This window comes from Strix aluco, chromosome 3 (assembly GCF_031877795.1).
Source record: "Strix aluco isolate bStrAlu1 chromosome 3, bStrAlu1.hap1, whole genome shotgun sequence".
Taxonomy (NCBI): Eukaryota; Metazoa; Chordata; class Aves; order Strigiformes; family Strigidae; genus Strix; species Strix aluco.
The window spans coordinates 81,910,849-82,158,307 of record NC_133933.1 but is presented as its reverse complement, the minus strand read 5'-3'; the positions used below and the strand labels follow the sequence as shown (position 1 = coordinate 82,158,307).

General features: G+C 44.2%; 2 protein-coding genes across 8 annotated transcripts; one reads left to right on the top strand and one right to left on the bottom strand.

Moving 5' to 3' along the window:
• The first annotated feature begins 4,406 nt into the window (after positions 1 to 4,406).
• Positions 4,407 to 123,985, top strand: SOBP (sine oculis binding protein homolog). 5 transcript variants are annotated; one of them, XM_074819406.1, is made up of 7 exons: positions 4,407 to 4,544; positions 13,832 to 13,970; positions 15,804 to 15,989; positions 28,127 to 28,278; positions 69,697 to 69,792; positions 105,112 to 107,066; positions 122,049 to 123,985. In XM_074819406.1, the coding sequence occupies exons 1-6, from the start codon at positions 4,449 to 4,451 to the stop codon at positions 107,062 to 107,064; spliced, it is 2,622 nt and encodes an 873-aa protein (XP_074675507.1). In that variant the 5' UTR covers positions 4,407 to 4,448; the 3' UTR covers positions 107,065 to 107,066; positions 122,049 to 123,985. The 5 variants fall into 5 exon arrangements, with proteins under 5 accessions (XP_074675507.1, XP_074675509.1, XP_074675508.1 ...); XM_074819408.1 differs by lacking the exon at positions 15,804 to 15,989; XM_074819407.1 differs by lacking the exon at positions 69,697 to 69,792.
• A 37,483-nt stretch (positions 123,986 to 161,468) lies between these two features.
• SCML4 (Scm polycomb group protein like 4) lies at positions 161,469 to 234,907 on the bottom strand. Of its 3 annotated transcripts, none has more exons than XM_074820754.1 (9): positions 234,746 to 234,907; positions 233,909 to 234,076; positions 208,452 to 208,663; positions 200,483 to 200,612; positions 197,740 to 197,940; positions 194,632 to 194,826; positions 175,633 to 175,899; positions 166,843 to 166,988; positions 161,469 to 161,680 (listed from the first exon to the last, which is right to left on the bottom strand). In XM_074820754.1, the coding sequence occupies exons 3-9, from the start codon at positions 208,650 to 208,652 to the stop codon at positions 161,555 to 161,557; spliced, it is 1,266 nt and encodes a 421-aa protein (XP_074676855.1). In that variant the 5' UTR covers positions 208,653 to 208,663; positions 233,909 to 234,076; positions 234,746 to 234,907; the 3' UTR covers positions 161,469 to 161,554. The 3 variants fall into 3 exon arrangements, with proteins under 3 accessions (XP_074676855.1, XP_074676854.1, XP_074676856.1); XM_074820753.1 differs by lacking the exon at positions 234,746 to 234,907 and adding an exon at positions 234,366 to 234,504; XM_074820755.1 differs by lacking the exons at positions 233,909 to 234,076; positions 234,746 to 234,907 and adding an exon at positions 214,863 to 214,911.
• Between the last annotated feature and the right edge of the window lie 12,552 nt (positions 234,908 to 247,459).

The window sequence follows — 247,459 nt, the reverse complement described above, 5'->3', positions numbered from 1 at the left end:
GGCCTGCTTGTTTATCTTGTCCTCTCCGGTAGGCCATAATGAGAAGAAATAGCTCAATAATAATATTAAACAGAGCTACACATTAATAAAGACCAAATTGAAAAACTTAGTTATAGCAAAGCGTTGCTTTCGTTTTATCTAAAAAGCAACTCTAGTAAGCGGATTGGTGCCCTTTTAAAACATGTAAATACTAATAAATAGGAATATGAATAATAGAATATAAGTTAAACCTGGGCAGATTTATTTTAGGTAACTCATTTGCACCTGTTGTTTTAGGAACAATATTTGTTTTTCAGAGGTCCAAATTACTGTGCTTGCAAGAATCCAAGTGCAAATTCAGAGCTGGAAACACAAAGCTGTGATAGAACAAAAATACAGAGCTTGGCAAAGCACTTTGTGCGTAAAACACACGCTTGGGCAATGGAAGGAAAACTCCGGTTCTTGCCGTGACTCAGATACAGCAGGGACCTGAACCTCAGCCTTGCAGGTGACTTAGTGGCCACCGAAAGACAGATCATGTGGCTTTTTTCTTCCCAACTTTGCAAGTAACCAATGAGTGAAGCAAAAAACCCCACACCCCAAAATGCTTCAACAGGCGAGACAGTGAGAAACTTACCCAATCTCACTGTGGTTAGAGCGCACACTCATCATGGGAAGCCTCATATGAAGTTCCTACTCCCTTTAAGATGAGTTACAATCAGGAGTATGAAGCTTTTTTCCTCTCATTTTCTTATTTTTCCTTTGAATGAGAATAGAAATGTATTTTGAAAACCCTGCATTTTTTGTTTTTAAAGAAAATGGGATTCTTGCTTTCCAAAGCACACTATGTACCAGACAGATTTAAAATCACCTTGGAAATTTCACAAGGAATTTGGCCTCATTAAACTCAGGAGCAAAATCTTCACTAATTCCCACAGGATCAGGATTTCATCTTTGGCTGATAACTGCTTACCGATACCACGTAGCCCACTATCTCTGTCTGGTAGAATAAATGCGAGCAGCCCTATTGATCCAATCAGCCACCTTTATTTACCTGTTTAAGATGTTGCAGAATCCATATTGAGCACTGCTGAACCAGGTTTCTTTACCAAAAATAGAGGTTTTCACACAAGAAATATGTTCCATCACAGTTTAGTAAATGTATTTAATGTTAGGGTCTCTGTAATGTAAATACCAGATTTATTTTCTCATAACTTTTTGGAGACGTTCAGATCAATGCCATTGTATGACTGACAAATTTATGGCTTCCATAGATTCTGATATTCTGCCTCTCCTTACAAGTTCACAAGCTACCATTAGAAACTGAAAGTGTTCCTTTTTGTCAGTCTTTCCCTCCCCAGTAACAAGTGGAATAATTAGACGGTTTCCAAAACTTATTTCAGTATCTACAATGTGTGTCAGATAACGTCTGAGCACTCTAAATGCATGAACTTCTGTGTTGACAGTTGATGGTCCTCCATATGCTATCACTAGAAGAACAACTTCCCAAGAATATGTAGTATAATAATATGCAATATGTAAAGGTAATAACAGCTCTAGAAAAATAGGAATCGTGACAGTTGCAGAAATAATCTGCTGTCAGATGAAGACATAGTATTATTAGGACACAGAGAGGTAAAACTTTTGCATCCATCCAAAGCCTATATTAGCCACTGAGAAAAACAGGATATACTCTGAGAGCATGGCTTTCATCTGGTGGTTGATGAGGTACCGGGGGACTTTAGGCTGTTTTTAAGGAGCTTACCAGAAGCAGCTGAGAAAAGTGAGCCTACTGACAGGAGGCATAAGTTCACATCTCCATTTAAGAGTATTCGGAGTGTGCAACTGGAAAAGAAACCTAACTGAAAGCCACTGTTGTTGGTGATCAAGTGAGGATCAGCGTTCAGAATTGGTAGTGAGAGGGGTGGGAAGTCCTTAAATTTACAGCCAAACCTTCAGCCGTTAGTCAGGAAAACTGGAATGACAGATTTGATCCTGAAGACATTCTGTTTGGTTTTCTCACTGTAACCTCCTGAAGACAATTCACATCATTTGGGCTTGCAGATGCACTCTCCAAAGTCCCTTCTAATATTAAAGGAAATTCTGTTTATGTTGGGAGTTCGGGACTAATCTTTTCATCAGATTATCAACTCAGTCTGTTAAATTTATGCAGTGAAACAGTGCTTTATTACAGTGTAGATGGTAAGTGTTGAGAAGTAGTCTTCAGATGTTTCACTGAACAAGTGCCATTTCAGGCAATACTCTGTTTAGCAGAAGTTCTAAGGTTTTCATTAAAACTCTGCTATCAGCTCTACAGAGAAACTAGTGGTATGTCTCTAATACAAGAATTAATTTTGCCTTTTTCGTTAGAATGACTTCATGTATCAGCAAGGAAGTGGCCATTCAAAGCAGAATGGTTGTCTGAGGTTGGCTTGCTTTTTCCAGCTAAAGATTTCAAAGAGCTCCAAGGCTACATGGGATTGTGTAGCCTTCTCCTTGCGTTGCCTGTTTTATCCCTACTGTGAGAGAGAATACATTGAGATTCTGGGAATATCTTCTGTACCTGATGAGAGCTCAACTGTACCGAATAGTTTGTAATACAATATGGTGAACAAAACATAAGAGATGAGCTTGCTGGCAGTGGTGGGGCACAGAAGGAAAGAAACCTCTTTATTAAGCACTATCCCTTGGAGGTTACCTGTGGAGTCACAAGTTAGTTTCCCCAAGTTTCAGAACTCACCGTGTTTTAAAACATCACAGGCAAGAAAAAAAATAAATCTCCGTTTTTTCTCATGCTTGCTGCTGGCGAATCTGAGGCCAGACCTTGTGCTCCTGCTGCCGGGGTGCACAGGTCGAACGGAGCCCATGGCACGACCCTCTCTGCGGCTGACTCCTGCAGCTCCTCGCTGCCGGCAGAGCCATCTCGAGGGGCTCGGTGAGGTCCTGCCGCTCCGCGAAACGAACAATCAGATCTGTTTTTTTCCAACATCTGCCTGATTCTTTCAGGCAGTGAGGGGAGTGGCAGCACCTTCGCTTCACAACGGCCATGACCTTACTGCTGCGGATGGGCGCTAGGATTTTACAGGCTGAGGTCTGGTTGTTATCTCACCTTTTGATGCTCACTGCTCTAACAGCTAAGACTTCGCAAAATCCCAGTTTCTTCCTATTTTCAATGCCACAGGGGAAAATGTGCTCCGTGTCTCTAATCACTCTGCCATCTGAGGCAGGCGAGCAAGGCTCATTTTAGTCACAAAACGAGCAAAGGAGTTCTGCTCAACTTTTCATACTGAAAAATGTCAGTGATTTAAGCTTCAGAAACAGAGAATGTAAATTAGACATTGTTGCACGCAAAACGAACTTATCTTTGACAGGCTAAACAGAGATTTTTATGGGGAGCCTACTCATACCCACACGGAACGCAGTTTATCTTTCAACTGCGGGGTTTTTTTAATGAAAAAAAAAATTGTAATTTTCAGGTGTATCGCCGTCATAATGAGAAACCCCGTGCAATTACAATTTTGACTAATGGAACAATGGACACCCCCGTACCGTACTCTATTGTATCGGGTAATTAGGGACTGCCAGGGAGCGGGAAAGCACAACCCAGGAATAATCAATGTATCCCCCACTGCGTGTACTGTAATCCAGCACCTCCTCGCTGAAGCGCGTCCCACCAAACCATTCATCCGCACCTCCCAGGCGCGGATAAAGGGAAAAACGGGGAGTAACCAAGCGGCGGAGAGCCCCGGCTGGCTCGATGGCTGCGGCGGGGACGGGCCGGGCGCCGGGGGAGCGCGGGGGACCGGGCCGGCCACGCCGGGGGGCACGGCGGCGGCACCCGGGCGCTGGGGCCAGGCCGGGCGGACCCCCCGCGTGTGCGTGGGGGTACACAGCCCCCCCCCCCCCTTCCCCCATCCCGGCTGGGGGCGGGGGCGCACCGCCCCCTCCGCTCCGCTCCGCCCCGCCCGGTGCTCGGCGCGGCGCCCCCCCCCCCCCCCCCCCCGCCCCGGCTCCCATGGCGGGCAGCGGCGGCCGATTCGGTGCCGGCAAGCCCCGCCCGCCGGCGGGCCGAGGCCGGCCTCCCCCTTCCCTCGGCCGCCCCCTCGGCGGCAGCCCGCCAGCAGCGCCACAGCAGGCGCGGGGCCGGCTCGCTCCGCGCTGCCTCTCGCCCGCCCGCCCCGCCGCCCCGCCGCCCCGCGCCGCTCCCATGCAGGCCGGCGGCGAGGCAGAAGATGGCTGACTCGCCGGGGCACCCGCGCCCCTGCCCGCCCGCGCCCCCCGCCCGCCCGCCGCCGCCGCCGCCACCGCCGCCACCGCCGCCGCCGCGCTCCCCCCGGGCCCTCCGCGGCGCCGCCTGCCACCACTGAGAGCCGCCGCCGCCGCCGCCGCCGCCCCCCCCCCCGCGCCCCTCCCGGCCCCCCCAGAGCACCAGCAGCCATTTCATCTCCACCACCAAGTAGGCGCAAAAAATGGCAGAAATGGAGAAAGAAGGGAGACCTCCCGAAAATAAAAGGAGCAGGAAGCCGGCTCACCCGGTGAAGCGGGAGATCAACGAGGAGATGAAGGTAGGTGCCTGTGATGGGGAAGGGAGCGGGGGTCCCCCCCGCCCCCCCGCCTCCGTGCATGGAAATGAAATAAGAAAGGATCTCTTGTCATTTTTTTTTTTTTGTAGGATGCACTGAATGTGTCTCAACTCCGCCTCCTGGGCTGAAAACAGAGACGAATTCACAGGCTGCAAATCCTGTTCATTGACCAGCTTTGATTTATTTATTTTTTAAAAATAACTCTCCCTCGTTGGGCTTTTAAGCTCCTCGGGTGCCAGTGATGAGCCTTTATTTTTTTTTTTTTTCTTTTTTTTCTTCTTCTTTCCATAGCCATCCCCTCAGGTAGCTGGGAAGCCCTAAAGTTAGGAAAGAAAGGGACCTCTTTTAAACACTGTATTTCTCTCCTTTTTCAGTAGCCAGCTGCAACTGTGTAATTAAATTGTCAAAGTGAAATGTTACGGTCTGAGCCGCGCATCGTTCTCGCACTTAAGCGCGGAGACCCCTTTTCTCTCCTTCTCCCTCTCGCCGCCTCCTCTGCTTGACGTGCTCGGCTTCGCAGTTCACCGCAGCGGCAGAGGTCTTGCTGAGGGGTGGCTGTCCGAGGGCAGCTTTTGATGGAAGTCTGTTTACCGTGCGGAGGGCTGAGCTGCCTGATAGGAACCGGTGCCAGTCCAGCTGTGCTCTGGAGGTAGCCTTGAGGCGGCTGCTCCAGATGTTAGGCTGGCTGCGATTGCACAAAAACGTTGTTTCGGGACTTCTTTTATCATTAGGTCGCCGTTCCAGGCTTCACCGGTCCTACTTTTTGCGCCTGTTTTCCACGTCTAATCCATGTCTGTTTGTTTTACGTCTCCAATTCCCCGAAGTTGGGAGCAACGTATTTGCGAGACTTCAGCTGAACTTGTTGTTGTTGTTTAATGCGCAGATAAAGTAACTAAAACGGCATAGTCTGGTTATGGATAAAGCTGCTGACATTTAATTTGACTGTGATTTATTAAAAGGCTGATTGTAAGTGGAGGACTGCCTGTAAAATGTCACACATTCACATAGTATCTGTACTATATAGGCGAGTATAGAAATATGTGTGATGCCTGGTGAAAATATCCTTGCTTTTCGGAGCATTGATCACCCGTTGTAAAATTAAACGGGATTGTACAATCCCCTCCCCTCTCCCCTCTTTTGCACACCACTAATTTCGGTTAGGTGCCCTTTCCAGCCTAAGGCAGGCGTTCTTGCTCCTGCTGCCTGTGTAATGAGTGTGTACACAGTTCTGCATGCACATGAACTGGAAATGTGGACAGGAGTAGTATTAGGGGAACAAACAAAATAACAGTGTCGGTGCATCTCTTTGGAAACAAACCGTACTAGTTTCAAGTTCCGAGGAGCGGTATTATTCTTTGCGAGATATATGACACATCCTATTTTCGGAGAGGGCTCTGTGCAGGCACTGAGGAGTGAGAGTCATTGCTCATTGTAATCCCACATAGTTTTGAGGACTGCAGAGGTCTGTAGTATAGGGCATTAGCCCCTTAGAGCATCGCCTAATGCGATCTATATGGATTGCAGCTTTTAAGTTTCATAGGTTCTAGAATTACAAATTAGCTAATTTTAATCAAAACATGTGAAATGTTATCCTGGCTGGATATAAAGGCTGACTGTGCTGGATCCTCTGGGTTTGTTTTGTTTACTTTGGCTGCAGGCACACTCAGCGGTTTGGGAGATAGTTGTTCTTCTACAGTATAACAGATGTTTGTCTGAAAGGGTGAGGAAGAAACAAAAACAACATTGTGTGAAGGAGAAAAATTACACAATTTTAAACTAATGCTTTGGTATTCAGCACTGGTGTTAACCTTCGTGTAGAGAGTTTCTCTTTTTTAATCATGGGTAGCTGCTTAAGGTTAGAAACCTCAAGATTCCAGCTGACTTAAAAATTAAAGGCAGGTAGAAACAGCATTTTGAACCAATGTGATTTCTGGTGGACAGTTAGATAGCTGATGGCAGAACCTTTCACAAAACACAGGCCACCTTTCAATGTAAACTATGCTATATCTGCTATGCATTTTTAGTGGGACAGTTGGCTGCTATCATCCAAGAATGGGAAAGAGAGGGGGGAAAAAAATAAGTGGTTTGAATTTTTGAGTGGTTGAGGAAGTTAAAATCCTGTGGTGATCATTTACTCTTTTTCTTTACTGATATATTAAGATGTCTGGTTGTTCTTCATAAACCCGAGGAATACAATAATGTAACAAATTGGTTACACTGTGCAAAATGTTTGCAGTGAAATGACAGAGGGAGCACAATGTGCCCTTGTGTAGGTTCATATCTGTAATGTTCAAACAGGCTGACTGTTTCCCTTCATCTGAACTGCTTTCATCTGGACCAGTGTAAAATAAGCTCTGGTAAGTAATCACGGCAGAGCAGAAAGAAAGGAATGTATACAGCAATAGACAGCCTAAGCTGTAAAAACTGTAACCCGAGTATCAGCAGCAGATCAGATATCAAGGCTTTAAGGTAGGGGAAATGAAAGAGATGAAGGGGAGGAAAAGACAAGAGAGGGAATGGAAAAGTCAGCTTGGAAAGTGAAGGAGAAGTAGGAGGGCCCCCTCAGGGAAATTTGGCTCAGGGATTAGAGAATTTTATCATGGTGTACAGTGACCTACTCAGGTTTCAGCCCACATTGGATCAAATTGCCTCCCTTTGCTAGCAGAAAGAAGAAGGACTGGTGTATATGTGATTTTTTTTTTTTTTTTTTTTTCCCTTTCGGATAATAAAAAGGCCATTGGTACAAGTGTCTATTTTAAGTACAGCAAATGTAAGGCACTATGAATGAGCAATAAAATTACCTCATCACAGAGACTTACTTCAAGATTTGCTGTTTGATACAGTCAGATATTTACTCGAGAAGGATCACGACACCTAACTGCTTGGTTTGGTGTCTTCCAACAGTAGTGTCACAGCTTGGTTTTAACATGACTGGATGGATATTCAGGTTGCTTGCTGTTTCCTTATGCCAGATATTAAGTTGCATTTTTGTTATCACTAACCTAATGTACATGATGGTTATAACAAATTTTAATTTGATACAGTGTTGTGTGCAAAAAGTACATGACTCTGCAGAGTTTTCTGATATTACATTTCAATGAAAAATATATTCTGGAGGAACTGTTTTGTTTCGCTGTGACCTTCACAGCCTCTCTTTCTTTTTTCTAGTTATTTTTTTTCTTTGTCCCCCTTCCTCCTGCAGGTGATACTTTTCATTTTTTCTTCCAAAGGTAGCATTGTTAGCTTCATGCTTTGGAAGAAGAGCAGATAGTTATTCTGAAATTCAGTTCAGTGCCATTTCTCACTTGCTGGTGAATAACAGAACACCTAACAGATCCAAAGCTATTGTAATCAGGGAACCCAGTACTATTTTGACACCAAAATACTTTTTACAGCTTAACTGATGAAAGCACTAGTCAAGGTGTGGTGATGGCTTCCCCATCCATCCCTCCTCAGTTTACGTCCATTTGCCATCCCGCTGCCAGGCAGCAGTGCCTCTCAGGAGGAACAGCCGGGTGCTCCGCAATGTTGTGAAATGAAGTTAGATCCAGTACTGGGTTGCACTGGAAGTTCTCCTGAACAAACAGGACAATGTATCTGCGTGTCTCTGTCAGTTGAAAGGCGAGCAATTAATTTGCGCTGTAATTTCACAGGGCCGCTCCATGTGCCCAAGGAGTTTACTGTCTATAAATATTCTCAATAACTAATTTGTATCTAAAATTGGCCTTCGTTCCTGATGCCTAGAGCTTAAGACAGCCCCATCTGTTATAGTTTAATAGTAAACTCATCAGAAGATCTTTCAGTTTAGTGTTTCAATATTCCCTGTTTGGCATTTAAAAGTACTACTGTCAGAAGGAGGAAAGCGGTGAAGCAGGCATAGCAGCGCTGTGCCTGGAGTGAGCCAGATCGCTCGGAGCACTCCGAAGATTCCAAGGAAACTCCTCCCTTCTCTCCTGAAAAGCGAAAAAATGTCTTTGGGAAAGTGGAAAAGCAGACAGACTTTATCAGTTGTACTACTTCAGGAGATTGAGGTGGAGGAGTTTTTTTGCGGAGTCTGTGTGGAAGGAGCTTTGTGGGATGGCTGCAAAAGGGAGTTGCATTGTCTGCACAGGGAGCCTCACCTGCCTGTGCACTGCAGAAATAGTGCTTCCCCAAACAAAGTGGGTGTTATAGAACCAAACGTGTATGTGGGAGGACAAAGGAAATTACAGCATGAAAAAATTTTGCTTTCTGATAGCATAAAGGTCTAACCATAAAATTCATCATGGCGACAACATAAATAAGCAAAGAAAGTGAGGACTGGTAAAATAAAAAAAAAATTCAAGTTTGTATTGTGACTATAGAAACATTTTTCTTTTCTTGGTGCAGTGAAAGCGAAAAGTGAATTTGTGGGGCTTCGCACTGAGTGGGTTATGCAGGCAAGGAAATGGAGTGGAGCCACTGTGCTTCCTCCTAGATCTGAAATAAACATTCAGCAGCAAAACCTAGAAGAAAATGAGTCTGACAGACTCATTCTCCCCTGCGTTTCCTGCCTCCGTGTTTGCCAGGCCTCGTTCGGTGAAGCCAGGCCTTGCCCCCTGTGAATAAGGTTCATAGAGAAGGAAAGGCAAGAGGTCTAAGATGGAAAGAGAAGCATGGCTTAGCTTCAGAATGTATTAATTAGCGAAGATTTGGGAAAATGATGCATTGCAATGTAAAAAATCAAGCTGCAGGTGTACTGTTACAATGAAATTAATCCTAAAGCGGGAATAAATGTGACTATATTTTTACTGTCTAGCATATAAGTCAGTCTCACAAAGGAGAGAAACCACAGTCTGGCGAGTCAACACACTCTTCTTCATCCTTCCCATGAATAGGAAGCAAATTCAAGTCAAAATACCAATGAGCATAATAGTTAATTAGTTATCCTGTCTCTTCCAGAAGGGAGGATGTTTCTGTATAGCACAAGAATAGAGGAATCATACAGTTAAAACATGCAAATTACACATTGCCCCACAGTGGTGATAAGTGGTTTGGGACTTAGCAGGGGGCAAAAAAAGAATTGCTGCCTATTAGGAAGGGAGGGCTTTGGCAGTGCTGTGTGACTGGGGCCACTGGAGCATTTTGGGGCCAGTTTCTTTGGCAGGGGTGAGCTGGTTGTGCTGCAGCCGTAGTGAATGCCCTGGCAGTTAGGCAGCTGCGATGGTGTGCTGTCAGCTGGAGGAGCGCAGGAGATTTGGCTCCGGTGGGACGTTAACCGACTGCCTGGGCGCGCTGGCAGCTGTAGAGGTTATCCGTGTTTCCACCGCAGCCTCGGGAGCCTGGCTGCTTGGTGCGTGCACAAGAGGCCGAGCGTGGCGTGGTGGTGTGAGCACAGAAGGATGCAGGGCAGGATTTCTGTGCTTGTCTTCTCAGCTCTGATGCTGGCCCATGCTGTGAGCAGCACCAGGGCTCAGTCTCCTGGTTTTCCCACAGGGCACCGAGCGTTGCCTCCCTGACAGGACAAAGTTAGTGTCCATGCTGTAATTTTACAGTGAAATTCATGGACCTCTGCAGGGCTCTCTTTGGATTCAGTGAGATTTGCTCTGTGCTCAAGGGTCCCAGTTTAGCAGCGTGATTGCTGACTTGGGATTTTATGGTTGATGGGCAAGGTTTTCCCTGGTGCGCTGGTCTTTCACATCATCCCAGCCCTCTGACAGGGCTGTGGGGTTGGGGTGGCAGCCTCCATCCTGCAGACCCTCCAGATCCTTTTGGGGAATGAGTCTGAAAGCAGGCATGGACTAGCTCTCTGCTGTCCTGTTCCTGCAAAGGATTGGAATTGCAGCTCCTTGCACATTGTCCATCTGGTCATCCACACTCATCTTCACATCTTCTACCTGGGCTTTGGCAGGTCCATCATCTCTCAGTTCGGCTGGTTCCTGTCTAGCCCGCTTCATTGCTGCTTTTTCTGCTCTCCTGCTCCAACCTTAGGTCCCACATTCTTGCTTTTCTCAAGCACCATTGTTACAATCATCAACCTTCCTTTCACTAAGCCTTTGAAGCTTGTACATCTTTCAGTGAGGTTCTGCTCTGCATGTACAGGTTGTGTATTAATTGACTTGCTTCCTTTCCTTCATCAAGAACTGCACTTTTTTGCCTCTTTCCCCCCCTCCCCCACATTCACACAGAGAAAAATTCACATCTCATCTCATCATCTCATCATTTGTGTTTTGTCTATTGCCACCACACTGGTCTTTACAAATCCCATCTTGTCACCGTATCTTGGATCCACATAGATTTGGCGTACCATTGAAATGGAAGTAGGGAGAATACATGGAAACAATGAAAGAATAGTGGTCAGCTTCAGGGCAGCAGCTTCAGCAATGACATGACCTGTGTGACCATCATCTCGGCTGACAGGATGTTAGACATCGCTGCAAATGGGTATTGTAGTCAGGAGACTGAGGGAAGGTGATATTGTAGTTCCGTGGGATGCCCATCTATGTGAGAGAGTTAGTGTGGAAGAAAGCATTTCTCAGCTTTGACTACCAGCTTGCTAAAGATGGGATCATGCGCTTGGTTTGCAGTGTATAAAGTGCTGTGTAATGAAGCCCTGGCTGTTAGCCACTGAGAGAATAGTATTAAGAGTGATCAGCATCAATGTAATAGGTGTGATAAATTAAGAAGGAGAATGGCTTAATGTTTTTTGTACCCAAGCATCCTCGTTGAGAAGTCATGGTGTTAAAAAGGTGCTTGCTTTTGTTACTGCTAATATGCAACCTCATTGCAATCTCATTGAAGTTAGTAGGAAAGACCCCAGTGATTTTTATTTTTTTTTTAAAGTCAAGTGTTAGTGATGGGTAATTTCAAAATCACATGTATTTTTTGTCATTATGAGTGTTCATTTTTGTGCATCACTCATCATGGATAGTAAAAATGAGACTTGAAAGGTAGTTAAACTTTGTGCCATTGCAAACCCAACCATTGCTTTGACTGTGTTCTGAAGAGACATATACATGTATGGATTTTCAGGAAAAATAAACATATGTACAGCCTTGCTTACATATTCCTTGACAAGTAATTAGAAGTTAGTCATTGCCTGTGTTGATCAACAGTGCAAATAAAACACAAAGCATCCACAGGAGGCAAATTCAGAGCTACTCAATTAATTTGGTTGCATGGGGTTTAAGTCAGGAAGACTTTGTCAATTGGTCTCTACCTTGCTAGATTAGTCTCTTGGGCTGCGTCTCCATAGTTGAAATTTAGCAAAGCAAGGGAAGCAGGCAGAGCTTGCATTTGGGCCTCCATGGACCCCTTCAGATCATTCTGGGTGAGCTGCAGTGGTGAGGTTTCACTCCCCATCTCCAGGTTATTCCGTTATTGGATTCCCATGGGTTAGAGACAGGGTTAGTGCATTGAGACTTTCAGCACTGAGAGAGAAGTTTTCTAAAAAGCTAAAAAACAAACAAAAACTTTAGAAAAATTTCCCATTTTTGCTAGTATTTAAAATGCAACACTGCATCATTCAAATGAGAGTTTAAATACATATTGTAGAAATGAGCGTAGGTGTTAGCCACATTACACAACATTGTACTCATTGTTGCAAACTCTAGTAGTGACATAGTTCAGACATAATGGGCTGTCATAATGCTGACACTAGAGGTAGAGGTGGAACGATGCAATGTTTTCCGGCAATTCGGGGCTGCAGAGGACAGCCACAGAATCAGCAGGAGGTCAAGTGAAAATGAAAGGGGGGAAAAAACAAAAGGAAATTGATGCTCCAGGGGTCTGCTGTGGGTTTTTGTTTTGGTTTTTCTTTTCCTGAAATGTGTGTTTGTAGCACAATTGCACAGATGATACTCCTGGAAGAGTACAAATTACTCGTGCTTATTGCTTATAGCTGCTTTACAGCGCTCCTTGAGTGACAGGAACACCTATGCAATCTGGTGTGATCAATGAGTGCGCGGCTCTGACGTTCTGGGGCAGAGTACCTGCTGTAGCTTTGAATTCGGAAGCAATTATCATTTGATTAATTTTATTTATTTATTTAAATGACTGAAGAATTGCTGTGTTCTATCATTAGACTTGCTCCCACTCAAAAATTAAGCTAGAGCAGTTACTAGACAAAATCTAGCAACCTGCAAATTTGACACGTACCATTTGTTTTGAATTGGTGTCGTATTCTCCTTATTCCTTTGCCAGTAGCCAGAGTCCCAGGAGATGGTGCTTATCAGGAGCATTATTTTAGATGTCAAGATCTTACAGGAAAGTGAAGTTTGGAATTTGTTCTGAAAGAGTGGTAATAAAAAAATGCGGAGACCAAATAGAAAGGCTTTGTGTGTGGCTTTTTTGTTTCATTTTATAGTTGTCATATTACTTTAATCTGATCTTTGACATCACAATAATTCATTAGCTGGTTTCCTTTGGTAGTTTCCTAAATCCGTAAGCTGTACAGCTCCATGGCACTATTTGGTTTCAGAAAGCTTTGTCGCCTGGCGCAGATTTCTTAACTTACTCCACTAAATCTCCTGGCCCAGTAATGAGCATTTTCTACAGAAATATTTTTGCCACATGACCTGGAGGACGTGTTTTTAATAGAATTTGAGAGTTATGACAGTCATGTTCCATATTTTGCATTTCCATACAAACATAAAATGTAACCACACGGCTGCTTGGAAATTGGTTTGAAAATAAATATGGCAAAACTGAGAAAGGTTTTCTTAAACAAATATAAGAGATGTTTATATGAGACGTTATGGTAAAATGCTTTCATGGTGAAGAGTTTTTAAGTGGTTTGACTATGCAAGGGCTTATAACTCTGAGGAAGAACGTCTGTGCTGTGATTTTATTTGATTTGGTTCATGGGCACCTCAAGGAACTGTAATTGTGTCAGTGACCTGCTCCAGCTGAAAAGACTGTAGCACAGTAAGATTGATTAACTGCTGGTTTTCTGTTATTCTCTTGCTGCAGTCTTAAATATTTTATGGCAACGCAGACAAGTTTGTGTGACGAATGTATGTTAAAATATTTCTGACGTTGAGTGCCAGAGCAGAAGTCATAAATAACTCTCCTTTTCATTTTCTTTAAATTACAGATGTATGAGTCTCTGTCATAATTACATGTGCCAGTCGGAGATTTAAATGCATTACACTTTATGCACTTGACTTATGAAACGAACATTAGTCGTTGAGGAGGTGGGCCAAACCTGACACTTCCTCATGTAGCACAGATACGGTTCGATTTATGCAGTCCTCCCTTCCTTCCAAATGGTTATTGATTACATAAATAAGTAGGTAATTTTTCTCTTTCAGAACTTTGCAGAAAACACTATGAATGAGCTCCTTGGCTGGTATGGTTATGATAAGGTTGAATTGAAAGATGGAGAAGATATTGAATTCAGGAACTACTCAGCAGATGGGGAAAGCCGCCAGCACATTTCTGTTCTCAAAGGTAATGAGACTTCATGTTTCTGTGTTCATGCAAAGAAGGATTAATATCTCAACCTGTCTGAATTGGCGTGGATTGGGAAGCGTGTTCTGCTGCTTGCTTTGTGGTTGGTTTACGTAAAAATATTGGAGAGTGCCTTCTAGTATGAGGAAGCCAATAGGATACAAGGGAAATCATTTAACAAAATTGCTGTTAGTAGGCACTTACTAATATATCGTCACAAATAATACCTTTTGTGAGTCAGTTGAAAGTCATGTACCTGTGGTACCAATAAACTGCTCACAACTGGGAAAAAGAGGGAGCACTTTCTTAGCAGTGTGGCTTTCGGGAACCCTTTTGCTTTCAAAACGAAGGCATTTTAAAATGCTGAAAGATTCTGAGCTGCAGTATTCACGTGTGTAGGAACAAGTGTGAATGTTCACAAAGGGCTCCTCATCCATGTTTGTACTATACTGTCTTCTGCAAGTGCTGTAGAAGTTCTCCAGGGACAGGATTTGTTTGGGACAGTGCTGGATCTTTGTGATTCAAAATGCGAAGGATGGGATCCAGTCTGTTTGTTCAGCCATTCAGTTGTTGCCTATTGACTCCTGAGTCGCAGGGGATGGGTAGGGACTTGTCATCAGAGTGAAGAGGAGAGTAGGAAATTGCTTATCTTGACTTATCCAGCAAGAGTTCCTCAAAGGTGAGGTAAAGAGAGGAAATTACATCAGCTTTTATGCTCTTGGACTGCCATTTCTCACTGCGTTTGTGGCCAGCAGCATTTGGGTTTTCTTTCTGATGGCCAGCAGCAGCACTGTATTCAGTGAGTGTTACAATGAGTACGATACCAGAGAGACCAGTTCTGAAGGACTGATGGCTAGAAAAAAGGTGGAAAAAGGAGAGGTAAGGTGAAACAACCTAATTGTGTTAAAACGGAATGTTTTCAGCTTCTTAGTTCTACAGTGACATTGGGGATCAATATTTATTTTTCATTGAAAATGCAATGTCATTAAGCCACCTTTGAAGAAACTTGTTTCTGTGTAGAAATGTGATTCATTTATCTATATTTTAATAAATAGATCTTTTATTAAATGATTAGTGACTCCAGTCTATGCCTGATGAAATTTGTGACATACTTTTTTCATGGATACATGATAGAAATCATATGTTTTATGTACCAAACAAAGATGTTGAATACATGTGACAGGTAGAAATTTTTGGTGTATGCAGTCTATGGGAAGGAAAAAAGTGTGTTTCTTTTTCTGAGAAATGGGAGGAGAGGAAATAATAAGAATCAAGTCCTGCCCCATAGCTAACTGAGGTGCATTAGAGAAATTCCTACAAATAAGAATCCTGAGGTGATTTAGGATTAAAGAATGAGAATAATAACTGTCATTGCACACTTTGCTGTAATTTCAATATTTTGTTCTTTTCTTTAAATCCTTTCCATTACTACTACTCATATTATTGACAGACAATTAGGAATTCTTTTATTTTTCAGATTATGCTTGCATTGGTGAAGTCACAGTACACTGAGTGTGATCACCTTGCAAACAGTAGAAGTAAAGGACAGGAATAGGGTGTCATTGATTAAACTGGGCATACTAAGGATATGCATGACAAAATAATCCCACCTTTTGGGGGGAAAAAAAAGTGTGAGTTTGATTTTAAAAAACGAAGCATTTCTGAAGAATACTGGAAGGTATTCACTTTTTTAAAAGGGAAAATATCTTGGGGTTTTTGTGCACTCGTCTTGTATTAGGGTAAGTAATTTAATGAACGGATTGGTGAAAATATGTAGGGCCATTTAAGAAATACATTTGTCATACTGTACGATGTGTTCTTTGTGTTTTACAGAAAATTCTTTGCCAAAACCAAAATTACCTGAGGACAGTGTTATTTCACCATACAATATAAACCCAAGCTACCCAGGGCTTGCCACAGGAAATGGACTTTCAGACTCACCAGCAGGGTCAAAGGATCACGGGAATGTACCTATTATTGTCCCATTAATTCCACCACCTTTCATAAAGCCACCAGCAGGTAAATCCTAACGAACATTTAAAAATGGTTACTGTCATTGACACGGCCCGAGATTGCTAGATCATGATGCCTTAGTAAGAGGGCTGATTTCAAAATGTTTAAAAACTAGTTGCAGGGAATTTTAAAACGGAATGGGAGAGTGTCTTTGTTAGTATTATTGAAAAACTTCTGCAAATGCAACGACAACAGACTTGTGCTGCTTGTGATGCTCTGCATGCTGGATTATTCTCTCAGCACTTCAACAACATCTTCTTTTAGAAAAAAAAAGATTTTGTTCTGATGAATAAAGCCTTTAAATAAATTAATGGAAGATGATTAAATTAAAAAGAGGCTCCACGAAGGAAACAGTGAAAGAGACAAAGCCATCAAATCAATATCATATCTTTATATCAGGTTAACAAGCTCATCCTGGGAAAACTGTCTCTTGATTCTCATTGAAATCCCTGACCGTTGTCTCTTGAGGGTTTAATATGATCTTGACTCTACCCAGGAGACTGCACTGAGATGTTTTGCATTTTCATTAGATTTTTATCAGGAGTGATTTTATAACATGCCATTCCTCACAGTTTGCATGAAAAATGATTTATTCCACACTGCATGCTGCTTACCATAATCTGTGAAAGTAACTCTTACGGCTACACCAGGGTGATTAATTGCTGTGTTATTGTTTACTGCTGTACACGGTGTGGTAATTGGTGAATTTAGATAGGAGCAGGCTCAGTCCTGCTTCCATGGACGTCCCTGGGTGTTGTTTTGGGTGGTCTTGGGCGATTGAGGCACCAAGGAGTACAGGGTGACCTGCAATACCTACCCAAGAATGGTAGGTCTCTGCACACAGGGAGACAGCTTGGCTAAAGAGTCCCCACGAGGTGTGAGGATGCTTCTGCAGAGGCAGAACAGCTTGTAGAATCAGGTCCCAGGTGTTAGATGGTCACCTCTGCCCTTTGTTGCATTGACTAAAGGTTACTGTGAAATACTGATCGGTCCAAGAAAGTGTTTGCCTGTTGACAGTCATGTGATAGACTACAGTTGCCCCTCCCAAATTATCTTTATGCCATTGAGTTTTATCTCTAAAGAAGTATACTAATATGCTATGAATAATTTTCAAATGTTACTCAATATGCATTCCCTGCCAAAGACTTTTCATCTATTTTATACGATATTTGCTAATTACCAAAGCTATTTGGGCCCATTCCTGCAGCCTTTACACAGCTAAAGATCTCGGGCCATATGGGCTGGATCCTCAGCTGTTGTTGAGTTGGCCCTAAAGCTTTAATCAAGGGCTTGTGCCATCCCAAGCTATTTTCTCCTCCAATCTGAGTCATGAATGAATCCAGAATGCTGAATTTGTGGTACGCGAACACAAGGCTATAACATGCATTGTGCAAACTGCCACAGTTGCTGGATTTTTATGACATCAAACAAGCAGGAGGAGATGGAACTATGAAGTAGAAAAACAAATTACTGCAACAGTAGTTAAGTGGACACAGGGGAACCTTGGCCAAGTCAACTGCCTTCTGTTCTTTGCCCGTCCACCTACCACGTGTGATCCTGTGTTCAAATGTACTGCTGACAGTAATGTGCAGAGAAGGCTTTTCATCAGTATGTTCCAACTTCAGGTTTTTAATTCATTAATTCATAATGAATAGCATTGTTTTACTTGCATAGGGGATATGAATGCATAATCTCTGCCTCCTCTGGCTTTATCCCATGATCAGTAATGAGTGCTAGATTACCATGACTTCTGAGCAGATGAGCATATTTATCTCACCTTTGTTTTAGAGAGCAAAGTTTTGGAGGACTGGAGGGGGAGGAGAACCACAACCTTTGTGGGATTTGCAATAAGCATCAGTAGTAATTGTTTTGTTTTATCTTAGGGCGTAGGTGCCCTAGTCATGATCACCCCAAAGAGCCTGGCAAGAAACAACTGGTGAATACAAGTAGAAAAGGGAGTACAAAGGAGCCAGCAGAGCCAGTGTGCAAGGCAGTGGTCTTGGCACTGCACTTTGACACCATTTTGTGGGCACTACATCAAAGCAGAAAACTTCATAGTGATACAAAGCCAGACAAGAGTAACTCTGGGGATGTTTTCTCAGAGCCCCTCACAAGCACAGAGGATGTCTTTGGAAACTGCACAAAGGTGCTTCTTTTTGTTGAGCAGGCAAATGAAGAAGACTCACATCATTAATTGCTAAAGCCGAAAGTCAACATTTTCAACAAGGGAAGAGACAGGCTATGACTGACCTGCCACAAGAACAGAAGCATCTTACATTTGTTTGAGTTAATAAATGAAGAAAGGGGACAGGAGGGAGAGGCAGAAAGAGTCCAAGGGAAAGCTTCAGGGTTAAAATGCTGGGCAGAGAAAGGGATCTTTGCAGCACGTTTTGAGTGGATGTGCATAGGGCAAGGTTACATACAGGCCAGAGAGAAGACCAAGTAGTGATGCGCTGTAATGACCGAGATGCTGAGAATCGGGATGAGCCCATACTTTGTGGATGGATGGGGAAAGCTTTTAGATATTGTACAGGAGAGAAATCTACAAGATTTAAATATAGCTCAAAAGGGAGTGCCCACAGGTGAAAGTGATACCTAAATCATGAAACTGAAGGACAGGAAAGATGATGGTGTGGTCCACCATTATTGAGCAAATAATATGGAGTGAGCACTCAGGGAGAAATTATTAAGACTTTAATTCTTGCCGTATCGATCTGGAACTGAAGGGTCAGCACCAGTAAAGAAGTGTCAGAGAGACAGGCTGGGGTATTCATTTTGACAGGAGAGCAATGGTCTGGAGAGGATAAGCAGATCCAAGAAACAGTCACAATTAATTATTAGTTGAATAATTTTTGCAGATAAGATTCTATACAGGTAAGAGGGAGAAGAGAAAGACCAGAGCGTGAGGGATGCTCACAGAAGCCTGAAGGGAGAAATAGGAAGGATACTCTGCAACATGCACTGATGTAGCAATTGCAGAGGTAGAAAAAGCACTGGTGGAAGACAGAGTCAGGAAGCCAAGGGAAAGAGGATTTCCAGGGAGGCAGATATGATTCATGGTATCAGAAGCAGCTACTAGCTCAGGAAGGAGGAAGAAGGAGTACTGATTCTGAATTATGTCTAGGAAGCAGTCATTGAAGATTTTGGCAGATTAGGTCTTCCTTGAGCATGCTGGAAAACTTTGAACATCATCCTATCTACATTTGTATTTTGTATGAACAGGCTAAAACCTTGAAGAGTTATCAAAATTACCTTTTTTCCCCTCTTGCTCATTTTACACTAAAGTGGGGGTTTTTTTCTTTTGAAAACCAAATAATTCTGAGCAGTCTGACTAAAATTTTATCTCCAAGCTGTTCAGCTTTCTGTTTTAGTCAAATGAAATATTAGGTAAGAATTTGCTTATACAATCCTGGAAAACATTAGACTGCTACCTGACCAAATATAAACAGCTCCAGTAAAGGCACTCTCTCCTTGCTGTACCCCAGAATTACACCCAAAAAAGGCTGAGTTAAATGCATGGGCCCTATGTGATGCACTGACTGTCTACAGACTCAGGTTATGACATGTCAGTGGAGATACTAAATCCAGTCATGGGAAGCCTCCACAAGAAGGATGCCAGTTAGTCAGATCTGGAGACTAGTTGCAAGAGCACTCCGCTGATCTGCACCTCCAGGCAGATAGACCACGCTCAGGCAGTGCCCAAATCAAATGGGACTTTATCAGTCAACATCAGCTGTCCGACCTGCATCTGGAAGCAAATAAGAAGTCAGTGCAGCCTCCAGAGGGTTGGTGTAATAGTCTCTTTGTGGCTGATAACCGTCCTCCTTGCCCAGCAAGTTGGTAGCTATGTTTAGTGCCGGCAGCAGATTCTGAGTGATCTTCAGGGGTAGTCTCGAGTACAACCCATTGCAAGAAACTGATGCTAAGATTAGTTCTGCTTGGTGTTAGAAGATTCTTATTTTCTACACAGCAATGTAAAGAAAGTGTTTTTTTCAACTAAAAAATTACATAGAAATAGCAAGGAACAGAAGTGCAATAGCCAGGAATGATCTAGAAATAAAAATCCCACCACAGTTGTGCAGGGTATATGGCCATAGTATGCAGCAAGCAAACAGTCTAACTTATTCTGCAGCCCTTAGTGATAGAGTAAATCTGAGAGGGCACTTGGGGTGACTCTGCCCTTTTGCTCAGACAAGTTTGGACAGCTATTGTTACATGGGATGAAGGAAGGCTAACATCAAGACTAGTCAAAGAAGAATGCAAAAAATTCTTTCAGGGCAGGTGAGAACATGCTGTCTCCTTTCCCTGGCACCTGCTGGAGGCTGTGGTGTCTCAGTTTCCCCATTTTTTAAAGAGTGATCTTTGGTTTACTTTCTCTTGTGATCCCTGTGGCAGTGCCTCAGTAGGGGAGGTACAACTGCTGCTTGGTCTAGCTTTGAGCATGGGTGCCGGCAAAACCCTTCCCTTTCCTGCCTCCTTCTGCCTACAAGTGGTGCACAGAGCATATCTGCTGTTCTAAGTGTCCCAGACAAGAACTGACTCCCTGCCATGCTGCCCTGCAAGGGGAGGTTGCTGTCAAGAGATGTGGTGGAAGAGGAGGCAGAGAGGATGATACCATGCAGTCGACTGAGCTTTCCAGGGGGGAAAGAAGCACAAGGGAATAATAATGCTCCCTCGTGGATTTTCACAAGATAAGGAGTAGATTTGGGAAAGGAAAAGGGATTTAAATTCTCCATCCCACAGATCAGTGCCTCTATGTAACATTTGGTTCAGTGATTTCCAAATGATAATGATTGGGGTTCTTCCAAAAGTTGTCAGAAACTTGCAAAAGTAAAGGAGGAGTGGGCTGGAGGAACTGTATCTGGTGAGACAAAATGCCTTACAGGAGGAGCAGAAGCATTTCCAGTGCTGACTACCTTGTCAAATAGGCCTGTGACCTAAGTTGACAAGGAAATGTCATATTCAAATACTAAAGTGAGTAATTAGGTATGGTATAGAAAGGAACAAGTGGTTTTCTGTGTTACAGCTTAACATAACTTTAGAATTAAAGTTTACAGGATTTTTTTGTAAATATAAGTGCATATGAGCAACTTGGTGTGACACGTGGGATTAAGCAGAGTCCCTGCCCTACAAACACTCTGGAACTGCCTGCTGTAACCTCTCTCAATATTTAAATTGTATTGGAGGAATCTGGAAGCATAAAATATGATTTAAATGATAGTTAGCAAGGCAGTAAAAATTAATTCCAAGATCATCTGTCTAAATTCGCTGAAGAATTGGTTCTATGACTGCGTTACCAAGAAGTCTGATTCCAGGCAGGACCCAGTGGCAGTTTTCCTTAAATAAAGACCATATTATCTGATCTAATTAAGTCTATATATTGAGATTTTCATTTTACTATGCTCTGGATGCAGCTTCCGTATTTCCCAAATCTTATTTCAGTTGCTGAACAATGTTACAATTTCTCTAACCGTAGGTTTAGCTCTCTAATAAAGACCACCGCAACAAATCCTATAGTCACTACTCTTCAAAATCTTTCTCTTGTTTTCAGTTTGAAACATCATCTAATTTTCACTGATCATAGGGGTTATTAGTGCCTGGGTTTTAAAATGCCAATGGTTGCCAGGATGCCTGCCCCATCTAGTCCACTGTTGATGTCTTTTGCTCTCTGTGGAGGGCAAAGTGTTTCCTTTGTGCTAAGAAGAAAATCACAAAGTCCACGTATGTGCTTTAATAGCATATATTCAAAATACACAGGGAGTTCCCCCCTTATTAGCTGAAATAGGTGCTTTTTTGTTTATGTGTTTAAAACCTGCCTAAATGCCAGCTTTTATTTGTGTTGTGCATTCAGTCCTTACTGAACTATGCATGAGAATGTGCCTTAACTCATGCATAGAAAACGTAGGCAAGCCATGGTTCCCCAAAACAATTTTTTAAAAGGAACTGGGACGCTTTGCTTTATTGGCAGAATAGTGAACTTCAAGAGACTGGTCCTTAAAAGGAAATGCATTGTAGAGACCCTGAGGTATTTCCATAGTGATGGCTGCAGCAAGCTTTCTATTGTCAGCCCCATTTTTTAATCATCCTCTTGCAATTACTTTTTCCAAGGTACTTTTTGTACCTTAAGTTTGTCACACACCCCATCTATTTAGAGGATCAGCACTTAAGTGCTACCACAAGGGAATCTGCAGCAATGTCTCAGGAGTTTTGTTCATTTTTCAGTTTGAGATTAATCAGATAAAGCATCTCGTATGTAAGAAAAATGACTGCGATGGTGCTTCTGTCTTGCTTGGGATCATCAACCTCAGAAACTGCTTTGAGATGAAAAATCTGAATACATGCTACTTGGTTTTCTTCAATGGCAAGCTGGGGTTTCAGGAGCGGCAGGCGGGTAACTCAGAATTAACCATTCTGAAATCCTGGCAGGTCCCAGTGGAATGCTGCAGATGCTAGAGTCAAGTTAAGATCTTTGACCTTTGATCTAGAGTCAAGTTTAAGGTCTTTGAAAAGGAAGTTTTGCAGCTTTTCATTAGAAACTGGTAGTGAAAGCAGCTGAAACATTTAAAGATGTATGACAGTGGATTGAGCGCAGTTCCCAGCATGGGGTAAAAGGACTTATTCTAGCTTGCCCCAAAAAACCCTGGGCTCCAAACTGCCTGTGTGAGGGGGTGAGACGCAGCAACAAGAAAAAGAGAGGAAAATGGAAGAAAGCAGTAGAGGGGAGATGTGGCTTCTGATAGCTGTGGTGGAAGGAAACTCATGCCGGGAAGAGATGGGTGGTGGGGAGACACTGAGGAAGGATGGGATGCCAAAATGTTTTCTGTATCAGATCACAGATACAACCACAGCCAAGGTACAGGTTTCACACAGGCTCACTCAGTCTAGGGGACATACCCTTTGAGATCTCAGTCCCAAACCCTGTGCCCTCCTGGTCTTCCTTCTGCACTGCACAACAGGACTTCTTCAGTACTGCACCTTCAGGAGTGGTATTTTCTTCTTGCCAGAAGAGTTGGGTATCTCCTGCTGAATTTCTTGCAAGGAAATGTGGAAAGTAAGGTTTTGGAGTACCTGCCCATGGATCATCATAATCTGCAGGATTAGAGCTGTAGCTGCATTTAGGTTTACCCAAATTCTTGAAACTGGAGTTAAAATTGAAAATATGTATCAGTTAGTTCAAACTGTATTAGTAGTATGTTGCAGCCTAAAAGTTATAAAGTGATCAGGATTTAACTCCAGGATTGTAGGGATTTTAGGATCATCTTGCTAAACACTGTAGGCCATGCTGGTTTTCTTAGATAAAGGAACACAGCTCTGTGTGATGGATTTACTCTATTATACTCGTTGCCTTCCTTCTCTCCCCTCCACCTCTCCAAATTGTGGCTCCATATAAGATTGATTAGTGTAAACTGCTGCTCATTGGGTTTAAGAGGAACAATTTTCTGCAGCTCCTTCACACTGGTTTGAAAAGAAAAAAAACCCCAAACATTCTGCTTAATTAAGACCTAAAGAGGTGGTGCAAACTTTTGATGATTAATTGAAGCATGCTTTAGACTGATGCATATTTAGTTATTATAATGTGATAATTTTATCTTGTTATACAAACTACTCCCTTTGGGAACATGATTTAACACTGCAAACATTCCATGTTTATTGCATTGTTCATTATGAAAAATACACAGGCTAAAAACCACAAGGAAATGTATCTGAACAGTATCTGTGCAGTGGGTGCAGGGAGTACTTCTTCCACCTGTAATGACACAACCCAGGGGCAGAAAAACACAGTGTTAGAACTCCCACAATAGCTCTCCCTATGAAGAGTTGAGAACTCAGAAAAGCAGAGGCTGGAAATTCAGATCTTGTACTCTATGTAGAAGGAATATGTATTTCTGTTACCTGGTGTAATTATAGAAGACAGCGGTACGGATGTTCTGCTGAAAACTCTCCCGTTACTGTTCAGTTGTCTCTGTGCCAACTTCTCTTTGTCTCACCTGTATGAGTACCCACGCTACCTGTCATAAGTGTGACAGATCCGAGAACATGCTAAGCGCATTGCAAGAGCAGGTCATAAAGTTACAAGCCCAGATGGAGAAAAAAATACAGTTGTTAAAAAATACTTTCTTTCACTTCAAAATGATCTGTACCAGCATTTGCAAATGTTATTTTTGTACTTTACAAACATGTGTCAGCCTAGCTGTGTGAGTCTTGACAGTGATGGTGAATGATCTTCATCAGAAGAGCTGCTCCAGTGAGAGCTCACATGATGGACGTAGTCATGCTGTCAGGATGAGCTCATGTTACTCAAGCGGATATGCTAAGATGGACTACCAGCGAAAGTTTGTGAGCAAAGGAGAACATTGCCGATGTAGTATACCAATGTAATTATTGTGGAGAAGCTTTTTTAGTGCAGACCTAATCAGAAAAAGTTTAGAATAAAGATTCAAGACAGATAAGCAGTCTCAAAATGTTGGATTTGAAATTCCCTGCTTCCCTGTGTTCTCGCTGCAGCAGATTCTTATTGCTGAGTGCTATAGGGATGGGATTTGATTCATTTTCCTGAAAGAAGGGCAAGAGTCTGGTAAAGTGATTTTTAAAAAATCTGGCCTTACAAAACAAAGGTCTGTGAAAAAGTGAGAGGAATTTTATCTTGAATGGAAGATACAAATTTCTGGTTTCAGATTATTCTAGTTTGTGTTTAGCAAAAGACAGCAATTAAATCACGAGACTTTGACTTCTCTTATTTCACACAGTCTTAATGTTTTGAGTTTAAGTTATTACTTCACACTGCTGTGGATTGTAATGGTAGAAATACATGGACTATTACTTTTCCATTAATGTTGCAGTCCTCTTTTTCGGTCACTAAGCTTAATACACTGTAACAAAACATCCTTATTAGTCATTTTCACAATGTCTGCTCAGACCTCTACTGCAACCAGTGTCAAGAAGGAAAGCACATGATCAGGTTTGGACATTTATCATTGTCCCCAGCTGTCATCCACACCCATAGACCACAGGGCATGGTTCTGTACCTATCCCAGGTCCCACCAATGGGTCCTTCAATCCTTTCTGATTTGATTTTAGAGCAAGTCTTCCTCCCACTGGGCTGCACAGGGCTCTTGTTGATGGTCCGTAGGGAATTAGTCATGTGATACTGGATGTTTTCTTTTTTCACTTGATGAACTGCATTACAAGAATTTAATGCATCAAAAATTGGCTCGGGCAAACCTACACCTGAGGGAGCAAAGATGACTTAAAAAGTAGCATGTTAGTGTACTGTTCCAGGAAGCACATGCCCCGAACCCCCTTCTGAAGTACTGTTGTCTCCTGGCTGCTTTACATGGCCTTGCTCAGCTAATCCTTTTGTAGCAGTGTTCCTGAGTCTATTAAATGAAAGAGGCATATAGTTTTATTATTACTGTTACTATTAAAAGGATTATATTGCATGTGACCACTCTTTGATGACTACGATGAGAAGGGAGTAGAAGAGAAAAATAATTTAAGTTCTTTGTATTTGGACAGACTCTTTCCCTCCCTTTCTCCCCTCCTTCTTTCAAAATGATGAACATTTTCATTAATAGTGATGATGCCTCCTGGATATCAGCTGTCTCTTCCTGGAAGTGCAGACAGTGGCTGGAAGTAGTAGTTTGTAGACCATTTTCTGCTGTTTGATTGACTGTCAGATCCATGGACCACAAGTGAATCAATGCTGCTTCAAAGGATTCTCTGTGAGGTGGTGGTGAAGTTCTGCTGGTTGAGGCATGGGAAGACAACACCTTAACAGAGTAGGTGCCTCTCCCTCTCCTCTCTTCTTGCCAGGATCTATCTAAGAGGAAGTCTTTGGCAGAAGGAGGCGGATTGAGCCTTACTGTCCTGCATAACCTCCTGCAGAGAAGTGTGTAATGCGGCTTTTCCATGTAAACAGCTGTTGCAGCTGTTGGAGTGCTGTGTAATTGAAAATGGACAATTATGTGTTCTTTCTGATCATCCATGGGAGACAGCTCATGTGTGTCAGTGAACAGGAGTTGAATGATAGCTGAGGTGTTTCCCCTGTGAAGTCACACATGAAAGCCCCTGTGCTTCTCCTTAAAAACTGTGCCCCAGACGAGCCAACCTGCTTCAAAAAAAGCTACTCCAGCACCTGCTTTGCCAGTGAACTCTCTTTCAGCTCTGTAATTTTCTTTTTTCATTTATGACAGTTGCTCTCATCAGAAATGAAGGATATTAGAAAGGTATCACTGGTAGATCTTCTATTTTCCAGAGATAAAATACTTATTGGTAGGAAAACATATGTTGCTGTTACCTGAAACAAGAGGTTGCTGTCTTGTTTCCTTTGGTTCACAGGATCTTCTGTTGTCCTGATACATTCAAAGGGGCAAGTTCAGTCTGTGAGGAATTGGTTTATTATGGTGCAAAAGCAGCTGAGTCAGGGCTTTGTAAAAGCTTAGTACTTCAAATGGCTCAGGACAAAAATGGGGGGCAGAGCTCTTGGGCTGTGCTAGAGTAGTTAGCATCCTGGCCAGGACTGGTCCGGAGAGAAAGCTGTGACGACACTGTGCAACACCACGGTAATAGTACCCTGTGCTCCTGTGTGCCTGGCTGAGATTACAACCAGCTCAGGGGCAGGCTTCTTGACCCTATAGATGGCTAGTGATAATTTTAGCCAAATTTTTTTGATTTCCCTTGATATTCAGTATATGAAAGCTTTTATAATATTGGCAAATCCCACTCTAAAGGGTAAGTGATAAAATACATTAAACACAAATCTGTGTTATAACTTAGCCTTAAATATAGGTTTAAGGGTAGACAGTCTGATTAAAACTAAAAGGTCGTTATTTTACATTGTACAATTTTATTTGTAGCTATAAATCATAATACAATTTGTGGAAGGAAAAAAGTTATTAAACTGGCAATATTTATTCCGTTAAGGTGAATAAAATGCAGCACGTAGTTCTGAGTTATGATAGCCGGGGAAAGGAGCCAAATCACTCTGCTAAAAATTAGTTTGCCAATAATTTTACAGAACGATGACAGCGTAGCTTCAAAAACAAATCCTTTATAGGGAAATGGGATGGCTGCATGACAGACTCTCTGAGCTATGAATTCTCCACAGCTCATGGACCAGGAGCTGCTTTAACAATTAGTCTTCGGGGATTTTTTTTTTCCAGAAGTTAGACAATGGCTGCTGTCTGTAACTGAAAGGTCATGCTGTATCATAGACTGGATATAAGAACTGAAGAATTCTGAGTTTTAAGTCAGAAAGATTCCTGCTAACTTACTGTCTTGATCTGTTTAGGAGGCTTAACTATTCACTGCCCCTGTCTGTGAAGCAGTGGTGGGAATGACGACCACACAAGGGTATCGCTAGCACTTTAGTAATAAGCCCTGGGGTTTTTTTTACATGGCAGAAGACATACATGCCACATTCGTACCACATGTTACAGAAGAGCTCAAAAGTGGCTCGGGAACTCTGCCTGAATTAAAATTTGACTGTTGAGAGCATAATGACTGGAAAGTAACCTGGCAGACTTTACCACAGTGCTGCATCTTCCTTCTTGCTTGAGTCTGTGTTTCTGCGACTGTTATATTCACACAAAAGCTCCCCATTTTGTGTGCTAGTCATTATTTTGAAACAATGCAGAAAAAGGGGTATTTCACGTTCCTTCTTATGTAGAAGAGGGCTCTTGTTAGAGACCTGCATTGGTGCAGTATCTCCCGGGTGTGTTTTATCACCAACTAGCTGAGCAGAACATCTCAGGGGCTCACTATAACAGGCTGTAAGTAAGAAGAGCAAAGCAGCAGTACTCATTAAGCTTCTAGTCTTGGTTACTCGTTTAATAAAGAGTTTTAAACATGCTGAAGAGCTCTCGAGATTTCCAGAGCTTTCTAGCAATGCACCATTTTTTAGACTAATAATCTTTTCCAGCCATCTTAGAAGCTTTGCCAATCTGCTGAGCCTGGCTGGCACAGGTCACCAGCTGCCTGAGGACGAAGCTGGTGATCATAGGCATGCACAGTTCTGCTCTCAGACAGTGAGGAAGTTAGAAATAAGATGAGCCGGTGCTGGTTGTATCTAAGAGTAAGTGTGCAGATGTCTGAGGAAGGTGTTTGCATCTCATGTAAACATTGTTCTTATATTTTTGTTGTAGAAGATGATGTGTCAAATGTACAAATAATGTGTGCCTGGTGCCAGAAAGTTGGAATCAAGCGCTATTCCCTGAGTATGGGAAGTGAAGTGAAATGCTTCTGCAGCGAGAAGTGCTTTGCAGCTTGCCGAAGAGCATATTTCAAGAGAAACAAGGTAAGAGAAATAAGGAAAGATGTAACCCACATAGACATAGCTTTAATCAGGCCCAGCCTGGGTCTCATTTAGCATCTAATAGAAGCTCTCTTCTTTTGTTTTCTCTGTTTCACCTAGTCCCTCCACTTTCCATCTGTATTGTCTGTTGGACTGTCAGCCCTTTACTAACCTTGTTTCTTTCAGTTTCCTTCAGCTCAATGCTTGGGTTTTGAGAGAGTCAGAGAATTTAAATACTAACAAGCATTAACATAAGTTAATTTGGTCTTAGAGTCTCAGGATTCTTGCTACATATACACTGTTAAGAGGAGGTATCATGGAAATAGAGTAGAGGAGGGTTACATATGACAGTGTCACTAAGTCCCATGGCATTGAGATCATGGCCAGTGGATAGATGCTTTTAGGGCCAAAGTCTGGGTCCCATCATGATAGCAGACATCTTCCCAATACTGCTAATGAGCTCTAGTTTCATTCTTTTAAAGTATATCATTACTAATAAATTATCATTGCTGCAAAATTCAGATACTATACAGTTTTTGGGTTGGGGTAAGCAACGCTAGAACATCTAGAGTAGCGTGAAAACCCCTCCTACTCAATCTAAATTTAACTCTGGCTAAAATTAGAATGCAATCCTAATATTGAATGTCTACAAAAATTGCTGTAATCACTGAAGTACAGTGCCTGAAAATGCCCTCTAGGTTACTTCAGCAGCTGTTTTTCTGCAGCAGAATGTGCGATAAGTCATTTAAAGCAAAATAATGAAGGAACACTCCAGTATTTTTAGTTGTTTAAAAAGTAGCTGTGTCCTTTTGGTGCTTAATAGTGTGAGTCTTTGGGTAGCCTTCATTGTCTTAGAAATGTTTATTATTCATAAAACCCTATACATTTTGGTTGTCTAAATGATGCCATTTTCCCTCATGCTACAGAACATTCAAAGCCTGTCAAGTTCAAACTGAATTCAGGTCTCTAAATCTGGTCTTTTACATCTGTGGCAATAACAAATAAGTACATATGGATCCTAGATTCAAGATGCAATGTTATATCAAATTACCCTCTTTTATAAATTTGGGTCACATCGTCCTGCCAAAAAAAAAAAAAGAAGGAAAAAAAGGAAAAAACCGCCTGAAGAATTAGGTTGCAAAAATCAGTAGAGTGGAATTTTAGTGGCAGTCTTGGAGAATCAAGCTCATAATGTCTACTGGAGCAGACAGACAAGTTAAAGTCACGTGAATCTTCTGTAAGGAGTGGTGTTTACATCCTTTTGTCTAGAAAAAGTGTAGAGGAGGGAAATACGTGCTCCTTAGATGCTCCTCATTTGTAAATAAGTTCCCATGGATGTAGGTGTATGTGTGCACATGCACATTTATGCACATGCAGTTCAATGTGCCTTACAATTGTAAGACACTCTGGGGTGACAGGATCCAGATCACTGTCCGCTGATGCTCCTGTGACTTTCAGTCACAAATTTACATGGGTAAGATAGCTCACAGTAATGGAGGCATTGTCAGTGATCCTACTTGGATTATCCTGTGTGTCCAGCAGTGATGAGTACCAGATGATTCAGGAAACCTCGGGGACACAGGTGAAAGAACAATCAGTTCATGGTGGATTCTCTTTCATCTCCAGCTTAGATCTTGAAATAGGAGGTTTAAATACCTTACTAAATGAAAATAAATACATGTTACCATAATGCATAGGTGTGCTTCAACCTTCTACTAAGCCATGAGTAGTAGGATTCAGAAATAGTTTATGGCCGTGAATTCTATCACTCAGGCAATATATGAAAAGGTTCCCTTTTACCTGACTTACAATTTATTACCCGTGTGCTTTGTTGGAGGCCTCCTTGTCCTTGTATTATGAGAAAGGATGAATTAGAGCATCTCATTCTCCTTGGTTTCCTTTCCTACACCTCTGTTAACTTCTTCTGGAAGCTAAAAGATGCTGAATATTTCCATCCCGAAAGCTCTCTGTATTCATTATTTTGTATATATCTAAATAACAATAGATGTTCCTAATCTTTTCCTATACTATCATATCCCAGTGAAGTGTTCAATTCTTTACTAAAGAGGTTGCAAATTAACAAAATGTAGTATGGGAGGACTTGGCAAAACATGGTGAGATAACATATAATTGATAACATGTTGGTTGCTGCATTGGCTCCGCTTCAAAGCTAAACCAGTGAGTCAAATTTTCTTCCTCTTTGCACCTGTGGAATCTGGAATAGCACAGGATCTGACCCAGCAGGGGAAATCTGAATCTGCCCCATGCATGTGTATTTATGGCATTAGAAGATCAGGGGACAGAATATTTAGGAAATGCTGCTGTTAAATTACGACAGGTATGGTAGAATTCAGCAGACCCTCATGCTTCTTGTTTTGAACTTCACCTGTTAGTAACAGAACAGTCTTGAGGAACAAGATCAAAGGAACAGGGCTGCAATACTTTCACATTTAACTGCTGACCTTTAATCTGTTATTTCTAGTCCAACAGTGTACCTGTCTTCTCCATGAGTCTAATCCTTATTTATGTATTTGAGAAGTTATGCCACTCTACACTTTCTCATTTTTCAAACAGCAGAGTAAAATAGTCACATTTCACCTGCCTTATGTATGTTTTAAACAGCGGATCTCCGCCACAATATAGTGTTGTATTACATTAAATATGTACAGCTGCTGCATTTCTGGGAGCTGATAGGACTTTGTGGTCACTTCATTTAAGGCTTGAATTTCCTAATGGATCGTGTTAAGCAGTCTTCCCTCCCTCCCCTAGATAAGAAGTGCTGTAATAAGCACTTCCTTAAAATGATAGGACTGTTTAAACAGTAAAGAATAAGCCATCATTAATGTCTCAAAACGGCACTAAGTAATGCTGCAAATTATCCATCCCTGAACGCCAATTGCTGTCTTCAGAATTAGGACTTTTGTCGTCATCCTAATAACAAAATCTTCTCGCACAGACAGGGCAAATGCACGCTAAAGCGATGCATGCCCACAGATTCCCAACTGGGAGAAGGCTTGGCGTGAGACCACCTTGAAGTGGCCCCGGAGAGCAACAGAAGTGCTCCAAAAAGCCCCATGTTAGCCGGGCACCAACTGCTTCCAACCTCTAACTCCTTCCTGGCTCTCTCCCCCAGTAGGTTTAGCAAGAGTAGCAACACACTGGAATAAGCTAGTACCTTGCTGGCCTCGGGAGTGTTTGAACCCAAGCAGTTTAGTCAGAGGTGCACATCAGTCCTTCCTGCCTTTTGTCCCAGCGGAGTTGTGTCCATTTGTGCTCCAGAAGCTGTGCCCCTGCCCCATCTGCATCCATAGCCAGGGTTGTCAGGGAGCTTCATGGCTGGAACCGGGAGTTTATAAGGAAAAAGGCTTGTGCAACTGTAAGTTGCTCTTCTTGTAAAGAAATGCAGATTTTGTCCCAAGTATCCTACAGTCGTGGCCATTTAAAATTATCTATGTTAGCAACCATGCCTTGCAGGAATAGAAATATATGTTTTGAAATTATAAGGGGTCTCCTCACAGAGTGTAGTTTTATCTAAATTACCAGAAATGAATGAAGAAAAAATTGGGGGTTTTACCCCATTAGGCAAAAAGAGAAGTATTTAGACTAGATCCGATATAGAAAAAACCTAAGAATACCACCACCACCCCCAGACAAAAATAACCCAAATCTGCATTCCTGCTCCTGTTTGGTCTAGTATGCATAGTCACATATACATAACAAACTACTGTGTAGCGATAACCTGTTGTGCGTAACAATACCAATTAAAAGGAAGTGTTGCAGGAAAACAGAGCATTTCGTACTAATGTTTGTAACTAAAGATTTAAGATTTGGAGCTGTTCTGATGCTCCCTTCCTTAGAGATGTAATTTTATAGGCCAACTAATATAAAGTTAAGTACCATGGAGGGACATAAGGGCAAAAAGCACTAGACCACCAAGTTTCAGAATATTAAATTTAAAGGGAGCGATTGGATTCATAATTGAATCCAGTGAGTTTGAAGTCTGAAAAGATTAATTCTGAAATTAAGTTTATTGACTCAATGGGTCAGAAAACAAATTTATTATGACCAAATAGCCAAACCTAGAACGAGGACTCAAATCACAGAGGTTATAGACTGTGTTCACAGATACATTAAAGGATAATTTACTTGATTTGACTAAGACATTGGAGATGAAGTGACTACAAGGTTGTCAGCTGGTATTTTATACTTGACCTTGTTCCTGCTTCACACTGCTTCCCAATCAGGAAAAAAGATGATAGATGTTTTTGTTTACAGTGCAGTCAAATTTCATTTATACTAATAAACAAAAAGGCATAAATCAAAAGTAAAAGTAAACTGCTGTTTAGCAGCATGAAGATCTAAATGATGATGGCTCTTTTCTGCCCATACAGGATACTGATGGGCAGCACTGTGTGTGAGTCGGTAGTGCAGACAGGCAGTGGGCTTTATGCTCTTCTGTCTCATCTGCATAACAAGAATGAGTGTGAACAATCAAATGGGACTGTAAGAAGTCATATGCATTTATTTAGTCCTGAGTTCTGTTGCATTAGACAATTCCTTACATTTTCAAATTATCTTTAAAGATGATAAAGTGCACACAACATCATAAAGCCTTAGTACTCCTGCCTGAGTAGTTTTTTTGTTAATTAATGTATATCACTATGTGATTAATATGGACATGTATATACAAACACATACTAAAAACTGGGAGTAAACAGAAGCTATCATTCCCCAAAATAATTACCGAAGGCTGTCAGAGAAAGTTCTCTTGATTTCAAGCTTAATTGTGCAGCCTAACAGTGCATGAGAAACATTTAACAATCTCCCTGTTAAGTCAATGAGTAATGGCAAAAAAATAGGTTACATTCTTCTCTTTCTTATGCACGTGCAAAATTTAATTTGTAAAAATGATCATCATTCATGGAAATTAGGAAAATTGCTTAGAGCAACTGGATGCAAATGATGCCCCTGACAAAAAAATTAAAAAAAAAAAGAAAAGCTTAGCTGTTACACCTTCCTTTAGACTCCCTTTCCATAGTAAGTTTTGAAACACATGGGGCTCTGAATAGAAAACATATTTCTCCTAGAGGTTTAACTTGCATCAATTAGGTGTTCAGAAAGGCCAGTGTAGAGCAGGTGTCCTACCTGGTTTGCATGAAATCGTCCATATTTGGTTCTGTGGAGCTGTAGAGAAGTGGGATTTAATAAATGGTTCACAAAGTTGCTTCTTCTGCTGTGGGTTTGCGTAGAATGTATGCATGTGTATTTATGTGTGCTTCTGTGTGTACGTGCACATCTGCATATGTGCGTGTGCGTATTTGCCACAGTAGCAAATTAATAAGGCTTCTTCCAAATGTTTGAAGGTAGAAGGGGAAAAGATGACAAACATCTCCATAGCTGTGATTGCTATGTTGAGATATAAATGAGTGCTGATGAGTGAATGCAGATGAGACGCTGAGTCTGCAGAGGAAATAGTTCAAGCATGGGGCACAATTGCAAACTTCTTTGAGGAACTATGTGGAGAAGGAGGGGGAAGGAAAATATCCTGCCTCGGAGGATGTTTTTTAAGTTTGTGGAGGGTAGAAAGCTGCAGACAGTGACCAGGAATCTGAAGCAGACACTGAAATATCAAGCAAGTCCTGAGCTGTGAAAGAGATAGGTGGTGGCACCAGTCAGAAAGGAGAAGAGTTGGCATCATTGTCTAGCTGTCATCAGCTGGCCTTTTTACTTACTGGATACTAAACCCAGAAATCTCATAAAACTCCCTAAACCAGAGCTAGGATTTTTCATGATTAGAAGAGGCAAATGAAATACCAAATTGACCTACTGAGACCATCAGTCAGAATATCTCACTGCTCACCCACAGCAAAGCAAAATGTATTAACATCGCTAACAATGAAATGCATCAGCACCTGACTGATGCCACCAATGACTTAATGAAGGGATCTGGCAAACCCTGCCTGCTTGTCAGTTTGCAAACTCAATGGACATTTTACTGTCCATCTGCTGCCATTTAATACTATAAATTTGAATCAAATTCCCATTGTCTGAATTACTAACAGGTATCCAATCCAATTAAAAGGCGTGTTCACTTTTAATTTTAACCACCATGTCACATTACATCAGTCGTGTTGCATTCTGGCTACTTTGGTTATATCAAGATGAATATGCTAATTACAGCTTGAGAATCTGCTGCCTCTTGGACAGCAGGCATTTGATTCAAACGAAGCGACCAGTTTACGCGAGGTGTCCTCGCGTCAGTTCTGGAGAGCTTCAGCGATTGCATCTCTCCTTCTTGCCAGAAGTAGGTTTTGTTTACATACGGATGTTACAACAAAACACCACTAATTGCATTAGGACTTGACTAGAAATGCTTTTAAGGTTTTTGCGCGTTAGGTCTATGCAGTTTAGAGCGATGATTTGGATTTAAATAGATGACACCTTGATACTGGAGATGTGAAAGAAGTTGCTGCCTACCAGAGTGACTGAGCGAGAAGGATGGCCAGTAGCTATTTTTCTGGAGGTTGCTAAGGTGCTTTACTGAAGTCTTAAATCACTTAGGATGAATTTTTGAAAGGCAGAGGGAGACACTAGGGGAAAACCAGACATTTGCTCTGTTAAAAAGTTTGGCAAAAGACTTCATGATCTGTATCCAGGACATTTTTACATCACCGAGGGATTTTTGAATAAAGAGTTTAGATGCATAACAGTGATGCATTCAGAAAATGAGCAGATATAATACACATGGGTGCTTACTCTACTTCTGTACACCTTTGGCTCCAACCTATGTGAGCTAGGTAATCACTCAAAAAACCATTGCTCTCCCCTACGTTCCATGTCTCGGTTCAGGTTACGTTAGATTTGTTCATGTTGCCTTGGCCTTGTATGAAATTAAGGCACCTTCCAGCTTTGTTTCCATGTGATCAACATGGAATGAGCATCGAGAACAGTCTTTATTCTGTCGAAAATTTAGGGTAGATCTCCAAAGTGAATCTAATTTGCACAGATTATATTTGGTGCCACTTTTCCCTTTCCTAACGAACACATCAATCATTAATACCAATACGAGCTGGGCAAATAATGAAATGCATATTAAATAATATGTTTGTTCAAAAATATCATGACATTTGAATAAATTATTGCCTTAATGCATCTGTTCACTTATCAGTCAGCTCATTAACTTAGGGAAATATTGAAAAAAGAACTTGAGTATTTTTTCACTCTATATATTTTTATTTAAAAACCAAAATTAAGCAAATATGGTTTTCAAAAATATGTTTGGATGAGGAGCAATGTTGTGAACGACACCCTCTGTATGCACTCCTGAAAGGACGTATGGAAAATTACAATTAACTGCATAGTTTAACAGGGTGACAGGGGACACCACCGTGGGCAGCAGTAGAAAACCTGAGGGGCCCAGCTGGAGGTGGAAGGTCATTTCTAGTCCTAAAGTTTCTCGGGAGCACACGTTGCTGTCACACTTCGCTAGTGGTGAATTAATTTGTGCAGGTGAGGCAACAGTTCAGTGGAACTGTGGTATTTCTTGTCAGCTGACAGTCTGTATTTAATTACCGTCTTACTCTAAGTGGTGACTTCCCTCTCCATCACACATAGAAATCTTGGGACAAATTCAAGGATGAAACTGAGTCAGACCAAGGAAGTAAATCACATCATGTATCTTTTGGCCCTGTCTAGGTAGGAAAGTTTCATCCCTTTTACGTTTGTTTGCAAACATTTTCTGGGAACATTTATGGGAAGACTGAAGAAACGCTTACACACATTAACCTTGAATCAGGCCTCGTGAGTCTAAGTGAGGCTAGTAGAGGCCAAATGGATATAACTTATAAGCTGCTGGATGAACAGGGAAGTCTACTATCGGGAGTTGTTAAAGTCAGCTTCTTGCCATATATCAAGTCGTGCTTGATGCACGAGTGTTAAACTTGCTGGAAGAATGAAGTGGATTTTGTAGGGCAAAAGTCCGAAAACGTCAAATATCTTTCTTGTAGAATACCATTCCTGCAATAATAAAAGATTCTTTGCTGGCCAGCTAAGTTCAGTGATGGGCTGTGCTTTGTCAAAAACGCAAGCATTTACAGCTCACACATTTGAATTTAAATTGGGCTGAAAGTAAACATATGTTGCAAGTTGTCAGCCTGGATGCAATTTTGTATCTAAAGTAAATGTACTCATCTGTTTAATAATTTTTAGAAACAGTCATAAAGTATCTGATGGTTTTGGGGGTGGAAGGGTTGTGTATGTGTGTGTGGCTTCAGATGGTTTTGGTTTATTTAACGTCCTGCCTAAGAATCAGGAGGCCAGACTCTGCCTCCATTGAACAGAGGGGCTGGTGGAGATGCTTAGGCAGGAGCCAGCTCTTTTGGCTGACGTACACGGGTTGGGCATGGGGAGGTGGGGCTCCATTGTAGTCCATTTACTTTAAAAACAGAGCAGAGCATCTCTCTTTTCTGGGCTTTGCGAGGGGAAGGATCTTCAGTGTGGTATGATAGCTTGGCACAGCTTTACCGGAGAGCGTGTGAGGCCATCAAGGACTGAGCTACCCCTGTTAGCACTGGCCAAATTCTGTAATTTTCCCCATATTTCATAGATGGATAACAGTGATGCAGTGTCCTGTATGCCTGTGACCCTTCCCTACGCTGAAATTCAGACTGTCAAATCAAAGGGGAGATCCATTAAGTTAGAAATCAAACAACAACCCACTCTCAGTTTTATTATTTTTAATTTAGCTCCCAGGCTTTTGCAATCACAGTGCAAAGTGCTACTAAATCAGGTAGCTCCTAGAACTACCTCTATCTCTAGCTCCTAGAAATAAATATAAGTCTTCAAAGCTTAATCTAGAGATTTGGAAAGAAAACTGACATTGAGGTATTTATGAGGAGACAGGTTTGAATAATTTCATGGTGTAGTAGTAAATAATGGTCAACTCAGGTTGCCCAGAGAAGTGCCAGATGCCCCCTCCCTGGAATTGTTTAAAGCCAGGTTGGTCAGGTCTTTGAGCAACCTGACCTCGTGGAAGGTGTCCCTGCCCATGGCAAGGGGATTGGAACTAGATGATCTTTAAGGTCCCTTCCAACCCAAACCATTCTATGAACTTTGGTTGTTGTCAAATGGTTCAATCTCATGCCTCCATTTGCAGGAGGAATTTATCAATATCAGTGCCTTGATAAGGCCGCTTCCCACTCAGTTTCATGTAATGCCCAACCATTAAAAAATAGGTAGCTGTACTCCTGACTTCAGTGTTGGAAGACGGTTACTTCATCCTGAAGAAAGGAAGGACTGGGAGCTCTAGAAGAGAAGGCTCTAAAATACCAAGAAAAAGGGTTAACCAAGAGAAAGTTTAAAAAAAGGGAAAAAAAGAAGCATTGAATCACTCTGGAGGCTATTTAAGAACACCATATTAGATGCACAGATGGTACGTATACCTCTGAGCAAGGAAAAAGTAGAAAGGGGAGAGTAAATCTGGCATAGATAAGTGAAGAAGTGCATAAGCTTAAAGGGACACTGTCATCTTAAAAATCACACTTTTATTGGAAAATTTGTTACCTACTACTGTTACAAACAACACCTATGATTACTGTAACTGAAAGTTGAGACAAAAAAACTCCCTCTGCTTTTTGGTGTGCTTCCTTTGGGCCTGATCCAAATTCCATCGGCGTCAGTGGATGACGTCCTGTTGCTTGTAATGAGCTCCGGATCAGGCCCTGTGCATATTTGCCTGTACATTGTGTACGGGCAGTTTCATTATTTTGCATGTGGTCTGTTTTCTTATTGTTTCTGTGGTTTTTTACACAGCAAGAGAGGAAAAAACATTTTTTTCCAAATTGGAAGCGTGTTGTTAAACTATGGAAATGCCATCGAGGTCCCAGGCGCACTTGTACCAGAAATAGCAAATGTTTTGCTTTTTTAAGACAAAACTCATCCTTCAAAAAATTTGAAAACACGATCAAGTCATTTACAACCATAAGTCCCTGAGATAAAGTGCAGGAATAAAAGGACAAGGAAATGATCTGAAAGACATAGGTGCAAGGCACTGTAGAAGGTGGAGGAAAAGTGTCTCTGTAGAAAACAAAAAGCCACCTGCAAGTCTCCCGCGCCCATAGGCCACCCAGCCATGACTCCAGCCCCTTCTGAAAAAGCAGAACAGCAGAAAAATTAAATTAAATTTTCTGCCTCCATCTTCACCGCAGAGGATGATGAGGAAATTCCTGTTCCAAGGACACTTTTCACAGGAAATCAGAGTGTGGCCTTATAACAGAGATTGAAGTCTCTTAGGAGGAAGTTATGGAGCAACTTCAGCAACTCGAGAGCAGTAAATCACCAGGAGCAGATGGTACTCAGCCGAGTGTTCCTAAGGAAATAAAAGTGTGAAGCAGCAGAGATATTGACAAGGATCTGCAATATATCATTAAAACCAGCAACTGTTCCTGAAAATTTGGAAGTCATTTGTATGGTGTTTAAAAAAAAAAAACAACATATATATATATATATATAAAAGAAGGTTGCTTTCTTCTTGAGCATAGGAAATGAAGCTGAGAGTTCCTGAGTAATTTTTATTTGATTTGCTTAACAGCAGAATAAAGTAACTTTCAGTTAGGCATGACCTGGCAGGTTGTAACATTATAAAGAACAGCTGGGATATAATTTTTATACATAACACTTTCAGACAAAGATATTTAGGTGAACCTAGTTTATTTGGACTCAGGATCATGTTTTCTGGATAAGGTTGTTTATTTTCTGATGTGTTATTTGATGTCTATGGGTAGTTTGATGCCCTCCACGGAAACAATGAACATATTTTGGCACAGCAGCATACCTCGGTCGACATTTTCATATGAAGTTGGACATTTAAATAAGAAGCTGATTGCATTCCAAAGGACCTGAGTTTACTGCCAACACAAAAATTACTTTATAATGCTGAGGAATGTTTTTATATGTGCTACAGAAGTTTTTAATTCAATTTGCTACAGAAAAATTAATTGTTTTTTAGAAAAAAGTTGAATTTTTTCACAATGCACAAACCCAGTCAACCAAATCCCCATTTTCTGCAGTTATACCATATGGGCAAGGAGTAACAGAGGAGTACAGAGGTTTTGCCAAGCAAACACAGCTAGTATGTACACACACGCACAGAATTCAGCCGAGGGAGGCAAATTAGAACTTCTAATGGATTTGGAATTAGGTAAAGCACTTGAAATAGCATCTCATGAAATCTTACGCTCAGATTAATTCAAATTACTTCGGATATGAACACCGTCAAGTGGCCTGAAAACAGGCTCAAGGAATAAAGTAAAGGGTGGTGATAAAGAACAGCATATCAGGTTGTGGATAGAGAAGTGCCAGAAGGATTTCTGTGAAGTTGGTCTTGTTTCATATTTCATTAATGATCTCCAGGAGAGAATAGAGAGCATGTTCACAAACTCTGCAGATGATACTAAACTAGGAGGAGTTGCAGATACCAGACAGGACAGAAAATAATTTTCTGGAGGAATTAGAAATAATGAAAAAAACCCAACTAAATTACTTGTATTTTGATGAAAGCATGTTAATATGTCTAGGGGGAAAAAAAAAAACAACCTGAAAAAAACACCTTACTGGAATGACAGAAGCTTGGACAAGAAGCTGAAGCTGAGAATAGATAAGGGCAATAAGTTGGACTGTGCAGATGTAATGGTAGTTAAATGGCCATAGATAAGGTCTGGAGCATAGGGGTGTTGAGGAGGATATTTGGGTGGTTGCTGAAACATGGATAGAGCAAGGAGCGGCAAGATTTGGAGGGGGTTTGGATGGGTGGGGTTAAGGAATGAGCAAAGTCAAAGAGGATTTAGGGAATATGAGGGTGTTAAACCTGTGGAGAAGGAGGAGAAGGCTGGAGAGAAGTGCATCTTTTGCAGTTTTGATGTATAATACTTTGATGTGTTAGCACTTGGAACTGTGGCCTGAAACGAGCTGCTTTGCTTTGGACGATCTAAGCTGGGAAGAGCAAACAGTAGTGAATACTGAAGCTGGCACTGACAGAGAGAACACATACACTGTCTTCTATGTATTTTCCGTCTCTGACTTCTGCAGAAATGAAAGGATAGCATACTCAGAATCAGCAGGCAGTATTACTTCCCAAAATTACACTGCCCATTTTTAGACTGAATTATCACAAATAATAGTTAAAGGCCTGAGCCACAAGCCACTGAAATAAACAGGAGTGCTCTGTCTGGAGTAGCAGTTGAACTGGGCCTGAAAATAAATAGTATAGTTGCATAGGTTTGATAAAATTGATGATTATTAGCAAAATGTATAGCTCAGCGAAGTAAAAGAACAACGGAAACCAAACCTCATTCATCAGAGATATTACCTGCCAGTGTAAGCCCCAGATGCATCCTATAACTGCGTAGATTATAGGATATTTTTCACTCCTTCCTTCAGGTATTGGCTATTGTCAGCTGCAATTTGCCAGATGAGATGAACAAATGGGCTGATCACTATGGCGAGACCCATCTTCCTAATCAGAGCAGTTGCACTGATGGCATAGCAAGCGTGAAGGGCTCCGTGACATAATCCAAATATAAATTGACGTGTCCCATTTGGTTGGCCAAATACATAACTGGTGTAAGCAGGCGTAGCTTTATTAAAATCAATGGGGCTACTTACATCAGCTGTAATTTTGGTCCAGTGTAGGAATTGTAATAGCTTCATTTAGTTCTTACCACGTCTGGAGAAGCAAGAGGTTTGCTATAGTGTCACTGGAAAGTTTTTTCATTATTATCGTTAAAATGAAAATGTTTTGTCTCACTTTCAGTCATCCTCAAATCTCTCATAAAAATTTTCAACATTCATAATGCACTTAGCAGTGTGGCCACACTGCTCTTTTGAAGTATTTTGAAAATGTCAGTATTTTCTAGTATTTATTGTTGAAGAAGTGTAGAAGACTTTTTATAAAAGGATTAAATCAATGTGTGAGGTTGTGTTCAATCTCACATAGTAACGGCTATTTTTAAAGAAGTGTTGTGTAGAACTCTAATTCATTATATTTGGACATTTCAATATAAAATGTAATGTGTAGCACCTTCACTATGCCTAACTTTTCCAAAGAACACAACTAGAGTTATTAGAGCATGTTGCATAGTTTGTAAGATGTTTCCTAAAATTGGTTTCCTAAAGAGAGATAATTGCAAATGTGGTTATTTTGAGTTTTTTGTTTCTTCAGCCTTGAACTTAGGTTTGAATAACTCAATATAAATTGCAGATCAGAATATACGATAAGGTACTGATCACCAGTTTCAAAACAAATAAGGTATTTTGGTCTTGTGGATATCAGGGGCAATAACTCCACTGCCATCAGTAGGATGAGAGCTGAATCCCAAGCTACAATCCAATGGTGGCATTTCAACAGGAAGAAAGAGGAAGAATTAGATCTTTGTCCGTGTACTTCGTGATCTACAGCTATCAGTTTTTGCTGATAAAGCTTATAAGGTATTTTAAATTTAACCTAATTTATATTAAATAAAATAAAGCCCAGGTTTGCCACACATAGGCTGGATAGCTCTTTATTCTCCAGTAGCCCAGGGCAGAGAGGTAATACACATTTTTCCTTCTTCACCATTCTGCCTTATCCTTTCCCTTGCTTTATTAAGTGGAACCTTTCTAGCCTTTGCAATAGAGCTACCAAACTCTTAACCTCTCTTTGGCTGTGTCTTCCTACATTACCTAACCTGTTTCTGCATTTTCACTGGCGTGGTTAGGATAATATATGGCATTTACTGTTCCATGTTGTGTTCTGTATTTGCGGCATGTTTTGTGTTATCTTATGGATGTTTTCTTAGGTTGTTTTTTTTCTGGTGAAAGGTACCAAGGAGATTCTCAGTTGTTTTTTCTCTGTGCTCTTAGTAGGGTTTAACTTACTACCCCATTAAACAGTAATTTCTTATGTGCAGTTGTGATTACTGGAATGTAGATTGCTATTATTAATCATCTTTCCATTCGTACTGTTACATTAATCATGTGAGGAGATGCGGTTGTAAGTTTGGATCCAGCAGGATGACAACTTCCTGTTCGTGGTGATCTGAAATTCAACCCATGAAGCAAAGAATGACTTTTACAAGTCATTTTCATGTTTGCCAATTTTGAAGGCAGCTCTGTGCCATTTTGCAGTATGCCATGCTAATTGTGACCCGTGTGGATTTAGGGATTTCATGAATAATACAAGAGATGCAGGAGCAGTTGGAAAAAAACACTTTTGCACGTTGTTTGTGTCAGGGCTCAGTAATGGATTTACCCTCGAACGCCGCCACCGCTAAGAAGACATTCTGGTTTCCAGGGCCTCACACTGTGCATGCAGGAGTCATTTCAGTTTTGCACGCACGGTTCTCTGGCTGCTCTCCCTTTGTTTCCAAATAGCGCGTGCTCTGCCGCGTACATGTGCCTTCACATATTCCTACAGGAAATCTACTTTCACGCCCAAGAGGAAGAAAGTCTAGCACGTTTTCTGCAAATAAGCGTGTTCCTTCAGGAAGCGTGCTTGCAGAGGAGCAAAGAGGACAGTACAGCTGTAAACATTCTGCTCGGAGATAATCAGTGCCCCAGCAGGAGCACCTTCCCCGCACAGCTGTACAATTCCCTTTGCTCTCTAGAAGGCACTGCACCCTACGTGCAGTTTCCAAGCTACATTTAACACAATTGCCCATCAGCACTTAGGAAGCAGTTACCACAGAAACCCAGCAGAGACCAATTAGTCACATGATTAAATTAATTAAAATAACCCAGGGTATCTGCCATCTTGCTTCTTTCTGCTACGCATAGCGCATGACCCAGGCAGAGCTGTAATTGGGTAGCATTATTGTGCCTTTTAATCCTAGAATCATCTTCGTACTGTACTGGAGGTGGTCTTTGATTTTTCCTTTCCCACCAGTCTGCATAAATCCCTTCCCAGAGATCCACGTTATTCCCTTGCCGCAGAGATGCATTATTCCTTTCCTGGAGATCTGTGTTATTGCACAAAAAACATTCTCCAGCCCCCTCAAATAAGCCAAGTAGTATCAAATTTACAAAACATCAGATTTAACAACAGTGAGATTTGTTATGTTTGGGATAAGAGGATTTGGAAACATTTTCAATTGCACAGCTAAGACTTTTGGAGGTCTTTAATGACAGCTCTAACAATACTTGCCAGAGAGAGCTCTGTAATATGTATTAGCACTTGACCTGAGAATTGTAAAGCACTAAGAAAAGACTGTATGTTGTGTCTTCATTTCCCAAGTAATACTGTTACTGCAGTGGGGCGCGTTTAAGTGGAACAAGCTGTCTGCCTTGTAAGACTGCTTCCTGGGAAAGGCAGGCAGTTCGGTTTCCTCATTCATTTTTAAAACCTAGAAATGCACTGTCATATTCTAACTTAGTAAATCAGTCCTTTGTCCTTGGTCCTTTGGCTGCCCTGATAATGGCATCCCCTGAATATCCACGTCAACTACGGTTTTCTTCTATTATATCAATGTCATACTTCTGCATGCACACAAATCATCTCTACCTGAAATGGCATAAAACATGGAACATTGCAATTTCCATCTCATCAAAGATTTGCTGGTGACTGCTCTGAAGTTACCTTGATCCATGGCACCAAAGGAAAAAAAAAAATTAATACTATTTCTGGCCCCAGAGTACAGAGCAGCTTGCCTCTCCAAAGCAGGTTCCATACAAACAGACTCGACAAAATAGCATGCATAAATTACACGGCTCTGATGCATTTATTCGTGCCTAACAGAGCAAGTGGCAACAACACTACGTTGACAATGGATGGGTATAAGGTGGAAGAAATGAAGTCTGTGGGTTAATGTATAAATAATCAACTGTTACGGAATTTGCAAATATTATGGAAGAAAGCTAGCAGGTTTCATGCGTGTTGTATTGCTAAAGTGCTGTGCACAAACACATTTGCTAGGCTTAACTGGCTCTGACTGGCCTATCAGGAAGGATGTACATGTTTGGCAGTGCAGAGGCACAGATGCTCCAATGTGAGATAGGGTCTAGTCATGAAATGAGGTCTCAGTCCACCAGAGTAATGTCAGTGACAAAAGTGAGCCTCCACCAAGTCGTAGCACATTTCCCGAGGTGAAACAAGCCTTGTGCCAGGTATAATGCGAGTCTGTGATTTTGTAGAAATTATCCCCAACCAACCAGCATCACCTGCACCCACGACACACACACACACACACACACACACACACACACACACACACACAAATTACCAGGCGTAAATGGAACCAGTGCTCTGAGTATTTCTATTTTACTTGTGTTTTACTTGTAAATTGTCATGGACTGCTGCAGTGTGTGTAATACTCGCTGAAAAAATGCCTCTCGTGTAATGTTTGATCTTGCTATTTTTGCAATAAGTGATGATAAGAATACTGAGAAAGAAATTCTCCATTGGGATCACCCGGTTTTACAATGTAGTAGTCCCATAGAAATTGGTTGAATTATGTTTCTATAAAACTGAAGTGGAAACTAGTGGAAAATCTGGTCTGAAGATTGCAGATGCAGCAGCCACGTGCTGTTGTTTCCAGAATTAAGAAATGTCCCATAAATATACTCGTGAAAAGGATCACGAGAAGGATGTTTTCTGTTTCATATTTAAAGTACTTCATCAACAAACCTGCTTACTAAGTTCTCAAAGCTTTTCTTCCTTTATAACACAGAAGAAAAACCATTTTTTTTTTCAGACTAGAGCAATGAAAAGTTTTGACTGCTGTTGCCTGTCATGCTACCTAAAATAAATGTGGCTGAAAGCAAAGGACAGGGTCTTCCACAACAGCCAAGGTGATGGCAGAGGCTGAGGTGGCTGTTTTGAAGTTTCCAATATAAATAGGAAGGGAGTGGGTTTGCTTTGATGTAGAGGGGCTCTGTGTTCTTGATACACATTTCTTGATATGAGTTTCTGGCTTTTCTCAAGGAATAGACAGGCCCCCTCAGCTGAGTATTATGGAGGAGCAAAAGGTGATGGAAATACAGGTCCCTCTCTCAGTCATCCTTGAAGTGGGATTTGTAAATGAGAGAGCAGGGATGGAAGTAGGTCAGTACATACCCCTGTCCCATATCTGCATTTGAGCGCAATGTGCTGACCTCTTCGTGAAGCAGGAGATGGAGCAGTCCTGTAGGCACTGTTCTCCTTGCTGGGTAGTTTTGGGGTTCATAGGGGTGCTTCTGAAGTACAGTCACTGAGCTGCGGCTGGGATGGTCACTCCAGCAGCACAGAGATTAGAGGTAGGAATTACAGAGAAAGAGAAGAACATGATGTTTCAGTTGTGGAGACCTTGGGCAGTGGGAGGTTTGCAAAGGACTTCAGCAGGATTCCAGGCTTCCTTTATAAAAAGGTGAATAAATTATATTTGCCCTCCTTGGAATAAGAAAAAGCGAGGATATAAAAGGAAACTTGATGAAGTGCAAGCAATATTGAAATAACTATTGTAAATGAATGTTATAAATGCACAGTGTATTGCATGCCAGGATAAATGAAAGCAAATCAAGATAGAAAAAGAATTTTTGTGGAATATTTTCTTCTCACCATAATAGGTGAAGCAAAGAGTAAAGAGCTATATCATAACGATTTGATTTTTCTAGGTGTTGTGAACGCCTCACCTCTCAGGAACTGTGATGGGGCTTACAGCTAGACATCCATGTCTGGGAAAGTCAGGTCATCTTTGGTCTGTTCATAGGCAGGATGAAGTCAATAGGAAGCCTGAGCTGAGTGGCAGTAAAGTGTTTAGCATTTGGCTTACATGTTTTTAAACAGGAGTGATGGATAAAACATGTACTTCTGAATCATTTATGTATGATTTTTTTTGTGTGGTAGAGAACACGTAAGATAGTCTTCAGGCCTAAGTAAACAGTCTGATGCATCGCATGAGAAGGAGTGCCAGTGAAAGAGAAATGCAGTGCCGTCTCAGAGTCAGGGAGAAGGTAATATAGGTGAGAGGAAGATAATTCAGGGGGGGAGTCCTTTTTGCAAGAAGTCACTGTTGCTAGTTCAGAAAGAGCTGGTGAACCTACAGCAGTCCGTTGTCCGGGATTCATCCATCCCTAATCTCTCCACTCATTTGTATTCCTAAAATGGCTCTGACATAGAAGTAGTTAGGGCAGAAATAACCTCCTGGAGGTCATCCAGGCATTTCCCTACATTGCAAGAGAGTTTGTTTAATTTAATCCTAGTCTATCCTCATGGCATTACTAGACAAAAGCATATAATAAATAGTCTGAGAGACTGTAAGGAGGTACTCTATCTTTTGATATATTTCAATAGCTTTCCTCGACTCCTTGAAGTCAAGAAAGTTTAGCAGAATAAGTAAAAGTTCACAACTAACTTTCCCAGCTTGTATATAGTATTAACTGTGTAGGCTGTGGGGTTGAATTCTGGTCATTCAGTTTGTCTTGAGTGATTTTAGTAGATTAACTATTTATTTTGGAACAGCTATATTCACAAGTGGGCCATTGCTTTAGGCATGGACCTGTTAGTATGAAGGATTTTGCTGGTATTCTTGATTAGGAACAGTGTACAATTTTGGATAAACGTCAGGTGAGAATTATCTAACTCAAAGCGGGAAACATGTTTCCTAGTCAGCTGGGATAAAGGAAGATCCAGTTGATTCCAGTTTAGACAGATACAGCTTGTTCTGAGGCCATTTGGATAGGACCCAGTTTCCAAAGCCATATCCTCTATGGCTTGTGTTATCATTCAGGCTTCATGTAAACTGGATGGGAGTCATTTTGCTGTTGCCTATTTCTCCAAAATTCCTTTGTCTGAAGGCTCAACACTTTTTACTTTTCTCAGCAGCACTTCCATTAGTCTTGATTTCCTTTGTACATCCTCCTCTTCCTCCTGCCACCAGCTTCTGCTTATTCCCTTGACTCTTCCCATATGTCATACCTGCTCTCTGTATCTGCCCTCATGGATCCTGGCACTTCCTATATGCCACTGATGCTTGCTGTGAACTCCACAAGAAATCGGAAGAAAACTGTTTCTAAATTCCTTATTACTAAGACTTTTTCTTCCAGAAGCACTACGTTGTCTTTTAACATATATTTATACATATTCCTTGTGCTAGGAAGTGATAGTAACCATGTCCCTGTTATTCCCCTGGCATTGCCAGTAGATTTGTGATATGATGGCAAAATAACATGGCTCTGCCTCGGGAGCTGACTACCACTGCAAGCGACAAGGGGCAAATGCCAAATAGGTAATGCTTTTATTTACGTGCTTTCAACAGATTCTTAGTAGTTTTTCCCTACATGTCTGCAGAAATAACTGGTCCCCATGAGAAGCAAAGAGTGACTCTGGGGAAAATCTTAGTTTATAGATGTGGTCTGTGGATTTCCATGCCCCTTTGGCTCTCCAGCTGTCCCTTCTGCTTCCCTCTGAGCACATGCTCTGTTCCTTTCCTTTTCACAACTCTCTGAGGTCTAAATTTGAAGGTAAAACTCAGTTGTTTTCAGAAGGGCAGGATTTTAGCCCAGCCACTCTCATTGAGCGGATGTCCATCTCGTGTTGTGGTGGGTGGGTGTGCATGACTCTGCTGGGATGAGGCAGCAGTGTGGCAGGCTCGGTCAAGGGAGAGCGTGCCAGAGGTGAGGCTGAGGACGGTAAACCAAGATATGTCAATGTTGTTATCTCTGCCTTTCTGAGCTGCTTAGAGCACCGCATGTTCCTCTGTCAATTCCACTCAGATTAAAAACCACAGTGAATGTTTCTTTTTGTGCTTCTGAACGGGAAATCAAAGATAACTTAGATACCTAATATGTATCTGAAAAGATAAGTGGGTTTTTTTATCCCCTCCTTTGAGTAGTATTGCAGAAAGAAGCAGTTGTTATGAACTATCTATAAGATGGTTCCATTCTCCAGAGAGTTTATTACCCTTCATCTTTCATTACCCTAGGATATTTACAGGTAGCATATTCATTACCTTGAACATTCCCGCATGCTTGTACGAGCACACAGTGTACAGATGCTAGGAGACAGGCTCCTTAGCGCCCAAAGACAGGGTATTCTCATTTAACGTTTTCATTTCACTGCACCAAACTGTGGAGCTGCAACATAAGCAACTTCAGACTTATTTGCTCAGCGTGTGAGACTCAGCGATGCAGAGAGTTTTGACTGGTCACGTTACGTGTCATGTTAAAGAGCCTTTTGTCTCCATTCAGGCTTTCTGAAACAAGACAAATTATGATATTTTCCTGTTAATTTCTGTTAATTTCTTTCCTTAATGAGTTTCATTAAAATCAAAGCTTCCGGAAGACTGAGCCATGACAGCTGTCTAAAGACTGTTTCACTTGCTATGGGCTGTTTGGGCTGAATAATTATTTCAGCTTTGTGAGGATTATTTCTTTAAATAAGAACAATGATGCTCTGTTTGGGAAGAGAAACAAATGCTTGGAGTGGTGCAGCATAATTTTGTAGCGCTGACTTGTAGTACTGAATGGCTTTCAGGAATACCTGGGAAAAACACATTTCTCTCAGTCTGACACGTTTTTTAATTATTTCACTTAAGGATACAAAGGCAGCTATTTCAGCTGGCAAGAGTAAGAGGGCTTGGCTTTTAATGAAGCAAATCAATTCTTCGAAAGAGAGAGGGGCTTATTCTTTACTGTTGCACCGCTGTGAATGTGACCCAAGAATGAAAAAGCAAGTCTTTCTGGTTTGCCATTCATAAAATATTCCTGTAAGCTGCAGGCCTGATACTTTGATAAGATAATGGCAAATATTTCAGGTCTTTTATATTACGAACACTGTAGAATCTTAAAGATTCATTGTGTATTTCACAGCTATTTTAATTAAAAAGACAGGGCTTTTACAACATAGTTCAGTCTGTTTGCTGAGCTGACCGTTTTCTTTTTGACACGGAAATTCTTAAATCAAGGGGTGGGAAGATGGGAATTCTACAGTAGTCCACTGCTTCCAAGTCTGAACTGGACACTCACCACCTGTTTTCATGAGCTGTTGCACCGAATTCCTTGTCAGAGTTGCAGAAAACCCGTCTGGTTTGACGGAGCTCATGTTCCTATTGTGAGTTTCAGATTTCAAGACCCCAGTGGTAGATCTTTGTTTGGGGAAAGTGAGCATTTTCTGAGATTTAGAGACACCCTCTCAACTTCCTAAATCCTTTCTCCCTGCCCCCTGTTTCTAATCCTGTGTCCTTCCTGGTGCTGATTTTATCACAGTACTCTTATTCCTTGGAGGATAGAGGCCAGTGACCTCCACTTAAAATGAGATTGTAGTTAAGAAAGTGATTATTTAGAAATGGCACTTTCTTGTTTAACAAAGAGACTCTGCATGCTCTGTATGCTTCCTGTGTTGACCCAGGCATATCTTGTCCCTGTCAGTGTGGCTGGAGAATGCCTAAATGACTTCCCACCTCAGTTAGCATCATCAGGGTAATGGTTACGAAAACCTGACACACAGATTTTTTAGTACAAGGAGTGACAGAACACCAAAAGAGCACAGCTTAATTTTTGAATCACAGGTTGATTTTATAAGATGGACAGAAAAGCACAACCCTATCCACCCTCAGAAAGCCACTGCTATAATGAAAAACAAAGCCGAGTGTATCTGATGTAGTAACTGTCAAAAGGAAAGTCAAGCTTGTGTCGGTACTGCAGGACTGGTCTCAGGCGGCAGACACTGCGTGATGGATACTCGGGACACGGCATGGGTCAAGCGTTTAAGGTAATTGTTTGTGAACTGGCCAGCTGACAGCGGAAAATCTGCAGTGAATTTGCAGCTTGGCCACATTTTCACAGGGAGCAGCCTCTCCCACCACCAAATGGTTACGTATCAGGAAAAGATGGGCTTCTGCCATTTTATTTTCCTTTCTGATCAATGCTGTAGCATTCGGAGAGATGCATGCTCCCAGAAGGAGAGGAAAGGCACCCAGAAAGGCACAGTGCAAGCCAGGTGGGTGCTCCTGCATCACATGAGCCCTTTCCTCTGTGGAGCACCCATGAAAGGAACAGGAGGGCGTCCTGCTGCCCCACGGGGAGCACCATACCTCTGCAGCCCTGATGCAGCTGGGCATTTGCGGCCAGTCCTGTCATTGTCGCGGCTCTGGAATAAGGGAAAATGTTTCCTTTGCTCCTGTCCCCAAGGCTGGGATTTCCAAAAGCATGGGACATAATTAAGTAACCGATTTCCCTGAAGAAAAGCAAACAATGGGCTTTGTTTTCTTAACCTACACCAGGTCTTTTGAGAATCCAAGCCCAAGTGACCTTGCGAGAGGAAATTGCATAGTCTCTTGGCTCTGGCACTGTCGTATAGATAGAGAACCCACATCGTAATCTCCTTCTGTCATGTCTTAATTACTGTTGTGACATACTTTTAATGGGAAATTTCTACATGAAATTGGTCCCTCTTAAAACTTTCCTCTGATGAAAAATGAGAATGAAAGATGTAGTTTTGGACTGGTTTGAGGAAGGCTGCTTATTCATTCCTAGAAAGGCCAGAAGAGCTGTTGCGATTTTCTCCTTACACTCATGTTTACATGATCTTCCTCTTACTTCTGGTTTTTTTTTAAAAAAACCCAAAAAAACCAGGAGGGCCACTTTTCAGTCTGTCATTTTATAGGCATCTAGTGTCAAAAAAGCAGGTGTATGTAAGCCTGTTTATAAAAATACACCCACAATTGCCTTTTTTCTAGTTCAGATATTTTAAGAACCCTAGATTTAGTTGTTGCTTAATCTCAAATATTAGCACCATAAAATCAGTGGCATTTAAATGCTTTTCGTAAGAGAGGAGCTGTCTTTCCTGTCAGTTGTCAGCTTGTTTTGCTCCAGAAGTTCAGGACTTGCCTCTCCGCCTGCGAAGACTTGATCTCCAACCATGAAAGCTATTTCAGATTTGCTAAGAGCCCCACAGCTTCTGTGCCCTGGGAGCCTGTGGAATGAAAACCTTTGCGTGTGTGGTGGGCTCGGCTCTGCCACTTTCTGGTTCGCAGCTAAAAGTAGCCGGCGTAAAAATTTGCTGCCTTTCTTGTTGAGTGGCAGCTTTTAGAAATCAGCCCATCTTCTGCACATCAGATGTAATGAGTATAAAGGAGCCTCGTGCTTGGTTATCATAGAATCATGGACTCATAGAATGGTTTGCATTGGAAGGAAGATAATCAAGTTCCAATGCCCCTGCCATGGGCAGGGACACCTTCCACTAGACCAGGTTGCTCAAAGCCCCATCCAACCTGGCCTTGAACACTTCCAGGGATGGGACATCCACCACTTCTCTGGGCAACCTGTTCTAGTGCCTCACCACCCTCACATTAAGGAATTTCTTCCTTATATCTAATCTAAATATGCCCTCTTTCACTTTAAAGCCATTATGCCTTGTCCTATCACTACATGCCCTTGTAAAAAGTCCCTCCAGGTGTCTCCGGAGCCTCCTCTTCTCCGGACTGAACAACCCAAACTCTCTCAGCCTGTCTTCATAGGAGAGGTGCTTCAGCACCCTGATCATCTTCATGGCCCTCCTCTGGACCTGTTCCAACTGGTCCATGTCCTTATGTTGGGGGCTCCAGAGCTGAACACAGAACTCCAGGTGGGGTCTCAGGAGAGCAGAGTAGAAGGGGACCATCACCTTCCTCGACCTGCTGGCCACACTTGTCTTGATGCAACCCAGGATATGGTTGGCTTTCTGGGCTGCAGGTGTACACTGCTGGGTCATGTTGAGCTTCTCATCAACCGACATCCCCAAGTCCTTCTCCACAGGGCTGCTGTCAATCCACTCATTGCCCAGCTTGTGTTTGTGCTTGACCTTGCATTTGGCCTTGTTGAACTTTGTGAGGTTCTCATGGCCCCACCTCTCAAGCCTGTCAAAGTCCCTCTGCATGACATCCCTTCCCTCCAGCATGTTGACTGCACCACACAGCTTGGCGTTGTTAGCATACTTGCTGAGGGTGCACTCAATCCCACTGCCCATGTCTCCCAACAAAAATGTTAAACAGCGCCAGTCCCAGTACCGACCCTTGAGGAACACCACTCATTATTGCTCTCTACTTGGACATTGAGCCATTGACTCTTTGAGTGTGACCATCCAGCCAATTCCTTATCCACCCAGTGGTCCATCTGTCAAATCCATGTCTCTCCAATTTAGAGACAATGGTGTCATGCAGGACAGTGTCAAATGCTTTGCATATCAAGAGAGGATATCCTCAGAGGGATGTTTAGAGTTTAGTCTCCTTCCAGAAGTGTTGGTTATTTTTTCACGTTAATCACTACCAGCAAGCACCCAGCCTGGCAGACAAACTCCAGAAGTCTGTGCGTTCAGCCTCGGTGTGTGAACCTGGAACTCAGTTATTTTTAGCATATATTGTGCATGGATGTCTAGCTGCTTCACAATGATGTGAAAGCTCTTAATTGAATGTAAGCCATGAAAGATTTATTCTCCCGATCAGCTTTCTCTCAGGAAGTGATTTGAGACTCATCAGATTCCAGCTGTTGCTTAAATCCATGCAGCCATCAAGCCTGTCAATTTTATTGTGAGTATTTCAGGTTGGTTCCCTGCCGAGGCCTAGACGTGGGCCTCCTGTTCTTCTGTTTTTCATTTAAGTCAATCTGTAGAATAACACAGGTCTTCCCTAGTGTGTGGGGAGACAAGCAAGGATGTGGAAAAAATGGAAGTTGGTCTGATCTAGCTGATCCAACAAGGGTGGTTTGAAAACCCCTTTTCAGCTTTGTTCTTAAGATCTTCTGCTTCCCACAGTGATCTTTCTACAGCAGCCAGCACTTGATGCCCAAGAAGGATGAAAAGTGATTCAAAAAGAGAATAAAAAACACATAGACTTTTGTGAGCTCTCGTAGCATTTGACCAGCCTCAGCTACATGTGGCAGCTCCACCCTCTTGTGAAGCAACTCAGTTGTAGTTTTAGGATGTTGACTTTCAAGTTTCCAATTGCTTCTCAGGAGTGGTGGAACTAAACCTAGAGTTTCATGCTCATCCACGTAGATGTGCACATGGCGAGGCCACTGTATCTTTTCCTCTGAACTGTCTAAACAGAAATGGCATATCTTGGCACAGCTGGTAGGTTTTACTTCTGTTCTGTCACTATATCTCAGAGCTGCATAAATGTTCCCTATTCTACCTGTTATCACAGCATGTGACTGACAGTAGCAAGAGAGTGTGGATTTAGGGGTCTCCTGAAAACCAGTGGAACTATTGAAGGCGATTTTGAAAGACCTGGGTAATACAGCTAGTAAAACTGTAGTATCAAAGTTTGTTCAAAATGTGTCCAAGGCTAGTATTTTTTTTTTAATCCCAGTTTTAGTAAAGAAAATGTTAAAGGTCCTGCTGGGGGTCTAGAGAAAATAATTTCCTAACATTTATAATTGCCCTTTCCCGTCCCACTCATGTGTTATAGGGAAAGTGTCTGTGTAGTTGGTATTACTTTAGCAGGCTCCCATTCCAGTAGTGGTGTTTTCTAGGATGCTCATTTGTAATTGTCTGAATTCCTCTGAGCAGCTCTGCATTCCTTAGATCAGGAGAGAAAGATTTAAACTCCTGCTGAAAGGCATCATGAGAGTGATGACATTTCTGGTTACTTCGTGTATCTCTAGGAGTATAATCTAAGTTGGTTTCCTGGATAACTATGTAATTGAACTCAGAAATGCAGGAAAAATAGAAGAAAGAAAAATTAGGAATCAGAGTGAAATTTATTTCTGATGTACTCCTCATTATATTTGCATGTTTCCATGTGGATATTTATGTATTTCAAGTCCAGTTGTCTCATTTTGGCCCAAGTCAGGATATTCAAAGTAGTTGAGTTTCAAGAGCACTGTGCTTTCTCACAACAGGAAAATTTTCCACCCCTGGAAAATTTTTTGTGGTGTGAACAGACACCTGGAAGGCCAGAGAAGCTGTGAGCAGCTGGCTTTTAAAAGCCCTTCAATGACAAACCCTTCCTAGAGCATGTGTAAGAAGAAAAGCTAGACCACATCCAGTACCATCAGGAGATATGCATATGTGTTTTGCCCTTCCATCTCTCAGCCAATGTGTAGTGTAACCAGGTGTCCATGCTGTGCATGTTAAATTCAAACCCTGTCTCTGAAGTCTCTCACTGGTTTCAGAAACAAGTTATTTACCTTTTTCTGGAGGTAGAAATGATAGCCCCAACTAATATCCATAGGTTACTTTCAAGGTTTGAAAACAGATCCAGAGTTCCCATATCCAAAGTCAGTTCCTAGAGCTTGAATGCAGAGAGGGACAAATGTCCCAGAACTCCAGCTGAAGTCAGCCTGCACCCCACAGGCCAAATTCCTGGCTCTTTACATCAAGCCCACCTCTGTACTGTTTCCTTGAAGCTACTCTAGTGTGGGAGCACTTGTACCGTTGTTAATAGCTGATGAATATGTCCTTCCAGAATGCATTACACTCCTTCTGGATTCGTGCATAGTTTTGGCCCGCACACCAGCCAGCTTGGTGACTTGTTCTGCAAAGAAGTATTTTCTTTCATCTGTTTTTACACATTTATTGAACCTCTAGCTTTTTGTATTGTAAGAAACAACGGATAGTTAATGGATCATTAGTAGCCACTTTTTTTGGTAACAAAAATATGGGGGGGTTTTGGGTAACATAAAAATATAGCAGCCTACATAGACTACTATCATATTCATTCTCATCTTTTTTTTTTCTTTAAAGTGGATAAATCCTCATCATTCGATATCTTACGTAAGAGATGTTCCAAACCCTGATTACCCTTCACTGATACTATTTCCTTTAGTGCAGACCATGGCCTGGTTTTAAGGAGGAGCCTACCATGTATTTAATATTTGAAAAAGAAGGTTTATCCAGTGTGGAGATGCAATTAAATTTGGTTGTTGAAAATGAACGAATATCAGCAACAATTAATGCTTGAGGCAAGAATTTGTTACTTTCCCCTTTCCTTGCTTCTCTTTTATTTTCATATCTTTGACAGGACATGTGACAAACTGTCTGGCTGAGCCTTAAATTGCTGTTTCTTGTCTGTCTCCCCCCTGAAAGTGTGAAAGCCATGTCCCCCTTCCCCTTTGCTGTGGAGTAGGCAGGGAGTCACCTGCAAAGCTGGGGAGAAGGTGGTGGACGTGGGGCGATAGCAGAGCTGTGCAACTATCCTCCCACGAGACGAGGCAGACAAGCTAAACTTAGCCAGGGGTTGTATTTCATCCTCTGCGGTGACATGCTGCACAAGGCAGTCGTCCTTCCAAGAGAGCCCCAGGGGTGCAGGGCTGCGGTGGGAGTGGGCTGAGGGCCAGTGCCCTGCCACAGGACTCTTCCGATGCCTTCTGGGCAGCCCCAGGGAGCAGCTGAGTTTGGAGGTGCTGTCATGACTGTGTCAGAGGAGGGAAGCCCCATCTCAGCTGAGGGATGTGGTGGAGGCTTCCTCATGGGATGCCTTTCTCCCTCAGCACCTGTTGGCAGAACGGTTAAGCTCCCCCTTCCCCTTGGGATCATGTGGGCTCTTGCCTGAGAGAAGTGAGTTTGGGTGAGGAGCTGAAAAGAGTGCAGTTACTCTGGCTGAGGCCTGTGGGATGCCAGGGTGCTCTCCCACCCTGAGGTTATGCTCTCTACAACCTGTAGCTGCCAAGAAAGCTGCTGGAGCCAGAGGCCCACCTTGGGACCCGGTAACATCTCAGGCAGTAATACCTCAGGGGCCAGATGGGAGGGTTTTTTTTCCAGACCTTAGCCAAGGCTTCCTCTGGTTGGGGAGCCCTCACAGCATACAGGGGAAGCACACAGGTCAGCCCTGACAGCTCCAGCGCTCAGCTGCGTGAAGAGTTCATTCCTATGGGATCAAGAGGAAACACGATGTCTCCAGTCATGGCTTTCTTTTTAGGACAGTTTCTCTGTGTCCTAAAAATGCCATCCCACCTTGTGTGTTCCTTCCCTCTTTTGCTTACTCACCACACTTCCTCTGCCTACACATACATGCACATACAGAGTCCGTCAGTAGGTAGGAAAAGACATGTACTACAACCTCACCTAGCTCAGCACTGCACAAAATAAATCCAGGAACAGTGGACATACAGGCCAAACTCACTTATCAAACTCAATCACACTTATCAAACCTCTCACACACCCACTCCCACTGCCCTTGTGGCAGGTCCTGTGCCCCTGGAAGGACTGGCGGCCCATTTCTCCTCAGATTGTGTTCAAGAGGGTGATACTGGCTGCTGCTGGAGACAAGCCTGGGCTAGAGAACCTTAGATCTGACCCAGTGTGGCCGTTCGTACTCAGATTAAAATAAAGAGTCCCTGTTTCAGGGTTGTGGTGGAAAAAAAATCTACCAGACATCTGGCCCAGCCAGCACAGGAGAGTTTCCTACCATATGTTTCCACTACCTTTGGCCCAAAGAGCTGGGGGAGTAGGAGACACAGGACCGAACACAGCTTGAAGGCTACTGTGCTGAGCGAGGAAGAGAGCCATGACCGCTTTTTGGCTCTTGCTCACCTCCTCCTTGAATCCCTTCCTAGTGCAGGCTGCCTGCAAGCGCAGTGGGGCACTGGGGGGATGATTTGCATGTTTGCTTGCCGGTTGCTAGCTGGAAGCCATGCACCGGGGTTGGGAATTATTGTCCTAGAACAAACCAGTGATGCTATTTGTGACCCATGGCAGCGAAAACCCGAAACATGAAGTTAGGGCTGACACTCCCTTTTTAACTTGAGCCACTGTGCTTTTCATCATGATGCCAGGAGTTGTCAGCTTTAACTCTGGCTTTTTTTGGCTTGTGTCACAACCTAATAAGTTATAGGCCAGCTTCTCCTGTCGATGTTTTTGCTGCACAGAAGGCTTCACATTTTGTAAGCTTTTACAGCACAGCTGTGCTCAGAGATAAAACAGAATGTGTATACAGTACAGTATGCATTCAACTGATGCACTAGATTCTTCCCACCATATGTATGGAGTGGTGTGCATTTCACTCTGATACCTCACTGCCAAAACTGCCAGAAGCAAATAAACAAATGGCGGAAGAGAGACACCATATGACGCAGTGCCAGGCACATGACCTAGACTTTCAGAAAGAGACCCTGGCTGCTTTTAAAGGATTATAGTGGTCCAATTTTTTAAACCTCGCCTTCCACCGTGTGAAATGTTCTGCCAGTGTACGCTGTGAAGTGTGCCACTTGTTAAAAAACACTGCTAAGCGGCTGATGTTGCAGCTCCTCGTGCTCAATACTAATTTCCCCTTTCTTCGGTGCCAGTGATTCCCCATCAGGTTTCTAAACTGAGAAAGAGGAACAATGGAGATGCATGAAGTAGTCTAATTCTGGAAGGAATGCTACTGTAAAAAGACAGAACACATGTAATTAGGATAATGAGATTAATAATATTAGGAACAATTTAACAATTAATATATAAACAATGCAAGTGAGACAAATGGTTGTTCCATCTCATTCCCCACAAAAAAAGTCACTAAGTTACATTTCACAGCATCGACAATGAAGATGCCTGTAATAAACTGACATGAACGTTAATTACATGGTTAGATGTAATTAATTTAAATTGTAATTCTATTCCTGGAACTCACACTCTGAGTATGAAAAGAGGATTCCTTATCTTCTTTTCTCTTTGACCAGCCTGTTGCTAAAGAAAATACAATAATGGCCACCGCCACAGTGCTCCTCCTGCTAGTTGTACTGGGAAACACAGGCAGATTTTCCTGTCTATTGGCCTCAGTCTTATGTCAGGCTGAAGGTCTGTCACTAGCCCAGTGGTTTTCTTACTATCTCTGGCCTTTGCCTAAGCTTAGCTTTACTAGTGATTGCATGAAGGGCAAGCAGGCTCTTTCTTCACTTTAGAGAAGCTTTAGGCACAGGCTGAAAAAGTGGACCAAGTACAGCAGAGGTCAAGACTGTTACTGCACTTTGCAAAGCTGGTACCCAATGCAAAATGGTCTGGATGCAAGCGAGAACTGGGTCTTGGATTTTGATGGAATCAGATATGAAATAGAAAATTATGTTGTTTTTCAGATAGCAGCAATATTCAGTAGAGTAAGAATGTGCTTAAAGTGTTTATTTAGAGCTGGTTCTTTGCTTGATGCTTTTTTACTTCTGTGTAGTGGTAGTAATAAGAGCATCAGTTTCCTCCAAGCCTTGCTGCCTCCTACTGTAATATACACTGTGACCAAGATAGAGACCCCTACATCTCGGTCAAACAATGGGGAATTTGTGGAGCTGTGCACAGTGGCTGGAAGGCCAAAGGCCACATTTCTACATGTTTCTCCAGACTCTGCTTAGACAGAGATGTCACTTCGATTCTGCCCTAAAATGAGATAGATAAGTCTCTGCAGTGGCGACAGAAGAGGCAAGCACTCGATTTACAGCCTGGGAGTGGAGGAACACCAGTACTTCGTTCTCTGAATATTGGAAAGCCCACCTGGCTGCTTCAAGCCCAGCCCTTGAATGGAGAAACCAGGAGCACTCACTGTGCAGGGGGTGCAATTTTGACAGCTGCCAGCTCTGTACCTGTGGTACCCGCTTTGCAGAGGAATGTCCTGGCTCCATCCCTTTTATTCCCTGTGTGGAAACAGTAGCTCCATCTTTGAGGAAAATGGGACAGACCTATGGCAGCAGACCTATTGCGTAGGCCACCAGCTGGACTTCAGTGGGCCCAGCAACACAATGGGTATACATTTGAGGTGACACCAAATAGGCCATTGGACAGTGAGGAAACATTAAAGGCCAGAGCTGTAAACAAGGTTATTGGCTAAGTATTTCCTAAAGGTGTTGGGCAAGTAGGATTTATATAGGGGACCAGCACAAGAGAGGCTGGAATAAACCCATGGAAGCTTTAAATATTGGGTAGTGACACACTGAAATGGTAGGGATGGCATGGCCATACTCATGCATACATATGAGGAGACAGTAGTGCTAGCTGGGAGCGTGCAGGAGTCTGGTGCAGCCTCAAGGGATGCTTTTCAAGACAGGAGCTGTGGGTCAGAAGTAGGAAAGAGCAAATTAAGATTACAAGAGAGGTGGCAAAACACTCAAGCCTCTGCCATGTGGTAAGGGGCCAGGCAGGTCAGGTTAGGGGCAGGAGTCGCAAACAATCCATTTGAGTCAATGCAGAAGACAAAATGGTGGTGAATGTGTTTCTGCACACTCCTTTTTCTAGTGGAAGCATCCCCATTTTTAAGCCTGTCTTTAAGAGTTAGAGTACTATTACTTTTTTGTTTGTTTGTTTCTGTAGTGACAATGCACAGAGACGAAAACAAAGGTGTAGTCTGAGAAACCCTGGGGCCTGAAGTAAACTGCTGGGAATAGTTAGAAGTGGATTCCATCAGGCTCAGAAACCTGGCCAAGGATCCACCCGCAACTGCTTCCCATGGAAGATGGTAGTGAAGGACACTGGGAAGACAGAGGTGTTTTTCAGTACATTTCATCTTATTGTGACAGAAAGGAAAAAACTCAGAAGGGGTCTTTTCAAATCCCATAGCAAGTTGGGAAGATAAATTAGTTAGTTGCCTCCCATTGCCTGAAAAGATCTGTGTGCTCTGAACTTTCTTACGAGTTTGACCAGACAGTTTCCTGGTTTTAGACATGATATATATTACTGGAACCCCTCCAGGTAACAGAGGGTTGCAGTGGGCAGTGGAAAACACAGGCACACAACTGTGATTTAGAAATAACTTTCTGTCAGTGTTGGGAGCAAGCTCAGAGGTGTTTGAGTTGTGTCCTGTTAGTCAGTGAGAGCGTGGCATCCCCCATGGTCATGACTTCTTTAAAGAAGAGTGGAAATCCTGGAAAAGGAGAGCTATCTCATTTGGATTATATCAGCCTATTACTCTGCAAAATGTCTTTGAAAGTAAAACTTTGAATAAAAGCCTCAAAAAAAGGTGGTGGGAGAGGAGGGAGAAGTACTGTACCTGGTATTAGACCCAAAGGCAATGGCGATATTGTGACCTCAGTCCCTGACCTCCAGCTGGGCTGTCGGGAATTATAACGAATGCTCCTCACCAGCAGCCAGATTTTGCTTTTGTCCTGCTTATAACTGCTGCTATCCCACCTTTTATTGCTGCCATTTATCATCAGTAGAAAGACTGGGAGATGATATTAAGGTAGCGGAAGATGTCATTTGTATCAAAGCTTCCCGTCCTTTCTTTTCACCCTCTTCTCACCCATTCTTCTGCATATGCTCCATTCCTATTGGGTTTTGGCCCCTCTCCAGACCAGTCATCCCTTTACCCAGCTCATAAATGATCGCTTTAATAATATTACGACCCCTCCATTTTCACATGTGAATGGCCCAAGCGGCATGTCACTCGTAACCAAAGCAGGGAGAGATTTCTATTTTCACCCTTGAAAAGGCCACAGAAAATACAGAGAATAGTATCCTGCCTGTCTTGTAGTGACCCCATACAAGCATTTATTGCTGCGGAGTAGCTTGCAGACACAACCCATTTGAGGAGAAGCTTTACCAACCAGACCTGGCCATTGTTTTTCCTTCTCCTCATTTATTCAAAGTGCAGAACTGTTTATATACCACGAAGACGGGAATTAAAGAAAGAGTATGTGTAGAATTTACCAGCTGTTTAAGTCTTATTGTTACCTTCTGTATCGATCAAATCCATTGCCTCTTAATTGGATATTGACTGTTGTGAGGCAAATAAGGCAAGCTGTCAGAGAGGGGAGGGATGGGGCACGAGGTTTATCTTAATGGTATGTTGATCATGACTAGTCTATAAAAGCCAGTGGGAGAGGAGTTCATTAAACAAGTCTGCAATTGCTTTAAAAAAATATGCTCTGAGTCAAGATGATTAATCATATATGTGACACTGCAATCAGAAAAACCGCATTGTTGCTCTGGTATTTACAACTCCGAAGCTTGAAATAAGCAAATGCATTGAAACAAATTCATTAGGGACAATGATTTGTTTGGTCTGTGAGCCTTAGCTAACCATAACCAACATTTGGGGATTTTTTTTCCTTTTTTTTTTCCCCCCCCTTGGTGTTGTGTTTTGTTTTTCTGCCTCCCTGATTCTCTGGCAGGCTGATTGGAAATGTGTACTTGCCCTGCACAGGAGTCTCTCATCTGTGCTGGGGAACCCTTGTAGAAATGGCAGCAATGAGAAGGGATACTTGAGCTACCTGACGGTGAACCACACAGAATACTTCGGAAAACGCTTTTATCTCATAAATTATAGCAAGCAAGGAATGCGAAGAGAGAGGGAAAGCTTATCAGCTACGCTGGTGTGAGCTACCCATTACAAAAATGGAATCTGCTGGGAAGTCCGTAGTATATTTTCATTTTTTTCCTAGCCATATTTTAGGCTATGTATTGAGTATGTTGCAATAACTGTCAAGCATGGTCCATTAGTGTCTCTGGATCAGGCCTGTCGTGAATCAGAAGGAAGATTAGTAGGATAGGCTCACTTTTATGAAGGCCCCATGCAGCTGTGACTTGTCGAGGAAACATTCAAAGGGGCAATAAACAAAGTTTATTTCAAATTATCTCAATGTTATGTGTTTGTTATCATATTTATTCTTTGACAATTCAGAACTGGTTGTTAAAAATTTATGATATGGGTAAAGGTTTGTGCAGTTTGAAAAATTAGCTTTTGAGGCAGCCACCTGAACACTTCTCATATATCACCATGCTGTGAACTGTCAGGGAAAGGGTAGCGCAGTCCTGCGGAAGCTGGTAAAGCTGCAGAAACTGCTTGGTTATTAGCCAATAGAGAAAGAAAAAAGGTGCATAAGTCTGGAATGCAATGGGAAAATTAGGTTTAATGGGGAGTTTTCATTTGAGGGCGTAAGGCAGTTCCCTGCTCGATCAACTGGATTGAGGCTGGACCACCTTCGCTTGCTTGTGGGCCTGAGTCATTTAATGTCTCCATCCTGCTGCTCCTCTTCCTATAAAAATTAGAAGAGTGGTCCAAGGCAGTAGACACCACTATTTTTGCTTCAGTTGCTCTTTCTGGATGTATTGTGAAACTGAAGGCAATCATCAATTTTTCCTAAGTATTTTATGACTGTGGTAGAAGGAGCTATAAATGTACCGCATTGCAAGCTGTATAAAAAGAAATTCCTGATTTTGCCTGGAAGGATGAGAAGTCCAGCAGGAAATCAGGCTTCTTCTATAAAGTATATGAAACAAAACTAGGGGAAGGGGAGGAAAAGGTGTATAGAATCCAGAACGCTGAATTATTCTTTTTTTTTTTTTTGTGTAAGTTTTGTGACTTTTAAATGCAATAGTATGAAAGTTACGACTTTAGCAGGCACTAGGGTAATGCTGTTATTAGTATTTCCTTTTGATTCACTTATAATATTTCTTACATTATAATAGAGTTTGCAGCTTGCATTTTTAAATATCAACTGTGAATAATTTTATACCATGAAATTCTGAGTGAAAAATTTAGTACTTAAAGCTGGACCATTCGGAGCCATAGCCTGTGAAAGACCAGGATTATTCAAAAAAAGAAAAGATCCATAAATAACCGTTTATCAGATTTTCAGGCATATTTGTTTGGATTTTTTAGTGTGCTTCACAGAATCACAGAATCATCTAGGTTGGAAAAGACCTTGAAGATCATCTAGTCCAACCATTAACCTAACACTGACCGTTCTCAACTGCACCATATCCCTAAGCGCTAAGCGCTTCAGTTATGCAAGAAAATGAACGTGACATTCCTCAGTTGCTTTGATGAGGATAATTTCAGAAACACTGCCCTATCATTCCACAGATTGGCACCTTCTCTTTCTTTGCCGTAACGCATTTTTTTTCTGGAGCAGCTTTTCTCAGCAAAACTACCTGTTTCCCAGGAGTTTTTACACCTGTTCAGAAAGGGACAGTGAGGGGGTGAGGGTTGGGTTTGGTTAGAATAGCAGGTTCGATCTGGTGACTATTTATTTTTGAAGTCAGGTAATATTTCTTCTGTCAGCACAATGGAGAAGATTGCAGAATATTCTGAATGATGCATTTTCTCCAGTTTTAATCACACTGGCCAGATCTCTGGTTCCTGAAGGCATTTCCACAACAAACCTTCTCCTAAACATGTGTACTGAAAATGCTTTTCTAATCCAGTCTGCCATTAGTGGTGTTGTGTTCAGATTATGTATTTGCTTCTGACAGTTGTAGAAATGAAATAGCAACTAAAATGTGAACACAGGTTAGAGTTTGGGTCTAGATTCATCATTGTCTATAATGGACATACGACAGTAAAGCATAAGCAGTTTTTATCAAGAGATACACTAACTACAGGGTCCCTTGTCTTGCTGAGAATGCCTGCAGGGAATTGAACCTCAGGCTCTACTTAGCAGTATCTTTGCAGGGACATCTTTGTTCCTTCTCAGTGACCATATAACTTCACTCTGTGAAAGGGACTCCACAGCTGTGGAGTCAGTACTGTAATATATAGGACCCAGGAGCAGCTGAGTGCCAGGGAGAGATTTCAAGAAAAGCTGTGGATAGATCCCAGGCAACAGAATGGCACAAACCTGTCTCTAGCAGTAAGCTCTCTGCTCAGGACCTGGGAAAAGCCACACACACAGTCCCAAGTTTTTGCTTGTCGCACCGATATTGTTCCAGTAGTTTCTATCCACTGCTGACTTCTTCCAGTGTAGGCAAGATCTCAATTCCTAACTTGAATAATGGGTGCGGATGTGCATGTGTGTGTTTGTACGTGTGTTCGTCTGTGCATTGGGGTGGTGTGTGGGGGAGAGGAGAGGAGGCAGCAAAAGAAGTCAGCAAACGCATTTCTGGTTTTCCTCTGCATACTTAATAAAGAAGTTTTAAGAGGGCATATTCCCAGTTTCTTTTTAACTTTGTAGATCACCTCCAGTAGACAGATTGTCTCGTAGACCACTTCCCCTCCCCTTGGCGATCAAATAACATTCCTGTGGTGACTATAGCAGTTGCTTACATGGAAAAATAACATTAGGAAAGTATTTAATGTATTTTTAGCTGTCTTTAAATGCATTTTAGCAGCTGGAAACAAGGGGAGTTAGTAGCACGTGACCTGCAAGCTCTCCGTAGACCACCACCAAGTGTGCAGAGAGCCACTGCTGGCAGAGAGACCCCAGGCTGGGAAACATTGGGTAGGGTGGTCACCTCTAACCTGGGGTGGTCACAGGAGGTCAGGCAAAAGGGATAACCTCAATTTTAGTGGGATGTAAATACTAGTGGTACAATAAACAACCAATGTGATTTTAGGTCCTTTATTTTCACTGATCTGACTTTTGGGAGATTTTATGAAACATTGTTTTGACATGTTTCAAAATACCTGGGACTTTTTCAGAAAGCTTGAGAAGATTTTAAATGCTTGGAGTGACAAAATATTACAACTGTAGAGATTAGTGAATAGAGTGCAGCTGAGAGAGGCAACAAGCTAATAAATACCGCTCATTCCATCACTCTGCAAATGAGGAAAATCCTGAAATCCTTGTGAAGGAGCAAACCTCTTGTCAAACATTAGTGGGAGCTTTCCCTAAGGGAAGACCTTCCCCAAGCCAAGGGCTCACTCGCTGTATAACTGCATGGTTGCTGAACCAGGGATGTCCTCTCCGGACTGTTGTCTCTGGCCCTGCTCTGCTCCCAGCGTGGAGCTACAACCTGGCACCCTGACGTCGGGCTCCCCCACCGCCCCAGCCCACAGCAAGTACGTTCATATTTCTGGGAAGAATATACTCAACAGATGGAAGTTTAGTACTATTTTTACTGTTGCTGGTACAGTGAATGTAGAGAGCATGATAATTGATTATATGGGACAACAGAAATGCACAGGAACTAGAATTTCAAGGATTAGGGTCTCCCTGAGGATTTCCTTCGAGTTTCAGTGAAGGGAGAGGTAACCTTTGTGGTGGAAACGGAAACACAGCTTTCAGTTCCCATCTGCGGCCAGCCTCCAGAGACAATAGTATTAAGGGTGATGTGAACTTCCTCTGTTCATCGCCACGGGACAGGAGCCTCGATGCAGTTATCTGCACTTCTATAGCAACGCTGTTCAACTTCTAGCAGCTTTTTTTTTTGTCCTGCGAGAGATGTTCAGCTAAAGCCTGTGTTTAACATGTCTGGGGGTAACGGTCCCATGTTTCATCTGTTTTAAAGGACATTTGTGGAAATTAGGTGGCAATTTAATCCTGAGTAAGCAGGCTAATATTCTGTCACTCTGTATTACTCAAGTGGCCGTCACTCCTAGAAAATAGATGTTAGGTGTTTTCAGTTAAGTGGCATTAAACTTTTGTGGACCAAGCAGTAGGATTTCATTGCAAATACTTTGTCCCATTTTAGTGGAAGCTTTGCATTAACAAGTTCCATCTTAATAAATTATTCTGTTCAGCCTGCCTTGTAACTTATACTATCATAAGATCCTGCCCTTAATATTAAAATGTAAACACAGATTTCCTCTCCCAAGGCATAAAAAGACTTACATTGAAGCTAAGAAATCCCCTGGATCAAGATAATTTTTCTCTCAGAATAAGGTGAAACAAATATCCATGCACTTTGGAGAGGAGGAGATTCTGCTGTAGATTTTTCTTCCTTCGTCTTGTTAAAAAAGGGAATCTTGACTTAATATATAGTCTGTTTCCAAACTATTGGCATCTTTCACAAATATAGGCTGGCTGGCTTATGATCAGATAGCACAGTTTGTGTAGCCAAAGATAGTTGTCATCATGCACTTATTAATGAGTACACATATCTCTGAACATCAAATGCTGTGCTATTTTCAGAGAGGTCCTTTCAGATCCTGTTTTCTGTTCCTTTTTCTAAATTTTTTTTTCCTTACCCTCCTGACATTTTCCTTAAAAGCTCAATGGCAGAAAGCAGAGGGGAAAGGGACTTGGGAAGGGAGATGTTCTCATCTGTCCAGCTTTCCCACATCAGGAGCTACTCTGTGCATGTCATTCCTGACAGATGTTTGCCTAATCTGCTCTTAAAAGACTCCAGTGATGGGGCTTTGACAGTCTCCTTAGGCAATCTGCTCCAGCACTTTGCTGTAGCTATCATTAAGAAGGGTTTCCTGATATCTAACCTGCAATTAAAGGCCACGATTTCCCACGCAACCCATCATCAGACTGACCTTACAGCCAAGCCAAGACAGCCCCACCAAGTCGACTGCATTTTCCTCACTAGATCTTCTTTGCCAACACTGCTCCTTGGGTACCATGCTCTCTTCTGCCAGGAGGAGCCAGGGTGGTGTGAGTGCCACTGGTTTTGTCGAGTGTCCAGCCCGGTGTCCCATGGGCTGGCAATGGGCAGGTTTCCCTCTCAGATCCCATGCAGCTGACGGGAAGGCGGCTGCCTGCCAGTACAGGCTATTGAATTAGGAGATTCAGTAAATCCCAGGAGAGGCACTGCCACAGTGAAGTTGCAGCAGTTTTGCACTGATAAAACTGGCAGAGCTCACCATGGTCCCAGGCCTCAGAACAGGAGCTGAAGCCTTTTTTGTCCTGGAACAAAATGTGCTGTGAGAGCAGTTGTACCATATATTGCGTATATGCAATCAATCGCATCTAGCATTTTGGACATACATTTTTTGATGAGAGCATTTCTATAACGATTTTGGCAGTTTCAAAGCATTTTAAAAAATCAGAGATCATGGGTTTGGCTTGGGTTTTTTTCAGTTGCTTCCTTTTAAACAAGAGCAGGCAAAATACATCCCATGGCAGCCAGGCCTGATGGAGAAGCTGTAGATGCCAGCCTGCTGTCTTTGAGGTCGAGATGCTGGGAAGTTGAGACAGTTGCTTACTGGTGTGCAGCAGCGATGGAGAGTGAGTCAGTGTAGATACAGGCACAGCACAATATTACCATGGCGAGATAAACGCTGAGCCACTTCTTTAATACGCTTAGAACAGTGCTGAACATTGTACGAGTGTTTCCTTCTGCAAATTATTTACAACTGGAAGATGGTAGTAATGAATTAATGTAAAGCAACTGGAGAATTAGCTGTGACTGCTGAGAATAGGTATGTTTTACAATGGAAACCAGCTGGCTAAACTAGGTATACTTTTGCTGACCTAGTAAATTATAGAAGTATGTAACTAGACTGGTTTTGAGACAAGGAAATTTTGGTGACATCCTAAGTTAAATAAAATAAGGTTTGCATCAGTAGGAGGGGGGGCACGTTGCCATCAACAGGAGTGAATAACCTTTGTCTAACTGGCAGTTTTGGTAAGCAGGTCAAGGTCGGTGGTGTTTGTCTCTATTTTTTGACACACACACTACAAACACCCTGATATCCATTTCATTTTACAAGGTGTGTGCGTGCACCAAGATAATGCTCCAGAGGGTCACTGGCAGGTTACAATGTGCCAGCCGTCACGTGCACAATGTCTAGAATAGTGCCAAGATACAATTTCAGAGGTCTGGGGGCACTGATAGCATTCAGAGCCCTATGTAACACCTGTGCCCCGTGCAACATCTCGCTAGCTCTGTGTCACTGAGCATCCCGTTGGCACCTGTGATCCTGAGCTGACAGGTCCGTTTCTATTTGTGCAAGGCATTTTTAAGGCATTCATCCCCCAGTTGTCTTCTAGATGACCTGGAAGAGCTTCAGCGAGCTGTGCATATTCCTTCATGGAGGAGACGAAAAAACAAAGTTTGTTTTCAAAATGAGAATTGGGGGGTTTTTTTATACAAAACTCTGTCAAATTTGAACTTTGTATTCTACATAGCATGGAAGGTACGTTTATTGTGTGAGAGAGGTTTCAGTTTCAAACTAATAATTAAGAAGAATACATTTAAACCTTTGTCAACATATAAGTGATTTCAGGTGCTCAGGAATGATCTGCCTCTTCCTTGTGGTTTGAAGGAAAAATTTTAAACATTTTCCACCCTGCAGCTATTGAGGGCAGTGAAAGAAAATACTTATAAGCTGCTAGGAAACATACAGAATAAACTTGTTTCCCACTTCGCGCTTCTTGTAATAATCATCAATTTAGGTGTTACTTGAAACATACTTTTGGACAAACTTAGCACTTTTAAAAAGGATTGGGCAGAGTTTGTTCACGCCCCACAGCTGACAAGCGAAGGCCCAAGTTAAAGCCCACTGGAGTCAAGGGACTTTTGATGAGGTTCAACCCCTTCATGTTTTCCTAAAAATCCCTGCTGCTGTTAACCCACGGCTCCCCTTTCCCACCCCGTCTCCCCGGGGAGAGGCAGAAGCCTATTTGAAGGCAAACAAGCCGTAGAGCCTACAAGGTGTAAATATCTTTCATAAATGCCAACACTGAAAAAGCCTGGGCGCCGGGAGTGTGACACACGACGACAGGCAGTTCACGCCATGCGAGGGGGGAACAATATGCCAGCGCTGCCGCAGCCGTCGAGATGTGCGTGCATTGCACCGGGCATCCCTGGACCCCCCCGCCCTGGAGAAGGGTACACGGGGCAGCTGGAGGGACGGGGAGGGGGACTACCTGCTCCTCACCCCATTGCCTCCGCCTGCTCCCCTCGCCCCCTCCTTCGGTCGCCCCCCTCTGCCCTCCTCCTCTCCCCGGCTTCTTTGGGCAGGGGCTGATTTAAATAGGTTGGCAGGGAGCCAGGAGCTCATCATTTTAATGCAGTGTAAAATGGAATGTGCATAATTATATGCAAGCCATATGTGAGGGAGACAGCTCAGCTGTGAATTTCGGGAGGCTGCGAGAGGGAGAGAACGAACAGTCAGGGATCAGATGAGATGGAGCGGAACGGAGTGCAAGTGTCACTCAAATGAACAGTGTAATGAGTGTATTGCTGACACTCCTCCTTTCACCTGCTTCTCCCTTTTGCTTTAACTTGAAAGCAGAAAACGCTGTAGATGAGAAGGGAAAAATACTATATGCAAGCAGGATTGCTAATGGGCTCTGGTAATGTCTCCATTTAAACTTCAGCTTTCTTAATTAACAGCATAGTTCCAAATAACCGGTAACTTTTAATGCATCTTTGTCATTAAATATTTTGACCGCATTTGACTGAAGGATCATTGTTCTCACTAGATGATTGCTCCTTTCAAAGCTTCACTTAAACATGGAGGGGGAATCCATTTATCTATAGTAGTATTACATGTAAATTATGAATATGAAATCTTATTTATTTTTTTGGCCTTGCTGTTAAACTGAAAATACAAATCTAGGGATTGCTTAAGCATGTCAAAAAGTTTAAAAGAGTACATATATAATGTAATCCTGAAAAATGAAATGGAGTTAATTGAAACCCTGAGTTACTCACAGTTTCCAGCTCAAATATTTCATTTTGGGTTTGTCTTTTGTTGTTCTAATTATTACACCACAATGAATTTGCATGTTCAACCTAAGCTATGTAAGAAAACAGCATCCCAAGTTCTCATATCTAAAAGGTGTACTGCGTATTTAAAGAAACTTTTTAATAATGTTGTATTTTGGGATTCCCGTCTGTTTTAATAATCTGAGCTGTTATGCTTTTAGCTATTTTTTTTCCTTCCATTATTTGTAAGTCCCTAAATAGGCCATTATATTTCCCTTCAGGCTAGAGATGAAGATGGACATGCTGAAAATTTTCCCCAGCAGCACTATGCTAAGGAAACTCCAAGACTTGCCTTCAAGAATAACTGCGAACTACTTGTAAGAATAACATACTTACAACAAGTCTAGATTGTTACTTTAGCACAGTGAAAACCGTTTTTTTTTTTTTTTGAAAGGCTTTTTGTTCATTATGACATACATTATGAAATATGATAGGCTTTTTTTTTTTTTCCTGTTTAGCGTTCTAATGCTAGTTCTGCTATCCGTGAACAATTTAAGATCTCAAATTGCTTGAAAAATCTCTTATATTTGATGTCAGCACGTGAATGGCCTTGTCGTACTACCTTGTTTCGCATGGTAAATCAGGGAGAGCCATGCAGGGAGCAGCTGGTGATGCACGAAAAGCCCCCCCAGCCCCGAAGCACCCCAGAACTCACTGTCCCATCCACCTTTTAGCTCTGCCTTGTTTTCAGGTGGCAGCGGTGCGTTTTGTTCTGCTGACACACAGTACTCCCTTTAGAGCTTGCCTATTTGTCCACCTTCCTAGCTGCATGCGGGTGAGAGCATCTCTCCTCTCCTCTCCTCTCCTCTCCTCTCCTCTCCTCTCCTCTCCTCTCCTCTCCTCTCCTCTCCTCTCCTCTCCTCTCCTCTCCTCTCCTCTCCTCTCCTCTCCTCTCCTCTCCTCTCCTCTCCTCTCCTCTCCTCTCCTCTCCTCTCCTCTCCTCTCCTCTCCTCTCCTCTCCTCTCCTCTCGGAAAGAGTGAAAGCCAGGAAAGCACATACAGGGAGCCTGAAGTGTTTACAAGCCGTAAGAGAGATGATATCAGCTGTGAAAGGATCTCTGTTCCAAGGCAGGGTTAATTCGCTGTTCATTTTAGCATTTGCAGCTAGGCAAGATTAAAAGCAAGCAGGAATGCCTATTATATTTCTATTAAATGAATCTGTTGGGACCTAATGTTCTTGATTAGCTTGCGAAAATGAGTGCTCCACGATGAGTTTTTCTGTTTGCCTAAAGTAAACAGAGAATGAATTGTAATACATTTAAGAGATTCACACATGGCTTTCAAAAAAGGAGTTTTGGGCAAATGGTAAATCTCTCCCTCTCATTTGCCTTTCTTCTCGGCCGTACTTAAGTAAAATATATCATTTGGCTAAATGGAAATATTTGTGGAGAGCCAGAACACAGGGTTATATTTTGAAACAACAACACTTTTTTTCTCATTATAACTACAGAAGAGGTGGGTGGTGGTGGAGGAGCAAGCTGTGTTTCCTCTGCGTTAAAACCCGTGTCTGCCTCCCCCATAGAGGATGCAGAGCCAAACGCTAATCTTGGTGTCCCAGGTGCAACATACAGTGAAGTCGAGCTGATAGGCCGACGTAACCCAGTGCCGAAGCCAGCCCCCAGATTCAGGCAGTTGATCAGAAGAGCCCAGATGTGGTGGCCAGTCCCTGCTCCCGGCACTGGCCAGAGTGCAATGCATCTTGGCCACACCTGCACTAGTAGGCCCGCAGGCTCTCCTACCTGCCAGGCATCCCCTGTGCTGAGCCATTCCGTGGTGAGGTAATGACAATGCATTTTAGAGCCACAGGTGTCACTCAGAAGGGTCATCTTGCTCCCAGTATAATTCTCCCCAGGCAAAAGCAACGTGACCCATGAGACTTGATCTTGCTTCGTCTTAAACCCCTTGCAAAGTTCCTGTTGGTTTCAGGGGCAGCAGAGTTAGGTCCTAAGGGGAGGAACACAAACACAAAAAGTGATTCCCCAGTTCAGTCACGATTCTTGTGCCAAATAAGTGAAACTGTTTCTTCAAGGCCATGCTTAATTACTGTGCCGCTGGTCAAATTAGGCCTGATAAACCATTGCAGCACACCAAGATGGTCCTGAAGTCAGCAGGGCTTCTTGGTGTTGGAGGAGTTTAGGACTAGAGTTGGGAGACAGCACAATATAAGTCATGTATTATTTCAATTGAAAATCTGCTTTATTTTTAGTGCAAGCAATCAATGAACCAATTAACCCCCTTTGTACTATTAAAATCAAGCATTATTTTAATGCCCAGTTAATTATTACTTTACTAATATGCATTTAAGTTTTTGCTTTATTATATCACTCCTGTACCTGGCAACAGCTCAAGTCATCCAAGTTAGTCTTTCATGTGCTTTTTTGGACAAGTTTCAGTTCTTGTTTAAGGAAGTAATAAAAGCAATTTGTCATAGTTTTATTTTTCCTATGCTATTGGAAACAAAATTGGCAGGGATGTAATCTGTACTCAATTTGTATGTGAAAAAAAAAGTAGACATATAATGAATATGTACCTCTTCTATCTTTAAAGATATATTTTAGGAACTTTCAGTGAAAATACGATGTTGAGCCTAGGCTTTGGGGGCGGGGGACTAGTGTTATCTGTCAAAGATGATGTGTGTTTCACAGAGAGGTAGTGGTTTTCCTATATTTTTACTTTTTAGGAAAAAATGCTATATTAAAATGTGCTCAAGAATAAAGTGAGTTTCACAGGAACTGGCCATTAAGACAGCATCTTTCTCCTAAAGGCTAGTCAGTATTCCTAAGTTCATGCTAGGAATTGTCTCCTTGGGAGGAGAGAGGGCAAATAAAATATGAAAGAAAAGAGCAGGGACAGCTGCTTCCTCTAAAAAAAATCTTCCCAATAGTAAAAACTTACCCAGAGTCTAACAGTGCAAGTCAGATGCTGGCTGAAAAGCTGAGAGTTTTTAAATGAAAGAGAAACTGAAACTTGTTTATGCTTTTGAGAACTGGGAAATCCTTGGAGTTTTGTCAGTGCAGTTGAGCATAAGTACTGTAATAGCCTGTCAGGTGAAATCGGAGGCTTCAGCTCAAAAGTGCTTTCTTTGCTTTAGGGTTCAGCTGCCATTTTCCAGCAAGGTTTGTTCTGGCAAGCACGGGCTCTTCTGTTTGGGACATGCTTGTGCTGGGAGGGTGCTGCCAGGCAGGATCCAGGGGCTGGGGTGCTGCTGCTGGGTCTGCGTGCCAGGGCTCTCCTGCAAGAGCCGTGCTACACCGGCTGAATCTTAACATCCCAGTCACAGGCACACGCAGCAAACTTTGACTCCTCAGTACTTGGAGAGATTTGAAAGCATAGTAACATAGAGTATTACAAATTGTATGCTTTCTTCATTGCTTACTCCTCAGAAGAGGAGATAATTTGGGTAGTGAGGTACAACTCAGCTATTTGGGGTATTTCTGAGAGAGAGCGCTTGATAGGAAATAGGAGGATGAAAGAGTATAATTTAGGCAAAAGAAACCCCTGAAGTGTTTACGGTAGTTCTGCGCATTAAGAAAAGCAGTGACAATTCAAGTTTTTGGTTGGTATAGAAAGCCATTGTGCAGTTATGGGATTAAGTTAGGGTATTCGTTTGCCACACTAAATCCAGATACGTTGTGTCATGACATTTGTTGTAGAGTGCAGAAAAAAAAAGTGGTTCAGATGCTCTAGTCAATGAGGACATCAGATTTTCCTTGTGAACCTTTCAGTGTTTTTGAGAATCATGTTTGCTTAAGTTTAGCTACCCATGATACTGGGAAGTACATAAATTTATTTTTAAACAACCAGGCCAGCATGCTGTCTTGGCCAGCCATCCACTCTTCACCCATAGGCGCTGCCTCAGGATTTTAATTTCTTATTCCACAAGTGGCTGGAAGCTTTTCTTTCAGGCACATCTCTTTGTTTCCAGAGGGAAAAGGCAGAATTTAGTCCTCTGGAAGCTGATTGTCAAGGAACAGTACAGTCCAGCTATTAGTGGACGTGGAGAGAGAGACAGGATTAACTGTGAAGAAAGGGTAGGCTGGAGTGAAAAGGACAGTGAAAAGCTCACAGCCCCAACTCTAGCTGACTGAAATTCCTGAGCCATTGCCTAGAGAAAGGAAAAATCCATCTGGCACCTACCCAGGTTAGTCAGGGTAGGAAGAGCCATGCTTGGATGCCTTTTAACAAAAGTGGGAAAGAAAAACCAACAGTTTGTCCTTCCCGCCACCCCCCTCCCCCACCACAGTTACCCAGAATATTGAGTCAAGGTTTCACATTGGCATGCTGCTGTATGAGGAAAGGAGGGTATGATGGGTTAAGGAAATTAAACACCAGGTTGCTTTCCAGATCATTTGTTTATGGAGATGATCTGAGTACCACCCACCGCTATGGGATTACATGTAAAGCAAACAAATAACCAAACAAAACATAAACACCGTGAAAAAAAAGATCATTTCCAGTCCCACACTCAGCTGTAAGCCATGGTTTTCTTGCAGTAAAATCATGATCTTTTTCTCTTTGAAATCAAAAAGTCTGCTCCTAGTAGTTCTTCTCTGGGAGGAAAATTTGTGAGTCCAGTATGTGATAAATTATAAGGTAGCCCTGATGCTTGGAAGCTGTTACGTAAAAGACACAAAATAAAACATGCATGTTACTGAATTTAATGCAAACTTACTTATAGCCAGTTATCTTTAATCGCTAACAAAAGAGGCAGGGAAAGCTCTGAAAACACTTCTACAACTGAAACATGAAAAGCAAAATGTTCTCCTACAAGCAAAAGGCCTTTGGGGAGGCTATGGCAAGGCTGAGAGGAGCCAGAGCTACAGCTGATGCTTCAGTTGAAGTCATGTCACTTTGCTCTGCTGTTCCAGTACTAGAGGCAGGGCCAGGAAGCATGGCACATGTGGGGCATCCAGACAGGGTGGCAAGGATGCAGGCAGGTTAACCTCAGCATTATGGTACTGGCATGTGGGAAAGATTTCATACCTACAAGACTGATTTTAAAATGCACTGAGGATATTTGTGATCAGATGAGTTAAACGTAAATATTCATATTGGTATCCTTTGGAGGCCATGAGAGTTTTGGTTTCAGAAAGTGAGGTTTGAATTCTTTTTTTGAAAGTACCTGACCTGTTTCCTGTGCCCCAGTCAAGCAAAACCGCTCCCTGTTAGTGCTTCAGAATTAAGAGAAAATGCCTCTCAGTCCATTTATAATCACAGTGCCTTCAAGGGGGGACTGAATTAGCTTTGTTCATCCCCTGTCTTGCCTCTCCACCCTTTTTGTCTCCCATGCTGCCTCCTTATTCTTAGCAGAGAGGATAGAGAAAACAAAGATTCTTTCCCTTGTAGCTCTCTCTGGCTCTTCCTTCACCCTGTTTGGTGAAAACTGGCAGAGGGAGAGGAAGAGCACTTCCTTCCTTCATCCTGGCCCAGGCTTTGGGATGCACAGAGCTTTTGTCCAGAAAGCTGGAGCGGGACTGCCACCCAGCAGCTCTGAGGGATACAGGGCCACATCTAGCCTTTAAGGTACCAACCTTGCAGACAGGAGGTGATTTTCCCACCCTGGAGAGGCAGGAGGAGAGGGGAGGATGAGACCTGTGACACCCTGTGGAGCTCCAGGTCGTAGAGCTACTGGTACCAAACCTGCTGAGTGTAAACCCCCATGACGATGCCTACAACTGTTTCAGCATCACTCAACATTTGCTGCGTCTTATGACTGGTGCTATTTTTTGGTGGTTTACCAATGGATTTCATCAGTTTCTTGCTCAGTTTGCCACCACAGTCTGAGAGCAACTGGTACTGCTCCATCAGCTGCACCGTGGCGTAGGCAGTGATTCAAGCAAATGGCCATGCAAAACCCATAACAGCCGATGGAGAGCCTGCTGTTGGTTTCAGGGGCTTTGGATCAGGCACAGAGAGCTGTCAGAATGGCAGTTATGGCGCTGGAACAAAAATATTGAGAAAAGCAATTGTAGCAGTGAATTGATACTGATGTTCTTAAAACCTCAGTAATCTTGGCCACATGAAATTCAACCTTCCTTGTGACTGAAATAACAGTGAGGCTTAGGTCATATTGTAGACTAATCGCCTGTAACATTTCATTTTCAAAAACTAAATTGTTCATGAGTTATAGCAGAATATTTTAAAAAGAACCTCCCCAAAACCCCACCAAAAAACTTACATTCTGTTTCTTTTCAAGCAAGGGCAACAAACCAGGCAAAATTATTGTAAAGGTTTTTTTGGTCCTTAATTGCTGCCAGGCTGAACAAAAGGCTATGTGGTGTTCATCTTACGCATACTCTTAAAGACTGTTGAAGTCCATGGGTGCTGGGTGAACACGCTGAAAAAAGGCAGCGCTCAGCCCACAGGCAGATTTGTGGCCCCAGGGGCAGAGGGGAGCCCCAACACCCGGCTTGGGTTGACCCTCCCTGCCCAGTCCCTGCCTGCGCAGGTAGGCGCCCACGGGGTGCTGGCTGCCTCAGCAGCTGCACCCTGATAGGTATCTCGCCGGGATAATGCAGGACCAAATACAGAGCTGCAGTCTGCCAGCCGCCCCGCGATATGCTGTCCCTGGGAAGTGATAGGCTCTGTGCCTGTCTACACAGATCTATTTACTGTTTTAGAACAAACACGGCCACTGTCTTGCCCGGCACACAGACTGTGTCCTTCTTGCCCTGCTTTTTAATTATATGGTTTTCTATCCCGTAGAAGTGAAGGTCATTGCTCATGTCACAGCAGCATGGGCTGGACCTGGGAGGTTTGGGACCTGTTCCTGAGGCCGCAACAGACCTTCTTGGGGGTCTTGAGAGATTTCCTTGATCTTTCAGGCCTTCTGTTCCCCTTCCCCTGTCCTGCATGACCATTGTGCTAAAGAAATATTTTTCTTGATTCTCACCATGTTTAGGATTCCACAACCTCTGATCCAAAGCCCAGTGAAATCAATAGGATCCCTCGCGTTAACTTTAAGTGGGCTCTGAATGACGACACCCTGTATTCTGTAGACAAGAAAAGACAAATGACTGCTTTGAGATGTCTTCCCCCTCTCTGACCAAAAGCTGCTGTAGGCCAGCTAACAGCTACTTTGAAGTGTACAAAACATGATCTTTATTAATAATATTTAAACTGAAGGTTGCAATCAGAAACCAGCTATAGGAACTTATAGAAAATACAGCCCTGTCATAGCAAGTCTGAGATAGCAGCTCTACTGGAAATAAGACCCAAACCTCACTCCTTTTATACTGGAGGTTAGCAAGTGACCATGACCTACAGCATTAAGGAGGTCGAGGGATTCCCCACTCTTGCAGAGGTGTGTGGGGGGGTGCCATTAACCCTCGAGAACAGCAAGGAGGATAAGTCTCTGCCAGTTCCCACCAACACATAAAATACAAGGTATAAAATCCCAGGAGCATGGGGAGCAGGGAGAAGGAAGGGACAGAAAGGACAGGGGGATAAAAGGAATGAAGCTCCCCCATGGCCAGGGGTGCGGCTTCCTGCACAAGCAGGCTCTACATAATCCCTGCCTTTTTGGTCCAGTGGACCAAATTAAGGAAGACAATTCAGGGAGCTAAAGAGGTGGAATAAAAGGTGTGACAGTGAGAGGGGCAGGCAGCACGGGAAGACGAGCAGTGGGAACGGGGCAGATTTGGGAAAGACCATGGATATGGACAGTTGGGTGTTTGGCTTCCCAGAGCCAAGAGCGATTCATATCCTCTTTCCTGCAGCACTCGCCTTGGGTACGCTAGAAATAGCAAGCAACTTCGCCTCAGTGTCTCTAGTTTTGCATTTTCCTTCATACCAGTACAGGAGCATTATTTTAGGATGTGACACATGACACTTTGTGAGCACAAGCCTGCCTTTCCTCAGAAGGAGGCATGTTTTCTAATTTTTAACATCACCATTATTGTTTTGAAAGAGAAGTAAAATGCATTTGATAAAAAGGAAAATAATTAAAATCCCATTACAGCTCCAATTCTGTCATCTTCCTTCCCAGAACAAATATTAAATTTTTTATTAATAAATGTGCAATTACTGGTGACCTCTGAATAATTTCTCCAACCTTAATTTCTCCTCACTGCTATACTGTGTTGTATTACTCTATTTTTACTCTTTGCTTTCCTCATTTGATGTGTTTACTGAAGATACAATTTTCATATTAAACACGTTCTTGTTGAAAAATTGTTTTTTCAAAAATGATTTTTAAAAACTACCAATCTCTTTATCGACCATGAATCTAAACAAGTAAAAAGTTAAGAAACTGTTAGCTGAAAATGCATTTTTTTTATCAGGCTACTTCTTAATAATGATTTCAATAAATCTTAAAGTAAAAAAGCCTGAAAAAAATTGTCAGCCACCCCCCCCCCCCCCCTACCTCTATAAAACTGAAAAAAAAGGCAGGTTTGTATCCCTTGGAAAGAAAACCAGTTGTGAATCGTGGCTTTGCTTTATGAAACTGGCATTCATAACCAATTTAAATAAAATTCAGACAGTTTTTATAGAACGTTAAAGAATAAAGATATGCCTTGTTCCAAAGGAAGTGAACTGCGGTGAAATAAAATTCATCAGATTTCCTTCCACATAAATTGGAAATAAAATTTCCAAAGTCATCACCCAGAGCTATAAATATTTTCTTCTCGCGGTCTGTGCAGAAGATGCAGATGACTTGTTAGGGCCCATGGGGCACCCTGGCAGCTTCCTGGGAGGAACCGTCCCTCACACTGCATCTCGCAAGGGCCATACCTGCAGCGCAGGGTCAGGCCATAAAACTGGCCTTAGTCCCCTGGTGCTCAGGTCCTTTTATTCTGACCTTGGCTGTCACTCATGCAGGGTGTTAACGAGAACAAGTTTTGTCAGGTCTGAAAAGATGCCTACATTGACCAGTGTGACTTTCTGTAACAGTGCAGTTGGCTTATGCCTCATCTTCCTGCATGCATTGTCCTCCCCATTAAAAAGGAAAAGAGTTTGAAGGCTTTGACCCCCCTAAAAGCCAACATACAGTGATAAGAGAGTGGGATTTTGAAAATCAGGAACCCATACTCTTTTTATTTCTCAGAATTAAGATCCAGCCTGTGGGAAAGAGGGTTGAGAAGAGCCTGGCCACCGTTCAGCTGGACTGCAGGGAGGCTGGGGGTGCTATGGGATATTGAGTGTGTGGCCCCCTCTCTTTGGGAATCCCTAGGACTGTGCAGGGCTTCCAGGAATGACATCCCAAGACGGCAGAATACTGTCACACAGATATCTGAAAGCACAGCGAAGAAGATCTGTCTGCAAGGAGCACATATCTCACTGCTCTCTGCTGTCTGTAGCAGACACCTTTTTTACGTCTCAGCAGTGACATGTATTATATTGCTTTTGGGATGGGAAAAAAACCCCAAAATATAAATCCTACATTTTATTATAGAATTTAATACCAATAATTACTTAAAATCTAATGAATTTCAGTTCTCACTTAATTGCTTTTGAGTAGTTCACTTAACTTATTAAAAAGAAGCAAGGACATATTCATTTAATGAGCAGCAGCAGCCTTGGCCTAGCATCTGCCTACATTCTCTTTTCAATTAATCAATTATAGTCCAATGGTGTGTAATTACACATTAAGAAAGTTATTGGATATCGCAGCATGGCTGTCCCAGGGGGCTCATGAATACACTAATATAACACACCTGTAATGACCTGTTCTCAGATCTGCAAATTGCTCCCATTTCTCTCTCTCTCTCTTATTGCTAAATGAAGATGAGAGCAATTACCATTAACTTTTTGAGTCACATCTAGTCAATGAGAGAGAAAAAAGATCCCTACCAGCATTCATAATAAATCTGCCTGTTGGTAGTGAGTATTTTAACTGCACCAGGCGTCAAGCTGGAAGGCAGTAAATGCACATCGGGATTGCACAGGGTTGTGGGGATCCCGGGGCCAGTCTGGCCTGAGCACACGCCTCACCTGTAGACGAGAAAAATAGGCAAGCAGCAAAACCTCATCAGATCACATCCAGATGTAATTTGCCTGGCTTGGTTCAAGTCAGATCAAACTCTGGAACTGATCCCTATGCAGTGGCTCTAAGTCTTTGCATAGCAACTAAGCCATGTTGCTGTTGTGTTGAGGTTTTTTTTGAACGCTAGAAAGAACAAAATTTACTATGTAATGGCAGAAAGGCTTTGGTTGTGCGGGAGGATACAGTCACCAATGCTCTCTTATTAATGCATAACAAATGAAACCAAGCAGAGACTCTTAATCTGCATAATGAAGTCTGACAGATTCTAAATTGGTGATTTAGTCAACTAAAGGGTCCAAAAATGCTCTGTGGAAGTGAGCTTTTGATGGCTCCATAAGTCAAACGGGGGATGATATCTGTCAACATTTTTATAAATGTTGTCTTGCACAGTGTGATTTCGATGTGCTGTTGCCTCTCTCTGTGAAGAAGTGTCTGTTTCACTACATGAAGTTTTCTTGTTCATGCTTTCATTTGCAGACTGGGGTCTTTCAGGTGGGTGTACGTGCAGATCAATGTGTAGCAATATCTTGAGCACAGCTGTTCTTTACAAACAGGGTCCATTTTGCTCATAGTAATCTGAATTATTGCCATGCTGTATGCCTTGCACCAAACTAGCATTAACAACTTCAGTGAAACCTTCATCATGCTGGAGGTTACTTCTCATTTGAAGGACTATGCATGTCTCCTTGTGCTTGATATCCCTCAGGATAACACTCCTGTGGGATTCAGGTGGTCTCAGTTGCACTCACAGTAAGGCAATGCATGTTTCTGTCTGAGATTGAGCTGGGTCAGCATTTCATTCTGGTTTTCACCTTTGTCATGTTTCTTCCCAGTTTCACAGCACCCTTTGGTTTAGGACACAATTTGGTTCATATGCCTTGCTGTAAAATCTCAGCATTTGACATCTGGGCTGGACTCTCTCTAGGTCCCATTGATAGTTAACAGAGGAAGGCAAGCACATCTAAAGTGTGATTTACTCAAAATCTAAATTAGGTGATGATTTAGGATTGGCTAAACCACCTTTAGATGCGCCTATTTCTGTTCATTAACTAGATAAATACCTTCTGTATGACAGCTATGTTTTCGATAGCTACAGTCATCATTTGAACTGCATATTTCTGCATGTGTCTAACTTCAAGCTTGCACCTAGAGCCATTCAGTTCAAGCAGAGGGACTGCTTGTATGTTTGAAGTTAGGTATCTGCTAACTTTGTGTTAAAATGTCTGGTCTCCAGCTTTGACATGGGGATGCTGTTGTTTAATTGCCTTCGCATGCAATTTGAGATTGAGATTAAAATGTTAGAAGCGCAAAGCCATATCTATTATTTAATGTTGTGTTATACTCCAAATAGCTAACAACAGCATCCTTGGTATTTGCAGAGAAGTTCATTTATTATGAATTATTATCTGACACAATAGGAGAAAACAAGTTCTGAGGTTTACTTTTAGGTATTTAAAAACAATTTGACTGCCCAGGCACTGCATAGTAACTGATGCAAGCAGAACAGTGAGTGTGGATCCCACAAAGTGATTGAAGTGTGCATGTGTACAATGTTCTCAAATTCTGCTCAGTGCACAGCTTTGTTTATGCTGGGGACCAAAATTAAATTCTGTCCTTTTTTTTTTTTTTTTTTGATCAGTGCCTGAATGATCAATTAAAAATGTTTTAAACAGAGAAAGGAACACAGTTATAGTCTAGAGCCTTAATATGCAATACACTGTTCAGTTGTACAGGCTAGTTAAATATTGGTCCTAAAATACCTGTCAGTTGGCTGTGTAGTTTTTGTGTGTCTGATGGGGAGGAGGGTGGTATTTCATTCGGCTGCAAAAATTCGTTTCTAGCTGCAAAAATTCATTTCTAGCTGTATTCTCTGCAAGATGCTGTAACTCTTCGCATGTCACTTTCCTAATTGAGCAATAAACTCTGTATTGTACTAATACTTTTTATTATGAGAAATAAACACGCTTCTTCTAGACAGGCAGAGGAATAATTGACCACCTGTGGCCAGTCCTAAATGAACATTACTGCACATGCCACTGAAATTAATGTCTCCTTAGTCAAGATGGGAGACAGTCATTTTCTGAGAGATTTTTTTGTGGTTAGGAAGCTAACACACCCAATACATTTCCACTTTCTAACAATGTGGATTCCCGACTGCCAAGGGAAGAAGTGCTTGGTGCTCACTTGGTTACTGACCCTCTCTCTGTCTTTGGGATTCAAACAGCAGCTTCATTTGTTAAACACATTAAGCGAAGGGCCAGATTCTGGCTTGACCCAGGGATACCTTTATATCACTCTGGCAATAGAAAGAAGTCTCAAAAGGTGGTGTGCCTGTAATGTATTCCTGTGGCTCCTTTCTGCTGCCAGAGTGGTGCAAAGGAGTCTCAAAGTGGATGAGAATCTGTCCCAAACGTAGGTTTATGTAATGCTGGATGATAGCACTAGGACATTGTGCTGGTGTATCGTGTTACAGCTGGCCCAGTACCAAGTCATAAGGGCTGAAGGATGCTGGAAACTGAAATATTAAAGAGCTAAGAGATTGACTCAGTAGAGAGAAATGGTAAATGCTTCTCTTATCACTTATTTTTCACTTTGTATTAATAAATCTCTGGGACCATATCTCATGTAAATTGCCAGATCCTTCAGGATCCAGTCTCTTCTTTAAACTGGCAGCACGGCGTGCCACGAGGGAAGCAGGCAGGTGAGGCTCCTGGGTGTGCACACACCTGCAGCGTGTGGTGCCCCTGCCAGAGCACATGCCCGGGGTGGAGCACGCACACCCTCACAGGCACAGGGGCTGCACAGGGCCTAGAAAATGTGTTCAGTCTTATCTTATGCATATCCTGTTTCTTCCTTTCCAAGAGATTGCAGGGGGTTGTGTTGAGCAAGTGCTTTTCTCTCCAGTGGGTCTGCTCGGTGTATTGCCACAGGGCTGTGTTCTGTCATCCTTATTCACCACACCACGTTCATTTAATGACGGGTCATAGCTGATGTACTTGCACAGTCTGGCAGTCCAGCTTTAGGTCCCTTTTCCCTCCAACACAAAGTAGGGCTGAAAGTCTCCCAAGTAGTGAGACCTGGCTGAGGCCTGCACGAGTACAAGCTGTCCAAAATTCAAACGAGATTAGCTCGAGATCACTGTGGTTGGTGAAAGGAAATAACCACAGGGCCTGGCTGCTAAGATACTCCCCGCATAAATGGACATATTTGTCTGCATTGGCTATCAAAATCCATCCTTGGAGACCTTGCTGAAATCTCCGCTGCCCTAAGTCACCCCACAGCTGCAGTGACAGAAATGGTGGCTTTTCTCTCCAATGCCACCCTGGTGAGATGTGTCCCTTTGGTGTCCCTGAGCTGCTGTCCCTCCATGGCCACCTCTGCCAGGAGATGGGGGCTAGGCAGACCGCAGCACCCTGCTTACGTGAGCTGCAATATCTTGCTTGCATATTTGGAAAGCAGGCCATGCTTGCCTCCATCGAATTTACTATAATCCCACTGGTGTTTGTCTCCAGCTCAGCTGAGTCAGTGTGAGTGCTGGGATGAGCCATCATGTAGACAAGTTTGGCCCAGTTTCCCCCCCTGTGCTGTTAGAAACACCTGCTGAAAGCAAATCTGATTAACAGAGTGGAGAAAATAGCTCTGCTATAAAACATTGAGGATTGCCACTAGTGCAGGTACATTGTGCGCAGAAGGTGAAATGCCTTTTTGAATGTTTGTGGACTGATGGACACTGCAGTTGATGGTCTCTGCTGGCTGTCTGTGGGCTTCCAGGTGCTGAGCTAGCAAAATCCTGTGTGGCCTGAGGAATCTGCCTCTTATTGTCAGAACCCCATTTTGACTGGCAGAGTGGCAGCACATTGATACGATTCACAGCAGGAGTGTCGTGGAGGTACCACATCCCTGGTGTGCAAAACTGTGGTCCTGCACCAAAATCCATCTGGATGAATGCAGGTACTCATGCCAGAGGTATGAGCTATTGTGGGCATGGGGATCTTCCAGTGCTCTCAGGGTTAGAAAACTGCAAAGAGGGTGACTTCAAAATGGCCTGGACCTTGTTGATCCTCCAGGAACTTCACACTTCTGTCTTAGAAGAGAGATTTGGAGAATGCATGGGTTGTGGCACTCAGAGGGAAACAGAAGTGTTTAGGTTTCAAGTTGTGTGTTTTCTCACTGCAGCTTGTTTCCTGGGTGGGATTTGCTCCTTTTCATAGCTGTAAATACAGCACCCGGGTGAGCTCTGGGAGGAGCCTGACTTAAGGCAGGTCACCCGAATTTGAGTCAGATGCTTCATCTGAATATATATACAGTGAAAACCTGGAAATGGAGAAGATCTATTAGTTCCTTCAGCTGTTGCTTCGATTCTAAAGCATATCTATAATGTGCTGTAAGCTGAGGGGGGGTGGGAAGAGAAAATTGCTCACTTTTCTTTAAATGGAGAAGCAGTGAGTATACGCTCTGGTCTGAGAGAAACCACCCCGTAGTCTTGACAGTGTGTGCTCCCTTTTAGACAACCTCACTCTTCAGTGAAGGTGGTGGGGGCATTTTGAAGCTGTGCCTAGCACCCCTGCATGTAAGCATGAATAGAGTAAGAGAGCAAGTGAGAGAAGAAAAAGGGCACAGACTTTTGATGAGGATAGGAAAGTGATTTCAGGTGTTTGTGACACCACGCAAACCTTGCGTGGTTAGTATCTTCCTGAGCATGATATACCCTGAAGGGTGGAGGAAATGGTAACAGGTAGAGATGGGGTGGAGGGAGGGAAAACTACCTGCAGATGTGGCATATGAAAAAATCCAGAGACAATGCAACTATTTTTAGCAAAAGTGCAAACAGTGATAGATGCCACAGGGCTGCTGTCACTAAAATTTGGCTATAAGCAACATATTCATATTTAAACAAGTCAGCTTTGCACATTGAAATGAGCAAACACTGTCTCTGTGCTTGTTTGTTTGTTGTGCAGAAGCCATCAGCTTTCGCTTCTTATCCCTTCACCGTGGTGGTGATGCGGAGTCATGATGATGGATCGACTGTCTATCTAGCTTATCTGCAAGGCCACAAAACATTTATATCTTATACAGTATGATAGGTTGTTCTCATGCAACAGCGGAAAATAGGAATTTGGGGCTGCCCTTGCAAAAATACTCTCTCCTGCACAACATTGCCATTCCGGTAAGCTCACTTGGCACAGTTTGTACAGCTAAGCACATCCACTGTGAAACCTAACACTGGGATGCACATGAATAAAATCACACAAAATCAGGAGAGGAGCGAGCATCAAAGAAGCTTTTGAACGCAGGGGGCAAATCAGCAAGGATGGAGTTCCTGCAGCTTCTCTGCTGCTTAGAGGAGGCCTGTGTCACTTCTCGTAAAAGGCCTCTGTCTTACACCAGCATTGTACTTGGCCAATTATCTTATTTAGGTATCTCATATATATTTAGGTCTTGAAAAGGTCAACAGCAGAGCATGGCTGGGCACGTTTTTTGAAGCTGTAGGACTGGAAGCTTTGCTTCTAGCATCATTAGAAAATAATTGCTGTGAATGTCCAGGGATTTGAATCTACATGTTGAAGTTCTGAAAAGGAGGGCAGGAAGGTTTAAAACATTATTGAAACAGCTGGTGCTAATGTTACACTCGCTGCAGATGCCAAGCAGGGAGCAAGCAAAGAGCACTGGGGGAGCTCAGCTGCTGCACCTCACCTGCCTCGGTCCCTTTGCACTGGGAGCCCATCTCCTCAGGCTGCTCCTCTTGTGACTGTCCCCAGCACAGATATGTTCCTCTGTCCGAGATTCACACAAGCTGGTGAGTGTTTACTCAAAGCTGCAGTGAGACAGGAATTGTCCCTGTGTAACTCCAGCTGAGCTGTTTTCACCTAATTATATCTGCTATTCTTTCATTTTAAATTATTTTTGTCCTTTATTTTTGGGTTTCTGCTCCTTGCAATGTTTTCTTTAGGTCCCTCTTCCCCTTCTGAATATCTCTCTTCCTCCATTAATATCTTTCCTTTCTTCTTCTTCCCCAGGTCCATGAGAAATCACACCACTTATTTTTTTATGCCCCTACTTGTTTTCAAAGTTCCTGTAGTCTTCGGCTCCTTGGTGCTGTTAGCTGTGAAAAGTCCCCTTCCCTAAATGCTGTAAGGCTCAGATGTTGCTAAATGTGATTTTTACCATCTAAAAACCTATCAGTTACCTGGCACTGCTCACAGCCTGATTTTTCAGTATGACCAAACTGGGTAGCTTGCAATTTTGAATGCAAGCCCTGAGTTTCTTGCAAAGAAGATTGCCTCAGTGCCTGGTATTAGGCCAGTCTGTAATAGGTATCTGTTCACTCCTCAGCTCTGTTACAGATATTCCCCATGACCCTGGCCAAGTCACTTTATTTCTCTTTGTCTCTGCTTCCCATTCATAAAGTGGGCATAATTGCACTTCTGAAGCTCATGTGGAATTGCAAGGATGAATTCCTCCTGCTTGCTTTGCCTTTACCTCATCCCTTCTGTCTGCACAACTGTCAGCTGGGATAAAATGCCACCGAATCAGAGTAGCCATGGTCAGTGCAAAGCTTATGCTCCAAGCAGCTGGCCCAGCCACTCGCCATATCCTAATAACGTTGATAGCAGAGAGTCAGCTTTATTACCATTTGCATAGCAGTCTTGTGTGCTTTGAAGAGCTTCCTATGCTATCTGTGAATAGCGAGCAGAGAAGTTTCCAAGGCAGGGTGCTCAGGAGTACACAGGGGTTATTGCAGGATGAAGAGATAAAATGGCTTCCTTTGAGGGCTTGCTCCACAGGATAGTTAGCAGAAAATGTGGGGCCTTGGAAGTGCCAGAAGGAAAGGGAGGGAGGCAAGGCAATTGCTCCATTTGTAAAACCCATCTCCAGGTTTCATTCCCGTTGTCCATCTTCTTTCCTTTACCCTCCCCACTTCAGTTCTGTGACAATAACGAAATAAAGGAATGCAAGGTAAAGGCATCCTTAAGGCTGTCATTGTTGCCAAGAAATACTAATAGTGCTTCGCTTTCTCTTTCACATACCTGCTTCTGAACGCTAATGTCATTTAATTATTGTGATGTTGCGAATGAAGGTGCCCACACACAAATTCAATATGGATGTAATTATTAGAGGTGAAAGCAAGTGGTGTATTTTTGATTTGTCATCTGATTTATTATCGTTTACCTCATGTGCCTCAGACAGCACCACCTGAGTCAGGAGCAGAGAACCAGCCTTTTGTATGTAAAAGCTTGCTCTTAAATCTGCACTTCACAAGAAAGCAGCAACTGACATAAAACACTGGTTTTTAAAATACAACTGGTGGTGTAGTTTTGAAGCATTCTCTCTATTTCAGGTAAGGAGCACAAGGGAGGTATGACTTCTGGTAGGCGGCAACACATCTCCAAAAGAAAGCACTGCATACAATACCATTCACATACATAACATATGTCAAAAGGCCTTTGAAAATCCAAATTATGCAGGGAAGAAAACCCAGCCTGCAACCAGTTTAAATGTGTTGGCCAAGTCAGCTAAGAAGATCTGCAGGCTTGGGCTTCAGTAGCAAAGGGCACATTGTCTGCCTACCAGATAATTACTGGGGTTTTCAATTTTTAGGTATCTCCTAGCATTGCATTTTTCAATTCTAGTCAGTCAGCCTTGCAGTTCGAGGTGAGGAGCACAATGCCAGTGGAGCATCCTGCCTTGTTGTGCAGCCTGGGCACATTTATAATGTTCTGCCGCTCTCCCAACCTGTAAAGAGTCCTTCTTTGAATACTGTGCACTGCTCACCATGCAAGCAGCTCATTATCCGAGGCATTTCAAGACTAATTTATAGGACATTTGGTTAATTTGCATAAGCCATCCAGTACACAGAACATGTCTCCACAATAAAGTAATATGCCAAAATCAGGATTTATGTGAAAACACAAATGCCGGGGGGGGGGGGGGGGGGAGGGGGGAGGCACACAACGTTTTTAAGAAGCTGTCATTAGCACCGATCTCTAAACGAATACCTCTGATAAAAAGTCACAGAATCCTGCCTCTCCACCTACTGTATGTGAAGCTCCCATATAATTTTCTGCTTTGAATCTTGCTCGTCTTTTTTATTAAGTAAGATGGGTTTTGATTGTTAAAACAGCCTTGAAATATGAATACTTGGCGCTGTTGGCTTTGTCTAAAAAGGAAACAAAATCCCCCAAACTGAATCCAAATCAAGGGCTGCACGTTCAGCTATCACTGCGAGGAGCCTCGCGCGACCGCTGCTCTGATTATTACCTTGACACCAGAAACAGGAGGGCCTGTAATCCTTGAAACAGCTGACATCTGAAGCACTGATTCTTCCTGTGCTTTGAGTTAGTCAGTCCTTGATCTCCATGCCTGGCATGCAAGCCTGGCTTTCACTGAAACCTGACCTCGTGGTCCCTTCTTCTGCAGCCCTGTTTGTCTTCTGCTGTTCAGAAATATGCAGCTTCTGTCCTCAGGACTCTGAATTAGAGCTGCACGGGTCAAAGGAGCAAACAGGAGAGTTGTCATTATTGGATCCAATGCTTGCCCTTGGTTTAGGTGTCCTTGTTGGGGTTTTTTTAATAACAATTACAAAATAAGAACATTGCAAGATGTTTTTTAAGTGAACCTTTCCCCTGCAAGGTGACACTGGCTTTCCGTGATCTCTAACATACGACTGGTTCATAGGTACAGATGTTTTTCTCCCTTCCTTGCAAAGCCAGCCTGGGATTTGAAAGTCAAGTTGGTTTCTTTCTTCTTTCCCTAATATGTCTTCTGCCATTATGAGGCCTCTGAAGAGCACATTAAGTCCATATTTACCCCTGTGCAATCTAATTAACTTCCGGAATAACTGTGCAGGTGTAACTGAGATCTCAGTTTGAAGGCAGCTTTGCTCCACTTACTATAATTGAAGGAACTGTTTGGCCAGCAGCATTTCTATTAGTAGTAATGCTGTTTGAAAAGGAAATAAATTAGTTGGACTTTTGGACTGAATTTGTAGGAATTCCAGCTAGAATTGCATAAGTGAATGCATATATATCTGCTTACTTGTAAATAGAAGCTAACTTGAGCTGGAAATCACATATACAGTAAACATGTAATACTGATGCCGTTGCTACAAATTCATTTCCCAGGGCAGAGCTACGGTTTCAAGAGCCTGTTTCAGTGCGTTATTGTTTTGAAGGTTTGAACCGTGTTGGTTGTTCGCTTCGGTGCATCACATGTAGTTCCAGTTAAGTGAAACCTGCTGGGTATTTAATGGCTGGTTCAGCTGAAACCAGAAGCAAATAGAGGGGAATAATGTTTTGCACGAAGAGAATTACTCTAGATAAAGATATTTTTTTTGTGTTCTAGATTCAGTTACTCTCTCATATGTTACTCTAGGCTTTGAGATTAGTATTTTCAATGGCAGGAATTTGTGGGATTTCTTACTCAGACTGTACTACAGGTTACATGGAACTGACAGCATTAGCTTGAACATAATGAATATGTTCAACAGGAACAATGCATGCAGTTTTTTGGTTTACTCTTCCAACTTGAATAACTTTTTGCTATTCTAAGATGTTAGAAGCACATTTTTTTCCTCTGGGGATTTACAGTTTCTCTTAGTGTTTTGATCACTTGTGAATAATTTGATAGAAAACCCCTTACACATGTGCCTGTGATGTACAGCATCTAGCTTGGATTTGGTTTTTGACTGATCCCTAATAGCTGAAGTTACTGTATACAACAAAAAACACTTGTAATGCTGTCAGACAGGAAAAATCTCTCTTCTGCAACTTGACTCAAATTTGTTATGTGTATAGCTCCATGAAGTTCAATAGATGTAAATACAGATTAATTATTTAAAAAGTAATAGGAAGGAATGAGCTTCCAAACATGTAGTGTTTAATTATTTAAAACCTGTAATGGAATTTCAACCCTCGCACATACCTCAGATCTCTCGTTGTGCTTGGACAAGTGCCTGAGGTTAACTGGCATGTCCCCACCTCCCAGTCATCTCCCCTCCTGTATCACAGGGTGATAAATGTGCCTGCTAGATGTGAAGAACAGTCAATATTCTCAGTCATGTCTACTAGTAAATATGCTATACTTAACTCTGTCTTCCTTTCCCCCATTACTATATTGCATCCTGCAATAAGCCATTTGTCACGTCCCACTCAGACAAGGGAGATGAGTGACTTAGATTCATAAATCCCCAACAGAGTGGACAACAGTGAGACACGTCTCAAAGTCCAGACATTTATTAACTTCCCACAATGTACTAATTGGATACACAATAATTGGCTAAGTATATAACGAGTTATGGCAAGTGATATAGTATGGCTTGTGTTACTTAACGGTAGTGAGGAAAAAGGGGAAAAAGAAAAGGAGGGAGATAGAGAGAGAGAATAGAGAAATAGAGATCACCAGTCCGGGTTTCCGCATTGGTCCCGTCCGAGTTCATCCGGGATGCATCCGTCTTCTTCATTTCTTTATGTCTTCTTTTTTCTTTCTTTCTTTCACTTCTCGCCTCCCTTCAATTTATACACACTTTTCTTGACTCCATCCCCTAGGTTGACCCACATACCTACGTATCCATGTATGGGGAGGGGTAAGGTGCTTCATGGGATGATGTAATTAGCATGATCTTGTTAATCTTTATTAGCATATTCTGGGGTGTCAACTTTAATATGCATTTCATGGATAATGAAGCAAAGGTCAATCACTGGACAGGTGGCCCTTGAAACTTTACAAGATGCACCAGAGCAGAACTGTCCTGCCTTCACTGGGCTCCCTCCTCCAGCTGCATCGTGCGCTATCCAGGCAGCCTTATCAGCTCCAAACTCCACACTATCCACCCTGTGACTATAGTTTCACTACTTGCAAGTGTTTGAGACATTCCTCAGCTTGGAGGACCTCTGCTCCCCCTCATCCCTTATCTCTCTCTGGCTGTTTTTTTTCTTGCAGGCCTGTTTCTCTCAGGCCCTGTTTCGGGGAGTTACAAGTCATCTCACACCATTCCATATAACATTTCATATAACAAGATGTGTGCAAGTGTGTGCACATCTGTACCTAGCCACAGAGGACCAAATCCTAAAGTCAGGGCTTGGGCAAAGCCCCTCATGATTCCTGATCTCACAGAGTAGAAAGAGCCCTGTAGTAATGTTGCACGTTGGTCGTTCGATGGTGGTGGTTCAAGGCACCTGCTGTATATGATTGATTGTACTGGATGTTGTACACACATGTAGGACAACCTAATTCCCATTTCAAAAACCTCATCCTCCCCATTTTAAAAGGAGGATCAAAGATACAGACTGAAAATAAAGAACATACCAGCCTCCCAGCTTTAGACACCTGCCTGATCTTACCCTCCCTTTGCTCCCTCAGCAATGGATGGGACCAGTTCAGAGCCTTAGTTAGGTTCCTGCCATGATCTAGCCTCCTGAGATGCCTACCTCTGTCCCCAGACCTCAGCTGGGCAATTAAAGTAAATACCTAAAACTGGGCCATCTGGATTATTTCACTGCCTACCCTTCCCCTTGTCCATAGGTACTCAGGAATTTTGTGTTTGCAGGGAATGACTAATGCCAATCTGGCAAGTCCCATGTCAGCACCTTAGCTACATAACCTTCCTTCTTTTACTGCTGTAAGTCACTGGATGAGGAGCACTTGGCCTGGGGTGGGTGTTAAATCTGAAGAAAAGCAAACACTTCGGTTGCATTGAACAAATACACAGTTAGGAGTCTTTGTATGTGATGGCTACTGGTCTTCATTTGCTGGTTCGATAAGGAATATTTCCAGCAGTGCTCTACCCTGTGAAATTGTTGTCAGAAGTAGTTTTGTGGAAAGACCTAGGGAAGGAGAAGGGCAGAAGAAAGCAAGACAGAGTTAGTTCTCTTTGAGGAGGAGTCTAAAGAGCATAGCATTCTTGAGAGCCTTGCTTGTGATTCACTTGCAGGTTGAGGGTTTAAATACGTTGATTTCTTTTGTCCTGGTATGCAGCTTTCACGTAGCTGCTTTGTCACGCATGTCATGCAATGAGAAAATCATCTGCATGATCTTCTAAGTATGAAAGGGTTTGCCATGATGCATTAACATAATAAAATCCATGCAGTCACAGCGTGCATCACGCGTACAGGCAAGGAATGAGTGCCATCTACAGTAACACAATGCATTACTAAAGGGTCCTCTGTAATTGTGTTCTTTACCAAATAGTGCATCTGATGCCTTCTGCTGTAATGTACCCTCCTTGGTGAGAAATTAATACTTTGTGCCAAATTCAACTCTCAGTTACATGGTTCAAATTGAAAAAAGACAACACTGGCTTCAGTGAAGTTATCCCAGATTCATCCCAGGGTTACTAAAAATAGATTTGATTTATGTAAATAGCTGGGTGTCAGGTATGCTCCAGTGCTAAACACTTTCTAAACAGAGGAATAAGTAAGACCTTTTCATTTGAATAAGAAAGACCTAGTGGGACTTTTTTTTTTTTCCACATCCATACCCTCCTTAGAAAGAGGTAGGTGTAAATCACCAAGGAAGAAGGTGCATTTTGAGAACCAGCAAATGTTTCAGGCCTGACAAAAACATTGTAGCGGGCAGCGGGCTATGTGAAGGGCTGGCCCTCCCTCCCTCAGGCACCGGTGACAAGTAAAGCTGGTTACTGCCCACCACCCTCGCAGCTGGCAGGTCCTGTCAGAGGAAGCCCAGCTTCACAGCAGGAATGTTCTTAGTAAAACAAGAGGGGCATTAGCAGAATAAGACAAGGAAGTTTGCACACACATTAGTTCACCATATGTTTGACTCTAGGCTGCAGTTTCAGACCTTTATAACTCCTCATTTATTATTTTTAAGGCTAGAATCCTGGAAAACAGTGGTTTGAGATGGGTAGGGACCATAATAGTCATGGTAAATCCTACCTACCAGAGACAGTAATTTTTTTTTCTTTTATATTTTTTTCCCTTTTTATTTCTTCTCTTCTGTTTTTCCCTTTCTTCTTTTTCCTCTCCTCTACTCTTCTCTCCATTTGGAGGATGTGCAGGCTGTCTTCTTTTCCCTGGCCCTTATTTCAGTCTTACCTGGTCCATGTGCAAGTGCCCAAGAGGGAGCCTACCAGTTGCTCAGAATAAGCTTCTCTCCACTGGTGATTCTGTGCTAATAGAAGGGGGAAGGGGAGCTGGGTCTGTACCAATGGGTTCTGGGTTTCAGCCAGGATCAGTGCCTTGCAGCAAGAGAAAGTAGAGGGATGCAGAATGCTTCCTCTGTGCGCTGCAGAGCAATTTCCCTCACTTGGCTTCATCTTCTCCAGTCCCAAACTCCAGAGGAAATGGGAAAATGAATTCCACTCTCCATGCCCAATCTGCAAGAGATGTGACATGTCTCAGTCCTGGGCTGAAACCGATGTGACACATTGTTCCTTGATCCAGGCAGATTTTGGGTCTAGCCCAGAGTTGTTCTAATCAAATGTGGTTTCCAGAGAGAGAGAGAGCTGCTCTTTAAACTGAACGTATTCTGGGATGCGGGGTGGTGTGTACCCTTACCAGCAGTGAAACAAGCAATTCTCAAAGTGTGAATCACACACAGTCAAATCTGGAACAGTTTTGACTCCCTTCAAAGCTCTATAGACTGAAAACCCAGCAGTGCTCCTCTTGGCAAGTTTGGATTTTTGTCATCCATTTTTACTAACGGTCAAGTCAATCTTTCCCTAACATTATTTTTCCAAGTAAGCAGCTGATGCAGTCCCTCAAGGATTTTATATGTTTGGGAAAGGTGGGGAAGTGTGTGCAAGGGGTCTACCTCAGGTAGACAGTGAGACCCAGCCAGTTCTGCTGCAGCCCATGCTATGGCGCATATAGCATAATGGGTCCCAACCTGTAAATATTATTACATGATAAAGATTAACATGTAATAATAAAGGCTGAAGATCCCTGACCTATATAGATAGGTGGATAAAACCCATATATATATAATTCCAAAGCACCCAGAGACATCTATTCTGTAAGCCTCTTGCTTGCACAAGCATAAATCAGACGAAACAACACAAAAATCTGTGAGAGTTACACCACTGTAAAATGGCATAGGTGAGAGGAAGAATTGGACTTAGAACCCTTCATTACAGGTAAATAAAGATTTCTCAAGGTTTCAGATTGCATTCCTACTTGCTATTCTACAGACTGATATTTCAAATCTGGATGACAGTAATATTCTCTAGACCCAGTAATACTACATTTAAGTCTGAGTGATTTAATGGCTGTTCAGTGGTGATTTTGGTCCAGGTGAAGTGGTATTGGCCTCCAGCAATGCCTTAGGCTAAAAGCATCATGTGTTAGCAAAAAACATTAACCTGCCCCTCAAACCTCCTCATTATTACATTTATAGTCCTGTCAACCAACCTATGAGCCACTGGAAACATAATGGAGGGGGTTTTATTGTTATTTTTATATTCTCTTGAATATGAAAAAGAAAATATATTGGAGAAAAAATACATATAAGATATTACTAGATATAAATTCTAGACAGATGAGCCACATGGGTTATTTTCCATCTCACAATGTTACTTTGCTATATGACCAGAATAAAGTTTTGTTCAGAAAAAAAGGGTGAACATGTTTATTCAGGTACTGAATAAAAAAGTGAATTAATTAGAGAATATAAATCTTCATCTCACTTCTGACGTTATCTGCAGATGGTAGCATGAGTTTCTCAAGGGTGAAGACCTCTCATTTTGGGAGATTTTGGTCACTCAGTGAGATACTATTTGAGGCTAGTAAAGTGCCCTTTCCCCTTCTGCCTCTGAAGTTTTCCTGTACTTAACAGCATCCGTAATTCTCAAAAGAATTTGATAGAAACATTTACAGTATTAATTGCTCTCAATTTTCCTTTCTTTTCCTGATTGCTGGGGCTGGATGCAGGGAGTGCTGCAAGCTTCATGTCTACAGGTTCTCTCTCTCAGTTGACAGCTGCTCTGCAGAAGAAACCTTCTGCAGCTGATGCTTGGTCCTGTTCTGCTGTCTCTGCAGCTCCTGCATAGGAGTGAGGAGCTCCTGGCATGGCAGTGGTGCTGGCCCTCTCATCTGTCCCCTGAAGAGGGGCAGGCACTGGTTCTCAGCCCAGGTCCCTGCAGCTTGGGCACCCCAGGGAGGAAGAAGCTGCTCTGCTACTTGTGAAGCATATGGAAATATAAACTGCAGGAGATTCTCCAAAGGCATAGAAGTAAACATCCTCATGAGGAAAGAAATGCATTTCCACTCTCTGAGGGAGACGAAGGAGGGGGATTTCCTAGTGCAACCTTCTGCTGCCCCAAAGAGATGGCAGGCACTGGACCCTGTGAGGAAGTACTTCTAAGCCCCAGAAATGTTTTTCCAGCTGCTAGCTTTGTTTTCTTTCTTTTACCTTCCTGAATATTCAAAGCTGATAGTTCTTGTCCTGTTCTCAAGGTGTTTACAATGCTACCAATACTTTGCATGGCTTTACTGGCAGCAGTTTGAGGAGGTACATTTGTGTCATCTTTAGGAAGAAGAGAAGCTCTCACTGTGACACTAACAGCTTAAGGATTATAAAGCAAAGCCTCCTTGTCCTGGTTTTGGCTGGGATAGGTTAATTTTTCTTCTTAGTAGCTCAAATAGTGCTGTGTTTTGGATTCAGTATGGGATTTGGTATGAGAAGAATGTTGATAATACACTGATGTTTTCAGTTGTTGCTAAGAGGTCAAGGACTTTCCAACTTCCCATGTCCTGTCCCTTTGCAGGTGTACAAGAAGCTGTGAGGGGGCACAGCTAGAGCACCAAACCCAAATTAGCCAGTGGAATATTCCATATCATGTATCATCATGCTCAGTTTATAAAGGAGGGGAGGCCAGGAAGGAGCGGGGGTTCTCTCTCGCTTCTGGGATTGCGGTTTTGGGATCTTGGTTCTTCAGAATTGCCTGCTAGGAGCGGACTGGGTATCAGTTGTCGGGTGGTGAACAATTGCATTGTGCATTACCTGTTTGTACTTCCTATTATTGTTATTGTTTTATTTTATTTAAATTATTAAACTGTTTTTATCTCAACCTATGAGTTTCCCTTACCCCTCCAATTACTTCCCCCATCCCTTGGGCAGGGGAGGGTGAGCGAGTAGGTGCATGGTGTTTGGCTGCTGACTGGGTTTAAACCACAACACTCCTGTTGTGGAAAGGCACGTTGTGTAGTTTACCGAGACTCCCAGCTTCACCTACTCGATGTAGTTCTTGCTTCTGGCTGCTCAGTTTTCCCCCCGATTGTTTCAGGACCAGGGGACGTTTGAGAATGCACATCATGGGAAGACTTGGCCTGGAAATGAAGTGTCAGAGCTCAAGGTGACCAGCACCCACATAACCTGAAACTGCTTGCCTGACCAGCAAATATGTCTGTGCCACTGGTCTGCCAAGCTGGCTTCTCCCACTGCCACCCGCAAGCTAAGGGCCATGGTGCAGACACTCAGTGGACTCCACGCATCCTTGAATTAGGCTTACCAAGAAGGAGCCCACAGGCACACTTGCATGGTCTCCTGTCAGACCAGGTTAAGTCTGGAAGAGGAACTGCCCCTTGACCTTTTTTTGTGGGCACAACACCATGCAAATGCTGGGCTACTGCTTGCAGATCTATGGCAGCCATCTGATGAGCTTGAGGCTTGATGGGAGCTTGAGAGTTGCACTTGAGACTCAATGGCTTGAGCCAGGGTTTGCTCTGCCCCACAGCCTCTTACATGACGTAGTTATGCTCAAAGGCCCATTGAGTTACAATGGGATGAGGCTTCTCAGAGCCTGCATTACTCTTGAAAAGGGCATTGAGGCTTAGATGTTCTTTAGGCATTTCTGAAATGTGAGCCTTGGTGAGACAGGTTGTCTGTCCTGCTGAAGGCATGTAAACCCCCTGCCTCTCTTTCCTGCTCTTGCCCTCCTTTCATCTTCTGCATCATCTTAATTTTATTTAGGACTTATGTCACTGCTGGAGTGGTGGTCTTAGCCAATACTGAAACAGCAGTGTGAATGTGCCCTGTAATCAGCTCTTGTATGGTACAAGTGTAAAAACCCCACATTAAGGATTTTAAGGTTTAAATGCTGTTATTGTCCCATTCTGTGTTATTTCAGCCAGGAAGGTTTCTGGGGAGAAGAACTTCCCTCTTGGCAAGCCACACCTCACACTACATTCATTTTCCCTGAAGTTTTGCTCACCATATTGTGGGCTTCACCAGTGGTTTCAGATCCAAAGTTCCTCCTGTGGTTTCAAAGCCTCAGACTGAAGTTGAAAACACGCAGCTCAGCTGTTTATATACAAAATCAAATATGTAGCCACGCTGATGAAACAAGACCCAACCTGGATTTCTATAGGGCATTAGCATAACTTACATTCATTGCTTTTGGCTGGAAACATTAAAAAGCCCCCCAACACAAAGGAATGCAAGGACTTTGAAAAGACTATGTTTTAAATGCCACAGATGACAACTGCAATGATTCAAAAAATGAAATCAATTTATCATTAGCCATTAATTACCAAATAGCTCTATTTGCTCCTTATGCTTCATGTAGCTTAGACTTTTGCATAATTAGGATGAAAAATGGAGATAGAGTGGGTCTTGCATTTAAATGACATAAAGTCAGTATTTGCTCCTCAGAAAACTATGGTAAAGATTTTTGTGAGGACAAGAAGTTTAGGAGAGTTACATCAGGGAAAAGAAAAGCAAGCAAGCAGGCAAGCTTTGGTCTCTTTTAAACAGAGAGAAACTTGTCCAGGACAGTTTTAAGTTGTAGGCAACTGCAGTGTTCTGTTTTGTCAACTGTTTTTGCACAAAGCTCTAAACATTGTAAAAATCTGTTTTCCTTCACACCTAGCATCGCTACAAGCTATATTGTAACCACATTCACAGTGTGTTAGAGCCTGCCTCGGGGTTCCCTCGCAGCAGGTTTCAGCTGGAATGATTTTTTAAATTTTTTTATAATAATCACTCCATTCAAATGGAACAATCATTATAAAAAATTATCACGAGCCATCTTGGACAGAAAAATCCTGCCACAATAAACATGCTGAATGTCTTGCAATAAGCACATCGAAAATGGTGATCAAGGCTGGATAACTGCATAGAGCCACACTTTGGATTATGCCTATTAATTGTTTGACATTTGGTAGTGAAAGAGCATCAATTCCCAGTCATGACAGCTGAGGCGGGGACTTTTGTCTTGAAAGTAGAAGCTGTGAACTGCCCTCCCCCTCTGAGGACGGTCTACGTCCCTGCCCCATGGGCTAGCATGCAGCAGCTGTGGTGCTGGACACGCAGACCCCTGTGTACCCTGCTCAGACACTGGCCGTGCCCCGGGCTACCCAGTCCATCTTGGGAAGAAGCCTGAGCAGGTCCAGGGTGGGCATTTTGGAAGAAGATTGGGTAGGGAAAGCCGGGACACCTTGGTGAGTGACAGCGGGTTGTACAGCTTCTGGCGAGGCTGCACCCGCTCCATCGCTTGGCGCAGGTTGCTGGCAGCTGAATACTTTTTGTGGCATCTCACTTAGCTGGGAAAAAAGCACAACAGCATTAGGATAAGCAAAAAAGCCTTTAAATTATGAATTTCAATTCCATTATGCTGATTATCGCTAACCTCTCAAAGGAGCTTGTCATTTGCTGTTGGATCTGGGTGGAACATATTCCCCTCCTCTTCCTCACACTGACCCCATGCATCTGAGCAGAGCATGGCCGTGTCCTTCTGCAGATCTTCACCTGCTCACTTTCCCAATCAGCACAGCAGGGTGCCTGCCTTGCACTTCTTAATATTCATCCTTTTTCTGAGTCAGGAAATGCTAAAAGGGAACTCCAGTGCCTTGGAACAATCTTTATGTCAAACGAATCACCATGTGTTTGTGTGCTGAATGGCACCTTCCCAGCCCAGCGGGGGCTTTGCTTCCCCAGGGCCAGCTCCACAGGGAGACCCTCAGGAGGTGAGCAGGGCAGGGGGTGATGAGTTGGTACAGACCTCCGAGTTGATGTTTGCAGGATGGGTCAGTCCAACCCAGAGCCCCACTGGGGCCACGGCTTCTCTGTGCTCACAAGTGTTGAATACATGAACACTTGAGGTACAGCTCTTCCCCTAAAGTTTCTCAGTGCTTGGTCATGCAACAGGCTGCAGAGATGGGGCTGTGTGCAGCACTGTGGGCGGGATCTATGAGGGGATGTGTTGAGAAATTATCATTACATTTTTGGTGACCTACTCCAAAGAGGAGACTTGGTGGTGGATAAATGGAGGAAAGAAGGGAGGGAGCAGGCGAGGACAGCTGGGAGAGGTTTCACACTTCTTTGCCCTTTAAAGATAGCATATAGTCTTTCAGGACAACAGATCTAGGTTTCTTTTCTTCTGATAGACTGAATTTTCCCCTGATGTCCTGCTGGGAGTGCTTCACAGCTGTGCGAGGTGGCCCAGGTGGCAAGGTGCCTTGGTGCCATGCTGCGGCAGGTGCTGGGTGATCTGCAAAGGATCTGAGTGAGATGTGTGTAAGAGCACTAGTTGTGACTCATTTGGCTGTTTACTAGAAACCTCTGTATGTGCATTTCAAGCCAGTTCCTAATTTCTAGATTGCTGCTGTGTCCAATGTTTGGAGGGCTTCAAAAAACTTGTGCCCTTGCTGAAAAACATATGGCTGGTGTGTCAGGTTCTTGCTTGGCTGCAAGGCAGGAGTGTGTGCAGGGGGAGGGGGGTTGTCTGCTCGCCTTGCAGCTTTTGGAATGGGGTGGGAGCCTCTGCCTCCATGCCTCACACATCCTGGGTGGGTGGCAGCGTCGGAAGCTGCAGGGAAGGGCCTGAGACACAGTGTGGGCTAAAAGGAAAGGCAGCCAGGGCCAGAGTGGGCTATAGGAAATATTCAGTGGCGTCTGTGAAGCCAGAACATACGCCTGAGCATGTATGAAGAGACAGCAGTTGGATACCACAGTGGGAAAAGGGAGTAGAAACTACCTAGCAAAGTTGAATACATGGATTTTATGCCAGGAAGTGAGGTTTTGATAATCTTCAGTCCTGTGTTTCAACATTCTTGATAAGACCCTGGTCCTCAGGAAACGATGCAGCCCTCCTCTGTGCAAGGTGTTTCATGACAGCGTTTTCCTGAGCAAGGCTTCGTTAGTCTCCCTGTGGTGCTGGAGAAGCTAAAAAGGGTCTTTGCCCTAGTGACCCTTTTCTGTCCTCTCACTAAGCTTTACCAGGGACCTGATATTAGTCCAAAGTGCTGTGTATAAGGCATCGCAGAGGTGGTGTTTGAACATTACTTGTTCCTGGTTCCTCTTGGGCTGATGTAAATACCTCCGCAGACAGATTTTAGCAAATGTATTTCTTAATGAAGTAGTGTCTGATACTCGTTCAGAGGTTACTGTTGGACTACACTAATGGATGAACTTTGTGCCTGCATTTGACAGCTGATTAAAGTATTAATTACCCTGTGCCTAAAACCTGAGCATGGCCCTTTTAAGCACAGCAGGATGCCTGTGTTGTGCCTATGGGGCAACCTCATAGCCACGTCTGGACACTGCTTTGGACATTTCTATCAAAATAAAGATATGGATGCCAACAGGAATGGCTTTTTCCCCCTCTTTGTATTAGAGAAATTCAAGTGTTACAGGATCCCTTGGTCCTGGCTTCCTTGGTGTTCCTGTATCGGGTGCGAGTAGTGTTTCTGCTGATGCAGTGTCTTCTGAGTCGACTCCTGGTGTAGATTGCTGCATGTTTCACAGGAAAGCGGATGAATGATATCAAGTCATTGAGCTTATAAGTAGCACACTGGCAACACGCCACTAAAATATAAATACATTAAATGTACTGAAGGAAATGTTCATTCTGTTGTTTAGCGTTGGACATGCCCCAGTTAGGTAAATTTAATCTTCTTGAGGGTTGTTGCGTTACAGCTGAATGAGATAGGCAGTTATCTTATTACTGATCTTTTCTGTCATTCAGGGTTTGTGTTCTGGCATTCATGGCGTGAAGTGTGCTTGCCCAGGAGCAGTACTATGAGTATTTTTCAAGGGAGCTGAAGGTGCGTAGGGGATCTATTAGCACCTTACGAAGTCTGACCCTTTATCTTGGGAATGTTCACACTCCTTGTCAGGCACACCACTACCAGTCAATCCCACCTCCTTTTGGGTAGAAACGTACAAAATGGTTGCTTCGTCTGTGTTTGCTAGGAAATGTCTGAAACTCAGCCTTGCACATTTATTTTCTTTCCGTGTATTCCTTTTATTAACTTGTGCTATGGGCTTTTCTGCCACAGTTCCTTCCAAGATCCCCGGACTTGCCTCTGCTCCTGTTGAGATCAGGGGCAAGGCTCCCACCAACTCCAGGGTGAGCGGAGGCTGGCATTAAGTGTCAGACCCAAAGCCGATTGATTGCATTAAAGAGGAGTCTCTCCATTGTTTTCCATGGGTGCTGGGTCAGGCCCTCCAAACATGATCCCATAGCATTAACTCTTGTGACTAATCCTGCTGAAACCCAGAGAGCTACTCCCATGCGTAAGTGCTACCAAAGCCAATGCGCAGCATTAACAAGCACTCTGCAACAGTTTAGCTTTTCTCTCAGCTGTATGGTGAAGAGAAAGGATGAGGCAGGAAAAGGGAAGCAGAAGGAATAAATGAACAAAGAGATTTTGAGCCGATTGTGAAGAACAACGATGTTCTGTATGGAATGCAAGTACTTTAAAAAAATAAGACATTGGCTGTGTGTTTTACAGATAAGAAAATGTTATTTTATTGAACAGAAAGATATATATGTTTCACCTATCACATCTGAACTAATCTGTGTAGGCTTTTAGAAGAAGTCTGTAATTACTCTGAGCACGTCATTAGTTAGATGTAAAATGAATGATATTGCTCCGTTTTATTACCTCTAGTGATATAGCCATTTGTATCATAAATTCATTGACCTCATCTTAAATGATCAATCCTGTAAGACAGACTTGATTCATTAATTCTTAAGTGACATTTTTTCTCCTCCAGTAATTTCCTCCTTATTGTAAGGACTGTTGTTCTGCCTTTTAATATGGTATTGTAAGGTGTCATATTACCTGCATATGACATGCACATTTTATACTTGTGTCTTAAACAAGCAGCATAGACTGCTTATGTAAGTAGAAAGAAAGAAAGAAAGAAAGAATGAATGAAAGAGAAAGAAAATAATGAAATACATGGATGTAGTAGATAGGTATTTCTCACTGATGTTAACTTCAACACTTTGAGATGTTGCATAAAATCAATGAGATAATTATTAGATATTGGGTCCATCCAGGATGTTCAGAGGAACAGAATTGCTGCCTTTAATTTCTGTGGCTTTAATTAATTTTATCTAGTGATAAAATATACAGAGCAGTCTGTGATCAATATGTGAGTGAGGCAGGCAGACTTCAGAGTTTCTTGTACCTCAGTGAATTATTGAAAACAGGAGAAATCAGTAGAGAATTTCTAAGAAGGATTTCTAAATATTTTACTGAGGAAGAGAAAATATTTGTTTAGCTAGGAGTGACATAGGAGCCCACTTGAGATAAACAAATCAATACAGCAATAAACTACTAAAGTATTTCAGTGAATTTTTCAACTGATAACTAATAAAATTAAATTATTAGAAAAGATGCCACAAGTTTTTTGAGGGCTGTATTTTTCTTTCAGTCTGTTTAATTAAAGTCACTGAGGGGACTCTTCCTAGAAAGATAAGGAGGCTGGGTTTACTTTCTCGTATTTCTCAAGTGCTTCTTTGGCAGCAGGCTTGCAAGTTGGTTTGCTTCCTTTGCCCTGAAGGAAGGGTAAGTCTTATGTGCACCATCCCAGGACTAAATCAGGGAAGCAGCTGCATCTGAAGTCCTGCCTCATTTCTTACAGCAGCCATCTCTGGGACAGGTCTCCTCATCTTTCCCTTACAAGCAGACACTGTTTTTGTGGGTGATGGGCCAGTGTGGGCTTCATCCTGCCCCAGCCTGCCCCAGGAGCCAGCTGGGAGCTCCTGGTACCTCTTTATGCAGCTCTTGGGGTACATGTGGAGACCGTCTGCCTCTTTGCACAGCCCTGGGGTCAAGAGCATACCCTGTAAGCGGCAGGAGGAGCACAGTGGTGTATATCTTGATTCCATACATGCAAAATAGATAGCATTTTGTGGCTACAGCAGTGAGATCTCAATCAAAAATGACCTTAAGGTAAATTCAGCAGCGTTACTGAGTTAAATAGTACCTTATTAACTCACAGCGTAGACTCACAAATTCCTCTTTTGTCTGCTTGGATAACGGTGGCAAGCCAGAAAATCTAAGGAGGACAGTTATAAGATGTTTCCATCAGATGATCCTGTGCTGACTTGCCAGGTGGGTGGCAAAACCCATACCTGTGCCAAATACCCAGGATGGTTCAGTGCCCACTGCTGCATGTTTGTGCTACTTGCGGTGAGGGGTTGCCCAACTCCGGTGCTGTCTGTGATGGCCGCTGAGCCTTCTTGCAGGGCGCAGAGGGAGAGTCAATGCCTGGTAAAACCCAGGAGCCCTTGGAAGTGGGGGTGCCCCCGCTTTGCCCTGCTCAGTGCACTCCTGCTTCCCATCCGCCCAATGCCTGGGGCAATGCATGTGCCATGGCAGCAGAGGCATTTATCTCCACTCTTCTGTGCATTTGACAGCCGTTTTGTCCACATTTTTTAGGGCACTGCATCGTCAGTGTATGTTCCATGCAGGACTGGACTTGTCTGTAAACATACCAGGAAATTTTCTTCCTTGCATGGGGAATCGTGCTGGAAATTCACCCGTTCCTAATGCCTCATGCATTGAGCAGCACCAGCACCCCCTCTGCTTTATCGCACGTGGGTGGCCCTGTGTGTGTGTGCCAAAGCTAAAAATCTGAACCCTGCATTCCCAAACTTCAGGCATGACTTAATAGTTGCTACTTCTCAAGTAATTATTTAGTTTGATTTAAATGTTGGGATGAAAACTTCGTGGTAGAGAGAGGGAGTGTGTGTGGAGTGTGTGAATGGGGAGGGAAGGCAGGAGAGGGAATCAAATAGCAACTTGACTGGATAACCAAAAGTTTGCAGAGTTAAGATAAATGGGCTAATAACCATAGCATATAGTGTGTGTACGTGTGCATATATATATATATATATTAAAGATATACTACTGAAAACTCAAAAATGTCACCACTGTTTATATTAAAGGAAAGCTGAGAGTTAAATGAGATGGGTAATCAGATGCCCGACATATGTTGTTTTGAATTGTTTATATGGCCAATAGTTATTAAAATTAATTATCCTTTTAATGCAGTCTTTTCACAATCATATTCTTTTTTTTTTTTTTTGTACAAAAGATACAGTAATTTCAAAACAAGCTAATACGGACTATTTGGAAAAGGCAGAACAAACAATACCAGGATGTATTCTGACATGGTCATAGGCTCAACATGCTGATAGAAAGCACAAAAATCTCTGTCAGCAGAGTATTTTGAGAACTAATGTAAATGACAAAAATGGTTTTTTTTGTGTGTGTAAAATTCTGTCAAAAAAGTAAGGCACTGAAAAATCTGACATCTGTTTATCTGTTTATAGCTATGGCAAGATTACTCATATTAATTCTTGTTTAAAATGCCATATGAAGGAAAGGCATTTGTGCAAACAAGAGTCATATTTGAATTGTAGATCATGTCTTCACCATCTGTGAGAGCTGTTGGTGTTGCAAAATTAATGTGTTAATGAAATCACAATAATTTCTCTGAAGTAATGGATTCTGAAGCCTAGAATGACTATTTTTTGAACTTTGGTGTCTAGTGGTTTACAACTGGGAAAACCTTTCACAGCTTAATTAGTTCTGCAGCCTTACTTTTAAAAAAAATTGGCTATGCCTTCACCACACCAGTAGTAACACAGAAAAGGATTAAATGGAAAGCAGAGAAACAAACCAAAAATGAGCCTGCAATGCAAACTTTTTGCCATAGTATTTGAAAAGTTGCTAAATAGGCCCTTGCTTGCCAAGAAGTTTTACTCAAAGTGACTCGTACACGAGAGTGGGCAAACAGCTCAGAAAATAATTCCAGCTTGCCGAAACATCACAAATTGGGACTATTTGAACCTTACACAAATGTCCTGACTATTTCCAAGTTTCTCCTTGGAACGAAGGGCAAAGGATGAATGATGCTTTTTGCTTTGTGATGCCATTTTAAAATACCACACCCTTTCCAACTTACTATTTGATACCCTAAATAGAATACTAAATGTTACAGTGTGCTGCAGTTTAGTAGAAATGGTTTGCATTCATTTCCAGCAACTTTCTGAGTCCTTTTCCAGTTATACTCCTTGTGTAGTATGGCATCTCAGATGGTACAGGTGTGCTTAGATTACCACTGAGGAGTAACCACAGCCATACTCATAGAGATTTTGTATACTTACATATGTCTGTTATAACAGCTTATGCCAGCTGAGGATTCTTCTCTGTGCTTTAAGACATATAATGTACTGTATAAGGTAGAATTGAGGTCATGGGAGCCAAAAAAGGGAGTGACATTCGATTCACCAATATTTTGGAGAAAAAAAAAGCATAGTTTTCACAAACGTAACTTTTTTTTTTTTTTGCTAGAAAAATAATGTATTTAGAAAGCAAGTGAAAAATGACTTTTAAAATAACACTATGAAGAGAAGATTGCTTTTCTTACCTGATTTGATTTTATTACTGTGTTGTAGGTATGTGACTGGTGTAAGCACATAAGACACACAAAAGAGTATCTGGATTTTGGGGACGGGGAAAGAAGGCTTCAGTTCTGCAGTGCAAAATGTCTCAATCAGTACAAAATGGACATTTTCTACAAAGAGACACAGGCCAATCTTCCAGCTGGACTGTGCAGTACATTACATCCTCCAGTCGAAAATAAAGCAGAAGGCACTGGGGTGCAGCTGCTGACTCCAGATTCTTGGAATATACCGCTAGCAGATGCTCGGAGAAAAGCCCCATCCCCAGTGTCTGCAGCTGGCCAAATTCAAGGTCCTGGACCATCAGCATCTACCACTGCCTCTCCGTCTGACACTGCCAACTGCTCTGTCACTAAAATCCCCACGCCAGTTCCCAAACCTATTCCCATCAGTGAGAATCCAAATATTCCGCCAGTTTCTGTCCAGCCACCTGCTAGTATTGTGCCTCCAATTGGTGTCCCACCTCGCAGTCCTCCCATGGTGATGACAAACCGTGGGCCAGTTCCTCTGCCCATATTCATGGAACAGCAAATTATGCAGCAAATCCGTCCACCATTTATTCGTGGGCCGCCTCACCATGCCTCAAATCCTAACAGCCCTCTGTCAAATCCAATGATTCCTGGAATCGGTCCCCCACCAGGTGGTCCCAGAAATATGGGTCCCACCTCTAGCCCCATGCACAGGCCGATGCTTTCCCCTCATATCCATCCCCCCACAACACCTACCATGCCTGGGAATCCTCCCGGCTTGTTGCCACCTCCCCCTCCTGGAGCTCCTTTGCCCAGTCTTCCCTTTCCCCCTGTCAGCATGATGCCAAATGGTCCTATGCCTATGCCACAGATGATGAACTTTGGATTGCCATCCCTTGCCCCGCTGGTGCCACCCCCGACTCTACTAGTGCCATATCCAGTCATTGTCCCTTTGCCCGTCCCCATCCCCATTCCCATCCCCATCCCCCACATCAATGACTCCAAACCCCCCAATGGCTTCTCCAGCAACGGCGAAAGCTTCATTCCGAGTACCTCCAGCGAGACGCCTGGGGCAAAGCCAACCAATAGCTCTTCATCCCCTCGAGAGTCAAAGCAAGGATCGTCTAAATCCTCTGACTCATCACCGAGCTGCTCAGGCCAGTCCCTAAATCAAGCTCAAGTGCTTCAGGAGCACAGTAAAAATGAAGTCGTTGACTTGACTGTCAGACCTAGTAGTCCAGTGAACAGTAAATTTGGTTTCCCCAGTGTACTACAGGGTCCACAGGACGGTGTGATAGACCTAACAGTAGGCCACCGGTCTAGGCTGCACAATGTTATCCACAGGGCTTTACACGCCCAAGTGAAAGTTGAACGTGAACCTAACAGTGTTGTAAATTTGGCTTTTGGTAGCTCGGACAAAAGGAACTGCAGCGACTGCAGGGACAACTGCAGCCCAGTTGACTCAAAAACGTTACCGTGCAGTGATGGAGCTCACTGTTGTCCTGTCTCCTTGGCCTCCGGCACACCGGGACTGGAAGCCAGTGCAGCAGTGTGCAATGTCATTGTGAATGGCACGAAGAGCACGGAGGGTTCCAAAAACCCGGAGCCGCCCCAGGAGCCAAAAAAGCCCCAGCCTGCAGAGGAGCTGGCGGTGAGCGAGCTGGAGTCCGTTAAGGAGAACAACTGTGCATCAAACTGCCACCTCGAGGGAGATGTTGGCAAGAAGACTGGGGAAGAGCCCCTTACTGGGGGAGACAAACAGGACCCGAACCTTAACAATCCAGCAGACGAGGACCATGCATATGCTTTGCGGATGCTGCCCAAGACAGGTTGCGTGATCCAGCCTGTGCCAAAACCAGCAGAAAAGACTGCTATCGCACCGTGCATTATCTCAACGCCAATACTCAGCACAGGGCCAGAGGATCTGGAGCCACCATTGAAAAGGAGGTGTCTCCGAATTCGAAATCAGAATAAGTAAAGGTTTGTGTAATCACTACTGCCTTCTGTGTGAATAGAATGAGTATTTTCAGGTATGAGGTCAAACTCGTGTGGATGTGGCCTTTGTGAAACAAAAAGATACAGATTCTGATTTATTGGCATTTTTTAGAAAACTATTGGTATTTATGTTTCACTATTGTTCTTTGTGTTGTATTGCATCTGTACCTGTCAGTACTCCATCCATCAGCAGCCTCATTACACTTTTGCTCACAGAACATTTCGTGATGGTGCTGGCTGTGAAGTTATTGTGCTGTGTATGTCAAAGTCAGTAGTTTTCTGCCTAGGATATGGTTTAGGTCTGGGCCATTAATCTGCTTACTTATTCCAGCTGAGTTACGCAGCAACTCAAGCCTTCATGATGATGATTGAAATTGCCCTACAGCATAGCATAGAGCAGGACGACCCAGCTGCTTCCTGCTAGCTCAGATCCAATTGACTTACCAAATGGTCATCTCCAACCATCTTACTTTGGTCTGCCTCCAGACTGCACCCTGGCTTTCAGCTGGGCTGTTCTCTGCAGAGCATACCCCCCTCTCCCTGAACTTTCCTTCCTTGGGTATCAGTGCTTAGGGACTGCCTGCTGTTTGGGACCTGCCCACTGTAGCTTATCTCAGCAAGACCTGTGCCATGGGACTTTACTCTCTTACCGGAGTTATCTGCCTTTGTTGCAAGTCTCTCACCTTAGAAAAGCAGTTGAGGTTTCCCCCAGCCCTGTGGTTGTTATGTGTGTGTGGTTCCTGGTAGGACTACAAAGCAAGGCAGAGATATGGGTAAGTCCACCAACAACCATGGCTTGTCCAAGGACAATGCTCCAGTGGCAGAAACCCCCCGCCCTACATTCCCTATTCCCAGCCTACTAAATCCCTCTGATAAAACAGCGCCTTTGTAAAACTGTTAGTTTAATGTACGTCTGGTGCTTCAAACCTCTGAGCAAGAAACAAATGTAATTGCATTTGTTTAGATTCACAAGCGTGGAGAACTTCTTTCAGGAAAAGGGAAAATGGTGGGTGTTGCAAGAAATCTGTTCAGCAGTAAAATACTGACGGTTTGCCGGATGTGGCTTGATGACATGCCAGATTTCATTGCAAACCGTGGAATATTCTGTAGCCTCCAGTAAATCCCTGTCCCTGGTAGCACAAATAGTGACTGCAGCGGTGCAGTACGAATATTACCTTGAAGGGCTTGGCACCCACAACCAGAGATAGCAGCGCAGGCTGTGGAATCTGGGCATCGCAACATCTCCCCGCTCCATCAGTGCAGGCTAATTGCACCATCAAAGATACCAAAGTATAGTCAGGGCTCCCTTTTCATTTGTTAATGCCACATTCCCTGTGCTGGCTGCAGTGCCGGAAACATTACTTCTCTTGATCACAAACAGTATTTATTTACTTTCTTTGGTGGAACAGAACCATTATTCTTTGCTTTTGGCATGTGCTGACACATTTAAAAGATACATTTGTAAGAACAGAGGACAACTATAATTTTGTTGGACTAATAATCAATATATACAATAACTCAGAAGTCAAATGAATATTTAAAATCTTTACATGCTCCTAGGCCCTGGTATTGGGGATCCCCCTACCCACCCCTGAGGTATGGCTGGACTATACGTCCCTCTCAGCAGCAAGATCTTTATTGCAAACCCCAGTGTGCCACCTTTGGAGCTTGAAAGATTGTCTCTTCATAAATGTACACATGCTTTTATCTAGGGGCCGTGATTTGATCTTGTGTGAAGATCACTATTTGACTGTATCCCTTTTATTTAATTCTAGGAGAGCCATGGTGAACCCATCCTTTCCCACCTTGCTCAGGTTCCCCATAGCTATGGTTTGTTTCAAGCCAGTGCTAAGAGACTCACACATTTGTGTGCTGATACCATAGTCAAATACAGGCTGGTTCTTAGCATCTATTTATACTTGCCCAGACCATCCAGGCTGCAGTAATGCCACCTCTCCAAGGTCCCGATCACAAGAGGAGTTTAGCATCATCCAGAGCCAAAGCCTTAAAACTCAAGAGAGAGTTCTGGCTTCACTGACTTGTGTATTTTTGCCTGTTGACACAATTATACATAACATCACTTCACAGATAATATTTGACAGAGAAAGTGGGCAAACTGAACAAGCTGCATTGAAAAGACAAGAAGGATGCATTATCACTCAGTTATTGTCCTCAGCTTTTTGTATTCTCTAAATGTCAATAACTGCCACTGTGGTTATCCTCAGGAATAACCATTTTCCCATTCACCAAGAGTTTTATATATTCCTTTGTCTCAGTGTAAGGGTTATCTTACAGAAAAGTTTTCAGGTTGCCAGGCAAGATTAATCTGACCCAGTATAGACATCTGGAAAGAAGACACAGCTGAGCTAATTGTCTGAACTCTCTTTAAAGTCAACCTAGAGAAGCAGGCGCTTCAAAGAGACAGCTGAGCTCATCCTGAAGTCAACAGCTAAGACAGCTCAGACAAATTGTGCCTAGGAGTGCCTACTTCTCCTTGCTGTGAAGGAAACTTAGGGTGACTGGCACAGACATAGATATCCCCATAGACACTGAAAGTTAACAAACCCAGCCTAAGTGTCTGCCATGTCTCTGGGGTTTGTGCATAGCATGGCATGGTGATAGTTAGTCAGTCTGTGTTCATTCCCTCCTTTCTCTACAAAAAGAAAAGAAGTAGCTTCTATGCAGACGAGGTATGAGACCAGGCTCCTTGTGTGCTTCGAGGGAAAGAGGATACCCAAAATATTCTGCAGAAGTAAACAGCGTGATAACCATCTCATTCCAGTGGGTACCTCAGTGAAATGCGGGTGGGTTTTGAGCCTCTCAAGGCATGCTCAAGTGATTCGTGTAGCTCCGATGATTGATTTGAGGTGAGGACCCTCTGGTTTCATGCAGAGCCCTTCTTTCACTAGTGCTGATAATAGCCAGTCCAGGGGAGCAGGAGGGCTGCTTAGATTTCTAGCCTCCCAGCAGTTTGTCTGTGAAGGCTACACAGGGCTCAGAGTTGGCCCGTGTCTGTACAGAGGGGACGAGCAGGGGGAGCAGAGCATCAGTACAGCCCCTTACTCCACAGCCCTGCCTCCGCCATTCCCATGAGGTCTTCCCGCCCAGGCCTGAGGAAGGACGGAGGCAAAACCCTGCTCCTTCGCCAGTCTGGTTGCAGGGAGGATCCCTCATGAGAGACTCCCAGCCTTATAGAAATTCTACTAAAATACAAAGAGGGTAGGAGCTGTACTAATAACTGTGTTGACTTGGGCCTTTGGAGGTTTGTATTGTTTGCACTGGCCATGCTAACCTGGGAGAAGAAAAAGTCCAGAGAATTGTCTTTTTCTCTCTTGCTCCCCACCTCCCCACCTACCCTAATAGGAAAATCTGAACATATTGCCCTAACGTACAACTTTTCCTGGATTTTATTTCCCATCAAATTGTATGAAAAGAAGGAAACTAGCCAAATATTTTTACGCTAGAGTTCTGGACAGACAGATTGAATTCATGTAATAGCAACATGGACTCTAAAAACGAATCAATGCAAGCGTGACCTCTTCAGGCAAGTTGCCAAACTCTGGATTATTTAATGTACCAATTACTTGATTATTGGAAGCACTAATCAGCAACATAATCCTTGATGTTAAAGTTTAGTCTCTCCATCAGGATGTGGACTGTGAAGCTGTTCTAGCTTGATGCAGTTCGAAGAACCAGCAAAAGATGTCTCGGTGCCAAAGTCCTACTATGATAAAGGAATGAAGCTAGGAAGAATATTCTGTTGAGTGTTCTTTTTTTCAAGTCTGAGCAACATGAGTTTCTAAAATTAGCAGTGTTAGTGTTGCCTGCCTACATGCTTTATGTCCAGGTGGGATCAGTTTTAACCCTCCAGTTTTGGTGTCAAGGTTTCCTAAAGCAAATAAATTAGGAAGCACTAAGGTCTGCTTGGATTTAACATGATAGCTATGGTAAACTAAATTAAAAAATTAAGTGGCACATGCTGAACTCACAACTAGCTTCTGTTTGTGTGTGTATGTGTGTGTGTGTTGACTAATCCTATGGTGGGGTCAGCAGGGATTTTTTCTGCTTATATCAGCAGAATTTCTCCCAGAAATAATGGAAATAGTAGGAGTATGGCCACCTATAGAGCCAACCCATATGTCCTGGGGTCAGCATCTGTTGGGTTATAGGACCAGACCCCCAGCTGTCTAGTCCATACATTGTAGTCATAAAAATATACAACATGCAGAACGCACCAGTTCAGATCAGAAGTAATATATATCCCGCTGTGAGCTCCCCTGCCCATAATGGTCCAGAACAAGATTTCCTGCTCTGGTCAGGATTCCTGAGGCAAGGGGCGTAGCTATTAACCTCCCTTTCTTCCTTAAGAGTTTTTATCAGTCCCCTGTCACTGTAGCATCTATCTACCAGCATCCTACCCTGCCCTTGCTCTGATCAGGATAGAATTTGAAGGTATACTTGAAAACAGATTTTATATATTTAAGCACATTTTTATGCTAATCATCTTCGTTGACACAGTACTATAGGCCAGAGCCTTAGCTAATTTTAACTGGATGTAGTTCCACTGGTGCTAAACTAATTTAAATCAGCAGAGTAATTGGGCTCGTACACTTAACACCTACTCTTCTGGTTCAGAAGTTTTCCTTCACCTGCCTTCTCATGACCCTACAGAAATCTTCTGTTTATCCGAAGGGAGAGAAGAGACAATGTTAGCACCACAAAGCCTTAAACACATTTGCTTGGAACTGAAGCTTTGCCCTTGAGAGCTGCCTGGCTCTAGCAGAGTGATCTTACTTTTCAAAATTGCCTGTGCAGCTTCTTCTCAGATATATTAAATCTGAAAAAGGATTTCCCAGGGAAAAAAAAATAAAAAATAAAAAATTGTTCTCAAAATGGTGAAGTATAAAATGACATACTTCCAGGGTAGCTTTCAGCTCCCACATCTTGCTGCCGGGGTGTGGGAGCGCTAACTTCCATCTCAGTGGCAGTAAATAACAGGCTCGTGGTATGCTGCTGTAGATCACTGCACACTCTTCGAAATCAAAGGAACAAGTGCTGATTTCTGATGGGTTCCTCCTGTTTTTCCATAAAACCTCCTAGGGCATATGGTTCAAATATGAAATCTGATTCTTGAACCCAGTTTAGAAAATAACTATACCTAGACTGATTTGCAAAGGTAGTCAGCATCTAGGGCTGCTGGTGAGCAAAACACGCGGCCAGAACTTCAGGCAGCAAAAAATAACATTGCACGACTGAAAGACCCACAGTAATCTGCAAAGTTTGCAGTTCCTGGAGGCTGTAGCCTACCTGACAGCTCCCAGGATCTGGGACCACTGAATTCAGAGATAATTTTGGTGCCTACTTGCCCTTATTAGTTTTAATTGTCTTGTGAAATGAAAATTACTTGAACTGAAATAAGCATCTTAATCCGTGCCATTGCCTAAACTGGTACAAACCACATTCATATTGAAACAGTGAGTTACTCATGATTGTTTGTCACTTTCATACATATAAGGCCTAATGCTGCTCTCATTTAAGTTGGTGCAGAGTAGAGTCAGCTGCATTCAAAAGTGTTTAATGTAAAAAGGGCATAGGAGGAGACTATAGCTCTCCATCAGTCTGTTCTTGTGCTGTCAAGCTACCAAAGTCAGTGGCTCAGGAAAAGTTCATGAGGAAAAAAAAGCACAACTCATGATTAAATACAGAGACCCTAACAAGAAAGACCATAGTAAAACAGACAGATACGCTTGTAAAAACCTCATCTGAGGCAACGATTGCCTTTACATTCAGAGGCCGAGATCCTGGACAGTATGTGTCTGATTGCCACTGAAATCCGATAAGGAGCTAAGCACCTAATAGCCTTTGTGAAGCTTGACCCTGAAACAACCATGGCCAACTTCGGTGCGGAGCAGGGAGCTCTGAACAACTGTGAGGAGCTTGTAAACTATTTCTCAGCATTACATGCAGTATCTGACAGTGGGTCAGAAAGGCACATAACACTTTTAAGGACTGTGTTTGCAAAAACAGTTGGACATAATCAAGCAGTGAGCAATAGATTTTAAGATAAAATTAAATTCTTGCTAAAAAAAGCAGTGGATGATTCAGGCAAAGCAGAAGTAAACTGTTTAAGCAAGAAATCAAGAGGAAATCAGACTGTGACAAGCAAGATTTCTGAAGCACTTTTTGTTTCCAGATTACCTGCTGAGTCTCTCCTTGCCTATTTTTAGGTCCCATAGAGCAAAACAGGCAAGTTAAGCACATTCCTGGGTGCCTCCATCAGTCAAGGCCTCACAGCTGAGGCCTACTAATCATTACCTTATTTACACTATTTTGATAATGAGTTGCATTTCACTCCCGGGACCAGAGGTTGTGTTTGGAAGCATGTGCGATCATCTCATGAGAGCCATGAATCAAAGTAACCTCTGACATTTTGCAGAACCCTCAACTATTCAACATTTGCTTCTACCATGCAAATTAGAGCTAATTAAATATCTGGGCTTGATCCTGTGCAGTACTATGTGCACTCAGCACTTGGTGCCTCTAATGCAAGTTGAGAGCCCTCAACATGTTACAGACGGAGGTCTTGCCTCTGATTCATTTGCATGGCTTTACTTCCCCAGACACGATTTTGGTATTTGAAAAGAATGGTATTCCTGTACAACATGTGTCTCAATTTGTAACGATATCCTCCCTGCAGCTGGCTTGCTTTTCCAAGTGTTTCTGAAACATTATTGTCTTAAATTCAAGCCAACCTACAATAACAAATTATCTAAAGGCAAAGAGGCTGAACTGCGTTTGTCAAGAGGATGCCCCACTCTCTGCTGCACTTCATCTTCCAGTCCCAGTTTCGGACTTTCAGGCTGTGTAATGTAATCATCTTCTATGGAAGCACACGTTTAAAAAAAAAAAAAAAATTAAAAATAGGAGGTTTAGGGATTGGGTAGTGCAGAGTGAAATAACTATCGAGTTCCCAACCTCTCTGGAAAGAGCTGCATCCCATCGTCAGCCAATTGATATTGAAACCTATGGTTAGAGCAATTTTCAACTATTTATTTGGAGCGCACGTGGTTAAATGTAAAACTTTGTGTTGCCTGCTTACACTCCAAATATTTATAAGCTTTCATGGACCACTTGTACTGCCACTTCTAAGTTGCTTATCCAAAAGGAGGGGAAAAAAAAAAAACCTTTCCCACAGGAATTCTCCAATTGACAGATGCTTGAACAGGAGTAGAAAAGAAAAGATACACAATGAAGTCACCGAGAACTTGAATTCTGACCCTAAATTTGAAAGATCAATTAAATGACAATTCAGTTTTATTTGAAGCGGTTAACCAGTTATTGCTGAACCAGTTATCTTGGTGGTAAAAATACTGTTCCTGTTTTCGTGAGGTGGCGGGGGAGGTGGGAAATAGAGAAAACCTAAAACAACGGTTGGGTCCAACACAGGTTGCTCAGTGTCCAGCAGTGCTGGGGATAAGGGAGGTGCCCTAAGGTGCCTGGCACTGCACTGAGGTCTATCCAGGTCTCACCTGCTTGTTCCTTATGTGTTCTGCATGGGTTTTTCCTCCTCCTTCCCCCACAGTATAATCTATTTGACATTTTGGCTACTTGAGCATGTCCCCTTGCCTTTGGATGAGTCTGCACCCGCTCTTGCTCAGGCTGAAATGAACTAGGATGGGGGCTGTGAAAACCAGAGAGAAACCTCATGGGGACAGCGCCAGGCATGCAGCCCTGGATGGTGGTGGATGGAGGGGTCACTCATGGGAAATGTTGATTGTTTCATGATACGCGATGCTGAAAATTTTCACTAAAAAGATTCAATGCTGCTTCTGCAAAAAAATATCATTGTTGCTATTGGGGGTTTGGGTTGGTTGGTTGATTTTTTGTGGCCCACAATAGCGTTTCAGATGAAAAAGCCAGGCACAGGCTTAACCCAGGTGAGGAGGAGGACTCCCACAAGGAGGTATGGGCTATTGCTCAGCAAGACCCCCATTCTCGCCCTCCTTCACACTGCTACCCACAGTTAATCTGCCTTTTTCTGGCTATTTAGCTGCTTTTACTGGAGACATCAGCTTGGATAAGAAAATTGAGAAGCACCTCAGAATAGCCAAAAGCCTAGTGGTTTGGGCCCACAGAAGGCTGCTGAAATTCAAGTTGAAGTTTCTATTCTGATTCAGACAAAATCGGAAGCTTAAAGAAGGGTTATCACATCACAGTGGTTGCCTGTTCTCAGGAAAGGAGAGTAGAAACTGTCTGGATTTGGTTTTCCTTCTGTTTTAGTTTTTATGTTGTGTTTTTTTGTTTGTTATTTTTTTGCAAAAAGATCCTTCAAAGTTTCAGCTTTATCCCAGTGCAGAATGGGAGAATTAGTTGAAAATTTGGCTGGATTTTTAAAAGGAGAGTCATATCTTCTGCCACATCTGCACATGAAGCATCAGTAGGGCACAGCAAACTATTTACAGGTCTGCCAAATACACTGGTGCTGCACTAACTGGAGGGCAGTGGGCTGCCTTGTTGTGGAGATACACCCAGTTACCCCAGTGTAAAGCAGGATCTGGCCCAGGCAGGCTCTGTGGTCTGCCATAGGGGACACAGCCAGAGGTGGCGTGTGCCTACAGCTGAGATGGACATCCAGAACCGTGATGGCTTTTTCCTCTTTGCATGATTTGCATACATGCCTCGAAATGCTCAAAATGTAAACCAGAGAACCCCTGTCACTGAAAACCTGGAGAAAGATGGTGCCATGGGGCTGGGCAGAGGGCCTGGTTGACATTGGTTTTATCTTTAGTTCAGATTGAAATTGGAGTTTCATGAACTTGCTGAGCAATTGTTCTGTAAAAGGTTAAACCGTGAGAAACTTCTTTGAAATGGTGAAAAATTATATTAAAAGAATATATAGAGATGTTCTGGGGAGATTGCTACTTTGAAAAGTAGAAAGTGGTATAGGTGGGGAAGGAAGGAGGACAACGGCAGAGAAACCTGACAGCAGCACTGATGCTGAAATCTGGCTGACTGAGCCCAGATGTTCATCTTAGCCTACCAAGATTGGTATCTTCTGCCTTCCTGCAAAGTTGATGGATAGAGAGGCTCTTCCCAGATGTGTTTCAGAGCACTGAATGCAGTGCCTGTTCTGGAGCACCCCTGGGTGTGGGAAGGAGAATGAGGACCCTGGTCCCTCCAGGTTAAAGTTTGTGAACCCCCGCTCTTCTCTACCTGTACCGCAATGAGAGGAAAGGAGAACGCAGTGAATTCAGCAGGGAGCTGCTTTCACAAAAAGCTTGACAGTGATGGGAACATGAGGAGATGGAAATTTAAAATGCTGCAGCATGAGTTCCTGATGGCAGCTGTTTTGCCTGGGAGAATCCAAACCTGAAGGGGAGAGGAGGTGCTGCCATGTCCCCTGGGTCTGTGCAGAGCAAGTTGCATGGTGAAGTTGTGTTGCTGCTTTGTGGTACAGGGGAGAATTTACAGCAGCCTAGGCCATTCTCCCCAAGTATGTGGCTGCTCTCTGCTGAATTTAGGGAATCTTATTTCCACTGGCTATGAAGAAGAGCTGCATGCTTACCCAGGCCAAGACTGGTTTTTGGGGGAAGCACTGTCTTTATGGAAATGTATAACAGAGGGAGGAGACTCCTTTTCCCTTGCCTTATGCTGTATCCCTACCATTGAGCCTGGGGCTGGACCAAAGCAGTCAAGAGCAGACTCTGCTGTTAGATACCTGGGTTTTGAACAATTGTCACTGCTTTTGAAAGAGGTAGAGAGGACTTCATTTCTGTCTTGTTTCTCTTCAGTGAACTGGCTGCCTGATAAATCCATAAGCACAGACCTCTCATCTTCTTGGTGACTCTCAAGGTCTCTTCCAGAGTGATGATTCATTTGCTCACTCTTTTTAAGAGATGATTTTCCCTTGGGCCATGCAGGAACACGAAGGAGAGCCTGGAACTGTATTTCCACCATTTCCTTGCTACATAACAAGGCCATGGTGACATACATCCCTGTGCCTAACTTCACTAGATAGTTTCAGGGTTCAATTTAACATACATTGAATGAGTTTAGTGAGAGACAGTACTAAATGTACCAGCAAGGGCCTGAACATAGATGTAAACTGGTGAAAGTTTAAAGGGTGGCCACAAAGAAGATAGAGACTCCCTTTATACAAGAAGTCATAAGGGGTAATGGGGACAAGTTACTCCTGGGGAGATTCCAATTGGACACAAGAGGAAAATTTTTCATAATGAGAACAATCAGCCACTGGAATAATCTCCCCAGGGAAGTGGTGGATTCCCCAACATTGGGCACTTCTAAGATTCATCTGGACAGGGTGCTGGGCCATCTTGTCTAGACTGTGCTTTTGCCAAGAAAGGTTGAACCGGATGATCCTTGAGGGCCCTTCCAACCTGGTATTTTATGATTCTATGAAATTTCCCCAAAGATGCAGGGAAGCAGGAGTCAGCACACAACAGACCTTCTGCTTTCCAGTTCGTGTTTCTCCCTTCCTGACTACAAGGTGACAGGATACAATTGCAAGCATGGCCTCTGGTGCATCCCTTCAACAATTCAGTCACAGAGCTGGGGATGACTAAGCTGTCCCTACCACTTCTGCCTAGGCATAAAAGGAGGGAAAATCCCAAGATCTTCCTTTGAAGTCACAATGTCTACTCAGATTACAGCTCATGTTTCAGTAGGCGGGAGAGCCTGAGTTGCATATCTGACCCAAAGCTGAGAAGGATCCATAGGTCACAAGACCAGAGCAGAAGGAAAACACCACCTTCAAAATCAAGGGTTGGTGCTTGAGGACCCTGCTTGTTATCCCATTTGTGCTAAAGGCTTCCCCTGACTCTTGCAATGTGGCATCCCTTCAATTAGCTCATGGAAGGATAAATCATCAAATATTCAAAGGGGAAGGTTTTAATGAAGAAGCTTGAACTGCTTTAGGAATTGCTGAAAAAAAAATAAAATAAATTACAGAACTATTACAAGTAACAGATGATTTCAGAGTGTTTCCAGGGCTGAGCTTGCTCCCATGCTGACTTTAGTTTCACTCTTGTGGTTTATCTTCAGAGCAGTTTCCCTGAGAAAATAATTGCAGTGCCTTTACTCTAGGGCCATGCATGTCCCAGATGAACTAGGCCTTTTTTAGCACATCAGCATTCATTGTCCGGGTGAATTAAGTGCTGTGCTAAATGATGGAAACTCTGCCATGCCAGCCCACATCAACGGTTGCCTCAGCCTTCTCCACCCAGTCTCTAATTTTTTTCTGAACAATAAGATGTGAATCTGGAGACAGAAATGTTCAATGAAGCACAGAATGAGGAGGAAGCAACCATGGAAAAAACTGTGTGTGTCTGCATGCACGCATATGCCCAAAGCCATGTCAATGACATGGCCCCTCTGAGGAGGTAGGACATGACTGGGGAGGGCATGGGGTACAAGCAGCTATTTCTGGCAGCTATCACTGCCAGCAGGAGCATGCTGCCAGCATGGCAACACTCGGCTTATGGGGCAGCGCTGGGAGCAGGCACCCAGGGATCAGTGCTTGGGTATGGGGAAGCAGGAGAAGGAAATCTCCCCACAGCTGAGCCACCCAGCTTCTCAGCATGGAAGCATGGAGGGGGAGTGGAGCAAGGAGCACTTCTAGCAATTGGCTCTACCAAGCAGGGCCAAGCTTCCCACCACAACAGTCCCAAGGGCTGCGCAGGACAAAGGGCTGCAGGTCAGCAGCTGCACCTGGAAAGAGCTGGCTAGCTGCAGAAAAGTAGGGAAGCTTGCTGGGGAGGCTTTGCCCTAGCTGCCAAACTGTCCTGCCAAGCTCTAACTCTGTTGTTCTGAGCAAGGATTTAAATCCTCACATGTCAGGGCATAAACCAAAGAGGAAGCTTTGCATCGGTGCAGCTTGTTTCATAGCTTCCCATTGCTCAGGTTACGACTAGCAACCACAGAGGGCATCAGTGTGGCGCTCACTTACTGTTCAGGGGAGCTATCTGAGCCCACATAGATGAACCTCCAAGTTACCTGCTTGAGCTGGGTCATCATCCAGTTGAGTTTGTCCCCCCTGCACTGACAGCTGGGCAGAAATGAGCCTTCCTGCTTGTCATCTTTTCCATGCTGCCTCCTGGGGTTGGAACTACAGCCCGCCTCTGACTTCTAGTGGTCTTCCAACCCAGGACCAGCCCAGCCCTGATTAGCTTTGGAAAGCAGGCAAAACCCAGCATGCTCACCTCAGTGCAACTCACATAAGCTCAAGTCCATGGCTTTATGCTTATAAAAATTCTTATTTTATAGCTGACACAATTTTTTATCTGATCAGCAATATTTGATGTGTATTTAGGGCAAGTTCAGCTGGGGTAAAGAGCATATGTTGCTCTCCTAAAAAGTAATTTGGTTTTGGGGGGTGATATAAATAGCTGACTTTATTGTGTTGGTCATGCAAGCTAGCGTTGGCACGAGGTGTATAATGTCTGACTGTGAAGTGGTGATGACTAGCATGTTCTCATTTCTTTATAAAACTTCTCATGCTATGCCTGATATGGATTTTTATGCTGTCACTTGATCGCTACAAAGATGCATTCATCAAAGGCAATTACTGCCATATGAACCAATCAACAGGGAAGGTCCTTCTCTCCAGTCTGCACACCCTGTTACACTGAGTCTGTCTGCAGTAGGGGAAAATAGACAGGACTTATAAAACTAGCTCTCTGCTTCAGGCAGAAAGCATTGAGAGCTAGCAAACTTCTTTATGCCCTGCCTCCCAAATCACTTATCAGTCTGTGCTATGCCATGCCATTTGAGACTGATTAGTGAGGGATGGAAATTCATTTCTGTTGAGGTAAGGAAAGAGAGGAGCAGGCAAAATACCTAAAGAGCAGAGTGAGGTTTCATACAGACATTACAGGTTTTATTTTCTCTGCTTCCCTTTTTAGTTAATCTCAGAGCAAGATTTCAAGCCAAAAAGTGACAGAAAGCAGTTGTGTACTTTATGGGAAGTACTTAGTAGGTGGATACATCCCAGTTCTCAGTCTAGTTCTTGTCCACAGCTCTCTGTACACACAAATCTGCTCATCCTACTGGGCACATTGCCTGAAAGCCCAAATGTTACTCCTTAACCTAGATACAGTGGTCTCCATGCTCTGGGAGTTTATGCTGGTCAACATATTCAATGTGCCTTCCAGTCTCTGCTTTGAGAAGGGTGGAGCTTTGGCAGGGGGACACAAGCACAGTGACGAGAGGAATCAGAGAGGAGCCAGTGTGAAGGGGAAATTGTGAAGCAGACTGAGAAGGAAAATGTGACCCAGCACCAACATTAAGGCCGATAAGTACTTCAGAGTTTTAGTCCGAATCTTTAGGGGACAGCAGATCCCATCCAAGGAGGCAGAGTCCAAAGCATGCTATGTAGAGAGAGAGGACAGTCCCTGCTAGGCAGTCTACATGGTCAACTGACAAGGGAAGCAGAAGCACATGAGACCATGGTATATCACCCAGTAGCCCCTAGATACACTAAGGCATCTGGAGCTTATAACCACTGGGGTGTTGTTAGTTGCATTAGATTGATGAGAAGGTGATTTGTGTTTTCAAAAATGTGATTCCAAAAGTTTTCATGACCTTGTCCTTCACCACTGGCAAAGCTTACCTTATTTTAGGGGAGCTATTGTGCAGCTTTCTGAAGGCCTCAAATCAATACAGCTGTGTTTGCTCCAATATTGTTCACCCAGTCAAAGCACCGGTGGGCTTTAGAAGGGGGTTGTCTGAATACATCCTGTGAGATGCATCCCTTTTGTGTCCTAAAAGATGAGAAAAGAAAGAAAACAAAAGCAGTCAGAATGTCTGGTCAGATAACAGAAGAAAAATGGACCTGGAAATGAGGACCAGGACAGAAAAAGGGAACAACTGGAAAGTTTGCCTAATTCTGTGATCTGCTCTAGCAGGTTCTGGGGGGTTTTGTTCTCATCTCTCACGTGGTCCATGGAAATGCATTCATTCAACATTGAAAATATCAGATCTCAGTAGCAATTTACCTCAGTGAGAGTAATGCCTAATTGTGATTTGGGGCCTCAAATGCCTTTATTTGAATTCTGTTTGTTATGCAAGGCAGTGTCAGTCAGCATGCTGTGCTGGTTGTGACCCCCTGGCACTGTAGCTGTTGTGGTGGTGGTACAACACCAGTTGCAGACCATCCCAAGAGAAGACCAAGGAGGCCATGGGGGACTCCAGCCTGACCTCCCTCATTGCAGCTCAGTTTGCTCTGTTAAGCACACATCTCTCCTTTGTATGACTACAGATTTGGGGAAGGACCAAGAGGGTCATCTTCAGTTTGCATGCATGGCATGGATAGTACCTACAGAGTTAGCTCTTTAGTGACAGATGTGTATTTACATGAGAGTGGAACTCTCTCAGAGTACCATCCCAGTTTCTCCATGAGACTGATCAGCCCTGTGGAGCCGCACACCAGCCCGTGCGGTGAGGTGTCCCTGGGGAGCCCTGGCACATGCAGTACTCCCCGTCCTATCCTCATCCCAGGTGCTGGGGGATCCTGGACCAAATGCTTCTCCTTCTCTGACTCCACTTTCCCACCTGTGCCATGCAGAGAGCAGTACATCCCAGCTCTGTAAAGCACACTGAGATCAAAGGGTGAAGGGTACTGTATAATTGCAAAGTATCATTATTCACCCGTGCTCTTGTAGGATGAAAGGCGCTCTATGAAACCCAAAGAATGAACTATTATTATATCGGTTTCCAGCTTTTTATCGCAGGAATTCCTCCATCTTCCTCTCCAGCAACCTCGGAGGTTGTGTGTACCAATGGCCCTTGTGGCAGGAGGGGCAGCCGAGACCAAAGTGGTGGGCTTGTGTCTCAGCCCGGCTGCCCACCCGGCACAAGGCTTCATGCTATGTGATCTCAGGCGGTGCCCAGCCCGCCTGCAGTGAGCCTCCTGCCGCTCGCCCTGACCACCTCTGCTTGTCTGCTTTGCAGGAACGCTCGCCGACAGGGTACCTTGCATGGAGAAAGGGAGCAGAGCAAACCACGTCACTCCACCGAATGACACCAGCTGGTCCGCTCACCACCCCCTCTGGCTGAAAGTCCAGCAAAGAAAGCAGCTTCCTGTCACGAAGCCCCTCCGAGGAAGCCTCGGTCCCACGGGTGCCTTTGACCCAGAAGACAGCACATCATGGACCCACACAGTGTGCTCAGCATTCCTGCAACCACCCCTCTTCTCCTCCAAGGAACGCTTTTTCCTCTTGGTTTCTTGCTGGGGGGGATTTTTCACCCTGGTTTCAAAAACCACACGGACCAACATAGGTACTTTTCCCTCTCTGACTTCAAAGTTCAGATATTTGAGACTGGACAATGATACAGATTTTTTTTAAATTTTTTTTTCCTTTGAAAAACTGCTGTGGTTTTGCTGCTACACTAAGAATCGTGATTTGCGTTGTATGGTTTTGGACCTATTCAAGTTTTGATGGGGGAAAGGGGTAATACTGGAGTAGCAACGCTTCAGAGTCATCTCTGTCCTACCCATGATGCACTTTTAAATGAAGAGTTAGAATATTTTATTGGCTAATATACTTTCCTTGTTATTTTTACAAAGGCCACCTTTATCCTTTCTAATGCCATATTTTCAGTGTTACACTTTTACGGCTTTTAATTTTTGATTTGACAGATGTAAGAAGCAGCATGAATAGTTTATACTGTGGTTTTTCAGAGACTGAATGCCAAGAGAACTCAGTAAATGTTTATTCTTCTCAGCTTTCTCTTTAAATTCCCCTAAATAGCGCCCCATTTGGGAACAGAGCAAGAGTGTTGAACTAAAGACCAAAATTCCCTCAAGGTGTAAAATAATCTGAGGGGAATATTTGCTGGGCGTCACGAAAGACTTGGATGAAATTTCAACCCTGATGGTTTTCAGTGATCCAGGAAGGCAGTGAGACAATCTCTCCATATGCATAGCCCTTTCATGATAATTAGAATGGTATGGACAAACCAATGAAAACAAGGGTAAAGTGAGAAAGATCCCCCATGATTCTGTTTCACTGTTTGCTTTCTCCTGTCATGGTTAAGAGAAATGTGCAATTCGATCCTCAATCAGTGGGTGGAGGATAACAGGGTAGAATTTACTTGTGTGCACTTGTACAGTTGTAGCCAAGAGTCCAAAAGTACACTAGAGCATGTTATACTGGCACTGAATTGGTAAGAGAGTCGTGGAGTATCCCATTCTGACAAATACAAAAAAAAAAAAAAAAGAAAATAAAAAAAAAAAACAAAAAACCCACAAAAACCCCACAAAAACTAAAAAAAAAAACAAACAAAAAAAACCTTAAAAAAAATTTCAGATCACCTTGTGATTCAGTGTAACTGTTTACTAACTCGAATAAAGCAATTGTTCACTCTCCAGTGTTCAGAGTACACCTTTTCTATAAGGCTGCTGCGGGGAAGTGAGGAGCAGTTTGCAGGAGCAGTGTGTCTGACTGTGTCAGCGGTGTTGGGAGCAGGGTAGCAGAGTCAGTTGAACCAGAGCCTTGTAGTGATGGTGCACTATGAGCACTATGTATATACTGTATTTCTATATTTTCCTTTGTACAGATTCACTTAAGTCAAGCTACTGTTTTACAGGTGCTCCTTATTTATTAGAGCTGTGAAAGCTTGGAAAACACACCGGGCGAGTAAGCTCGCTTTTTAAAAAAAAAACAAAAAAAACCCAACAAAAAAACAAAAAAGGGGGGGAAATCCAACAACTCCTGAGTCTGGGGAGAGAGCTCAAAGAAATACTGATGAAACATCTTCAAGAGAGCAAGAATCTGAAGCACCCTCAGCGTGCTCTGCTTTCCTTTTGGGCTTGCAACGCTTTTCTCTCTCCCTGACTGGTGTCAGATTTATTAAAACAAAATAAATCTCCAAGAAAAAAAAATGCACTTAAATGTGCTGTTGTTTTATTATTATTTTTTCCTTTTTGTGCATGTGGTTATTCATTCCTCTACCTGCCTGGTCACAGACCAAACAAAACTCAGTCTGAAGTCTTGGAAAAATATGTATAAGTGTTTTTGAAGGCTGTATCTATATCCCTTCCATTTTCATGCCTCCGTTACCACTTCTCAGTTTCTGCAGTGTTTAAGGTGTGGGGGGAAAAAACCCTGCAGTTAGCACAGTGCAGAGTTAGGTCCTGATCTTAGAGAAGAGCCCTGCATGGATGGACTCTCTGCAGCTTCATTCATTTCATGGGGATCCGTGCAAGTGCAGTTTGCTCGTGCTGCATTTGGGGCTGTGTATGGAGCATGTTCTGCCTGCCTTTTGTAAGGATGGGGTTCTTCTATGCGTGAACTCCCCCTGAAATCAAACCTAGGTTCTTCAAAGCACCAAAATCCTCCCAAATGCCCCCAAAACTCTTCAACAGGAACAGATTTGCAGGCCCTGAGCTTTCTCGCACAATAGAGTTTGCTTCCCAACTCTTGGCCAGCACAGCCAGCACTGCTGATGGAGGGGTTTGAAATGTCCGGTGAGCTCTGTAACTATTTGACTGATTTCATTAGCCAGCCATGTAAGGCAAACAACAACAGCATAAGCACGCCTGCTTGGAAGGGCACGTAGAGCAAAGCTTGTCTCCCTAGTAAACAGCTTGCTGCATCTCTATTTATTCATCTGAACTTGGCTGTAAAATGAAGGCCGTGTGTATTGATTTTGCTTTTGTCAGTGGTCCAGAATTGTTAGCACACATTTTCACTCTTCTGAAAAACAACAGACTCTTTAGAGAAATCTTTCTCTCTCGTGAGCTGCTTTTTCCAGAAATGGAATCAGCTTGTCAAAAATCATCAGGACAGCAGAGGTAGAGAAAGCAATCTAGGCTGGAGCTGGCTTTGCACATTTCCAATGATCACAAACTTACCTTAGCTTTCCTGAAAATTTGCCTACCTTACACTTTCTTAAAAACTTAGCCCGAAATTCAGAATCTGAACAACTGCTTTGGACAGTTGAATCAGTTCATTGTTTGCTATTTTAAAAATATCTCCAGCTGCATATCTGGGGAGAAATATCCAAGTACACATAAACCTTCAGCAAAATGTAGACCAAATGGTACAATACATTATGCAAAAGAAACCTGCTTTATTTTTGAGGCCAAATCCATCCCTTGTACGATGCCAACAAAATGAATGGAATTACACAAAGGATGGAAGAATGTCCTTTGCAATTAACGGGAACCCAGCAAAGGCTTGTAGAACGGTGCTTCCTTGCTGCTGACATTATTTATTATACACTAAGACCTAATAGTCAAACCAATCTCTTTCCTGGAGAACTCACCATCAAGGAGACAAAGAAAATCCTGATGCACTGGGAGATACAGGGGAAGGTTCCTGCGTGCAACAGCAATCACTCCAGCTCTTGCACACATACAGTTCTGAGATGCAGAGACTGTCTTCATAAGCAGAGAGAGGCAGCTTTGCCTCGGGTCTCTAAGCAGCTGGCCCTGCATGCATCCCTTCACATCGCTGGGGCAGAGGGGGAGTTTGCTGTGGTCAAGCTGCATGGGTCCTTCTGCTGGCACTGAATTCTTGATGTCAATGAGAATTTTGCTCTTGCAATAAGAGGGGGTCTGCGTGCTACAGACATTCTGCATTAATTTCCTCCTGTGTTGTCTTAGATGATTTTGAGGGCTTTCTTTTTTTCAGAACTACTACACTTGTCAGTATTTGAGTGGCCCAATTCCGTGAATAAGAAGGTCCCTCAAAATGAAAACATTTCGTGCTTTTTCCATGTTAAATGATAGAAATAAATTTGCTTTGTTCAAATAAGCGCTGCGCGCCAAATTTGCAAGAATGCTTATCCAAGTGAGATATCCCATTCTAAGGTCCATATTTGGACACCCAAATCAACACTCAGCCAAACACATGCATGAGGCATTTCAGTGCCATTTGGAGTGTCCATATATAGAACTGGATGCCCTAACTTCATTGCCTTTGTTTTAAAAATAGGCCTGGAATATGTAAAGGCATCATTTAATAACAACTATGATAAACATTCTGTGCTCAAACTAAGGACAAATTTGCCAGTGCTGATACAGGTTCATTCCCCTGAAAGTGCTGTGGATTTACAGAGGTATAACTCAGAAAAGAAATGGCCTCCCAAGTTGCTTTGCCTTCCACTTCCACCCAAACCTGACTTGATGTTTGGGATCTGTGAGTTAGGGAAGGTGGTACTTGAACAGTATCCACACACATGCGTGCAGCAAAGGGAGAGAAAGAGAGAGTTGGGAATTGAGTTGAACCTGGTTTGTGTTCAACATAACTGCTCAAATGTCTTGAAATGGGTAGAACAGCTTTACATAGGCTTGCACACATTCTACTTGTCATTTATGTGGTACTGGGCATAGAAATGCAATGCTACCTTGAGCAACCCTAGGATATTTTCCACAAAGCACCAGCAAAACACAGAGAGCCGTGAAAAAATACAGCTGAAGAGCAGCTCTTGGCTGTTTTCTTCCAGCAACGGTGGGAGCATGGCCCCTTAGAGGTGCAATGGATGCTGGCTACAGGGTGCTGCAGCACCTCCAAGGGAGATGGGGTCTCTGACGCAGGGATGCTGGTCAGCCTGTCAATTGTTCAGTCAAGATGTGTTGGGACTTGAACTTCTGTGACTCTTTGAGGAACTAACCTAGCCATGAGGCAAAAAAAAAAAAAACTTAGGCCACTGATAGTCTCTTTTCTTGAAGATGTTTCCTGGTGTCTAAAGCATCACCTCTCTACTGGAGCGGGTGTGTGTCCCAGCCACTTCACCTGCTGCTCTACTGAAATAGTTTTCCAAGGACATATATGACACAGAGAGGCAGCCAGGTACACTGACCAGGAACTTTCCTTACAAATGATGCAAGCATCTAAAAGTTGTGTCTCCCTACATCAAATGCCCGAGCACCTGGCTGTCACAGGAGAAGGTGCAGCCTCACCTGCACCTCCTACGTGGGACTCGTTGGCATCCGCGCAGCCCACGCTGCAGGTGGGATGCTGCCCAAACTGGGAAGGAAAGCTTGGTTATTATTAGCTGATAGGATAGCTGAGGATAGATGTGTTGCAATTCCCACCTCTCAGCCGGCCTATTTTTTCTTTGAAGGACCTTGCTGGACCTATTAGTAAAAGAAAAAGGCTTGAGGAAGAAGTAGTGCTGCCTTTGTTTCCAGAAAAACGTTATGGTTAGGGGTCTTGCCGAGGGGCCAGGAGACTCAGCTTCATGACCCTTCTTCAGATGAAGGAATCAAGCCTCCATAGTCCCACACAAAACAAGGTGTTGAGAGAGGCTCTCATCCCTCCCCATGTCCCAGGCCAGGATCAGTGAGATATAATCTCTCCTGGCCTGCCCAGTGGGACACAAGCTATGCCAAGAAAGGCAGGAGGGGTGCTCTTCACTCCTCGTGGAAGAGAGGCAAATATGACATCAGCAAGGCCAGGAAGAGGGAGCACAGCCCTCGAGTTAGCACGTGAGGCTCTCTCCTGGAACAAGGACGTCTGTTTCTGCTCCCAACATGGCTGCAGAGTTGCTGCAGTAAATACTGACCCATTACAGAGTCCATCTCTGAAGCAAAGGGAGCCTTCCCTCAGCCAGCTCTCGGGGTCCACCTCAGTGTGTTGCAGCCCTGCAGTCCTCCATGCTGCCAGGGTCCCAGCAGAGCAGGGCACGGAGGGCAGGCTGCCAAAGAGGTCCCTGGGGCCACAGCACCAGCAGCATCACCCAGTGGGCTTTAGAGCAGGGGAGAGTGCCAGGCTGGCAGGATTGCACCAGCAGGCCTGCCCCACATTTGCTCTGTGATGCGGGGCCTTCTCGTTACCTGCCCTCTCCTCCTGGAGTACCTCAGGAGAGGTGGTTTTCAGTTCTTGCCAAGGGAGATGGATTATTGCCTCCCAATTGCTAGCGTGGTCTTTGCTGTGACAGGCATTACCACATATGTGAAATGTAGTGTTCAGGGTGGGGGGGACATGGCCTGGGGGCAGCCCACTATTTAGCTCTCAGGTATCTTTCTAAGCACAAGCCTAAGAAGGCGCCCAGGGGCTGAAGCATGGCTGGATGCTGGGGAAAGCTGGCTGCTGCCCACCCACGAGAAAGGTCCGGCGAGATGATTTACGGGCAGGGTCAGGTAGGGGAGCTGACACAAACGGGTCAGACAGGACGGGTGCCAGCCCACAGGCTTATTGTCGGTAGACATCCAGGGAACAGGGTGGGAAGGAGCAGAGGGGAGTATGAGTCGAATTCCTTAATAACGTGAATTATAAAATCATTTCCTGTGTTAGGGGTTAGGAAAGAGAGTGAAGGACCCGGAGATCTTCCAAACAGAAAACAGCTTTTGTTAAGGCTTTTGGCCTAAGGAGTTTGGGGGGGTGGGGTGGGAAGGGAAAGTGCTGGCACATTTTTGGCTGGAAGCCTCAGACAACATATTTTTTATTCTAGTCTTTATTTTTCAAAATAAAATCATGGCGAGGCAGCAACAAAGAGGGGGGAAGAGGGTGAAATTAGGGGGAACAGTACCCAAGTATTTCCCCCTTCTTTCTGTCCCTGCCATTAAACACACAGGGTCTCCTTTATTATATACAGTAGCGGGATTAAGCCAGAGGCCCAAAGGCTAGGAATGCAACAAGATACTTTTATACTTATTGATCCTTTTTTTTTAGGGAGATTGTTTTCATGAAAGTTTAATTCACCTTTTTTAGCTTTTGAGTCTAACTACCACACATTTTATCCTGCTTCTTTGTGAAATGCTAAATCCATCGGTAGGTTTTAGTTTTCCTGGTGTAACTTTTCAGAAACTGTATATCTGCATAGCAACCCCACTGCAGGCAGCTTATGTCACGGTATCACATGTCAGAAAGATGAAAAGAACTCCAAATCTGACCTGTCCACAAACTTATGTCCCCCATTCTCGGACATATATCTTCTATACTTAATATAAGTGTCAGGAAGGCAATTTCAAGGCCAGAGAGGTGCAAAGTTTTATCTCAGAGATGACAAAAAAAAAAAATAAAATGACACATGACCTCAGTTCAGCCTTGTGCAGACAATCAAATGAGAAACAAAGATTGTCTTTTTCCTTCTCTCCCCACTCCCCCCTGGCCCCCACCTCCCTGTGTCCCTGTTGTCTGCTTCCAACTGCAACTTGAGCCTGGATCCAGAGCCCGGTGTCCAGATTAGAGATTGTTGACTCAGATTTAGTGGTGAAACCTGAGCCAGGCCCTGTTGATGGCATAGCCTTGAAGGAGCAGGTTTACTTCAAGCCAAAAGAGAGATTACATGTCAGACGAGAGCCTGCCTCTTCTTTATCACAAACTTCCTGATCTCCCTCTGTTTTAATAGTGTGTGTGTGTGTGTGTGTGTCCCGCCATGTGCCCACTCTCAATTCCTTCTATAGGGTGTCATAAATCAGGAAATTAGCAAGTGTGTAGCTGCCCTCTGCCACAGGCAGAGACAATGAGCTTGCTGTGTTTTTAACCAGTGGGTAGCACTTAACATAATCAATGGAGAGCTACGTGCAGAAAGGATGAAAAATTGGGTCTTGGTCTGACCACTTACAGGGTATTTCTCATCACCCAGGCAAGCTGCTTTTATGAGAATATGACATGCCCTGGAAGCTTGCTCTCCATTTTGCAGGAGAGTCATTAAAAGAAATCATTACATGGTTTTTTTTGTTCCTTGGCACACACGCTGCTTTTCCTTGGCTTCTGATTTCATCCATCTTTCAGGCGCTTCGTGCCTTTAGTAATTTATGTGCAAGATTTTTCCAAACCTCCAAATGTTTTTCCATTTGGCAAACTGTGGAAGCCTCCACAGAATGTAACTGTAGAGTTTTCTTGTACTTCAAAACATGAGCCCTGTTAGCACAAAGATGCATCTAATACTTGTAATCCTGTACATAAAAGCTATAAACTCATATAAGACAATCAAAGACAACGTTCCTTCTTGTGAGACTTTACCAGCCTTGTTGCTGTAACCCCTTACTCAATATACAAAAGGAGAATTTCTCTACGAGCATTATTGTTTTCTTTAACTATAGTTTTTGGAAGCTTTACGGTACCATATGGAGAACTATTTTATTCTGCTGCTGGTAGCTTTCTCAATACTAGCTATAAATTAGATAATTTTCCTTGTGTCTGATAGCCACACGCTATCAGTCAGACACATTTGCTCTCACAGGAAAATCCAGGAAAATTCAATAGAAAGTGATAACCTTCCCACCACCTAGAATTTAACGGAAATTTTTTTCCATACTCTAATATACACAGTGGTTGATTAAAAAAAGTTATCATGGTTTTCACCCTCCATTAAGTTCACAGGTTTGTAGACTGTTTTTTATAGAAGTTTCCTCACCTTGCTCCTGTCCAGCCCCGGTTCTTCTGAGATGGACATGTGCCAGAGGATACTCCAGCTGGGCTTTTCAAGCACTCCCAAGGGGACTGGGCACTTGTATGCCTTTTGAGGAGATTTGAGGAGGTTGCCCAACATGATGAGCGTGGGCTCAAGAGGCAGTTAGGTTGAAGTCTGGGCTGCTGTGACTTTCTTCAGGAATGTAAACCTAAGGGGAGATTCATTAAATGTTTTTTTTATAACGCAGTCCAGTGAGTGACATCCCTGAAATGCCAGGGTATGTTACCATGAGAAAAGAGATCTTTCTTCGGCCCTCCATGCTCATGGGAAATTACCAGGCACTGAGGAACAGCAACTGTATCTTTGCTCATATTTGTTTACTTTGAAAATCCCTAAGTAGTTTACAAGGTTGCACTACAAAATGCATTCATTTGTTGAAACTCCCAACTGGACTAAGTCCTCGAACAGAGTCTGTTTTGCCAGCAGAAATGGGTCTAGATCAGGCCTAACTTATTATTTACACTGAGTTGTGCTCCATCACGCCTCCTCGGCATGTACTGCCCTGCTTGCCCTGGAAATAAATGCTCAGTGAGACTGTAGAATAACTGGCAGGATAAGTCGCTCTGGCAGTTCTTCACCCAAACTCCTGCATCTAAACCGAGTTTACATGGACAGCACTATGCATGTTTCCCTTAAGAAAGGCCAGATCTGTTGTCAGCTAATGCAAATCCATTGATTCCCCCCAGAATCAGTCCTGATCTACCCTTGCATAGGAGAGAGGCAAATCAGAGCAGCAGCGGGGACTTAGTTTTTAAAGAAATGAGGATGAGCACTGAGAGCTTTGACAGTCCAGTCTTGCCTTCGTTTCCATCCATGTCAATCCAAAGTAACTAGAGGGAAGGGTTGGCGAAATTCTTCCATCTGACACCGTTGTGATGGAGAACAGAGTTAGTCGTTTATCACAGAATCACAGAATCATCAAGGTTGGAAAAGACCTTGAAGATCATCCAGTCATTCCTCAGCCTGCCGAACTATGGTGACATTTCTCTGAGAAGCACGTGACATCCACATTAATAGCAGAAGACGTCATTGTGATCTGGGCTGTTATGGCGAATTGATTACTATTATATCACTTTAAAATAAACTCTGATTAAATCAAATTAAGTGTAGTTTATCAGTGTAGGCATGAGGCACATTTTCTTCTCGTAATTTACTTCCTCTTAAGTGACTCCAGATTTTTGTTTGTCTTATTGGGTTGACAAAGTAATGTGCTCAATTGTCAACATGCCTTAAAAAATAATATCTAGCCATTGAGACAGAGAATGTGTGGCAAATGCCAAGGACCCCGGAGCACGAGTGTGCGCTTTGCCTAGGTTATTACGCTGCAGCATTTTACCATTTCCACAGCTCTTTTTTTTTACCTAGTTTTTATTTTTGACTGGCTGAGTGCTTTTCCTGCTCTCTCAAACTCCTCTGCGTTGCATCCAGTTTGCTCTTCCAGAACTGATCGACTAGTACAGCAGGTCACCACCCCTGCTGAAATCAGCCAACAAGCCGACCATAACCCCAGCAGATGTTTGCCGTTTATAGGCCAAATGAGAGCCCTGCAGACCAGTGAAATACCAGCACCACAGATGTGGAACCTGGCCACTCGACGCGAGCAACACAAAGCCCCGTCTTGCCCAGCCGGGCTGGGACTTCCAGAGGAGCAGAAGGTCTGAGAGACTAATTAGCCTGCAGAGCCAACACGCTGGCCTATGCTCCATCATTTTGATGGGCGCAAAGTCCTTTAATGAAACTCTGAATGAGTGAAGTCAGATGAGGCCCCTCTGTAACTTCACCTCTGAGTCTGGCAATCACCTGAGTTTGTAATGTCCCTGAAATGTGCCAGCCGGCTACGCCAGGCTCTGCCACTCGCCCCAGCTGGGCCGGGGACGGCCAACCGGCCTCATTACCACAGCCCAAACTGCTCCTGCGCTCCGAATGCAAAATGGGCAGCTATAAATGTGACACCATGGAGAAAAAAAAATTTATTTTTTTTTTTTAATTACAGATGCTGCTGGTAAATAATGAGGAAAAGAAAGACCAGCAGCTCTCAGCAAGACATCAGAGAGACTGAGGATGGCACAGCCAATCCTCAACCGGGCTCTTTTGTTCAAAGCACGTATTATTTGTCTGCTGAAAAAGCCACACTTTGTGCTTTCTGACCCTGGCAAGACGGACACAGATATTCTTTGTGGTTAACATTAGCTCTGGAAGTCTCCACACCTTCCAGGACACCTCGCGCTACAGATTGCCACTGGAGCATCGGGAAGGTGTGGTTCAAAGCCAAGCTAGGGGAAAAGACAGTGTTTTGGACACCCCACCAGGCAGAGAGGCCTCAAACCCGTGCCCTGCCCGTGTCGTTGCTGATACAACGCGCACTTTCCCATGCGACATTCCTGATGCTGAATAATTTAAGACGAAGCGGAGCCTTTCAGTGTGACGGCGTTGGGACTGAGGGGGAGGGCAGCACCAGGGATGCTTTTTTAGAAATTTCTGCAGAACGTGCTTTCGCCTGGGAGGGGTCAGCCCATACCCCGGACCGGGCCCGGTTGGGGCCCACCCCGCCCGGCTCCCGCCGTCGCCGCCCGCGGCCCGCCCCGGCCGCACTGCGGCGCCACCTGGCGGCCGGCTGGCGGCGGCAGGGGGCGGGAGGCCTGGCCTGGTCCGCCCCGGGCCGGCCGGGCGGGCCGGGGGGTAGCCCTGCGCCCAGCCCGCCGCCGTCCTCGTCCCCACGCAGCCGGAGGAAGCCGCCGCCGCCGCCTCTCGCTGCCCGCCGCCCGGGGCGGACATGCGGCCTGGCAGCCACAAGGTGTCAGCCGCGGGCCGGGCAGGTGGCCGCCGCTGGCCGCTTCTGACGGCGGCTCCGCGGGGTGCGCGGCCGAGCCCCTCATGGCCGCGCCGGACCAGGCTTCCGCCCGGCGGGGCGTGGGGGTTGCCGGCCGCCCCGGGGAGATAAGTTCTGGGCGCCTCTTCTTCCCGCCGAAGCCCGCGAGGCGGGCGGGCCGCAGCCTTGCCGCGCCTCCTCGAGGCCCGGGGCGGGGAGAAAATGGCTGCCCCGGAGCCGCGGCATGGCTGGGGTTGGGGCCCACTGCCCCCCGGGCCGCTTCTCCCCACGGAGCGACTCCAGGGCTCAGCTCCCGGCGGGCTTCTAAGCCCTCGCAGGCCTTGACCGTGGGTGATGTCCTGGGCCCTGCAGGGACCTGTGGATTGTACGAGCTCTGGTCTCAGGGTAGGTCTCTCAAAGTTGCCAAAGAACCTACTCGCATCAAAGGCGTTGAGGCTCCCTCCTTGTGCCGAGATCCTTAATAGGGGTTTCAAGGGAGCTAAGAGCTGGCTGAGTGTGTGTAATTTAGGGGCAGAAATGCCACCACAAATGTTTTGAGACCACTGCTGCTATGTTTTGAAATCACTGCACAGGATCACAGGTTCAGGTGGCCCTGTTCAACATAGTTATACCAACTTTTGTGGGGCTACAGAGTTTTACACCCGCTGCGAGCAGGAGAATCTCTTGCAGGGCTGCTCTACGGCACATTTGATGTCCAAATGAATGATACCACCAAGGTCTCTGCCATGTGATACCTCTCGCTCCTGTGGGCAATCCTGCAGGCTTCTGTTCTTTAGGTTGTGATTCCCCACTGGGAAGCCAGCACACAGGATCTGGCAGCTCTAACGAACCTGGAATCAGTGTGCTAGTGGACTTCACTAACATGATCCAACAGTTCTTTGTAAAAATTGAGTGGCTCTGTTGTAGACCAGCATGCATCATACTTAAAATAAGTCCTGTTTTATTGGTAGGAGACAGGAAACAACAGAGTGATTAACTTATTCCTAAAGTATGTGCTTAACTCATGGAAATAAATTAAGAAGCTTTTTTTCTTCTGCTCTGTGTGTAGTTATTTATGATGTCTAGTGAGGAGCCAGATCCCAAAGCAGTGTTCCTCGTTCCCTAGGTAAAGAGCAGGAAACTGATTTCTCAACTGTTCTTTATTATGAACTTCAGAGTTCATTGTAAATTGACATTTACCTCTACTGTGAGTAAACCTGTGTCTCCCCCTTTGCAGGACTGTGAATGGCTAAATGATGCCTCAGAAAATGCTTTGTCTGCACCTAGAAATGCAGACGCTGGAAAGGGAAGCAGAGCACATTTTAAAGGAAATGATCCCAAACTGAGAATTTATCTGATCCAAAGAATCCTTTGCATGTGATGATTTCTTGGATTAGCTCTGTTAATCCCACATAGTGGCAAGACGATCTCTCCACGGTTCTGCTTTCGTGTTGGGCTTGTAGAGCAGAGGGTGAAGGCTGCTTCCCCTGTGTATGGTCTGTTACAGCTAGAGAGCTGAGATGGTGTTTTTGGCAGAGGAGTCCCCATTGCAGTTCACAGCAAGATTTCCAGGAGTTTCAGTTGACTCTGGATCACACTTCTATGTAACTGCTTTTGTACTCTATTCTCTAAAGTATTTATGCACAAAGAATGCCTCACTGAAGAAGTTTCCTTTTCTCAAATAAAAAGGCATATGCAGATTTCCTACAGATTTTATTCCATAGAAACAAAAACAAAACCAAAGATGATGTATACATAAGCCTTCTTGCGTCGTGGTTTGAGTCAGGTGGGGTGTGCAGGGCACCACAACCTTAAATAGAGAAATGAATAGAAGAAATTTCAGTTTAGGAACAGTATTAACCTAAATTTGATGTAGAAAGCAACTTGAAATATAAAAATAAACTCAAAATGAGTATTTCTTCATGTCCAAACAGTTATTATTTCAAATGAGAACAGAGAAAAACCAGTTATTTCCACAGCTCTAATAAAATCACAAAGGGAGTGTAGATTTTTAAACAGTAGTTCCTACCTACTTCTTTGGGACTTTCTCTTTTTAAATTGCCATAAAGTTTCTGTATCTTTAGCTGTACTCCTGCTTTAAATATCTATGGCATGAAATTGACTTTATTGCAACTAATTAATTTTACTGTTAATTCACTTCATTAAAATTAATTAACTAAATACCAACAACCATTATCTTTGAGAGAAAAAAATAGTTAATTCATGAAATGGGATTCCCAGTAAGTTAAATGCAACACTTTTCAGCACCTTTTTTCTCCAGGAATCCTTTCCCAAAAAGTACAAGAAATCTTTGGGATGAAGAGCAGTGATACTGTTTCTTTGAAACATTTTTCTCTTCCAGATCTCACCCTGATATCCAATCCTGCCTGTGTCTTTGACAGTCCTGGTAGCTTCATGGCTTTTCCCACCTTTTTCTGACTAAGGGGAGAAACGCATCCAGTCTCCCTCTGGGGGAAACACTGAGGAAAATGACGCTATGACCCACAGGCCACGAACATAAAGGTGCATGCATCTTTATGGATGTTTCTAGGGCAGGATCCATCCCATATAGAAGAAACCCTTCCTCAGCAGCTCTGAATAGCTTCAGAGTGCTGGAACAGAGCAGAGCTAATGAATTGCCTGTTAATGCCCCATCCATGCTTATGACAGTTAGTAAAGGCACCGGTGACAAGGTAATTTTTAATGGGATGAACAGTGTGTCAGAATACTAATAGGGCACTAAAAGGAGTGGTTTCCAAGGGAGTCACTTCATTGCTCAAGTGAGAGAGGGGACTTTTCCCTCCGGCCCTTTCCTCAGAGCTCCCAAGGACTGTCACCTATAATGATCCAAATCCCACAGCCTCTTCTGAACTACTGCTTAATTGGGAAAGTACTTGAGAGCAAAAAGAGTCAATCCTGCAAGTCACCTGAACTTCCCAAACCTTGCTGTGTTCAGTTAGACTTGGAGGATTCAGCTGGTTAACGGTTAATTTATGTTGCCCAAATAACCCCTACCAGTGACTAAGCCCCTTAGGGTGACAGACTGTCTGAAGAGTAGGAAAAGCAATCCTAGCGCCAAAGAGTTCATTGGCACTGCGTTAAGACGAATTGCATCCCCTACATATAGACTGCTGAGGGAATATTAGGAAAAAAGTCCATGCTGTTATTGATCTAGACCTGCTAACCTGAACATAAATGTGGGAGAAATAAATGGGTAACAAGGATGGGTAACAAAAATGGTTGGAAGTGTGAACAAGCTTCCATGCAAAGGGAGAGGTGGAAGGATGTGACTATCCTTTGCAGAGAAAGAAGCACAGAATAATGGCACAGGAGCAGTAGGTGAAATAATGCTACTTACCCTTCAAAATAAGGAAAGAAATTTAAAAATCAGTACGAGGATTTTTTAGCATTACAAATTAACCTGAGGATACCATTGCCTCAGGACTTTGGAGACAGAGGATTTTTTAAAAGGATGACACATTTACAAAGGGACTAACATTCAGAGTTATGTTTTCCAGAACACAAGCCAGCTGTTAGCTGATAGTGACTGGCAAAACATCTATCTGGATATGTTTGTGGTCTTTGTGTCTTCTGTTGCTCCATTGAGTGCCAGTCAGAGAGATGTTACAGTCTGAAATGGACTTGGAGCTTCTAGGCAATTCTGCCATGGGTAAGGCAACCACTTGCATGAGTAAAAACCAGATCAGTTCAATCCTTTGACTATATAGTGGTAAACCCTGAAGATACTTATGCTCAGTTTTTGGCATTTTGTGAGCCTTGTGCACTTATTTTTAACCCATCAGTGCAGTAAATGCAGGACATGAGAAAGAATGGTACTGGCACAACTGTTCCCTTGTGTGACAGTAAAGGCATCATATCCTACCTGCTGGCAGTAAATGTATCAAGGACTACTCAGTAGAAAAATGCTGTCTGCTATAGATCACTGGTTTAATAATGAAAAAGGAACACACTGAACGCTCAGTTTGGAAAAGTTAGTAAGGTTTACTGCAAATGTGCCCGAAATACATTGAAAAAAATGTGTCCTGGACAGATTTCTTCCAAATAAACCTTACAACCTTCACTTTTGCAAGGAACAGCACCAAAATCAATGGAACTATTCACTATTAAAGCTTCTTAATGTAAGAGCACGTTTACATTACAGGAACCAGCTGCAAGAGTCCTCTCACCAACCAAAGATTTATCTACCTAGAAAAGATTTATTGCTCTGAAGCTAAGGTTGAAACATGCGTATCTGTATATCCCTGTAATTACAGTATGTGTCCTTTCAATTGCTTCATATATCTAGGTGCTCTGAGTGCCCTGATAGCTGTATGTCAGAGAGATGTTGTGAACTGATCCTTTAAGAGCCTTTGTGTTTAAATGTAATGTTTTCCAGGCACATGCCATCAGTGATATTCCTGGTTTTAATATTAGTATCATCCTGGTCACAGGTAGGGTTGTTAAACAGTAGCCAGTCAGCCTTTTACAAATGATAACTGGTTTTTATTATTCTTTTACATTTCCCTCTAACCTCTGCCAGCAGCCCCAGCTGCTCGTTCCTAACCCCTTCTGGAAGCTTTTAGCCCTGACTTAGACTAGCTCTGCAAAAAATCACTGTTGCTGTTTGGTTCATCCTGGGGGAGGAAGGGATTTGAAGGAGGAGGGGAGACAGAAATGAGCAGTGAAGCAGGGAAGGCAGCAGCCGTCTGTCAAGCAGTTCTGACACAACAGAAACTTTCTCCTCCCGTGGTAGATTTGCTCTTAGAGGATCATTTACCCATTCTTTTCCATGCCTCAGTTATATTGGGTGCAAAATCAACTGTTTGTCTGGCAATCCTCCATCTTTTAAGGGGAGAGGATGAGGAACGCACAAATGATCATTGGTTTTTGCTTGGGTTTTTTTTTCCAAATCAACGATCAACTGCATTTACAGAGCAAAATTAGCAGCTGTCACCACAAGTCTGACACACTCGTGATTCATAGACACCAAAACTTCTATGTATATCAATATAGATCAGTACTCATCTGTTTATAGAGTTGCAGGAGTTATATGGATATACAGGTAATATGCAGTACATGCACGTATGAAAATATAACCAACCAACCTCAGACCTCAGTGATGCTCAGGGGCCCAAGGGCCAAAAGGACAGTATTTCCTTCTGCTCTGCCGTTCATTAACAGGCTCTGGGACTGCATACATGGTTACCAGTCCAGTGACAAGATAGTAGTTTGCCAGCTACTCAATTTCAAAAAAACCAGGCCTGCTATTACTTTGGCCTCGATGGCTGCCCTGAGGCTGTTGTATGTGTACGGATTGCTCTGTGCCTGCACTGCAGCCTTTTTGTCCCAGAAAGCTGGAACAAAATTTTGTGTTCTGATGGTGGGGGGACCAAAAATCAGCAGTTGTGGCTGCTCATCCCTCGTTCAGCTCAGGCCTGTGCCTACCTACCCCAGCTTTGTAATGACATCCTTTCTAGTTGTGACACTGTGGGTCTCCTGCAGTGGTCCCTGAAGACTGACAACAGGGCCCTATGCAATGTGTAGGTAGAGAAGAGAACCCCGGGAGAGGGAAAGGTGCTCAGCACATTCATGGGGCAGCTGCCTAAGCCCCTCACTTGGACGTGTTGGTGACAGAGGTCTTTCACCTCTCAGGCACTTCAGCAGCAGCAAAGTGTGCTATATCTCTTCAGAATCAGCCCTCAGGCCTCTCTTAAAATTAGGCACATTATAAGACAATTAGATACATAATAAGAAAGTAATCATAGAATTATAGAATAGTTTGGCTTGGAAGGGACCTTTAAAGGTCGTCTAGTCCAACCCTCCTGCAATGAGCAGACATCTTCGACTAAATCAGGTTGCTCAGAGCCCTGTCCAACCTGGCCTTGAATGTTTCCAGGGATGGGGCATCTACAACCTCTCTGGGCAACCTGTTCCAGTGTTTCATCACCCCTCACTGTAAAAAATTTCTTCCTTATATCTAGTCTAAATCTATTCTCTTTTAGTTTAAAACCATTACCCCTTGTCCTATTGCTACAGGCCCTGCTAAAAAGTTTGTCCCCATCTTTCTTAAGTACTGAAATGCTGCAATAAAGTCCCTGGGACGTTCTCTTCTCCAGGCTGAACAACCACAACTCTTATCAGCCTTCCCTTGAAGGAGAGGTGTTCCATCCTTCTGATCATTTTCGTGGCCCTCCTCTAGACCTGCTCTGACACGTCCATGTCTTTCCTGTACTGGGGGCCCCCGAGCTGGACACAGGACTGCAGGTGGGGTCTCACGAGAGCAGAGTAGAGGGGCAGAATCACCTCCCTCGACCTGCTGGCCACACTTCTCTTGATGCAACCCAGGATATGGTTGGCTTTTTCTGGGCTGTGAGCACACATTGCCGGGTCATGTCCAGCTTGTCATCTATCAGTATCCCCAAGCCTTTCTCTGCAGGGTTGCTCTCAGTCCCTTCATCCCCCAGCTTGTATTGATACCAGGGGTTGCCCTGACCCAGGTGCAGGACCTTGCAAAGTAATGAGGAAAGCCCTTTTATTTGAAACCTTGAAGTTGAGCAGCACTGAAATGCTGTAAAACTCTGGGCCCAAAATTAATGATTTTAAATGACAAATAGTAATCCAACATCTTGGTTTTATGTGAATGAGACTCTCAGGTAAGAGAGTCACAAGTGATGGTGAGTAAAGTGCTGGTTGGGTTTTGCTCTTGCTGGAAGCCACTGGGATAGTGTTGTGGAGTTTCAAGACCATACAGTTGGTGTGGATTGCCAGTGGGGTATAACCTAAAGCACATTTTGCCTCTACATGTTGAAAACCATCTGGCAATGCAAATAATACACCATGGATCTTTCTCAGAAATGCCAGCTGGTCATCCAGAGCAAAATGCAGAGCCCTGGACATGGTGCAGCTCTGTCCCCTTGGCTGGGGCTGCTGTGGCCAGAGCTGTGGTGGGGAAAGCCCTGGTACACCCCTTCCCGCTGGGCTGGAGGGCTGCACTGAGGCTCATGCTCTTCATCTTGCAGGGTGCAGAGCTGCCCTGTGAGGGAGAGCCAGGAGCTGAGGACTGTTTGGGTCTCTGGCCCTGCTGGGACTCCAGCGGTTTAGCACACAACCTCTGTCTCCTGTCAGGCAAGGCCGAGTGTCCTTTCCATGGAAACTTGGCGGGCAGCAGAACAGCGGGTCCAGGGAAGCTGTCCAGAACAGCGCTGCTGGTGCTTGGGAAGCACCAGACAGGATTTTCTGCGAACCAGGAATGCAGAAAGCTCTTGTCCTGGTCAAGTCATCATGACCTCTCACCCTGAGGTGGAGGGGATTAAACCCTGGGCAGAAGTAATGTTCAGATTTACACAGGCAAGCCCCTTCCATATGGAGCATGGCTGCCCAAGCAGCCCTCTCCATCTCAGGGGGCTCAGCCTGCTTGCAAACCACGGTGAGGTCAGGAAAGGCCCTCTTTGGGTTAATGCATCTACCCCAGTCTTACTTCAGGAAAGTTTTCATTAAGGCTGGAGCGTTGGTGACAGCTACAGCTAAGGCTGCCAAAGTGTTTCCATTATGTTATATCTCCCTGTTTTCACTTGCTTGCGACTATCCAAAAGTTTCACCTAGAAGGCTGAAATTTTCCAGGCCTTCTCTGTAGCTGGAAGTGAAGGGTTTTGTGGAACGTTGGGGAAAAAAAAAAAAAAAGAGAGAGAGAGAAAAAAGATGGGTTTGCTCTTCTTGAAATGGCAGCATCCAGGCAGAGGTGATAATTTAAGAAAGCAAAATTTAATAAAAGCAAACAGTGTTATTGCAACCTCAGAAATGACTGACACTTTGAATTTTAGATGAATCTCCAAATAATTTTTTTATGTTAAGAGATCCGGACAATTTTTACTTGGCCTTTTTGCTGCATGCTTCCCTTCAGCTCAGAGTGCCTTCAGGCAGTGCTGCCTGCCTTGCACTGCTCAGGTTCCAGCTCCCTCCTCCCGCTGCCTCTGCTCTCTGTCCACAGCTCCAGGTGTGACACCAGCTCTGTGACCTGAAACTCCTCACAAACCCACTGAGCTGGGGTCTGGATGGTTCCTGTGACCAGCAGGGCTCTTCCCCCAGTGCATCTTTGCTGTCAGCCTAGCGACTGTTTTCACCACCTGAACATAGGTCTGGTGGAGTTTGGAAACCTCTGTTGTGCTGGACTCTGTGTTGGGGTGGGTCTGAAAGTTGAAAATATTCTCCATGTGGAGCTTCAGGTAGGCTGCAGACAGTAAACACGTGGCCACGTAGCATGAAACGCTAGGTAATAAATTTACAATGTAAAAATAAATTAGCATTAATAGAGTTTTTATTAGCGCCGAATGTAGGTGCTGTGATTTCTCTGGTAAGCATGCAAAGCAGAGAAATCTGAAGCTAAATAAGCTGTAGCAATTAATCATGCTTTTTAATTCAGTTTACTTCTTGAACTGGAGAGTCTTTTCCCAGATTGCTCATTTGAAATTGTTTCTGAGCTAAACAAGGGTTGCAGTTCTAGGTCTCTGCAGCTGGTGTATGAAGCTATACAGTTGGCTTAAAATGCACCAGTTCACATTTAAAAACCCACGCTTCACAGTTCTCTGAAAAAGAAACAACCAGTCATGTCATTAACATTTCCAGTAACCACTAAAGGAAACCCAGAGTAATCCATTTGCTCTAATGGAGGTGTTTTTTTCTTCTTATATAACACGTTGGCTTGGAGGTTTGCATCCTCTTTTGGGTAGTTTTTTGCTGGAGAATATAGAAGACTGCTGCTGCCCATGGCTATTGGTGATGCTTCTTGCACACAGACAGTAATAGGACATGGTTTTGGCTGTGAAGGACCCGTTCTCAGTCCTTGCTGATGATGGATGGTGGAGCCAACAAAAATACCCAAGTCAATAAAATCAAGACCAAGTCGAAATACTTCAAACTGGATAATTAAAACACAGGAGACAGACGGGTTCATGTATGGAAATGGAAAATCAAGATATGGAAATTTAGGAAAGAAAAAGACTAGAGAAAGACTATCCCCTTCCTGCCTCCCCTCTCCCTCCAGTCCTCTGTAGCTTTGTTGTTTTCAGATGAGGACTTTCTCACGACTCAGCTGGGCTTAGCTGATTCTGTTAACTACTCAGGAGGAGATCTGTAAACTATCCATTTCATAACGATATTCAGCACTGTAAGATCTGACTTTATATTCCTGGTTGCTGCACAAGATGCTGGAGTCCCTTCATCTGTGTGTGTGTGAAGGCAGAGATCACATGAAGCTTGCTGATAGGAAACATTACAGACAAGGGCTCATCTTAAATTTTATGCCTGCCTCCCCCCAGGGTGGATGAGCTCTGTATGCTGAAGGAGGTGCTTAGTGCTTTATTTCAATCAGGATTCACAGTCCTAAACCTCCTGGAACTAAAGACCAAAGCCTGTTTGTTCAAAAGCGCAGAGGAGCTCAGTCCTTCCACAAGACAACCTGGTGACATGGTGGCAGGTCTTTTATTTGACAGGTTGGTGGCTAGATGACTTGCTGAGGTATGGAACAAGCCATAATAAATTTTCATCCCTAGTGAGATGATTAAAATCTGCATCTCTGAGGAGAAAGCTTAAAAAAACCCTGCCAGATAAGGCCTGCAAGTGAGATAAGCCAGAAGGATGCTTATTTTGTGTATCCTGCAACCACAAGTAAGGTGAAGATTCCCATCCTAGTGAGTGCTTAGGAACTGCTGCCCATGCCCAAAACCAAGCTGTTAGGGTCTCCAGGGAACTTCCGTGGTGAAAGCTGAGGTCCTTATGTCACCTTTTGGTGGAGGTGGCATTAAAAAAAAAGCTCTGAGGATCATAGTTTGGGACCTTTGTCGGCAAAGTGAAGTAGCTGTTCATGGCAATGGAGACATCAGTCATAATGACAGCGAGACCGGCTCCCTCCCAGAGAAAGGGTGTTGTGTCGGCGTGTGGACTCCATGGGTAAAACTTGAAGGAGCTCAGCATCCCTGAGCCTCTACCCTCTGGCTGAGTTGTGTCAACTGGTCTAAGGGCTAGCAGGGAGAAGGTCAAAAGGATATAGACGGGGAGATGCTGTCCCTTCCTCAGGAAGCCATGCTGGAAAGAATTTCAGTGGCATGCATCCAATTAAAGCTCTATCAGTGCAACACATGGAGACAGCTGTTTGGGAAAGCTGAACACCTCGTAGCTCACCTCCAGGGTGCTTGAGGGAGACTTCAAATACAAACCAGGTTCATCTTCTGTCTCTCGGGGATGCGTAGTTTACTGTATGTGGTGGTAACTGCTCAGGGACTGGGTGCAGATAGGCATTCGTATATATGTGTATACAGGTCTATATATAAGACAACTTGTACTGTGCCTTGTTTTAAGGTTACAGCAGCTGAGACTCAGGTAGATGCCAGTACGTGAGAAATAATGTGTAAAATTACTCATTAAGAGAAGAATTGTTACTGACTCCCCTTTGCAGGTAGGTGGACTGAGGCAAAAGCAGAGATAACATGACTGAGGGAACATCTTTGGCAACAGGAATAGAAAAATCAAGAACTGCAGTGGAGGTCACTGGCCTCCTCTGACGCCACATACAGCCTTTCATGTTGTACAACTGTCACAGAAAATGAGTTCCCAGCTTTCTAGACCTGCTCCCTGGAACATGAATTTCATGCCTGTCAACATTTCCCAGTTTGAGGCAGAAATCTCCCAGCTGACATTCTGTTTCCTATCTACAGAGATCCTGAATGAAGGATCCACCTGGAAGTGGAAAATACAAAGTTGTAAGAGAAGAACCAAGCTGTTCTAACTGGAGAGAGTAGGGAGAGGGAAGTAATGATTAAATCAAGGTTAGCGGCTAAGTGAAGGAAGAATACAGAGGTGCAAGCAAAAGTGGGAAATCATGTGCAGAAAATGTAGAAAGTAGAGCACAGCCAAAAAATACAGAGTTCCACCCAACAGGAAACTGTACATAGCTCTAAGACATACCAGAGAAAGCAGAAGATGTGTTAACAGAAAGGAAAGTGAAGAAGAAAACACCAGACATCACCAGCCGGCATCATCTTGACTGAGAAATTCACAGGCGCGTTTTTCAGTGCCAAGAAAACACAGCACCGGGGATTTAAAAGACACTTTGGTGTCAGGCTCTGACCCTCTGGTCCTGAGCCCTTCTCTACTTCTGACAGGCACCGCTCGCCACAGCGAGGATACCATGGAGTGCACAACATATTTTGTATTCTCCTGGGCCGCATATGCTTCTCCTTCAAAACAACTGTTGTCTTTCAGCTTTTTCCCTGTGAGGGAATAAGCTTCCCTTGGACCAAAGCACAGTATTTCCTGTCTGCCGCCTGTACGCCATTACACCATCTCTCCTTTCCCAGGGGACCACAGTTCTGTCTATGCTCCAGAAAGGAGCTGCCCTTGAGCATTGGAAAAAAATGTATTTTTGGTCCTGAGCACAGCCTTAGTAGCACCAAGAGGAGAGCAGGGAAGCACCCCCATCAGCACCAATACCGAGGGCCACCTGCCTGCACCCACCCTGGCATGGAAGCTGAACAATGTGCTCCACAGTCAAACCAACATCCAACATTAAGTGGGACCCATGGTTGCTGCTGTGTGGCTGGCATGTGTCTGCCTGGATGTGTGCACCCATTTCTATGCAGAAATAACAGCACAGGTCAAAGTCCTGCTCTCACCAACAGCCAAGTCTGGAGATGCTGCTGAAGGTCATGGAAGGGTGCCAGGCATGTAGACGCTTTCATATGAAATGGTCAGCAGAAGTGAGTTTGACGTGTCCCTGCAAAGATTATTTGACACTGGAGGGAGGAGCTTTGCCTAAAGCAGCTGACTTTTGTATAGCTATCTCTGGAAATGTAGATAAAGAACATTTCATACTGGAAAAAAACCCTGCTGTCGAGTTAGCTATTGGTGCTTTTCATATTCCATTTCTAAGCAACTGGACGGATTCTGAATTTGGCTGTGTCTGGGACAAGGAAAACAGTACAAAAGGGACTGGTAATCAAAAAGCGCCTCCAGCTTTTCTAACCATAATAAAACACGTTTTTGTACTCTTCTTTGGACATTGATGGTGAAAATCCTACTCTGTAGTAAGAGAGTTGAAATCTGGAATGGTGATTGCATCAGTGGAAGGAAGCCAGATTTGCAATGCTGTAAGTGAGCAAAAGATCTGGCTGATAATCAAGATACAACATTATAATGAAACTTTTGGGGTTATTTCCTTTTTAATTTTGTCCTAAGTGACTGGGCCACGTTCTGATTTCACTTATATCAGGCTATGGCTGACTTTAGGTTGCCTCTCAGCAGCAGCAGCGTGCCTGAGATCAAAACTCAGCCCTCTAGGTTTCCGTTCCCCTTCTAAATACAAATTTTAAGGTGGTAATAAATACTGGAACAAAAAAGATATGTAATTTTAGTGACAGAGAAGCAAATTGATGCTGAATGTATGTGACACTTTTTCAATTTTCCTCTTGTTTTTCCTGATGGTGTTTTGTACTAAACATTACATTTGCAGATGCAGAATTTAAAGAACACTTTATCTTCAGTACTGAGAAACATAATATGTAATTTGCAGCTTCAGCCAAGAGTGATGGCCTTATTAGTAATGGGAATTTACTGATTAACTGCTGTTAGCAAAACATCATCTTCAAACCCGTTAGTCTGAAACTGGCAGCCGCTCTGTCGGCAGGAGCTTTTTTATTTCATCTCGGGGGAGTTCTGTAGAAATATTTCTCATTTAAACAGCTTTAGCCTTGGCCTTTCAATAATTTTTATGGTCTCAACTAATAGGTTAACAATTAGTTAAGAGCAACTATCAGCTTAATGTCAAGTCATTCACAGGGAAAAGTTCAAGGAGAGAAGTAACACTATTTCAAAAGATGGCTTATTTTCGAACAAAGAGCTCCCATCAGTTTGAAAAGCCAAAGGGATAAAAATGAACGCAAGAGAAAAATGGAAAAATCAGCAATGGAGAGGAAAGGCCTGAGGTCTGAACAGGGCTGGGAGAGGGGCTGCTGGAGAGAGCAGCAGAGGCTGGAGGCTCACCGCAGTGCCTGGGGGTTGCCCATGCTCCTGGCCCCCAGCCCCACTGGCGGGAAGCCGTGGCCAGCACGGCGGCATGGGGAGCTCATGTTTGCAGAGTGGCAGGGTTTCGCTGCCTGCTGCAGCTACCCCTGAAGTGCTGGCGGGGGGAGCCTATGCCACTGCAGTTGCTGCTGCCCACAGCTCTTCACCCATGCTTCAGGTCCCTGCAGTGAACCCCATCTCTGCCTGGTCATTGCCAGGTTCAGAGAATGTGCCTTACCCTAGCTCCTAGCTCCAGCATCTTGTCCTCTCACAGACCATCACAGTCTCCTCTCTCCTCGTCCATAGTTCCTTCAGCAGCTTGTCCCACATTTTCTCTTTGTTTTTTGTTTCAGCATTTTCCTTTTTTGCTTACAGTTCCTGTCTTTCCTATTTTCTCCCAGGCTCAAGCAGTACCGTTAGCCTTCCACCGGCTCCCAGTCTCATTTATCTCCAGGCTTCTGTCCGCTCTCCCGCCACCCTGTCCCTCAGACCCAGCTCTCCACCCCTGCTCAGGCTGCATCTTTCTCCTTCATGCTTTCTAGGCACTAACAGGGCACAGAGCAAGTCTACAAGGGGCATGTATGTTCTTCCTCTTAGCTTCTATGCCAGATGTCACAGTGGTCTACCCACAGCTGGGAAGGAAAGTCTTGTTCAGCCATCAGTGACATGTGTGCAGTCGAGATGACATTGGCAGATAGATGTGTTCATTAGAATGAGTCTCATTGCTAGGGCATGAATGGAGGTTGGTTTTTTCCCCAAGAGCTCTTGCACAGACAGATCTTAGAATTATTTAGAGGATTGGAAAAGTGCGCATTGTTGCCTCCAGAGTAAATCTCTGCTAAACTGCAGCTCTCTGATCCTTCTCCTGGATGTGCAGAGTGAGTCAAGGGCATGGGAAGTGACTCCTACCTCCCAATAGCTTCTTCCAGCTTAATAACTCATCTTGCCTGGACATGATTTTTAACCAGAAGTTTTCCTCCAAATACAGTCAAATGAAAATCCTTCCCAGGCATGTTCAGTGTAAATGACCATGGCAAAGGTGGGCAGGCTTTCCTTGCAGAGATTTCAAAAGGCTGAAACACCCTGACATGTTACACTCCCCTTTTGTCTGGTAATACCAGATAAACAGTCTGTGCAGGGGGCTGCATAAAACTTTGTCACCTGCCATATCCTGGCTCTTGGACCATAGTTCCTGACAGATGTGTGAGAGGTAGACAGCTGTATGAGTGACTGGTCTTATACGGGATGAGTTCTCATATTGGGAAGGACAGTCAGGCCACTGTTGCCATCGCACCAAGAAATCAGGGGAAGAAAAGAGCTTGCTATATTTACATAACAGTTATAAAGTGCATCCAGATCTTTTGTTTGCTTTGCACTACCAGTTTTGGCAAATGATGTTTCTCTCTATATATATATGCATGTGTGTATATATACATGCATATATATGTATATAGATATATATATTCATCCATTGCCTGAGACCTAAATCCTGGTCTGTGAGCTGTGCAAGGCAGGAATGCTGATGTCTTATTTCCTTGTGTGATTCCTCATGGAGCTGGGATATGAGCCCCAGCTGGCATCTTTAGACAGATTAGTAAATGAAACTGCCGCATCGCCCATGTTATTCAGTGGTCTTCAAGATCAGTGCTGGCTTCCTGAAGTCCAGTCTACTCTATAGACTTCTTATAATCAAAGGAAGAAGCTTTCTCCTTTCCCCCAGTATTTATTACACACAGTGTCTGAGCTTCAAACTAAGGCGACAGAGCACTTTGCAGACACATAAACCAACAATGAAGTTAAATTGCTTCACCTCAGAAACCAAGCTCTAAATGACTTCAGTCAGCTGCCTAAATATTTTCAATCTGAAGGAGAACTTCCTTCGGGCTTTAAAGTCTGGACATAAAAGAGCTGCCTGGTGAAACAAAGGCAAATTTCTCCTAGCCAGAGAGCCAAAATGCTGCAGTCGATTGTTTAGGGGCACAAGGGAGGTATATAGCTGAGGTCAGGCTCATCCTAATGCAGTGGCCCACTGGGAATGAGAGCACCCATGCCAGGGGGGAGGACCCTGTGGTCATCAGCAGGTGTTGGCCCAGGGTCTCATGCCGACTCTGCTAAGGCCTTTGGCCACTCAGCACTGGGACATGTACTTTCCTTCTCTTTCTCCTATCCCTTGAATGGAGGTGCAAGCGACAAGCCACAGCTGGGGATGAACAGCCGGTGGGTTGCTATATATCTCACAAGACTTCATTTTTGGTCTTAGTGTGGGAAGGAATAGCATAAGAAGAAATAACTTTAAAACATTTTTTTAAAGTCTCCCTTAAATTTCAGACTCATAAAGAGGGGCCAGAATCAGTGAAATCAAGGTGTGACCTGAACCCACTTTTCTTTAGTAGAGTCCCTTGGATATGTTCATTTACCTTTTCTGTAACATTAGGCTTTGCAGCTGATTTCTATCCGATTACAGAGAGCAATAAGAAGATAGGACCCAAAGACTATTATCCAGGGGCCTATTCTCACTTTCACTGACGTGGATGGCAAATTGACTTCAAGGGAAACTTCATCATGCTGTAGTGTTGATAGCATCATAGAGGAAAGTGTAATTAAAGGGCAAAAAAGAGGGGAATCATTCAATGCAATGTATTTCTTGGATAGCTAGAGCTGACTCTACATAACAGGGAAAGCATTTCTTATTTTCTAGGGGAAGTTTTTTAATGGTAGTTGAGCTGAGATTTTTTTGGCTCTTCTTCAGGCTTTTTATTGAGACATTGCTAGAGTATTCCACTAGCTGCCAGTGTGTAAAGTGGGCAGATCAACCCTGAAATATTATGGTCTTGGGACAAATTTTGCTCTTGTTTTCTCCCCAGTGTAAATCCAGAATAACAGTAATGACTTCAGCTGAGCCACTTCAGATTTACATCAGCATAAATGAGAGCAGGGTTGGCCCATGCAGATGCAGCCTGAGGGATTAGGAGTCTGCCTGTGTGTTGTACCCTTGCTTCAAATTGACACCCTAGCCTTAATTCAATGGAGAACCAAAGAAACTGCTTGCCCTGCAAATAAACATTGATGCTAATGTATTGCAGTGGGGATTTATCAACGGGCTGACACCTCAGTATCCATCTCTTATTTGCATAGCAGAGAAATGTGAATAAAAATGTGAGATTAGCTCTGCACCAGTCAGGATAGGAGGTAATGCTGGCATTAGCAGAGCTGCAGGATCAAGCCACAGGGAATTTGGTAGGTAAAAATGCTTTGTCTGTCCATGAACACTGTAGGTGTGTAAAGACTGAGACCAGGCCCTTTTTTAAAAAATACAGTTTATTAGATAAATCATACATAGAACCAAGTAAATTCAATTTTTTATTAAAAATACAGAAACCATTTTGCAATAGTAAAAGAAAGTACTGGCTTTTTCTATGAAACATAAATCTGAAGGTTTGGGACCTTTTTACTTTATCACAGCTGGTCCCCCTCCATACTACATTCTTAAACATACTGCATCAAATTGTGAAACCCAAGAAAAAGTCTGTTGTACAAAATTAAGAACATTAGACCAGTAATACTCAGCTTAATTAAAATGCAAACAGTAGCATACAGCACACGGAACAGTCAATATACAGCTATACATTAAAACATGCCTCTAAATAGTGACAGAGAATCCACTGGAAGGAATAAGTTACAAATAAGAAAAACCAATGTCTGAAGTAATAAAAAAAGAATCACAGTTTGACACTATGTTTGCTAAATGGTTGCATATGTATTGAAACACTGTACATTTTAAGAATGAATATATTGGACCCACCCATACAGAACATGCTAAATTGACAGTTATTATTTTGCTTGGATGCGTGAATATATATGAGGTGTACATATGGTGGGCAGGTGCTTATCTGTGTACATACATCAGACCTGTGTGTACATACACATAGAAAGGCACACACCTCCACAGCTGAAGACAAATCACTTCAATAAAACTCTTTGAGGCAGGGTGAGAGCAATACTAATATGCTGTTTGTCATAATCATGCTGCTCCTGGGACTCCAGGCATTTTATTTGCATGTTATTCTCACCTGTAAGTTCCACATTCATTTTACCTCAGCTCTCCCTTGCTTGCCTATTTGCAAAGTGAATACAAAACTATTCAATATAATGCAATGTTCACTGTTGGAGATGATTTATTAGGGAAGGTTTTGATAGCTGAGAAACAGCAAGTATTAAAGGGTTTGCATTGCCTTTCCAATAAGTGGAACTAAGGGGCAGATGTCTTTTCCCTGACTATTGTTAACATCATATGGTAATCCTGGTATAATTAATAATGTAACATATATGTCATCTTTAGTAAGAATTCTTGGTCAAAAATGTAGAAGGCTTGCATTAAGAAAAGTCGTAGGCATCTAAGCCTATGTAGGCATCTAAGCAGCCCAAATTGTTTTATTGCCTCCTGACAATAGTAGAAAAATAAAGCGATGCTAAAATAAGTAAATTGAATGGACAGCAGAATGAACATTAAGTGAAAGAATTACTCGGGCTTCACAGAATTAGAAATTACCTAAATCCAGAAAAGCACATTGAGTGGTCAACTTGAAACAAAGCTCAAGACTCATGGCAGCAATGCAAAGGGGCAGGCTTGGCATTGAATGGCACAGAACTGCATTGGGACCTTGAGGTGTTGCAGGGTAATATGATTTTATGTTCCTCTCTTATTGAAAGAAAGCAAAACAAAACAGTGCTAAAGCAAAGATGTGTAAAAGACAAATACAGAAATCTTGATTGTTCTCTCACCAGTGAGTGTGATATCGATACCCTCTCACTGACGCTGGTGAGGATAGTCTAGATTTATATCAGCATCAGAAAAGAAGCAGCCTAGGAAGGTTTACACAGCCGGATATGATCAAAACACCCTGGAAAGCTGGGTGGTGCTGTCCATTGGGAATGGGGCAGGAGGCACTGTCAGAGGGCAGTGGTGGGTGCACTGAGGGGAGTTGACATAGTCTTTTCTTTCCAAGGGGACACCCAGGCAGCATCACTTGTGTCACAGCCCATGGGGCTGACACTAAAAATGTTATACATCCAGTGAAATAAACCCAGCAGCCTTTTGCCATCAAGAAGAGAGTAGGAGCCAGGTGACACCAGCATGGCAGTGCCAGATGGAGTATGGAGCAGGCAGAACGATGAAAACAAGGGGGACAGTCTGAGCTGAGGACTTTCAAAATGCATCAGCCTTTTATACACCTCACATTAAGTCACAAGACCTAAGACTAAAGTCAGCATCATTCAAACCCATAATCTCATCACGACAGCACATTTTTATTAAAAATGAAATCTCATTATTTACATTCTATTTTTAATATACACGCTGGCAGGTGAAGGAAGCCTGCTGAGCTAGCATACACAAGCTGATTTCTCTGTTTCAAGAGCAGTCACAGAGGAGAAGCCTGTGCCACGTGCTGGACAGGCTCCTGTTAGCTCCTGTGGGATTTGGATGAGAGCAGTCACAAATGCATTTTTCTAATGATGGGAGATGTGGAGATGTTGCATCTGTCAGTAGTAAGTGGTATAGGCTGTAATAAATTTGGGAGTGACTGAGTGCAAGACAGCTTGAGTTTGAACTCTTGATTGTAACCAAATTTTTCGTATATTCAGGTTTTTTTCTCCTGGCAGATTTTGTATATGCTTGAAAAAATTAACTATATAGTCACTTGATATCTGATGTCCCTTACAAGATGTCTATTCCTAAGGTTGTACGGTACTGAGAAAAAGATGTCATTCACCTTCAAGGAGGGAGAGATTAATATATACTAGATATGTAAAAAGTCCAAGACTGTAAAATACCTGCAAGATATGATGAAAGCAGTCCTACTTATACAGCTGCTGCAGAAACTGAGGCTTATCTAGCAAATTACAGAACATTAAAAATCAAAGCTAACACACTTTGAGCCCAATTAGCAATACAAAAACTGATAGCTGCACATACATCAAAAAAGCCCTGTACATGCTTCACTAGCCTTGGAAGCTAATGCTGAGGAGTTGGAAGAGAGCTCAGAGCAGCACTGAAAAAAAAAAAGTGTGAGCAGGAGTTGCGCTATTTTGTGGCCCGATTTAAGGCTGCCACTTTCCAGCTGGATAGAAACTGTTCTGCTCTCATCCTTCACACTGTTTGGAAACAGAGACCCAGAGCCAAAATCTGATCTCATTCCCACTGGTAGAAGTATGCAGTAGCCCCACAGAAGCTACAGTCATTACTCTAAACTCACACTTGTGCATCCATGTGTGAATCTGCCCTGCGTTATTGCACGTATTTCAGTACGAAGGACGATGCTGTAAATATTGCAATGCCAGTTGCCACGCGGATTTTCTCACAACACTTAATGTAGGCTGACAAGCGTGGCCTTCCCTCACTGCCGATTTTGTCTCTCCCACCGCTGCCTCCCAGCTGGCTAACACCGCTTCTCTTCTTCCTCCAGCCGGATGGCTCTTTCCTACCTCCTGTTGTCCTTATCATCAGCAATGGGCATCTCTTCTTTCCAACCAACTTTCTGATGCTGGCAGAAAGCAAGCTGGACCTTCTCCAGGTCTGGGGGAGTGATGCTGTTGGCTCTGTGCTCAGCACACATCGATGCTCACACCTGCCCAGTGGTGTGCCATTCACAGAGCCAAGCCTGGTCCACGTGGCCATCAGCAACAGGGCAGGAGCCAAGGATCCAGCCCAGTGAGCAGTGTAACTGGGACTGTTCAAACCAATAAGCATTTAAGCAGCTTGAATATCAAGAGGCAGCACAGAAAAAGGTGGCAGGTAGAGGGGAAAACTGCACTTACTGCACTTGTGTAAAAAGAGGAGCCTTTAATGAGGTATTTATTGCAAATAGTCATCAGCCAACTAGTTAAAAGCCATCCTCAAAAAGTGCCTTTCATACTGGTGAATTAAAGCAGTGGAAGGTTTTTTGTGAGAGACAAAGAGTATGTCAGAAAAAATACAGAGAACCTAATTCAAAGATGTCAGCACGTGGTAGTCTTTGTCACAGCAGAACTGGTACTAGACTCTCCTGTGAAGGACACTTGATTGAAAGGAAAGAAAGGGTTTCAGAAAACCACAGAGAAAGAGAGAAGGGAAACAGAGAGACATGGAAGACCAGGGAAAAGACAAAATGTAGAGAAGGAGTTGCAGCAGGGTTGAGGGAGACATACATGGTTCACTGAAAGATGGAAAGGAAAAGAAGAGATGCTGCAAGAAAGGAACAGAGGAGAAAAAAATGGAAGTAACTACAGTGGGGGGATAGGAATGGAAAGGGTTGGAAAGTTCCAGAGGAACAGACTAGTGAGCAGAGGAAGACTAAGATGGGGAAGAATGAGGGCAGGGTGAAGGACTGACCTTTAAAGGCCCATTTTGGTGGTGTTTTTCAGGTGTATAAGGAAGATGTAGGCAAGGACTGTGCAAGGAGTAAGACAGATGTGGACAGCACAGGGAGAAAGGCTGGAATACAGTGAGAGCAGATGGTCTTGTGGGTAAGGCACTAGATTCAGACCAGGAGGTCTGGGTTCAAACTACTGGCTTCACCAAAGGTCAGGTTTAACAATGTTGGGAAGGAGGAAATACAGTTCACCTTCATGGAAGTTTTGCTTCATTTTGCTCAGTGTTCTGATATTTTCCCCTCACATGGCTGTGGGAAATTCATGCCATTGACTTCTATCTGTTCTCAGCATTTATCTGCAACAGGGAAGGAAAACTGCCTCTAAGAAACCCTTCTCCTTAGGTTGTCCCTTTTGCTTCATGAAGCTGTCAACTCTTTAGGGCAGGTTGGGTGTCTCATAGTATGCCTGCACAGTGCCAGTCACAATCTCTACGTGTCGTGACACAAATACTGACAGGGAGTTTTGGTAACATCAGCCAAGCATGCTTCTGTTTGAACTGTTAGTATTGTCAGAGGGTAGATCAGATACTGATCTCATTTACACTGGTAAAAATGTGGAATAATTCTACTAAATTTACAGCAGAGTCAATAGAAGACTGGAAGTTAGGTTGATTTCTTGTAAGTATATAGACTGGGTAAGCAATAAACTTCCTATGTTTCTGAGAGAGATAAAATGAAAAGCTGGTGTATGTTGACCTGCTACACAGCTGTGGCAACAGCTACTTTCTGAAGTTTTTGTTCCACAAGAAAAAGAAAAAAAAGGTATTTTTCTTCAAATGCTGACTCTTACCAAGCTGATCAGAAGCCTTCTGGATGCTACAGCACATTAGAAAAGCCATGAAGAAGACAGATAGGTTTTAGAGACAGTCATTTGGTTCCAGTGGAACCTGGATACATGGATCAATTCACAATACTGCCACTGCAGCAAATGCTCAGGGCCATAAAACACATTACAGATCAGGAAACCATCAAAGTGAGGGATAAAATTAATCACTAGTCTTTCACTGGCTTGGATTCACTGCAATTCAGAAGTCCTTTTTCTCCCCTTCTCCTATGTTTCAGCTGAAAGACACTGAAAGCTATGAAACTGCTCCACTCTGAAATGTCCTCATTCCTGTACTGCTTGGACTTCAGGTTTTTCCCATTCCCCACTCTTTTAGACGTCTCTAACAATAAGAAATTGGTTGCCCATATTTCATGTTCAAAAACAAAAGGGCAGCATGATCCCAGTTTTATATTACACCAAGGGAAAACTCTAAGTAATAAAGACATACTGCTCTACACAGGGAAAGTTCAATACAAACCTGGAGACAGGGCACAAACTCTATGGAAACCCCAATGAAGCCTGGGACTTGCCCATTTTTGAAGCCCATCCTTAATGAGAGCTCTGCCCTGCTCTTATTTCACTCACTTCACACAGCCTGTCTGTGCATCCAGGCAAGCCTCTCTGAGCAACACACACACATGCACACACCCTCCTGTCCAGCCTCAGATGCTGCCTTTTGGCAGCTGCCCACAGACCAAGAGGAGCAAGACTCTGTAGTCAGAGATGGAGCCTCTTCTGAAATCCTGTGAGCTATTCCTGTCTGATTATGGCACTACCAAGAGACTCAACTGTTTGAAGTATGATGAAGTGCCATGGATGCTGAAGGAGCCAAAAATTGTGGGTCACTGGGACTGATTTTGAAAAGTTTTATTTTTAAATTCCACCTAGGGCTTCACCTCAGGAATGTGTGGAAATCTCCCAGTGAAGTCATGTTCAAATCGGGGCGAGTTTCTGCCTAGTGGCACGGCTCAAATCCTCAGCGCATGGGCTTTGGTTTGCTGTGAAGTGGAAAACCCAAACCACCCTTCATGAAACTCATAGCTAAAACACAAAGCTAACTGGAGAAGGTGTTGGGATCAGGTAGAGGTGCAGCTGGAAGAGCTCTCTACCAGGAAGTTAGCAGCTCTCCTGGGAGCAGGGGAGAGGGGGCTGGCCAGTGGTGGCTGTCTTCGCTCTTTATATGGGACGATGAAATAGCTTTTTAGACTCTAGTTGCTGTGGGACAAGGCTGAAGCTTGACCTGGTTTATGAGCCAAGCCTGGGTCTTATGAATTCAATAGAAAAAATTACGCAGACCTCAGTGGGACCTGGGTTTGGTCTAATATGCTTTATTTAGCGTCTTGAGTGAGGGAAACATTTTTCTTTAGATTACAGTTGAAAGATTCTTGGGTTTCAGCTTAAGTCTTATGGTGGCAGTGTATTGCACACTCCTATTTCTTTCTTTTTCTTTAATAAATCACATTTCTCCTGCACTTAGCCTCTGACCAAAACCTGTCTACTTGAACTGCAATAAACCTGGCCGGTCAGTGACGTCTCTGCTGAAAGCAATCCCCACCAACCACACCATGCATGTACTGGCTGACCACCGGGCTACCACATCCCCACCACCCCTCTAGCTCTAGGCACCTGGTGGGGAGCGGAGACTCTGGGAGCAAAGGGAGACAAAGACTGTAAATTCATGTTTGCATAGCTGTACTTCTGAAGCATGGGGATTTGCTGGAGCTGGGGCCAGAATGAGCGAGTTGTGCTAGAGTCTATCAGATTTGTGAAGTACAGATGTGATAATACCGCTGCAACCACAAAAGAATTTACAACAGGAAGTGCTGCAGCTGTTGCTTATTAGCATTAGTACAAATTACACAAAGCAAATTGTTAGCAGACATGTTTCCATAATATTTAACTCATGGCAGTGAATAAAAGTGATTCTTTTTCAAGGAAAATTTTAGATTTCCAAGGGAATCAGTTTCCAATTGTCCATGAAGGGAGCATGGATTAGAGAGCGGCACCCAACTATGGCAAGGCATCCGAGGCAATGTCTACAGCAACTTGCCTGCTTTCTCTGTTGAAAGTGTGTGAATTTGGGACCATATTTCTTGGTGAGAGAAGGAAAATCTGTATGGCTCCATATGACCCAATTGCCAGCAACAGGGAGCAATGGTGTGTGGACTCCATCCTGGAGCTGCCACAGTAAGGTTCTGTGCACAGAAGTGCTTGGAAAGGGAGGGAGACTTTTGATGACCTGCCATTTCTCTGAATTTTTTGCCCCCCAAAAGTGCTTATCATGACTTATTTCCCTAGCAACCCCAAGCCTGTTGATGTGAAAGCAGCCTGTGCCAGCAGAGCAATCCCCTAACACAAGCTCAAGAGGGTGGATGTAGAGACAAAATCCACACAGCAACAGACTGAGCGTGCAGACTGAAATGCTGGGGTGCAGCCTGTGAACAACTGACAGCAAAATCCCCCAGACCAAAACGCTGGGCATGACACCTCTCTCCAGCCAACCTGTTTCAAACCAGGGTAGCGGGTGGTTTTAGTCCTGCCATGCCTGCCACTCTGCTGGGCCAGCAATCAGCAGGCAGCCCATTTGGGCACCGCCTCTGCCTCCCTCCTTGCCGCATGGGGAAGAGCCAAGCAGCCAGCCCTCAGGAGGGAGGCTGCAGTTCTAAGAGGGGGAGTGCTCAAGAAGCATTTTATTTTAATTAATAAAAAGGGGGCATTTAATTCTTGCCTCCCTCCCCAGTGCCAAGGCAGGACCAGTTGCATTCTGGTGGATGTCTGACCCCAGAGATGCTCCTCCATGGGATGAGCTGGGGGGACACCAAGGGGTTCCTGGAGGGGCCTGAGGTCTTCCCCTCCTGATGTCTTTCTCCAAATAGAAGCCATTCAAAGGAAAAGAGAGAGAGAGGGGGGAGGAAGAAAAAAAATAAGGCACTAGCTAATTAACTGAAGGTTTGGAGGTATGTTCTGGGGAGGTAAGAGCTGATAAACTCCTCCTTGAGCTTGCTCAGCCCCCAGACAGTGCAGCCAGGAAGGGGAAGGTGCTGCATGCTGTGGGTGGGAAGGGGCCATGGGGTGGCTGTGCCAGGGCAAGAGAAAAGGCCATCTGTGGCTTCAGAGTCACAGCCAGGCTTCAGAGCTGCTCCCTCTCCAAAAAAACCTGTACCCCTGCTCCTGCTCTGTCCTTTCATCCTGCCTTGCCCGAGTGGCATTGGTTGAACCGGAGGATCGTTTGTGCTCCTGCCACTAATGCAAAAGAGGCATCTTTTCACACCAGAACTTCATTAGCCATTTTCTTACTGTCTTGCTGATTATTGCTGGTTTTGCTAATAATGTTCTACTTAATCTCTCACAGTCATCCTTTCCTTAAGAAGGAAAAAAGTGTAACTCATGAAGACTGCTGACAACATATAGAAATCCAGTGATCGGTTTAAGGGCTAGAGTGATGCTTTACATGCCAGTCCTAAGGGTGCCTGCCTGCATTAATCACGTTGAGCGAAGCTGCTAATGCTGCAAAGGCCGCCGCGCTCCTCAGCCTGCCAAGCAAGACAGTGGGCTCAGAGAGGTGGAGGCATTCCCACGGGCATTCCTTGAAACTCAGTTATGTCTGGCCGAGGAAGGAGGCATTTGTCAGTGCGAGAGAAGAGGCCGTGACAGCAGGTGGGTGGGAAGGCAGCATGGCTGACCTGTGTCGCAGCAGAGGCTGAGCTGGTAGGCCATGCTAGATGCAAGAAGCCTGGGACCACTGGCTCTGTGCTTCTAATGCCTGGCACTTGAGCAAGGGAAGAACTCTCCCCAAATCCTTAGACTTTGCCTGCTTGCTTTTTTTGTGAATATTCACAAAGTATTGAAATTGCTTGAAGCAACCAAGGTGCCTTTTGATCCATCTATGAATGCTTAGAAGTAGAAAAGAGGCTTTGAAGGGTATGCACATCCACCCACCTGTTGGGAACAGTTCAAAAATGGAACTGGGTTGGCTGCAGTCTGAACCCAGAGCTGCAAACAGAATAGCAAGAAAAGTGTTTTGTACAAGCAATGTCTAAAGCAGCAGCTAATGGAGAAGTGGCTGACATGCATGTTCTGGCTCTTTAGTGCTTGTTCTGAGGAAATGGCCTTGCACCCTTGGCACAGCAGATCTGCTTAACTACCCTCACCGACAAGACTTGAAAGAGAAAAATTAGTTATAACTGTAATATTACTGCAGTAATGTTTGCCTCCTAATTGCCTTTCAGTGAAAAAAAAAAACATGCAGTGAGGAACTGTTGTTATAAGTATTACTTACATGTAAAATGAATCCACTAACTGCCTCCCCTGTGAAAAACAGAATGTTAAATATCATGGCCTGGACAGTCCTGTTGTACCTACAAGTGTCATATCAAATGAGATAGCACCACCGACTGTATACATCAGATACATACATGAAAACTATTTCAGCATATTAAATGTGGAAGCATCATTGCCACTAAGGAGTCTATAAATACTGTGTTGGTATTAACAACCTCTGAGCTGTAATGTCTGGAGTAGGGCAGGTGGAGGGAAAGGGTGGGACACAGAGCTGAATGGGAAGGATTCTTGCTCAGGAAAGTCTGTAATTGTAGGGGTTTTTTCCCACTCTCAGAACAAAATGTGAGGTTACAGATTCTCCAGGAAAATACAATAAAATGCAAAAATCTTCTTGGAACAAAAATGTTCCATTTCCAAAATGTCAAAATTGTGTTTTGACATTACAAAAAGCTGTAGTTTCAGTTAAATAGAATTTTACATTAGAAAGTGACATGCTTCCATGAAGAGTTTTGATTTTGACAAAGTGGGATTTTCCAGCATTGAAGCCATCTGATAAATTCTAACCAGCTCTGACTGCTGATATACTGCAGCCAGGTGAGTTTCTAAGTGAAGGAATTAAAATCACCTTTTGAAAAAAAGCAGTTAACTAAGCTTGAAATCATGGGGGGGGGGGGGGGGGAAGTTTTTTTGAGGACTCTCTGAAGGTGACATTACTAATATAGCAAGATTTTTACATATTTTGGGGATCTTTGTGGGGAAAAAGATTAATTAGATTCATTTTTTTAAAGATGTAAGAGTGAAAAATGAACTATACAGGTTTCATGTTGATGTGAAGTCATCTCTGCATCAACCAGACAGCTGGCTGAACAGCTTTCCATTCTCTACACCATGGACACAAAGTGATGCGGGTGGGTGTTACCTTCCAAGCACCTGCATGTTTAGGGTTCAGTATATTACATCACTGGATAGTATACGACTTTTCATTTAACACACTTGTTCGGCTATTCCTATTAAAGTTGTTTCAGCATTCAGACAGGATTTGCTGAAAGCTGGTCAGTCCTGTAAAGATCCAGTCCTGGAAACATATGCAGACAACTCTTTTAATCTGGGGGAGTAGTCCCCAAGAATTTAGTGAAAATCTTGTAGGATATGGTTTCTCATATTGTCAAGGATTTTCAGGATTAGGTCTTGAACCAGCATCTTTTTGTAGGAGTTCTAGTCTAGCAACATGCATCAAGTTGAATTTTATTCCATGAGGTATTTTTGGTAATATTCTGTTCTGCATAAACAGGGTCGGACAGTATGACGTCTTGCATATTATTAGGACCCCGTTTCTCAATTCAGTTGAGGCTAGCTCTAAAATAACCTGCATGACTTACAAACATTTGCTACCACTCCTTGTCACGCACTAAGAGTTTAAACTGTATAAATGTGTCCCTTCATCATCCCTTTGTGAGGAGAGCCTGAGACCTGTCCTCTCCTGCCTGGCTACATAGAATATCAATGAGCACCTTTTGTATTTGTGTAAGAGGCAGAAGAGCATTATTTTTAATCCACTTGAGATGGAGAGCCCGGCACATCTCCTACGTGCTGAAAGCCAGAGCACAATCAGGAACCGACACTACAGCGTCCAGCCTGGACCTGACCGTCACTGCAAAGTGCAGAGATATGCCCTGCATTGTCAGCTCCACCTGGGGAAAGCTCCCGCCCTGCTCCTTTGCTTTTTAAAAACTCAAACAAAGCCAAAACCAGAAATTCTGCTTTTTCTTAGAGTGCCACTAACTGTACGCCAGACAGAAATGGCTCATGGAAGGGAGCCGACAGCTGAGCATGCCAGACACCGTGGGAGCCATCCACCCCCTCTTCGGCGTAACGGGAAACATCCTGTCAGAAACACTCTCTGCATTTGGGCTTTGCTTGAATTAATTATCTGTAAACGGTGACGGGCTTATCCTGCTGGGAGCCTGCGATTCCTTGTCGGTGTTTATAGATGTGCTCGATAGGAGAGTCGTGATGGTCAAAGCTCATCAGACAGAAAGCACCATGGCATCAGAGCTCCAGCCTCAAATATATTAGGGCTGCTCCCTCTAGTGGGAAAAAGTACTTTAGCTGCAAAAAAACCCCTTTCCCCCCCTATTTTCTTTTTTTAAAAAAACTTTCTTTTTTCTTTTTTTTTTCCTTTTTTTTTTTTTTTTTAAACTAAAGAATTCAAGTTTTCCAGATAGTGCAAGACATGAGACATCAGACAACAGGTGGCCAAACGCTGCATTTTTCCAGCCCTTGAGCGTCGGTGGTGGAGCTGGAGCCCAGCCGACGCAGGTCAGCGGTTACTCCTCCGAGGCAGACCCGTGGCAAGTGAGGAGCTCTTGATTAGTCTTCCAGCAGTCCTCAGCATATAGCCTAGCTGTGTTTGGTTTTGATTTCCCACTTCTGATTACAAAAATAGGACTTACTATAATCATAATAATATTAATGATACAAAATAATTATTGTAATTATATACTTTTTGGCAAATCATTAACACAAAGCAGCCCAAAAGAGCCCATTGGATTAAAAAAAGGTGACGATGCAGAAATGTTAAAAAAGACAAAGTCTTTGTTAAAAAAGAAGGAAAAACAATCTGCAAATGAATGCATTTCTGTAAGGCAACATATTACCTTTAGTTTTCCGTCTAGATTTAGGTCAGGTTCTGTTGTTGTTCAATAAATTGTTAGAACTTGGATTGCTTGAGCTTATCAATGTGGTAACACAGTTTCAGCGCAGGTCCCAGTTTCAGCCCCAGGTATTTCATGATCATGTCACTTTTCAGCAGCAACAAAGCATTGCCATCAATCTCCTGATTTCAAAAGAGAGAAAGAGAATAAAAATGTATTAACCCCCTTCCAGTGCTGCGTCCTGACACATTAAACAAGGTGAATCAGAAATAGCATGTCTTTTAGAGTAGAGCTAGCTGAAATGTCATGCATTTTGAAATTTCATTTAAGAAATTGAAATCTGCAGTTTGATAGAAGGAAACTCTAAAGGAGGGGTTAATCAAATAGTACGTCTTATTCTTCAAGGCATTATAAGGTTTGTCTAGGTTTTCAATTATTTTGCAATTAAAACATGAGGATTATTTTAAAAATCAGAGTTACTCTAAGCTCAATTCTGAGAAAAGCTATTCAGCCTTGAAAGAAAGGAGTGAGTGATAGAGTGAGGAGAGGGATGTGGCCTCATGAACTGCTAATAGTGCACCTCTGAATCTCAGTTTCAGCTTTATCCCTGGTTATCTTCATGTTTCACATATCTCCACTACACTTATATCCAGTGATATATATCTCTCTGTTTCTTTTTCTTAAATTGAAGATAATAGTAACTTACTTCATTGCATGTATTAATAAAATTTGTTCAAATTTAATTTAACCCTCATTTAAGTGGAGGAAATTGTCACCAACTTCAGTTGTTTATCCCAGACCCATTGGCTTGAAAACCTTTGGAAATTACAGAGTTCTGTACTGAGCACAGAGTAGCTTGTGTGCACAGAGAAACAGACTCTGTTTTACTATGGACTGTAAAACACAGAAGATTTCAGCTGTCCTTCCTTGGATCCTGAGCTTGTCTGTTTTTTCCTGACTATTCTATTGCAACTGCTAAAAAAATACTACCCCTCCCCACAGTCTCCACCACACTTACAAAATCAGAGCTAAATCACAACTAGTGCTATGGGTGTATGCATACTTACACACGTGCACTAATGCTGTATATATTGTATTCTATGATTTTGATGGTCAGGTCTTTCCTCTGTGATCCATTACCTACTAATTAAGCAATACTATGGATCCTAATTTGCCCTGATCATTATTATTCCATTCAGTAGGTGATTTAGCTGATGAGCAGTTAAGGTCACTTTCTGATTAACTCAATCAATTAATGCTCTTCATTTTGCAACCCCCACTCTATCCGTAATAGAAACTCTCTTCACCCTCCCCCCCTCCTTCCCATTATTTTAAGGAAGCTAAGGGAAAGTAAGAATAAGTATTAAATTAATATTTGCATAAGAAAGAAAAACAAACTCCTGGAACTGTGATGCCATAGGGTAAAAACACTGTCAAGGGTTTGGTGCGGAGGCAGCTGTTTCTAAATGTTGAGCTCAGCATTTTATTATTCCTTTATTATTACTGCGTAGGGGTCAAAATTAAACTCCATGACAAGAGTATGCCAGAGGGAGCATTCATATCCAATTAAATATCCCATATTAGCCATGTCCCTGTGCAGATTGTTGGCTTGACTTCTCTACAGTACTACTGTGTCAGCCCTTTTAAAAAATAATTTTAAAAAGAAGGATTCTGCAGCATGGTCCCCAAGTCTGCAATAGTCCCACCAGAAGATCTTGATCCAGATCTGGAGCTGGTAAAATTCAGTGCTATCAACACAATTTGCTTGTTTCACATGAGTTGAGATCTGGCCCACTGCAAGTTAGAATATTGCAGGAGAACATTGCCATGTTCCTCCAAGGGAATGGGAGCAGCAAATGTATGAGCTGCAAGGTCATGATACAGGGGGTATAAATATACAGCTTTCACCTGCAGGAATGAAGGTGATTTCACCTGCAAGAACGAATGTGTTTGTGCTGGCTTCTTGCAGCACTTTTTCTGAGGATACTGTCCAAAAAGCAGAGTAGCCCCTAAACAAACCGTGTGCCATGCAAACAGGAATTGCACCTGGTGGTGGATGTCCTCCAGGACGAGGCTTTTAATGAGAAAGATGAAAGTCCCTATCTTCGTAGGTGTTTAAGCACCTAGTTCTGAGTAAAATCAACGACTTCAGGACCTATATCCTACTTGGGATATAAATATATATCGCTTCTTTTGTATTCTGCAATCTCATGAACAGACACCAACGCTGGTAAGGCCACCACCTGTGACAGGAGTGCAGCGAGTGGCAGGTCAGTGGTCAGTGCTCAAATACTCGAGATGAAGGTCTAGAGAAAGATGCATGGTGTCTAGCACTGGCAGAGACAGGTTGCTATTTGAATAAATTGGATTAATTATGTTAAACTCAAAGGTTTTTGTCTCCTTCATACATGCATTTGCCAATCACTGGCTGTAAGTAAACTCTCAGACCATAACATTGCTTTGATCCCTCCCAGCTTGAGTCTTCTACCTGCTAATTCCCAATGTAACTCTTTCCCCTCCTCCATTTCCCTTCCCCCAGTCTTTCTACCAAGTCTTTCTACCAAGTCTTTCTTGCTGAGAGAGCCCTGCATGGGGCTCTCATGCAGTTCCACTATGAGGTCCCTGCCAGGCTGACAGCTCCTTTGCATGAGGCCAAAAGATCTATCAGCTACGGGCTCAGCTCTCCTTGGCACACAGCCCTGGTGAGAGAGCAGGGAACAGCAGAGGGGAGGAAGCAGGCAGTTTCACGGTCTTTGGTGGACATTCTCAGGAGCTGCCTCTGACAAAGCTCCTTGGGTGTCTTGGCAAGAGGAAAAGCTTCTGCTCCTGGTGGGAAGAGCAGAGACAGAGCCAGGTCATCCTGCAACACCTATTGCAGTAGTGGAGGGTGTGGGATGCACCTCCTTACTGCACGCTGGGACAGCCGGCTGCAGGGGCTGTGGTCAACATCTAAATGGCTTAGTATAGCAGTGAGAACGAGCACTGCCTGCATGCAGGGTACCTCCCCCAGCCTCCTCTGCCTGGTGGTCCCACCACCCTCTCCCTCCCAGTGTCATAGCTCAGATGAGCTGATTGCCAGTGCAACGATTTCAGGTGATAGCTGGGCCTTGTCAATGACAGTAAGTGCTTCTAAGTAAATTATGCACCTGCTTCATAGAAAGATTGAACATAGAGGAAGATACGGCTAAGGTTAATGGACTAATCACTTGTCTCTCACCCTTGGGGTCTCCATGCTAATCCAGATGAGATTTGAAGGCTGAAAAATTGCAGGGACATACATAACTCGAAGGCGTAATTGAATTGAGTTGTGTGGTAATCTTACCCAGGTTCTCACACCTATGGCATATGTTACAAGGAAACCAATGACAAGTAGAGCCCATGGGTTCTGGGTGTTCAACAAAGGATGACAGGAACAGTCTTTAGGGACAATTTAACCTGATCTCTTGGTCACAGAGCAGCTGGCCCATGACTGCCTGGAGCGTGTCATTGCCCTGTTGCTAGATAAAAGCACGTTGTGCCATCCTTCGCTATAAGTAGAAACTAGACAAAAATGGTGCTTTTGCAATGTCCATATTTACAAGATGAACTTTAAATGTTGCTTTTCCTTGGGATGTACCTGTATACCTCAGGCCATGGCAATTCTCTCCCTTGCATGAAGAGTTTTCTCTTGATGCACAGCCCCTTCTGATAGTCTCAAAAACTCATCTTAAAGCAAGTTCTTTTAAATCTGAAGGTGACTTGTTTATCTGCCTGGTTACCTACATGGCCAACAGGTTTTCATTATCAGTTTATAAGGCATATCTGACTTCTTTGCAGAAGGCAGGGAAAGTAGGCTGGTACCTGACCTGTAATTGCAGATTTGGTCCTAAAACCACTGTGTCTGCTCTGTTGTTCTCATCCCACTGACCTGTTTGCAAAAAGGCAGATGGCCTCAGTACCTGCTTAGGGTGAGCAGACACCAAGGCCTGTGTTCTTCATTTTCATCTGCTCCTCAGCCACCTCCTCTCCTCAGTATCTGGAAACTCTGCATCCAGGGTGTAGCTGGAAGTGCATCAGTTTTCTCCCTCAGCTCTTGTCCACAGCCCCGCATTCCCACTCATCCCTGCTGTCACATGGGCAGGGAGTGGGACCTGGTGATCAAAAGCCCTTTCTCTTGATTTGCAACCCGAGGTGCTGTTCAGGAGTCAGAGCTGGGGAGTTCTTCTTGTTTAGATCTAGGTCCAGGCACTTACATCCAAAGCTATGACCTCCAGCTGAACTCAGGCAAGTCACGTTTAGGGTAAAATCCATTTTCATAGCCAGGCTGAAATGATCAAGGAGAGATGGAGGAGGAGGAGGAGGCTGAAGATGCTGTTAGATGCATTGATGCCAACTCCATATATAGCAGCAGAATAAGAAACTCCAGATCAGATGTGTGTTTACAGTCTTACCCTTTACTAATTAAAGATAATATAATTTTCACTACTGGAGATTGCCTAGCAAAAGCAACTATCATATTCTCCAGTGAGTCAGCAGGTCTTAAATTTGGTTATGTAGCTACATAATACTGAGGGGAAAAAGATTAAAAGTTTAGCTGGTTTGGGTTTCTACTGCTAAATATCTAGAGGCACATAAAAATGCTCTTCAGAGAAGAATCATAGGTATCCTGGGAAGAAATTGTCATTGAGACGAGGCTTTTTTGTGCCAATCTGACAATGAAAAATGAGCACCAGATCCTCAGTGCTTTCTCTTAGGCTTGGCATAGAAACAATTTACACTGGTGTAGTGGGGAGCAAATAGTGAGCATTTTCTAAAGACATTGTTAGAGTCTCCCCATTGAAGGATGAATAGAATAGAGTAGAGTAGAGTAGAGTAGAGTAGAGTAGAATAGAATAGAATAGAATAGAATAGAATAGAATAGAATAGAATAGAATAGAATAGAATAGAATAGAATAGAATAGAATAGAATAGAATAGAAATTTCAGTTGGAAGGGAGCTACAATGATCATCCAGTCCAACTACCTGACCACTTCAGGGCTGACCAAAAGTTAAAGCATGTTATTAAAGCCATTACCCAAATGCCTCTTAAACACTGACGGGAGTGGGGCATTGACCACCTCTCGAGGAAGTCTGTTCCAGTGTTTGACCACCTTCTTGAGTAATAAGTGAACATTCTTCAGCCCAAACCCCCCAGCGGTGCTGAACTCCTTGCAGGGCCTTGTGTTCAACCTGGCTGAGCACAAACACTGCCTAGAGCAGCCAAAGGCATCTGAGGCGGGTGCATGATGTGTACTGGCTGTCTCTTGGGACTGACCATGCACTTGGCTTGAATTACCCAGGATGGTAAGGGCAGCCTTCTACATACATGTTTTCTGAAGAGCTCCACGTGGGGACCTAAAGCGTGAGGGTCTGCATCCTTCACAAACCAAACCACGTCATCCACCGTCCAGGTCAAAGGATTCTTGCTTGATGGCCGAGCCGCATCTTGTTGTTCTGGTGAAGGACTTGAGGCTATTGGTACAAAAAAGCCCACAACAGCGCATTACAATGGCACACAGAGGTTTCCTTGGTTTGTGAGTGTGCAGGGCTATGGCAGCCTCACTGCGACACTGGACGTTGGATCTGTATGTGCAAGTATCAGCCTGAGATGGTGGGGTGGGGAGAGAAGGGGACTTGGAGCAGTTTCCGATCTGACTGCTTATCGGGAGACTTGATCCCAGCTGGTGAATTGCGTTAAAAAACATGAAACCCTCAGGTTCCTGCTGGGGAAGTAAAAATGTGCCAGCTGCCAGGCTCTTAAACCGAGCTGCCCCTGCTGTCTGATCTGCAAGCAGCGGGGATCTTGGCTCGAGAAGACACCACCCTCCCACCTGGAGAGAAGATGCTTCAGCACTAAACAAAGGAGTTTGCCATTGAATGCGAAGGCTAGAGGATAAAATCAGGATTTAGCAAACAGCATTTTTTTCTTTGTGTTCAGATATTCAGACTTATCTTAGAGCTTAAAGGAAGGTTTCTAGTCCATATCCTCCTAATCTTAGGCTCTCACGAAGCTGATGATCCCCAATGAATGCCTATTTGGAAAGCTACTAAAACATGCGAAGATGAACATTGCACATGTGACTTTTTAATGGTATAAACCCTGGATGATTTAAGGTCACTTTGGCTTGCTGTAGCTTTAAATCAAGTGAATAAAGGCACATTGGAATGAAAGTGCATTTATGTTTTTATTCTTAGTCTCTGCAGAATTATAAATCTCAGCCTCCATGTGAATATAATTTGCATCCCCACTTACGCTGCTTCACTATTACAAGAACTATGTTATGCTAGGTTACAGGAAGCTGTTTAAATTTGTTTATATCCACACCAAGCAAACTTTGCATTAGCAAGCAGCAGCACACAGGTGTATAAAATGTTAACTTGCCCAGACCTGCCCATCTCTTTCTGTTAAGACCCAATTTTTAATGAGAGAGATGCAAATGGTAAGCAAGCAGACACTGCAGAAGACAAAAAAAAAAAAGAAACAGAAGAGGGCAAGTAGAGGGAGACCACAGACACCTAAACTGGGTCCTGGAGAAGTCCCAGGTAGCCAAGAGGGCAATCAGAGCTGCTGAGGAGAGAAGGGCTGAGCTCTCCAGAGAAATACTGAGCTTATAGAGACAGGTGAAATGTAAGAGAATTCCCGTGTATAACTCAAAACACGATCCTAATGCGTGTTGAGTAAATGTAGTGCGCTGGGTTTGTGGCTTATGTAGATTGTCATTCCATTGACTTCAGTAGAGCTGTGCTGATCAATATTAGATGAGGCTTTGCTCACATATGTCCAATAACACCTTTATGTGTATATTGGTGCTTTTTTCTCTTGCCACCATGCCCATCTTATGGTATAATGTATTGAGGTATATTTTGCAGTTACAAAGGATGAACTCCAGAAAGCAGCAGAGCTATGAATGTGCAAATCTGGTCAATGGGCTTCATAATGGGATGTGATGTAAATATCATGATAATTACACTCTCATTTGCTAAGTCACTGTTCTGGATAAAAAGGACAAGGAATAGCCGCAGGTCCTCTTAATTAGACAGTGAGGATTGGTGTTCGTGCGGACTCAGGCGACCCTGGGCTCCGCTCACAGAATAAATGCAATACACAATGGTACAGACACCATCTGGAGCCTTTGGCATGAAACGATGAAGACAAAGAGTGCAAAATGAGCAGGGTAATGTTGGACAAACCCTGGATCATCAGTATCATCCAGTAACTTTGTCAGTGACAAGTGAAAGAACTAAGACTTGTCTTGGAGCCAGAGGGGTATTTCTCCCCTACCTGATCTGCTGATGGTCTGGATGCCAGCTGATGTGTGGAGTTATCGGGCACCTCGGCACCTCAAACAAAAGGTCAGGGAGAAAAACAGGCTTTCACACACCAGCCAGAAAATAGAGGGGGGAGAGAAAGGTTTGGCCGTGCCTAAAGGATTGCAGAAGTTTCTATGCTACCATCATAACATAGTTGGGGGAGATGTTGTGCCACTACTGAGGATCACATTTTTTTCCCTTAAATTTGTGTGAATGCAAGGAAAGCCCAGGGGCCTCAGCCTGGGATTCACACTGGGCACAGAGAGAGCAGCCTCCGGCCCAGTGACTCCTGCCTGCAACCCGCTGCTTCCAGAAATGCCAGGAAAGGGCAAAGGGGAACAGAGAGCCCTGAGAGCGGTTGGGAGCCTTCACAGGTATTGGAAATATCTGTAATGAAAGGAAAGGGGAAGAAAAGGTTGAAATGACAAGGGAATTCTATTCACTCCTTTGCAATCTAGCAATCAATAGCATAAATCTGATTTTTTAAAGACAAATGTATAAATGACCTTTCTAAAGAGACTGCATGGCTAGAACTCTTCCAGGCCCTAGCAGGTGCAGATAACCCTTTCAAATCCCTACCTGAGATATAATACAATAATATTAAAACAAGAATTATGTGTAGATACTAACTCTTCAAAGATTGTTTTGTCTTTATTTACCTGCCTAGAATCAAGTCCTGGATTCTTTGCTGCTTTTTCATTAATTAAGATGTGTTATTTTACTTGTGTGCAAGGGGCTACCTTTAAATATTGTTAGCAAAACTAGGATACCACCACCTCGCAGACAAACAACTGGAACACAGTTAGTAGCTGGTGAGTCTGGTAACAATCTAGTTTTCCATGTCTTTTTAAATGTACTTTGTTGTTTAATTTACTCTGGCTTTTTAACATCACAGTTTATACATTTAAGTGTAATCTCTTTATTTATGAAAGAAAATAAATCATTTCATGTCGACACAAAGGCATGGGTTTTGTTTCAATAGCATCACTTTGCTGAAACATTATAGTAAGCACAAAAGTGTTTGATGGCAGAAGGGCAAGTACTATACATTTTTTCTTATCTGAAGGTATTCACACTTAACCTAAGAATTAGATAAATGAGGAAGTCTCGTGTCTCCCGGGTATCCTATGCCATCCTGTCATCAGAATTAATCAAGATGATAATGAATACTCAGATTACAAAGAGATGGGAGTGCTCGCGACCAATAATTATTTTTAGAGATCGTAATCTAGGTCAAATCCAATTTCCTGTTTTTGACAGGTGGCAAAAATTTGTCAAATTAATGGAATGGGATATGGAAATTTAGGTAATCAGAGGGAAGCACTTCCCCCTCCTGCCTGAAGCAGTGTTGGGGAAGGAGAGTGAAGAGGTTCTTCTGCAGGGAAAAGTCTCGGGGCATCCCAGTTGAGACCATTGCCTGTGCAGAAACAGCTAGAGATACCGGGTCAGTGGCCAAAGCCTGACAAAGATAATGGAAAGACATGGTCTGGCCTGGTCTGAGCTCTCACCCCATGCAATCTTTTCTCTGTCCCCCTGCCTCTGGCCTTGAGACCTTACTGAGACGGAGGATGGAGAAAGCCAACACCCAAATGGCTGCAGAGGCATGACAAGGAAATCCGATGCTAAAATGGAGTTAAACCTGCAAAAGAAGGAAAGATAAATAACAGACTCCCTAAATATGTTCTTGGCAAACAAACAGAGTCCAGAGGGAGTACGGTCATTGATAGATAAGAGTGGAAAGTGAATGACAGATGAACTTTAATATTGCTGCAGGCCTAAATGATTTCTTTGCCTCAGGGGAAGGGGATGGGAATGCAATTTTAAAAGGTTCTCTCTTGATTGCACTGGAGCAGATAATAAGGAGCAGCAAATCTACTGAAACCAAGCAGAAGTAGCAGACCCTCAAAGACACAGAGAAATAAGAATTATTTTTTTTAAAAAAAACCCACCTCCCACTATAAACAAGGACATGAGGAAGGCTTTGTAGAAGACACTTTTCTGAAAGTCTAGGGCACACCAAGCAGAAGAAGAGGAGAGGCATCAGAAAAGCATGTGTGCGGGAGAACACAATTACAGGATATTTATGGGTGCGGAGAGGTTTGATGAGCCACAATCAGCAGAGCTCTGGAAAGAAGATTAGGCTTAGCACATCAATGTGTACTGGCAAGCACTTGCAGGAGATGCTGTGCACCACCCAGCTGGTGGTCTCAGCCCCGTGGCACAGCAGAGCAGGGCAGAGTCCCTGTCCCACCAGCGTGGCGGCTGCTCCCGCTCCCGGCACAGCATGCACTGCCTGGGCATGCACCATCGCAGGTGCTCCTCCGCCCACTGCAAGAGCAGCCCAGCATCCAGTTGCATGAGATGTGGCCCTGGGCTGGCATTAAATATTTTTTTCTTTCTTTCTTTGCCTCTCTTTTGCATGGGAAAAAGAAAAAAAAAAGGCAGCTCACTGAAAGCATCAAAACTTTCAGGCTGTTAATGTCCTCAAAAATTAACAGGCAGGCTGTGTTTGCCAAAGAAGTGGTACCCAGCACTGAGCCCCGCAATGCCATCAGCAGCTCTGCTGCCACTGCCTTGGGGAGGTGCTGGATCTGGCCCCCGCGTGGTGCTTGCAGCATTATTCTGGAAAAAGAGAAACTTCAAACCCTGCGCCCCCAAATGTTTTCAGGAAATAAATGTATTAGTAAGCAGGATTGCCTCTTTAACAAAAGCCCTCAGGTGATAATAATTAACTGCTAATATTGGATAATAAAATCTACATAAAAATAATAAGCTACAGGACAAGGTTAAGGTTATTATATTGTGGTTGAACATGCAATTCTTCATATTTGGAATAAAGGCTTTGTTTGTTATGTAAGCAGGCTTGGAAAGGTTTATGATGTCCTTGACTATTCCTTCCCTGATTTAAGAGGTTCAATTTGGCAAATGATGACAGGAAAGTACATGTTTATCTGTTAGCAGCTCCAACTGGCTTTCTGAAATTAGATTTTTTTTTGTTTATTTGTTTGGAATTTTTTAGCATAATCATGGAGAATTAGGCATCAAGCTTCCAATCGCATTAATGAGAGCTTTGAGGTTTAATCTCATCCATTCCGCTTGAAAGACATGTTCTGCTATGCACGGAGATATGTTTTATGGTTATGGTTTTTTCCATGATATTTGCCCACCATGACAAATAAGGCAAGCTATTTTTCAAAACTATCCATAAATAAAGAGGATTGGTTTGAGGTTTCAGAGAGAAATTATTCCTCTTTTTAATGAGTCCTGCCCATCCCTGCCTTGTAAGTATGCAAACTGAGGAGGATAAGAACAGAAACTGGCATGCACCACTTACTCATCTTTGCTCACTTATGATTCAGCAGCATATAAATTATCCCTAGAAAGAAGAAAAAACCACGCAGAAGCATCATAGTGAAAGTGCAGATTCAAAAGACCTTTGCAAGAGAGATTTTGCAAAGACAGTAATCAAACTCCAGTGTGACTGCACTAAGGCAATTGCAGAAAGATGTGTATTTTAAAAGACTGGGATTGCCAGTAAAAGTGGAAACAGCATGGTGTGTGAAAGTATGGTAGCTGCGAAGAAATACAGTCCCTAATTTTAAGGAGGAGCAGGCAGTGCTTTGTAGGACTCTATGATGGGAATTCCAGTGTTACAGAGCTGACACTGCCACAGAGTAGGAGACGAAGCCGGTCTGTGACTGGAAACAGCAGTTTCTTTAATGGTAGAATTGATATTGTAATGAATCTGTGGGCACCTTGACTTCATGGATGCCACTATGTTGCACATCACAGCCACTGAAAACTGCCTGGCTGTGTTTGAGAGCAAACACCTCTCCATTGCCTCAGAGGACCCAGCTCCTGTCATGGACTGTGGGAGACTCTCTGCTGAAGGCTCCGGAAAGCAGCTGAGTGGATCAGAATAAATATGATGGATGGTGGTGGCAAAAACATGCATTAGCCATTTGTGCTGATGTAGTCATGCATATTGGTAGAGGACAGGGAAATGCTATTCCTCCTGTTGGAGACCTTGACAGCAAACCCATCTCCATTTGCACCTTTATGGCAAACCCTAATCTACAATGGATGATAATGGGACTAATAAATTGTTAATAATTATAAATCATCAATATCAACAAATTAATAACTGTTTTCATGATGTTCACTGCATAACTGTCAGTTTTAGGGAGCCTTTACTGTTGAGCTGGCCAAATGTTCCAGAGGTCCCAGATGAGCTAGTCTTTGCAAGTGTCAAATGCATGACACATAGAACATGCTAAGTGGTTTTGGGGTGAGTCCTGTTACCCCAAAGTGTCATATGTAGCAGCTTAAAGTCACCTGTAACTGCTTCAAAGACAACCAAGTATCACAGGTGCCAGTCCAAAAGCAATCTCTTCCGCTTTGCTCCTCAAAGTGGTTTAATATGTTTCAAGCTAGACAAATATATGAATCTGCAAAGCCTATTGCATGACCACTGCATGACTTTTCTAAGACAGGGAAACAGTGGCATTCACAGTCAGAAACAAGAAAGGAAAGTAATTCAGATAAGCAAGCCTAAGGACCTCTGATTTTACACTTCAGTCCCTTGAATATAGATTCAAACCCCTGATACCAAGGCTTTTCTCCACACAAACAAATTTTTAAGCACAGGAACTCTACCACGGTATTTTGTGGATGCTGAAAATGCACAAAGTATTCAATAAGCCATTGGGTGATTCCAGGAAGAAAAATCTATGAAGGCTTACTAAATATGAATCCACCATTTCTGGTTCAGGAAACCCTTAAGCCACAAATTTCTGAAGGTGGAGAGGGTAGTGGGGAGGCACCACCATCTCTGCACTGATCTCTTTCCTGGGGGTGTGCTGCTGTCTCATGCTGGAGACAGGTTGCGCTAGGCAGACCTTTGCTCTGAACTGCTCTGACCCCTATACAAAGAGATAATGACTGATCCCAAGCAGAATGATAAAGATTTTCAAAGCAAGCAACAACATTGTTAAATCTTGGCTTCTCACAGCTGCCAACTAAAAAGCTTGACGAAAGGGTCCCAGTTCTGCTAGGAGGCTCTAGGGAAGCAGTGGGAGAGAGGAAAATGATTCCTGTGCACAGTAAGCCTCTTGTCCTCCCAGCACCTGATTATGTCAACCCGAGAGGCACTGAACAAGATCTGAAAGAAAGGGCTTTTCATTTCCTTTTCTTTGTAACTGAGGCCCCCAGTTCTTAGTGACAACCTTTTACAAGTTGTTTGCAGTAGTACATTTCTATACTATCCACTTTGCTTTGAGTAAAGTTAACTCTGTAAGTAAAGAAAAAATAATGATGAGAACTGAACACATATGTGTGGTCTGTATAATAGAGTAACACAAGGGTAAACTAGGTAAACAAGTGTGTGAAAATAATAGCAAAAAGTGAGTGATGGTTTTGGGTAGGTACTGAACACTATAGAAAGCAAACTTAGATAAAGAAATACAAGTATAAATACTGGTAATACATATTTGGGAAGAATAATATTCTAAAATATTAAATAGTGAAATGACAAGAAATAATACAGGCATTGGGGAGGTGAGGGATGTGAAGGAATTATGCAAAGATCTGCAGCTACAAGAAGGAGGTCCTGGGGTGGCTACTGAGCAAGAATATGCAGAATCACTTGCAGCTTCCAGGAGAAATGCAGGGGCAGAAAGACAGTGTAAAGAGCTAACGGTAGACAAAGGGGCTAGGGGAACCAGCAAGACTTCTGCAAATATATCAAGATTTTTTAAAAAATAATAGTAGAATGACAGTAGATTCCATTAATAAATGAGGAAGGGAAAGAAATTAATGGCTTAAAAATGGCTGAGACACTCAACTCCTTTGTTAGATCTATCTTCAAGATGAAAAATGCATAAATGAAGTTTGAATAATTAGTAAAGGGTGAAGACACCGTTGGAATCACTACTGATAAAGACCTCTTAATGGAGAACTTGGAAAATGCAAACAAAGACAAAGTTAACGGAAGTTCAGGGAATTATCTAACCCTTTTGATGAACCCAGGTCATTTCTAGAGAAAAAAAGTGTCATGGCTAATAGGGAATATAGCTAATGGGCAGAGTGACCGACCCAGCAAACATAAATCCTAGCAGGGTAACTGGACAAAATTACAAAGAGAGAGAAGAAGAAGCATTATTGAAAGCAATGATTCCCATGGCATCCCTTGAATTTGCAGATAAACTTCTTGTCACTTCGCTTCCTGAAGGATAAAAGAGGCTTGAGCAGCAAGCTGGATGATTTCTAAAAATATATGCTTTGCTGGGCAGCCTTTTTCAAGTAAAATCGGTCTTTGTTCATAATTAAAGGGGCAGGATGGATCACACAACTAGAAAGCAAAACCTTTTGCTAACATGCTTTGAGGTAGGTACTAATATTTGGATTTGCTCTGCATCATATCTTGTACATAGCTGGTGTCGCACAAATAACAGGTACCTGCCTGTAGGCAGTATCAATCTTTGGGAGGAATGCCTTATATATTAATATTTATATGTGTAAGTCGATAATAGCAGTTGTGATTGCTACACAATTATACATAATACATATGTTTACATAATTAATAACAGCATTAGAAAACATTCACCTTTTTACTTAATGATTAACAGATTGATTTTGTGTTTACATAGGTTATTATTTCTCCTTCTAAATGGAAGAGTGAGTGGTCTGGATGGATGTGAACCTAGACCCACCTCACTAATTTTCCTGGGAATTTGGGAGTGAGGTAAGACTCCAGCATGGCACCAGCATAGCAACACACATTGCTAAATGGAAGATGTTATATTACCACTTCTGTTTCCTTCAAGATAGGTCCCGTTCCTCGTTGGGCTGGAATTCTGTTGCCGCAGAGCAGTAGACGAGGACCCCCCTGAAGACATCGGTGCAGGACGATGGCTACAGGAGGAAGAGGAGCCTCCAGCAGGACGTCCATCTGCAGGACTCTGCCGCGTGGCATACATGGAGCTCATGCAACCAAAGGCAGAATCTGCAGGATCCATGCTGTATCGCTTCATGTTCACAGGATCAGCCAGGTAGTCCTCAGGTATGACCGTTTCTGCTCAGGAAGCCAAGACACAAAAGAAACATCAGTAAAACATAACCATTTTTAATTTAGCCCTTGAAAAAAATTATATATATATTTTCGCTAAAATTCCCTTTTTTTGGCAAAAAGTTTAACCCCATTTTCAACTTTCTGTACAGACAACTGGCTCCAGGAGGGATCCTTGCTGGGAATTAATAAATAATGAAGGGAAGCACAACCACTCAGAAGTCTGCAGAGTCACAGCAGGGAAACTATGGCTTGATGTGACTCATCCACATCAGCTTACAGCAATATTCTTCATAAAGTCCTGGGCCATTGACTGGTGGGTCCCATTTGTCTCATGGCGTTCCCCATATACCACCAAGACTGGAGGATTGTACAGCTATTGTTTGCTCTGTCTTTCATTGAAAAATGTGAAAGTTGAAGAAGGCAGAGGAGGACAACAGGACAGAAGTTTGTTGGGTTCATAACACCTGGGAGCCAGTAGAAGGAAGTGAAGGTAATAAACCAAAGCGTTCTGGCTGCAATTACCAAAATTAATCAGAAAATATCCTCAGCTGCAGACATCCATCAGGCCTGGTATCCAGCAAGGAGAAGAGGTTTGATGGCTGACAAGCACACCCATGGTTTATCACAGGCAGAGATGTGTGAGTGAGTCACCCAGACCTGGCTCAGGTTCAGACACATGTGCCAGCATCACGGATGACTGCAAACCATTGCTCTGGTTCCTCTCCTCTGCGTTGTACTTTGCACACCGTGTAGGAGATAAATACCTTGCTTTTCAGACTTTTCCCATTAAACCAAATTTTGCACTTACAGACCTATTTTAGATACTTATATTCCACTTTGCTTGGGGGTCTAATGCACAGGCACGAGGCAGGTCTAGCCCCATATTTTGCAGTACACAGACTTTTTTGCCAGTTCCCCTCAGACCTAGGTCCAGGTCCACCTTGCTTCACTGTCTGGACTGCAACCTCCGTGTCTGTGTCATTGTCCTCCTCCAGCCAGTCCCAGTCTCCTCCCAACAGGTCTTAATAGCCCAGCTCCTTCCTACTTGCCTTTTTTGTCTTCACAAAACATAGTCAAAGCTCTTCCTCCTCCTCATTCCCACTGCTGTGCTTCCTGCAAAACCAGCAGTCCCTTTACCCAGCCCCAGGATCCTCTTCTCCACCACCATGACCACCACCACTAGGATACAAGCAGAGCCCCTGGAAACATCTCTGACAACCAAACCTTCACATAACCCCTACAAATACTGGCAACCCGTGCTTCAGAGATTCCCACTCTCACTGGGTGAAACTAGGTGTTCACATCTGGCACGCAGGGAGTCCCTAGATTAGGAAAGTGCCTCCCATTGCCCCATGATGTTTCTTTGAGCTGTTGAAAATGCCACTTTCCTCATCATGTGTAGTCTCCTCCACAGACATCTGAGCAGGGTGAAATTACCCCCGTGGTGTTGGACATCTCCTTCCCTGCCTGAGCAACACTCTCCCCCTGATGTGTTGTGTAGCCTTACTGAGTAACAGGGAGAATTTATGCTGTAAGTTATGCTACAAGACTCAAATCCCATTGCTAATAGATGTTGAGGCTGTATATAATAGTTTTCCTTTTAATTTACATTTTTACTCTTTTCCTTTGAAAAAAAACCAACCTTGGCAGCTGTGTACAGTAGTTGATGTTAAACAAACATGATTTAGTTTGACAACTCAAATACTCAAGAGTTGTGTCATGCCAGCTTCCTGGTTCGTGTGTCAAGCCACAGCACAGATTTTTGTTACATGATTGACTGGCTTTTCATTTTCTTGCTGCTGTCTTTTAAAACTTTGTCCCATTCTGGGCCGAGGCTGGACTCACCATAAGGCAAACATCAGCTCTGAAGGACAGTTGTAAATGTGAAGTTTCCTTGCTTTTGGGCCCTTGCTTTTGCAACTGCAAGTAATGTTCCTTTAGCAAGGCTTTTTTTCCTTTAGATAATTTGGATTCTTAGAGCATGCATTCAGGTATCCTGCTGTTTTCTGCCAGGGATTTCTGCGCTTGATTCTCACGCAAATACAGATAGGGTGTAATTCAATTGAATTCAACAGAGTTCAGCTAATGTAACACTAGCATAAGAGAAATGGGAATCAGGCACTCTGAACCTTTCTCCCTAACCTTCAACAGATGCCAAAATTGTATAGCAATTGAGCTAAATACCTTGCTTTTCAGACTCCTCCCAATAAACCAAAGAAAATCCAATCAAGCCTCCTCATTCAAAGGAATTTAATTACTGTGTAGAACACTTGCAATAAAAGCCTCTTATGCATAAAGAAGACAGCTCTTTCTGCAGCATCCTGCCTGCACTGCATGGAATAATTATGCCTCTTGTGAATCATTACCTCTTTATTCCAGGAAAAGAACTCTCTTTTAATATGATTACAATGTGAAGAAGACACAGACTATCAAAACAACAAACAGCACATTAAAAGAGCCCTGCTAAATAAACAGCATACAACTTTTATTACTATGGATATAAATGACTCCAAAATTTGTGATCAGACATCAGGGATTTTTTGACTAATGTCAGACTCTCGCAGTAGTCTTTGTGAAATAAGACATGTGTGGCTGAAATCTCCCCGTGGAAGGACACCCATGAGTTGTATACGAGACTATGTCGAGGAGCCAGACACTGTCAGTTCTGTTCCTGACCCTGCCTAAGACTCTTTTCTTGATCTAGATCAATTTATTCCATATGTCTCTACTTTGGGCTCCAAAATGGGAGTAATGATGTCTATTGCCACAGACCAAGCAAGAGCCTTCATTCATTACTGTTTGAAACATGCCCCGGTGACAGGTGCTCTGGGAATTTTAAAAGTCATATTCATGTCTTCATTGGACAGGGGAGAGCAGGGATCATCTCAAGCAACCAGGTTTCTAAGCAAACCTTTTCAGAGCTCCTGATCTTCAAGTTGACATGAGCAGTCAGTAGATTACAAGAGCAACTCATCAGAGTCACCTCCTCCTGACCAAAAGAAACTCATGATGAAATGCAGGTCACAGTTAGATTAGGAAAAAGGAGACTGTGCATTCAAGTATGTGTGGTTACAGGTTTTAAATTACACAGTTTTAAAAAGGACTTATCAGCTTCTGTGCTCCCTGCTGACTGCAGGCTGCTTTGTAAAACTTCAGGAGCTGATGCACGTTGAGCACCATGTCTCTGTGAGCCCATGCCCTACAACAAGCTACCCACCCTCAGGAGAGATCCACATGTGGGAAGAAAGAGGCAGGCAGGCACAGGGGACTTTCAGAGAGATCCATTATGCCCCTGAGGGGTGACACAGTCCCCAGTGACACTTTAGGGCAGGAGAAGACATCTGCAGGAGAAGACATCATGATCCCTCTCCCAGCAGCAGAGAAGGAGGTGAAGGTGATGGGGGATTGTATGGGTTCATCCAGGATCAGTCACACCTGATCAACCTGATTGCCTTCCATCATGAAACAACTGGATTTGTGTCTCCCACAATATTCTTGCAACTAAGTTAGAACATTATGGTTGGGATGTGTGAGAAACTAGTTGGATGATCAGGCTTAGCAGGTGACAGTTAATGGCGGCCAGTAAAAAGTGTAATACTGCAGGGGTCTAACCTGGCATCCAGATTTAGTCTCTGCTATACAAGACAGATACTGACAAATGCATGAGTTCATCAGAGGGCCATAAAGATACCTGGCGCTTGGAGCACTTGCCCTGAGAGGAGGGGCTGGGGAACAGGGCTTGTTCAGGTTGGGGGAGAGGCAGCTTGGGGGTAGGAACCTACCAGCAGCCCCACAGAACCCACGGGGAGGTCACCAAGAAGATGGAGCCAGGCTATTCACAGTGGTGCACAGCAGGAGCACAAGAGACAACAGGCAAAAATTGAAACGAAATCTTCAGACTGGGTGCAAGGAGAAACCTTTTCCTCTTGAGGACAGCAGGGCAGTGGCAGAAGTTGCCTGGAGAGACTGTGCAGGCTCTGGCACTGGAGATTTTCCAGACCCAACTGGACAAAGCCTGGTCTGACCACATAGCTGACCCTGCTTTGGGTAAGGGGTTGGACCAGAGACTTCCTGGGGTCCCTTCCCACATGAATTGTCCTCTGATACTATGACTAATGTCTTCTTCACTCCAAAAAGCAGACATAGAGGGTGGGAAAGGACTGTGGCAAAGGCTCGTGTGAGGGGTCCAGGGCCCCTTACAGTGGCACAAGAGGCAGTGGGAGGGACAGGATCCACTGTACAAAAATTACAAATGACTGTGGAAGCTCTTTGTGGTCATATTTCTTCAGCTCCTTGTTAGTTTGCACCACAGAGAAGCTGCATGGGTTGGGGCACCACCAATGCATGAAAATATCTGCATTTTGTAACCTCCCAGAAGGCCTTGTAAAGTGTACAGCTTTCACAGCTCCTAATCCCACTTTGGCCAATTAGGGAAAAACATGTTTTCTAAGATGATAGAAGAAAATATAACTCTCTATTGAGGTTTAAAATGCAACAGTTTCATAAATCTGTAGCTTAGCCCTTCTGTATTCTGTCACACTTCTGTATTTTATTTTCTAGGTAGTCAGCAGAAGGGCACACACTAGTGAGAAATTAGTACACAATGTTTTAAAGCAGGATTTATGAGAAAGCTGCTTCGAGCCTTTCCTTTGAGCACAGTAGTCTCTGTTACAACTCTTCACCACCCTGAGATGCTCAGGTAATTTTGGCATAGTTTTCCTTTCCGTGAATGGTCTACACGCATCTGGATTGAAAAGCCCAAGGCTGTTACATCCAGCACACGTTTAAATGCAGCAAAAGAGAGGAGAAAAAAAAAACAAACAACAAAACCAACAAACAACTGCTTTCCCAATTTAAAAATGCACATTTCTTTAACTGAGTTTCTTTAAAGTAGTAACCTGTATGGTTCCTAGCCAAATTCCTGAAGATGTGTCAGCTGAGAGTTAAAACAGCATGAGAATCTGCATCTCACATCCGAGCTGTGCTGCAGAGCTCTGGAGTGACCTTGGTCAGGGTCTCAGTCATCTCTGGACCCCAGTTCTCCATTAGGATGAAGAAAAATACTTGTCTCACCTCTGTAACATACTAAAACCTTTGCCTCAGCTGTATCTGTATGCCACTACAGCATGCCACATGGATGCACACTGCATGTGTGAATGCAGAACACCTACAGTGGACCTTTGGTAATGTCTGGGAATAGAGACACTCCAGAAAGACAAAAAAATTATGCCTCCCATTGTGCATTAGGAAAGCAAATGAAAATCAATTTCAAGTCAAGCAGGAAATGAAGAAGAGTGTATACCCAGGAAACATGATCCTTAGCTGACGTTTTCCTGAGCAGATCTAATCTCTCACTTTTTTTCTTTACCTTAAAAATAATCAAACAAACTTATTCTGCTAAAATCTCTCCTATAGGTAAAAGCTCTTTTTGCACTCCAGAGACACTCTCTAGTCTGCTTTCTCTCCTCTCCTCCCAGGCCAAGCACGTCTTGTGCTGCTTTCCTCACCTGCTGCTGCTCCCACATCACTTCTTGTGTTATATCCCTCTCTCCCTTTACCTGTCTCAGGCTTCTTTGCCTTATATCCCCTACCTGCTCCTCCCTCTGTTCTTCCACATCATCTCTTCCTACTGCTTCTTTCATCATATTCCCACCATCTTGACCTCACTCTAATGCTGCTTTCCCACATCAGCAGCATCACCCTTTTCCCATTTTGTCAGCTCTTTTCCTATCTCCCTTTTCTATTTTCCCTTCTCCTGCACTGCTGACCTATGTAGCCATTTCTTCCGCAGGCTGTTCCCCTTCTATCCATATCACACTTTCATTCATTCAGCTTTCCCTTCCCTGATACCTCATGCTTTTCTCTGGGTTTCTCCCCAGATTGCTGCTTGGACAGCACAACCTGAGATCAAGGCAGTGAACAGGGACTAGGGTCCCCATTCCCTGCACAGCCATGGAATGGCTGCATCCGGGCAAAGGTTGCACAGGGTACCGATGAAAACGAGCATCCCCACCTCTGAGCACACCAGACACTGATCCCCAAACCAGGGAGGTCCTCTTTTACACACCAGTAGCTTCCCGGGACAACTGCCCCTCCTTCTGGGCCAATACCTTCATGTCATTTCATAACCTTTTACTCCATCACCTGTGATGCTCGATCCCCATTAACTTCTTTTCCTCACAGTCAATATAGATTTCTTTCTTTCTCTTTCTTTCTTTCTTTCTTTCTGTCTGTCTTTCTGTCTTTCTGTCTTTCTGTCTTTCTTTTTCTCCTCCCTCATTCTTCCTTTTTTGTGTTGTCTCCTATTCCTCATATTGTTTAGTGATGGGCTTTTCCCTCTGACCCTTCCCTGTACCTTTTTAAGTGCTACCATATATTTTCTATAATGGGTTGACCAGATGTGAACTCCATATTTTAAGCAGCATGATATCATAGCTTCCTCAGACCTCTCCTTTCCTCCAGCCAGGACCAGCCCTTTCTCATCTCCCAGTCATTTTGAGAGGAGCCAGCCACACTGTCAAAATCATATTGAGAGAGTCCTTGTATGGTTTTATCTTTGCCTGTATTTTATAGTTGCTGAGCTTGGCTCCAGCTCCTCGCACAAGGATGGCATTTGCCCTGACTGTGAGACAGTGAGGGCGAGTGAGAATAGACAGTCCTAAGCAGCTGTGGAGGTTAGAAACCCTGCATCTCAGCCTTCATGGAAGGAAAAATAAAAGTGAGGAACAAAAAAAGCAAACGCAAAAATGCAGAAGGGAATACTTCAGGTGAGTTTAGCTATCAGATCACTTTAGTATAAGCCAGAGAGCGAGAGAGCAGAGAGATCTAAACAGTATTTAAGAGTGTGAAAGATATGCCTTGGTTCTGAATGGCTATCTTCTGTTTTAACATCAGCTCTTAAAAGATTAAAAAATAACTTTTTTCTGTGTCTGCCAAACAGCCTCACACATTTCTGTCCAGTCAGAAATGGACCATGGACCTTATCTTCCTTGTAGCTTGAGACTGCATGCATCCGTCTAAAGATAAGAGTTTCCTATGATGGATTAAGATTTACCAGCTCTGCCTGCTGTGATTTACTCTGGGATTACAGCACCAAACCATTCCTTTTAGCTCCATCCCCTGTCCAGACATGGAGCACAATGAAAATATGATGTTACCCATTAGCAGGTGTTTCTACACCATGTCAACACCACTCTGTGGTGCATGCATCTGCACCCCGCACAACTGGGCAAGGACTAGACCTTTTCCACACCAGACTATGGCTGCCACAGTTTTGCCGGACAAGGAAAACATTACAGGGAGCAACACCTGGTTCGTGGCAGCAGAGCCGAGCTGCTCGCAGCTCGCCAAGACGGAGTGGCATGGAGACATGTCCCTGAGGAGCCACAGCATCCGTGAGGCTGCTGCAGAGAGGCAGCGAGTGAGCAGGCAGCCCAGGGCATCGACTGACAGTGGTTCAGGGCTGTCATGCCTGTGTTTTTCAGATAACTTTTGCATTTGGGTTATAGGAATACACAGTTGCATCCACAGAGGAGAAAAAGCAGGGGTACTAGTCAGTCAGAACAGGAAAATGTAAATAAGCCTCATCCAGTTGTGAATGTAGATATTATGAACACTGAAACTATGGTCACACTGTGGAGATAAAACCTGAAGTGAATTCTCCAGGGTTTAGTCTGAGACTTTACTGCACCATGTATCATCTCGCTGTGTCCTAGCTACTAAAAATTATTTTGCAGTAACTGAAATGCCGAATCCCCTGAGGAGAAGCTGCCAGTCAGTTAGCATCAAGAATCTAAATTTCTTAGAGAATTTTCCAAATCCAGTGTTGTCCTGATTACAAGGACTTCAGCATAGGCATTTTTTTTTCATTATTTAAACGATTTCCCTTGAGTGTTTGCAGCCCAGACAACAGCCACATTGTGTTTAATGCAGTAGAACCAAGGAATGAAACCAGCTGGGAACAGATCAACACAGTTTTATTGTCCAAACTGAGTAAAAAGGTAGAGTAAATTCACAAGCTAGCTGCTGACAAATATATTAGATTGAATAATAAAAGGTGCTCGTGTGTATAAATAACGCATGGAGGATTTTTTTTAAAGTGCTTGGGGATGATTGAGTAAATGTCTTGTGTTGCAATGGAGAGGTTTTAGTCCTATCTTACAGCGTAGCCAAATTGTTTGGGCACTGCATACCCACAAGTGAAGGCAAAGGGATTTCAGTGACATAGGGATCTGGCCTTTACAAAAAGTCTTCCTTTGGTCTCTTCCTCCTGATTTCAGACCTACTCCTCCATTCTCTTCTCCCTTGCCTTTATGTTACACCAAAGTGTACATCATGAAAAGGAGACTTATTGGGGTTGTATAGTTTTGTGTCTTAGCACAGCAATAGTTCTGCACTAACAGAGGGAGATGGGTGAAGCTGTGATCAACCTTTTCTGTCTACAGCTTCTAGCAGTATCTAGAAGGGCTTTCCTGTCCACGTATTTTATAATGTACTCTGTATGCTTATAAATCAGTGTTGATAAAGGTTACAAAAACTTGTATATAGAATAGGCTAGATGAAAATGACCGTGTTATTTCAAAATTTCAAGGTGTTATACACTGGGATTCTCAGCAGCTGAAGTACTTAGTGCATTTCTGTTCTGCTACCACCATGATGAATCTCCCTGAATTATATTGCTTAGTAGTGGCTTAAAATATTTAACAGCAATTTTTTGTTTAAAAAACAAATAATTTGAGACACAAGAAGTGAGATGTCTGGAGAAAAGTGCAGTAACTGCAAAATAAGCTGCATTTGCCTGTTAATAACTAATAATCTTATCCAGAAATCGGGTAGAGTACATATAAATCATGAGCCTGTGAACGTGTTAATACATAGACATAAGATCTTTTATAAAGTCTTTGTTTCATTTCTTCCTGTCCAGTGCTGCAGCTCAGCTGGACTTTCTGATATTTCTTCTGGGGTTTCTTTTGCCATATAAATACAAAACGGCTGGTCCCTCAAGCCTTAATTCCCCTTCCCAAATCCTTTCTTTTCCTGCCTTCTCCAGTGCTGCTTCTGACATCCCTGGCCGATCTCAGTCCCAGAGATAGGAACTCATCAATTCCCCTTTCCTCAGGTCTTTTTATCCCCTTCTCTCCCCATGATCCCACAGAGCCAGTTTCCCTTCACACCTGTATGCTGCACTGTACTGTGCCACCAGGAAGCTGGGCTTGCCCCGGAACCTCATCCCAGGACTCACCCCGGGCCTCACATCTTCCTTAACTTTGGCTTCTCTGCTGAAGTCTAGCAAGCCACTGCCGCCTTTTTGTTTAAATCAGTTCTGTAACCTTACCTCTTCCATGAAGAAACTCATCATAAAGTAACTGATTCCCCAAACCTCCATTTGCAGCTTATTTTCAGTGAGAGTTGGGGGCATATTTCTCTTGCCCAGCTGCTGGTGGTGCAGATCCTTACCTTTCTCATTGTTGCCCGTGGCCAGCACCATCCCAGCACAAACACCACACTGCACATCACCACCAACAGTTCGCTTCTGTTACTCTCTTAATTGCTTTAATCTCCTGCTCTGCACTCATTTTGCCAACAGATGAATGTTCTTCAGGCAGATGCTGTGCGTTACTACTTTCTGAAAGGCACTTTGATGTACTCTCTATAATTACCACAAACAAATACATCCTAAGGATCTGGGGAGCCCTGTTGATTAAACAAGGGCCAAGACTTTTCAGGAAAAAAATTGATGTTTTATTTCCATGGAACTGGAAATGCCATTGTGTGTGTGTTTCCATTTATTTTGTAGTGAACTGGAAAATGATAGAGAGAAACAGAAGGTAGATAAAGACAGATAAAGGAGGGAGACCCTTTTAATCTTTTAATCTAGAAGGCTGAAAAAGAGATCAACATGGGGGGAGGAGAAAAACTGAAGAATATCCAAGTAAAAATCAGTAACATCCCCTGAAAAAAATTCTGAATCTGCTTTGAAACCTGTTAAATGGAAATAGTTTAAACACAAGACTCCCTTTTGCCTCCTTTCAGCTGGCTCTGCTGCCTCCCATGGAGGCGCAAGCCCAGGCCCTGCCGGAGGTGCCATGTACCAGGCAGTCCCAGAAGCAAGGGCCCTCTCATCTGGGTTCACAAAACAAGAGCAAGTGTTCATCTCTCTTCCGAAACATTTCTTCTTTTGCCTTTTACTTAGTAAGTGCTGGCTTTGCTAACTCTCACAGCCCCCTCCACTGCCCTCACCAATCTTTCTATTATCCTGACTGGGACAGCACTTGCTATTACACTGAACTGGGACTATTACCCTGACTGGGACAACCCAACAACAAGGAGCTACGCATCTAATTGCCCACAGTTTTCATGGGCTATCAGAGCATACACTGACACATTGCATGCGGCTCCCCAGTGATGCTATCTAATGTGGCTTGAACTGGCACAAGGTAAGGAACTTGGGGATCACGTATTTTCTGCCCTCACATCTATGAAAAATCTGGTGGGTCATGTTGGCTAATGCACATGGCACTTGGATGGATGTAGGTTTTTCATCATCAGGTCTGGCCTGTGGCCTGCTGATCTGACTGCTTGAAATATGGGTATATTGGATCACAGGTATTTGTATCAATATTTTAAAAAAGTAGGAATGGACATTCCTCTTTCAACTTCAAACTATTTAAAATCAAAGCCTGGACTCCTAACTTCAGACATCTCCTGAAGGAATCATATAGCTCTGTGGAAAAGTCTTAACCAGATAAAGCAAAGTTAAAACTGAAGCTAAAACAGAGTTACAATCACATGATTTACCTGACCAGGGCACTAAAAGAGTCCATGCTTCCTCCGTGTGACTGCACATGTAAAGCTTGAATTAAATGCTTATACCCTGGGGTATTTTTTTCTGTAGTGGATATGATGTCATCCATCATGCTTCATTCATCTATGCCCATCATTTTATTCACTTTCCTTATGCATACCCTTTGATATGGAAAAATAAAGCATCTTTTTTCCCTTCTTTAAACTCCATTTCATAGCTTAGCTCTCTCTTCTAACCTCCATGGCTGCAGTCCAGGCAATCTCCAGCCCTGCCAGTGACTGTGCCATGGGTCTGAGCACATCTTGGGCTGAAGGACAGAAGGGCCTTTGGGTTTCGTCTCATCCACCACTGGGAGCAGAATGCCTAGCCTCTTGGGGTGTAGTTTTTCAAAAGGGATGGATTTTCTTGCACCCCCTCAAGACCATGGAGGTAAAACAGCCCAGCAGAAGGTGTAAAGGAGGATTTCCCTTGGGCTGACTGCTGGAGGAATATCTACTTATAACTTCATTGCTTAGCATCCACAAGGAGATACAATTTCATAAACTTAAAGGAACAGAAAGGGTCTCTTTCTTCATCTGGGAGTTAGCAAACAGTAATCACACCACTTAGAGGTCAGAGGGTCAATTTATCCAATTCTGCCAATTCTATAGAATCCAGGCAAATTATATCACAGGTGAATTTCATCTTTTTTTTTTTTTTTTTTTTTTTTCTGCCAGGATTTGGCCCTTAGTATACATTTCGTTAGTTTCTTCTGGTCTAGGTTTAAAGGGCCTGAGTGCTAAAGCCTCTACTACCACCCTCATGAAACCTCTGCACAGGAGCATTACCTGACTGTCTCTTCTTTTACCTTTCTGTTTTTACTTCCTACCTCTTGTATCGTCCTAAACTGTTCCTGTCCCTTCCCAGGTTTCTGAATGACAACATGCAACTCCAGCTGCAGTTGCCTCCCTTTCTGCTCTGCCACAGAGTTACCACCCTGGGCACTTCATTTCAGGAATCCAGTCCTGGGGATGGTGCTCCAGCTGCAGACAGGACCTCAGTGTGGGAGTCCTCGGTGGGACGCCCTGCCCTGGGGCTGACTGGGTCGGGTCTGGAGGAGGAGAAGGCACTCAGACTGATGATGGATGCACAGACTCATGCATGCATGAAGGGAAGGAAGGAAAGGAAGGAAGGAAGGAAAGGAAGGAAAGGAAGGAAGGAAAGGAAGGAAGGAAGGAAGGAAGGAAGGAAGGAAGGAAGGAAGGAAGGAAGGAAGGAAGGAAGGAAGGAAGGAAGGAAGGAAGGAAGGAAGGAAGGAAGGAAGGAAGGAAGGAAGGAAGGAAGGAAGGAAGGAAGGGAGGGAAGGAAGGGAGGGAGGGAAGGAAGGGAAGGGAGGAAGGAAGGAAGGAAGGAAGGAAGGAAGGAAGGAAGGAAGGAAGGAAGGAAGGAAGGGAGGGAAGGAAGGGAGGGAGGGAAGGAAGGGAAGGGAGGAAGGAAGGAAGGAAGGAAGGGAGGAAAGAAGGAAGGAAGGAAGGAAGGAAGGAAGGAAGGAAGGAAGGAAGGAAGGAAGGAAGGAAGGGAGGGAGGAAGGAAGGAAGGAAGGAAGGAAGGAAGGAAGGAAGGAAGGAAGGAAGGAAGGAAGGAAGGAAGGAAGGAAGGGAAGGGAGGAAGGAAGGGAGGGAGGAAGGAAGGGAGGGAAGGAAGGGAAGGGAGGAAGGAAGGAAGGGAGGAAGGAAGGGAGGGAAGGAAGGGAAGGGAGGAAGGGAGGAAGGGAGGAAGGAAGGAAGGAAGGAAGGAAGGAAGGAAGGAAGGAAGGAAGGAAGGAAGGAAGGAAGGAAGGAAGGAAGGAAGGAAGGAAGGAGGGAAGGGAGGGAAGGAAGGGAAGGGAAGGGAGGAAGGAAGGGAGGGAAGGAAGGGAAGGGAGGAAGGAAGGAAGGAAGGAAGGAAGGAAGGAAGGAAGGAAGGAAGGAAGGAAGGAAGGAAGGAAGGAAGGAAGGAAGGAAGGAGGGAAGGGAGGGAAGGAAGGGAAGGGAAGGGAAGGGAGGAAGGAAGGGAGGGAAGGAAGGGAAGGGAGGAAGGAAGGAAGGGAGGAAGGAAGGGAAGGAAGGAAGGGAAGGAAGGAAGGGAGGAAGGGAGGAAGGGAGGAAGGAAGGAAGGAAGGAAGGAAGGAAGGAAGGAAGGAAGGAAGGAAGGAAGGAAGGAAGGAAGGAAGGAAGGAGGGAAGGGAGGGAAGGAAGGGAAGGGAAGGGAAGGGAGGAAGGAAGGGAGGGAAGGAAGGGAAGGGAGGAAGGAAGGAAGGAAGGAAGGAAGGAAGGAAGGAAGGAAGGAAGGAAGGAAGGAATGCCTGCAGCCATCCCACACTTTCTCTGCTCTACTTCAGGCTCTGCCATCAATTCAAATGCCCCAAAGACCAGACAAACTTTTTATATTAGACTTTGCTGTGGTTGGATGGCTTGTGCAGTTCCTCTGCTCCCTCTTTAAGAGTGACCTTAATATTTTATTTATTGTTTAAAGGATAATGTTCATGGTAGAGGAATATATGAGGCAATAAATGGCCTTTGCAGGTAATTAAATGCTAAAGAGAGCTGAGGCTATTGATAGCTGTAAAAGCCATTTATTCTGAGTGTGCTTAGAAGCCAGGAGCACTGTTCCTCACAGCATGCAACAAGACAAGATTAAACAAGCCACAGTACTAGAAAGGAGAAAGACAACATTTTTCTTGCCCTCTCAGGGCTTGAAATTTCTGAGCTGCTGTTTATTTGGTGCTTGGAACAGAAAATATTGATTGTAATAATATGTGGTTTTCTATCCTGTTATTCTTTTTTTTCCTAGCTGTTTTAGAAGGGTTTTGCACATGTGGCAAGAATTATTGCCCTCCTTGGACAGATGCTCAAATAAAGGCACAGCAGGGAAGGTTGACTTGCCCACACAATCAATGGGAAAGTCTCTGGCAAAATCCAGCTCCCAGCCTAGTGTCTTGCATACTAGTCACACTCTCGTAGTGCATTGCTATAGCACTTCTCGTACCAGCTTTTCAAGTGCTTGTAGATAGGAAGAGCTCACCTTCCTATATATAGAAGCACTGATGTAGCATAGGGGTACCTCTACATACTACTGTGCTTCTGCTCCATATGGGGCCCTACCTCAAGTCACTGCCATGAGAAGAGGTGCTGTTCTCCTGTGGACAGTGGTAGGGGACACCATATGGAATCTATGCATACAAATTTGACTTGGCTGTGAGGAGAGGAATAAGGCTGGGGACCTTATTCACAGACCTTCCTGTCTTCCCCCTGATGAGGACAAGGATACAGGGTAGCTGCAGGAGTCCTTGCATAAAGATTTGCTGCAGCTACGTGCAGCTGTGCTCTGCATGGAGCACAGCAATTGTCTAACAGCACAAAATAACCAAACCCCAAGGTTCAGGATAGAAAGAGCAAGGAAAGGATTGACTGAAAGGGGAAAGAAGATGCTTATCAAGTTTGATGCTTCCCACATAAGAGAAACTACTTCAATTTCTGTGCCCACCATCAAGTTGGGAAGAAGTTTTATAGAAAACATGCTTTCCTCTGAAAAATAACAGTTTAACATTGCATAGGTGCATGTCAACACTATGTAGGTGTTCCAGAAATGTCCCTTTCCCATGTTCACATCCAAGCCTACTTTAACTCAGCATGGGAGGACTAATGGAAGTTGAACACAGAAGGTGTGGAGGGAGACACTTCACAGGATCTCTGTTGGCTTCCCATCCTTGTAGCTTCTGGCACATTTCACAGTATTTTCTGCAGAATTCACCCAGATCTTGTCATCATTTTAGTTCAAACTGCACTACCACTTTCATGGAAAATTCTGGGGTACGGGTTCAAAGATGATTTGAAGCCAGGTGCTGTGGGGGCAGGTAACATCTCAGGATTCGTTGTGATGCAGACCTGAAGCCAGGCACTTCCTGGATGAAGTGCTGGAAGTCATCCCACAGCTGCTCCACGGAAATTGCTCTCATCATCCAGAAAGTCCCCTCACAGCTGAGAAAAAGCCATGGGGTATATCCCCAAATGTGCCAAGACAAGGCAGTGAAGCCACTGATATTGGGGGAGGGCTGGAGAGGGACCCTTGCTCCATGTGCGGGGCCACTGTATGCTGGTGAGAGGTGTTGGCAGGACAGGCAAAGCGCAGGGGCTCAGGTGCAGGGAGGGTAATGCATAGCCATCAGGGGTCATTGCAGAGGCCGGTGCTGTGTACAGCCCAGTGAGTGCATACTTAGACATGTAAAACATCGTTGTAAGTGATATATGTATATATCAACAAATCCCACCTGGCCTGTACCATTAGCATCTGGCAGTTTGCTGTGAGCACAGGTGAATAATGGCTTAGGGGCATGTGCTTCGGGGCAAGGTTAAAAGGTGACTCCTGTATGGTGTAAGTGGATTAATATGACTGGACACGATGCTGGCTTCTTCTCTCACTTCTGCCAGTGTAAATCAAGAGTAACTGCGCCGAAGTCAATACATGCATTAAATTCATTGATGCACAAGGGCTGAAAAGCACATGATTTTAAAAGAAAGAACATCTCGATTACAAGCTGGAGAACAGAAACAGTGAAAAATGTGGCTGCTTTGCATGGCTACCTGTGGTGCTTTATTATGGCCCTGCTCTTTCCATGCGAGCTCTATCTCACCAGGCACCCTCGCAGACTCATCTGTGAGAAGAGCTCCTACTGTCCTCCTTATTATTGCCACTACAGGGAAACCCCGTCTCTGTTCTGTGTAGCGGAGGTCCCCCCTGTGCTGACCTTACTGCAGAGAAATTGTGGCTTCTGGGGAGATGGAAGGGGATTTAGGCAATGCAGCATTAAACATAGACTCAGTGGCTCAAGCCCCAGTGCCTAAAACTGGAGTTATTCCACTAGTGCCAACAGAGCTGTTGAATACAGCCTGACATGATGAACAGGAACATTATGTATCTGCCTGACTCCAGCTGAGTGCAGCATGAAGGGTGTGAGGCCATCACTCCAGTTCCTCTGCCACATAGCCACAGACAGACAGCTCCTGAGCTGGGCATGACTTGCCCTGGCGAAGAGGCAGCTTTTCCCCTGTCCAAAATTCCCCATTTCAAGGGCTTTATGTGGCTTCATGTGTGTTCCGGTGCCAAGCAGTAATCTTGTAGGTGGGTTTTCCAAACAACTACCTGGCTGCACTGAAACCAGTCCCATCTCTCCAGCCTGCATCCTGGAGCCCGCAGCGATGCAGACAGTGGGTTAACTGGTGAGGCTGATGAGCTTCCCCCCAGCCACCCCCAGACACATGGACAGGCTTTGGCAGAGCAACCTGGGTTCACCAAATCTGGTGCAGCAGGTCAGTGGTCAGCAGAGTGCTGAAAGTGTCCTCAAATACTGTCTCACCACATTTCTGTTCATCTTTGGTGGAAGGAGCCTCCCCTTTTGGGGCTGCCAGCTCAGAGACCCACCTGAGCACCCAGCTGCTCTGGAAATGGCACTGCTCATCTCAACCTCCCTTACTGCAAGACCAGGTGGCTCCTCCATCACCTCTCCCACATCCCCACTTTGACAGGGAAGCACCCAAATCTCTGCAGGTCATGCTGACGCAGGCTATGGCTCTCTGCCTAGCAGGTCAGTGGCTATCAGATCCCAGGGTTAGCAAGCTGGACCCTGATGCAGGAGTTTTAACTCTGTGTATAACTGCTGCCCTCAGCTATTTCACAGCTCGCATTCTCCACTGTACCACAGCACTGCTGGTGATGGAGATATAAAAGCCCCAAGAGCCACTGTCTCTTCCCCCATCACACTCCCAGGCAGAGGGGAGGAGAGCCCAGGCCAGTACTAGCCCTGACTAGCCCAGGCTGCCCAGCCCATGCTGCCTCCAGGAGGGGCAATTAATAGCTGGCCCTAAGCAGTAGGAGAGCCAGGGAAGAGAAGCCTTCCCTACATCCACATCTCCTGCCTGGTCTGGGGCAAAAATAGTATGTTGCCCTTTCCACAGTGGCTGGTCAGAGCCAGTGGGAATGGTGTCAGGGACATCTACATTGAAATTATGTAGGGAAGGAGATGCTCAGAGTGTAACAGCCACTGTAAAAACTCGTGTTGTGGAGTTGCCTTCCATCACATACAGCCTTGCTGTGCAAAAGTAAATGCAAATGTACGTTCAAATTAAAATGCAAATTAAAATGCAAATGCCAGGCCTCCTGGGCTGCACTCAGTGCTACAGAAATCCCTTGACCTCTCAGAAACATTCAGGTTGCTGCAAATGTCCTAGTCCAAATGAAAAAAAATATTGCTTTTCAATCTGGGTTCCTGCCTTTCCTACCCTATGTCTAAGAGTGGCAGCAGGATTTCTTTGCACAAAAAGGCAATTTCTGCACTGTGTACACAACCCACTCCCAGCTTTGGTGTGAAAAGCACATACTTAGGGTCTTCCTGGCAAACCAGAAATTCATGGATCATAATTGTGGACACTAAAACACCTTTCTCAGCTGCCAGCATGTATCTGCCATTAAACTGGATGCATGAGAGGCAGCGTGCTCCCCAAACACCCAAGTGTTGTTAATAAAAGAGAAGGAAAAATAATTTAAGTCAGGAGGAAGCCTGCAGGTGCAACAGAGATTCGGGGCCATAACTTCACATCTTTCTTTTTTTCTAAACTAACTTTTGCAATGTCCATAGTAGGGCCCCAGGGCAGCTTTCCAGCCACTTATTGCAGATTGAGGCTGCAGGCATGTCCCAGCTCCATGGGGGCTGCAGGGAGCCAGCACCCCATCCCAATACACTGGAGGGTGGGCAGGAAGGAAGCTCAGGCATGCCACCCACCTGGGAGCCTTGTGCTGCTTGGGGCAGGTGCCTCTCCAGACCACCACCATCCTCAGGTTCATCTGCCCCACGTCACAGCCCCCCCAGGCTTCACCCCACGCAGTCAGGCACTAAGGCAGGGACCTTGCTGGTGCCCACAGGCATTTTAAGCTAGGACAAGGGTTCCTGCAAGCAGCAAAGCAAACCCCTTAGCAGTCACAACTCTCATTTAGGTTTATGCTCATGCGTGGAGGTGACAGATCGGGATCCAGGCTGATTGCGCTACAGCTAATAACGTTAACTTAGATTTATGCTAACGGCACTGACCCCAAACTGCATTGCTGTGAGCAGGTCTCTCCCCTCACCCAGTAAGAGGTCCCCTTGAGTGAAGGCAGACCATGCTGCTTTGCAGGTGATCCTTAAAATGAGCAGTGTCCAAGCCAGGAAGAACACAGGTAATGAAGTGCTGGGGCAGTGCCAGGTCAGAGCATACCCGTTACAGCAGTGATTTCCTATTCATGCCGCAGTGACACTAAAGTGTGGGCTGGGGTCCATGCGCTCACCCGGCCTCCCACCTCTCGTTGCAGCCAATGAGCCAAGGCAGTGCACAAGCAGAGGGGTCTGGGGAGCTGGGACAGACAACGCTCTGCAGTGGGTCTGCAAGCAGAGGAGGCTTAGTAGTCAGTGGGGATCCTTCAGTGTCTAATATGGAGGTTGAGTTGGATAGAGAGAGAAATTCCTCCTCTACCTTCCTGCCTGCCTGAAACTCGAAGGAACGTAGTCCCTTTGAGGCTTCTACCCCGGGACCAGGAACGCTTGTGGAAGCCAGAAGTTATGAGACAGAATTGACAGAAACAAGGACAATGGGATCATATGAGCCTTGTTTCCTTAGGAAAAGAGATAAAAGAAATAAAGAGATATAAAATAATAAAAAAATTATCCCTATCGCTGCTGGGGCTCCTCAACACAGTGGTTCTCACCCAAAAACCTCCTCTATAGCCACTGGGAAAAATACTGCAAATGAGCCCACTGCCTCCCTCTGGAAAGGTCCTACAGAGATCTGCAGTTTGTTAGCATATACAATACAGGACCAAAAAGAGACAGTCATTTCTTCAGCCCTATTAAATCTTGAACCCAAGCTGATCAAGCAGCCTACCTGCCTCCATCCGTCTGTTTTCATACACTTCTGGGCTTTCTGACACGGCGTTGTACTGCTGGAAAGGCTGGTTGCTGAAGAGATTGTCACACAAGAGACTGCGACAGAGCTTCTTCAGGAAGCGCAGGACATACCCAATGCTGTTCACTACCAGCAGGTTCAGGAGATGCTGCTTCCCCTCAAAAGAAGCTGAAACTGGAAAACAAGCAGGAGCAATTCAATACTTGGGGATGCATGGCAGGGGGGAAAATGAGAGTAGGGGAGAAGATTTCGCACAAGTATTTGTATGTCTTAAAATATTTTACATAATTACCCCACCAGAAGTACAAAACAAACTGGAGGAGCTTAAAGAGCTGAGTTTGTGTGACCCAGATCACCTTCCCCCTGGAGTGCCAAAAGATGCCAGCTGGCATGGCCAGCAGTGCAAGGATTTCTAATATATGCATCCAACTGAAAACTGTATTGTATGATTTGAAGGAGGCAATTATGATACCCTGGTCTAAGAAGGGGAAAGAATGTGATCTGCCAGTGATGGGCTATTAGGCTGACTCCAGCAATACCCAAAGTTTTAAAAGATAATGGGGAGACAAGAATTAAAGACATGGCTGTGAATGAATAAAAGGTACCAGGGTTGTACTGAAGGAGAGCTACAAGCTTCATCATAGATCTTTATTTACTGATTTAATTGCATTTATAAGCAAGGGAAGGTTGGCAGTCGTGGTCTATCTGGAATTCAGTAAAGTATGAGAAATCTTTCATTAAACTGGAAATGATTGCCAATGAAGGGTGGGTCAGGAGACAACAACAGGCTCTGCTGACTGGAGACCCCACGCACTGCAGAGGAACCAGCAGTGGTCCATGCTGGCATTACCAGTGCAGAAGAGGACTGGGAGATTGCACAGAAAGGGTTGGCTGGTCTTGAGATCTGCAATAATAAAAAAGGGTGGAAGAAATACTAGAAAGTACATAGTAATCCATAATTTTTTTGAGGAGGCTCAACATGACCTGATGGGAGGAGAAATGATAGGACAGACTCACTAGATGCCCATGAGCCACTAAGGTGACACAGCAATGAAAAAGTCAGATATATTTCAAGGAGGTATTGAACAAAGCATTTCCAGGAGAGGCAAGGGAGTGTCAATTCCACTGTATAAAGTCCTGGTGAAATCTGAGCTGCACTGATGGGCACCATTCAGGTCATGCAGGCTCAAGAAGGATGAATTCACACTTGAAGAGGTGCACAGGCAGGCAACAGCAATGCTCAGGGAGCAGAAACTTTCCCTGTAGCACTGCAGCCATCACCATCTCTGCTACATGGGGCTGTGGGAAGACACTTGCGCTTCTTCCACTAATCCAGTAATCTTCCTCACAATGCAGAGAGGGCCTGAAAGAAACTGTGTATTTCAGCCTAGCAGGATGAGGACTGCTCTCTAGAAATACACCTAAGATTGAACTCAAGAGTGAGAGCAGAGCAAGCAAAATTCCTGGACAAAGCTGTCAGGGAATATGTTTAGCCAGGGATCAAAAAGGGCATAAGGCCAAGCCATGAGGGAGGTGGAGGGGTCACAACAGACCCACCAGGATCAATTGTAACAGGACACATTCAGGTGTCAACAGGTTTGCAGGGAGGACTACATGATATGGCTGCCTGAACTCTACCGCCTGGAAGGCTTTTTCCAGTCCTACAGCCTCCAGTCACTACTAACAAGTATAAATTGCAATGGTAGGCTTATAATCTTTGGGACAACTTCAGAGATTTCCTGCTGGCCTGAGCTGCTGTAATGGATCATGCTCCACAGCCAGTTGAACATCTGTGAGACAAGCCATGGGAAGATTGGAAAGCACATGACAAAATTTGTCTGTGCTGCTGCTGGGCTGGGAGTCAGCTGCAATGTCCGAGCCACACCATGACTAGGAGGGCATTCACCCCTCCTCAATGATTAGAAGAGGCATGAAGTTGGAGCAATGTTGACCAGGTGCTTTTAGCTCAGGTACCTGAAGCTGAGCCAGCTCAAAGGAACTGAGACTGAGGGGTTTGGCAGTCTTGGTGCACAACATGACTCTCCTGCTTGTAAAGAAAATCATATATGCAGCACAGAACCAGGCAAAAATGAAGCTTTGCACTAAAATGCTTCAGTTTTGTGTTTCTGTGAACAAATCTGGATCATTCTTAGAGTAGTTTTTATGGGAAAGCACACCTGTGGTTAGAGAGAACCAGAGGAGAGGGAGAAAGCAGGATTTATATGCTGCACAGAGGGCCAGAGCCTGGGCTCCCACACAGGAGAGTTCCAATGGCACAGCTGAGCTGCCATGGTCCCTGCTAAACTGACTGGACTTGAGGTCCTTGGCTTCGTGCTCATGCCTGACTCATCCGTGGCAACTCATTGGAGAGTGTTGTTCCCATATTTCCATAATTGTTTCATTCTCACTGCATCCCCATGTACTAAAACAATGTTGTGACATAAAACTCTTGCTGTTCATGTTCAGTCTGAGAGCCGGGCCAGGGGATTCAGCATGGGACATGGGAGACTCATCAGGACACAGCAAGAAGTGTCACTGCAGGAAGATGAGGAGCCCCTGGGAAGTTCTCTCTGATCTCTGATTCTCTCTGATATATTTGTATAGACCTGCTGTATGGGGAATTGCCGTGGGACTTTTGCAGTTCCTAAGCTGAGAGCAGATTTGGCTCATGAACTGCAGGTGGAGGACACACCAGCAGCTGAACTCTGTGCGAGTTTTCCTTTAGAGCAACACATGGCAGCAACATGTGTCATGAAGCAGGCTTGTGGTGCTGCTCATCCTTGTACAACTGCATGAAAAACTCAGCTCACAGGCCTGTTCTCAGCACTGTTTCAAAGAGCAGTGAGTGCAGCACTCTGGAGCTAGGCCTTTTCCTCCTCTGAATCACTGCTGCAATACTCTTTTACCAATATCTGACACCAAGGCAATTCCTGCAGCAGCTCATTTTACAAAGGCGTAAGTCATGTTCAAAGGTGGTTGCCAGCCCACTGATGTGAACAGGACAGCTAGGACAGTCGGGACTGGGGATCAGGTTAGGATTTCAAGCACTTCCCCGTTGGCCACAAACCCTTTACAGAAATGCTTTACCTGACACCATCTCGCCTCCGTAGCCCTGCTTGATGAGTGAGAAGACTGCCTTTTGCTGGAGCGCGCAGTCAATGCAGGCCTGAACAGCCTGCTGCAGGGCTGCCGATGGTCTCTCCGGCCCAAAGTGCTCTGGGAGCTGCTGCACTTTTTTTCTGTCAAGGTACGGCCCCAGATTCGCTTGTTTGTTGACGTAAATGCAGACTGTAGACATAAAATCCCAAGAAGGTTATTACAAAATGGCCCTGAGAGCATCCTAGCAAATGCTAGCTTTATACATTTCTATTTACGTCACAAGCTCTTCTATTCACCAGTGAATTGCTGCTATTTGAGATGGCACAGCCAGTCTTCCTTGCACTGATCACCCATTGCCTAAGTGAAGCGAGCTGAGTTTAGGCCTTGCTCAGTGTCACAGGTGAGGATAAGATACATGAAACTAAAGAAACTCCTGTGTGTGCCTAGGGTCTGCTGTCTTGCAGACTACCTTGTCTATGAAGCTGGAGACCAGAAAAAATGCCCAGGGAGTGCAGGACAGTGACTAGCAGGGGTGACCTTACAGCAATGGGTAAACTCCAGCCTGAGGTGTGTTTTGTGTTTGGATTTTTTCTCTATGTGTTTTTAGACTGGTTCATTGAGAGGCCCTCTGAGAAGCACTGCTCTGAGATGAGTTTTGGGAGTCTTTGATTCCTTCCTGCTTCTGACCTTAATGCAGCTGTGATTTCTGGAGGGTTATGCTGCACTGAGCTGCACACTGCAATGGCAAAGACTCTGGTCTTTGGGAGCTTTCTGACCCTCCATGTCCAACCCAGCATCACCTCAAGGGAAACTGTACATCACGAGTAGTGCTAAATCCCCATTTGGGACCACAGCCATGTGACTGTGCCACAAAGGGAGTCTGTGAGGGGTGCCCCAGCCTCTCTGCAGCCAAGCCCTGCATGCCTCCTCTCATATGCCATTGCCTGCGAAGGCAGTTTTTCTACATGCCATCAGGCCTGCCGGCAATAGCCAAAAAAATCAGTGTTCTCCTCTCGCTAGCATAAACTTATTTTAAGCTTGGCTGAGACTAACTGCGTCTTGGAGGAAGCGGAGATAACGCTGTGGTAACTAAGGGTGACTAAGACACAGCCTAAAGTCAGGCTAAAGTGAGACATATTATAATAGCTGGCTGAGTGTGCTCAAGCTGTCATCTTTCAGACAATATAACATTATCCTCTGACAGAAATCAGATATGTGACAAAAAAAACATCAAGCAGAGTGGAGGACATGATGACAGCTGTGTAAAGTTGGAAATAATTTACAGTTATCACTGTAATGAAAATCTAGTGCGACTGTCACAGTGCACTCTGCTACCCCATCCCTCACTGAACAGCAGAAGGGGCTCAAGCAGTTTATCCTGGGTAAACAGGAGGATAATAGAGATCATACTTATCATTACATAGCACTTTACACCTTCCAAGTGCCAAACAAACAAAGGGATAATGCACTGAAAGACAGCAGCAGCATGCATGAATTGCAGGGGGCTGTCAGGGTGCATCTTTCCTGACGTGCCACCATGCCAAACCTTGCCAAATCTGCAGGATGTGGCTTCTGCCGTGACAACCCACCGGTTTTATCCAGGGCTCAGCTGCAGGAGGGACTCTGCAGCCTGCAGGCAGCGTGCTATCTCCTTCACTGGGGAGCAGGGGGCCCTATGGATCTTTTCAGTGCAGATAGGGAGGTAAAAGTTGGCTTAAGCCTGCCTCCACCTCCTGCAAACCCTGCTCTGGTGAGAGCCTACACACACCATTGGGAAGGTGCTGGGAGAAAAGGTGCCGGTGGCACGGGGACAGGCAGGTGGAGGGGCGGGGTGTCACACCTGCAGAGCCTGAAATGGCCCACAGACCTCTGCCTCTGTGGCCACCCCAGTGATGTAGTGGGGCTGGTGGACTGTGCCTCTCTGTCCCCCTCCAAAAGCAGCACTGGGAACACCTCTCAGGGCAGTGCTATGAAACACCATTTGGCTGATGCTTGCCAAGCGCTTTGCAGTCTTCGCATGTGAAGGGATAAATGAGAATAAAATATATTATTGTCACCATCATCACTACATTTAGTATCATTCTGCTACCAGAGCAGATGGAAAACTTCTCCTCTGTGCATCCCAGCTAAGAAATAATGGGATTTATGTGTTGTGTTTAGATTCTAATGTTATCTAATCCATTTCTCCGCTGAAATCTCAGGGTAAATCAACTGTCTTGTTGATTTTCTTCTCATTTACATCAGTTTAAAAACATTGACCTATGTTACTTCTGGTAATATAAGCAAAAAAAGAATAAGGCTGTGTTTTCCCTCACTAGTCAAAAATGACCAGGTCTGCTGCTGTGATAAGGCATTGGGGTTTATGTGCTGGTAACCCTGACTACAGACAGACCATGGCTTCTCTGTCCTTCTCCCCACAGCTGGAACAGATGCTTCATGTTCACACCGGGGTTTAGTCTGGTCATTGCAACACATTTGATGGGGTGAGTGTTGGGTATAAAATCGTAGCATTCATGGCATGTTGATGGCTGCATTTCAAGAGGAATGGATCTGACATCTTCACTAAACTTGACACATGGCAGTCAAAATATAGTCTTGCAGGACATCTCTGTTCTTTGTCACTGGTCTCCAGTCTAATCTACAAACACCCCCATTTTCATGAGCTCTGCCTATTCTGGAAAGCACAGCATCCTGCTCATCCCCTGGCCAAGGAGCACGTGAGGCTGGGTACCTGTGAGAGCCTGTGGGGTGGCCGAGTTGGGTATCATAGCCGCATCCTGAGGGATTGAACTAATATCCGGCTCTGGTGTGCTTCTCGGTGGAGAGATTGCTAAGGGAGTCATCAGTACGCGAGACTTCAGCTGCAAAAAATAACCAGTTGGGTAATGAAAGTATACACAAGATATTCCAATTTTATTCCATGTATGTCATGCCCCATGAACTCCCACTCATTAGCAATCTGCTATTGCATCACTTTCTCCAGGCCAGGAGCATCCGTTCTGCTCCCGGGAGGATACTGGAGCCTGAAGCCTGACTGATTTGCCGCAGACAGCAACGCCTTAAGTTACAGGATGCAAATATTATGCCACCCACCGGATAGTTATTTACACCTGAGCAAATTGGGTCTAACACTCTAACAAATCAGCGCAATGGCATTTTACGACCCATTTCATGTGGGTGTAAACAATTCTCCACAACTTGGAAACATGGGGTCTTTAACTACATCATAATTTAGGGTCAAATTCTGCTCTTGGTTACAGGGGTGTAAATCTTGTGTAAATCCAGTGGCACCAAGAGGCTACTTCGGGCAGACACCCATGTAAATAAGATCAGACCGTGGTTCATAGTGTGTTATTGCCAGGTAGTAAATACAAACTGCTGCACTGTTGCACCCAGTAATCTTCATTGACCTGCAAAGCAGCTTGGAGAAGTGAAACACGATGGGAATTTACGGTGCAATATCACTATGTCTTTACGCTTTCCAGTACCTGGCAGCGTCTCACCAGTCAAGCAATGATCAGGCCCTCATAATTATAAAGAGCTGACATGATTGATGTGACCTGAAGGTACCACTCTTGCTTTTCCTTTTGCTACAAAGGGAAGCAGGGTGAAAGCAGAGAGCCAAGCACACAGCTGGATGGTTTATATATTTACATATATATATATATGGTCTTCTGGCAGGTGATCTTTCTGTTGTTGTTTTTCAATGGCCGAATATAAAAATGCTAGAAGTGACAAGTGTAAGAATGAAAAGAAATATTTAGCCCTGCTAAATTTGCAGAGTATCACTTCTCTCAAAGCTTACGCCTAAGCTGGCAATAATGTACAAAGTTCATTTGAGGTAGAAATGAAGCCAGACCACTACCTACAAACCAAACCTTGAGCAAGTCCTGGTGGAGAGAAGTAATTTTGGATATTCATGTTGTCCATGATTATGATTACAACTGTCTAAGATAATGATCACTGTTTCAGTGTAATGGTAAAAACAGAAAGCTGCAGAACAGAGAGGGAAGACTGTTGGACTTAGTGCCATTCAAGTGAGGTTTTAATTATTAAATCTTTAGGAGTTTGTATCTTTCCTCAGTTACAGGCTCATCCCAATGAGGGCTTCACTAAAAGAGAATTCAGGGTCTCTCTCGCTTTCAGTAGCATGGTAGCCTGTACTGGGATGGTACCTATCAAAATTAACAAAAAGGCCATCTTTGTGGAGATGGGTGTAATTTTTGTCTGCCTGACCTCCACCAAGCACTTCCTGAACTTGCTCCTAGAGTTTTCCTCAGAGCAGACTCTGTGGAAAGATGGTCACGATAAGCCTAAATGGAAATAAAAGCTGGCTCCTCATCCAGGCACCATCCCCTGTAGGACACTGTTCCATGCCTGGGGCAGAGGCTGTATCCCACCTGCTTCAGAAGTGCCAGGCACCACCTCCATCCACATGGTGCCACTGCATCCCTCCCCTGGGGCGGGTTAAATCCCTTTGGATTTAGTCTGAACGAGGGAGAAAACATTCAATAAGTGAATCTAAGACAAACTATGGATTTGACCTCCTGCTGTATGGCAGCCATAGGGTACTAGGGACCCTGAGCTGGCCCCTGCCTAGTGTCAGTCCTCACCTGCCTGTGTTGTCCTGTTTTTGTAGGGTTGTCTTGCCTTCAGATTGGGATCAGTAAAGGCCAGCAGCAAAGTGCTGTTGGTTTGTTTTCCAAGGAATTAAAATAAACCAGAGGAAAACAGGGATTCAAAAATCAACATCCCCATCCAGTTTGGGGTTTATCCCATGTGAAATGGCAAGAAGCAACATGATTTGTTATTTTCTGTAGCAACATGTCGATGACTCGCTTTTCTACAGTGAAGTGTGCTGGCACTGTGAAACTTTGGGTAGCCCCTGTGGTAGGCTTCTGGGCTTGCTTTTGATCACACGCATATATATATATATAAAAAAATATGTATACATATAAATATATGTATAAATGCATATATACATATGTGTGTTTGTGCATAGTATATATACAGAAATAAAAGTATATACATTTATAGAGATGTACATACATACTTGTATATATATTTACATATACATATATATACACTCACACATGCACACATCTACATAGATACTATTTTGGAGACAGCACACCTAATAACTTCTGTTTAACTTGCATGTTGGCTCCTTAATGCCCTTATTGGCTCACAGCCCTGTGTCCCCAAACACGGGCATACAAGTCCCCTCTCCAGCCCTTGAGCCTCACACACCATCTGAGTGTGCACCAGCGCCATCAACCTGGTGGAGGTGGGCTAGTACCCAGTAGACCTTTTTCTCTGCCTGTTCCTTGGCTCTTGAAGGCCCAGGAAGGCTTATGTTCAAGAGTAAATAAACAGAGGGCAAGACTTATGTAAATTCTCTAGTTTGGAAACCCCTTCTTGACAGTTTGTTGTTTTAGCGAACAGTTTACTGCAAACTTAATTGCAACAGTATGTGCTCTACAGCCTCTGGATACAGATAAATGCCATTTTATTAGGGGCAGCAGAGAATGTGCCTTCATTAGATCCAAATAAAACAATGCCTGATTACAAGAGACAGTACACTAGCAAACATGGCTTAAATACCTCCTGGCCACTGAAACCCTGAGTAGTCCCTGAATATCACTAAGTGTAAATCTCAAACTATTTCATTTAAAGATGTCTTTTCTTGGACTGATTCTTCTCTATGAAAAAGCCAACCCAACCAACCAGCTGACTGACTGAGAGCTTGGCAGTAGAGAGCACATATGCATGAAAGTGAAGAAAAGCAGTGAAGAAGAGAGAAAGAGAGAGAGAAAAGGAGACAGAGAAAATCTGTCAGAGCACTTTGGGAGATCCTTGTGGTAAGGCATTCAAATCAGCTTTTGAATATCAAGTGTCATAAGTTTTAATATGCACAGCATGAGATATAAAAGGCAATGGTTGCTTTAAAGCAAGATGTACAACCAACCCCTTCACTCTTATGGACCTTCTACCATGGAAAAGAGCTCAGAGAAAGCTGATCAGGGATTTAGGGTAGGAAATAAGTGTGTCTACTTCACCAAAGTCACAGTGCATTAGACACAGAGAGAGCGTGGGCTTTTGTGTCAGCTGCAGGCTTGCCTGAGTATGCAGTGGCTGAAGATGAGGAGGACCCTGTTGAGTCCTGGAGCTTCTGTTAGGATCTACACACCCCTTCGGAGTAGTCAGGATTCATCTAGCTGGTATTTCTGTCATCCCACACCAAAAAAAGTGGAAGAGGGGGAAGAACATTTCCCAGATAGCTATTTTTTTCTTCTGAACAACTTCTCTGCCAGCTTGTATAATAAAATACACAGGAAAGAAACAGGATGAACCACAATGCAAACTTTCCCTATACTTTTTTTAAACCCCTTAGATCACAGGTCCTCATCTTTATGGATCCTAGTTCCCCTGTACTGGTTGTTCCTTGCCTTGACAAAACATTTGCTAGAAAAGTCTGATGTTCACCCCATCCCTGTGGGTCTGTGTTCTTCCAACCAGAAAGGCAGAGGCACCTCCTGGCCATGGGACCTTTTGCTGCTGGAGAGGAAATCACCTCCAGCCCCTGCAGATGTGCACACGGATGTGCACCAAGGTGAGTGCCTGGGTCAGCCAGGTCCTGCCGTGTGGGCTTCCAATGACTGGGCAGAAAGGTGCCATTAAACCTGCACCAGGGAGGCACAGAGCTTCTGAGTATATATTTTGGTGTCCTTGGCTATACCTCACACTTTCTGTGCATTTGGCTGCGGGTGAGGAGGCTCAGCACGAGACAAGTCAGGGTTCAGCTCAGTTGCCAGAGCAGAGAGGGGTCAGCTCTGTGCTGGTAAAGGCAAAACACACTCCCACCTTTACTTCTTGTGTCATGCAATAACTTTCTTCCACACAGCAAATGATGCAGGGGAGTCTGCACTCAGCCTTCTACATCCCCTAAGTGTTTTGCAGTGAATGAGGCAGGTAACCTTAAGAGGAGCGTATGCAACCTTGAAATCCAAAGCTATATCACAGGACTGGTGAATAATCAGGGCATTTTAAGGTTGTCTGTGCAATCTCAGTCCCAGTGTGTCCAAATCCTGACTGCTTATTTGTCATCATTAATAGTGACTTCTAGGGCAGCGGGGGAACCCTATGCCCTGTAATGGAAATTGTCACTCTACACACCATCCTGTGCAAGGGTGACTCTCGCTGCCCACTCCACCTGGCAAGAGCTTGCAAAGTCCTGGCCAAGTGCTCTCCCTGGGCTGTGGCCACCTCCCCAGGCGGAAGCTGCTGCGGCAGCACAAAGGGACAAACTACCCTTGGGCTGCTCAGATGGGGTCATCGCTTTGTTGCCCTCTTGGGAGGGGGTGTGGTGGTCTTTGCTGCAGCACTGCCCCGTGCACGTGTTGCTCCGATGTCTTCTAACACCGCAAATCCCCTCACGATGCTAACAAAGCCTTCTCTCATACAGGCTTTCTAGGCAGCTATTCGGGGCTGCCTCTCACTTACAGCCAGAGAATTAAAACAGATCCATCTACTAACCTCCCTGCTGGCTGCCAGAATAGGCTTTTTCCTAGAGATTTAGACAGTCAGGAAGAATATTGTGTTTAGGGAAAATGTAACATTTTATGGCAAATAGCTCCACATCAGGTACAAAACAGTTTTTGGAAAAACAGCTGATGAAATTTTATTACCAAAGCTGTGAAAAAATAAACAGGATAGCGAGGAAAAGGACTTTGCTTGGTGGTGAAGCGTGATGAAATGTCATCTTAGGAAGACACAGATATTTGCTTTAATATCAATGAAAACAGGCAATGGGTCATCTGGCTATAAAGAGCATGTGATTAAAAATGTCTGTTATTCACATCTCGGTCAAAATAAATTTAAATCTAGGCTGTAAATTCCTAGTTTGCTAAAAATTCAGAAGTATTTTTCCATCTGTTCTGTAATAATTCAGCTATCTGGTTGCTATAAAGAATTTGGTCGTCTGCCATTTGGGCAGGGAGTCATTTTTTAAAATGTGTTTAAGTCTCATGGTATCTGAAAGTCATACAATTAGCAAGCTAATTAAATCAAGCTAGAGTTCCCCATCAAAAAATACAATCTTTGACTCACGCTGGGGAAGTATTTTTGATGGAAAGGGGTTCACTTCAGCTGAGCACACAGCGTACAAAGGCGCCTCACAGAAAACATCACTTCAGTGTACAAATCCTATAGCGCAAATAAACAGCACCAGGCCAGATGCCATGGATGCTACAGCTCACAAGTGTCAGCTCCAGAAACTTAAGCCATCAGTTATAAAGGGATGCCTTTTTACTCGCTGTCACTCACGAAGAAATAACATCATCCCAGATTCACTGCCAAAGGAGGGACGGCATCGTCTCCCCGCGAAGTCCCTGGGGACAGGGAGGAGGCATGTGTGGTACCCAGCCAGGGGAAAAGCTTCCCCTTGGAAGAAGAAGGGACAATAGCAGTCAAATGCTCAGTCACCTAGGTCTGAAGTGCAATGTTAATGCAGTATTTTAGGAAATCTAAGTCTCCCTTTTCGCTTCTCCCACTTACAAATATGTGGTGGTTGGTGAAAGGCTTTTTCACAGATGGATGGGTGCATTTTGGGTGGAACAGAACATACTCCCCAGCATTATTTTTTTTATCAAATTAAAAATTAAATGTAAATGCAGGAGTAAGAAATGGTGGTCATAAGACAAGCAGGGGCAGAAGGGACAGGGTCTGCTGAAACTCTGCATACAAGGTCATTGTGGTATTTGGGAAATCACTTAATCATTTCAGGGACTCAATTTCACCATATCTCCAAAGTATTAACCCAGATTTGAATGGTTTTGATCAAAAGAGCCTACAAGTGACCCAGCTTTACTGATAGTAATTTAAATTTTTACTTGTAATAAATAAATATAATAAATAATAAACTTGCAATAACAAGTACCTCAAGTAAAACAATTCAGATGTTTCTGTCCCAGAATTTTAACCTAATACTGAAGTGAAAAATAGTAAGTATTTCCATATCCCATATTTTACAAAATACTAGAGTATCCACTCTTAGCTTGGACATGCAGTTCTATTTTGGCCTACCACTATAAAATTCTGAGGTATTCCCAAGAGGGACACCTGAGCCTGCTGTCAGGTTGGCTCTGCTTGGCCGCTGCTGTTATATCATTCACGTTACCAAAGTTAAGGCTTTTCAGAAGAAACGGGAAACTGTGGCTGGAAGTGTTTGTTAGCCATGCAAGGTCTGTTTTCAGCACACACTAAAACACTTCAGAATGTGCCCCCATAGCAGAGAGGGGTATGGATGAAGTAGGGAGAGCATGAAGAAACAGGGGAGAAGGCAGAAGATGAGAAGAAAGCATTAAGGGCTGGGGTACTGATGTCTTCTGCAGTAGGTGTTGCACAGGGGGTTGCAGACGAGTAGGGGATTCTGGAAATGGGATGCACAGAGGTGGTGAGGAGGGCTTGCCTGGAAGAGAGAGGAGGAAGGATGGAGGTAGGAGGGTGGGAGAAAGAAGGTCTGGCAGAGGGTGAAAAGGAGAGAAGGGCAACAATAAGGGTAGCCTGCTCTAGATAAAGCCCAAACCCAAGTTCCTGTGCCTGAGGCTCAGCCAGCAGCACTGCGCATGGGGCCTTGCTTCCCCGTGAACCAGGAGACACCCAGGGCAACACCCGGGGCCAAGACCTTCTCCAGGGAAGGCTGGGGCAGGCCCTGTGCCTGCACCACTTCTGTTACTCGCTTTTCTGTTTTGACATCAGGAACTTAAGCAGCTATTATTTTCTAACAGTGAGCAATTTGCCCTCCTTGTGTGACAGACTGCGCGTCTGTACCTGTTCCCATTAAAAACAAGGAACAGGCACAGCAAAAATGTACGGTGCCCCTAGCTGGCTGCGGACAGAGATGGAGAGAATTACAGAGCAATCTACTGACAACAAGACCCCTCACTACAGTGTAGCTCACTTTCACTCTCCAGAATAAAGTCCCCTCCCCTCAGCTTCGTGGTCCTGTTCTTGCCTGGCCTGAAGCATACCAGTGGCCCCACTCCTGCCGGTGCTGAGCCCACCAGGCAGTGGGGAGTGGTGTATGGTGGGAGAGCCCCAGCCTGCCGGCAGCATGTAAAGGGCTTAAGGCGCTCGGGGTTTCTTTCTTTAGCCCTGCCTCCCCACCAGGACCACACTGAGACCTGGGCATGATTTTCCCCCAAAGTGAGCAAGAAAAATAACCAAAACTACCTTCCCCTCAGTAAGTGAAATGTCATTACTTTCTAAAATGTTCCTTTTTTTTCCTTTCAAAACTAGCTTTTTTTTTTCTCCTTTTACTCCCACTCCTCCGTATTCCTTTCCCTTTTCTTTGATTTTGTTTCATTTCTAATCACTGTTAGTGAGAGAGAAGAAAAAAGTGACAAATGAGAGAGAAACACTTCCCACAAGGTGCACAGCCATCTCACACAACATTGTGGGAGGCAAGTTATTTTCAAACAACTCAAACTAAAATAACTGTAAACTTTACAAAAAATAGATTCCCTCTATTTTTCACCAGCTTGGATAGAAGAGAAACAGTCTTCTCTTACTTTTTTTGCATTGCTCTGCCCCACGCTTGCACAAATTTGCTTCTGTTCCTGTTATTTCACCTGAAATTCTAGGAGAAAATGTATTAAACACCAGGAGGTGGAGAAGGAGTGTGAAAATCACATATCTACCTTGTACCCAGGTTTTCTCCCTCTCTTCTTTGGGATCTTCACGACTGGCAAAGCGCCAGCCGGTGCCGAGTAGAGGTTGTGAACAGCCATTTTGATGGGTGCCGGCTGGAGCGGGGGCCGTCCTCGCTTCCTCCCCGCCATTCTGGGGGACTGCATCTCCCCAGGGGCCAGGCTGGTGGGCAGGCACGGCAGGTGGCTCATCTGCCCCGGGGCTGCCAATCAACCAAAAGGGAAAGAAAAAAAAGAGAAAAAAAGCACTTTTTATTTATTTTTCATTTTAGGTTTTTCATCTGAAGGCAGTTTTCTTATGCTGTCATTTTCCCTGTTACCGTCGACCATAAAGAAGCAAGAAGTATGCCACAGGTGTGCACTCCTTGGTGGGATTCACCTGACCACAACTTGCTCATCTTCTCCAAAGTGGGACAAAACCTCTGTCATGCCCGTTTCTCTCCACTGATGGTGAATACAGTACAGAGAGCTAGCTGAGGTGACAAGGCCTCTATTGTAGATGTCTAATAGGTGGATCCCACAACACGGTGAATCCACCTTAACCCTACATTCTGCAGATAAGTGTGATGAAGGCATGAGCTCAGACCCATCAGTCAATGCCTGCTTTCAGAGGGGATTTGGAGTAGATGACCTCCTGAGGTCCCTGCCGACCTGGTGTTCTTCCTGAATTCTGTGGTTCTGCAAATCCTCTCTCCCTCACCTTGGAAGTGCTACCAATTCCACAGCAGACTTCCTTCCACTTCATACACAGCACTCATTAGTGGGGAGGCTGAACTGAACCGTGAGGCTGCCGACACAAGGTAGCCACGTTAGAGCAGAATTGCCAAACGTTTACTCTCTGCAATTTTATAGCATCTGTTACCATGCATGTTAGTAGTGGGCTTTTGGACGTACTCCATCAAAAGCTGTTATTTCACTGCAACTCCATGCAGCTGATGAAGTTGAGCAGGGGTAATGGACTGAAATCTGGTCCATTTTCCTCTGTCCATGTTTTAATAAAGAAAACAAATATACAACCATACACAGAGTACCAAGGGAATATGCAGCATTCTTCACAGCTTCTGGCAAGGGTCATGTGCTAACAAAGGTCAATAAAAAAACCACTGCAGAAATACATTTTCAAATGTTGGTTTGTCCAGGCATATGCTTTCCTGTGCGTGGGCAGAATACTAGCCCCATACATTGCTAGACATAAGGGTCTAAGCAATTCTCATGCTTTTATGATAAACCTTGCGATGGCTGACGTTTTCAATTTCATGCTCCCTCAAGCCAGTGATAATGGAAGACTCTTTGCTATCCGTTTTTATAGAGCAGATTCATAGTCCTCTCAGCTACAGAGAAAAGACTAAAGATGTGGTCCAAGAGCATCCTCTAAGCTCAAAAAACTTAAAGCAAGTAAAGGTTTGTTTATTACCACAAACAACTACAAATTTTTGCAAAATCTACAAACTATAAAATCTACAAATTTCTCACTACACTTCAAATCTCACACTTTCAGAACCCAGTGTGATCAGACTGATCAGAGCTGACATTGCTGGGAATGAAATCGGAGTTGCTCACCCACAGAGTGGGAAGGGTACCACTTGATAGGGGCCTCTGGTGACAAGTGTCTGCAGCTGGCGACTTCTCTGCTTCCAAGGCAAGTATGTTTTGTCTAGTTAAGACTTTGTAAGCATGACTGGCTAACAAGCAACTCACTTCTTATCCAGTCAGTAGTTTACACAGTCTGCTGTAGAATAAGAAGAATAGAGAGCTCCCAGCCCTGCCTTCCAGAAAATGCATTTATTTGCAATATATTAAAAATTGGGGTTTTTAAATAACAGTAGGACTATCTGCTCAGTTCAGACTGATCCATTACATATGACAGGACTTATAGACTGACTATAAAATTTACAGTCTTCAACATCAACTGTCCAAAACTCTCATGAAAACACTGAATGTCTAACATAAGATCAAAGCAAACCTGCAGTGCCTAATTTACTGTATTGACCAGGGCCACTGTGCTTACACTCTCCAGGCATGCTCAGCCAGCTTGGGAACCACCTGAAATCCTGCCATGGGGCTCTGATTTTTACCAAATACAAGTCTCGTGTGACTGCAGAGAGTATACTTTCAGGGTTTAAAGCATCATGCTTGCCACAGCAGGAGTCAAATGGAAAGCCTCTGTCTTTCCTGAGCACCACTGCTTTCCTTCTGTCTTCAAGGCCAGTGTGCACTGTCCTCCCCATAGTGCTTTCTGAGGGACACCCTTGGTGTCTCTTCCACCTCCCAGAACAAAATGTTCCTGGGACTTTACGTTACAGGCTGGGTACAGGCAGGGAGTTCAGCAGAGAAGGGAAATGCAAGGATTACACTGGATTTGGCACAAAACCCCACTATGAAACCCCAGTGCTTCAGGCTTTGCATTTTGGTCTGCTTTAATCAAAGCCTGGCAACACAAAATTTCGTGGACGAGCTTGGCAGAGGCCAAGGAAGTCAAGCCCAGTCCAGGTTTGCTCCTGCCTGGGAAAGAGCAGTGGTTCCTATAGTGGGGGACCACTGGTGGCCATGAGGCTGTGAAACAGAGGTTATGTACCTGCACTGAACACCACACTGCATTGCTTTTGTCATATTCTCCTTTGATGGTAAAGGTAGCTGGTGGCACCTCAGAAACTCCAAGAGTTAACAGCTCCCAAAGTGCTGACCTAGAGTACTTCTTTGACTGAAACGTTGCTTTCTTTTGCAACTGGTGAAGTATTAAACACATGATGGGCAGGAAACACACTAAATATTAGCAATCACAATTTTTTTATCCTCTCCGCTCTCAACACTTGGGACATTTTGCTTTGGCAAAACCTCTTAAAACTCCTTGCCACATGTGCTGACACACAAGACCCAACTGGACTGTGCACAAAATGATCTCAATGTAACATATTTGAATTGATACAGCAAAGACAAGAAGTCTACTGCAGTATACAAGCTGTTGTTATTACACTTAATTACAAGCACAACTGTGACTTGATTCTCCTTTCTTGTATGCTAAGGGAAATGGAAAGCACCTTTGGTGACATTTACTGTGTTACGCTGTTGCAGATCCTGGAAGGCAAGTGTGCTCCCCAGCAGTGGAGGAAGACAGCAGACAAGAAAATTTGCCTCTGTCTGATGGTGTGGGGTGACAGCACGACCTTCTCTTACAGCCAGGAAAAAGCTCTTGGGCAGGCTGGAAAAACATGCAGTCAAATTGCAGGTTTGCCAGAGAGGCAAGAGGGACGCAGGGCACGTCTGACTGCCTCCTGACAAAGTCAGGGTGTTACCTCAGAAGGACTTTCCTGGGGCACCTCCAACTGCTGCCATGGCCTGTGCTTGACCCATGGCTCAGCCGCTGGAAAGCTTGGTGGTTTCAAGGCAAGTTAAGAGAACTTGATGCAATTTAAGGGCAGATTCAAGGAAGCAAATTACAGGCTACTAACAAAGGCACCGCCTCAGTTCAGGAAATGACTGTAGTACAAATAGCCTGGAAGAGTATTTTGGGAGGGAAATTAGTATACATTTGCCCTGTCCTTGTACTTTTCCTAAGGCGCTAGCTTTGGACAGCCGAGGATGGTGCAGCTTCAGTCTGACCTGGGTCTATCACTTTCCTACTCTTAGTTTAAAAATAACAGCAGGAAACTGCTTTACATTTATGGGTTCTCATCACTTAATGCAGGGCAAGCCACACGATAACCTTCCCTTACTTGTCTCACAAACATTGCCATCTGAAAATTTAATTTCCAGCCCTGCCTTCCACATTGCCCCATCAGATCCCAGAGAGGAGGCAGCAGGGAAACATCTCTCCTCACCCCAGTGCCTGGGTGAGTGCTGCAGGAAAGGTGAAGTCTTGTCTCCTCTGGGGAGCAGAAGTTCTGCCATGACTTCAGAGGATCCTAAGGAGCACCCGGTGAACAGCAGACTGGCCCCGTGGAAATCCAGGCGTGGAGAGAAAAACATGCCCTTTAGGATGTTCCTAACAGTCCATGCTTTGCACTGTGCTTGCCCTGCATCATGTGTTGGTGTATGTGCTCTATGATTAGCATAGCTATATAGCTGATAGTGGAGGGAGCTACAGTGCATTTCCTCCCAAGATGAGTATTTTTGATGGACTGCAAAGATCCATTCTTAATAAAAGTAAATGCCTGCAATAAATGCAGCTTTTAACCTGCGCTCCAGTAACTGCAAGGGCTGAAGGTAAAAATATCACATTAAATTTTATATCAGTAATTCCAGAGGATGATCATTTAAACTTGGTTTACACCAGGTCTCACACAAACCCGTGCCTGGACTGGCACGGGGATGATGCCTAGGGAAGGAATAAGTTATTGATGCCTCAAGCCAAACGAAGGTGCAAAAGTGCAGCTGAAGGAGAATCCCTTCACTCCCAGTACAGCCACTGGTCCCAGCTGCAGAAGGACTCTGACCCAGGAGTCCCTGCCAGCTCTTGCAGCCCTGCCTCCAACTCTTGACTGCTGCAGAGCTTCATATCTGCTAGATCTACATACTCAACAGCCAAATGTGGAAAAGATATAAACTTCTTGTAATCTTGCCTGTCTTTCTTTCAGCTGTTGTTCAGGAAAGCACACTCTGCAGGGGAATATCATGTTATTAAATGGGAGTGAAGGGATACTTTTCAGGCAGTAACAGGACCATTTTCCCCTCCTTCTCTGTGCACTGCAGGGTAGCCCTTTGACTGTGACCTCTTTGAGATGATGGCCTGCGGAGTAGATGAGCAAGATGAGAAGCATTGCGTGATCTGGAAGCAAAGTTTTATACCTGTGTGCTCCTCTTGGGTAGTATTCAGGGATGTGAGGTGTTACACATCTCTTCATCATGAATACCAAAGCAACACTGCATACTACATGAAAGGCAAGTGTTTAGTGAAGCAGACAGTAGGAATTTTTGCTAATAAAAGCATTGAACCAATATTCTCTGCATTTCTGGATGTGATTGTTTAATTGCATGGAGAGCACCCATCTCACCATTGCTTAAAGAAAGGTTAGTATAATTTTTCAGCCATAGCATGAAGTTCTTCTGCAAAGCCCTTCTCTTTTCTTGCCTATTGCCTTAGGGATTGAAGTGAGAAGAAGCTTCATCTCTGAGGGACTTTCTTGCCCATTTTGACCCCAGGAAGAGAATTTCCACATAAAACCCTTGGACTGTCCAGCCAATGGGATCTGAGTAGAAAGGTCCATTTTCCCAATCAGTAAAGAAACAAACAACACAAATATCTGTGCTGGCTGTGGGAACCAAGAATGGGATTCACCTCACCTAATTTCAAACCCCAGTTTGTCCGTCACCTCAGTATAGGTGCCTCCAGTCATTTCAGATGTGATCTCCCTTACACCTCGTGTCACATCTGCTAAAATGTCTTGGGCACCTCAGGTCATCTCAAGTGGCATTAGATGACTGTTTTAGGCAAACAGACTTAGCTATAGGCAATATTCAATAACAGATTAAGACACCTAAATGCCTACAGCTAGAGCCTTATACAGAGGTGTCTCTGTGTGTGCTGGGTGTGTGACCTTCTATGGGATCAGTGGAGATCTAGCCAATATGGTTGAAGGTGTGCAGTCATTCAGCTGACAAGATATAGATGTAGTTTGTGGTGGGCTCAGTGGATCTAGGGTCCACTGACCAGGTGTAATTTGATGGTCATGGGAACTTTGTCACTTCCTTGTAGACACCTGTATTTAGGTGTCTTAATCCAGAACTAATCTCATTTCTAAAACTTGGGTTTGACTTGTCTATTTTGTAACCAACATAAGGGTGGGGTTAATCATGTCCTATGTATATATGTTTCTTCTGTTTATAAAATGAGCCAAGGATAACAAGCTCATATCTAGATATCTACAATGCCCAGGTGAATCCCACCATTGGTTGCTCATGCTTACCCTCAGTGGCCAGTTCTGTCTTATCCTGTCTTCGGGATATTTCTGGCTAATAGTGGAAATGCATTGCTGAAGAACGCATTGTATTTTTGGAAGTGGAAATTCAAGCTTCACAAGTAAGAAAGATTTGAGATTCCTGGGCTTGTTCCAGCCTCCCTGTGAGGTCTCAAGTGAGGAACTTCCTACCCTTTCAGTGTCGCTTCTCCCACATGTCCTACAGCATCCCCTCCAGGAGCCAGGAAGACAACCATACATGCAAAGCAACTTGCTCGGGACAAGGCCAGCTGATGGTAGGCTCCAGGCTCCTCAAGCTCCCCATACCCTAACCACTGCCACATGTTGATTCTCAAGGAAAAGTGGGCAAAATGTTTCAGTGCCTCTCATTTGGACAAAATAATGTGTTACCCCTCTTAGTTGCTAGAGTAGTTGAATTTTGCCAGCTATCCCATGTTTTAAACATTCTCACAAGCAGTTTAGAAAAGGCCGGAGAAAATACAAATACCTTTTCTTCTGCTTGGAGACACTCCCAAGGAGATTGATCCTTAAGTATGCAAGAGAGGTATTTGTGAGTTTTCACACATGGAGCAGTGTTACAGCAAAGCCTGTAAGGAGATACAAGGAGGAGTGAATGTGGTTTTTTTGTTCTGGGCTGTAAAAACATGGATTTCTAATGAGCTGTAATCTTCTGTTAGAGCTGGTAGCCATATATCATTATCTCCCTGCAGCACAGCAGAGATTTAACTCTCCTTGATAGAACTGAAAGTAGTAGCAGTATCCAAAACAACATATACCAGCATCAGTCACTGCGTAGACTCTGTCTACCTTGCCTTGGAGCCATTGTGTCAGCCAGAGAGACTTGGGAGATGGCAGCACCAGTGAGGGCGAGATGGGCAAATTTTCCTTCAGTGACATTGTTCTCTGCCTGAGACATGCATGTCAAAAAGGTGGTAGATTTTTGTAGTCTACTTTCCTGCAGAATAAGAGTTCATGTATTCACAAACTCATGCTCTCCTTCACTCCTCATATGACTTTTGGGCTTGTTCACTTATTTCAAACAAACCTGATGGGGCACAAAAGCAAGGGGTGCAAAAGTTTGCAGGTGTAGTGGAAATGTGTAAAAGACAGAGATGTGAGACCCCAGTTGTGCCCCCACATTTTTGGCCACCTGTTTTATGAGACAGTGAGAGCAGAAGACAGAATATAAAAGCTTCTATGCTGGGAAAAGCTCTTATCAGACCTGACACCCTCTCAGACACCAGAATCAGGCAGTTACAGGGCACAAATCTATAGAAAACCAAACATCTTTCTTTCCTCTGCTCAGGAAACTACCTAGGGCTGTTCTTTTAATTGCTCCATGTTTGAGTTTGTCCCCTGCTTCATGGATACTGAAAGAGGTGCAGCAGCCAGTCTGGACATGGCTGGCACACTGCTGCTCAGCTATTTGCATCTCGGGAAATAGCGTATTTCTCTTTGCAGCTAGTTTCAGCCCCTCTCCAGCTGCAAAATGCACTGAATGTTACATTGCAATACCAGTTGCATGGCTCTTTATTAAATAATTTGCCAGAGGATCCAAATCATACTGAATTCAAACAAGAAAACATCTATTTACTCTCGCAAACATGTCCCAGTACAGCAGAAACCCAGCAAGCGTTTCTGCCATGGGTGCTCAGCTGGCTGCTTCAGGCTCACCAGTGGCAGAGCCCCTTCAGAAGGGGCCCTGCAGCAGGCTTGCTCTTCAGCTGCTGAGAGCAGGTCCTGCAGATCTGTGATTGGTATTTTCACAGTCATTGCGTTGGCGTGATAAAGGACCAGGCATCATGCAAGCAGCATCCAGTGCCGTACCCTGCCCTCTTTTCCCTTTCACCATCTGGGTGCCTTAATGAAGGGGCAGAGAGCTGGTAGGAAATAGCACAGTATTCTTCAAAATCCAGACAAAGAGTATTGATGGTGTCTGCTCCTTTCCTTATTTCTAAGAGCAAAAGAAAGGAAAAATGGTTCCCGGTGTCATCTCACAGCCTGATTATTTTTTTTTTTTTTTAAGTTAAATTCAGCAGCAGTGACAGTGCTGTCCTTGAGGAGGTGTTCTTTTGAAGGATAGCACCCTGGTGACAGCAGGTAGAGAAGTAGCTGCGTGCCCCTTCTCACTCAGGGTTGCTTAATGAGCCAGAAGAACTTGAAAACCCTGGCGAGAATGGGACCCCCAGGAGCAGCTGAGGCCAGCCTCGCCTCCTGATCTTACCTTTCTTCATTTGGCCTGACATTTTTGTTGCAGACAAGTAGCCTGTGGCGGGGAGTTGAGGAAATGAAACGTTACGGAGAGCGAGCGAGTGCAGGCAGAGCACCAAAAGAAAGATGTGAAAAATGGATGAGATGAGGCCATGTGAGTGGCAAGGGTCGCTCTGCTGAGGTGGTCAAGCCAAATGCGCACAAAAAAGGGAGAAAATAAAGGCAATTCCTTCCTTCTCTCTCTCTCATATGTGGAGCTAATAGCACCACTTCTGATATTGCAGAGAAACAAGAAGAAAAACAGTGCATGGACTCAGTCTCCCACCTCGATGAGCTGCAGGAGAGGGTGGAGTTCCTCTTGCAGGTCTTTGCCTCAGACTGTGGTTTCCCATTTGCAAGACAAAGTCCCAGCAAAACAACTTGAGTCCCTCCCCTCACTACCCTGAAACCTCCTGCTTCAGCATCTGGGTGTGCATAGGTGACATTTCGGTTTGCTAAAAAGAGCATCTTAACATCCCCTGTCCTGAAGTCCTGAGGATGGTAAAATGTAGTGGACTGCTGGTGGAGCCGTCCAGGAGATGTGCAAAACTCCCTCTGCAAGCTCAGAGAGGCAGGATGGAGAGCTGAGGCTGGGGGTTGAGTATTACAAGTTTGGTATTTATTATATAAGTAGTTACTCCTGCAGCCTTGCAGTCTTTTTTTGCCAAGCCTTCCTATCAGCCTACCTCCACTTCATCTCCTCACCTTCCCCACCACATCTGAGAGTCCTCCCCTTGGCACTGACAAGCTTCCAGAGGAGGTAGATCCTCTCCCCCATTGCCTCCACAGGCCATTACACTCCTGCTCAGGAGGCAGATGGGGAGCTGCATCCCGCACCAGCATCTCTTTGGGTGTAGGGAGGTGTAATGGAGGGCTGCTACCTTTCCAGACTGCAGTCAGCTGAAGATACGTCCCACAAGACCTCCACTCGCTTCCCCGCTGACCTGCCTCTGGCCATCTGCAGTCCAGGACCAAATGACTTTTCCAGCTACCAGGAGGACTGTAATGCAGAGCACATTGCTCTTTTCTCCCTGAACTACCGGACATGATTTCCAACACCAAGATTCCTCAGCTCTAGTTTCCCCAGCTCAGACCCCGAATGCTGGAGATGCAAAGATGTCCAGGATGTCTGTTATTAATTAATTAGATGACACCGGAAAAAATCTTTCCCTAAATACATGAATGTTTGTAGCACTGATAGGGCTCCAGCCCGTAAAACTCAGGCTGTGATTCTGAACCAGCAATTAAATTTAAATTGTGCTTTGTATTGTAGCAGGTCCCATTTCACGTATTCAGCCAAGCGATTGCTAGTTGAGACGCCCTTGTTTCTGATCACACACTTTGTCAGTGTAATTTACAGGTTGCTTTCCAGAAGTCCCCTCCTGCCATTAGCTTTGTTACCAGGGAACTTGTGCGGTTAACAAGCTAACCCTCCTTGAACTACAGACGCACAAAGCAGTATCTTATTTATCTACAACCTTCAGACCAGCGAAGAAAGCACTAACTTCTCTTTTGAATGCAGTTACTTTCTTTCTCATCTTCTGCGTCTTGCACAGAAACCAGATGCTTTCATCACCCATAAGCCACAGATCCTTCCTGCTCTCTGTTAAATTTTCAGGGGCAAAGATTTGGAACAAATGAATGTGAAATGAGCAACATTTATATTATGGCCATTTTAGTTCTCCAGCTGAGTCTGTAATTGGCTAATACTCGTATTTTTTCCCTCTCACTTGTCTGGCAGTACTCTGGCCTTTTCTTTTATAACTGCTTGCCTTTTCCCTCCTGCCCCCCCATCCCCACCCCCACCCCATTTTCTATAGTTTTTACATTTATGGGACATCTTCAACCAGTGTTTTCCATAAATGGATAAACCTCACAAATCTGCTAGCTCACTTCAAAGAAGGATGCCCCATCCCTGGAAACATTCATGGTCAAGTTGGACAGGGCTTTGAGCAACCTGATCTAGTTGAAGATGTCCCTGCTCACTGCAGGGTAGTTGGATTAGATGACCTTTAAAGGTACCTTCCAACCCAAACTATTCTATGATTCTAAGGATCCAAATATCTAGATAATTCCCTGAACTGCTTCCAGTGTTTTCTTGAACCAGCGATGTATTGCCCTTCCTGCAGGAAAAAAAAGAGTTTGACATTTATATGTAGCAGGAAGAAGGAGCAGGTACCTAACTCAGAGAAGGTCAATGTATTCAAGTCAGATGGTGGGAGATGGGCAGGGAGAAGAGGCAATTATCCCACACTTCTCATTTTTCTAGATCCTATGTGCCCTCTCACCACACAGAATCACGCTGGGATGCATTTGGGACAGGAGAAGTTGAGAAGGGATTTTGTACACATTTCTGTAGAGGTGATGGACGAGAGCAAATAGAAATAGTGGAGACAGTCTCATCAATGTGACACAAACAAGCAGATGTGCAAGGATTTGGGATGCTTATCCCACTTGCACGCTGCAACGAGAGCTGGCTGGGAAGTTTTGGAAAACACAATGTATAAAAATTCCTTTTTAAGGTGAACACTTTGCACTAAAGAGCAAGGCGCAACAAAACTTTTGTTGGAAAGCAGCAAAAGAGGTTGCATCAGGGTGAAAGAGCTGGAAAGCAGCAAAAGAGGCAAACTTACCCCAGCCCCATTCACCCCCTGCCTAGGCACTCCCCAGCACATGGGAGCATGAAACTCTGGTCCCTGTCACACTCAGGACCAAACAGGATTCTCTCTAACTACCGCTATACCACTAAATAGAAGAGGAGCAGGACTAATGTCCATCTCCAGGGCTCGGGGGCACAGCATAGCTTGCATCCACATAGCTAAGGTTGGCCTGAGCTGCAGATTTGTCTTGGGATAGTTGGACGGAGCAGCCCTGATGAGAGCCAGGGAGGATGCTAAGATCAAGCAGAGCAGAGAAGGTTGAGAGCTGTCCCTCTTTTCTATTTGTAAAACGAGGTTCTCGGTTATGATGAGATAGCCCCTTGATGTCAGACTGTTACCCAGTGTGAGGTCCTAGCCTCTCATTGTCTTCTGTCATGGCTCTCCCATGTTGTGTGTGTTCATCACAGGACAACTCCATCCTGACCTCACGCGTTGGATATGAGGGCACTGGTTCGGTGATTTTCTGCCCTGCACATTGAAATGGCTGTGATTTAAACCCAGTGTGGGATGAGAAAGAACTTTCCACCCCCAAAATGCTGGCAGGACAGCAATCTGCTTGCCCCAGCCCCAGCCTTTCCCAATGCCTGCTGCACCGGGGCCAACCTGGGCAGCACGACCTGGGCTGATCCCTGAAACCATCTGGAGTTAGCAGAAAGAGTCACTAGCACAGAAACTGGAGTCAAGTTGAAAAAACCCCTGTCTTCCCCAGATCCAGTGGACCTCCACTGGTTTAATAAGAAATACGTGCAAACTTTATAATGGAAAAGAGAAAATTGTCGTGATAAGCAGCTTGTGGTGGTCTGGAAACATTTTGCTGGCATTTATTGCCTCCTGTGCTACTCTAGGCATTTTGTTATGGCTTACATACTATCATCCTCAATTACTTTGCCAAGTAAATACGTTTTTAACACAGAGACAGCCTCTGTCCTGGTTACAGCCACCATCATTCCCTATCTTTCTTGAGCCCACAATATGGAATAAAACTTCTGTGCTTCCTTCCTTGCCAAATTATGTCTACTGCATGAAATCACCAGGGCTAATGTGCCCGTTTTGGAAAAAGAGGTGGGACACTCCCTTTTCCCATTAAAATGTGCTCTCCAGGTAGTTTGAGCACCAAAGAAGCAGGCCACTACTTCTTCTATCCCACACAAATCATATCCCAGCAGTGTCCTGGTGACCCCCGGGGGGCTTGGCAACTGTGTCCGGTCCCCCTTCTCCTGCATCACCCCATGCTATGCCTCCCTTTCTGTCACCAGTAATAGCCAGCCACTGACTCTGGGATGATTTCTCTCCAACACCAACACACTTGACTGGATCGTGCATACCAGCTGATACGCCTACCACAGATATCTGTCCCAGGAAATAAATGAACCCCCTAAATCTGAGGAAGTGATATTACAAATGTCAATAGGGAAATATCTTTTCTTAGACAGAGGGCAGGAATTTCACACATTTCTCACATAAAGTTATCCTTATTCCTTAGGGACCTGCTGCACTTTTATATTACATTTTGAGAAATAATACTTATAAAAGATTCATCCTTTTCTGGCATATAGAGTAGCTCTTATGTTTCTGTCTTTAGAGACTTAAGGGACCACAGCTTCTGCAAATGCTCAAAGCTTTCACTTCCATGCATGAGAGATATGTTTATATTCAAACCACATTTTAACATTATAATTGGACAGCATAAATAAAAGGATATTCATTTAATCATTAAGTTCAGGAACAAGAAAAACATGTACATCACTTGCTAGAGCCTGTCATGTTACCCAGGACTGCCTGGGAACTAGACAGTCACCCCACTGCTACTCCTTCCCACTCCAGAAGAAAAACTCTGGTGCCTACATGACCACTGGATAGGCTGACAGAGGTTGTTGGTGGTGTTTCAGGCCATCAGCTGTGATTTTGCCCTGGCACACCCCTCTTTGGGAAGGTGAGCTCTGGCTGCTCACAGGCTTGCTGTCTGCCTGGACACTGGATCTGTCTTCGGGGGAGGTTGCAGGTGGCTCTCAACACGCAGAGTGGACACATCTGGAATAAAAACATGCTGGGAAACTGTAGAATATCCCAGACCTAAGACTGAACCATGGGAACACCATGTGGCAAGTTAGCAAGGTTTGACTCACTGTGACTAGGGAACAAAACTTTGCTAACTGGGGCTGGTTACTAAAGCATGCAGCAGCCAAGAGTAAAGTTTGCCCCCATTTGATTATATCTGTAATTCATATTCTAAATAAACATAACCTTCACTTTTCAGAGCTGTTTTGATCCATTTGCCCCTCCAACGAACCACCATTTCCTGTTTTCTAGATGATTTTTAAATTGTGTTTGGCAACAACCTTGTTTTCATCACCTGGAAACTCAATATCCAGCTGGCTTGTGTGTCATTGTCTGCATACCTTGGGCTATATATTTTGCAAAATTGTATTGATTAAATGTCTGCTTTCACTGTTCTTTAAAAAAACACACCCCAGATAAAAGGTCCCATTGAATGAATTTTCAGTTGGTTTGTGTTTGCAAGTGCCTGTCAGTAGAAGGCACACTTCCAAACCAGCTCTGAGGGCAACTAACAGAAGGCTTTCAGGCATGTTATAGAAACTAATCACAGAGTTTGGCCCCCCATGTAATTCCAACACTAATTGGGAGAGCAACACGGAACACTAGAAGAAGGCATATACATTCTTGCAGTCCAGCTTAAATCTCCAAAACAACACTCTCTGGGACCAGAGAAGAGCTCGTATTGTGTACCCGTCCCCTGCACATGGTGATTTTTTTCCCCACAATGCATTGAATTGTTCACTGGTTCTCAAGATGTCATTATTTTCATATTTTCTGTATCTGTATCACAAAATTGGCAAGAGATTTCTAGCAGAGAATGGCAACATCTTCCACTCCTGGCTACATTTCTCTTAACTAATTGGGACAACAATTTGAGTAGCAAAGACAACTCATCACAGCTCTATGGAAATACCTGAGGCTGCCAAGGAAGAAATGTCTCCATGCACAGACTGGGGGGCACACAGCAGCCTGAGCCTGACAACAGCCATCCTCTGTGTCATATTCTGATTTAGCACAGAGGTTTTCAGGCTTGGTGGCAGTGGCAGCTCCAGGAGCCACTTGTGTCTGAGGACTGTCCCAGTACATGAATCACTAGAGAAGCAACACACAGTCATGACTGGTGGCACCCACTTTCCCTCGGGAAGGGAGACCTCCACCACCTCCTGAGCACAGTGGGTGCTCAGTGAGAAGTGCTCAGGGTGCCTGCGTGAGCCCTGGTCAGGAGGGTGGTCTGCTCTGCTCCCCCATCCCCCAAATCTCCTGAACCTAGAAGCCTTCATAAGCACCTCCAGGTCCCAGGCATGTCTCTCCCCTGTGGAATCATTTCAAAATTGTTCAATAAAGTGTTTCAGCTTTTAATCCCTTTCTTCTGCCAGTGAGAAAGCACAAGTGATTATGAGACAGATAAAATATCTGCAGGTCACAGTTCACTCTGCCTGCTCCTGCATAGGGGATGGGGATATCGGACAGAGGTAAGTCATCTTTTTTTTGGTTTTTGTGTCTGACCACATCACTCAGGAACACATTATAAGCTCTTTGGGGCAATATGGTGTTTGAGACAATTAGTATATATCGCTTCATTAAATCTCTGTGAAACTGCAAAGGAAAGAAAATGTCAGGTTGAAATGCTCCTTGTAACTCTCTTGGAAATCCAAGGCAGTCTCTAAATACCAGTGCATCAGGTGTGCTTCAGATGCCCACAGTAGAACAGGCAAAGTGCCACACTGCAAACTCCTCCCTCTGCAACTTAAAGCCCAAAGTCAGATTTACTTTCTTGTATTGTAATTCATACGGGATCCAACACCACCAATGTCATCGTTATGCCCAAAATTCTTTGTCTGAAGCCATTTTCTCCACTCAGAGTTTATCCTATTTTTCCCCTCAAGCTTTCTTAGCTCCTTTATCATCTCTGAGAAGAGATGATTTTAACATACTTCATTCAGAGAGATCTTCCACGCTTGCAAGGAGCCTGCGAGAGCCTTTGGCATGGTGCCATCCACACCACATGATGAATGGAGCCTCCTGAGTACCTGGAGGGATTTCAGACTTTATTTATTTCATTTTCCTTCTGCTTTCCTCTAATTTTGTGTTCCCTTATGGAGCACGCTCTTCTGGCCTTCCCAGCACATCATTTCTCGCCTGATGCTTTAATACCCCTGTGTTGACCAGCCTGAGCTGCCCTCTCTAGCAATCACCAGGCAGCAGGGCCATAGTGTCAAGCTTTTCACTGTCCCAGAATTAGCATAAGAAACTGGCACATTGGCTGTGGCTGTAGACAAATGTGACCTTTTCAGAGGCTGACTTTATTTATATATTCTATTGCCATTTATTTCTCTGTCACAAAAAAAAATCATAAAAAAGTAGCGCACTGTCTCCCAGACTTACTAACAGTAATCATTAAAATATCTCTGACTAGCAACACTTCTTAATCAAACAGTAATTAAGGCTGCAGTCGCAGCCTGGGACACAGGCTGAGCATACGGCAAGACCATCATTTCCATTCCAGTTCCTCTGCACTTTCACTTAGGTGTTAAAGTGCCAGACACGCATGCCCCCACAGATATACATGTATCCACGTGCTGGCACTGATGGTAGAAATAACTCAGGGGCAAGCACAGTCCTGTTCACCGTTGGACCTATAGATCATGTGTTTCTATAATCTCACACGATGGTTGGGAAAACCAGCTCATGTGATGTCCTAAAGCACACAGCTGGGCATGCACAGCAATTTTTGCCTGCTCTGGCAAGCTGTCCCCCTCTTTGTCCCTGGGGACCATTTTCCTTGGCACATCCTCTCGCGGGGCTCACTGTCAGCTGCACTTGCCAATCCATGCCCCGAGTCCCCAAGGGCACTTGAGAGGGGCTGGAGCCTCATGTCTTTCCCCTCCCAGTTCCCTGCTTGCTCTGAAGCTTTCACCCAGGCAGGACGCTGGGCTCCTGTGTGCTCATCACCCTCTCCCATATGTCCCGATGCATGAGACCTCTGTCTCTGCAGAGCTAGACATTAATGAGTTTGGGAGAACTCCCCAGCTTTCAAATTAATTAGAATTAATCACCCACCAGAAGTGTCTATCAGTCCTGCTATCCCCATTTTGCAGAGACAGATGTTCCTGCGTGCCTCCCTCCAGACTGCACATCCCGACCACCCTTTGTTTTCTTCTCAGCATGAGGCAGCCTCCTGCCCACCCAGGTAAATAAAAACCTGCATCATAGAAACAAAGAATCATAGAATCATTTAGGTTGGAAAAGACCTTTAAGATCATCAAGTCCAACCATTAACCTAACACTGCCAAGTCCACCACTGAACATCAGCCCTTCCCTGGACAGACCCTGTTGCTTCACATGATCTGAGCTGACGAAAAGTCAAAAGCCTTAGCACAAGGTTAATGGTAGCTCACCTGAGCAGATCTTTCTTTTCAGCAGTGACAAGTAATTGAGTTTCTTTGCCAGCTCAGCACCAGTCCCTGTTGTCTACAGAGACTGCCACTGCTAAGTGTGTAAAAATAATGGGTAAGGATAAAAGATCAATCATAATTTTTGCAATATTGTCTCCCAGCTTAACAACCTCATTTAATTAGAAATCATAGATAGCAACCATGGCAGGTAAATTTAATATAAATTCTGAAACACCTGAGATTGCAGGAATTTTACCATCTCTAATATTCTTGTTAATAAAAATGTCTCTGAAGTTGAAGGTTTCTCCCAGGAGTCTCCCCCCATACCACACAGCTCAAAACCAACCAACCCAGAGGACCTGCACGGGCCACTGGCACATCTTTGTGTCTGCTGCAGGGTCCCATGCCATGCATGAGCTCCTGAGTGCTTGTGTAGCAAACACACAAACCTGTGACCATGCAGGAATGGGGTGAGATGTCACCACTCACTCAGCTGAGCTATGTGGAGAAAATGTCCTGGCACATAAGCACCTTGTGGCAGCAAATCTGCATTTTTGCTGGTGTAGGTTTTCTCAGCTGGATCTGGGATGAGGGATGATTTTGCTGCCCAGCACTGAGTCCAGGATGAGGGGTGTTGGGTACCCTGCCAGGCTGGCAAGGACATGAGACTGCCTAATGTAATGCTGGGTAATGAGCCCACCTCCAGCATCAGATGGGGATTTGGAGCGATAGCTGTGACTGCATGGAAAGCAGGCTGAAATACTAACACTGTGATCAGTCCCATTAGCTTAATCACTTGCTTTTTTGTTTCAGAGCAAATTTACCTTCATCTAGTCAGCTGTAAAAAACAGAAGAGCTATGTTTTCTGTTTTTACTTTAGCATCACCCAGAAAGCCCATGTTCTGGGGGAAAAGGGTATTTGCACAGGCTTAACTTCAGTGGCCTAATACAACTACAGCAATCACATGAGGAAAAAACACATTAATGTGTGTCCAATAAACATAGTCAAGAAAAAAGCAACAAGTGATAAATATCCCTGGACTATTAGACCTGCAAGGTGCCTCCTGAGCAGCAGGACAGCAGTGCCATGTGCACCCATACGAGGGTCAAGATGACCCCAGAGCTTGTCCTTTGACCATGAGGTTTTGTTGTTCTCCTGCCTGGCTTCTGTCTCCTCTGGCCAATAGGAAAAAGAAGATGCTCAGCACTGGAGAGGGGGTTGTGGCTGAGGGGGAGGGCCGGCAAGGAGGATAGAATGGCCAGAAACCCAAGAACATCTTTTTCAGCTCACTGCTCTCCTGCAGCCAAGACAGACAAGGGGACAGCAACTGCAGCTGAAGTTTGGTCACCCAGTCCCAGTTCCGGTCCCAGCCCTCACTGGCAAGCCAAGAGTGGGGCTTCCCATCCTGGCCCTGGGGCAATACATGCACCCATGTTAATGGAGCAGAGGTCCACAGGAGGCAAGCTGGGCCCAGGGAGCTGTAGAAAGGGCAAGTTCAGATTAAAACATGCCTCTGAGGCGCAGCACGGCTCCACCTCACTGAGACTTGGAGGTTTTCTGTATCAGCACCATGGGCTCCCTCTAACATTCACTGTGAAACTCCATCAAAGCCACCATCCTTCATTTTGGTGTTGCTGGGAAGCCAGAGAGAAGCCCCAGTTCCCAGCCCAAAATCAGACACACAATTGCAAATAAGTAAATCAAATAGCTGCTCTGCTCAACTCAGCCACCCTGGGGAGCAGGCAGGGCTGAGTGGCAGGTTGGTAACAAAAAGGCTCTTGCCCCAAGCAGGCTGAAGGCACCCAGCTTCAGCCTTCACCATGGACCCTTCCTGCCCTGGTTGTGGAAAAGGTTTTAAGCTGAGCTGAAGGTACAACAGGACTTGCACCCCTCAGACACACCATTGCCTTTCACCCAGACGGGAAAGGCAAAAAATAGACATGCAGAGGGAGAGCAAATCTGGTTTCTCCCCAGAGCACATCTTGCCCATGTCTGCAGCCTCCATAGCAAGGCAGGGCCAGTCCAGCAGCTCCCAGGGGCTCCAGGCAGCCAGCAGCAAAGATCCCAGTGTTGCAGGGGGTACATCCTTTTTTTGGGAAGGGACATATAATACACCACATGCATGGGTAGAGCCCAGCCACTTTGCTCACTGACCCACACAAATGTGGCCTCCTAGGCAAGAGAGTAAACAGCAGGAGATCCAAGCCTGACAAAACCAGAAGGGTCACTGCAACTCCTCCTGAAAGGCAGCAGTATCGGTATGCGCAGCAGGGAGGGTGGGAAACCAGGAATGCCTTACCCAGCCCCACTGGGAGCTCATGAAGGACAGAGAAACCCATCTTCTCCCACCTCTTGCATCCCACCCAGCAGAGTTGCCACCGCTCCCACATGGGACACTGGTTCAGCAAAGACTCAACCCTGTAAAACTTTTCTCCTCCATGTCCCACGGAAGCCTGAGGAACCACAGCCACCTCCAAGTGTGTGCCAGCTCAGATGTGACACGACACCCTACAGAGGCAGCACCCTCCCTTCCCACATTTTAAGGAATCAACACCAGAGCGGTGTTTTAGACTGCTAAGCATCCTCTTGAATGACTAAACGGCAGTGAGTAATCTGTATTTACATACATTATGGTCTATTCCCCCATTGTAAGGCGATTTGTATAGATAACTTCCATTAATGATAAAGGGAGTCATTCACATAAATCCTCGGCACATTAATGGCCATCTAGTCTCCTCTGTGTAGTATTTCGTGTTGCTGCATTTAGCGAGCGCAATATAAACGTGGCCGACTTAATATGCAAATAAATTCAAGTATTTACTGAGCCATAAGAGACAGTTACTAGGCACATCTCTCATTCATCGTTTATGGGGAAATAGATGGAGGCTGCCAGATGAAATCGGGAGATAAATGCTATAAACATTTTTTAAGGCAGCAGGGGAAAGGGTACTGAGTCTTCTCACATACATAAATAATGGTCATAAACAGTTTCTTGAAGACATCCTCTCTTCTATTTATTTTTACTCTGTGTGTGTCTTTAGTACACATCCGCACTGAAGCTCTATTTGTTGCACTGCTGGTGGCACTGGAGTCCCTCCCATCCCCTGGGGACAGAGCAGAGCCCTGCAGCATCCCCAGTCACTCGCTTACCACGTCCTTGGCAGCTGCCCAAGCTGCAGGAAGGGAACATGCTCACCTTAAAAAGATGGGCCACCCCCTCCAGCTCCCTCTTTTCCTGACAGCAAAATGTGAATCCTTTAGCAGCACCTGGTGCAGAAAAGGGTTGGGAAACCTTTCGTGCCATTTCTTTTCATGGATATTCTCTTGAGAAGCTGAACTGGGCATTTGTAAAACAAGAGCCCTCACCAGGTCTGTTTTTTCTGAGGCAGAGGAAAGACATCTATGGACAAACAGATCTTAAAAATGCATCAGATATGGTGTTACTGAAGTCCTCCTTCAGTTCCCCGTGTAAGATTTTTAGATGTCATGCCAAATGGATGTGTCCTCTACAAGACTTTTCTTTCTAGTCGTAATAAATTAACACTGATTCACTTTCTTATTCTTTCAGATGGAAAACAAGGAAAAATTCTCTATCTCTATTACACAGTTCAATAGGATGGTTCCTGTGCACATACATACTCATGGAAAAATGTAGATACATATATTAAAAGGCCTTATCTACCATTAGATTCCCCAGCACTCTGGTGGGCTGCATCCCTATAGGATGCTGTGGGGCTTTTCCATAGGAGTGACCAACAAACCCCAGAGTTCTTTCCAGCATCCCCGTGTCAGCTCTGGGCTGGTGCATCTGTCCAAGCTTGCGGGCGCAGCAGCGAGGGCGTGCAGGCATCAAACTGCACAGCCGGGTGCAAGCCAAGCCAAAGTGTCCAGCACCACCACCATGCTTGCCTGACTGCCTGGCAGGACAGCCCACAACGGCCAGTCATGGCAGCAGCTCAGCCCCAAACAAAAATAATAGCAGAGACGAAAAATACCAAGCAATCTCTGTCCTTAATAGGGAAGCCCCTCTTGTAACATTGCCCTTTGGGTTTGTCCTCAGCTAAGACCCCAGAGCTCCCCTTTCCCCTGTTCTGTGACTACCTCTCCTTTCCAAATCTCTTTTGTCTGAGTACTGTCTCTGGCGAGGTTTGAAGGTCCCTCCCGAATCTTTGCTCTCTCCTCTGACACACATTTCTCTCCCCACAGTGTCCACAGGTGCAGATGGCTGTATACATTTTGGAAATCAGATCATTTTACACACCGACTCTATAAAACACAGCCCCCACCCCAAACCTGCTTGTGCCCATCCCGGCATTGCTGTGCCCCTCTGCTGCACCGCCAGGAGAGTCTTCACCATCCCTTGCAGGGTACAATGCTGGCCTCACAGTTCAGGTGTGGCTGCTCTGCCCCAAATCCAGGCTGTGTTGGGGGCCAGGGAGCAGTGGGAGGCACTTGGGGAGCAGGAGGGTACGTGAGAGACTGATTTTGTGGCAAGGCAACAGGACACCCAGCAAACAGGACCAGTGGTGGTCCCACACTCGCACCTTTCCCCTCTCCTGCCTTGATAGACTTTCAGTGTTTGAGTGACACTTTCCCTCTGACCGTGAGTTTATGGAGTGCCTAAACATTCACTGGAGCATCTCAGGGTGACAATGACTATAATTCTCAATAAATCTCCCTGTGTCACAAGACAAGGTCTTGGGTTAAAAACTTACCTGCCTGTGGTGTCCTCCCTGGCAGGCAGGCAGGAAGAAATCATTGGGGACCAATGCTGCTCAGAGGCTTTCAGGTTACCAAGAATTTCTCCTGCATTACGGGGACATGACAGCTTCTTCCTGCTAGTGGGAGGAGGCTAATGCACATCGCCTCCAAGAGCCCCTCACACGAACAGCTGCCGGCCAGCCAGACTGCTCAGCTTGGACATATCTCAGGGCGGCATCTTCCTCTGGGAAGCTGTTTTGGGAGGACTTCCCTTGTAGGAAATGCTCATTGCAGCCCTCAAGTAGTCTTGTCGGCTCTGGGGAAACTGGCTCTCGGGAGTCTGCCTTGCAAGGCTTGGGATGTGGGGATAGCATGTCCTCACCTGCCATTAAATCTAAATCAGTTTTGAAAGCAAAAGCACTCACAGTTAGCTTCTGTATTGAAACCTCAGGTGCATGACACCTTCAGGAAGATGGGATGAAAGAAGAAAGCATCTCATGCCTCCCCTGCACCTCCCACCAAGTAAAACACGCCACATTTTGTGGTACCTCCTTCACACCATTGACACACAAGCGGAAGCATGGAGAGATGGAAGCAATCATCATACCTAAAAAAAGGTATTTACAAAACAGAGAGGTAGAGCAGCTCTCGGAGTCCAGTCCCTCAGCAAAAGGCACATGCACACACACTGCTCATGTCCAAGGAGCACATCAAAGAGAAATATAACTGATATTTTACAAATTACTTTTACTGCTTGAGATCACAGAGGAAGTTGTGAGTAAGATGTTGTGAGGAATTGTCTATTGCTGCATGTGTTGCAATATTAACCCTTTGCAGCTCTCCCTGGGAAAGCGAGGCTTGCACAGGTGCTGGCAGAGCTCCAACAGCTGAACTGCCACTGCTCCCCAACACCCTGTGCCAAGGGGGGGAGCTGGTGTATGGAGCTGGGCACCACTTTGGGTGCAGCCCCAGTTCCAGATGTGGAGAAACAGATGTCTCCACTGGCATGCATTTGGGGTAGGGTTAATGGAGGAGTGCAACCTTGGGCTTTCCCCTGCCATGAGCCAAGTGCAGTCCCCTTCTCTCCTGCCCTCAGCTGCAGAAGCGCTTCGTGGGCACCCAGGGTCCATGTGTGCCATGATAGCAGATCCACTGCGAGGAGTATGGTAACCAAAGCACCAAAAGCAATTTAGGACTCAACCCTAAACACTCAAATTCAGTCACACCTCTTGTAAATCAAGAAAATGCTGGGGAATACTCTTGGGAGTCCCACACATATAAAAATTTGAAGCAACAAGAGCAACAGCTGGCAAAAGCTGCAAAAGCTTTTGTTGGTCTGACATGTCTAATGCCAAGCACGCCAGCATCTGCGCACGTGCCAGGTAAGAGAAGCAGGAAACCAGAGACATATTCCTGGCCCTGCTGCCAATGGGGGATGGAAAGGAAATCCCATCCTTTGCATCCCACCCCTGAACTGAACAGAGCAACAAATTTAAACAAGTGGAGAGCAAAAGGCTGTCATTTATAGCACCATTTCTACCATACGATGAGAATCACCTTTAATGATGGGGTCAGGATAAACTGCAGAGCAACAGCAAAGTGTTCAGTTCAAGACGAATTATTCATCCTTCAGTGGAACATAATTACACATCCAGACTCTCTCTGGGCAACTCTTTATTCGGGCCAAATTTACACTAGTTCCTAAAGGGAGCAGTCAATCTTAATGAACAACTTACAGTTTCATCATCTTTATAAGGCTTTATTAAAAAAAAGAATATCAGAAGTTTAGATCTTTAATTAGTAAATTTTAACTCCACCTTCACTGCACTGCACATCACCCTTTCTTTTGTCTATTCCTTCATTCTCATCAATAGGAAAACTTGGTACAAAGATGTTGCTTAGATTATAAATTATTTTCAATTTTATTAGTCAATAGCAAATTTAGCCAGTACCTTTAAAGCACCCATATATCATGATTCTGTTTGGCAGAGCAGTATGTAATCCCCTGACACACGATTTTGAATTAGGTATTTTTTAATATACAGCAAAATAAAGAGAAAATTTTTATTCCTTTGCACAGGAAACCAATTCCTCATGAGGTAACTTGTTATGACAAAATTAATACACATAATTTTTCCCATTAAGGTGAGCCTGGAATATTTTTCTTTGCATAAGTAAACCAATTATTGTTCATTCTCACTGCAGGGAGCCTGGCAGTGACCGTCACCTGTTAAATGCTGTAGCTGCTCTTAATGGTCAGCTGGAGAACTCAGATGGGAGTGTTTTATGTAAATAAAACTGACTCCTCCTTTGCACCATTTTAAAGCTGTAGGGAGAGAAGTAGGGCAGGATTTTAGGGAATTGGGGTATTCGTTCTCATCATTATATTTTTCTTTTAAAAAACACCATGATGTCACTGAGTATACTTCATGAAAGTGAAGTAAAATCCCCTGAAGATAACAGGGCTTTGCTAACTTCAGTGTTATCAAATATAAACATTTTTGCCTCATTCAATTTTTAACAGAAATCATTGCTGTCTTACTCTCACCAACTATTTGCTGAGGGTCTTCTTTACCCAATCTGTGCTTTTATACCTTGTATTTATTTGCTAGGCTTGCGTGGGTTCCCTGCCACTTGCAGGAGGACACTGTGCCTCAGTCTCTGGTTTGAAGTACTCCGGATGTTCTAAAACTAATGCTAGGGATATTGGCTAGATTTAGTGATGTGATTTCAGTCTGCTGTAGGAAAGGAGCCCCTGGATACCTCTGGTCAGAGCGCAGCGAGAAGTGGTGATGCTGGGGAATAGGTTAAATCATCCCCTTTTCTACTGGTGGCGTTTGGGTCAGCTCCCACCAGAGCTGGGTGCTGGGGCAGCCTGCGAGGGTGCCAAAAGGTCCCGGAATGGCCAGGGTCAAGGAGGATGGACATGTCCCCACTGAGGGCAGCCCACATCCCAGCAGCAAGCCCCTTGCTCAGCTGTCTCATCCCAGTGGGACTGGGGGAGGGAGCAGGCAGGAGCCCAGCTGGCAGGGCTTGCCTGTCTCCTGTTCCCAGGCTCTGAATGGCCAAGCATCCCACACCCCGCTTCCTCGCTTCACCCTATAACCTGTGCCCTCTCTCGCTTTTTACCTTTGTTTAATGTTACCTTAAGTTTGAGGGAGGGAAGGTGTCAGGGAGACATCTGTGTAAGGTCACATCTCAGCCTCCAGAAGCTTGGAGTTTCACCCACATACCATGATGGGGTGCTCTATGCTGTTTCCCTCTTAAACTTTTTTTTTTTTAAATATGTATCAAAACCACAAATTCTTGTGTCAAGTACAGAGCTAAGGGAATGGCTGAGGGAAAAGCATACTACTGCAATTTCTTCTTTCTAGGCACCGTAGCCACCATCAAGCACCTGTACAGTCATGTGTTCCCAGCAGGTGAGAAACCTCAGGGCAAGGTGCTGGTTGCCCAGGAAGGAAAATTGCCTCTTTCTACCCACTCTTTTCCACAAAATATAGGAAAGTACTGATTAAACATTTCCAATATACAAAATGCAATATACAATATGCAAAATAACAGAAATATCAGAGATACTATGCTACATCAGCAAAGCATTTATCAAGGTATACCCTCTGTGGAGTTTCTGACCTGATTCAGCGCATGTACTTTTTCTGTTGGTAGATTTTTTTTCTGTTCCTCTTCCACACTCCATCATTAAAAAGCTCGTGCCCCTGCCAGCCTTTCTAATCTGAAGAACACGTGCATCGGCTGAATAACTTTAATGATGGGGCAGAGAGGCTCTGCCTTATTGGGAAAATTAGTGTGACATATGAATTAAAAGAAAAAGTCACCTGCAGCTGGAGAGGACTGGGAGACACCTCATCTAAAAAAGATCACAAAACCTGAACTTGGAAATCTCCAAGCCATATCCTTAGCTGGTGTCAGATGAGGCTGGAGCCAAGGAAGTTTCGCTGATTTACACCCCCGGCTGACTGAGCCCAGTGTGCTTAGCTGGATCTGGGACTGGCAGCACAGTGTGGTGGAGGATGCTGTAAGTACTCCTGTAGCACAAAGACACTTTTTAGACTCCAGCCCTGCTCCCACAAATAACAACATCCCCATGCTTTCCAAGTATTTGGTATTTAACCCCCCTTTACATGCTTTCCATTGTGCCTTTATTCAATCTGAAAAGCCCTTGGTTTATCCTTGAGCAAAGTGTCTTCAGAAGCCTCTTGAAATAAACCCAAGATTAAACAGAAATCCCCCACCAAGCAGAGAATTCAAACAACTCTCCTTCTGCAGCTCACCAGATTAACTTTGCACCCCTGCCACAACCCTTGCATGCACCAAAACCAAAAGCAACTTCTTTCCGCCAAACTGCTGCCAGCAGATGAACCCGGGGCAAAGAAACCCAACGCCCACAGCCATTCACCAGCTGTGGAAAGGGAAACAGTGCCTGGATCTCAAAGGCTGAGTTACTCACTGAACCACGCCGGGCTTCACCCTCTGGCAGTGAGTGGTGGGCTGCGGGCTGGGGCTGGTGTGGCGGCAGAGCCTCGGGGAGCTAGGCAGGGACCGGCAGGGCTAGACAGGTGCCCGCATGCATTTCATCCCCATGCTCAGTCCTCTCGCAAAGTTACCTTTAAAACACCTAGAAAGACAAACATAAACAACTCTGCTAAAGTATGCTCCTCAGCATCTCTCATAACCTAGGTGCCTGTTAGCCTCGAAGGAAAAACCCAGCGTATAAACAGTATCGCTCCCTTAGGTTTTCATTTAAGGATAAAAATTCAACTTAGCATCTGGTTTGAAGATACGAGATTATAATTAAACTCATTGCTCTATGAACTATACTAAACCTCAAAATCTGTGATATAAATACTGCCTGCAATACCGTATATTGCAAAATAAGTTGCTTTTAAAATGGAAGAGGCATTTACCTGGCAGCAAAAAAACCACGCTTAGATTCAGGTTTGGAAAAGCCCGAAGCCGCTCTGCATGCCGAGTGCTCTGTAGTCAGAAGTCTTCATCAACTAGTGCACGGCGCGCACACACACACACACACGCGCACACACACACACACGCACACACACACACACAGGCTCCCTCCGCCACACAGCACAAGTCGTCGGCACACGCTGATCTGCTGCCCCTCTCCTCACACAAACTGCTTCCAGGGCTAAGTAAGAGTGTGCTTTGGTGAAGAGTCTCCAACTGAGGAGCTGTAAAGTTATCATACAGACAAGCAGAATGAGAACTGCTCCAACAAGGCTCAATGACAAACATCAGGCAGAGAAGAAGAAGCATGCTTTCCCCTTACCTATTGCTTAGGTTATAACACTGAGCAGTGTCTTTAGAGAGCCCAGGCATTGGGACCCAAAGGGCAGAGGACTTTCAGCACAGTCACACAGACCCCAGCAAAAGCCATCTTCTCCCTGTCTCTTAGCACAGTGTAAGTCTCCAGCAGCTCAGCTCTCCAGCTGCAAACATCTCATTAGACTAATGCATTCAGCACAGGCAGAAAACTCGATTTACCATAGCTACAGCAATGAATTTCCATTACGATGACAGCTTCAACCACATCATGTCCGGAAAAGCAGCCAACCACTGCCTTTTAAAGAACACACACATTTTTACACGCAGAAAACGAGGCCTGTGCATCGGGTTTCCTTTCTCTTCGCAGCTACACCGAGAAAAAAAAATTGTCATTTCTTTTTATTTCAGAAACTCTGCAAGATGAAAGGTAAAGGCATTTGGGCTCTTATTCCCCACCCCCACCCCTCCAATAGCAGTATCTTTTGCAATACCATGCATTGGGCTGCGATGAGCAGAAGGGGTGTTTGCAACATTTCTGGTTTCACTACCCCTCCTCTGTTGCCATGGAAACCGGACTGTAGCATCAGCCCTTTGTCCCACTCCTGCAGCAGCCCGGCCCGATGCTGAGCTTACGTGATGCCACAGACGGGAAGGACCAGTCACTTCAGTTTGGATAATTTACGTGGAAATCAGGGGAGTAGCGCTTGGGATCTTTTTGCCGGCAACACTAGGTGTGCTTTTACAGCATTGCTCAAGCACACGCACACACACTTGTACACAAACACACAGAGTTGGCTGTGTAGATAATTCTGCAGGTATGCCCAGGCAATGATATCCATAATATGTAGAAATATCAGTTATCGCAGCCATGCCATGGCATTTTGGCAGGATGCAGGTGTGGCTTTTCACTACATTTCCAGTCACTCCTCACAGAAGGCACCAGGTCTTCCCTTATTATAGCACAGCAATAGCAGCCCTTACCAACAAAAAAGAAAATATCTGTAATGCATATAATAAATAACCGTCATAATAATCCTGCTATGCTCCATTGACTGTGCTAGATCAAATTATCCCAGCAAAGGGGTTTGTCACAGTTGTTTGAGAGTGTTGCACAGCTCCCCACTGCCCACTTCACATGCTCACATATATTGTTACTTGGTATTTATCGCAAGCCAAAATGTGCTCCTCACCTCTCTTTCTTTCCAATCCTGTGAATGCCTCATCAGACGGGCTTGCATCCGCAGTCGCTGGTTTCGTGGTTCCTGCACACCGGTTTTGTGCTAGCCTGGTTTTACAGGGTTTAGGGGAGTTACTTTCAACTTGTCACCACAGAAGATGAGATGAGCATTAAGCCTGTTATATTTACTGAGGAAGAAGAGGAAAAGCAAGAAACCTCAGATCCCGGATCATTCGTACCAGTAAGAGCTGGGGCTTTGCCGGTGCCCTTCCCTGGCAGCGGGAAGGAGGGCAAGCACCTGCCCACCAGCAACTGTGAGCAAGGTGAGATGCTTGAGCTCACACCACCGGTCTTTTGCAAGAAGAATATGGGCAGGAGGATGGCTGGGGTGTTTATTTCTTTCTTAAAATCATGGCTAGAGAAAAAATTTGTACCTTCAAAGAAAATAAAAATAAAGTTTGGTAGATCCAGGAGAAACAAGACTTTTTTTTTTTTTTTTTGCTTGCATTGCTATAAACTTGACAGACATAGTAGATGTGAAAAAATGTATCAGCACAGAATTGGAAAAACTGTTTTCAGTCTTCTTCTACTGGTATATGAAACCCGTGGCACTCACAAACACACTGGGTAAGGAAGCACCCAAGCACTCTTCAGCCCAGCCCTCATCCTGGCAAAGATCTGTAATTCCCCTTTTTCCATCTTTTCTTTTTTTTGTTTTTTTGACAAAAATCAAGGTCAGTGGGCCAGCACTTATGGATTCCCATACCAGAGTGAAATGGAGGGAACTGGAGCACAATGCAAATTCCTGTTTATGTTCCATAATAGCATAGATAGGGAAAAGTATTAGTGATTAAGAAAAATCATGACAGAATCTTTTAAAAAGCCTGTCTTCTCTTTTAAGCTGTTTGAAATTTTGAGCATGAGGCTTAGCCATCCCTGTCATCTCACATTGCCTGAGCAGATGTGTTGCTGTGGTGGCTTGTCAGACCCAGTGCTGTTGGTTGTGTCATACCACGTTTCTGATGTAATGGGTTGGCACAACAGCACAGCACTGAGGCATCAGCTGCAACTTCTTTCAAAAAAATATGATATTAATACAATGCAGCACAATAGCAAAGTGCTGGGGAGGGAATTGGAAATTTTTCTTTTTGTCGCTGTTATTAATGCCATGCATAATTGTGAAGGTCTCAAACCAGCCAAATCCCCACTGCTTTCAGGGCAAGTTTTGTTCAGTTAAGGATTGTAGAGTTCTTTGGACTATGCTCTTCGCAGGGCTTGTCTGACAGCCTTGAATTTAAAATTTAATTTAAAGAGTCTTGAGTTTTGGTTTAACACATACAGCTGGTCTGTAGGGCAGCTTAACTTATGACCAAAAGCAAGGGTGGATGAGATAGTGTTGGAGGAATGGTTCAAAGCGTTTACATCTGCTATTAAGACAAATGCAGGGCTCATTTCCCGATCTTGGGCACGCCAGGATGGGGGTGAGGGGCAAAGGGAGATGAGCCAGAGGTGGGGCCAAGGGGAAGGTTTTGCCCAGGGCAGTTCAGGGGAAGGGTCTCTTTGCATGTTCATGACATGCTCGCAAAAGCACCGGGGCCCACATGAGCAGCCATAGTCACCTGTTGGTGGCTTTAACCCAAAGCTGGCCCTTCCAGCATGAGGCTTGCCCACACCACTCTCCCACATGCAGAAAGATGTGCCTGACTACAGGGCAAGGGGGGAGAGGGAGGAGGTGGGGAACTTTAAATCACTGCCTGGGTAAATCTGTCCACCAAACAATATAAACATGGTTGAGGGATTGTAATCACTTGCTTCTTTTCCTAATAGAAATGAAAAAAGTGATAAAGTGGGGAAAAAGAAAGAAAATGTCTCGTTTACCTGAGGCTCTGGTTGTCAGCTAGCCTCAGAAATGCTCAGACACTTTCCTCTGTAGCATAGGGTTTGCAAATGAAGACAATACTGCAAAGAAATATTAAGGATCTCTGCACAGAGAGTCAGGCAATAGCAGAGCAAGGAGCATGACTGAAGTCTCCTGCCTCCTGTTGCTGCTTACCCAACTGTTTCAACCACGAGTCACCATCAGTCTCCAAAATTATTTTTTTAAAACACAAATCTTTTCAACTGTGTCCTCCATGCCCCTCCGCACCCTTTTCATCAGTGTCATGGTGTTTGTCTTTCACCTATTTTCTACTGATTATTTTTCAACCCTTTCCTCCACTGCTTGTCCTCACAGTCTTCTCTGAGCAGGAACAGATCCCAGATGCAGGAGTGAAGCTTTTGGGGCAGGCAATGACAAGGCAAGGGGTGCAGGACCAGGGCTTTAATGACCAGCTGGGAGGCAGCCTGATGCGCAGGGTTTGGACATGGGTTTTTCAGTGCTGGACTAGCCCCTAGCTCACCTGGTCTCTTGGGTGCAAGGGTTTTGCTTGCCTGCTTCCAGACTAGCTGGGTATTTTTCTGTGCCACATACATAAATTTTACCCTTGGTCACCTAAAGTCACATCTGAAACACCAACAGCCACACCAAAGCCCTGCCCCGCTGTCTGCTGTGGGCTCCTCTTTTGCTAGAGACATCAGTTGGGGTCGCAGAAGCCCATCGCTATCCATGTGGCAATGGAGACCAGGTAGGACAACAGCCCTGATCCCCACAGTAATCTCTGTCCCCCCCATAGATGCCCTGAAACACCCTCAAAGAGGGAGTGACCCACCAGCTCTTGCTGAACTGCCCAGGCCATTTGATGGCTTGGGCTCTCCCAGAGAGGGATGAGCATCGCGGAGGGTTTCCACCCACACAGGAGTGTACCAGATCCTGAGCTCATGCCATCGTCCCTCCCCAGCCGCTGACTCCTGGCACGCCCAGCCCTGCAGCCTCACGTCAGGCAGGATGGCAACACAGCACTCCACTGCTCTCCATCCACCACCAGCATTAATAAACTGCCACAGATTGTCATTTTATTTCAAGCATTACCCTATAATTTAAATAATTCAATTCTTTAAACAATTACATTCAATTACCTTCAGATTTCCATGAAATCAGAAAGCATTCAGGGTAAGTGAGAAAGGAAATTAAATATCCCAAAACAGCCTAAGCGTGTGCAGCCCTACTTGCTATTTGGGCAGAAGATGTGCAGGGCTGGGGGGGCTTAGAGCACTTCTTTCTGCCACCAGCAAATGCCTAGCTGTGGGGGTGACCTTCACCCCCTCAGTCACTGCTGCACAAAAGGCAGCAGTGGGTCTTTCAGGGCAGCTGCCTGCCTGGGTTATGCCCTGCATGCAAGTTTTTCCTGCATCTTTATTAGGCATTTCAGTTTAACAAGATTTTTACCTATAAATCTTTCCAGATGCTGAATCAATCTTGTGACACCTGCCCTGACCCTCTTCAACCCCCCCATGCTTGCATAGATACAGTTGGTTAAATTATGATGGGGTCCAGTTTAAGGGAATGAATTTAAACAATTACCTCAATTACAAGAGTGCTATCATCTTTCAAGAAACTGGGTCTCCAGGGAGGACAGCTGCTGAGAAGTCATTTAGACGTGTGAACCTTTGAAAACAGTGGTGAGAGGGGCTGTGACTCCAGCCCTGGCTGCCACTGCTCCCTGCTCGCACCCCAGCTCCTTCCCGCTTGCCCGGCCGAGGAGATGAGGTTGAATGGCAGCACCTGGGCAGGTTAAGAAATCCCCAGGCTGGCAGGACCCCACACTGCCTGCCAGTCACCCCCTGCACAGCCCAGCCCTGAAGGTCACCTTTCGTTTAGGCACGTTGTTAAATTCTAGTAAAGCTGCAGAGACTTACTGGTGTGCACCAGCAATTTGCTCAGGAGGCTGAGCTGAAAATTAAGCCCATGCCTGAGGCAAAGGGAAACTCCCAAATCAAAGCCTGGCAGCAGCCTGGATGGGCAAGGGGTGGCAGGGCAGGGTTCTGATCCCACTCAGACCCTCTCCCCAGCCCAGGCTGCACCCACCGGCCACCCCACAGGCCCCTTTGCCCCTGGGACAGGCTCTGGACCAGCTCTGCCTCCTCCATCCCACAGCACAGCAGCCCCTGCAAGGTCACCCAGCCACCTACCTCCCCACCCCAACTCACTGCTCGCTTGAGGACATGATTATTTCCCAAATCACTAAACATCAGGAGCAGCTTTGTAATTTGCTTGGTTCTTTATTACATTTATTGATTTTAAAATATTTTAACGGCTCATTTATTGCTGTGTTAAAGATCTCAGAAAGGCAATAAAGTCACGCAGCATCCTTAGTGATAAAAGAAATAATCCTTTGAGCTGCAGAAATCGTGCCTTCTCCCTTCCCTTCTGAGATTCTTTCAAGCAAAAGACCAAGAGCAACTGCACCCAAAACGCCAAGTGCCTGGGCAAAGTTCCACACACCCAAAGCAGGCAGGTAGAATAAGGTGTAATAAGCCCTAGCCAAAACTCTGGAGCACCAAAGTAACCTGCTACAGCTAAGAAAGAAACCTTCTTTGTCCCCTAGGTTAAGGTGCTTGACACACATGGTCATTTTTTATACTTTTGTTTATACAGCTGAGGTGACTGCCCATGGACCAACTCTGTCTGTCCAGCATCAGCAGTGATGCTAAAACAGTGATGCGCCTCCAGGTCCAGCACAAGGAGGTGGGGTGTAATGCACTAACTTGCTTATCTGCAAACATTTTCTAATGAGGCTCCCTTGAGACCCAGCGTACAGCAATCTGCTGGAACAGAGCTGAAGCGGCCAGGCTGCCGGCCTTCTGCACCTGGCGCACTGCTCCAGACACGTGGTGCTGCCCTGGTGCAGCATCTGCATCCCTTGAGTCTGGTGCTGGCACAGGGAAAAGCTGTGGGGTGCAGGAGAAAGAGACCCGCTCTCTGCTCCAGCCCCTGGCCCTGCTTCCAGCTGTGTGCATGTCACCCTGCGGGATAACAGCCTCACTGTTCAGCACCTGGGTGCAGCTGGAGGCTTCACCTGTGCTGTCAGCAACGCTGTAAACCCTCCTGTGAAGGGGGAGAAGTGGCAGAGGGACGGCCCCACAGGGACATGATGGCAGCTTTGGGCCTCTGCGATGGCAAACTTTGCTGTACAGCTGACAGGGTTTCTGCTGACTCCCAAATTGGTGTCTCTGGAGACTTTTCCCAGGAGAACAGACACACTGCTACGGCATGGCACAGCCCTGCGTCTTCGTTCAGCACTAACTCAGCAGATGCTGAGCAGAGGGGCTTGCTCTAGGAATGCTGAGATGGATAGCAATTACAGCATCTCATTCCACGGAAAGATGAAGGAAGATGAAGGATTAGTTTTTTGCATGACTTTCTGCTGCTAATTGCATGAGAAGTGCCTGACAAGGGTAAGGCATTGAAAGGCTGAATTAGAAACTCTCTGCTGAGTACACACCAGAACTGTTATTTGTGAAGCAACACACTGAAACATTAGCTTTTCTTGTAAGAACCGCAATAATACAGACAGAGAGTTTTCATGCAGCTGGTGTATTTTCCCCCACCGCAGATACTGCAACTGCCACCAGGCATAACCAGCCCTGTGTTCCTCTCGGGCCAGACAGGGCAGACCCAAGAGTGACCTTGCAGCAGACACAGCCTATTTCCCTCCCATGCCCAGAGCACAGGGCATGGGACAAAGCGTACTTCCATCTGACAAATAAAGGGAATCTATTTTAACAAATATAATATCATAGTACAATAATAAATTCAATTAATAGCTCAATGAGATTATAACAGAAGCAGCGATCTAAACATTTCCTATTTTGAGCATCTTTCTCAAATAACTTGGCTCAAATAACTTTCTGCAGTAGAGATAACTGGTTGTGGGCAGTAATTAAAGAAAAAATCTTCCAGGTGAGGGCTTTTGTCCTTGGATTATCTGCTGCTTTTACAGTCGTTTCCATCCCAGAGCTTCCCCAGGCACTTAACCAATTGAACACCTACAGCCCAGCAGCAGCAGGCAGCTCCCCACTCAGCAGCAGGAGACCTGGGCCAGCAAACCCCATTCCTGTGCGAGGTACCACTGGATTTTGTTAACTGGCCCCCATTCAGCACGCGGGTGGTGCAGATGCCTGTGCTCCGCTTCCCAGCCTGTCTGTACCTGCCTTACAGACACAAAGCCTGAGCTGCTGGGCTTGTTGCATGGATGCAATTAAAAGAGAAACAATGGCAAGCTGTTGTGGGCAGAGGGGGGTATCAAACAGGGCTCTTCTCACTCCCCAGCAGCTGCCACAGTGTATGCCATGTCCTTGTGTGGGCCCTTTCCCCTTGGACCAGGGCAGGATCGCAACCTCTGCAGCTTCCCTCGCTCCTCCCTCAGGCTTGGAAAACTGCTCTGGCACTAGGATAGCAGATGTTTTTCCCACCCCAAAAAATACAACGCTCTTGAGAGCATGTTAGCACAGAAACCCTGGAGGAAGCAGTGCTGAAGATGCTAGAAAGAGTGGTGATAATGGTTGATGCATGTCACACCAGAGAAAGATGAAGGCCAAGAAACCCATTACTAGCCAAGGGTTCCGTCCCAAAAATCTGGTCTCTGAACATTAATGACAACAGCAGGGAGGAAACTACGCTTCCACCGCAGGTCCTCCCCAGCAGCCGCTGCACGGCCCTGTCACACGGAAAGCATCTCTTCCCCAGACTGAACACTTGCTCGCACACCAGAAACAAGGGGAAGATGAGGTGCGATGGTGCCATCTCCTGACTCCTGTGAGAGGAGCACTGCATCTCACTAGCTGAGGCAGGCTCGGCTGCCACCCTCAAGCAAAACTCGTCAGAGAGAAAGCTGTTTTCTTTTAATTAATTGCATATAATAAAATTTTATATAAACGTCCAAGTCCAGTAGATTTGATTTTTCTCCATAGCTAAAAGAGCAGTAAAGATATATGTCTCTGTATAAGCTATGTTTGCATACCCCTTTTCCTTAATTTAATAAAAAAAAAAAAATCTGTCACTATCCAAATTCCCTGTAATTATCTCCTTTTTCTCTTGGCAAGTCCTATTTTTAGTCAATACGCATGCATAGTCATACTATAGCATAACTATTTTTTAAAATACATCTGCCAGCATAGTTTATAGATTTTAATTAGCCGAGGAGTTGGATAGCCATCAGCAGTCAGGAGCTGTATGTTGTTTGCATACAAACTCAGTCAAGAAACTTCCCCACGCAACATCTGCTTGTACAACAGAGGAGGGGCAGACCCTCCCTGGCAGCCAAACCCTGGTACAGTTTAGAGCCTGTTGAACAGTAATTGTGATCCAAGGACTCAAATGCCACAGCTCTTCACTTGGAGGAGAGAAGGGGGGCCTGGGTAGAAGAAGGTATTCCAGTGATGAGTGTGGATTTAGGGACATAAATGCAGCGCTCCACTTCCCAAAAACCTGACAGATGAGCACATGGGACAGGCATCCCTCATCTTCCAGTACATCAAAATGCTATGTCCAACACTGGTTGCAAAGGCCAGTTCCTGCCCAGAGTACATCACACATATCCCCAAGCTGGAGGCAATATAGAGACTCCTCTCCATAAACACATCAGAGGTCAGTGATGTCTGCAAGAGACGCAGGGAGCCCCAGCACGCTGCCGAGGGGTGTGATGTGCGTGAGTAGAGCTGGAGAGCAGGGCTGTCCTGCTGCCGACGTGAAATGCAGCTGTGCAGCTGTGGTGCCTACGCACACGTTTGCCTTGCTAACAAAACTGACACCAGCTATATTTCTTGGCCATACATCATTTTTCTTCTAAAAAAACCCAACTAGCAGAGATCAGAAATATATCAAAGTTTCATCATTCAGTTAACTTCTGAGGATGATCTGTATCTGGATTTTATTTTACAGGGGAGTGGAGGAAGTACTTTAGTGTAGTTTAGCCCCAAAGCACCCCAAACTCATCTGAAATCCAGAATCCCAGGACAGGCTCTGTTGTCCTTCATCCACATGTAACTCAGCAGAGACTTGTTGGATCCTGTCACAGGCAAGCAATAAGTTGAACTAGCAAAGGAGGTTTAAACTTTGCAAGTGGCCTCTGCTGTATGCCAGAGATGGGACAAATTTTCTTTCCAGCTGTGGAATAGCTGCTAACAGAAAAAAGGAAAAAAAAAACCCAGATCCAAAACGTACTTCCCAGTCATTATCTGAGCTAGTTGATGAATTGCTCACATGCTAAACTTCAGAAATCATATTGTGGTTATAATAAAACTAATCTAATTTTAGTGGTGATATTTTTTAAATAAAAGGCTTTATTTTAGAGTTTTCCTTATATTTTTCCTCCTCTGCTCTTTCGACACTTTCATCGTTTTTGAGGCTGGCATGATGAGCATACCAAAAAGCCTTGCCTGTGTCTAACAGGCTGAATTATTTTATTATTGCCTAGCCTACAACCTCACATCTACAGAGACCTGGATTACAAAGGCTGGTGTCAGCCTGCGCGTTGCTGTCGTCGTAATATTTAATACTGAGCACTTACATAAAGATTCAAAGCAGCGTGGCGATTAATTGCTGTCACTCCTGTGAGTCTCCCTAGCTCACATTTGACCGAGAGGGCCATGCTTCCCTTTTAAGAGACACCGGGGTTTGAACAATAACGCTCTATTTTTTGTCTTAATTGGCTTTTAGCAGTGAGTGTGGAAGGTGCTGCGCTGGGCAGGGCTGGCTGGGCAGTGTGTGGGCAGCTCATGCTGACCTGCGGCTGCTGCCTGGCACTGACGTCCTGGTGACATCTCGCAGGCACCACTCAAGGCATCTCCATCAATGGCCTTCTGGAGGAAAAGGTTAGAGGCATGCCAGGCAGGGATAGCTTCGGCATTGATGTTGCAAGGAGGCAATGGACTGAACAAACTATGTTGCTTTCATCCTGATTGTCTGTCTTTTAAGCTTTCTGCTACAATTGAGCTCACAATGAAGATGATCTCCCTGGCCTCGCCACCCATCCCTCTCTTGCCTTTAATGCTCATCTTGTCTCATTGCTTCCATTGTGCTCAATGCAGCACCCTGTCTGTTGCTGTGTGCCTGGCAGAGCCAGCTCTGGTGTCACCCCAGGGGGGACACTGTCAGTGTGCAAGGAGCAGCAGCATCCAACCATCTGTCACCAACACCCTCGTTCCAAACAAGACAATCCTTCAGGCCATCATCCTGACTTCCACAGCTACCAGGCAGAAACACCAACAAGAGTGTTCACTTGTCTAAAACAGCCCAACCCCCCTCACTGGGACCAAGGGGCAGAGGGTCTCGGGGAGCAATGGGGTGAGGAATAAGCAGGTGACACAGGCCACCAGCCCCAGCTGCCCTGCCTGATCGTCTCTGAGTCTTGTAAGCTTGCTGAGAGATAGGCCAGGCAGTTTTAAGGCAGTTTTTGCCAAGAAATGAAGAACCTGTGTATAGAAGTCTCCATATTTTAAATCACCAGTAACTTTTAGCGTACATACTATATATTAAATATGAATTTGAATGTAAAATGTAATGGGGCAGCTTTTAATCATCTGAATGAACTATTCAGCCCCGATTGCAATGAAGGAGGGAAAAAAAAAAAAAGGGATCAAATACACCTAACAAATCTACATCAGGAGGGAACCATAAAAAGATACAACCGAGATAAAACCTTATGTGAGGAAGTTAACTGAGAAGAGTAAATCCTCATAACTTTAGGAAGAAGTACCTGTACGCAGCAGTCCCTTCTGCCACATGATCTTTAAGAGAAGCTAATGATGTAAACGAGGTTGCACAAACTGCGTCGCAATGGGAAGCTGCCACCCATGCCTTGTACATTGGACCAAAAGAGCAACAGGCTCTCCTGCATCTAAGTTGGTTTGGAGGGACCTGCACAGCTGGGTGACGTGGGTGCATGGACAGCTGGGTAATAAATGAAGCAAGAACTATCACATTTCATCTGTTCATTTCAAGCAACCAAAGTGATTGTCACCTGGGCCTCCAAATCTTGTCACCCTGTCGTGGACACTGTCTATTTCACAGCCATTATAACCTAATCTCAGCTAATGTGATTTACACATAGTAATTAATGGAGCTTCAGCTGTAAGGAAATTGGTCATTCAATTTGAGTTTAATTTACAGCACACGCATACATTAGAAAGCACAAATTCCATAGCTGTGATCTGGACATGGAGAAAGGATTGTGTACTGGGAAGGAAAAAATAAAACACCCAATAAACAATATGCTGCTGGCCTTCCACACCTCACACTCCTGAAGTTTCTCCTTGATAGGAGGATGGCACACAAATAAATCCAGGCATCTCAGTACAGATGCTTGGAGATAGGAAGGTAAAGTCCCCGCTGCCACTGCTATCCAATTTCCCAGCTGCAGGAAACACAAGCCTGGTGTGCTAGTGTGCATGGTCTCATTCTGATCCCTGCATATGTTTGGGGTGTGTATCCATCGGAGAGAGCAGGGTGGGTTCATGGGCTATGATGGTACAGGCTACACCAGCTACAAAAGATGCTGTGTCTGTGGCATACACGTGAACTCCAGCAATGGAAAACCATGCCTAAAAGCCAGGACAAGCTTTCACAGCAAGAACAGCATTTCATTTTCAGCCACCATAAGTTAAAGATGGCCTCATACAAGCCTAGACTTTGGAGAATCTAATAACCATGCCCAAGCAAAGCCAAAAGCAACGCCTGGGTGATCCTCACTGGCCCGTGTGGGACCAGGAATGCCCCAGTGGCGCTGGCACTCTCCCAGCTCGGGGACTAACCTGCAGGAGATACCCACAAGATGTTCAGCTTTTCTAGGGTTTCTCCCCAGAACGCCTCCAGCTTTGTGCCATGAAGCATCTAGCTATGTTGCTTGCATAAAAAGGAAAGCACTCACACCTTATTTTAAAATAGAGGTGGACTAATTAAAAACAATTGCTCAAGGTGGTCCATGCAGTCTTTTTTGTGCCATTAAATTCCACACCTGCAACATAACTGTAACATCTTTCCTGTTTAATTATTAGAGCATATACCTGTGGAAGGCTAACACACAGTGAAAGGTTGAAAGCGCTTTCTGGTTCAGCACACATTTGAAATTAAATTCTAGATAGAGTGTATGCAATTTGGTGTAAAAATATTATCATTAGCTTTACAATCTATTGTGCTAGATTTAATAATAGGTTTCATTGCTGATAACAATTCTATTATTTAACTGAATGATAAATATAAGCAATTTTATCAGAAAATTATTTCTACCAGCTAAATAATGTCTGTGTGGCTCAAACTGCATCTTCAAACAAAACATTGACATGAAAGAAATAAAGTGCAGGCCATGAACATTACCCAGATGTACAGCATGTACAAATTTGCTATCCCATCTAGAGTTCAATACTGAACACAAGTCACCCAAAGTTCTCTCTTCTATCTGTTCCCCAACTTGCTAAGGGGCCAGCATATCACAGCCAACAAAGCACCTACTTACCTTACTGAATAGAAACGAGTTTAAGCACACACTTAACCTCTAATCCAGCACTTGGGTGCTCTATCAAGTCTTCAACAAACCCTAAAAAAAAAAAAGAGACCATCATGGCCCTGCACGGATTTTAAAGACAGTACTTGCAGGGGCATTTTTA

Coding starts and splice junctions, on each gene's coding strand:
- SOBP (XM_074819406.1), top strand. CDS start 4,449: ATGGCAGAAATGGAGAAAGAAGGGAGACCTCCCGAAAATAAAAGGAGC. Junction 15,990..28,126: donor TTTCATAAAGCCACCAGCAG/GTAAATCCTAAC, acceptor TTTTTGTTGTAG/AAGATGATGTGTCAAATGTA. Junction 69,793..105,111: donor AGAATAACTGCGAACTACTT/GTAAGAATAACA, acceptor ACTGTGTTGTAG/GTATGTGACTGGTGTAAGCA.
- SCML4 (XM_074820754.1), bottom strand. CDS start 208,652: ATGAGCCACCTGCCGTGCCTGCCCACCAGCCTGGCCCCTGGGGAGATG. Junction 197,941..200,482: donor CACCCCACAGGCTCTCACAG/GTACCCAGCCTC, acceptor TTATGTCTACAG/TCTGCATTTACGTCAACAAA. Junction 175,900..194,631: donor AAACAGACGGATGGAGGCAG/GTAGGCTGCTTG, acceptor CTTCCTGAGCAG/AAACGGTCATACCTGAGGAC.